A 259,448-nucleotide genomic window follows, 5' to 3' on the forward strand; every position below is an offset into this window, starting at 1 on the left:
GTGTATTTATGAATTTATTTTATGGAATTTTCTTGAGAGCAAATACATGTTTTTGCTAAATTGAATTTCTAAATTTTTAACACAATTTAAAACAACACCCAGTTCTTCATGGACGTACACAAGACAACCACAGTCACGATGTGGACATGCTTTACGCAGTGAAATGATAAATAAATTATAAAAAAATACACGTTGAAAGGACAACATATTATAAAAAGATAAGCTACATTGAATGTAACAAAGATGAAATAAACAATGCATGTATTAGTGTACCTCAATGTAACACCTACAAATGTAGTATTTTAAAACGTCGAAACCTTGAACTCAAAAAATTAAGTGCGAGTAATTAAGTTCATTCTATGAATAACTACCAAATTTAATGTTAAAACGCTTTTCTGAAATAAACCTTTACCAGACGATATTGCGAAACAATTAATTTAAAAGATCTAAAATATTTAATTAAATAACCATGCACTTTTGTACTGAAAGATAGTAAGACTTAGTAATACGGGCTTCGCCGTACAAACCAGGCGTCAAAGAGAAAATCCAGTTCTACACATTTTCTTGTTTTCTAGATATTTGAATTTCTTAATTTAAGATATATTTTACTTGCAATAGTATTAAAACATTTGACTTTTCTACACTTCACACAAGTATTCTCCATTCCAAAGTATCTTGTCTTAGAGAGGGATAAATCGTACTTTGTAAAAAATCACTCAGATTCAAACAAAAAATTATCAGAAACTCACAATATCAAGATGCTTGATTTCTTGATTGACAACATATTTGTTACGTTTCGAGGACGTGTTTTTCAACAAACAATCAGCATTCCCATGGGAACCAACTGTGTTCCTCGTCTTGTCGATTTGTTCCTTTATTCATATGAACCTGACTTCATACAAGAACTTCTTAGGAAGAAAGAAAAGAAGTTAGCAGTATCCTTTAACTTCACTTTCCGCTATATAGATAATGTTCTCTCACTAAAGAATTCAAAATTTGGTGACTATGTTGAACGCATCTATCCCATCGAACTTGGTGGTAAAGGATACAACAGATACAGTTATGTCTGCCTAATATCTAACTAACATCTAAAAATTGACAATAATGGTCGGTTGAAAACAAAACTTTACAACAAAAGAGATGATTTCAGCTTCCCAATTGTGATCTATACATTTCTATGTAGCAACATTCCATCAGCGCCTGCATACGGATAATATATTTTCAAGTTGATACAATATTCCAGGGCTTGTATTTCCTATCATGATTTTCTTGATAGAGGGTTGCTGCTCACATGAAAGCTATTAAACCAAGAGTTCAAAGTGGTGAAGCTGAAATCATCTTTTCGTAAATTTTACGGACGCCATCACGAGTTAGTTGATCGATGTGGAATATCTGTTTCACAGATGACAACGGGTTGTACTAACATGAACAATACGACAGGTGCACATACGGCGCAGGGTCCGCCTACCTTTCCGGAGTAACTGAGATCACCCCCGATTTTTGAAGGGGTTCGTGTTGCTCAGTCTTTAATTTTCTAAGTTGTGTTTTGTGTATTGTTGTATGTCTTTTCTTTTTTAGCCATGACGTTGTCAGTTTATTTTCGACTTCTGAGTTTGAATGTCCTTTTAGTATCTTTCGCCTCTCTTTTAAAACAATAAAGAAACAAAATTATGAAATATCAATAACCATTTTATGTATTTATAGAAGGTTAATCTTTGTTTACCGAACAAACCAAATCGAGCGACAAGTGACAGTTTTTTAATGCAACGTTGTCTTTGCTGATGGATCGACAAAATTATTACCGTCCTGCTCGCGCACACGTAAAACACATATATCTCAAATTTTAACATATACATGTATATACCCAGCTCATATCACTTCTGAATTTTTACGGGAGCCATCAATAGTTGGTTGACCGTAATGAAATACCAGTATCATAGATGATCACGGATGTGTTCTTATTGTCGTAACTTATTCCGTCCTCTTTTCCTCGATAATGACATCAACCAATTAGACTTAACATCGAGTTAGTGCTTATCATGAGCAACACGTCGGTGTGGCATTTAGAACAGGATATGCTTACCTTTCCGGAGCTTCTGTTATCACTGCTGTTTTTGATGGCTTGGTATAGTCCAAATCTATCATTTGGGGGACAATCATTTAACATTCGGCGGGGGGCGGGGGGCGGATTTATATTTTCTTTATAATAATCTCTTATAATTAACGCATGCTTATTTTTTCGCAAACATTTTATTTCTTTTCACTTTTGTACACTATTATTTCCTGCATTTTTCGATGCTGACTGTAAAAATAAGGAGATGAGGTATGATTGCCAATGAGACAAATATCCACCAAAGTTCAAATTAAGTGGATGTAAAGATAATCTAAACTTGAATTTAAAGAAATAGAAAAATTGTTATGATAAAAACTAATAGTAGACAGTTCTCTCACAAGCAAAAAACCCATAACTGTATAATATAAAGGGCATACACTATTCATTTTCATCCTGTCTTGAGCAAGATTATAGATTATTTATTTTTAGTTCTTACCAGGCTATCTAGGATATCCCCCCCCCCCCCCACCAAAAAAAAAACACGAAAATAAAATGATCGTCCAATTCCATCATTTTGGCCAAAATAGCATTAAAATACATTATCACTCTTGTTTCCTGGTATATCGTTCCGGCTATCTATTACTTTTCGCCTTCTATCACTTCTGAGAATATATCTCACATTGTTAAATAATAGGTTAAAATCTAGAGTATGGTGTTAGATAAGAATCAAACAACAAACCAACAATCAATCAACCAATCTTAATACCATTTTTTGCAGGAGTGTTAAGTATTGGTTACCCCACCCATGTTACAGTCACATCAACTGTAGTTATATGGTGATAAATATATTTTGTGTTTTATTCTTTCAGAAGATATAATTAATTATGTGTGTAAAAATGAATCTGCTTAGTATTCTATATTTACATTTAAGTAGTGCTTGTTTCAGATAGAACTTCATATCACTTTGTATTACTCAAAAGATAAAATGTGTCTTTATCTATTCTATATTCGGGAAGGTTTAGGCCCGCACGAACAAATGTTTAATGCCACCACATTCTTACAAGTGCTTGTCCAAAGTCGGAAACCTGTAATCATTAGGATGTTGTTGGTTACTACTGACTGCCATATTTGTTTATTGGTTTACTGTTTTTAGAATTAATCAGGTAGTTAGTTGGTGTTCTTTTTCATTTTGTCATGCCGTAGAATTTTATAGCTTACTATACGGTATAGTGCTAATGGTTGATGGCCTTACGGTGAACTATCAGACCTCTAGTGACTTATAATAGTATAATATTAAGACTGTTATTTACACCCTTGTCCATTGGTTTCTAGTAGATTGTTGTCTCTTTATGATATAGCAATGATATCATATAACTCCTTATTTTCATACTTATAACTGAATATGCAATACAGACGTTTCTATTTCTCAGTTCAATCTATTAATTTCCATGTCACGATTTCCTGTGATTATATAATTGTAAAATAATTATTCCCTTTAATGATCTGTATATATGTGTAATTGTTGTAATGATATTGTCTTTTGTTCGACTATGGGTAACTAATTAGATATAAGAAGATGTGGTATGAGTGCCAATGAGACAACTCTCGATCTAAGTCAAAATTTATAAAAGTAAACTATCATAGGTCAAAGTACGGTCTTCAACACGGAGCCTTGGCTCACATCGAACAGCAAGTGACTGTATTTGTATAATATTCGATTTCGCTGAAATCATTTAGGAGCTGTCAAGATTGAGAACAAAAATAAAAGCAAATTACTTTTGATTAACCGTTATTTTCCAGTCTCATAATACTGTATTTTTTAAATCCTCATTTTAACCTTTGAATTACAATTGATACGTGAAACCGAGGACTATGATGATTGAGCAATTTTTCGTGTTGAAACCACAACTACCTCCTTATTATTTGTTAGATTAAAGAAATTATATTTAGCACTTGAGAGTCATGACTGCTCTAAATTATTAAAAGGAAAGATTGGGTGTGCATTAATGAGGTAGCGACACAGCAACACAACTAACACAAAATCATCCCATTTTATTTATATCTAGTCTAAGAGGTATTTTCTTCACTCTTTGTATGTATAATTCATCAATGTTTTAATAGGGGGAGTGGTGATTAAAATCTTGAATTTTCTATCAATGCAATTCGTTTTTCTCAATGGAAATAAGAGTTAAGCAATGCCAATAAAAAAACAATGTTATAATTGGGTGGGTTTTTTTTATAAGACATGTTGTATTTATCAATTACTCGATCGCAGTTTCCTAGCGTTTTTACATATTTTTACATCCCCGACTTTCAAATCTTTAGGTTAGAGCGTTCTTGATTAAGTTAAATCAAGAAAGCGCTTCTGCTGCACGAAATTTATAAAATGTTATTTTCATCTACATATGCTCAATAATAAACTTGTTTTTCTTCTGTATAGTACTCCCATGGGTAAATAAACTATAAATTATTTAGCTATCAAACTATATCATGAGTAAAACATACTAATTACTTTCCTAACATCTGTATAACGAAAAGATTTTCTACGAACGTTTCGTACGAGAAACATCGCACGTCAATGGACGATTCGTGTAAAAAGGTGTCTTTTCATCAGGGTTCGGAATTTTGTAAGAAAAATGTCAGGAAAAAAACAAAGTGAGTAGAATTATAATCAATTTGCCTTTTTTGTTTCAAATAAAATAAATATCGAATCCATAGTTTGGATTATCGTTTCATTAATATAATGTTTAAGTATTGATATTACATTGTATTTATTACAATATATTGTTGAACTAAAATTAAATAAAAAAAAAAAGCCAGGTAGAGCTAGGCGCGAAAGTATGATACTTGTACATACGAGAATGTAGATCTAGCATTCATGTTACAATATAAAGAAGGTGGGAGAAAATAACAGAACAATAACGTTCTGTCAAGTCGGGCGATTAAAGAAGACGTTGACAAATATTTCCAGACACCAAACAAGTTTTACAATAAATAGCTTGACAATGTCCAAAAACAAAAATGGTGTGACACAAATGGACATATAGAGAGACTATGACTGAAACAAAACTTCATACTTTGCAAATCTTTATATTTATGACTAATTTTAAAGATTTAGAAATTATGTTAATTGATTAACACGTTAAAAATTTTATTTGTGATTTATATAATAAGAACTACCTTGACAACAGATGAGTTTGGTCAGTTTGGTATTCTGTTAATAGGCCTCTCTGGTTCTGGTATACTGCTGAGGTTTTGTATTTCAGCTGCTTTCGAAAATTGTTATTATCTAAAGCTTTCATACAGATGATGATGGATGGTTGTTTAACGTCCGACGGCAAATTAAATGCATATTCAGGCGAGAACATGTTAATGCGATATGAATATTAATCCCCCTTTGTACAAGACCAGCATGTCGATCCGGAGTTTAAACGTGCTACATTTAGGTCACAAGGAAGACATGTCACCCGACATACCCGGATACATTATTTTAAATCCGAGCCGACCCGTGTTTATTCTTATTCTTTAATGCCGGGTGCTTGGCGGAGAAGCAGCAAATATCAATTTTAAAGTTTGTGGTTTCCCCCCGACCTGGGTTGGAGCCCATGACCTTTCCAACTCGAAGCGAGCACACAACCACGATTACCATAGAGGCAGTTGCTTTCTTACAGAACATCGTAGTTTATAACATTCATTGTAATGTAAATAGAAAGTGTAACATAGATTATAAATCATGAAAAATAGTTATAAAACGTATACAGGTTTAATTTGTATATGAATAAAACATAAACTATGGTTTACACGTCATTGAGACAGAAACCCCACAATAAAAAAACCCAAGAAAGTGTAAAGATCACTATAACAGTTCAACAATATAACCATGTCAAGCTCTTAATGGCCTAGATCTAGATGAGATTGATTTATTTTTTTTTTTGGTTTTTTACGTCACTTTCAGCACTATTGGTTATAGGTTTTGGTTGTGGATGAAGCCGGAGTGCCTAGACTCTGTTCCTTTGCTTTTTGTGTGTTTTTGCTGTGCATGTACTGATTTTGTGTCATGAGTGGATAACCCTTATTCTTTGTTTTTCACGGAATTTCTGCCTTTTAAATATTTTTTTTTGAACGGCCGTTGCTGTCTTATTCAATTTTTTGGTTTTTAGATATATCTCCTTATTGTTTGCTTGCTTATTGTTCGCTAGTTATTGTTCGTTAGCTTTAGCCTGGTGTTTTTCTACTAGAGAGAATCACCGACCTTCGGTTGGAAAACTGACAATCCTAATCAATTTAGATTGGAGTCGAACACACCTGCCACGTGCAGGGTTCCAACTAACAACCTTGGTGTTGACAGGCTAGTGACACAGTTGTATAACTTTTTTTTCTTGCATAAATTTCAATATATCATCTAACATTATACATCATCTTCATTAGAAAATCATCAAGTCCCTATACTAATATTTTATCTCATTCAAATTGATAAAAAGCTTACACCGAATAAAAAGAAAACACAGCGTTTTATGACACTCGGCCACCGAAGACCCTCTAGATAAGAGAACAAGACCCACAATTAATAGCCTCTACCGAGTTGACGGTGCTGCACACAAAAAAAGTAACGATCGCACAATCTTGTACTAAAGAACTTATTGTGACAGTTATTGACCTTAGATACATTTTGGCTATGTTCATGCAGGTCTCTTTCGGTCATAAAGCTGTTCATGTGCTTTGGTCTTATACACCTTTGGCTTTCAAATCTTTGAGTTTAAGCATTCCTAATAAAGGTAAACAAAGAAAAGAGATTCGGATGCACGAACCGCTTTGGTTGAATTGTATCGCGGTAGCATTTTCAGTCACCTCCGGTGTGGTAAGTTATAGATTCGAACACCGGGATGAACAAACCGACTATCCCAGTACATATTTTCAACATTAAATTACTTTTAAACTTATCAAATAAGTCAAAGCGACTATCCCAGTACATATTTTCAACATTAAATTACTTTTAAACTTATTAGATAAATATTTTATTTCATAAGTTTAAAAGTAATTTGGTTTGACCATCCCGGTGATCGAATTAAGTGCGAAGTTATTCATGCCACTTTAAATAAGGTGCTATCAAATTTAATATTAAATAGAAATTATCTGTCGTCAGTATTTAGTAATTGCAAAATCCTGTATTTTTATTAACTATCATACCACATATAATAACCTCATGTACACATTTTAAGTTAAAAGCATAGAGTCTACGCGTATACCGTAATAATTTTAAATTGTTAGAGAAGATCAACCTTTATATTAAAGTCATTAGCATTGGATGTTCATATCGGACCTGATGAAAAATCAATTTTTGTCTTCAAACGATTTTATTGTACAAATATATCTGTATGTTTGATTTATGGGTTCAGTCTATGAAATATTGTCATAATTACGGCAAAGTACTCAAATATGCCTTTGATTGTTTTATCAAGACCTTAAACGTTCAAATCAATACTTGAAGTAATGATATGTTTATTTTCGTTTAGTAGATAGCAACTTAAATTCAAAATAAAAATTCTATACCATTTCATTTGAAATGAAAAACACAATAAGGTAAGGAATTATTACAAACTTATCTCTGGAGAATTTTGTTTTCACATGTTAAATATAATTATGGCAGAAATGTAAAAATCATACAAATGTACTAAATTGTACGAAAGCGTTTTAGGACTTAAAATTGGAATCAAAATGTAAATGTGAAATTTAGACAAAACGGCGATGAAAAATGAAATTGTTAGATATATCGCCTTATTGTTCGCTAGTTATTGTTCGCTAGCTTTAGCCTGGTCAATTTACACCAGCTTTAATCTGAAAATGATCTCATTAATTTTTTCGGATATTTTATTCTAAACAATTTATGTCATTCAGTTGTTTTCATAATTTAGGATGCAACGGACAATAGTGCCTACGCATTTTATCATTCAAATAATAAGAAAAATAAATCCCAGTCACGATTTTTGCTGTAAATCCATAGTCGGTAGTAGATAAACAATATACATCAGATTCCAAGCTCATATTTTTGCTGATCATACATGAAATATAAATATCAAATGTCGTTTAATTGAGAAAAATAACAATACGCTACAGCAGGTGACTGAAAATTGGAATTATTTTAGATGTATATTGTCAAAAGAAATGAAGGCGTATTTTATATATACTTCCGTTTGAAATGTAAACGTCTTGGAAGACAACACGAATTAGAAACTAACATCGTATCAAGATGGTTGTCTTAAAGAATTAATAATAAATCATATAAACGATTTAATATAAAAAGTGTAAAAAATGCAATGATTGGAATAAGAGGGATACTTGACAATTAATTTTTAAATGAACTTTAAGAGATACATGTAAATTTCATTGAAAAAATCTCAGGAATTATAGAAAAGCAGAGTTCATGGTTTTTATTTTCTTGCAACATAACAAGATTGGTAATTTCACAGTGTTAAAAATACAAAATCACTCAATTGCTAACACTTGATAATTTACACAGCAATAAGAAATTCTTATTGTGACCATAGCAACAGTTGCTGTTCTAAAATTGCGCCCTTTAACTTTCCAGAGCACCGCCACCTTAGATCGTCCTTGATAACTGGTGGGATATAGATGCTCAGTCTTAAATTATCTATGTACTGTTTTATATAGAGTGTATTCTTCATCTTTTCTCGTTTTTTTGCCATGGTTTTGTCAGTTTCTTTTTAGCTTATGAATTTTTAGTGTTCTTTTTGGGTCTTCCGCCTTTTGTTTATATTACTTTGAATAATCTGTAGGTTGTCGTTATTACAAACTAAGGTTTTTATGATTTATATTAACACTTCCGATACTGTAATTCAGTGTAGGATTTATATTAACACTTCCGATACAGTAATTCAGTGTAGGATTTATATTAACACTTCCGATACTGTAATTCAGTGTAACGTTTCATAACGCTATTTGCTTTAAAAGAAAATATAGTGATAATCATAGAAACCGGTTTGAAAATACAACTGTCATCACAAATAACCAAAAGAAAGACAAAGTGTTGATTTGACTTGAACGCACAGGAAACTATCATTACCAAATTGTAACAGACCCATGTATAACGTACACTCTGATAAAATTTCCGTCTACTAACATTATTTCATTAAGGCAATGAAATATCAAAAATGTCAGGCATGTATGTAGCTTAGTAGGAAATATTCCTACTACTAAAGAAAAAATAGGCTGTGCAAATCTCAAGATCTGACTTATTCCTAATTGCTCCCAGTTGCAAATATTATATTCATATTAATGTAAAAACGGTTATTATATTTTTATTTCCTTCAAGTACACGTTATAAAATGCTTAAGTTTACAAAATGTATATCGAATTTTGAAGATCTTTGTTGATTTTCATTTTCAAATATTGCCCTGTTAACATAATAAAAATGTCACTTAACATTTCAATTTCGTTTTGAATTTTTTTATCTTTCCATACAAGCCTCAGTGGGAGAACAATACCATTGTAGGTTTACAAAACTTAATGATATCACATTTCATTTGATATCTAATTTCTGTCACTCAGAAGTGCTTTGTTTGTGTGTATTGTCGTTCAAGTGTTTCAGACTGCCTTAGTGGGTGTCACAACAAATGCATACACGTGTTTTTGAGGTCATTGTGTCTATACATTTTATAGTAAAATAGGTATGTAGATGTACATTACAGGTTACAATCAACCATTAAATATTATGGGCGCAAGTTCTGTTACATTTAGAAGCTTTAGCGTTTAACGGTAAGACAAATGAAATTAATGCTTCTGCTAAAATACAGCTTAAATGTGCTGGTAACAATTTACGAAAATGTGTAGTTTTTAACGGACGCCATCACGAGTTGGTTGACCGTTATGGAATAAACGTTTCACAGATGATATCGGATGTGTTCCTTATGTTGTAACTACAATACCCTTCCCTTTTCACGAATGTGACCTACCGAATTAGACTATTTACCGGATTTGTAATAACATAAGCAACACGACAGGTGCCACATGTGGAGCAGGATCTGCTTACCCTTCCGGAGCACCTGAGATCACTCCCAGTTTTTGGTGGGGTTCGTGTTGCTTAGTCTTTAGTTTTCTATGTTCTGTCATCTGTGCTATTATTTGTCTGTTTGTCTTTTTATTTTTTGGCCATGGCGTTGTCAGTTTGTTTTTTATCTATGAGTTTGACTGTCCCTCTGGTATCTTTCGTCCCTCTTTTATAACTTGTAGGAACTAACAATATGGTATGGTCGTTTCGTGGTTTTATCTGGACAAGGCGCAGTTCTTATCAAATAGACGACAAAATGATTCAAACCCTGTAAAATTGTCTTACTGTTATTGATTGGTTGTTAGCAGCTTCATGATCTGTTGTGAATTTTACAGTCATGTTCAGGTCACCAAAAAGTTAACTTGTTGATTCCGTTTAGGGTTTGGCAGGAACAACAGACAGTAAGTTTTGACTGCAACTATGTTGTGCTTTGTATTTTGTCGTTTGTCTTTTAATCTTTTTCTTTTTGTGTCATGGCGTTGTCAAATTATTTATTGGCTTATGAGTTTGAATGTCTCTTTGGTATATTTCGCCTCTCTTTTAAACGTGTATTTGAAAAAGAAAAATCAGAGTTCCAGTTTTTGCCTCATATTTGACGTCCTCATGACCCCCAAAGAAAAGTTTTGTATGGTTTTTTGAAAATATACTGATGTTGCATTTTCCAATTAATTTGTTTCAGGTTTGAACGTCTACAATGCACTATCTTCTCCGTCCGCCAATTTCCAACCCAAATAATTCAGTCCCTCCCTGTAATCGATATCTTCTATCGCACAGCAATCGTAGAGGAGAGCAGCGAAATATAACGACTGAATTATTCGGTTTAGCCAAATTCGTGATATCTTTTATTCCACTGCAACACTGGTATAAGTATTTGTATATTGTAAATATCAAATTTGCGTTAATTTTAAATTTTAGATGTATACAAGCGTGGTTAGGTTTTTAATTTGTAAAAAACTGTATTACGTTCAAGTTGTTTTAGGAAATTAAGATTAGATTGATCAAGATTCTTTTACATCATACTGATGAAGGATATCTGTTATCCGAAATATCTATTGGTACTTGTATTTACTTTTTTCTTTTTTAATGTTGGTGTTGTTTTGTACACTTTTTATGCGTACATGTATATATGAAAGTTGTCTCTTTGACATATTCCCCATTTCCATTCTCAATTTTATGTAATTTGTTTATCATGTACAGTATATCGGTTTTCATACCGATCCAATCAATGCCCTCGTAAGAAAGATCGTTGACTTATATCTAGACTATACATATATGTATATATCTTATTTATTAATACTCATTCTAAAGGAAAGGTGTGCAATTAAACTTTTGCGATGTTCATATGGTTTTCAAATACCGTTTCAATTTGTTACCAACCCGGGTATTATTAAAATTACAGTGTACGTCACTATCAATTTTAATTTCTTCTTTGCGGTCCTCACGGTATGCACTTTAATGAAAGACCAGGACAACGACCAGGTTTTATAATATTTCATTCACATCCATAAATATTTAATTGCAAGATTAAAAACAACATACGTTTAAACAGTATCGTAAAATTTTACATTTCAAAGATATATATATATAAATATTGTTATTTTTGTATTTTATATTTAACGTTCATATTTAAAGTTATTATCGGTGTGTTAAAATTTGATGTTGATCCTACAGTGGTCAAATGATTTCGTCTTATAATGGTAAACAAAATGTGCAAAATTTTAGATATTCAATCTTCAGTGTGTTACACATGACTTTTTTACACTTTCAATTCGGGAACAAATATATATAATATCCAAAATTTTGTAGTTACGCTGGATACGTAAAATCATTTTTCTTTTGTTATATGTGTATAAATACAAAAAAACTCCTTTATTGTGAGTAAAAAGTAATATTTGTGTAATAGAGAAGACAATTCTATTTTGTAGAACTTGTGTCCGATCCATTTTTCATGTGTTATTTCGACAATCAATATGTTTAAACTACATGTATATAAAATGGTTTGTATAGAAATTTGTTATTACAGGCATGTCTGTAGAAATTTTCAGTTTCATATATAGTTGATAAAATAATCTTCATGCTGTGTGTGTCTGTTCCAAGTTAGGATCATGTAGTTGAGTGGTTGCCGTTGGTTGCTATCCATCATCATTGATTTTGGTTTGTTGTTCTGCACATAAATCATGCCATAAGTTTTCTTGTTTCCCGCTTTGTTTTAGGCTTACTATATGGTGTGGGTGTTGCTTATTGTTGAAGGCCACACGGTGACCTATAGTTGTATACATCTAAGTGATTTGGTCTCTGGTAGATAGTTGTCTCATTGTCAATCATACCTCGTAAAATGTTATTGATATTTCAGAAAGATGGAAAAACAAAGACAAATTTCCTGTGCAGCACGAGATCGTCTGCTTGGCAGAACGCATGTTGAAGAAGATATTTTGGATTGGGTTAAGAAATTACGAAAAGTTGAAGATAACAGGTAAATGTAGCACATGTATTGCAAGTAATTTGAATTCGAGATCACGAATTTTAAAAAAATCACAGATTTCGTATTAGGCTAACTTACGACTATGTATAACACTGAAAATTGATGTATGGAAATATTTTGAATGATCATGGTTATATTTTTTTTTTTCAGTAATCAGCAAAAATTAAAATGTTTCAAAAAACGAGTAACAAGGTTCTAAGGTAATTTTGAAAATTGATTTCGATTTTCTCCGCCAAACACACGGCATTCAGGAGTTAGAACAAAGACTGGTTGGCTCGGGGTCAGAATATTGTGTCCAAGTAGGGTGACATGTTTTTTCTGAGTACTGTGAACTATCACCTTTAAATCCGACTCAGCATGGCAATCTAGTACAACACAAGATTAATATCCATATGACAGTCTCGTCTTCTCGTCCTAAATATGCATTTAATTTGCAACTGGACGTTAGCCAGCCATCCATTATCATCTGATGCAATTCTCTCGATAAATAATGAAATTAAGATAATATGCAATTACATATATATATAAATATACATATAAACAAGTCTAAATTGAAAACAACGTTCAAACCTATGATTGCGTTGGATAAAAACCGCAATTTTTATACGTGTGCTTGCAGAACAAATTTCTTGGTAGAGTGGTCTAAATACAGCACAAACAACATTTTACAAAAGACCGAAAAAGTGAAAAAGTATATTTTAACAAAACGCATTTGACTAACAGGTCGAACAACGGGTGTTTTTAAACCCTGCTGACTGCCATGGCGATTGCCAAATAAGCGGATCACAAGATGTAACAAAATGGATCTTAATTACTAATTTGATACCAAACAAATACAAAACAATAAACTTGCGAAAAAGATGGTATACCGCAAACATGAGATGCAAACATTGGTACACCATATCCGGATTTCGACAATTAATGTCTCTTCAGTGATGTTAGGAATCGAAACGGTATTTGGAAGGCCATACAATTTACCTCAATTTAGGATAGACTTGAATTTTGAAGAGTCGAAGTAGGATGAACGGATCATATAAAGCCGAAGGCAAATATAATACAAGCCCAAACGAAAAAATATAAACAAATTTTAAATTGAAAACAACGTTCAAACCTATGATTGCTTTGGATAAAAACAGCAATTTTTATGCATGTGCATGCAAAACAAATTTCTTGGTAGAGGGGGTCTAAATACAGCACAAACAACATTTTCCAAAAGACCAAAATAGTGAAAAGGTATATTTTAACAAAACGCATATATATACATAATTACTCTAAATATCAGCACAACAATGTTAAATCTGCAAATTTTCGGAAGCAAATGTTTGTCCTTCCCTCGCCGGGATTCGAACTCATGCTATTGGAATATCGAGACAACACCGCCTGCACTGTGTCCAGCGCTCTAGACCACTCGGCCACCTAGACTGAACTAAAAAAATCGACTTTCGGTGTTACCTTTCCTTGTCAGTAGAATCTAGAGTTGTAACACAGTACATAATATATTAGGCATGAAGATGGAATATATATATATATATATAAAATGACCGAATAATAGCCAACGATAAATCTTACGGGGCGATGGATCATATAAATATGATACAGTACACTACAAAATATAATATATAACCAGTCTAAAAGGGTACAACATCACCAAAAAATGACAATAAACGAACAAATGTAACTATAAATATTTCGGATAACAGATATCCTTCATGAGTATGAGCACGATGTAAAATGAATCAGATCAATCTATTCTGATTATTAAACTATAGCAATCTTGAATTCTATACAATAAAAAAAAGTGAAACAGTTTCACCCGAACATCATATGTAGAGACGCTAATAAACTTTTAAAATTTCCAAAAAACGACTCAAAGACATGCCTAAAATGAAAATAGTAATTAGAGATATGAACTGGCACAACTCTAAAATTCCAAAATGACGTCAGTTAAGATGTTACAACAACTGCGTGTAAATACATTCCCCCAAAAAAAAACAGCACTGATCGATATAAGCTGGTAAAATATGTCAAACAGAGGCTTTTATCATCCCAAATAAATAGCAGTTTTATAATGAAAAGAAAAAATAATAGTAAATTTGGGATAAGGTTAAAAAAATGGACGTGGATGCGTACTTATAAATCCCTACCAAATGAAAAGAACCCTGGTATTTAAACTAGTAAAATTCAAAAAACTTTTCTCATCTTCTTCGTTAAGACCATCAGGTTCTAAAGTGTGGAGTTGGTGGATCCAAAAAATTTTCTCTTCTCCTTCTCGCCGTTGTGTCCCACTCGGTGTTGACTTCTATGATTTGGAAAGTAACATTATCCAAAGAATTTTTCGTTGAACGAAGATGTCTTGTGAGAGGACAGTTTTTGTTGGTTTTGTACCATGAACGATGGTTATTGAGCCGAATATTAAATTTGTCCATTGTTTCTCCCACATACTGAATGCCACAAGTGTCACATGTTAATATATAAATTGAGTTCTCCGTTTTACAGTCGGAATTTGAGTAGATGGTATAATTTTGTTTAGTAACGGAGCTGATGAAAGAACTGCTTGTATTGGCAGCTTTACAACACAAGCAGTTCCTTCGACCACATTGTTTGTAGCAACCGGGAGATGGAGTAGGCTGCTTTGCTAATACAGATGTCACTAATTTGTCACGGATGTTTTTAGGTCTTCTGAAGGCCATGACTGGTGGTGAGGAAAATACTTTTTTAAGATTTGAATCATTTTCTATAATTTTCCAATGCTTCTGAACAATGGAAGACACATTTTTAAAATCAGGATGGTAAGTGAGTACAAGGGGTGTTCTGTTAGCTGCTTTATTCTTATCTTTGTACTCTAGAAGTTCTTGGCGACTAGTTTTGTTTGCTCTTTCGAAAGCGCTATCAATGATGTTGTTTTTGTATCCTCGAACAACTAGATGTTTATGTAGTTGTCCAAGTCTAGTATTTTGCGTATTTTCAGTAGAGCATATTCTCTTGATTCGCAAAGCCTGGCTGAATGGGATGACACGGGAGCAGTGTTTAGGATTGCAACTTTTAGGAGAAAGGAATTGATGTTTGTCCGTTTGTTTGGTATGAAGGTCCGTTATAATGGTTCCGTTCTTGATGTAACTCGTAGTGTCGAGGAAGTTTATTTTCTCCATAGATGATTCATATGTAAATTTTATTGAATGGTGGAAAGAGTTACAGTGTCCTAGAAATTCATTAAGATGTTCTTGTGAATCTGTCCATTTGAAATCAATATCGTCAATGAATCGGAACCATGATAAGGGCTGGTATGGAGCACTAGCCAAGAGGCGTTTTTCAAGTTGGCCCATAAATATGTTGGCATATGACGGGGCCATTTTTGTGCCCATACTAGTACCGTCTATCTGGAGATAATGTTTTTCATTGAAAGATAAGTTGTTGTTCTCTAACACTAGTTTCAGAAGTGTAACAAGGCACTCAGTTGGAGGATTTTTTTTCACTACGAGTGTTCCATACCTCTTCACACGCTGCTATTCCTTCGTCTTGTGGAATGTTGGTATATAAAGAAGACACGTCCATGGATGCAAGTATAGTATTGCTTGGTAGAGGATTGAGGCTTTCCATTTTCTTTAGATAATCAGTCGTATCTTGAATGTAAGAGGGTAGTTCTTTCACATGAGGTCTTAGATGATGGTCTACAAATTCTGATATCTTTTCAGTTGGATGACTATTTGCTGAAACAATTGGTCGACCTGGATTTCCCGTTTTATGTATTTTAGGCAACATATAGAATCTTCCGGCCTTTACTTCGTTAAGAAAGTGACAAGTTGTTTTAAGTAAATTTCCTTATTATCAAGAAACTCTTAAATATTCATAAACAAAGAGCGACAACCCAATCTTTCTAAAAGAAGTATATACATACAAGACTTCGTGTTGACCAACGAACAAGTCTAACTTTATTATAAAGGATTATTTACGACCGAACGTTAATGTTTTGTGGTCTGAGAAAACTACAAATTTCTTTAAAAAAAACTTAAATTAATATGATTTACATACGCCAGAGACATATAATAATGTATTTTATATGTCTCTGCATACGCTAATGTATAGGGAATTTGATGTCAAAATATTCATAATCATATTATTATTTTTTGGAAAGGTGCAAATATTGCAATTTAGAAATTAGGACGGAATACCTCGCAATATTAATCCGTAATCCTTTTAGACGAATAATAGATAAAACGACTGGCGACAGAAGTTAATCCAGTTATATATGAAGGACATTACTTAAAACGTTTATGGTTTAATTAATGATAATCTTTGTGTTTATTGTTGTTATAATTAGGTAATAATACGGTAATATGTTCCTCGACACTCGAGCGGTAAGTCGAGAACCATTCAAGTTGCAAGTCAATAAGTCAAAAACTATTGAAGTGAAGTGATAATACACTAATGGCCAGGATAAGACACATCATTAACAAGCGAATCATAATGATTGTTACACTTAATACGTCACAAATTTTACATAAATGTGATTATAGTTGCATATAAAAAGTGATTTTATTTTGGTCACATTTCGATTTAAGAAACCCTACCTAATATGGTTCATAAATTGTGTTTAATGATTAGATGATAATATCTGACTGAACATTCACATGTTACCCGAAATACACCCGAGAGAATAAAAAAGATAAATATTTTCAAAAGATGGATAGGAAAAATAAGAACATTATTCTTCCGAGTATTCATATTATTGGAGCGGATGAAAGTGAGCATGATTCAGACTACGGTAGCTGTACTGAGCTTGTTAGTTCCAGAGATATTGCTGCTCGGGCTTTTGGAAAAGTTTTTAATAAGATGTTATCTTTCAATGGGAGTTCGCCGTAAGTATAAATTAAGTAAACCCCCTACATCTTTACATAACCACAAAATTACTAACAACATAGAATTTGTTTGAAACGTTTATTTATAAATGTATAAAGAAAAAAACAGAATACTGTTAAATAATGCACAATAAAAGTTTATGATTCTGAACAATTTATTTTGGAATAACGAAACAATTATTACAACCATCTGGAAATGCAAATCACCAAAATTATTTTGTGAGTTTCAAATAAGAAAAGTTTCAAGATGGAAACTGCAGTTTCAAATTAAAAAAGTTTAAGGATAGAAAAGTGCAGTTTCGATATGGAAAAGTGCAGTTTCAAATAAGGAAAGTTTCAAGATGGAAAACTGCTGTTTCAAATAGGAAAAGTTTCAAGATGGAAAATTGTTCCATTTAAAGTCTTTGGCTTCAATGGATGAAAAAAATAAACACAAATGAATAAAAAATAATTACGCAATTTGTAATATTCTATAGGATTCGTAATATTACCAAATTCCTAAACTCTTTTCGCCTTTCGTTGCTTCAGTCATTTATTTTTTATATCAGTATGAAAATGAATCGCCGTGATGTGTTGAGCGACAACTGCCCATTAATGATATTATATCTCCCTTTTTTAGACAACGCAGGACAACAACAATAAAGTTTACGTTTTAATACAACAATACCATACTGGTGCAGAAAAATATATGGATTTGCAATGTCAAAAAGATGTGAAATTCAGGGCTCTTTACTCGAAAAAAGATTGTGTTTCATTTTCAAATGTTTTGTCAATATCAATTTCAAAAGCGGAGAAATGAAATCTTCCATAGATAATATGTCTATGTCATATGTATATAAAACAAAACTTTTACAGAAAAAGTAGATTGTAATTTACAAGGTAAATATATGTCACTCTATGGGTTATTACACGTAAAAATGTTATTCTTTTTAATTTGTAAATCGTTCACCGAAGAATATTTGGTATGAACACAGAAGCAAGGAAGCACTTCATACCAAAATGCACATTATCATTGCTTTTATAACCATATAAAACCACAAAAACTAAAAAAAGAAACATACAATTCGTAAACTTACATTCCTAAAACCAGAAAATAACAAATTAGATTAAGTTTTTTGTTTGTTTTGTTTTATATTTTCCTATAGGAATTGGTGCAATGTTATCATGTATGTTGCGTTTTATAAGAATATAAACTTCACATGACTGTTGTCTGCTAATTGAAATGAGGGAGTCCTTATTAAACATATATATAGTGTGATCATTTCCCAAAGAAAGTTCAGTATAATTATACATAATAATGATGTATTTTCCCCAAAAATTGCATACAAGTAAATTTGTATGTTGTGGTAAACAGGTATTTATGGCATGGTATTGGTTGCAAAAATTTGATATTTTTCATTTAAATGCAATATTTCTTATCTAATTGATATATATCTTCATTTAAATGCAATATTTTTTTATTTGATAGGTATATTTTTTCATTTAAATGCAATATTTTTTATTCAGATGGTATAATTTTTCATTCAAATGGTATAATTTTTCATTCAAATGGTATAATTTTCGTTCAAATGCAATATTTTTTATTCAGATGGTATAATTTTTCATTCAAATGGTATAATTTTTCATTCAGATGGTATAATTTTTCATTTAAATGGTATAATTTTTCATTCAAATGGTATAATTTTCGTTCAAATGCAATATTTTTTTTTCAGATGGTATAATTTTTCATTCAAATGGTATGATTTTTCATTCAAATGATACAATTTTCGTTCAAATGCAATATTTTTTATTCAGATGGTATAATTTTTCATTCAAATGGTATAATTTTTCATTCAGATGGTATGATTTTTCATTCAAATGGTATAATTTTTCATTCAAATGGTATAATTCTTCATTCAAATGGTATACTTTTCGTTCAAATGCAATAGTTTTTATTCAATTGGTATAAAATGTCATTTGAATGCAATATTTTTTATTCAATTGGTATAGTAGTTTTTTTTTATTTATATGCAATAATTGCATTATGGGAAATTCTTTGACCTCATAAGGTCAAATTTGCAACAACGTTTGTGATTGGTCGGTAATTGTTTGGATTTCTCCCCTTTCTTTCTAAACTTGAGTGACCAAGAATTAAAAAACGCGTCAGAATATCGCCCCTCTAACTAAATTTGGCGTTCGTGCGAGTTCGTGCACTGGTTGTTAATGCCAATAATGGCCAGGACGAGCAAAAAATGCGAGTGACAAGTAATAATAATTAATGTGACACACAACTTGTTCATGGATAGAAACAGATGCCTGCGTGCATGGCAAAAACACCTCCAATGAAAACCTTTTCTGAAGAAACTCTCCTACAGTCTACACATTGAAATAAAAAAAAATACATAGCTAGCCCCCCTCCCCCTTCTAAGTCCAGATACATGTAATCATAAAGTTCTTTAGTGCTATATCATTTTTTGCTTTTCTTGATCCTCAGAGACGTTGCAGGAAGGCACACATGAAAAAAGAATAAAAAGCATCCAGGACGTTACAATTATTTGGACTAAGCCCCGTCTCTTTTACTACATGTAGAAAAAAAATCACCTAATTACGACAGCAGAACCAGAACCCACAAGTAGAGACATAAGCTGTTATACTTCGGAACTAATTCTTTAATAAAGACAATTCAGGATAAATTGGAACCAGTTACTAACCCATGTTACAACAATAGTCCTATGGCATAGGACTTCACTATATGAGACGTGAACTTCATATTTAATACTATCTATAATATGTGCTCTCATGTCTTATGCTGCAAATCATTTTACATTTAGGATTCGTTGCTGAGCATTTTTTTTTTACTGTTCTCGCAGTCTCCGAATCCCTTAAATAGATTTTTTTTCAAGCCCCACAGAAGTTCAATAATTACTATATGTCTTTGCATAAATAAGTATGCAGGGCATATTTCAAAACATATTTTATCTTCAGGACTTTTAAATGATTTACTTTTCAATACTGCATTGGGAAGGGGGGTATACAAGTTTATTTTGTGACACATTATATAATATAATTAGGTATCCAACAAATTATATGATTGTACGTTTAGCTATTATCTAGACCCGTACAAAATGTATATAATTAGACACATTTAACCGGGGCGGATCCAAAACCTCGGTGTCTAGAGGGAGGGGGGGGAGGTAGGTTCAAATTTAGATATTTGTATAGAGATGTATATATGCGAGTATTGGCAGTAATGGTTATGGTGTGTGTGTGAGGGTAGGGGTTTCAGATCAAAGATCGTTTCTATAATTCTATATCTTTTAGTTTTTACCATTTCACTCTATTCTTTATCCTTTGATCTCTATTATATTTGTCCTAAACATGCGTGACATATTTGCCACTGGACATAAGGCAACCAAAAGTCAATCAACGTATTCTGTATATTTCATCATTTCTTTATTATGTTATCTATAGGTTTGGTCCCGCCCCTTATCTATTTTTTTGCACATTAGGGACGACATCAAAAGTTCAATGTAGGATAAAAAAAACTTAATTCATATAGTTTTTTTCACTGACAATAGACACAAAGCACCGACATAAGAGTATTTGCAATTACTGGAAGTTTGCTCAATCAAACCTAATTACAACTGGTACTGAAATAAATCTTGTTCTCCCAGACTGAGTTATCAATCAGTACACAACGCGCGGCAAAGTATTTATTTAAAAAAGAAAACAGTCTGAGAAACGTCTGGTTTACGTTGTATATAGATATAAGAAGACGTGGTATGAGTGCCGATGAGACAACTCTCCATCCAAGTCATAATTTGTAAATGTAAACCATTAAAGGTCAACGTACGGTCTTCAACACGGAGCCTTGGCTCAAACCGAACAGCAAGCTATAATTTAAAACCATTCAAACGGGAAAACCAACGGTGTCTAATCTATTTAAAAAAAAACGATATACTTGCATATAAATCCATATACAATGAAACGGTTTTTGAAAAGTGGACCGAACGTTTGGCCATCGAAATTTTGCAATAGAAATACTAGTTATGACCACAAGATTTTAACAGCCAATGCAGGACTCGCACGAACGTTAGATTTAGTAAGAGGGGCGATATTCTGACGCGTTTTTTAATTCTTGGTCACCCATGTTTAGAAAGAAAGGGGAGAAATCCAAACAATTTCCGACCAATCACAAACGTTGTTGCAAATTTGACCTTATATTAAAATATTGCATTTAAATGACATTTTATACGAATTGAATAAAAACTATTGCATTTGAATGAAAATTATACCATTTGAATGAAAAATTATACCATTTGAATGAAAAATTATACAATTTGAATAAAAACCATTGCATTTAAATGAAAAAATATACCATTCAAATAAAAAATATTGCATTTAAATGAAGAAATATACCAATTAAATAAGAAATATTGCATTTAAATGAAAAATATCAAATTTTTGCAACCAATACCATGCCATAGGTATTGTCTTTTTTTTCCAAGATGTATTTCACTACATTAACCTTCGTTTAGATATTCATACTTATTCAAAATTTATGATAACAGATAAATAAAAAAAATTTGACGAAAGAAAGAGAAAGATAAATAACCAATGAAAAAGGAAGCAACTGAATGCAACACTTTATATCGATATAAAACGATTCACATTCAAATTAAACATTTACACAATATTTCATAGTATTTTACGATTTGCTGTGGTAGATTTTATTTCTGGTTATTTTAGAATTAAGTTTGATGCAGATCCGATAAGTCGCATAGTAAAGCCTTCAGGGTAAATCGACAAGGTACACCTTTGGTGGTTCCAATCATCCACATTATGGCGTTCCGTTAGTCAAGGTCGTTAAAAAAAACCTAGTAGTAGTAATTAATTAAAACTAAAGAACTGTTATGTGGTCTTCGAGGTTTCGTGATGTGTCGGTTGTAAGCGGTTTCGTTTCATCAAAACGGCTTCAAAAATATATAGATGTACATTTATGAAGGGTGTTTGTCTTTCGATTTCATCGTAGTTTAATTATATTAGAGTGTTTGTATTCAGACATATAACATGTAAGACATGTGTTAAACGGTGTAAGACATGTATTCAATGGTTTTAAGAAAAAACACCCCTTTCAAAAAATTGGAGATTAAAGTTTTATGTTCAAAAAGACCCAATAGAAAATCCTTTTTTGTACCATATTTTAGCTTCAGTCCTTTTTCTGTCAAGTAGGAATGCGACTTTACAAATCTGCTTTGGGATGATTTTAGTTATTCCCCAATGTATTCCATCTGATTCACATAGAGTTTCGGTTTCTCGTCGTCTTAAACAAGTCTCTATATGTCTTTTTGTTATTTGTGTTGTTTGCTTGCTGTCGCATTGATGAATATCCTAGATCTCCTTTTATTTATCTCTACGACTGATTTGCAATTGAGTAAAAGGCATTTTATTTTTAATTGTTTAAATTTCTGCCAACAAAAAGTGAACCTCTTTGTTATACTCTTAACATGATAGGATTGAAAAAATAAGTATACACATTATGAAAAATAAAATGTGTATTCAAGAATAATTTATCCAACGTTCCAACTCGAGTTATCTGTCTTTGATAGAATTGCCAGATGTATAATTGAATTGATATTTTTTAGAAATGTCATTAATAGATAGTTACATACATGTACATGCATGCATAGGATTAAGGGTTGAATTTTTATATTTAAAGAAAAGGATACATCAATAAGACAGTTCTGCAACCCAACTACATTTTGACCAGAAACGAGAACTAACAGAAAACATTTAGTTAAATATATTTTCTAAACTATGATAAAATGGAGATGTGGATGTACGTCAACTAGACGGTGACCCAACAACACAAAAACACCACAAAAAATGTGGAGGTCAACATGTAAATATAACAAAAAGGGATAACAGGAATATCCCAATAATACCACACAGTACACCAGACTACCTCAACCACACAGTACACCAGACTACCTCAATCACACAGTACACCAGACTACCTCAACCACACAGTACACCAGACTACCTCAACCACACAGTACACCAGACTACCTCAACCACACAGTACACCAGACTACCTCAACCACACAGTACATCAGACTACCTCAACCACACAGTACACCAGACTACCTCAACCACACAGTACATCAGACTACCTCAACCACACAGTACACTAGACTACCTCAACCACCAACACCCCACTCATCCGCAAAAAAAGACATACAAATAAAGACAAAGCTGCGGAACTGTAGCTCTTAGGTCCTTATGATCATTTTTGACAATTTGCGGTCCGCACAAATCAGAAAACATAATTAGGACCATTAGAGTATAACTGTTCCTCAGCTAACAAAGACAAACAACAACGTACAACACATGATCAGTATATAGCCTGACTTGGTACAAGTACATAATATTGTGGGACGAAACATGTCAATCTTTTAATCATCATCAAACCAGAGAAGATTAAAACAAAAAACAGAGACAAACAAGATCTACTATCGTCTCCAAATTCCAAAAATGAAAAAAAGCATCAATATATAATTAAAGACAACTACTGACAAGCTTAGCATGGGATAGGTACATTAAAAAGTAAAATCACAAAAATACTGAACTCCGAGGAAAATTCAAAACGGAAAGTCCCTTATCAAATGGCAAAATCAAATGATAAAACACGTCAAATGAATGAACAACAACTGTCATATTCCTGACTTGGTACAGGCGTTTTTAAATGTAGAAAATGGTGGATTGAACCTGGTTTTATAGCATCATGATTTATGATATTCCAGTGAACATCTATCTCTAGAAAGAACATCTAATAATACTACTACAGATGAAATGATTTGATTTCACAGAAACTTACACACACATGCGCACACAGAGGTTAGCAGTTCTTCTATAACCATTGGTTGATGCGCTCGAATTTCTATATGATATTGATACTTCAAGACGCAAATGACAAGAGCAGAAATGGTGTCCCCTTCTTTCATGTAAGGTAATTTACAACATCAAATTAAACATCTTAACAATGTTTCATATCTAAAACTTCTTTACATTAAACGCCTTGAATGCTCAAGGCTCAGCTTTGTAGGGACTTTATTTACAATGGCATTACATTTTAATTAGATTAAAATTTCACTGAGATAATATTACCCAGCAAAGTAGACACCTAACAATTATATTATATTTATACAATTACATTTAAATGTTATAAATTTAAATATTTTTGTTTAATGAATAGTCTATATTTAAAAATTATTATTTGATATTATTACAACAAATAAATGCCATTATATCTTTATATTATGTGGCTAATAAATTTTAATATTGAAATAGGGTTTAAGGACAATTAATAAATTACTTGTGTGTTGGCACGTGGGAATTTCAAAATATATAGTACATAATCAAATGATAAACATTGATAACTGTCGTGATTACCTCGAATTTGTACCTCAGTGAAATAGAGTTGGGAATTATGTAGTTCCATGTTGATATAGAAACGAAAAATACCTTCGATATTACATTAATTGATTGTAGTGGAAACGGAATGTAAAAAAATAGAAAATGGCTGAAAAAGAGACAGAAGACAGGTAAATTTTCGTCTAAAACTATACGTTATTATATTTTTTGGCTGAACCAATATCCTTTTCTTTTTCATATATGCTTAAAAATATGTATAATGATTTAATAATTGAGATAGACTTTTGAACGCCTTACAATATATATATACACCAATTAATGGATCGACTGCCACATTTATATATTATTATTTTATGATATATGTGACTGTTGCATTTGATAAATAAAACATTTCAGTCATTTTTTTTTCAAAGAGCTTGGTGTTTTTAGTCATAAATATTCATGACAGGATTATCGGAGTCGATCATCATAGTTTAAGGAAGTAAAGGTTTAGACTGAACTTGTCCAAAAACAAGAAGAAGTGTTTATCTAAATTGCAAATTACACGCAACTCTGTAAAAGAGAGGCGAAAGATACCAAAGGAATATTCAAAATTATGTGTCAATTTACACAATATAGGAAAACGTAACCGGTGAGCATTATAGATTATCGTTGGTTATCTCAACGAGATTGATTTTCTCGCTTGAGCCGGTACGGCGAAAGTGAGAAAAGCAATCGAGATGAGATGACCAATGATAATCTGTTTATCGCTATTTTACCTATGACGACGTTGTTAATTTCCCTTAGTTTCTAGCAATAATTTTTCATATCACTCGACTCCGCTGAGAAAGGAAATTATCAATCAGCAAGATCAAAGGAAAATTTTGTAAAATAGCGATAATTTATCTTATCATAAAATCACATTGTCTCCTCCGGGACTCGAACCCAAAACCTCAATGTTACAAAGCAACGCTCTAACCGATTGAGCTAAAAGAAGCACTTTCCCATCTCAATCGCTTACGGCTGCCATATTATCTACTAAGGGGGAATCAACCTTGACTACCCGTTAGGGTCTCGCACGGTCCGAACTTTTCTTTAAGTATCTACTATTCAATCCCGTCACAAATCTAAAGACGGCGCATAAGTGTTTACCAAGTTACACAATAATAAGACCAAATCGGGAACCCTAAAATTGATGAAATATTACATGTGTCTTGGAATAACAGTGTTCGTTTCTGTAAATTGACTTAATCTAGAAAAGGAACAATACCGAACGATCAATTGAAAAAGACCAAAATAGCACATGCTTATTTGTAGTGGAAAAAGGTAGTCCCAGAATTTTCAATAAAATTAAGGACCTCAAAAAGTGAATGTTAGGATTCACGAAAAAAAATAATCGATTAAAAAGATGAATTGACGATGTATGAAGCATGCACTGTAGATGGTATATTTTGTCTGGTAGATTGAGTTTCTGTCATAATGATGATTTCCCACCAAGACTTTGATTCATACACGAATGATAGTACTTTATAAATCTATCAGCCTTTTATTACTAAATTTCTTTGTTATTGTCGATAAAACGTCTTTCATCTGTGATATTGTGATGTTGGAAAAGCAGAAATAAGTAATAAATAAAACAGATGAAGATATCTTGAAAGAAGTAATATATAAAGTAAATATAAATAATAAAAACAAATACGATAAAAATAAACAGTTCGATTTATCCTGATTTATCCTTCAACACTTTGAGTTATTTTACCATATAATATAAACATTTGGAGCAATTCTGACTTATCCACAAACACTTTGAGTTTAATACCGTATGATATAAACATTTGGAGCTATTCTGACTTATCAACAAACACTTAGAGTCATCATGATATAATATAAACATTTCAAATTCAAATCACATTAACATACCCCTTGATATGCATGTACTATTTGCCACTGGACGTTAACACCAATTCGTAATCATGGGTAATGTTAAATTTATATTCGTAATTGTTTACACCAATGCTTCATGGAAATGTCTTAAATGATAATTAATTTTAACCGATGTATTTGAAAGACTACCTTTGTATATGATCTTTGATATATTAAAGACGTTTTTTTTTGATACCCTGTTCATTTTTTCGATTACGATGCTCTTTCATTTAAAAGATATTTTCTAAAGTATCGACTTGGCGTGGTGGAATTTATTCTTTATATCTGATGTTTATAAGTACATGTACATTTAGTACAAGTATGGGCATGAATTGTCGTCTATCAAATTCATCTCGGAATTCCATTTGACTTGTGACGTGATTTTTTTTTATTAAAACCATAACTAGTTAATATGCATTAAATCTGTCTGTACGATTTTGCGTATTCATTGTACAAACAAGAACGCGTCAATGATTGCTGGTAAGATAGGAATTATTATTCCATCAGGAAATTATAGTGACCTCTGATGAAAAGGAGGGCGCAAAATATAATAATATAATATATGCAGGCATGTTCGGTCGGGGTACGGACGATAAATATGGGTTAGTGCCGCGCTGTTGGCATTTATATAATATTATTAAGATTACTAGATTACTATATGGTACCATTTGTAAGGAAAAACTTCTTTTTTTCACTCAATTATCAAAGTAAATATAATACAAAGCCAATTCTCCCGACCGATCGCAGTGTATTCAACGTTATATGTAAATTCTGGGGTTTCAATATGCATGTAATATTTACCGCTATGCTACAGTCTCCAACCACGCAATCAATAAAAAAACTGTTTGTTTTGCAAATGGTTTGTTACAGAAACATCTTCTAAAATGAAAAGAAGTATCAATATATCAATCTGTTAAATTTGATGTCAATGTGAGAAATAACATATTTGTTTATCGTTAAATGTTTTATTAGATATAAAGAAAAGACACGTGCGTATATTAAACTTTGGCGACATGTCTGTCTATGCAATATAGGTATATGAGAAAGTGAAATCAACATTTATCAAATGGTGAAGTCCTTGATAACAAAAACCTATACAAACGTGTAATATATAGTTTAAAATGTTAAAAAAATTTAATCATAAAATTTGTTCATCCGTAGAAACAAATAGTCAATAAAACTGATGGGTTGAGAATTGAATAATTTATCAAGTCAGTTCATATCAAATTTCAGACTGTATTAACAAACGTTGCATTATGCAGACGTTTAAATCTTTCCGCCGTTGAAAATCAGATGAAATGAGCAGGGATTTATGTCTTATATAGGTAATGTTAATCCAATTACGATCCTTCATACTTACGGACCACAAAAAGGTTGTCTTTCAAAGAAGTTAATTATTATTTTGATAGAAGTAAAGAGGCGCTTAAGAGATTATTTTTTACGTAAATTGTATTTGTGCAGTTTGTTTATAAACCAATTATGTATGTATTTGAGTTGGTGTGAAATATTTAAAAAATATTAAGTAAAAACGGATTTGGTGGGAACACAGGATAAGATATACAAGGTAAGAACGTCAATTATTATCAATTTCTAATTCATTTTATTCTATATATAATGTTATGTGTTTTTTTTTAATTATCTTTAGTTTTAAATAAGTTATTATTTAATTAAATATTGAAATGGCGACAACTTAATACATTGAAGGGGCCTCGGTGGCCTTGTGGTCCAAGTTGTCCAACTACTATATCACTCGTTTGTCAACACTGATGTTGTTATTTCGAACCCTGCACGTGGCAGGTTTGCTCGACTTCAATTTTAATCGATTAAGATTGTCAGTTTTTCTGCCGAAGGTCGGTGGTCTCTCCGAGCACTCCGGGTTCCTCCACCAATAAAATCTGACCGCCACGAAATAGCCATTTGATCTGGAAGTGGCATTAAATACCAATCAATCAATCAATTATACATTGATTCCGGGTAATTAATTACTGCCTTTTATTATTTATAACGATGATAACTCAAAGTAAAATAATTATGTATTTAATAACGTAAATAAAATGCAACGAATCTATTTAATAAATAAACCCAACTTTTACTAACATTTGAGTTTTGTATTACTCCAGACAAAATGCTGTGAACTCGCACTCGTCAATTTTCATATACCTTTGCAAACCTGTCCAATGAGAAGAAACCTTAATACTACGTCAACCGAATCTGTTTATTGCTAAATTTTACATAGAACTATATTTTAAAACATTACCTTATGCATTTTTGAAATATTCATGACCTTGGTTTAATGATCATTACTGAAATCAGATCTCAAATCAATTTTCAACATACGCAGATATTAAGCGCGATTTTATTAAATGGTCTATAATTGTTTGGTCTCTATAGTTTGAATCATGTTTGTATTGTTAATAAAATGCAATTACCATGATTACATTAATTAATTATGGGTTACTAGTCAATCAAAATAAATAGCTGGTAATTATTTACCGTAAAGATTTATTGACCTAAAATTTGAAGTGAAAAGTTTAATCATTTACTTGATACCTGCTGATAGGTAAATGATTATCTGTCATAAACAGAATTATGTCGTGTAATTACATTTTAGCTAATATTCATTCCGTTCTGCAAAAATAAAATTTCCAGGAATTTGTCATTTGTAAACATATTCAATGTAGCAAAAATACGAACTATATAAAATGCTAAAAAATGCATAATTTATTATGGAATGTCAGTGAGGATCCGAACAGACCCCCTTAATCTTTATTGTCACGGTAAACGTGATTGCGATGGTTCAATACCACTGCTGGTGAACTACCGGTTCCCGACGGTATCATCAGCTCAGTAGTCTGTACTTTAGTACTGACCTGATTTATAACCAATCTTTCTAAAGTTGGCCGTTTATAAATGTATAAATTATTAAGAAACTAACTAATAGGTTCCAACTCCCTATAGGCAAAATTGGCCTTAGATGGATTTGGCTATTATTTTATGGTTCCTTTTGGTCATACAGCTCTGCAACTGTGTCGGGTCTGTGGCTTTCAAACATTCGGCCTTGAAGAAGGAAAATCCAGAAAAGCGTGAAACTTATAAAGTGTTGTTTTCATTTTTATTGCTCGAATTTTAAAGAATATTATTCTAGGCAGAATATTAACTGCACTGACAGGCTCATGCAATGTGGTATTGTAGTCGGAACAATATTCAGCTATATACGTGAAATTCGAACATAGATATGAAGTACATTGAGATATTACCCTCGAACATAGATATGAAGTACATTGAGATATTACCTCGAACATAGATATGAAGTACATTGAGATATTACCCTCGAACATAGATATGAAGTGCATTGAGATATTACCTCGAACAAAGATATGAAGTACATTGAGATATTACCCTCGAACATTATTATGAAGTACACTGAGATCGTTCTTCTTAACTGAAACGATTTTAGGCAACTTTTTGTTCTCTGGTGTTTGTGTAGTAACTATTATTCTGTTATTAACTATTTGATTAACAAAAGTCACACCTGCATTTCAATGTATGAATTACCTTCAACAATAAAAAAAAACATACGTTAATTTTACACGTAAACATTAAACTAATGCGTTCTCACAAATATGTTGTAAAACCTATGAATGGCGCATTTAGTTTTTATTACAGACATAAATATCGTTGTAAAATACCATTGTCAATTATACCATTACACAATGGCTAACACAAGTGCCCTTAAATCTTCAAAATAAACAATTGGTATTGTTAATGGGTTAAAGTTTGTGGTTTTAATACTCGAAAATGAAGTTAATATCGTTTATGAATGGAAGTAGATGGGCCTACTATGTGAAAAAAAACAATATATTGTATAATGGACACAAAACCATTTTATTATTTTTGTTATAACATGTTTATAAACATATCACGGTCTAGACCCCTTGGAACGATACGACAACGTAATTTGAACTTAAAATATTTGACACTTCTCGCATACGATTTTTCAAAATTGCAGTGTTATAACTTGTATTTTAGATTTTAATCGTACTTGCCTGTCACTTCTATTTTTTCAACAAGGAAGTAGAAAAGCCTTCTTTTTATATAAAGCGAACTTCTACAATAAGTCTTTTTTATTTATTTGTAATTTGTCGTCTTTACAAGAAAATTCCAAAATAGTCCACTAAAGAGAACAATAAGCCATTTTATTGCCATTTTGTTTCTAAAATAAAAACAGCAGGCATGCAGAAATACATGTATGCAATTAAAATACATAAAGGACAAACTACTAGTTTCATTAAATATATTATATACTTTCTCATCTTGATTTAAAATTCTGTTTTGCCTTTTAATATAATAAGTAATCGTACTCGACATCTAGTGTGTATCAACAAATACTGTCCATTTTAACGATATTTATGAAGCATCACCTATGTTTAAAGTAGCATTTAAACGATAAACACATGATAACACTGACATACAAAGGATGTTTTATTTTCTCATTGACACCTCTAAATTTATGTACACAGACGTTTTCGGTGGTTGATTTAACCGGAAAAAATAATTCAAATATTAGCATTTATTTTTCGATTTATTTGAAAAAGTACTCGGTAATGTTTTCATACAGCATGAAATCTACTTAAGAAGTCTACTTTCTATTTAATTGAAGTTTGTAGTGTCAACTTTGTTCAAATTTGTATCAAATTAGTGCTGTTACAGTCCAAAGATAAACATATACCTGATTGCTTGTCCTTTATACTCTAAAATGATACCTATAAAACCGTGCCAAAAGAAATCCAGAATCTTTGGACTATTTTTTATGAGTGCATTATATTAAGAACACTGTCTTCTACTTCCCTACCCTTCTAGTGTCGATTTATGGCCTATCTTTATATTAATTTATACATATTTCAATAATGGGTAAGGTTTTCTGATTTTCTTTAGTGTTAGGGATACGCGATCTCTGAATGTTTGACAGTGCAAAACTTTGCATATGTGTGCGCCGATTCTTTTGAAGTTTAGTTTTTTTATGATGGACTAAGAGCTTCAAGTTGAAAAAATTGATTATATCGCTTGGTAGCGGGTCTTCTCAGTTTATTCTTCAATTCCTTCAACAGCTTATTTCTTTATTCACGCTAAATAATATTTTTTAAGTGTACATATAATAAGGTTACCTACTGGTACATGTAAAATGCTTCAATGTACCATGTGAATAATTCAGCATGAATCAATTCAGTACTTTAATTTTTTTTAAATCTCCTTAACCTTTTTTCAAATTGAATTTCGTATCATGCTGGTTTCGATTTATCAACAATCTGAGGAAATAGAACTTGAATAATGAACGTATGACCCTTTTTGATTTGATATATTCTAACTAAAAAATCGACACCGGACGAACTGATCGTACGACTTACAGAGACATGGTAATTCGAAATAGATGCGTTCAGTTTGATTAGTGTATCTGTACAGAAACAGGACTAAATATGTGTGCACTATTATCCTGTTTTAAAAGCTATGTAACCAACATGAGATTAAAAATATTCAAAAGGTGTTTTTTTTAGAAATGTTCTGAAACTTCGAGTTGACATTTTGGTAAAATACAATTAATTTACATGTATTTAAAAAACAATTGGAATTTTAAATTGTTTAAAAAACCCAACACCTACAGGAAATGACCAATAACGCGAGAATGAGTGGTTATGAGAATTTGTTAGAATATGATGGTTTAACTATTAAGGTATGAAGTCGTTTGACTTTGTATACAATCAACTCTTTCTTGAATAAAAATTTAAAACTCTTACCGGTAATCGGCAAGGATAAGATAAATGATTTTGACAAGGTAGAATAATTAAAGTATATTTTCGAATGTATCACACGAGTTAAACAGAAGAACGCGTAAAGTTGAAGGTAAGAATTGATTTTTATCTTTAAATGTAATAAGTATAATTACACAAATTTTCGTTCACATTTAGATTTGACAAAATTTTATCAACCTCTATCATAATAAGCGATCATGACCCCCGGAATAAGACTGGTGTTGTTTACAGATTACAACCGAGATATGGATAAAACGAAACGTGAGGTATACGTCTAATGCAAGGTATATTTTTCAACAAATTAAAGTTCTATCAAATGCTTAATCTTGTATAAAGTTGAAGGGACATTTTTTTCTATGTAATTACCAACACGTATTGTTTATCGCTTCATCACCGCCCCCACGAATAAGACAAGGAATGTTGTTTGTGGAAAATATCTTTGTTAATATGGCAACGTTGCTTCTTTGTAAAGATTTCGGGTTTTTCTGGCCTTCGCAAAGGGCATGTGGATAAAAGAAAATTTCATACATGTTGGTGGTCCTTCATACTTACACCTCTAGTTTGGTTAGTGAGATGTTGCATTTTACTTTCCTTCCCAATACGTATATATTTTTCTAGTATAAGCTAAACAAATTTATCAACTAGTAAGGCTCCACCCACTTTTCAGATGGTTCTTTCAATTGATATCAAGTCTCTTTGCTCTTGTCTCGAAAATGCATCAAACATATGTATCTTAATGTAAAGCACCTTTTGGAACCTTGTAGTTATATGACACAATGAATACTCATGTCCGGGACAACACACAAAATTTAAAAAGTTTAAGATAATTTGTGTTAAACTAAGTTAACTTGGGAGGTTTCTGTCATAATACCTTTAACATTATCACTCATGCACTTGTTTAAAAAATAGTGTAAGACTTTGTTATTGAGCAACAGCCTAAGCATTAATATGACAGATACGGAGTCAATTGAAGTATCAGAAATTCCGTTATTAGTGCAATTTAGCAAATGAAAGCGGCCCCATCAAGTGGTTGTTAATATATTTTGTCTAAATAAGAAGTATATACTTTGAAAAAGTGCAACCGATTTCTACCGAAAAATGTTTCACCTCGAATGTAGTAATGAAATGAAATGTACTGAAAGTGATAAAACACAAAATATGTTATTTGAAAGCAGAATTATGAATTGTTAGAGTACACAATAAAGGAGAAGTTAAAGTATAGAATTCGAAAGGTTAAGCCAGTAGTTCTGACTTTAGAACTTGTAAATATTTATTCTATCTCGTAATGCATTATACCTCGATATTTCGGAAGCAGTTTCAGTATGTGACGATAACAGATTTGAACTTCATTATAAAGCCCTCGTCTAAGTACATATGACTTTATAATATTATAAAAGAAAACATTATAACTGATCCATGCAGTCGTTACTGCATTATCTCTTTAAATGATATACACGTAGTTTACACCCATTTTAAATATCAGATACAATGTGAAAGAACTAACAATACATGTATTATGCTAAAATTGATGGACTCATAATTTTTTTTTATTTAATATTCTTCATTTACATTTGTTTAAGCTTTAACACATAGGAACCTTTAAAAACACTGAAACTAGGATGTAGCCTGTATATAGCGAAAAAAACACCTGATGGCCATTATAAAATGCTTCATACATAAAAGTAATGAGTTTGTTTCATTGCTGCCAATTTGTTGGTTGTCATCACAAAAGTTTGCGTTGTCACTGTTCATATCCTTTTACGTAAATGTACCTGCACACCAGAACATAAAAGGAATTTATAAACTGATCAGTAGAAATAAAAAGATCAAAATGTATCATGTGATTTGTCAAATGTCAACATCATAAGTGTGAAGTTAATATCTCAAACATCATACTGTCAAAGTTTGCAAGGATGTCTGTGTTACTAAAGAATCAAGTAAGATAAAATACTAAAACCAAAAGAACGTGGCAGCATTTGATTTTAAAAATCTTTTCAATAATTAAACAGATGTTTTTTTTGCTTAAAGAAATATAAGTCGTATGTTTTTAATGTTTATCGTGTAGCCTTCTATACATGTACAGCTCCCTTTATGACACCAGTCTTTCCGTATTGTTGGTACTATACCAGTTCATGTAATCGTATAACTTTTCCATTCCAGTGAAAATTAGAAAAAACCACTTCTGTTCCAAGTCGGCACTTTTTTTTTTAAATCATACAGTTTTCTTACGACGTATTCACTATTAGACATCCAGGATCCAATAAACAACGAAAAAAATTACTTTAAATGGTATATCTAGCAATTCGTAAACATGGAGTTTTTATCATATATTAAAAAAGTAAATCAAGATTTTATCGACTGCTTTGAAAGGTATCCCATATCATAGCCTCTTTGATGTATGAAGAATATGCTTAAGTCTTTCGATTAGGTTCCTACCAGAAAATAAGGATCATACAAAGCACACATCTTATTTGTTGACAAAACCTCTAACAATGTCATCTAAAAGTCATTTGACGTCTGATACGGTCCAATTTCAGCAGATTCATTTCAGTATATTAGCTAATCATGGAGAGAACCGGGCGCCAACGGAACAACATGTTTGTTTTATGTTATATGCTTCACCACTGTCCCATGTTAGGGGACGATTGATCGCCCACAAGCATGTTAAAAGCTGCCACATACTTCATTTGCCTGTCCCAAGTGAGGTGCCTGTAATTCAGTGGTTGTCGTTGATTTGACGTCTGTCATATTTGTTCTTCGTTTATTGTTTTAGCATAAACAGGACCGTTAGTTTTCTCGTCTGAATTGTTTCACAGTTTGTTATGCCGGGCCTTTATAGCTTACTATACGGTATGGGATTTGCTCATTGTTGAAGGATGAATAGTGGCTGGTAGCTGGTCACATCTACATCCTTTGGTCTCTGGCGGATAGTTGTCTCCTTTGGCATTTATATCATATTTCCCAACATTTATACATGTACTCATTTAAATTATTATAGATTAATCATGCTTACTTTACACCGTTTACAAAGTACACTTAGAAAATTCTTATGAAACCAAGATTCGTACGACATAGTATTGAAAAAATGATATCATGAAAAAGACTACAGATTAATTTTTTGATCTTCCCATTATTAATCGATATTTGTTTTTATCTTTTTGTTTATCTTTGTGATTTAGCGACCACGGCCACAGTTTACTACAGTTTCAAGAGCTTTTATTTAATCTGATCTTTTATCAAGCGAGCAATACTTGAAGTAACCAGGAATCAAGAAACACCGTACTGTGTAATTCGCTGCATATACAAATACCATTATCTAACTTTAAGGATGAGATTATGAGTTTTAACACCCACAAAAGTACATGAGGTACAAACTATATTATGACCTCGAATGTAGTTGAAATACTATTAAGAGACTTATAATTGTCTTCCTCAAGAATATGTTCTCTGTACAATGAAATCTCATTATGAATGAAAATAATAAACATAAAGATTCGACATGGTAATTTTCAGCATTTGTAAAAGTAATTGATAAGTGTCAGCATTTCACACAAGGTAATTGGTAAACTTCAGCATCTCTGAAAGTAATGGATTAACGTCAGCATCTGCGGAATTAATTGCTAAACATCTGTATTGCAAAGGGTAATTTATAAACGTAAGTACTTCAGAGTGTAATTGATAAACGTTAGCATTTCACAGGGTAATTGATAAACGACAGCATTTCACAGGGTAATTGATAAAGGTCAGTATTGCACAGGGTAATTAATAAATGCCAGAATTTCACAGGTTAATTGCTAAACGTCAGCATTTAACAGGGTAATTGATAAACGTTAGCATTTCAAAGGGTAATTGATAAACTTCAGCATTTCACAGAGTAATTGATAACAGTCAGTATTTCACAGGGTTATTGATAAACGTTAGCATTCCACAGGGTCATTGATAAACGTTAGCATTTCACAGGGTTATTAATAAACGTTAGCATTTCACAGGGTTATTGATAAACGTTAGCATTTCACAGGGTAATTGATAAACGTCAGCATTTCACAGGGTTATTGATAAACGTTAGCATTTCACAGGGTTATTGATAAACGTCGGCATTTCACAGGTAAATTGATAAACGTCAGTTTTTATAGGGAAATTGATAAACGTCAGTGTTTACAGGGTAATTGATAAACATTTAAAAACCGTTAGAATTTCACAGGGTAATGGATAAATGTCAGCATTTCAAAGTGTAATTGATCAACGGCAGCATTGCACATGGTAATTGATAAACTTCAGTATTTCACAGGGTAATTGAAAAAAGTCAGCATTTCATAGGATAACTGATACACGTCAGCATTTCTTAGTGTAATTGATAAACGTCTGCATTTCACAGAGTAATTGATAACAGTCAGTATTTCATAGGGTTATTGATAAACGTAAACATTTCATAGAGTTATTGGTAAACGTTAGCATTTCACAGGGTTATTGATAAACGTCAGCATTTCACAGGGTTACTGATAAACGTTAGCATTTCACAGGGTTATTGACAAACGTCGGCATTTCACAGGGTTATTGATAAACGTTAGCATTTCACAGGGTTATTGATAAACGTCGGCATTTCACAAGTAAATTGATAAACGTCAGTATTTACAGAGTAATTGATAAACGTCAGTATTTACAGGGTTATTGATAAACATTTAAAAACCGTTAGCATATCATAGGATAATGGATAAATGTCAGCATTTCAAAGTGTAATTGATCAACTTCAGCATTGCACAGGGTAATTGATAAACTTCAGTATTTCACAGGGTAATTGATAAGTGTCAGAATTTCATAGGGTAACTGATATACGTCAGCATTTCTTAGGGTAATTGATAAACGTCATCATTTCACAGGGTAATTGATAAACGTCAGCATTTCACATGGTAATTGATAAGCGTCAGCATTTCATATGGTAATTGATAAACGTCAGCATTTTACAGGGTTATTGATAAACGGCAGCATTTCACAGGATAATTGATAAACGTCAGTATTTACAGGGTAATTGATAAACATTTAAAAACCGTTAACATTTCACAGGGTAATGGATAAATGTCAGCATTTCAAAGTGTAATTGATCAACGTCAGCATTGCACAGGATAATTGATAAACTTCAGTATTCCACAGGGTAATTGATAAATGTCAGAATTTCATAGGGTAACTGATACACGTCCGCATTTCTTAGGGTAATTGATAAGCGTCAGCATTTCATATAGTTATTGATAAATGTCAGCATTTAACAGGGTTATTGATAAAAGTTAGCGTTTCACAGAGTAAGTGACATATTTGCAGATTTGTATTTTAAGCAGCAAACGTTAGACAAGGTGGTAAACATCAACGTGTGTCAGCTAGGAAAGGTGAGGGGGGGGGGGGTGTCCAAGAAAGCTGAATTGGACTGTCCTATCAGTATACATGTTCATTTATCACAGAAGTACTTTTAGGAAAGAAAAAACATTAATAAGATATCTTAGTTGAAGGTCGGAATGATTTTTTTAATATTTATCGTTTATATAGACTAAATTACATAAACTGTGTTTGGCGTAAATGGAGGTTACATTCAAAATTCAAAAATAAATTTAGGAAGATTTGTACTGGATGACGTTTGACGACATTTAATATAGTTTAAACTTTAACAAGTATTAGTTTTCAAAAATAACTTTCTACTAAGTTTATTTGTTAAACGCCTTAAAATGTCAGGAAACAATTTAAAATCCACTTAGAAGGTTTAATACTGAAGTAAAGTATATGTACTAAAAATCTTCTAGCATTACAAAGAGTTGTCTGGAGAATATGGAATTATTGGTTGTGCTTCGAATTCTAATGTATCACCAGAAATGTCAAGTCCAGAATAAATTCCGCTGAGACGTTACGACTAAAATGTTTGGAACCAAACCGCTTATTAACTAAATAACGAACTTTAATGTTCTTTCAGGTCGAACCTCCAAGACAAAACAAGATAAAAACAGAATAAATTCCGTGGATATCAATGCTTGCTGTTTGTCATATTTAATATTCGTTTTTTGTTTTGTACATAAATCAGGACTTTGCATTTCTCGTTTTGAATTGTTTCACATTTTGTCATATCATGGCTTTTTATAGCCTAGTATACGGTATTTGTCATCTTATTGTTGGATGCCATACGGTTAAATTCACGTCATTAGGACTTTTGTGGATATTTATCTCATTTGTAATCATACCACATCTCTTTATTTTCATGTATACCTAGAGTGTCACATAAATACGGATCAGCATGGCATCTTGGAAACCAAAATTGTCAACCATTCAAAGCTGGCTAAAGAATACTCATTTTAAGATGTAGAAATAACTTCCTTGTATTTATAAATACTTATGATTTAATAAATGAAAATAAAGTTCTCTACAACACGAGTACACTTTTTTGATCCAAAACATATTAATGTCAATCTGTTTTTTTATAATGAAGGTATCACCGTTTATACATTTAAGAAGTTAAAGTATGATTATATTTCCGTTAGAATATTAAAGTACACGTTAATGTAGCTGAACTATTCTTGATATGGCTTTCAAAGGTTAGTTTCCTTACATACTACTTTATGTTAACTCTCAACATTTAACTATAAGATAATACAAAATTTCAAGATACGGAGGCCAGTGTGATGCCCCATTTAATGTTCACAAAAATCATTTCTGGTAAATGGTGGTCGAAGTTAATTACGGCAGCTAAAAAATTCTGGTCTAATATGAAAACTTGCTTATGCAATTATCTACACTTCAACGCTAAACTAAATGTTGAAGATCAAATAACTCGATTCCTACAAACTACACATGTTATAATAGAAGGGAACAATGATTAAATGATGAAGTAAAACTGCGTGTGGAATTTAGAAATCGTTTTTTTTTAATTCATTTCTTAATCTTTGAAGAAAAAGCTTTATACAATTTAATTAATATGCATTATTAAGAAAAATATGTGTTCAAGATCAAGGTTCTGTTTCAAGAGTTTTTAAAGTAGGTTGTTATTTAATCGACAAAATGTTTTTTTCGATATAGTTTTGTCCTTTTAAATTATTTAGTATATCAATCTTCCAAAGAAATTTGAATGGAACAAAAATATACCAAATTACATTTGACAAGATTATAAAGAATTGTCTAATAATATTTAATTTTTGAAATTAAAATCATAAGTCACAACCAAAACCCGTAAATGTTATGCCTATTTAAAACATATTTACGTAAATTGATATTTAATTTAAATGAAAGATGTTTTTGAAGTTTTTAAATTACTCCTAAAATATGCAATTGAACCTATATAATGGATGTATTTATCAATATCATGCAGGTTTTCAATTAAATATGAAAATAATTTTCCCTTTTAAAATACACATAATGGGTATAGAATAGCTCATCCCACTACTATCAGATAATTAACTAACCAAGCACAATACCCTTGTATACGTGACAAAAATATACACAGAATATAATTATTTTTGAGTTATATAAAGAATTGATATTTTAATATTTGCATTGAAATATTATAAATCTGCATATAATTTATCATTGACATATGATAAGTAGTTCTGCGTTGGCGGTGTAGTTTCAGCGAAAATTAAATTGAAATAAGATGGGTTTTTTGTATTTGCAGTGCTTAGGTCAGAAATAAAGAAAAGATTGAAATGAAAATAAAATTAAAGTTGAACGAACATAATCGAGGACTTACAGAATTATTCTGACTAACATAAGCTATAAGAGAGGGATATTAAGGGCCAACATTTAAACTGTCCCTCAGCTAATTATTCTCTTGAAAATGCATTTTACCAAATGTTTTAGGCGGTTTTCGTTTGAGTGACGAGCTACCACTTTATACTATGTGTCCAATTTTGACTCATATTTGTACTAAATATAAGACAGTGCGACAGAACCAGTAGTTTTATACTACAAGCATGTTCGCCTCCACTATTTGAGATCGAGGGTTCATTCACCAACCGGGTAAAACATTGATATACTGGTGCTTCCCCCAATGTTATCATGTTTACACAGTTTTGGCTGCTGGATCCAAATTATTGTCTAATCAACCTATTGCGTCTGTTTGGGTTGCTTACCCAATTTTGTCAATATAAAGGAACTATAAGCAATTGTCATACAAGTGGGAGGTTTAGCTAGCTTCAAAACCAGGTTGAATCCACAATTTTCTATATAACACCAGTTAAAACATTTTTTAAAAGTGTAGTTTTTTTTTCTTCGGAAAATGCCAGTACCAAGTCGGGAATGTGACGGTTGTTTTTCATTCGTTCCGTTAGTTGATAAAGTCTCACGTTTGATTTTGGCGGTTTTTATGAACTTCCGCTTTTGTGAATTAACCTTTTAGTTTGGTGTTTTTGTTGTACTTTCTTTTACACAATCAATACATGCAACAAATCAACACCATTGGGGGACTGTCAGTTCCCAAGGATTTCAGAAGTCAGGGTTTCGTACGTACTGACATGATTTATTACGTACTATTCTAAAATTCCCATTATGAAATTATTAATAAACTAGGTTCCAACTCCCTCAGGCAAAGTTGACGTCAGGGTTATTTGACTATGCTATTGATCTCTTTTTGTCATGAAGCTCCTTACGTTTCTACGTATCTATACATCCCTGGCTTTTAAATGTTTAAGTTGGAGTGTTCCTAATGAAGATTAATCCAGAAAAGCGCCTCGCCTCGGACGCACGACATTTATTAAGTGTTATATTTTCATTTAAAGATCGATACTGATTTTAAAGCTACGTCCATTTTTCTAAAATTCTCCGATAAACATTATAGTCACTTATGAAGAGGGCATTTTCAAAATAAATCGACAAATCTTTGGACATTTTTATTGTCTTCAATATTTAATATAGGCTGCTTTTTGTTGATGTTTTCTATCTCCCTGACATTTACGTTACATCTATTAATCATAAATTGTAGACCATTGTTTTCAAAGTCAAAGAAATCTATTGCATCTTCATGAGATAAATCTTTTAGTCCGAGTGGATGTTATACTTAGCCTTCCAATTTATCCACAGAGTTTTATTTTATCTGAAATATGATAGCTTGTAAGTCGTTTTAAAGTCAATATCCACATTTTAGGTGTAGATTTATTTATCATTTTGACACACCTGACAGGAATACAATTAGAAGTGTTTAAACATGCGCAACACAAAGTTATCTCGTATAGTTGCGAGACATTGCGAGATCCTATTCGGTAGTTTACATATTTGCGTGTCATTAGTAACCAAGAGGTTCGATACAGTGATACAAGTTGAGATTTGAACAATACTGAAGCTACTGTGAAACTACAATACAACAGACATGCACACAACAAAACAACAAAGTTAACAGTCCTGTTACTATAGTTTGAGAAACGCGAACTGTCATAAATACTTGGTATGCGGGATGGTTAAGTTCTCAAAAGTTCCTTAATAATTTTGTATTTATTGTTATAGGTGAGTTTCCATACAACACCAACATGATCAATTCATCTTGATACTATATGTGATCAGTATATATTTACAATTGTCTCATATTTTAAATGTTTTGCATGATTTAAAAATAAGAAGATGTAATATGATTGCCAATGAGACAACTCTTGATACAGCTTCGCGACCAAATGACACAATAAAACGATTTGAATAAGTATTGTAACAGAAAAAAGTAAAATAACAAAAATACCGAACTCCCAGTAAAATTCAAAACGTAAAGTCCCTTATCACATGGCAAAAGCAAAAGCTCAAACACATCGTGGAAAACAACTGTCATATTACTGACCTTGTACAGGCATTTTCTTTAGTAGAAAATGGTGGATTAAACCTTGTTTTACAGCTAGCTAAACCTTTCACTTGTATGACAGTCGCATAAAATTCCATTATATTGACAACAATGTGTGAACAAAACAAACAGACATTACAGAAAAAAATGTCAAAAATAGGAGTACAGCAGTCAACATAGTGTTATAATCTTAATCACTATAAAACAAACAAATATGTCAACAAAGAAAAACAAAATGGCATGTAGACAAAGCACGTAAGCAAAAATGAAAGACAAGAATACAAAAATGACCATAGCACAATAACACAATGGCGGGATGTATAACTACCGAGCCACGCCAAAAGGATATTACCAAAAATGGACTAGACAGTATAGGTTAATAATTTACAAAGACAAATAAAAGAACACTATAACACGTAATTAAGATGATGAACAACGTCAGTACCTAGAATTTATACCTCAGGACCATCATGTATTATTTGTGAAGTTAATACGGAATATATATCATATTTATCCGATAAACTTATAAAAAAAAGGACCAGACGTTCTTTGACATAACCCTGGTTCATCAACTTTCTGCTCAAACAGTTTATAAGTTACTGTAGATATCTTAATTCTTTTTCAGGAAAATGTCCGAGTTTAAAAATTATGTTTCTAACACGCAATCGTTTGATAAGTTTGTCTTGTTGCACATTACTCTATGTAAACTGTACTTAATTGTTTGGTCCTTTTTCTTTTGAGAAAAAATCGAAATTAAAAGATCTTGGTAATCTAACCTGTTTATTTTGTTTTGATTATTGACTTATTGACGTATTTGTTTTTATTAGAGCTACTTTGCTTCAATATAACAAGGAATTTCAAACGGTGATATCCGCATTGCAGTTTATATTTTAGGCAATCATTTACGTATTTCACAAATGATCGAGGAAAAACAAAGCAAACATACTTAGTCTCGGTTTTAATCAAAACCCAAGAAAACATAAATCGAGCGAAATAATAATTAATAATAATCTTGCATTAATAAACATGATTTTATTCATCATTTCTTTTGAAATTTTTCAATTAAACCTATACAGGAAGCGTTTAGAGTAAAATGTACGTGCAATTCAATGTACTTTTTCGATACCTTTTTTGAAAGTCATCGACAAAATAGACACTTGTGTTAGTTCAGGATCGATTACCGACAATCACTTTAATATATCAATATGAGTAGTCTATCTTTTTAAGATACTTTAGTGCAAAGATATAGAAATTTGATTTGTACACTTTAAGCACTTGGATTTTAATGGTTTAGTCGATAATGCTGATAGTTTAAACAATAGGTTGTCATCCTCAATAACCCATTCAAAACTCATTTCATATGTCACGTGGCAATAATGGTTAACCCTTTTTGAGGTCATACATTTGAACATTATTTGTGATGTATTGAATCTTTATTGCAGTATTACAGTTTGCCTTTTTATTGAATAGTTAAGTCAATATTCATTTAATTAACGTTGAGAAGAGTTTTACCATGCATTATTAAATCTTGGTATTAAGTGAGTAACATAATTGTAAAATTCTTTTGGATCTGAATGGGACATTTGTTAATATTTGTCTATATTACTAAGTTGATTTAAAAGATTTAAAAGAATCAAAAGTTATTTGTTGGGAGAAAACTACAGTTACAATTTGAGGAATATAGTCTTGATATTTCTATGATTTCTGGTTTGGTCAAAATTGTGTGTAATGTTACTTTATATTTGACTTTGTGTATAAATGACATTGCAAGCTATATTAATGTGAACAACTCGGCCGAGTCCGTACCTCCATCTAATAGATGGAGAGAAGCGCAGTCACCCGAGGTTACCCGATTGGCTACATCTTCGCAACCAGACGACACAATCAAAATGTATTAAAATAAGTATTGTTACAGTTTATTATAAGTTGATATCTTAATTTTGTTTTCAGGAAAATGTACGAGCTTACAAATTATGTTTCTGACACGCATTCGTTTTATGAGAAAACAGATGAAGAACGTCAAAATGAAAATAAGAATGAAAGACCAAATAAAAATGTTCCACCAGTATTTAACAAGAGACTGTTCGTTACTTCTGGCAATGTGGTTATCACAAAGGAAGCTAGACGAATTATGGCTCGAAATGCACGATACAGACCGGAAGAGGACCCTGTTTTATCGAAGACAGATTTGCGTACTATGAGATCAGTTGTTGAAGGTCTAAAACTTATTCACAAAGATCAAGGTCACATCAAAGATGCATTAAGTCATTGTGTTACCATGGAAACGTACGATGCTTTCCAGTACGTTGTAAAGAAACAATGGGAAGACGTATTGTCGTGTTACTACATTGTTCACGGGGCTGCTGAAGTGACGTATGATATGCGTGCTACATCATCAAGAGCTGTGTATCAACCGAATATTATTTATAGTCATGGAACTGGAGAATACCTTGGAATTGTTAGTTCCGAAGACAGGACAGAAGACATAGCTCCACCTGCTACTGTATATACTAAAGAATTTTGTGAATTTCTAAGAATTGATCGTGACAAATTTCACATAATATGTGAAAGATTCAAATCTATTCTCTTAATGGAAATAAGACGTTATGTTTTTGGAAAGTCAGCAATACTCGCAAAAGTTTCCAGGGAAGTGCGAGAAAAGATTCTACCTCTTATTCAAAAAGAAGTAGGTATATTTTCAATATTTCACTATATCAAAAGTTTATATAATCCTGATTTTGTGAAGTTTATTGAGTCCTAAAGCATTGTGTTTTCATTTGTTTTAAATACCCGCCTCCACAAAAAAAAAATAAACAATTCAGAAAGAGAAACACTTATTTAACCTTTGTTTGCCCGTTCGTTCACCCGTGCGCCTGAAAGGTATACATTGTATGTTTTTATTGTTTTCTTTAGCTATTAAGAAATTCAAATGTACTGTTTTTTTTTTGTTTGTGATTGGTATGTACCTAGAATGTTGTCTCATCACAGAGTCTTAACATGTTTTTCTACTTGCTTTTCTGTGCGTTTGATTGCTTCGGTCAATTATTGTCCTTTCATATATTTATGTGCTTGGACAAAAACCTTTTTGGTTTTTATTGCTATATCAATACTCGTCTGTGTATTGTTCATTTACATATATGTTACTTTCATATCAAGCCTCGATCTAGTCTAGTATCTGACGTATGGTGTTTTGGGGAAAATGTATTAACACCAATACCGAATCCAAGATAAATTCAAAATGAGGGAAATCCATTAAACCCGACAAAACCAAACGATTGACTATATCAATCAACTGAATGACTGGATAACAACTGTCACATTCCCTTTGGGATTTCCTTTTCATCATTAGGGAGCTACCATTTGATTTTTATGGGGGGGCTAGGATGAAAAATTGTGTCCTGCATTTTTTTTTTTTTGTTGTTTATCCTGACTTTTTATATATAATTTGTCATCCTGCCTTTCTTTTTGCCAAGTTGCTCATCCTGCCTTTTTTTTTTAATCAAAACTTCTGTCCTGCCATTTTTATACGCCCGTCAAATTTTTGACGGGACGTATTATGGTATACAAATGTCCGGCGTCCGTCCGTCTGTCTGTCCGTCCGTCCGTCTGTCTGTCCGGCGTAAATAAACATGTCGCACCGTAACTTGAGAATGACTTATCCAAATTTAATGAAACTTAACATAGTTGTTTCTTATGATGATCAAACGATCTGTATACTTTTTGGTGAAAATAAGATTAAAACTTTTTGAGTTACGGGACTTAGTAACTAAAACAGGTGTGTGTTTTTTTCACATGTCGCGTCGTATGTCAAAAACAATTTATGATTATTGCTTAAAACTTTACACACTTCTTAGTTATATTAATCTTAAGATCTGTATACTTTTTGGTGATGATTCAAAATTTTATTTTAGAGATATTGAGTATTTTGTTAAAAATTGGGGAGGGGTTTTTCACATGACGCGCCGTATCTCAAAAACAGTTTATGATTATTGCTTAAAACTTTACACACTTCTTAGTTATATTAACCTTAAGATCTGTATACTTTTTGGTGATGATTCAAAATTTTATTATTAAGTTATTGAGTATTTTGTAAAAAAAGGGGGAGGTGTTTTTCACATGTCGTGCCATATCTCAAAAACAATTTATGATTATTGCTTAAAACTTTACACACTTCTTAGTTATATTAATCTTAAGATCTGTATACTTTTTGGTGATGTCTCAAAATTTTATTTTAGAGATATTGAGTATTTTGTTAAAAATGGGGGGGGGGGGGGGGGTTCACATGTCGCGCCGTATCTCAAAAACAGTTTATGATTATTGCTTAAAACTCTACACACTTCTTAGTTATATTAACCTTAAGATCTGTATACTTTTTGGTGATGATTCAAAATTTTATTATTAAGTTATTGAGTATTTTGTAAAAAAAGGGGGAGGTGTTTTTCACATGTCGTGCCATATCTCAAAAACGATTTATGACTATTGCTTAAAATTTTACACACTTCTTAGTTATATTAATCTAAAGATCTGTATACTTTTTGGTTTTGATTCAAAATTTTATTTTAGAGATATTGAGTTTTTCGTAAAAAAAAGGGGGGTTTTCGCATGTCACGCCGTATGTCAGAAACTATTTATGCTTATTGCATAAAAATTCACACACAAGACGACGGGCGTATCATGCGCTCATGGCGCAGCTGTTTATTTTCAAATTTCATCCTAGGCCCCCTCCCCCATAAAAATCAAATGGTAGCTCCCTTAAAGCTGTTGCGTTTTAAGCGAATCCTTCAATAGACTAAGTTAGGAACATGAAAGTCAAAAACCAATAAATCCAAACCAAAACAGGTCTACGAAAGAAAAATGGTAAAAAAACCAGCTTAGGGAGCTTTCATATAAAAGAAGGGATACGATGTTGTAGTTCATGATATTTATGATTATGAAAAATTAAAACAGCAATTTTGACAATGTATGAAAGTTTTCATTATGTAAGACAACATTCATGATTATTTATTATTAAACTGTGTGCAGTTATCTGACTTATTTGTTTTGGACATCAGAAGAAAGATGCTATAAATTTGACAAAATAATATTTTTTTCTGTGGTTTTTAAGTGACCTCATTGTGACTTCATTCGTCCTATGGAAAATCAACCGAAGTGACATCTGTTATTTTTTTAATGTTGCTTATTTAAAGGGAAGCTCCGCAAAAAAATGAAAAATTGATATTTTGTTCTTTAAGCATAAAAAACCACATGTTCATAAATAAAAAACTTTTATTCTCTATGTAAAGAGATCAAAATCGATTTTTGAAATTCACTATCAGTTCTCGACATATCGCCATCTTGTCGGCATGTTCGATCTAAAAAGTCACGTGATATCTATAAACCACAAAGAACAAAAAGAATCGGGGATTTACCGACCGTGCGTTAAAAACTCCCATCATCAATTGGGGTTACCGTAGACGGTTATTCAGTGTCAAATGTCTTGTCAAGCGTACGGTTGTTCTGTCAGACAAGGTTATGACAAAAGTCTACATAGTTTTCCCAATCCCACAAAAAAGAAAGAATTGTATCAGACATGGTTGTACAACCTTAAACTTACAGCAAATAGTTGCATCTATAGCAAGCACAAGTTGGTCTGTGAAGACCATTTTGAAGAATATTGTTTCGAGGGAGATTCGATGGTAATTATCCTTTTTTTAATAACAAAATAACCAAGCAGTTCTGATAGCTATAGTTATCAAATCCTTAAATGATAAGATCTCGTTGAATAAATAAAATATAGATTTGATGAGGAAGAACAGTTTCAATTATAAGAAAGACAAATGCAGTGTTCTTGTAACAATCACTGATTTACAGAAGATTCATTAGTATGCCTCTTTTATATAAAGTGCATTGATTTGTGTAAAGAATAGTTCCGTATTTAGACAAGATAATTTTTCAAATAATAAATTTATAAGATATAAAATAACATTTTTTTAATTATGATATTTAACGGCTATTGACAAGGAGCAATGTTAGGAAGAGGTTTTAGCTGGGACATAATATGCTGATATAGTATAATTTTCCCAGGTTATAGATATGTAAATATCGAAATATCGGACATCTCAATTTTTTTTATTAAAAGTGGGTTTTTTTCAACTAATCTTTAAATTATATCAAATTGATACGGGATCAATTCGGAACGGTCACTTATAAAGACACTTAGCTTTACAGTTAAATGTGTGACTCTATCTGGTATGTTCGGTGAAAAATTTATATGTTTTTTTTTCTTTTTAAATTATATTTACGTTATCTTATTATATATATTTTTTGGCTCCTCCCGAATTGATAATAGGTATGTCAGAATTATTGATAGATGTCGTGTCAGAGCGACACATTCAGTTAGGTATTCCAAGGCCGTATATTAGATACACGTCCCTGGGTATTCCAGTGACATCCTGTCAACTAAAAATTCGTATTACACAATTATATAATACAGGTTCATGCATGGCCTCTTTATTGAGGTACCCGGTGTGCACAGGTAACATTTATTGAACCATATATTTGTGTCTAACGTTGTTTATCTTGTGTGTGTTTGAAATTATAATTCCACCTTTTAATGAATGATATTCTGATAATAATATTATCCACTATTTTTGCTGATAATAAGTTTAAAAAAAATTATAAACATGACCTTTGAACATTTTTGTGAAATGAATATTGTTTTGTCATGATTCTGGACCATATTTTTGAGAGAAAAAAATTCTTCACGCAAATACAAGCTTTTGTCGATTGGCAAACATGCAGATATACTTAGTATAAAGTAATGCAGCACTTATAGTCACTATCAATATTAATTCATTGAAGATAAGAGAGCCCCTTCTATGTCTAATGTCTCTATATCTTTATAAGGATTAGGACGACAGGGGAAAAAGGAGCGGAGATAGAGTGGCATAGTGAAAAAAAAATAACCGAATAGAGAACAATATAGAGAATGATCGACGAAAAGCGAAATAGTTATTGTAAAGGAGCGGAGATAAAGAGAGGCATAGTGAAAAAAAAATGTTTGCTTGACAAAGTTATTGCTCGCTTTGATATTTTTAGTTATACAAAATCACACATCGTGTACCTAATTGGTATTCACGTGCACTAACTTGATGCTGGGAACAGTATATTAATATATATGTTCCTGCTTGATGTGTAAAGTTTCTGCATAGCATGGTTAAAAATAATTAGTATCCCATTTGTTATATCGTAGTGTCACGGTGTTACTTTGATTAATTTATTTAGTTTGTTAATGATTGTGTAAATAAGAATAAATCTGTATAAAAACTTCATACCATTTTAGTGATTGCCTATAGGCGTTTGATTATTGATACATTTAAGAGATATATATATTTTTAGAACCTTTCATACATCTTAAAGTAAAAGATGTGTGTCCGAGTTAAACGACACAAGAACCCTGTAATACTAGTACGAGATTAAGCATGTAAAGATTCCTACTCAATATGGTTGTATTGGAAATCTTTTCATACAGATTGACAACTCATGGTCCGACATGCATGTAATATTTGCCACATAGTTCTTTCTACCATCATCATCTTATTCATTAAACATTGCTGTAAACATCGATGGTTCACACCCAAACAAAATGGGAGTAATATACCTTCAGATCTTTTCCGTGGTATACACTTGTGAAATATATAGACGAAATTCGGTATTGATGTGAATCTACATCTCACAAACACAATTTTTGAATTACGATTTTGAGTGAACACCCACCAAACCAATACAAACGTATGGCAAGATATAACCATGCAGGCATTTAGTTTTCGTCAGACACAAGATAAATAATCACTCTCATAAACGTATATATGCATGCAGTTTCAAATATCAAGAACAAGCGATCGATGTCTATAGATCATTGTTAAGTCCGTTTACTAACTGTTCAGAGTCAGACATGTCAATAGTTCATTCTTGGAACCTTCATATACCCCATCCGACGATGGGAACTCTTTCTGATAGTGTTGACAACATAAGCTTGTTTATCTGTACAAGTGGTTGCATGGCCTCTTCTGCCCCAACAAACAAATACGCTACTAGTCTGCTATCTCTGGAGCTCATCCTCAATGGCGCATATACGTCAGGAAACTTACAAGTATACTAGTAAAGATTGTTTCAAGAACAACGAGGTTGGGACGAACTGTTCTAAAATCGTCAATATCAGTAATACATTACTAAGATATGCCTTTAATTACAACAACTGTATTACTAATTTGGATTAATGACGGCTATCCTAAAAAAAATCCTCAAACAAATTAATGTATTAGCTTAGATTTATAATGTATGTATATTCATTAATGAAATAAACGATAATTGGTATTCTTTTCACAAATAATTTATCTAAGTGATTGTCAAACGAATTTAATTATGTAAGAATGAAATATTAATAAGAAAATTAAAAAAAATCATACATGTTGTACTGTTGTATTTTTTCAATTAAAAACTTTAAAATTGCGATAGTTTTACGATTGTTAGCATTTAAACATCGCCAGATTTAAATATAAGTTAAAGAATTCCGGTAAAGTAAATTAAACAGATGTGCAATGATTATTAATTGGGAAAAGTAACATTTAATTTTTAAGATTAAAAGTACTATTCTTTTAACTTCATATCTTAACTTTATGCGAATTGCATAGAACGTAACCGAAAATTGTTCCATTTTAATATTGTAACACTTCCGGAATTAAAAAGTTGAATGTTAATTTTCAATTTATTTATACAATTTATTTATTGTTTCTCTATTGTCATCGGGTATTTCATCTGGGTATATTAAACACGCTATACTCTTTCTGATAATCCATTCAATATGACAATATTCACACCTGTGTACGCTTGATTTCACACCTGTGTACGCCTGAGGCTAAATTGCTGCAAGGTAAAGTTCAAACGAATTCTCCTCAAATCGATAAATAAACACTGACTTTACAAAATAATATACACACTCTGTTCACAAAATTTTTACCTTGAAATGGTTACCAAAGTTATAACGGTAAATAAAACGTAAAATATTTTCAGTTTAATATCAGTCAAAGTGTTCAACAGATATTTTATGAAAAAATCTTAACAATAATTTATGAAATTAATTCGAAAATATTTATATTTAGATAACTTCATATAGGAAGTTTTATTCAATCAATACAAAACGGTACACACATATTCATTTTCTTTCATTCTTATATTGTGGTTATTAACTACGACCAACGGTCATCTGTGCGCTTTTAATTACGTAAAATTCTGATAAGCAATTAAGACTTTAACAGATTTTATTTTTTCCCATGATTCAACAAATCGGGTTAAAACGTCACAACCCAGTGACGTAGGTCAACCAAAAAAGTTACAAATACTTGATTTTCTCCGTTATTAGAAAGAATATAAATTTAAAACTTTGTGAATGTGTTTTTTATGTTAAGATGAACATATTTAGATGATAAGTCAAAAATCGCGGACTTTCCCTTTAAAATATTCTTCTAAGGTATATAAATATTTCAGCTATATATACAAGAACAACAACACTAAAATCACTTTTAGTATGTTTTTGCCATAGGTTATACATGTGGGATTTTTTTCTTGAATTTATACACCATTACCCTTCTTTACCGCGTATTTTACTTAGTGTAATGAACTTAAGTCCACATTTTAATGATTGAGTATGTACATTCATCGATGTTAGAGTGTATTCCATAATTAAATGTGGTCCATTTTATTTTGAAGGAATACTCACCAAATAAGACCATTCTACACCAAGATGAAGTTTCAGAATATTTATACATTATTATTTCTGGTAAGTAATAATACACTGAAGTTACATGTATCAAGTGGAAATTCAAAACCCATGAGTCGCAGAAAAACTGACAACGCCATGGAAATAAAACCAAAACGACGAAAAGACTCTCAAGTCTAATGAATACTACATAGAAAACTAAAGACTGGTCAACACCAAATCCAACAAAACAAACCGGAAGTGACCTCAGGTGCCCCGGAAGCATAAGCAGACCCCGATGTTTCAACCGGAATAAACCCGAGTATAGTTCAACATGTACAGGGGAGATAATAATAATCAACATTCTGTGTTGCTAAAGCTAATACTATTCTCAAACAAATAAACACTGTAACTGCAGTCATTAACTAACAAACATCAAAAACTTTATCAAAACATCAATGAATTTCAAAGCAATTTAAATTTGATATTGCATTGAACGAAGTATAAATGATGATTTATTACTAACCGTGAAATTATGTGAAAAACAGTCCTTTTTATGTTCATACATATGGTAACATTAAATTATACGCAATTATATTGCTATCTCGTGTAAATCATAAATTACGAAAATAAAAAGTAAATAAAAAGTATTCAGATTTTATCACTGTAACATAATATAAAAATGAAAAAGATTTTATGAGATGTTGATTGACAATTGCAAAGCGAAACGAATAATATATCTTTTTTAAATGTTTATGTATTAGAGCAGATACTCGATACAGTACACATAACTTCACTTTTTATATTTTTTAAGACAAAAACATTAAGATATAACAAGGGCCACCACTGACATGGTTAAATTTTATTTAAACCACAAAGTTGTTGTTTCAATAAAGACTAATAGACATCTTCTTTACGAAGGATTAAAAAAAACATAAGCAAAAGTTATTCCACGAGTATTAATTGTGATAGGTTTTTTACTTCTGCTAAATGTAGCAAGCGTATGTTTGGCTGTTTGGGGATTTATAAATACGAAGCAACAACCACACAAGGACAATTCACCCTTTAATCCCTTGTTGTATCTCAAATATTATAGTTTGAAGAAATATATCATTTGTTTTCTATGTTCCAAACGTGTAATGTATTTTCGGGGGAAAAACATCAATAAAGAAGGATCAATGGGGATAAGGGGCGGAAAATTCTGACTGCGTCTGAAAAGGGGGTAGTATGTTGGGTAGGAGAAGAATTTTATTTTGTAACATACTACCAATAAGTAATTTTCAAAGGATTGTTAGAGAGAGCATGACATTCTCCGAACATAGACTGTCGGCCAGGAGAAGTTCAAGTGACAATTAAGTCAATTCTTAGAATACGTAAGTTTAATTCTTTACTGCTTTGTTTTGACACAGGAACAAGTATTAAAATGTATATTATCGTTTCTCCCTGTATGCTCCACGAATTACCATTTCTTTTTACTCAATGATTTCTTTTCTGTTAGGTCGATGTCAGTTGTGTCGAGAAGTTTACATACCAGAAGCACAGAAGACGGTTACATTCTACGTAGCTTGCAAAGAACCAGGTAAAATTATGTCGATGTAACCAAAATACATTAAAGGTATCCATGCCAATAAAAGATCATCTTAAAATGAAAAGTATTCACGATGTTTGACATCACTTAAATACTTAGTATGAAAAATTCAGATTAATTATATGCATTCTACTTAAATATACTTATTATTTGCTAAGTTTACAAAAGTTGTTTTAGAAATTTAGTATTTACATCTTTGTCGTCTTGGTTTGTTTTAAGTGTTAATTAGCATGACGGGTGATGCATGTATAGCAGGAGACGCCTACCCAATCGATACACCCAGCCTCACTCCTTTTAAAAGTCATGCGACTTCCTCAGTTTTTGTTTGTTACATTGACTTGTCTGTTCCTAATCGATCTACGAGATTTAAACATCGATAAACTAATGAGGGGCCTGATGGGGGGGGGGGTGTCTCATTACGATTCACGAGTTTATTTTTTTGTAAATCACGATTCACAGAAAATAAATTTCCATGATCACGGATCACGAAAATATAAAAAAAAAATCTGTAGAAAAACGGATCACGATAGCGAAAATGCGCCGATCACGAAGAACGAAAATAACCCATCAGGCCCCTTACTAATGTTGCTTAAATTTATGCTCACGTTCTCAACGGTTACTTGATATTTAGTAACTTATCTTGACTTTTCGTACTTGTGCGTTAAATAATGTTGCCCAATGGCAATAACTTCGCATTTCTCGATGTTTTTGAAAACAGATATATAATATAAAATTAAAAAAATCGTTATTTTACTACATTTTTCAAAGAGCTTATAATATATATATATTAGTTCCCATGTATTTCAAATGAAAAATTGTAAAGACATACTTTTCTATCCAAATATTGAAATAAGATAATGGTGAATGATTGATTTGATCGCTACTTAGACGTTTGGTACAAATATGTTTTGAACAATTCGATATATCATACAAATTCAACCTAGAGAGCGACGGAAGATTCCAAAGGGATAGCCAAACTCATAAGTCGAAAACAAACTGACAATGTCATGGCAAAAAACGAAAACGACGAAATGATTGCGTTTACCCATTTAGTTTTATTGTTTTAAATCAATTTATTAATATTGATTATGCTACCAGATATTTTTTACAAAGATGTGGTAACAACAAAAAATATAAAACAGATATATATATATATATAACCATATCTCTATTCGATGAATAATTTCCCAAAAGTGTCATTTTTATGCATGATAGTTCATACAATGTAAATTATTGGCCGTTATGTACATTTTATTTATTCGAATTGATAAATCTTCCAAACTTTTCATCTTGTTTTTTTTAACTATATCTATGAAATTACAGAATCCTCTTTTGTCTGTTTAATTGATATAAACCATAATAAAAATAAGAAGATGTGGTATGAGTGTCAATGAGACAACTCTCCATCCAAGTCACAATGTGTAAAAAGTAAACAATTATATGTCAAAGTACGGCCTTCAACACGGAGCTTTGGCTCACACCGAACATCAACTATAAAGGGCCCCGAAATTACTAGTGTAAAACAATTCAAACAGGAAAACCAACGGTCTATATAAATAAGAAGATGTGGTATGAGTGCCAATGAGACAACTATCCATCCAAGTCACAATGTGTAAAAAGTAAACAATTATAGGTCAAAGTACGGCCTTCAACACGGAGCCTTGGCTCACACCGAACAGCAAGCTATAAAGGCTCCCAAAATGACTAGTGTAAAACAATTCAAACAGGAAAACCAACGGTCTAATCTATATAAAAAACGAGAAACGAGAAACACTTATGAACCACACCAACAAACGACAACCACTGAACAGCAGGCTCCTGACTTAGGACAGGTGCATATAATCTATATAAAAAACGAGAAACACTTGAGAACCACATCAACAAACACTGGACAACAGGTTCCTGACTTAGGACAGGTGCAAACAAATGCAGCGGGTTTAAACGTTTTAAGTGGCGCCAACATTCACCCTAACCTGAAATAGTAGTGTAACATTACAACATAGAAAGACACACTATAAAATATCAATTGAAATGGCTTAACTCAATCAAAAAGACATATTAACAAACAAAAAAATAAACATACTCCGAACAAATAAATTTGATATATGAAACAATATAAATACAATAATAGATAATAAAAAAAGGGGGGATGTAAAACAATGTCAAAAAGACAACTATAACCTTGGACAAAATGGCGTTAAATAAACTAACGTACATATGTAAATCTAAATATAATAATTTTGTTGTTAGGAGTACGGAAATATTTTTTTACAAAATAAATAAATTTGTTGTTCATAGTACGAGAACAGAAGTGAAAATGTATCGTCATACTAAATACTACCAAAGGTGGTACATATTTAAAATAGTGAGAAGAGATACAACACAAATTAATAAAACTCCGTTTGGAAGGCCGTACTTTGACCTATAATGGTTTACTTTTACAAATTGTGACTTGGATGGAGAGTTGTCTCATTGGCACTCATACCACATCTTCTTTTATTTATTGAATAACAAAAATGCATTACATAAACATATATTGTCATTTTACTGTAGATGAAATTTTCGGAGTAGAAGGCGTACTTGACAACGATCCAAGCATGAACTCGGTCATTACAACTAGTCCGACAATCGTGTACAGAGTTCCAAGGTAAATTAACATGCATACAAGTTTTGTAGGATCTTGCACCTTCAAAGTAAAGGCTTTGCATTGACATACAATGTAAAGCACAATCATTAAAAGTAGGCAAATTTGGTATGTTGCATGCAGTGTAATTTACTGTTATTTTTTTATATATAGCATGATGATTTGTGTTTCTTGATTATATCAAGCAATGTTTTGACTTTTCAAAAACAATTTTAAGTCTCGAAATCTACAACTTAATTTCTAAAGTACAATGAAATGTCCATACCAGTAATTTCAAAAGCTTTCTGGGAAAAGTAATAACATACTGTGTAATGAAGAATTGAAATTCACAGGAACAAATGTAAATATTACGGCAATGTAATTATATAGACATGTCTTGCTTGTGGAATTTTATTAAGAACTGCTCAAGTCATCTGTCATAATCATTAATTTGTTTTAGAATTGCATTTGATATTGTTAATAAAGAAAGTCTATCAAAGATAATTGCAAAACATAGAGACGAGGAAGTCGAGGATGTAGAGTTAATGGACAGAGGCTACTTCAATTCTGTGTGGAAAAATTACAAACATTCAAAAGTGCGAGAGGCACTGAAGGAACATGGAAAGATGAAGTATATGTGTAAAGATGCACCAAGTCATGTAGCTGAAAGACCACCATCTGCTCTGTATGTATTTACATCACTGACGATTTCAGTGAGTGTATCCTAAATAAAGTTCTCTTAAAAAAAAGTACAAATAAGATCAAAAAGGAGAGATGAACTGAGAAAAAAAACAAAGATACAGATACACGAACAACATAACTTTCCAAATAAAAAAAACAAAAAAATTAGCAGAGAACCATTTGATGCCTTTTCTCATGATTGTGAATCCGATGTTTGAATAACAGATTTTTGTAAAAAAAATAGTAATGACACCAGTTACTTCGACAAGCGATGACAATAATGTTACATACGGGAAACTAAAGTCAATACCGTAAAATAGTAGGCTGCGTTTATCGACAAGCATATAAGCAACAGGAACAGTAAAGATTGGCATGAAAAATAACAAATATCGATTGAAATAGATTAACCAAACTCAATGTTGTTGTTTTTCTGCTTTGTATCAATCTGATGAGTTAAGCCTTTTTCAACTGATTTTATAGTCTGTTCTTAAGTTGTGCTGTTACACCAATGTTCCAGGTTAGTGGGAGGGTTGAGCACTCACAAACATGTTTAACCCCCGCCACATTCTTTATATGCCTGTCCCAAGTCAGGAGCCTGCAGTTCAGTGGTTGTCGTTGGTTCGTGTCTGTCATATTTGTTTTTCGTTAATTGTTTTGTTATAAATTAGGCCGTTAGTTTTCTCATTTGAATTGTTTCACATTTTTTCAAGTCGGGGCCTTTTATAGCCGACTATACGGTATGGGTTTTTCTCATTGTTGAAGGCCGTTTAGTTGCCTATAATTGCTTACATACACTTTATTTGAACTTTGTTGTATAGTTTTGTCTCATTGTCAATCATACCTCATCTCCTTATTTGTATATCAAACACGATTTACGTTATAGAATTTAAAACATGAAAACAAAATATGCTTTAAAAAAAATTAAACAAATCCGTTAAAAGATATGATTGACATAAGTACTTACTCACCTCTGTATCTGCGACTTCCTTGAAACCCCATCATTATATCTCCTATCTATTTTCCTCAGCAATGCAAGTGCCCTTAGCATTTCACAAATATGTGATTTCAAAGGAAAACTGATATCAAGTTATCTTCGATTGTTGTTACTTTCCCCTCTTCGTTCTTGCAGTTGCCATCATCATCCATTGTTTTTTTTATTATTATTTTTAGTTCCTATACACTAATGCCTTTTTCACTAATTTTATTATAAATGGATATATATCTTATTATAATGCATGTTTACATATATTATCACGGGTATGATAGTAGAAGGATTTGAATATTACTTTAATACGACCATTTTACCGTTTTGGGTTTCGGCTATCATGGGATGTAACTATAATCAGTTTGATATCAGTGGCATTCTTGAAGATATATTCAAAGGCATAGAATGGAAATTTAAACAACATCAGGAACCTTAAATTTATATCTATATCTAATGATGAAACATATTTTTACAAGTATTTACAACAAATAGTTGACAATACTTGTGGTTTTAAAATTATCGTACACAAAATGTTGTAGAATTACTTTTATATGTTTTAAATGGTTTTCTCTATTTATGAAATGAAATAACAATTGTTAAGCAGCTTGATTTGCATTATTTACTAGATACATGCATCTTTATTTCTGTTAACAGGGAACAACACAAAGAAAATATGTACAGATTTATTCAGAAAGGAGCAGAATTTGAACCATACAGGGTTCGGTCAGCAGTGCAGCGACCAAGGTCTGGTCATAAACTACCCAATCGTCCACAGACTGTGGCCAACATTGATGTCACGGACAATGGTGTAGATGGTGAGTATCAAAAATAAACTATTTTGAATCAAATCTTTAAAGCAGAAACAGAAGATACCAAAAAGGAGAATCAAACTCAAAAGTCGAATAAAGGCAACAGTAGTATACCGCTGTTCGACATTCATAAATTGATTGAGAAAAAAGCAAATCCGGGTTACAAACTAAAACTGAGGGAAACACATCAAATATAAGAGGAGAACTACGACACAACAGAAACACAACTTTTAAAATGTAAAACACACAGAAACGAACTACAATATAACAATGGCCATTTTCCTGACTTGGTACAGGACTCGAAGAGAGACTGTCAAAATCATGACACAAAACGAGTCCAAATCAATTGAAAAACCTTGATACTTAAAAGTATGATTGCTTAATTATTGTGTTTATCAAATTTTATTCCATTTTTAATTCGCTTGCAATGAACTGTTATTAATATATTATATTATTTGCACGTTGGATTTGTCTCTCTTAACATATGTTATAATTGGACAAGAGTTGCACTGATGTTTAATGTGGCAGATAAAACACTATCATATATATTGATGGCTTGCAGTCGGTTCAATTTAATTAAATATTGTATTTTTCATTCTTATAGAGGAAGAATCTGATAGTTCTGATGAGGAAACAGAACAGAGTCAGCTAATTACAAAAGATCTGGCCAAAACATTGGACAGTTTTTATGCTAAGGTAAAAAAAATTTGTCAGACGATCTATTGTAACAGTAGTTGAATTGCTTGTACACTGTTTGTTTAATCTTTTAGATGTATGTTCAGTTAGAAATTGCTAATTATTAGTTTGTAAGTTTTGTTAGTGCAAGGGAGGTTCGACATTGTAGATATGTCTATATTACATAGACTTAAATTTGTATTCAAATGCATTAGATTTAAATGGCATTGCTTTAGCTAACCTTAGCAAATTGTAGGAACAGTAACTAAAGATGCATCTTGTATGATGTTGAAACAGGTTTTATTGTTTGAAGTTTTCAGCATTAAGAGATGTCCTTGTTAATATGTACAATGTAATTAAACTATGATATAAAATAAAAGATCAAAGAAAATGTTCATAATAGGAATATACTTGACAGGAAGACAAACCCAACTAGAAATATAAACACACATATATCTAGGGGTCATCAAACAGTCTTCAACAACAGTTTGGTGCATGTACACTATGGCAAGCTCTGAATCGTCAATAAAAATAGTAAATAGATTAAATAGAAACAATCAAAGATCTGCCATCACTACCAGATTTAAATTCTCTTAATAACAAAATCATAATGCTTGATTTTTAGAAATATATTAACATCCGTTCTTTCAACTTCAACTGTTTCGTTTTAAAGTAATAAAATTATGTATAATTTTGCTAACAATAGCTCTTTTCATCTTACTCAGAGGTATCAATTTTAATTATTATGTTTCGTATTATGTTAGTAAATAATGTACTTTTTCTCTAAACACTGTATCATTCTACTTAATGGCATTAACTTGGGTGAAATTTCTGTAACACTTAATATTTTGATATGGACGAAATTTAATCTTCATATGCAACTATGCAGCTAATCTGACTTGACTTTTGTTTGGCATAAAAATCACATGCAATATTTTACTAAAATTATTTTTAACTTTAATGTACAACTCAATAGTTAGCAATTTTAAAATGTAATTGTAAAACACGATGAATGAATTTGTAAAAGTTACATAGTTTTTTTTTATTTAAAAAGATCAAACGATTATGAATTATTTGAATGTATTCAGACGTTTCAAAGCACAATGATGCAATAGTGAAACAAGAATATGCCAATCAAAACTCTTGATGGAATATATTTCATTTGATATCTATATGTGCTCTGAATTTCATTGTCTCCGTTTAACACAGGGAAAACAAAATAGAAGATTGTCTATATATAAAAAGGTAGATATGTGTGTGCTTTTGCAATGTTGCTCCTTAGATAATTTATATTCATATACATAGATGTATATATGGTGATGCTTTACTAACAAATTGCTCAAAACTAACCATTAAATTCCAACACTGGTGTTTTATAACAAATACCCATTAAACTACATGACATTCTCATGAATAAATTCCTTATACCTACCCCTTTACAAAATATTATGCAAAACAATCTCGAACTTTTCCTTCACCTTCTGTTTAAGTAGTACCAGAAAGAAATAGATATGTTATGTCATTTTGTATTTTCAATTTGTTCTTTGTTTTCTTACTGTTCTTATTAGTTTTATTTTCCAATGACAATCCAAATTTACCGCCCTTCATTTCGATTGACCCACTCTGCAGATGTATCGTTAATTTGTACCCCTCCTGAATATGCATGTAATATTTCTCAGTGGACGTTAACAAAAACAATTATTTAATTAATGTTATCAGTTGCTTGAAGAAACTATATACGGAACTTAAAGTATCGACATACGTGTATGTTTGCTAAGCATTGCATTCACATAATATGTCATTTATATATCGTTATATTGGTGGTAAAAAGTATTAACACAGATACCGAAGTGAAGTCCATAAAACCTGACAAAACTAAACATCGACTATATCAACCAATAGAACAAATGAAAACACTTCGCACAGGCATTTTCTGATGACAAATGCTGAGTTTTACCTGGTTTAATTGCTAGCTAAACCCCTTTCTCTTATATGACAGTTTATAGATCTCTTATTTTGAGTTTCTTTTTATGAACAACCGAAACAGACATAATTGGTTAACGTGACAATATTGGGAACCAGCTGGCAAAATTGTGTAAAATAAATCATAGATGACTAACGAGAACAGATCATTTGAAATTATGCATACATGAAACTAAGGCATCAGTATTTGCCTCAACTTGATATAAAGTGACGATCAAACCAATATATATGTATTATCAAAATTTTGTACAATGCTTACTCAAATGAATATATGTAGGTTGCCTGCATAAAAAAATATACATTAATTCAGTTACTTTTGCTTCATGACATCTTATATATCATTGTATACAATATTTACCACAAACGATTGAATAATCTTAAAGTTCACTAATCATATTATAATCAGATATTGTTTATTTGGAAACTAAAAGCAAAATATAAAATTATAAATGTGCATGGATTTCTTTCTTACATACTGAGTATATTCAATCTTAGCTAAGCTAATCATTCTTAGCTTTGATTTTAACAGTCGTACATTAGTTGTCCACATTAAAGTCATACAGCATGTTTGCGATAAAAGGCTTTGGATATATTCATATTGCTATATATTGGATACATAACTAGTTTTGTGATTTTGTACAGCACATTCTGTACAATTTTTAGGATTTTCTTATCCCAGGTAGATAACCTTAGCCATATTTGGCACAACATTTTGGAATTTTGGGTCATCAGTGCTCTACATCTTTGTTTGGCTTTCTTTGCTATTTTGACCTGAGCGTCACTGGTGAGTCTTGTGTAGATGAAACACGCGTCTGGCGTATTAAATTATAAGCCTGGTACCTTAAATAACTATTAGCTTGTCGTAATGTTCTATCGTATTGTTAATTTGTGTGTTTCTCTGTTCTGTATGTTCTTCCATTTATTTGTACTGTAGTCCTGTCATGTAATGTTGCCATTTTAGTGTTATATTTAACATTGCCATTAAAGCGGGAGGTTTGGCTAGCCAAAACCAGGTTCAACCCACCATTTATTCTTAAAATGTCCTGTACCAAGTCAGGAAAAAGGCTATTGTTATCTTATAGTTCGTTTCTGTGTGTGTTGCATTTTAGTGTTTCTGTTGTGTCGTTTTTCTCCACTTATAGTTGATGTGTTTCCCTTAGTTTTAGTTTGTAACCCGGATTTGTTTTTTCGCAATCGATTTATGAATTTCGAACAGCGGTATACTACTGTTGCCTTTATTTAGCTCCTACGAAAAAGAGACCGAAAGAAAAGTAAAAATGATTCGTATTTATTAGTTAGCTTTTTTCTAGTACATTCATTTTGACATACTATACTACTGTTGCCTTTATTAAGCTCCTATGAAAAAGAGACAGAAAGAAAAGTAAAAATGATTCGTATTTATTAGTTAGTTTTTTTCTAGTACATTCATTTTGACATACTAGTATAGATCTGGCGAATTTTGTAATTTAATAGAAACTGAGTTTCAAACTTCGTCAGGACAACTTATCTTTAGATATATTTAGGTTATCCTTTATAACGTGTTATGGTTACACAGTCGCAATTTACTTTGTCTCTAACGGAAATTTATCAGGGTAAAATTGCATGTCCCGTAGAGTATACATTGTGCAAATTTCTGACATTGAAAAAGGTAAAATCATTAAAAATGCTTTCATCACCATTTTTGTATACTTTTACGTTAGCTTCAAGGAAACGAGGAAGATATGTTGAAAGCTTTGGACGAAAATAGTGAACTTGGAAAACATCTACGAAAAGCATGGGAAACCCCTGGAGCAGACCAAAAAGACAAGGATGGTTTCATGGTATGGTAATGCTTTAAGTAGCTTTATTAACATTGTCAGTATAGTGTGAAAATGTAGAAAAATGCCAAAAACAATTATTGTGGTCATGGAAATAAACAAGAAAGTCAAATTATTCATATTTGTTCAAGACTTGTAACAAATTGGATTCATAATATACAGAGAGAACAATAACCCATACTTTCACACACAACAGATATATTGATAGTCCTTGTAAATAAATATAAGACTTTGTCTACATCTGAACATCCACCAAATGAAGTAAAATATTTAGATTTAAAAGATCTAAAATTCGTTTGGAAGTTCCAATGTCAGCAATCAAATGTTAGTCGTGCTTTAAGACAGTTTAAGATTCCAAAGAGGGAAAAAGTCAGGAATAATATAAAGACGAGTGCCTTTCTTCTGATATATTTGAATACGACTTATATTTGATTGCTGACATGAATGCTTAACACATACGTTTAAGAAATTTATGTAGACCATATGTTGACCTCTATAATACTTTTGGTTTATTGTGTCGTAAAATCATATATAATGTCTCCTTTTAGTAATATTTAATAATAATTTAATTTTGGATGTAACGCGTCTTCTGATTGGCTGACGTTGTTTTGTTTATCAGCTCATAGACCTAATTTTGTCATGTGACCGTGACGTCATCAACGTTTTTTCATGGTTTACTCCGGTTTAAAATGGAGTTTAGAATTAAATTATAAGAAATGACTGTAATATTTTTTCTGTCTATTCGAAATAACATAAAAAATGTGGTGCACACTTTAAAATAACCCGCTATGCGGGTTATTCAGTGTGCACCACATTTTTGATGTTATTTCTTCATAGACAGAAAAAATATTACAGTCATTCCTTAAATGAAATAAAAATAGAAAGTAACATATGTATTCTTTCATCCTCTTTTAACAGGAAAATGGAGTTTTGGCCACAATGGAGTCGGATGATATTGTAAGAAAGGCAATTGCCATGGCAGATAAGAAAGCCACAAGACAAAAGAAACGTTCTTCTATTGAGGAGGAAGAGTTAGTATACTTTAAATTTTGTATTCTTACTATAAATTGTATACTTGAGAAACGGGAAAATAGATATACTTTTTTGGGGGGACCAAGACGTTTTGATAGGCATTATTTTTGTAAAATGATATTTTCGAATCTATTTGAATGCAGTGAAAAAATTGAAAAATTCGTATCCAGCAAACCTACTATTGAAGATAAAGAGTAAGGATACTTCATTATTTGTTTACTCTTAATATCAACTGTTATACTTGTAATACTTGCAAAATAAAAAACTAAATGTAATTTCTAAGTAGGTATATTTTTGTCAATTTTTTCGGGGACAATTTATTTGATTGACATAGTTTTTTAAAAATAAGATATTGAATCTATTTTACTTCAGTTAAAAAGAAGAAATTTTATATGCATTTACCTTTTTAAGTAGAGTGACAACATTGAGAAAATTCGTTTGTAAGTAAACGAACAACGTCTCAATGCATCCATTGTTTTCATGAACGAATCTGTCTTTACTGCTTGATTATTCCCCGAAGTTCGACTCTCTAATTTGTTTTGTTTTGGCTTGAGATTGCAAACATATATTGGGATTTACCACAATTGAAAAGAAGATATCCGTAAAATACGTTTCCTATGATGCTTAAAATTTATATTACTATTAAACTGCAATGCCACTGCTTAATTTAAACTTGTATTTTTTTTAGATATTACATTGGAATTTAATATCTTTGTTAATTCGAATTCTTCACAACTATCTGTATTTTCCGTTTCAAAATTATTTGCTATGTAATTCTTTAAACGTGGTTCAGCAGTTAATGCAAAAGTCCAAGTTCAACACGGTTTTAAAAAATGACTTATTTCTAACGACTTAATAGTGAAGGATTGAACTTGAATACGGCAGTGACAGCGTCAACGCTCTTTGATTAAAAAAAGTTGAGGTGTAAAGTTAGTCGTCGAATGCAAATCGGCAGTATGACAAATGAGACTGAGTAAACTTAATTTTGTTTTAAATACTAAGTATTTTCTGCCCTAGGAATAAATAACTCTAGCTTTTTTATGGCAAAATCTTTCAGAATTTTAGGTTCTCAATGCTCTTCAATTTCGTACTTTATTTTGCCTTTTTATTATTCTGATTCGAGCGTCACTGATGAGTCTTTTTTAGACGAAACGCATGTCCGGCGTACATAATTTTAATTCTTGTATCTATGATAAATTTATAAGCATAGAAATTTATCCTTTTTCAAATCTAATAACATTCGTTTCTCTACAGTGTTCTGAAAGAGTAAGTATATAATAAAAGTCACCTTTGTATGATGTGAATTCGCTGTTTGACGTTAACATTCCCTTTTAACATAATACCAATACCATTCAAAGTGCACCAAATTTTACAAAATCACTGAAAAACTTCGGGATTTTTCAATATCACTTATCATTTCATGGATTTTACACAAAATCTTTGATTTTACCCATTCACTTGTCACACATATCACATCTGTTCCTCCTACTGATAAAAGAGATCAATATGTAATTTTTTTACACATGAAAATATATCTACTTTGTTTGGTAAATTTCTTTTATATATCAATATGTTTTATTTTTTTCAAATGCACCAGTTTAATGTAAAGGACAGGCAGTGTATATTGTAGTTAATATATTCATAGACGAAAGGCAAATTCTTTTCTGCTTTGCATTGCCTCGATAAATGATGCTACTATGTTTGATGCGGATTGTAAATAGCTTTCCAATGTTAATGTAGAGCAAAGGCATCAGCACAATAAAGTCTCCTCTGTGTAGTGTCAACTTTTGCATACCACAAGTTAACAGTGCGTCCGTCTGTTCGTCCGTATGTCTATTGTCAGATTAATATTTTTAGTTAAAGTAGTTTACCATGAAGTTGTGGTTACATCAACATTATATAAATGGTAATTGTAATATGAAAATCACGTGTTTCGGTACTTAAACACTTATAAAATATTTGGTTTTGAGCATTCTTAATGAATATAGATCTGCAAAAGCGTTTCGGACGCATAACATTTATAAGTGTTCTTTATTCCATTTAATTTTGCAGTTATCAGTGTGTTCGTCATCTGCAGATAACTGAAAAAATTCTCAAGAGAATTTTAAGAAATATAAAGACACAGTTGTAAAATGTTTATCTGTTTGCCACTAGCATATAATGCAATTTGTATGGGCGACTAGAATTGTCAAGTTAAAGTTATCTTCATTTTGCCGGAACAAATAACCTCAATGAATTACGTTCTGTTTGAATTACACACTTTTATGAGCAATATCGAAACTGAATGTCTCTCACAGTTGGTATCAAAATAATAAATCATTCAGTTTAATATAGAATTGAATCATAAAAGACTTGGTAACCATTTTCTTACTCCCTGTTGTTAACCACTTTGCCACCGTGAACGATAGCGATTTTGCCTACCCCTCGAATTCAAAGAAAGCTTATTATTTTATCAGAAATTCTTCACCCTTAACAATGTAATATTAAATGTATTGTGGCAAAGACGTTTATTCGTCGACAGCTTTGTACCATATAGATATTCTATATATAATCTTTCATATTTTACAGCATGATGTAAAAGTTTAATATGATATATGTTTAAACGGTTGTTCATTTTTTTATAAATTAGATGGAATACAGTATTACATGCAGAAAACAAAAATGCAAAGTTTATGGCGGCAGCAAATAATATGCGCGTGAAAATGCTCCGTAAAAAGATGGAAGATCTACAGAAACGGAGAGTTATCATGTTTGAAAAACCCATAAAATCTCCAAAGGATGTTGTAGTCATAGAAGCAGATCATAACAATAATTTGAGGAAGAAACGATTCATGTTGGACAAGCTATCTGATATGGGAACAAGATCAAAAGAAGAGAAAGCCGCAGGGGTAAATAATTGCATCTTAATTAACAATAATTGAAATTATGTGTGTTTTACAAAGTATTTAATGTACACGTATAATATAGGGTTAAAGACAGCAATACAAAGTAATGTATTCTTGTTAAACAGGTATTGTATTTGAACAGAACATAAAAATAAAGATATACAATTGTCGTATAAAAATTATGAAAATGCTATATGAAATTTAAAGGCTATATGCCGGTTAAGGTCACTTTTGGTCATATACCTCATTAAGTATTTATACATCCCTTGCCTTAAAATGTTTGGATATGACCTTTCATTATGAAGGTCAATACAAAAAAGTGCTTCGGACGCACCAAATTAATAAACTGTTCTTTTCATTTAACAAAATCATAGAGTATAAAAGGATATTTGCAAAAAGTCATCGAAACATTAACAAATTGTAAATTGTAACTTTTCCAGACTGCTGTTGCTATGAAAGGAACAATGTTCATAACAAAAACTAAACGAAAGGTCTGTCAATCAAGAACCCAGGACGATAGTGATGTCTTAAGTCAGGAAAGAAAAGATGAAGATGAAGAATTTCTCGAAAAGGTTTGATGTTACAATAATTCAATAATGATTTGCATACCTAGTAATACTTGAAAAAATTTAACCAGTCTGTTGACATCTGTTCCACAACCGGGAAATGTTGCTCTGGTTACTGCTAAGAATTCTTGCAACTTCATTTAGGGACTCTCAGTCGTGTAGATATCCGATAACGATATCGAGTGGCAGAGTCAAACTTTGACATGGCAGCATTTTTATTTTATGACTAAAGTCGGACTTTAAACTTGGTTCTTTATACGCTTTAATTACCATTGAATTAACGGGCATTTAAAAGTTGAGACTTGTCTTTAACAGCCAAAGATTAAATTAACCATTTAAATTAACCTGGTTAATTGCAGAATTTGAATTTTGAAAAATAAAAGGTGTTTATGAGCTTCTTTTTAAAAAACAATATAGTTTACTCTCAGTAAAACTTGATGGTGCTGGTAGATAAGGAAGTGTTGAAACTTTTTTACCGGCAATACAAAACAGTTACTAGGTCCTCATCTTTTATTGGCTAATAATTACATTACATTACATTAGAATCTGTACTTTTGGTTGGCTGAAAGCAAGTGTGAGGCATCCAAAAATCAAATAGTATTTCTCAATAAATTTCAAAATTCATGAATGCACATGCTCCCAATGACAACATCACTCCAATTCATTGGAAAACAAACGAAAATCTTGATTTAACTCGTTATTTCAACTTTTAGCATATGTAATTATAAGAAATGAATGGTTCTTGTTGAAATTTTATAGGGTTGTAAAATGCGCTTCCGTCAACGCTTTTCCACCTCACTAAAATTACAAAAAGAAGCATTCAATTCGTAAGAACAATTTGTTAATAACATAGTTTCAAAGTTTAGAATTTGAATATTACTGAGACACTTTTTCTTAAAATAATTAATGTTTCAATACCAGTCTGTTTGTTTTTTTTTATCAAATATTCAAAACTTTTTATTTGTACTGCCTTTAATTTTGATACAAAATTGATGTTCACAAAATCATTATCATTATTTTTATATTGATATTTACAGCATTTATCCAGACTTAGACCTAGTAGTGCCATTGTTACCAAAGAAGAACAAACAACCTTTAAAACTACTCATAAGAAAGGTAAGGAGGATATGGTGACAGCGATTCAGTTACAAAATTCAGTGCTGACAGTTGGTGTTTTGCAATTTTTGACATGTATTTCACTATATAAATGTTGGTTTTTTTATGTAGGGAGAACAAAATTTATAAAAAAAACAACATAGATGTTCCTCTCGCTAGATCAAACCTGGTCTTTTTTCATAGCTATTGGACTGAAATACAAATTTAACGTGCGTGACATGATATAACCGACACACCAAACTAAATTAATTTACATAATAACATTACATGTACGTTTCATAAGAATCTGTTCTGACAACATTCGATAGCCATTCCAAAGTAATATTTTATTTTCCAAAACAGTTTACATTCATAACAGCACATGCTTCCCACAATAACGTCACAACAAGCATACTAAAAACACAAAATGGATGTTGCATAAAAAGACAGGAATCACAAGTTTAAAATAAAACAGACACGCCATGCTAAAACAAACAGATAAAACGAAGACCAAACTCCACCAAACATTACACAGAAAATGAAACGGTGAGTAAATAAGCCATTAAAGAAACTGATTGTGAGTTGTAAGTTTTGTAAGTTTCTAGGTACTATACCAAAGTCCATTCAGAAACCAATATCGAAATAGAAATAGACATGTTGTGAGTAAACAAACAATCTGGTTTTATTTAAACAAATGTCAACTGAATAGTTTCATATCTTTTGCAGGGCCATCAAGAAGAACTTTAGGTCTATCAACCAGTTCAATTAGTTCATGGACAAGTTCATCATCAGGTTACAAAAGTTCACAAACATCACTCCGCTCATCCTGACAACTGACTCATCTAATTTCTACCATTAGTGCCAATAACTGTTTTATTTTAAAATGTAAAATGAAATCGTCTAATAAATAAATACGCACATCGTTAAGTACTTCTTACTCGGCAAAGGTCATTATACGGCTTTTACCAGTTACATATAACTATTTCTTTCAATCGGTTTTACACGGACTGATATTGGTCCTCATATTTTATAGCAATATGCAGATTATTTATAAAATAATACTATGACAGTGTTGATATTAGAATGGAACGGGATATACTATCTTTTTGAACGCCCTGTCTTAGCGGGGAATATGCATAGACATACTTCTAGAAAATCAAGCTAGGTAATGCAAAAACATTTGCATTTGATATAAAAAAAAACATATGAAACCTAGACTTCAACTCCCTCCCGAAAAGATATATTTAGATAAATTTGGCTATTCTATTTAGGTCCTTTTGTGGACGTCTGGCGTCTGGCGTATCAAATTATAAGCCTGGTACCTTTGATAACTATTTACATCACTGGGTCGATGCCACTGCTGGTGGACGTTTCGTCCCCGACGGTATCACCAGCCCAGTAGTCAGTACTTCGATGTTGACATGAATATCAATTATATGGTCATTTTCATAATTTAACTGTTTGCAAAAGTATGTACTATTCGAAATACTAAGATTTTCTTATCCCAGGCATAGATTACCTTAGCCGTATTTGGCACAACTTTTTGGAATTTTGGGTCCTCAATGCTCTTCAACTTTATTCTTGTTTGGCTTTCTAACTATTTTGATCTGAGCGTCACTGATGAGTTTTATGTAAACGAAACGCGCGTCTGGCGTATCAAATTATAAGCCTGGTACCTTTGATAACTAATATGTCTACATTTTTATACATCTTTGGCATTCAAATGTTAAAGTTGTAGTGTCCATTATGAAGTTGAATAAAAAAAAGAGTTGACTGCATGATCATGAGAAATTTATAAAGTGCCATTTTCATTTACATCTTACAATTTTAAATATACAATTAAAACATTTTGTAATATACGTATTAACAAATATAATGTTATTAATATGATGATTAATGTAAGAATCCATCCTTGTACGGTTGTAAATCCGAGAACATTCATTCGCTGTTCTTTTTGGTTTTTTACACGCTGTTGGACGTAATAAATGTTTTGGTTTTGTATAATTTACATTTGGTATCAGCAAATATAATGAATGTTATTCAAGACACAGTTGTTATGCCCTTGGAAATCATATACTTTCATTTGTTAAAGTTTCTTAAAGTGAAATAATCTTAAGTACAAATAAAATATGGAAATATTGTTGAGAAGATTGTCTTTGTTAAACCTTATTATTGTAAGCCGTACTTTATGCCTCTTTCTAACTTACCGTCTGATTCAAGTTACACTCCAATTCCATTACCGTCTGATACCGGTTTTCCATATTCCAATAACAAACGCATTGGATTTATTGTTCATTTTTCTTGTCTTAAATCTACATGAAATATTTGTCACTGGGAGTTAAGAAAGCAATCAATCAATCAATCAGTTGTATTTAGTGAACTAAATAATTTAAGTCTTCGATAAATGATTGTCTCATTGTTATCAAACAACATTTCATATTTCTAGATATCTGATCTTTTTAAAAGTATGGGTTTAATCACTTTTTGGTTGAAAAACTTATATAATTGGGTCCTACATATTGAAAATGCAAACAAAAGAGTAGTTCTGATAAATTAGAATAAAATATAACGGAAAAGGTTTCTGATGGTCAGTTAGCACTCAGCTCAATAAAGCAGCGGCTTTGATTCATTTCAATTTCCTATTAGATTTTCAGTGATTGGAATTTAGAAAATTCTAAAATAATTTGTGGAAGGGTTAAAAAGCGTCCATCAACAAAATAGTAGACTGATTATTAGACTGTGTGAAGCCCTTTTACAATTTCCATTTCATTAAAAAACAAATTTGTCTTTATGATTTATTTGCCGATTATCGTTAATGTGTACATTTTCCCTCTGATTTGTCAAGATCTGAATATATCGCGATATCCATCTTTTTACTACCTGAGTAAATATTTAATAGGAAGTAGTGGCGATTTGTCTGATCATGCTAAATATCCTGCTCTCGAGTTCGTAAGTAATCTCATAAATATACCCCCCGCCCCTCACTGATCTTTGCCCACATTTGGTCAATTTAAAAAAATGTTTTACGTGCTTCTTAAAACTGTCAAAGAAAATATTTCAAACAACTGGCTTGTCAAATTAAAGCTGTGTGTTCGAACCCCACACATGCCCTTTCTTTGTATTATTCATTTTTTTGGGGAATACAGTGTTTAACTTATGACTTTTGTATGTACCGATTGTTAGTTCTCTTATCTCGTCAGAAGTTACATTGTATTTGAACCTTTTTAATGTTTTTTGTTACATCTCTTTTGAGATTTTCATATATTGACAGATTTTTTATGGGTTCAGTTTTTTTTCATAATTTTTTAAGGGTCGAGAGGATTTGGGGCTTGTGGTATTGTTTGGAGACTTTATATTGTTTTCTGTAGATGTCTTTTTGCTATTGTTTCTTTCGTTTGATTCCGATTGTATTTAAGTATACAATGCAGCTCATTTTACCTCATTTGTTTATATAATAAATCCTAAGAAGAATAATTGTTTCTTTTAAACTCACATTACTGGGGTTTTTTTTTCTCGCGCGGTCTTTCAAACCACTAAGATAAAATACTTAATAATTGTACGGTTTAGCATATCTTAAGAATTAAGATAGTATTTTTTTCTGAGAAGTAAGTACATTTGAAAAAAAAAATATCAATTGAAATATGCACTGTTAGAAAACAATAAACCTGGTAGTGAATTTAAAAGCTCGGATAGTTCCTGATTCATGATTTGCACCTATCGCGTAGCTCGTAAAAAATAACAAATGCGGTAAGCTGTCGCTCTGGGCGATGCCATTTATTAAGTAGAGAGAGTTGGAAGAACAACACGTGGGAATATCTGCAGTCATCTGAATCCATTGAAGAGAAATCTAAGCAGTTCTGTTAGTAGTATATATAGCGTGGAATGTTATAGATAGCATTCGACATATCACTGTTCATATCTTAAAACCGTTATTTTGAATAAGTGTATTTGAAATCTTCCCTGAAAAAGTATGCAGTTTGAAGTTTCTATCTTTTGTTGATTTTCAATGGAATACCGTTCTTTGCACGAATTATTTGTCCGGGATCTAGTTCAATGGGGATCTGAAAGAAATAACAAGAATGCTAGAATAAGTTTTTGTTGTAATTTCGAACTTTCAAAGATTGTTTTTTTTCTAGTAGCCTTTGAAAAGATTAATTCCAGCCATGCATAATGGAGAAACAAATCTAACTTATTATCACTATTTCATATGTTCTTATAAAAATAAGAAGATGTGGTATAATTGTGGTATATTATGCCTATCACGGTAGGTATAGTGTCCGGCTAGGATCGTGGTTTTTCGAGTGAATCTGTCCATTTTTTTCGAGTGTAGATCGGGCTTTTTCGAGTGATAAAACATGCGATCAGGTCAATTAACTACTAATTCGTAATTATAATAGTTTTGTACGTGACTGCCCGTCTTATTTTGAATACTATACATGTTTTGAGTAACAAAGAAGCACAATTTCCTTGTATTTAACCATTAAACTCAGTGTTTGTTATTGTCCGGGCTTTTTCGAGAGGAACTGTGAAACCGTCCGGGTTTTTAAACAAATGGTCCGGGTTTTTTAACGAAAATTTTATTAAGAAAAAAGTTATTTCTGACTTTAAAAAATGACTTTTCTAGTATATAAATGTAATTTAATGAATGAAATTATCATATATTCTCAATAAATCACCAAAACATATTACTACGTTGATCAAAATTAACCTTTTTCAATTTAATGCAAGTTTTCTGTTCGGAAAACGTTCTACCACAACTTTCAAGTATTAAATTAGAAATTATTGGACCATTTATAAAAAGGTCTTAAGAACATAGTGCAGGAGACTCATAATCTTTTCAACTTCATTTTATGGTATTTTTGTTGTCACAGTTAATAATATTTTTCGTGGTGAACCCCGGAGTTTTTATACTGTACGTATTATGGTATACCGTTGTCCGTCCGTCGTCAGCATGTCGGACAAAACTCAAAAACGCTGTAACCAATTAATATGAAACTTCGTTGATATTTTTTTATCTATTGAGGTATCCTCCCTTTCGAATTTTATAAATTTTAGATTTTACGTTTTCGAGTTAAAGGATTTTATTAAACAAACTAGAGGCTCTAAAGAGCCTGTGTCGCTCACCTTGGTCTATGTTCTGCAGTGCATATTGAACAATGGACACTCTTCTACATTAAAGACAAGAATATAATTCATGACAAAATTCTCTGTTTTGGTGATGGTGACTTGTTTGTAGATCTTACTTTACTGAACTTTCTTGCTGTTTACATTTATCTCTATCTATAATGAACTTGTTCCATAAGTACCAGAGGAGAAGATTTCTGTAAAAAAATGTTTGCGTTGCACATGATCCGCTATCCTTAACATTAAAATACAGTTATTAAGCTGCTCAGATTGTGATCTGTTCAACAGCAATTAAAACTCTAGACGTATATATCTGAGCATCACGTGACGACACAATGTAAAAATTAACGGACGACGACGGACAACGACGGACGCCAAGTGATGAGAAAAGTTCACTTGACCCTTTAGGGCCAGGTGAGCTAAAATGGGGTGATTTTACAGTTTTCAGACATATTTTAAAGTGCTTTGAGGAGTTTTCATGAAACTGTGGTGACTGCTTTATATAGATTAAGGTTACCTCTTTTTTGTTTTTGTGTTTTTCTATAAATTTTTGATATGACATTGAGAAATTATTTATAGGTTTCATAACGAGTGATAATGGATATCGCTTGATATCAACTCGAATTATTTAATTTCAATATAATATCAAACGATGCTCCGGTTTATTATTACTATTTGAATTAAATAACGAGAGGAAATTACTAACTTACTTACTCACTTGAATTAAATAACGAGAGTTGATATCAAGCGATACCCCATTCTCACAAGTTGTTAACCCTATTTGTCTTATGGTCAACACTCTCATTGTGTCAAATTAAAAATTCCGCAAATCGATGGTATAGTATTTTGCACATGAAATGTACATCGTCATAAAGTTTGATGGTCATCAATAACCTAACGAATAGCCAATGGAAATGCCGTAATATCGTCTTATGATGCTGGATAAGCAAATCAAATCAACGCAAATCCGTGCAGTGTGATATGAGAAATGTCTATTCATGCAAGAAATATATAATAAGCCACAACCATAAGAGAATGAACTTTATTCTTTGAAAACGCGACGGGCGTATCATGCGCCCATGGCGCAGCTGTTTATTAAAAAACGGAGTAAGAAACCTACTGGACAGCAGAGAAGAATCAATAAAATGCATTTGTTTTTGTTAGATGTATTTCTATTTGTATCCATCTGATGAGTTAAGCCTTTTTCAACTGATTTTTTATAGTTCGTTCTTATGTTGTACTGTTACACCACTGTCCCAGGTTAGGGGAAGGGTTGGGATCCCGCTAACATGTTTAACCCCACCACATTCTGTATGTATGTGCCTGTCAGGAGCCTGTTATTAAGTGGTTGTCGTTTGTTGATGTGTACATATTTGTTTTTCGTTTATTTGTTTTACATAAATAAGTCCGTTAGTTTTCTCGTTTGAATTGTTTTACATTTGTCATTTCGAGGCCTTTTATAGCTGACTATGCGGTATGTGCTTTGCTCATTGTTGAAGGTCGTACGGTGAGCTATAGTTGTTAATTTTTGTGTCATTTGGTCTCTTGTGGAGAGTTGTCTCATTATCTTCTTTTTTTATATGTAATAAAAAATATTCTACTAAAAGACACTTAATCCGACCAGTTTTTATTCCCATTGACAATAACATCTGAATTAAATTTCATATATAGTTAATGAAGTGAATAATTCACCAGCTTAATTCACTCTTTGTACGTACGTCTCAATCCCAATTGTATATGCTTACATTAGATTGTTGACATCATGAATATATACTGTACATGTAATTTATTAGATGTGACAAACAACAATATATACAGATGGCTGATACTTGTTTATAAAGTCTAAGTGTTAGTACACCTTTATTAAACTGATGAATGCATTGGTTTCGTGCCTTAAAAAGTACATAGTTTGAACCCTTTTTTTTATTGTTTTTAAACGTAAATACACTGACACACAACATTCTAAGCTATAGGAAATTTGTATAATCACTCGATAAAACACGGACGCACTCGAAAAAGCCCGCACTGCTCTTGAAAAAACCCGAACACATAGAAATGAATTTAGTCTCAAAATATCGTTTTTAAATGCAACAACAAGAATTTTTGTAAAGTGTCTGTATATCTAAGGATATATGGATTTCATGTATGCATTTCCATCGACGTTTGCATTGGTATGTGTATAAAAATGGCTTTATTCTGTTTTTTTTTTTTGGAATAAAAGCATTGTAAGGCTAAATTCAACTTTTTTAACGAAAAATAATGTCGGATTGATAATATCTTTTTATCTCAAATACTAACACACATTGTATATCCTTGTATATTAAACTCAAGCTTCTATATCACGTCTTTTCAGAAAGTAAGTCTGTTTGTTCACATTTTTGATCATATTCAATCGAAAAAAAGTGGTCACACTCGAAAAAACCCGATCAAATAACTCAAAAACCACGATCCTAGCCGGACACTATACCTACCGTGCCTATGTTCTGAGTAGAATCATTGTAGGATTGGTTGTCAGGGCGAATGTTGGAAAGCTCAATCATACTTCAAACGGAATGTATCATTCTTATTTCAATTTAATGTTGTTTTAATGCTAGCGAATAAAAAAATTACCCAGCTAAACTTAAATAAAACTTATTCATAATTGATACCAATTTCACAACGCGGAAAGATCTTAAAAAATAACTTTTCTGCACTTACATTGAAATCATTGTCAATAGTTAAAACATATCTTGCAAATAGTGTGATCAAGTTTATATCAACATTTTGTGGTCCTGCATTCTGTGGATACTTATGTTTTTGCAGTGCACAAATTGAGATCGTGAGTTTCTAAGACTACTTTTGGTGTTCTTATACTAAATCCTATTTAGTTTGATTGATTGATATTTATCTCTGGGAAACATGGTCTAAATATCACCAACGCGATTTTGAACTAGCTTTAAGTAAATGGAATTATTTTAAGGTTGGTAATTTTTGTCTATAATATACAGGTCCCTGTACACAGCTAGGAACATTTAGCGCATTGACTTTCATTGGTAGCTGTTTGCCATAACTGTTTTAATTAGGCCTAAATGTACATTGATCATTTTGAAAGGATCCAACTTCAGTTTTTTATGAGATATAACAGCTTACTATATTCTATTGTTTATTATAGCTGTTGAAGGCCGTACGTGGACTTGTAGTCTTTTACATTCTTGTTCTTTGTTTGATGATTTTATCATTTTCAATCATGCCACGTCTCCTTATTCACATTTTATTCAAACAAAAGGAACACTTTGCATATTTGCTTTATGAATAATATCTTCGTATAGTTGGGTGTGAAAAATCACTTTATAAGATTCCTACAAGTAAAATCATACAGATCTGCCCTCATAAATCCCCATACTAGTAATAAAATGTAAATTTTAAAAGCAAATTTTCATATGGTGTCAGGAAAGAATATTATGTATTTTTATTGATTATTCATTTCACAAATACATTAAATTCAAAAACGTTTTAAAGTATTAATCAGCTAGCCTACCTCTGTCTTACTACATGGAGAAAAAGTAAAGCTCTGTAACATAATCATTAATGCCATTTTCATTTCCATCAATGCCAGTCGCATTCCTATACATATCCTTGGACCAACACCGAATGGAATAAATGCATATTCTGGTCGTTTTGCTTTATTCTCTTCAGTAAACCTAAAAAATGTGTACACACTAGTTTATTAGTAACACACTAGCCAAAGAGAGGCAAAAGATACCAAAGGGACATTTAAACTCATCAGTCGAAAATGAATTGACAACGATAAAAAAACAAACAACAGTACACAAAACACAAAAAAGAAAACTAAAGACTTAGCTAGACAAACCCTACAAAAAAAACGGAGGCAGCTAATGTGGCTACTAAAATATTAAGTGTCTGGTAATTAGGCCGGTGACCAAAGTCGGAATTATAAAAATTTAATGGTCAAAAATAGTACACGGCTATATAATATACCATTCGATTCTAAAATATGTGTACTTTGAGATTAATTTGGTCGTCAAAAGAAAATATGGTGCAGATTTTCAAAAATCAATATCAAAGGTCACATGTCGTTTTCAATGAAAAACAAAATTGAATATCTAATTCCAATTTAAATACTCTTTTAGCAGTAGAATGATTGAAAACTTGAATCTATCTTCTTCCTTATTCAATTTTTCATCAATAAAGAGGAAACTCATCATTAAATGAGAATTCCGATTAAACGTATGCGACTTTACAAAAAGGGGGGTGGTTTTCAGTTTAAAAAGATGTATCTTTTTCAAATAATAAGTACAAAGGCCGTCAAAACTATACAAAATGTAAAGAAAAATATGAAAAAAATATGTATTTGTTAATATAACTATCTAGTTTACCCCAATGAAAGTGGAAACTTGAGTTTAGGGCATATACGTTGAATTAGGTACATGCAAAACTTGCGACAAAAATTATTTCAAAACAGACTTATAATTGAGTTTAAACAATGTCATGAGGTTTTGTATGAAATAAAATGTATTAATAAGAATAAAAATTATTATAAAATAAATTAACAACTTTAAAGAGACATTTTTAATGATAGAACCGCCTTTTATTCGTTTAAATATTTCGGTTATTCAATCCCAAACTAAGTGACACCAGTTAAGAAATGTTCTTATATGCCGGATGGTTTAACATCGCCCTAAACATACGTAACTGTAAAAGTAATTCAGATCTCAAATGACTTTTGTATTATGGGAACGTTATTTCAAGGTTCTGACCTTTGGCTAGAATACATATGTTCGTACATGGAAGGTTTAGCAAATCTCGAATGTCAATATTGGTCCAAAGTGGTTAAAGAACACGACAAATTTCTTAAACCACAAATCCTATAATAATATTGCGAACATGATGTTAAGTTTTGGACATTTAACCTGTTGTGCATTGGAATAGAGTGGTGGTCAAATGTTTTTGTACCACATGTAGCGTGCTTTTATCCAGCATCATTGGACATTTCAAAAACATTTCGTTATTGCAAAATACACTTTGGCCATATCAATCTAAAATTGGGGGACATAAAACAACAGTAACATCGGGCGCCTCTAGGACAAATTTCAAATGAACCCTGTCCAGAAAAGAATGGTTTGTCCTGCTGCTTGCAACTCTAAATATCTCTCAACAAAAGTCAAGAAAAAAAATCTCTGATCGACAGTATACACTTGCTATGATCACATGATTATAGTCTGTGGAATGTTTCCGATTATCGTGATCGTTCTGTCCTACGGTCTGGTCTGTATAATTGATTTAATATCTGAACTAGAGTAAGCATTGATATCGCACTGCTGGTGGTAAAAAACTTGTTTCTGTAAACTTGTCTTTGTAATAAATGAATAAAGTTTTAATCCCCGTAAAGGTTTAAAGTGGTTGTATGACAAGTTTGCCTTACAAAGCCTTTACTTGAATATAATGTTTTATAGTGTGTTATCCCTTGCCTTTGTTATTGTTTTTTTATTATAATATATGCAAGCATATGAAAAAACATTAATCCATTTTAAAGAGAGACGAAAGATACCAGAGTGACATTTAAACTCATAAGTCAAAAATAAACTGACAACGCCATGACCAAAAAAAGAAACACACCCACAGACAAACCATAGTACACAAAACACAACCTTTGATACCCGTGACTTCGATTTCTTGACTTGAACCGGCTTCTATTTTATCTGCCGTATGTCTCTAGGAAACATATTAGAGGCAACTACAATCGTATAGATATCGTAAAATATCTATACGAAGAAAACCCGATAATCTGTTTATCGTTCTATTACTGGTCTTTTTTTCCTCCCTAAGACAGTTTTACGCTTGACGAAAGCAAGCTTGATAACGTCTCCTCACACATTGTGACATCGCTGATAACTTCTCCTCGGACATTGTGACGTCGCTGATAATGCCTGCTCTCGTCTCAAAGCCGTGATACGAGAATAACGGGCGACTGAGCAGGGTAATATAGGCGTAGGGAAGGACGATAAGTTTGAGTATCCCTTTGAAATCTGCGGCCATTTTTAAGCAGTTAAATGTTAGGAGTACATCCCTGTTCATTAAGTCACTGACTCAACATGCACTTGCTTTAGACATCAATTGAGATATGTAAACACCATACGATATCTTAAAGGATATAGTACTATTGAGACATTGGGAAATTGACAATTGGAAAGTTAAAATTGTCATCAAAAAGTTTGTCATAGGTTTTGTTTGGAGTCGTCAATCTGTGTCAATATCAAAGAAAAGGTCAAGAAATGAAGCAGACATTCTAGTTTCTGTAGTATCCTTTATCACTGGCTCATTGGGGTACTGGTCACTGGGGTATATGAATTTAAGTACTGACTGACATGTGGATTATAGAGAGACAGGAAATCTTCAATATATCTGAATTTGAAATCAAAGAACTAAGCAAAATGGTTTTCTTTAGGTCTTTGAAAAGGTTCTGCATTTCCAATTGCAGTATGGACTGTAAACACTGTTATGTTATGTTGACTTGTGCATCATTAGTGTCCACTTTTATAATAAACAATTTCCAAACGAATTATCAATTCACAATCATCCGCGCACTTTCGGGCAAATTTCATCATTACACCTATCGACTATCAAAATACCGCGGTTGATTGTAAGTAAAATAAAACAATTATCCCACTTCTGCTTTTATGAAAATTGCACTATTTAAGGGATCAAACTTAATGTTTGCTTCTTTGAAATGATAAAGCCAATTTTCAACGGACTTCCCAGTTTTGTCATCTTTGGGGATTTTGTCGGATCCCCATTTCTTAATTAAACAACCGAAAAACGCATTTTGCCTTTAAATAAATAAAACTGTATCAACACAACCTGAAAAAATAAATTACAGACACCCAAATAAATCAACGAAACAATAAAACATCGACATAAACAAGTAATATCAAGTCCTTAATTTTGGAGGAAAACTATGTATTCAGCCCAATCATGGACGGGGCACAACTTTCCGGATTTTTTTTTAAGTTACTGATTGAATAGTAGAAATTTTTGAAAGTTTAAAAAATATCGTTTTAAAAAAATCTTACCTCATAAAAACTTGTATATATGAAAAGAAAAATTGCAGTTTTATTAATTTTTAGTAGTTACGATATAATTCATTCATCAGCGCATTATTGTATGATATTGGAATACGGTGAAAGACAAAATGTTCCCGTTTACAGTAATTTGTACCTTCATAATTTGTTATCAAAAGGCTTTTACGATTATCTTTTTCACATAATGAATAAAGCATTATGTGTTTTGTTTGAACAAAAAAAAAAGACATATATTTGAATGCAGCCCATGAATAAAAGCCAAACTTTATGCCACTCATGATCTGCACTTGAAGTCAAATTTGCTAGCTAAACGCTAAAATAAAAAAAAAAATGCACCATACGACTTTTTGACGACCAATCTTAAATTCAAGTAAAATCATTTTTCTAGGACTGTGCAAATTTTTAGCCGTGTATTATGAAGTGAAATTAAACTCTTTTAATATTCGACTTTTTCCTATTCCGTCACCACACTAAATGGTGAGTCATATTTAACAACGAAATCTCGGTATGAATATAGACATTGATTTATTATGAACTCTAGGCAGCATATATTCAACCTGCAACAGTTTGAGTCAAACATAAATATTTGTGAAGTTATGACATAATTTTAAAGGTTTATGCAAAGATACTTATACAAGTTACATATATAAAAGACTGATGAACATATTCCGACACAAAATGGCCTTCGTAACAGTTGATATTGTGTAAAAAATCAGATATTACAGTTTATGTAAACTTCTTCGCGATAGAAGACGTTTTCAGTCATCGGATAACCTAGGGTTGTGCAGTGCTTATACCATATATCATACATATTTCGGCTGAAATCAACATTATTATATATGCAAATTTACGGAAGTAATTTCTGTTATTCGCTCAGTAGTATTTAAATCCATGCTTTTGTGACAAGGTGGCAACATAGCCGTCAATGTATCCAACGCACTTGAACATTCGGTCAAAGAAGCTTTCCTAGGCTATATAAAATATAGTTTTTGTTATGTCAAGTAGTGACTTTCCTTGCCGGCTTTGTCTATGGTTGTTTCACAGTACATGATGTTTTATGGCATGTAGATAGAATACCTTGTAGATAAGTTGTTTTTGTTTTTCCTTAATACTTAACATGCACGCAAATCAATTTTTTGTTTTATACGTGTAGATACGTGACAACTTCGTGACCGGTGGATCAAAACAACCCTAGCATTAATCGACTGACGAAAGGAAAAACTTGATAAAAGCCCAGGTTGCCAACAGGTCTAAAATAATATACACAGTTCAGATTATGTTGACCCTATGCTACAAAAGCCTTGGTAAATATCTTGCTGAGGAGGGAAAAAAACGAAAAAAAAATTAAAGAAAAACACCACATAAATATATTATTTTGTGTATGATTGGCAATGTTAACTTTTTCTATAAATTTCAATACCTGTCAGGGTCAAATTTGTCAGGGTCTGGCCAGAACAGAGGATTTCTGTGTATGGCATACAAAGGAACAGAGACGTCTACATCTTTGGGAATATAAACACCTTTAACTATTATATCCTGTTTTCCTCCTCTTTGAATTCTATTAAAATTACAAAACACAAAATAATTTAAATATTCTACAAAAGTTGGCAATTGTATTTGAATAGATTGTGTCCAGATAATAGAAATTATGACAATCGACTATGATAAGAATGGTTAAAAGGAAATGAAAACTAATACTACATTATCTTCTTAGATGACTCAAACACATGTATTATTCAAACCATCCATTTAATATAACAATGATTAAAACAAGAGAAAAAAGTCACTTGCATGTTTTGGAACAGCGAAACGTTTCTATTATTGATTAGAAGGGTACGTAAAAATATTTAGGACTTGAAAATTTAATTGAATAAATTATATATATATATATATATATATATATAATAAAAGATGGAATTAAATAAATTTATTCCATAAAAAGTTGTAGAAATCTAGTATTATGCGCTTTGTTTGCTCTGTTTGTGTCCCTATCTTAACCAAAAAGAAACACATAAAAAATTCAAAATGCAGCTATATACCAGTAAAATATATGCATTTATTTTAAAAAAAAAAGGCTTCTACAAGTTTTACTAACCTTACTGCTGCACCGTAAAGGCGAAGTACTTCATTGAAAAATCTATCTAAATATTTTGATTTGGAAAGATCTTCTACTTGTGGTCTTCTCTACAATATATTTATATAATTATGGAAAGGTCTTCTACTTGTATCAAAAAAACGGTATTATAAATCTATCAAACAAGATTCTTCCTTCAGATGCAAACAAGCAATTAACTGTCAATTACTTATATGTTAGAAAATTGTTCTATGTCTTAGTTGTAGGGCTGCAAAACTGCCTAAAGGGCTTTATTTTGAGATCATATCATTTATATTTAGATGTTTGCATCAACCTTGCTAAAGGATATATTTACATTTGTTTTATACATAAATGTCCAAGTTTGTAAGTAAGATATACTGTTGGTCATCGATCACTATTGATAACTCACTAATGATATCCCCGTTATAAGAATTGTCGAAAAAATGTTGATAATCATTTGATGGGAAGACGCATCACTTGGTAAATCTCTTCAAATGAACCTTGATGTCCAATTTCAGGAAGCAGTTTTACTCAGTTTCCAAACATGTGACGCAAATTTATGCACGACCATAATGCAAAAGAGAAAATAGCCAGAAGATACAAAAAAACATTGTTTAGATGTCGAAGATAAATGAACATTGTATACCACGGCAAAAACGGAATATGTCAGTTGCTGATACAGCTAAGGCAAAGCAAATCCTGCTCCACTAGTGGTACCAGTACAGTTGTTCATTGCAAATATAAATTTGGCAGTAAGTCGCATTCGGTAATGCTATAATCGAAGGAATCGAAGACGGGATTGAGGCAACGACAATTGAAACATATCTGTGGTCATCTGTGACAATATGATTATCATTATCAACATAATATATAAAATTAAAATAGAAATAGATTAAACAAAGTTCAACCTTTCAAAGGGATAACTTCAATTTTACCAATAGTTTAAAGACAGTATGATATTTGAATTATTTTTACTAGACATGTGATTATAAAATCAATACTGACACCATGAAGAATGTTATCTATTTCCTCCATACATTTTCTTTGGACATCTTGGTTAGTTGCGAGACAATAACAGGCAAAGGATAATGTATTAGCAGTTGTGTCATAACCAGCTACGAAAAATGTTACAGCATTTTTTTTCAATTCAATATTGTTCAACCCTGTAGAAATAAAAATGCATTGGGTATATTTTGAGGCTTATTTGGCCCTGTAAATTTTCCAAAAATTTAAATGTTGCTTGTCATTTCCCATCTCATTTTTTAAGCATCAGAAAATGACTTTAGCCAAGGCTTTATAACACAATTTGACGCCTTTAGATGACGGCATAAGCAAGTTTTGTCCGATTTGAAACTAAAATTGGCTAATGTAGAAACATTTTAGCTAAAGTTACATATGCGTCGTACAAAATAAAGTTTTGTCAGTGAATAAATACGCATAGAATATCTTACTGTTTAAATATTTTTTTTTGGTGACACTTTATGATTACAAAGCAAGTACAAGTCAAATAGTTTAGATTCGTATATTTTCGCTATTTAACAAACTTTATGGTCATTTCATTGCTGCAAAACATATGAAAAGGCATATTTTTTTCAACAGCGTTGTTTAATGCAAGAATATATATCCAACGTTTTATTCTAAAAATATTTTTGATTTTAGTGTCAAATCGTATCCTTTATAAAGTGTTATTTTAATTGCATATCTATCAAGTAAATGCGAAATGGATTGAATTGTATGCTAGATCACTGATGTTAATATTGCTTACAGGATAAGACATCAATTAAAAGGAATGCCCCACAAGTTATTATGCATTAACGAAAAATTGCCTTTTGAGGGAGTCTACAAAACATTCAAAGTGCCGTCAATAATGAAATGACTGACCCGCATCTCTAAAATTGCTGACATCGTTAAACTCATTTAAAAGTAAGAAACCACTTATAAAATCATGACAGTTAGAGAAGATGGGAAACATTTGAAGATATGAACAGGAGAAGGGATGGACAAACAGGAGAAAACGAAAGCAAAGATTATTTCAGTAAACGGCTTACTGAGTGAAGGTATGACCAAAACTAGACTTTTGAAGTTTACCTCTGTTTTTAAAGTCTTTCAGATCACCCATCGTGAAGTAATCCGACTGTTTATCATCATGGCGTGCATTTAACATCAGTTGAAGAAAATCGTTATAAACCTTAAACCATAAATAATATTAATCACAATCAGTCACCATGTATATACTAAAAGAACTATAGAAATAAAATTTAGCATTATCAAATCGATATTATCAAATTCAAGAAAGCCCCAAATTGTGTTTTTAATATTCTGCTTGTTGATGTTACAGTGTGTTAAAGCTATGTACTTGTATAAAAAATAACCAAAACATTAAAAATGCGATGAAATTATAAAAAAAAAATCTATAAATTCTACAAACTTCTTGTCCTTTTTTTCTTAGTTCAATTGCAGAATCTACAACCGATTTGAAGAAATCTCCAGCTTCTTTCTTGAGGAATTGTACCGTAAACAAATGTTTCAAAATCGGGAACATCACTGAAATGAAAAAAATATACTACAAACCAACATTTAAACTGACTGACAACAAAAAATGGAGAATAATATGTTTATATGGACTTAATGCAGACATATCAGTATCATAAAACCAAAAGGGTACAATCAGAATTGAATGTTATTTGATAAACGTCCAGCGGCAAATAATTCATGCATTTTCAGGATGAGAACAAGTTAACAATAAATACAATAGGAAGGTCATGTAATAGATTCCGTCATGGTTGAAGGTCGGGGAAATTTAGACTGCTACTGGAAAATAAGGGTATATTGGATAGGAACAGAAATTTTGCCTCGCAAAAGGCCATATGTGGACCTCTCAGAGTGTTGTTGCAAGGGTTCTCAACATGCAAAGAACGTGGCACTCTCTTTGCACGAGGCATCGGATTTAATTAACGTCCCCATTTTGAACGGAAGTGGCTGCAAACTTGTACATCCCGCACAGCCATACGGACGCCCCACTTTGGCAAAAGTTTTACTGTCGGTCGGTAGAAGACCAATTTTACCATATTTCTATACCGAAGTCACCTTTTTTTTTTGGGGGGGGGGGGGGAGGGGGGAATTAGTCATGCGCATTTCTATTAAATGACAATGACCTTAATCTTTTGTACTAGTTATTTGTTCTGCCCTCCCACGTGTACTCTGAGCTCGAATATCAATTGGTTTAAAAGGGACAGGTAAAATCACATTATATCACTTCCATGCGCACAACATGCTTTCCTAGAATAACTGCAAAGAGGTGCCCTCGGGGATTGCGAATTAGATCAAATTTGCCGTAAGAAATTGGGAATATGTTCTACAATACTATTCTTTGAGCAGTGAATATATATATATATAACAGATTTAAGAATGTTCGCTCCTCTTGTTTTTTTTTGTCGGCTATTCGGCGTCCTCTGTTTTTATATCCATTGTAGTGCCATTAAAAATGTGGCTGCTGACCCCTACTTTTCTTATCATAATTTCATTACATATGGTTTAAAAAACTGTAATTGAAATTTTATAAAGTCCTTGTTATTTTTTTTTTACAGTTTTTGAAAGAAAAAAGGTGCCAATGCTAAATGTATAAAAAATCTAGAAAAGAATCGTTACCCGCAACTTATTCAATGGCTTATCCCTCGAAAACACGGACATGAACCCTTCATTTATTCTGCTTTTTAGTTCCGTTGTTTATATACTTCTAATCTATAACAGTCTTTTTAAAAGCTTTTTACTTTGGAACAGAGCAGCGAACATCCTTAATCGAGCACGATACGTAAGTATTGAATAAAGTGAATCACGATATGAAGCTAAGTCGAATAAATGAATTTTTCGGAGACAAATCAATTTTACTAGCTGAAGTACCCTTTTGGGGGATTTGGAACTATTGCGCGATGTGAATAGCATGCATATGTCCGAACTCAACGTTTCAAAACAAACTATCATACCAAAATGATACATACTATTTGTGAAAATTACTTACTTATAAGAATAAATTTAGGCTTAAATATTTCTCCAAGAGCTGCATCTTTGGCGTGCTTTACGAACTGGTTATTTGATTCGTTCTGAGAATTAACATCTATACCGAAAGCAGTACTGGCGATAACATCCATAGTGAATGTTTCACATACTCTTGAAATAAAATACACAATTTGAACCACAATATATATAAAATATCGTTAACTGGAAACATGTGGATTTCGTGTTTAAACCAAAGAGCTTAATTTTCGATTAGAAATTGAATCCAGATCCGATTAAAATACAGTTCCAGTATACACACTACGCGTACTGAAAATGCTGTACAAATGAAACACTTGTAAAAACTAAGGGCAATATCGTTGATGAATAAAAAGAATAATATGGTCAAACAATATACAGCTTCATATTGCACTAGTTATGTTTTTCTTAAAATTTCGTTTCAACTATAAAATACCGAATCGCGTTATCGCTGTCTAAATTCCATAAAAAAGGAAAAATCAGGTTCACCATTTCATTAGCTTATAAAACTACAATAAATGCATCGTGTCCGTCAACTTAGCCCAAGCTCAAGCTTAAATGACGCAACTAAATATAAATTTAGCAGATGGGTAAAAGCTTTTATTGACCTGCAAGGGATTGTACAAGATCACAATATATATATATAAATAAGATGTAGTATGATTGACAAAAAAACAATTAAAAACAAATAGGACAAATATGAACCAATGATAATCACTGAAGTACATGCTCCTGGCTTTTTATCATTTAACCTTCTTTCATGGTAAAGCTAATTAATGCAGCATATCCAACTACGTTTAATGACTCCATGGTGTAAATAATGATATGAGCAAATATGTAGAATGTTTAAGCCGAAATTTTATGTGTATAGATTACAGAGATTGCATTGGTTTTTTTTCGTATTGACTGTACAGTATATTTCAATCTTCAAAAGCAAATAATTATTAAATGATATCTTACTCTTTCATGTCGACTGGTTCCCCTTGTTTACTCTGCCGTTGAATGTTTTCAACTAGATTAGTACAACACCTTTGTATTTTTGGGACCATCTGAAATATTTGAAATACGTTTATTATCAATGGTATTCTGAAAAAAATAATAACACATGAAGTAATGTGACGTTAATTCATTAAATAAATCAAGCAGTAAGCAATTATCAAAATCAAAATCACGTAAAAGGACCAACAATAATGAGGTCTGTATATGGTCTCATATTTTCCAGGTTTATATTCTTTATTTCAATTAATCTTCGTGATCAATATGTAAAAATGTTGATAGATATGTACTCAAGATTTAGCTATATTTTTGTTTAAGGGCATGCGATACAGTTTTGATCCTACTGCGATTTAATTCACGATTATATTTATATAAGCTTTTTTACCTGATTGATTCAAATATGTCGTAAAAAGTACAACTTCACGTGCTTCTTTTAGAGATAAATCGGTCCAGAATTTAATAAATATACTCAAATTTCAATTTTTTGGACATTTCTATCCTTTGGGCAGAAAAACATAACTTTTTTGTTTCAAAGAAACAAACACAAACATTTCTTTTATAAAATCATCTGGATATATCTTCTTAACATAAGCATGCTCTAATATTTGTGTAACAATTCTTTTGAAATTATCCATATTTATTTAATTCTCATGATTTTATAAAAACAAAAACAAAACCAGCATTTTTGAAGAAACTTTATCTAATGAAAAAAATTCATCAGTACTTTTTAGCTCAACTGGCCCACAGGGCCAAGTGAGCTTTTCTCATCACTTGGCGTCCGTCGTTCGTCGTCCGGTGTCCTGCGTCCTGCGTCCGTCGTCCTTAAACTTTTACAAAAATCTTCTCCTCTGAAACTACTGGGCCAAAATTGACCACACTTGGCCACAATCATAATTAGGGTATCTAGTTTAAAAAAAGTGTCCGGCCATCCCGCCAACCAACCAAGATGGCTACCATGGCTAAAAATAGAACATAGGTTAAAAATGTAGATTTTGGCTTATAACTCTAAAACCAAAGCATTTACAGCAAATCTGACATGGGGGTAAAATTGTTAATCAGATCAAGATCTATCTGCCCTGAAATTTTCAGATGAATCAGATAACCCGTTGTTAGGTTGCTGCCCCTGAATAGGTAATTTTAAGGAAATTTTGTTGTTTTTGGTTATTATCTTGAATATTATTATAGATAGAGATAAACTGTAAACAGCAATAATGTACAGCAAAGTAAGATCTACAAATAAGTCAACATGACCAAAATGGTCAGTTGACCCCTTAAGGAGTTATTGCTCTTTATAGTAAATTTTTTACAATTTTTCGTAAATTTTTGTAATCTTTTACAAAAATCTTCTCTTCTGAAACTTATGAGCCAAATTTAACCAAACTTGGCCACAATCATCACTAGGGTATCTAGTTTAAAAAATGTGTCCGATGACCCCGCTCACCAATCAAAATGGCCGACATGGCTAAAATAGTACATAGGGGTAAATGCAGTTTTTGGCTTATATCTCTGAAACTAAAACATTTAGAGCAAATTTGACTGGGTAAAAATGTTCATCAGGTTAAGATCTATCTGTCCTGAAATTTTCAGACGAATCAGACAAGCTGTTGTTGGGTTGCTGCCCCTGAATTGGTAATTTTAAGGAAATTTTGCAGTTTTTTGTTATTATCTTGAATGTTATTATAGATAGAGATAAACTGTAAACAGCAATAATGTTCAGCAAAGTAAGATCTACAAATAAGTCAACATGACCAATATGGTAAATTGACCCCATAAGGAGTTATTGTCCTTTAAAGTCAAATTTAACAATTATCCGTAAATTTTTGTAATCTTTTACAAAAATCTTCTCTCCTGAAACAAATGAGACAAATTTAACCAAACTTGGCCACAATCATCACTAGGGTATCTAGTTTAAAAAATATGTCTGATGACACTGCCTGCCAACCAACATGTCAGACATGGCTAAAAATAGAACTAAGGGGGAAAATGCATTTTTTATCTTATTTCTCTGAAACTAAAGCAAATGTATAATGGTTGCATTATTTCATGCATCAATTGTAAATAAAAGTATCAGGTGAGCGACACAGGCTCCCTGGAGCCTCTAGTTCTTATGAAGGGTTGCTACGAAAAATCTTCCTACATAAATTAGCCAAACATCATTTCAAATTAAAAAAAAAACAAGAGTCCATGAATTCGTTTTTGAGCTAATGATCAAAATCAGTGGGAAAATACATCAGGGGCAATAACTCCAAAAATGAATTGCCCAATGTTTCCCAAAAATTACTTGGAAATAGACCTTGACCGGATTTTAGTTTTAACCAAGTCAGTTTTGCTCTAACTGCTTTAGTTTTTTTTAGGTATAAGCCAAAAACTGCATTTTACATCTATGGTCTGTTTTTATTAACAGTGGCCAGGTTAGTTAATGGATCAAAGCTCCGGATATATTTTCAAAGGAATATTCAGATTAATGTTGGTAACATTTGGCCCGGTAGTTACAGAGAAGGAGATTTATTTTTTAAATTAATTTTACAACGACACACGGAAGGACGATGGACCATGTGATGACCTTATACTAAATCGAGGGAAGAAATGTTCATTTTGATTTTATTAAGAACATTTTACTGCTATAACAGTATTCAAAATTACCAGTTTTAATTTTCCGGAAGAGAAGGTAGGGGATATTGTACTACGAAGAAACTTCCAATGATTGTCATAGGCAGTACCGACACTAGAAGCACTATCTTCGTCCATCTTGAATGGAATCTGAAAAAAGCCACAATTAGGAAATATTTATGGTATGCATATTGTGTGAATTATAAGGTAAATATGGGTTAAAATGTCTATATCACATCGGCGGTCATGCGGTAGCATGCTCGTCTCGAATGAGCGAGGACGTGGATTCCAATCGATTCCTGGTCATTCCAAACTAAAGACTTAAAAATGTATATGGCCTGCTTCTTTGCTAAGCATATGACAATAAGAGCAAAAACTGCTCGACTCGAAGTCAGAAAAAAATTACCGGCTATAGGGTGACAAGTCTTCCTGCTGACTGTTAGCATGTGAATTACCTTGCTCACCGTTTCGAGCTAGTACAAATTAGGGTTCGTTTTCATATCATATTAACATGTACTTGTCTAATTATCCTGATATGCATGTGATATTTGTCACTGGACATAAAATAACAATCTACCATCCTAATCATTTAATGATATCTTATATCTTATACTATGTTATTGAAAGTGTAACTCCTGTCCATTTTTTTCTATTATATACGTTTGGCAAAACAAAGGTAGTTGAACAATGCATAAAAATGTATCGATGTGGTCTAAACTAGCTTGTGAAATTTTGATGCGCATAACAAAAATCCGACAGTATAGATACGCATTATAAAAGTTGCAAAAATACGATTGGGAGAAATGATACATGTAATCTTTCAACATCATAAATAGCAACTAACAAATAAATAACTCCAAGATTTATTCAAGAGGACATTTATAATCATATATAAATGAGATTATTACATATAATGAACTACTAGTTTTCGTGACATCTACTCAACCATAGTTGACTCATAGTTCAGTTCAAAGGATTTAAACATAAAAATACTCTACTTATTAACTCAAACTAAAATAAATGGGGAATGTGTCCATGGGACACAGGTGATGCTCCCGCTTTCATATAACGTTATAAAGGGACATAATTCAAGAACAGTAAAAGTGACGCTACCCAAATTCGTACTTGATCTGAGTTTTGTGGTAATAAGCATTGTGTTAAAGTTTCATAACATTTGGTTGAGGCAAACTTAAGTTAGAGAACGGAAACGAAAAATTCAGCAATTTTTCCATTTGTAAAGGGGCATAACTCTAGAACGGTAAAAGTGACGCCACCAAAATTCAAACTTGATCTGTGTTTTGTGGTTATAAGCATTGTGTATAAGATTCATACCATTTGGTTGAGGCAAACAAAAGTTAGAGAACGGAAACGAAAAATAAATTCAGCAATGTTTCCATTTGTAAAGGAACATATTAACTCTAGAAAGGTAAAAGTGACGCAACCTAAATTCAAACTTGATCTATGTTTTGTTTTAATGTTGTGTTTTTGTTGTGTCGTTGTTCTCCTCTTATATTTGATGCGTTTCCCTCAGTTTTAGTTTGTAACCCGGATTTGTTTTTATCTCTATCGATTTATGAGTTTCGAACAGCGGTATACTACTGTTGCCTTTATTTGTGGTAATAAGCATTGTTGAAAGTTTCACGACGTTTGGTTGAGGCAAACTAAAGTTAGAGAACGGAAACTAATTTCGGGACGTACGGCGGGGGCATAAACAAAATTTTTTGCAAATTTATACCTTGATCTTTAAAACAAATTAATGTTGGTATTCATATTAACTTGAGTGATTTCAGATTTTTTCATGAAATTATTTTTCTATGTTGTGTTTTTTAGACTGTTTTATGGTCTTTACGTCGATGTTCGTGTTTGCCATGCCGTTGTCAATTTATCTTCGACTCATGAGTTTGAATTTTTATTTAGTATCTCCTGCTTCTATCTTACTATTATAGTAACAGTTACTATAAATGACTGTTTTGAAATACTCGGGTTAAAGTTATTCGCATGTTTTTTTTAACGTCAAACACAGGAACATTGATTTACCTTTCTTCTGCTTTATTATTTTCAATTCATGCTAGTAGTTTACATCCGGACCATAATACCCCTACATTCCCGCACTATTTATGATTATCTTTCTTACTACATAATATCAATATAAAATACAAATCATTCATACAATTTGATTTAACAGCTAATAAACGGACACTCCTGTAATAAATTAACAGCATGATTCCCACAGGACTACTACATCCATTTGGAATGAACAGGGAATCTATAATTCCTGTTACTTTTTAGACGAACTAGGAAACATTAAATTTTTTACGGCAGAATTTTTTATTTTTCTACAGTTAGATTCCTGGTATGGGTACAGTGATTATAACATTCCTACAAAAATATCTTTCTACCAGGAATCTTCCTATGAATAATTTCTCCCTGCCTCTGTTGGTTTTATCGTTAAGACGTCTCTGTTAAATTTTTATTTCGAAAATCATACCGAACTTACCGGTCTATTTGTGAAATTGGAAAACTCTTTTATGAAAATCTCCTTTACCATTTCTGGATCAGATACCAACAATACAGGCAGGTGACCATGATATATTCTGTAATATTATACATGTATACCGGAATATTCAACAGCAACAACAGTATATATATAACACATAAGAGAGGGGGTAGAGCAGAGTGTAACCCCAAGAAAAAATGTCAACCGAGGCGAATCTGTTATTGTGAATTTTCTGTCATTATTGTCTTTTAATTTTTAATTGAAAGTTATAAACTATAACTTCATGTACTGTGGATTCATTATTATTCGTGGGATACCAATTTTCGTGGGTTTTATGGGTACAGTTAAACCACGAATTTAAATGTTCAACGATTTACAAATTTTCTATTGGTTTGCATGCAGACTAAGGCAAAACCACGAAATTCAATATCCACGAAAATGCAAGATTTCCTCAATCCACGAAAATTGATACCCACGAAAATAAACGAATCCACAGTATATCACAACGTTACATTCATTAGAAAAGAAACAAAAATTAAGAAAGGCGTAAACTATTTGTTTACGTTGCCAGTGTATGAAAAAGACCTGAGGCCGAAATGTAGAACTTGGGCATTGTCTTTAAAGATATTGGTGTAAATTCAATTCATTGTCTATTAATATACATTTTATTATATGATTAACTTTATAACTGTTTGATTATACATTATAACTGAAGATAAAATAAGGTGAATATTTCAAGTTAAAACAAATATTCTGATAGTACTGCATGGCAATACATAGTCCCCTTCCGGTTAAAAATTCATTGTACTGGGACAAAATGCTAACTTTATCTATAACTTGTCATGGTGTAAACTATATAACAAATATCAAGTCAATACCTTCAAGTATGACGAAAAAAAAGTGCGGAAAACTGATTATTTAAGTGAATGCTCTATGTCCTAGGACCATAACTCTGCTCAAAATCATCAGACCGAAATAAAATTCGAACTTGATCTGTAACTTGTCATGATAAAACTATATATCAATTATCAAATCAATATCTTTAAGCATGACGAAAAAAGTGAGGAAAACTGATTATTTGAGTGAGTTTTTTAAGTCCAAGGACCATAACTCTGCACAAAATCATCAGACTGGAACAAACTTCGAACTTGATCTGTAACTTGTCATGATAAAACAATACACCAAATATCAAATCAATATCTTCATGCACGAAGAAAAAAGTGTGGAAAACTGATTTGCCGGACTGACGGACGGACAGACAGACGTACGGAGTGCAAACCTAATGTCCCCTTCGACTTCGTCGGTAGGGGACTAATAAGTGGTACTTACAAATTTTAGTGATCATCACCTGTTTTATTTGAATGATAGCAATTGATATTGCGATTTAAGACACTTTAAAAAATTCCAACTGTTCTATTTGTTGTATGGCAGTAATATTGTTGATTGTTTCAGCACGAAAACAGATATATAAAACTATTGAGATAAACCACTCACCCCACTACTGGTCCGTACGTGTTTACTAGTTCTAGGTCTGTCTTCCCTAATCCCTGTAAAATTTACAATCATAGGAAAATGGTAAATACGAAAATAAATTACATTCAAAACATTGGTTGCAATGAAATTTAGTGATTTGCCAGTCAAATAGTAACCGATAAGTTCACATGTGAAAGACATCCTGTAATTTCACCTATATAAAGTCATTCAACATTATTCATCGTTAATAACTTTGCATCAAAACGGTTTTAAAAAAGGTAAGGTTCATTGTATTGTCTACTTTATATACAATAAAAGTCAATGTAATAATAAGATAACTAATCCAAGGATTCAAATATCGAAAATGTTCAACTCGTGATCGCAGAATACCGATAACCAACTCATTCGCTATGCGCAATCGTGGATTAATGTTGTTCGGACACTCGTTCTCGATAGCTGAATTCCAAGATAAGCATTCGGGTACTGTGGATGCATTGTGGGATACCAGTTTTCATTGATTTCGTGTTTGTATAGGTAAAACAAGAATTTAAACGTTCAAAGAAGAACAAATATTCTAAAGACTTGTATGCAGACTTTGGCAAAACACGAAATCAAATATCCACGAAAATACAATGTTTCCACACTCCACGAAAATGGTATCCACGAAAATAAATGAACCCACAGAAAAAATTAGGAATTAATATTGTTTTACGTTTTAGTTTTTCAAATGTATGGGGATGATTACGATGAATTTGATTTTAACGTCCAGTGGCAAATTTCACATGTTTATCAGAATAAGAATATGTTTATCTGATATAGATACGAACCTTGCCTTGTTCAAGACCGACACGCCAGTTCATAAGGTCACAATCCCCAGGAAGATATGTTGCACTACCCGAACACACTATTCTGGCTCTGTGCCAACTACTCTCTTCATACTCTTATGCATAAATGACAAGTGCTTAGCGGAGAAGCGACAAACACACTAATTTAAGTTGTTGATAAAAGATATACATTGGAAAATATTTCTAAGTCAATTTTGCATTATAAAGTCAGCAGTACATCTTTCGATTCGATCTTGTTTACATTCTACAAGATTTCTTCTTTTTTCTTGTTCACATTAATATTAGAAAAACGACGGAGGGTTGAAGTCATTGCTAGTGTATGTTAATATGTGTTTTTTTAAATTATCAAGGAGTGATAGAGTAGATCAATGTTTTACGTCGACCATTCTATTCTTAAATTTATAACTTTTGCAAAGAAAAACGCAACCAGTCTTAATTCATATTTGTTTTGTTAGTTTGTCCACGATTATTTTCTCTTTTAAAATATGTTTAGTTTTCTTTTTCTCTTTCTGTCTCGTTTTCTTTTTCTGTTTCAAATCCTATCAATCATTTGTAGATATTTGTTAAATGATTATAATGATATACCTTTTTATAACGAGGTAGAATACCCAAGAAAGGTATTGGTCTTGGTCCTGGAATACCTAATTGCCTCCACAGACTGTGGTACCATAACGAATACCTATGAATACAAATGAACATTTAATAATAAAATTATTATTTAAAACACTTTTCAGTCAAAGAACAGAAAAACTTAGAAACAAGTTGTTTGGACTCGTAATAAACAAAATGCTCATCTTGAAATCGAAGATGTTCTTTGGGTCCATTTATTTTTAGAAGTATAATCTTCCTAGGTTTGGTATACAATTTGGTTGTTTTTATAATTCCGGCATTCAAGTCTATAGACATGTGTGTTTTGTTGAACACTTTATTAGTGGTTCACCTGTATATTTGAATAATATTAATACCCAACGAATGATAATGAAACCACAGTAAGTTTATCATTACTTGTACATTATTTGTATATGATAGATATAAGAAGATGTGGTATGAGTGCCAATGAGACAACTCTCCATCCAAGTAAAAATAAGCTGTTCTGGATTCCTACTTTCTCACACTTCACTCCAGTCCAGTCTTATCTAATATTTCCTATTATGTTGTTGGTTTTTTTTATGTTTTTTTTTTAATTTTTTATTACATGCATTCCTATTATGTTTTCGTCATATGTTAATATTGTTTTTATATTTGTATAGGTAACGGACGTCACTAACGTTGAGGGGGGTCGGAGGGGTCCTGATCCCGAAATCCCGGGCTTAAAAACATGAAATACCGAGGTCCCGAATTTAAAGAAATTTAAATCCCGACATCCCGAAATTCGAAAAAAGAATTCCCGGATCCCGAATGGATCAATCCCGAAATCCCGAGCTTAAAAACACCCGATCCCGGAGTCCCGATAAAGGTCCGATCCCCCTCAACGTTGTTATAACTTGTTTCTAATCCCTTTTGCTATTTTGAAAATAAAATATGTTAAAACTAAACTATATGGAGCTAATGAAATTTACAATTTTAAATTTGAAGCGCCAATAAAACTATCACATGGAATATTGAGAGATAAATATGAAAAAAAGTCATGCTAAACTAACTAATTCTAACGAGGTGTTTATTTACCCTACTATTTCGCCTTAGAAAAAAATAATCGGAATATGTCAAATAGGATCTTCTCCATTGATAGCCCAATAATATGTTGTTCTTTTTTCAAATACTTGCGAAATTCTTAATTTAATTGTAAATGTCCTCGACTCGATAATCGTGTGTAGAGCTTGCAAGAGTGCAGATTCGTTACTCAGCTGCGAATTTGCATATGAAACCAAATATAATTGAACGTTCATATTTGTGATTGACCATAACAGAAAAGGTAGTCCGAGGTGCTTAGGTATGAATTGGATCAATTATAATTAATCTAAAGTATATGACCACAACATATATAAGGTAGTCCGAGGTGCTTAGGTATGAATTGGATCAATTATAATTAATCTAAAGTATATGACCACAACATATAAGGTAGTCCGAGGTGCTTAGGTATGAATTGGATCAAGTATAACTAATCTAAAGTATAATGATAAAAATGGGGAGATGTGGTATGATAGCTAATGAGATGAGTATCCGCCAGTTACCACATGACGTGAATGTAAGCATCAATACTAGGTCATCGAAAGATATTCAACAATGAGCAAAATCCATACCATATGGTATTGTATTCCCCTTCTAACTGGTTTTAGAAAAAAGAGGGATAAGGTGTACAATACATGACACACATTTTTTTCAGCCCTAAGTCGACTCACAATAAATTTTTATTATTGATCTTCATCTCAAAGTCACAGTGACGCCTTGCATACGGAGCAAACATGATCACATCACATTGCTATTTATAGACGGTCAAGGGCATTGGTTTAATTGGAATTCCTTGCTAGATATTGATAACTCTACATAATTTATAATAATATAATGTAGTCATTAAGATACTTCAATGTATATTGTTTATCGACTTTATGTACATAATAGATGAATCGTTCTTAGTAATCATATATAGTATCAAATGGATAAAAGGAGAGGTTCCTAAAATTCAGTTTGACAAAAGAAGAAAAGATAAACATTTGAAGGTCATGCGATATTACGAGCTCTATGTTGGGTTCACATAGAAAGATATTCGTCTGTATATTTTTATATTTGATATAAAATTCTGGAAGTAAGTATGCAAAAATCATTATCCTAAATTACCTCTCCTGATGGAATACGCATATTTGAACAAAGAACCATGATGTGGGAATATAGCGCGACAATGCAAAAAAATACTAGCGTTGGAAAATTTCAAAATTTATACATGAAACTTTTACTTAAAAATAAATAGTAATGCATGATTGTGTACTTACAAATATAATGTAATTATCATGATGATAATAGTAAGAACCCATCCTGGCACGTCTATAAATCCAAGAATGTCCATTTGCACTATCGCACGCTGTAATCTAAACAAATAATTGATATTATAGTGTCCCCGTTACCTTTTTATATTATATCAGTATGACCTTGAAGTGTAAAAATTTAGACCGGGAATGTTTAACTGGATTAAATATTATTGAGCAATAACTTTTAAAAAATAAGGATAAAGGTAAAGACTCGATATTCTTTTTCGAAACAAAACCAATGGTACACTATACTTTGGTATTGGCGTGATTCAAAAAAGAGACGGAAGATGGCAGAGGGTCTGGATGGGGGGTCCTTCATTTCTGTATTCTTTAATAATAGGCTACTTTTCTCTATTCTTTATACATTTTGCCCATTATTCTCCATTCTTTATATTTTCGCACCTCATTATTCTATAATCTTTATTTTTTTTGTCCATTTTTCTCTATTCTTTATATTTTGTGCCCATTATTCTCTATTCTGTAAACCCCCATCTACACCCTCATACCGTGCAAAGGGGCAATCAAAATTCAAAAGTCAATTAATTTATGCATTTTTTTTTACAAAATTCAACAGGGTATATGCTAGCGTTGAAAAGATGTTGCTACTCTCTGAGGTAAAGTTGATTGCTAGTACCACAAGGCACAAGCAAACACAAACAAAACGAACTAAAACAGACAGCACCATGAAAGAAAGAAAATCAACGACAAGCCGAACAGTGCACAAAACAACACTGAAATTAGTATGTCTTGTAACAAAGGGATTTTTTTCAGATAGATAAATTCATCCGAAAACAGGTAAGACAGGCAAAGTAGTATTGAGTATGAGGAATAGAAATAGAAAAAATGTATATTCAGTGCAAACAATGAAAACAAAATATCCAAATCATACATGTACCTAAAAGCTTCTGTTGACAATGTATAGAATAAAATATACATACTTGACATGCAATTAACATCTCTTTTAAAATCTTTAATTTGTCCTATATATATATATATATACCTTTTATGAAATAATTCGTTCTTTGGTTATTCCACGAGACACACATACTGTGTATATGAATAAAAGTTGTACACAAAATCAATATGATAACTGTCACAAAGTACGACGTAGATTTGTGTTTTATCCCGGTAGGTCATGTGAAATAAACACAGTGGACAGTATATTATACATATTTTTGTTTTTGAAATGAGTAATATAAACATTTAGAGGGTATCATCAGCTCAATAGTCAGTGCGTCGGTATTGACATATTTTATAACATTCATTTCTTAAATTCTCTGCCTATAGATTTAGTAATTATTTCAACTCCATCATGTTTTGTCCCCCCCCCCTTTCCCCACACCTTTAAGTCTACTCTGATGCCACTGATTTCATTCTCAATTTATATAAATATGTGTTAATAGATATTCTCCTTTCACGCTTAATGTTTTATAACTTATTCCTAGGGATAATCTTGCCGCAATATAATTAAAAAACATGATAAAATATAAAGTAAAAAATTAAAATAGAAAATTAAATGATAAAAGAAAAGAAAAAGAACTATGGAGCAGACAGTATGTTGCAAACAAACCAACCACAGAAAAGCAAATAATATGAAAGAAATAGTTTTGTCTATCCGTTCGTCAATCCGTTACAATCTTCTTTCGGCAGTATACACGAAAGATTTAATACTTTTTACACAACTTTTTGTTTGTTATTATGTTGCACTGTTGACAACTTTTCCGCCATTTCTATTTCACAGGAGTAATGACACTCCAGATTGATCATTTTTAGTATATGGTAGCCATGACACCTTACGCACGCTACGTCTGCTACGGGTAAGGGGGAAAAGTCCCTCAAGCAAAGTTGACTAGTTACTGTTTCTGCATTTTTATATATTTATACACCCCTGGCTTTCAAATGTTTTAGTTTGATCGTTCCTAATGACGGTTAATCCAGAAAAGCGCTTCTAACGTTCGGAATCTATAATGTGTTATTTTCATTTAGACATTATGTCGCAAGTCTTCTTACTTAGTACGATGTTTTGTCATTGTGTGTGTAATTGACAATAACATATCTCAACTTAGCTTTGCTTAATTTTTACAATATTATAATATATATGTTATAAAGACATACTGAGCATTAATATACCACTTTTGAAGGTATGTAACCACTAATTCGGGCCCGGTTAGAAAGAACATACAAGAAAGTAGTACATATTTTAAACAAAATAGTTCCTACGCATAGCTGTAACTTTGTCAATTAGTAAAATATTTTGGTGAATTCGGTATCAAATGAAAGCTTAAAAACCTGGAATCACTGTAGGAGCCTTGTTGAAAGTTTATTTGGAATAATAAAAGACATATGAAATTGTAATAGGAGGGCACATTTGCCCTGTTGTTCAGATCAGAAGTACCTGTTTTTGTACTACCAAACTTTCGGGAACCAGTGCGCTCTAATATGCAATCAAAGGTATGTTGAATTTTTATACGCCCGTCAAATTTTTGACGGGACGTATTATGGTATACAAATATCCGGCGTCCGTCCGTCTGTCTGTCTGTCCGTCTGTCTGTCCGGCGTAAACATGTCGCACCGTAACTTGAGAATGACTTATCCAAATTTCATGAAACTTAATATAGTTGTTTCTTATGATGCTCAAACGATCTGTATACTTTTTGGTGAAAATAAGATTAAAACTTTTTGAGTTACGGGACTTAGTAACTAAAACAGGTGTGTGTTTTTTTTTTCACATGTCAAAAACAATTTATGATTATTGCTTAAAACTTTACACACTTCTTAGTTATATTAATCTTAAGATCTGTATACTTTTTGGTGATGATTCAAAATTTTATTTTAGAGATATTGAGTATTTTGTTAAAAAAGGGGGAGGGGTTTTTCACATGTCGCGCCGTATCTCAAAAACGATTTATGATTATTGCTTAAAATTTTACACAATTCTTAGTTATATTAATCTAAAGATCTGTATACTTTTTGGTTTTGATTCAAAATTTTGCTTTTGAGATAATGATTTTCTTTTTTTTTTAAAAGGGGGGGTTTTCACATGTCGCGCTGTATCTCAAAAACGATTTATGATTATTGCTTAAAATTTTACACACTTCTTAGTTATATCAATCTTAAGATCTGTATACTTTTTGGTTTTGATTCAAAATTTTATTTTAGAGATATTGAGTTTTTTGTAAAAAAAAAGTGGGTTTTCGCATGTCACGCCGTATGTCAGAAACTATGTATGCTTATTGCATAAAAATTCGCACACAAGACGACGGGCGTATCATGCGCTCATGGCGCAGCTGTTTATTCAGGATAAGGTAAAGTTTTGACATGAAATAACTGCAACTTTATTTAAGTTAAGACAAAGTAGCCATTAATGCTTGAAATTGCAGAATTTAACATAGAAAGCAATGGGGCTACGAATCAGTGGTTTTATTTCTATTGAACACTACTTCTTCCTATTGTTTGCTCAAAAGCTCCTATACTCCATAGGTTGTTTGTCATTATTAGTAGTTGTCTGTATTCAACCGTTATTTCGTACATTCGTCGTAGGAATTATGATACCTTGACAATTTTGGTCTACATTAGTATAATATTACAGTCTACATTGACACCAATCACAATTATAACACTCTTCAACTAGGATTGAAAATCCCTTTGTGTAACTGATCATTTTGATTTGACGAAAATTGAAATAAATTGATATTTACGAGATGTTCAAATTTCGATGATAATGTAAAGTTACTTTACACTTTCAAGTTAAATTAAATTTAATGAAACATCTAGAACCTGTACAATTTCGTCTTCTGTACATGTAGAAAATCTTAATCCAATCGACAAAGTAGCTTGTAAGTTTAAGGTAAAACAGAATATAACGTCAGATTATTGCATAGCGTATTTGCCAAAATGCTATTAGACAGGCTAAAGACCGTACGGTTGCCTATAATTGCTTGCATCCACTTCATTTGAACTTTCGCGGATAGTTGTCTCATTGGCAATCATACCAAATCTCCTTATTTTTATAACTAGAAAATTCTACCAATTGACATTTGCCATTAAGAAGATAGCACCGAAGATGCTATTCTCAACCGCAAATGAGTCTAAAGGGTCACCAGTCTAATTTATAAACTAGTACCTCATGCACAACTGACCCACATTACAATAAGATGTTCGTTGACAACCAAAAACCTTTGGTGTGTGATCTGATGTAGTCGTCGATATACTTTTGAAAGATGACTATTGCATAAATTTTTAGTTTGTTTACTTTGTAGTATTTAGTTCAGGTTGTTTTGGGGTCTGCGTTTCTTATTTCTGAGCCTCCTCATGGGGTTTTTGATGATGTGATTACTTGGCCGTTTTTATAGTGATTATTTGATAACCAGACTAAATATTTCATGATAATTTGATTATTTGATAATGTAGGACTGTATTTTTGATTATTTGATTATCTTGTTTAAAAAATAATTAATGATCAAGTGATTATATTGGCAAACAAATTGTGATTATATGATTACATGGACACCCCCATGAGGTGCCTCATTTCTATTTACGCGTATTGTATGCGGTTTTTTCCCCTAGTTTTTAAGTGTTCGTCTTTATTGTCACCAGGACTGAATTTTCCTTCTTCTGGACAGTGGCCTCAGTTTTGTACTTTTTTTTTAATAAATGTTACTTCATTTGGATCTGACTGACTAATTTTTAAGTCTTAAAAATGTATATGGAAATGATTGTAAGAAAGTCTCCCAAACTGTTGATTGATAGGCAATTTATTGGTTTTTACTGGTGATAGTCTGGCTATCAAGGACAATGGCAAGTTCGGGATATTTTTTTGGGATAAGATATATAATTTTGCTACATTCATGTCTGTGTTTTTGAGTCAACATTTTTCTAATTCGGAATACTATACTTATCTTTTAATATCGTATGAAAAATGGCGAGCGATGTTCCCAATATCTCATAAAAGTCCAAACCAAACCTTATGTATTCTTGTCAATACATAATTATTTGATTTCCGCGCCATACTTTTTAACGACTAACTTCAAGAGAGTGACGGTAACTTTCATAGACTTTTCGGTACTGCCATGTCAAAAACATGTGTTCATGTATGTATTTGTAACTACTTAGCTAACATATATATGTTAACTGAGGGTTGAAACTGGACTAGGATTTAGCTTCCAAGTACTGCAAGTTCTATAAGATCGGTAAATAATAGTTATAATATCCATTATAGTGAAAACAATCATGAAAATAATAATAACTTTATTTAAATAGGGCGACTCAATTAGAATTTACTAATCTACCTCGAGGCATCCATAGGATAACATACAGAACAAGTATGTCAAAGATACCCATACAAAACCAGGTTCAACCCACCATTTTTTTCTTAAAATATCCTGTATACCAAGTCAGGAAAATGGCCATTGTTATATTATAGTTCGTTTCTGTGTGTGTTACATTTTAATGTTGTGTTTCTGTTGTGTCGTAGTTCTCCTCTTATATTTCATGTGTTTCCCTCAGTTTTAGTTTGTACCCGGATTTGTTTTTTTCTCACTCGATTTATGAATTTAGAACAGCGGTATACTACTGTTTATTAAACACATAATACAAGCATTTACGTTAAAAAATTATCTGTAAAACAGACAAAATAAACTGCTTCGCTGAGCGCAGCTGGATACGCCCGCAGAGGTCCAACCCTGAACAGTTGGGGCAAAAATGGACACAATATTCAAGCTTGATACAGGTCTGAATTTGGATTGTAATTAAATATTTGACATATTACAGGTTTCTGAATAAATGTAGTCAAAGAACTTGAAATTGTTTATATGAATTGAATTTATATTCAATTAAAAATTTCTTGCTGTTGTGCAATACACTGTGCTGTTGCGCAATACTTAGTAAATCTGTTGTCAGACTATAAACAAATAAAGTTCAATTAATTCTCAATGTCATATTAGAAATTTATGAAAATCAAAAGGGAGCTTACATCAATAGATATAAACAATTCACCAAAGTTTCATGAGAATTGCTGACAGCATTTTTGAGTTATTGTCCGAAAACTGGAAAATCCCCCCTTTTTTAATGAATAAAACCCCATAACTCAGAAATGTAAAATGTAAAATTTATAAAATTCTAAAGGGAGCTTACTTAAATAGATATAAACAATTCACCATAGTTTCATAAGAAATGCTGAAAGCAGTTTTGAGTTTTTGTCAGAAAACTGGAAAATCCCCCTTTTTTATGAATAAAACCCTGTAACTCGGAAACGTAAAATCTAAAATTTATAAAAATCAAAAGGGAGCTCATGACAATAGATATAAACAATTCACCACAATTTCTTGCAAGTTGGTGAAAGCATTCTTGAGTTATTGTCCGAAAACTGGAAATGCCCCTTTTTTTAATGAATAAAACCCCATAACTCAGAAACGTAGAATTCAAAATTTATAAAAAACGAAAGGGAGCTCACGTCAATAGATATAAACATCACCAAAGTTTTATGCAAATTGGTTAAAGCGTTTATGAGTTAATGTCCGACATGTTGACGACGGACGGACAGACGGACGGACGGACAGACGGACAGACGGACAACGGTATACCATAATACGTCCCGTAAACGGGCGTATAAAAACACAATGCATACTACACAAACATTAAAAAGACAAAAGAGAGTTGTCACATATTACTTACAATAAAAAAATCTACTTATTTTCTTTTAAAAGTACCAAGACTTTCAGTGGTTTTTGATTGCTTCCTTTTTTTCTTCGCGTCCTTTTATAACCTTTTATAGGTGCTTTATATGTTGAATTAAATGAGTAGAATTTTTTTTAAAATCGATTGTTTAGTCATTTATTTGTGTTAACAAAATATAATACATGCAATCTAAAATAAATCATCAAAGATGCCAGGCTTATAATTTGGCACGTCAGACGCGCGTTTCATCTACACAAGACTGTTCATCAGAGAATCTACTAAGGGCGAAAACAGTAAGTCGAAGAAAGACATTAAATACCATGACCAAACAAAAGCACAGTCCAAAAACATTACAATGAAAACTAAAGAATAAACCGATGAACTCCGAAGCTCAGAAAGGATGCGCATTGTCCCTTTCACCAGTGGCATAGGGCGACTCTCGGGCGCGTTCGATTCGATAATGTCATCAATATGGGAAAAGAATACAATTGTGGATAAATGGTACATATCCACAAACAAGATTATTGTCTATATAATACAAGTCTATTCGCTTCGTAGTGTAGAATAACGTCAAATGTTACTTCCTACATACCACTGTTCATAGATTAAAACCATTTAAGTGTATATGAAATCTTGATTGAAAATTATCCAGTGTAAAGTTCCTATCTTTTGTTTATTTTCAATGGAATACCATTCTTGGCACGAATTATTCCTCCAGATTCAATTTCAACGGGTATCTGAAAAGTAAAACGACTAATTATTATGAACAGAAACAACTGTAATGTTAAAGAGATATTTTGCTTAAAATACGAGTTAATCCACTATTCATCTGGCATTCATCTGGCTACAACAGCCTTTGTCAGGATTTAAAGCAGCAATGAGAAAATGGATGATGTAGTAAATGTTGTATAGAGTGTATACTTAGAATGGAACGATAACAATCCTGTGGCATAATGTGCGATTTCAAATATGAGTCTCCAATATATATGAGCTCTCTAATGTTCCACTTGCCTGTTCAGGTTCAGTGTCATAACAAATAGAACATTAAAGAATGTACAATCACAATTAGTTCACAAAACCTCTAAATCCCGGAAATCATAGACAATGACATCAAAATATATTTATAGGTTCCATATATGGGTCATTTTAAAAAAATGTCGAATTTTGAAAATGTAAAATTGAATTAAAGTTACTAATTCAAACAACCCTCGTCAAAAGAAAATCAAAACAAAAAGATGCAATCTTGATAATGTCATACAAGAATATATTGAAACATTTTTTGATAGGTGTTGCAATATTTTGCCTCTCCTGTTACCATGTTCAAAAGAAATTTCTGGTTATTAAGAAAAGGTTTCGATAAAATTTTAAGCTTGTTTTTTGTAGCCAATAAGATGGTTTTCAATTGTAAAAACTTCTATATATATTTATTCTGTGAAATGATAGATTATTTGTCAATTTTCCATGTTGTACTGAAAAATGCCTCTAAAAATTGGTTTTTTAAAGGTTATGAAAATTACCACCAGTAACGCAAATCTAAGATAGCAATTCATAATGTTCAGCATTTTTTCTCTCTTTTTAATAAACCAAACATAAAGTAATTGCCTCGCATGTTGGTTTACTTTTATCTTTATTTAATTGGTAACAGGAACGTACGTTAATGATATACCATGCACCATATTAAGTTCTATCCTGTTACCTTTTTGTCTATCCTGTTACCGATATCAGTATTGCATCTGTAAATGCTAATTTGCGAAGATTAAGACGTTATAGCCTTTAGATGAGTTCAAACAACGAAACATTTCATTATGTGTACAACTATATGTAATTATAAACTTTTTAATGACATTTCTGTCTACTATTGCTATCCTGTTACTGTAACTATAGCAACCATAACAACCATAGCAACAGGATAGACATAACAGAATAGACAAATTTCTTCAATTTTGAATGCTGTTGTGAAATAACTTTTCCCTTTGATGAAGTGATAATGTTTTGCTGTTGTGATTTCGGTTTCCAACACGTTGTTGCACTTTTTACATGTATAATATTGGTGTAATATATAAATGTGTTGGTAACAGCATAGACATGACAAAAGGGAACCCACTACTTTTGTTCACTAAATGTTTTGAAATTTCTATTCTCTACACTGTTATACAAGAAACGTGCTGTGTTTAATGTTTGGGTTACTTTGTGGTTTTGAAATCAACACTGACTAGTTCAATATTCATAGGGAGAACAATTTAACGGTTGATTTAAGTAGCGGTAACAGGATGGACATGAACTTCATATACGCTGATTGAATTTAGTTTGTAGAAAAAATGTTACATATAATAATAAAGAAGCTGCGATTTTTCGTTAGAGTTATTATTAACATTATGAAAAAGTCCCTTTTGCAGATATCAAGTCAATCGGAAAATAGAAAAAAAAAAATTTGAAATGTGTTACCCTGACGCTGTACGCACATAAATTACGCAAAAATCGGACTTAAATATATTTTAATCTTACCAAAATAGATCTAAATAGTGTTTATTATCAATGTTCTGTCTACAAACTTTCATTTAAACACTTACAACTGCATTTTCAATTAGAAATTAAAAAAAAATAGCATAAGTGTACTAAAAATTCGACATTTTTGAAAATTACCCATATAACGAATGAGTAGTTGATATCAGCTCGAGTTATTGCTTTGGCGAGTTTATTGTTACTATTTAGATTAAATAAAGAAAGATAATATCAAGCGATATGCAATTCTCACGGAGTTGTGAAATCTATTTCTGTCATGGTAAACATTGTATTTGTGTTAAATAGAATTGTATAACACTATGACGTCATATTCCTGTTCTTGCGTCAAGCTTTAACATCAGATATTTTGAAATTTTTGTGTACACTACAGAATGTAATGAAATTTGAGAAAAAAAAATTTTTAAAGTGTTAAATGTTTAGTATATTTTTGAACGAATCAGATATCTCTATTTATGATTCTCGATAATCAAATTAACGATTGTTTTGTATCATTTATTCGTCTCGCATTCCGTACAATGTGATACGAAAAATATTTTTTCATGCAAGAAATAGATTAATTAATTGATTGGTTGTTGTTTAACGGCACTTTCAACACTAGTGTGCTATTTCGTGGCGGACAGTTTTTATTGGTGGAGAAAGCCGGAGTTCCCTGAGGGAATCACAAGAAATAGATATCAGGCCACAACCATAAAGGAAATAAAATCAAGACACTGTTGAATAATACCGTATCAAAGAATTCATGTAATAGACTATTTTCATATTACCGACTTTTGACTCCGGATTATATAATTTGTCGACTGGTTACCTTGGACATCATGGTACCAAGTCAGGTAAGAGCAAGCTAAAGAAGTAAAACCAAGCGTTCAATCGGTACAATTTTTGGGGAAAATTACTCGCTTAACATTCTTTTTTCACTACAAAATCATCGGAAAACAGTAAACTTTCCCCTCAAATTACACCGATTATATGTTTGATTTTACTTATTTTGGTTGCTCTTACTTGACCGAGTACCATGATGTCCAAGGTAACCAGTCGACAAATTATATAATCCGGAGTCAAAAGTCGGTAATATGAAAATAGTCTATTGAAGACAAAAATGCTCTTTTCGAAAAAAATTATTATAACAATAATTGATCTTAAGTTATGACGTAATATTACTTGGTATTGATATGACTTACGACTTCCTTTTGTTGTTAGATTTTTTGCGATTTCAGCATAAAAAACTATAATAAGGAAATGCTTAAAACTGCGAATCTTTATCAACCCAATGTCGTACAATATTCACTCATTTTACAAGTTACTAATTGTACTTCTATATAAATTTGTTATCTTTATAAATGAAAAAAGGAAATATTTACTGGAAACCTCTGTGTGTAAATGATTTTTTTTTTTGCAAACAACGAAAAACAACCAAAAGACAAACAACAGTATACAAACATAGCAAAACATAGCATCGGAAACTAAAGCCGGATTTGTTTCAGGTGTTCCGGAAGGGTAGGCAGATTCTGCTCCACATGTGGCAACCGTTATCTTTTCAAAATTCCTGCAAGTTGAATCATACAGATGTACCGTAATAAGTCCTATTATTTGTAGTACAATCTGAAAGCAAATGACAGAAACTAGAATGTTTATTTAAAGGGTAAAACTATATTTAAACCTACCTCTGTCTTGTTACAAGGCGAAAAAGTAAACGTCTGTAGCATAAACATTAACGCCATTTTAGCTTCTAATAATGCCAATCGCATTCCAATACATATCCTTGGACCTATTCCAAATGGAACAAATGCATACTCTGGTCTTTTTGCTTTATTCTCTGCAGTGAATCTGCAATACGTGTACAGTAAACATCATCTTAATAGTAAAACATTAGGGCCATGACAATATGCTAATTATTGGGGTCACGTGTAAGTTTCATATGCCAGATAATCGCATTTTACAAATCAAATTAATATAATGTTTTAGTCTTTACTCAAATACGTGTTTTACGTTCTATATTAATAAATGCAAAATACAAAATCAGAACTTTCCATATTATATATTTCAAATATAAAAATGTATGTCATTTGATCGCATATATATGCAAGTATAACATTTCAAATGTATAAACCAATGCTAACTTTAAAAATTTAGGTACCTGTCAGGGTCAAATTTTTCCGGATCTGGCCAGTAAAGAGGATTTCTGTGTAAGGCATACACAGGTACAGAGATGTCAACATCTTTAGGAATATAAACACCTTTAACTGTTACGTCCTGCTTTCCTTCTCGTTGAAATCTATTTAAAATTTAAAACAAAACCAATCTTTACATTCCAATAACTTACTTCAGTAATTTGTCCTTAGTCTAGGTAACGATAAAAACCACATTAAACTATGATAACAATGGATGAATGAAAAACTTAACACTTTTTATTAAGATGACTTCAACATTTGCATGCTTCAAAGCTTGTATGTCATATGATAATAATTTACGAAGAATGAAATATGTGCTTCTTTATTAGCAAATACAACTTATATTATTTAAAAGAACGGCTATAAAAATATATAAACAACCAAAACCAAAACTGACAAACGTATAACTATTATTGGAAACTGAACAAATTCAAATAGGATCGAGTCGGATGATTTTGTTTGTTCTATTTCCCTTTTCACTAACAGGATAGGTAGAAAATGTCAAAAAGGCTACTTGGTGTTAATAATACATAAATAAAAAAGGATCATCAGAATCGTCCAAGATACCACAAAGTACAACATATCACATCAACCACCAACACTCGACTCCTCCGAAATAACCAGACAGAACAGCGAACAACACTTGATCAAGGTAACGTGACTTAATTTGCATAGATTTCTCTACGGTTTGACTAACCTTGTTGCTGCACCATAGAGACGAAGTACCTCATTGAAAAATCTGTCCAAATATTCTAGTTTGGAAATGTCTTCCATCTGTGGTTTTTCCTAAAAATAAAAGATACATATATTTATGTTTAGTGTTAGAGGCTGCTAGTACCCTGAATCATTTATCTGAATATGATATGATATGTCTGTTGTGATTCGAGCGTCACTGATGAGTCTAATGTAGATGAAACGCTCGTCTGTCACGTAAAAAAAAGTTTGTTTTTTTCAAATGCTTGGTTCCTTGCATTTTGAAAATTAAAATGTAGAAGAACGTTTCACACATCTTTGAGAAGTTCATGAGACATTAATTTGTCAGATATCAAAATTGATACATTTAATTTTTAGTTCCTTTTTTAACTAAATGATTAACATATCCAATAACTATTTTCTATATTTGATCAAATGTGTGAATGTGGATAAGGTAGTGGCCTATATTTTAATTAGTTATCAAGTTGCCATTTTAGGTCCATTATGTCAATATAACATGTTTATGACATCATAATGCTTTTAAAACAAACAGTTCTGCCCTTAATCATCCAGGTTATATCATTTATTCATTTATTAACAAACATAAGTTTAAAGGATTAAAGGATTTAAAACAAGAATGTGTCCATAGTACACGGATGCCCTACTCGCACTGTCATTTTTTATGGTTAAATTGGGGTCAAAACTCTAATTTGGCATTACAATCAGAAAGATCATATCATAGGAAATATGTGTACTAAGTTTCAAGTTGATTGGACTTTATCTTCATCAAAAACTACCTTGACCAAAAACATTAACCTGAAGCGGGACAGTATCATTTTCTGTGTTCAGTGGACCGTGAAATTGGGGTAAAAAACTCTAATTTGGCATTAAAATTAGAAAGATCATATCATAGGAAACATGTGTACTAAGTTTCAAGTTGATTGAACTTCATCAAAACGTAACTACTTTGACCAAAAACTTTAACCTGAAGCGGGACAGACGGACGGACTGACGAACGGACGACGCACAGACCAAAAAATCCGAAAGCCACTAAGTGGGGCATAAAAATGATGCAATTTTATTGATAATGACCATTAATTCTCCTCCACCCTTACTTGCTCAGGTCTTAGTAAAAATATTTTTTTCCGATTGGGAAAATTCATATAAGAACTTTGCAAACCTATTCCACTGTTGTTCACATTGGCGAATGGCCGAACAGTTTAAAATAAGTTAAAAATGTGTTGTTTTTTTTTTATTTTTGAAAATATGACATCCAACAAAATCAAATCAAGAGTGCTGTAGAGGACCGTTCATACATATCTTTCAACTTTTGACAACAGAAAATAAAAATTTATTTCAAATATAATTCATTTTTGTTATTGTTTACCACCTCCGCTGCTCTGTTTGTCATCCTTTCAAATAAGATCAGGATCTTTGCAGAGGCTCTCGAAATCAATCAAGTAAAATTTGAAACATTTTCCCTAACGTTTTTCTTCAATAGAATATTTTATATATATATATATAATATCGTTTTAAAGACAAATAATTCGACAAAACAAATAGCTTTTGTCCATGTCTTCAGTGTGGATATTTCCCAAAATGAAATAGATAGAACATGACAAACCTTAAGTTCTCCCTTGTATAGTGTAAAATTACTAATATCCATGTAAGTTAATATGAAATACATCAAAAAGCAGGGTACATAACTTATAATCACCATAATAGAATACTATAAAATTATATGAGAGAAAACTAATTGTTTTCAGATTTCATTTTCCAAAAAAAAGATGCAAAAGGGGAAGGCAATTTCTAGTTTCGAGCTTTTATGTACATATACAATTGCAGCAATATAAGATGAAGAACAGTTCTTTATAAGCTTATCAATGCCAATCGCATTAACGGAATGAAATAAAACATGATATTATTGGTACGTCAGAGGCTTGATTTACCTTCATAAGGAACGATCAAACCCAGACATGTTAAAAGCCAGTGATGTATAAATTGTCGAATGCAATACTTAAGGAACTATATCCTAAACTGACCAAAAAAAGGAATAGCTAAACTCATCTAAGGTCAACTTTGACTTTCTTAGTTTCTTAAAAATATCTAAATTTATTAAAGGGAATTACAAAAGATATGTCGTTAATGACGTTAGTCCATTAAATGTTTGAATTAATTGATATGATCTTATCAGCCATAAAACGAATCGATCAACATGTGCAATACTGATGACGTCATCATGTTGATATTTATGCAGCTTGTTGTCCCGGTTCCATAGATAGAAAACAAATCCGTACAGGCTAATACAGCATATATACTTTCGGTTGCAATTAATTACGTCTCCAAGGTGTTTGACATCTTTTGAATCACAAGGTTAATTTTAGTCATAAATTATGTTCTATATTTTGTTACGATTTGTTTATGTTGGAATTATTTCACAGACTTTCCCAGAAGAACTTTCGATTAATATCAGTTCCATTTTAGTAAACCGACCACTAGAACGTAGAAGATATTTAAGAATTAAGTGGTTAAAGTCTGTTCATTATCAGCTAGCAATACTACTTGTAATAGTTAAGCAATGTGTTTTTTTTACTGAACACATGCTTAATCAATACCTACACCATGAAGAACATTATCTATTTCCTCGATACATTTGTCTTGGACATCTTGGTTAGTTGCTAGACAATAACAGGCAAAGGATAAGGTATTAGCTGTTGTGTCATAACCAGCAATGAAAAAAGTCACAGCATTTTCTATCAATTCCATATTGTTTAATCCTGTAAAAAATATTATTACACTGCGTGAGTTTTCACAGGTTCTGAATCGAATACATATTTACTTACAACAAATGTAATATTAAGAAACAGAAAAAGAAAGCTTCTATATTAATTAATTTGAATCACATTATAACGTAATTCGAATATATCGGAATTTTGCATTTAAGAGAACAAATTCAAGAAGACTGGTAAGAACATTCGTATCATCTAGAATTTTTGAGGCATTTCCTACGATTTTGACAATAGTTGCAAAGAGGATCAAAGTATGTTTTTGTTTATGTTTCAAACAAATACAAGAAGGGAATATTGAATAGTAATCCGTTATAAGCAGTCAGTGCGGGTAATTTTCATCAAAGAATGATCTTTTTTTTTGTATACAGATACAACATGTTTTAACAAGAAACCAAACTACAAGGTCAACGCAAAGAGGCGGGAAGTCTATAAAACCTGACAAAACCATAGATGATTTACATCATTCTTTTTTAGTCTATGATAACATCAAATAGAACAAGAAAACTCGCCAATATACTATTATTAAGCTATTTTTACAAACGCTTACTTCCGATTTTGTATTTATGTTTCTATCGGGGTTACATGCACATCCGCAATCTTTGGGATGATGTCGATTGTTCATTAGGTGGCGTCTTATTCCAACAAGCGCATGAAACGCTCATTCTTTTGATCGATAAATGTACTGTTTATTGTTTCCTATAGAACTTTTGTAATCCGGATATTCTTTTCAGTATGTTAAAAATCTATTTTGAGGCTTAAGATATAATCGCTGGTACTGAATTTCGTAGCTACAAATGTAATGCCGCTTTAAGTTCACTCAAAAGGATTTAGACATATGTCTTATTGCTGATGTGGGTATTGCTTATTAAAGAACAAGAAATTGAACGTAATGTTTGTCAAAGTATACATGCATTCGTTATTTGACATCGACGAAAAATTCCATGTTCTAAGAATATACTATAAAGCGTCATCGAACAGAAGAAAGTGGCAACCCAACAGTTAACAGTAGCTTACAACTCATGATATCATGTACCAGATTAGATATCAAAACATTCATCCTTAATACAGAAGCTGGGTAATCCTATCAAATTCCATGTCCAGTGGGTTTGAACAAAATTAAAATTATCGACAAATAGGAAGTAACTGCCTAACACATCCGAACATGACTAACACCATACAACTTAACATTATAAGCTTCCAGACGAAATTTCAAAGCATATTGTAGCGATGAATTCCATTCTCGCTAGGTAAAACAGAAATAAACCAAAGAGAGGCGAAAGATATCAAAGGGACATTCAAACTCATAAGTAGAAAATAAACTGACAACAGACAAACAATAGTACACAAAAAACAACATAGAAAATTAAAGACTGAGCAACACGTACCCCACCAAAAACTGGGGGTGATCTCAGGTGCTCCGGAAGGGTAAGCAGACCCTGTTCCACATGTTGCGCCCGTCGTGTTGCTCATGCTAGTACAAACCCGGTAATAAGTCTAATTCGGTAGGTCACTGTCGGGAAATGGAGGCGGGATTGTAGTTACGACATTAGGAATATATCCGCTATCATCTGTGAAACGAATATTTCATAACGGTCAACCAACTCGTAATGGCGTCCGTAAAATTTACGAAGGGATGATTTCAACTTCACCACTTAGTACACTTGGTATAATAGCTTCTTTGTGAGCAGCAACCTTCTATCAAGGAAATCATGATAGGAAATACAAGCCCTGGAATATCGTATCAACTGGGAGATATATTCTCCGTATGCAGGCGCTGCTGGAATGTTGCTACATAGAAATGGAAAGTTCACATTAGGGAAGCTGAAATTATCTCTTTTGTCGTAAAGCTTTGTTTTCCACCGACCCTCATTACTAATTTTTAGATGTAAGTCAAGTCAAAGTATCATCAAACAGGATGTCACTGCCCAACAGATATGAAAATCGTATTGCCTCACATCATTATTAAATTCCAGATTAAATATCAGATCAGTCTTTAAGACAGAAACTGATTTTTCTGTAACAAAAACATGTAGGGACACTAGGACGGAAGGAAAATGCCATTACAATACCCCATCCATTTTGTGAGTGGGTGCATTATTTAAAAAAGGCTCAACGAGCCTTACCTCTGTTTTTGAACTCTTTCAGATCACCTGTCGTAAAGTACGCAGACGGATTTTCATCACGGCGAGCTGTTACCATCAGCTGCAGAAAATCGTTGTAAACCTAAAAAACATAAAAACAATTGTTCAGAGAATTATTGAAGTATTTTCGCCGTATAAATCATAATATTTAACAAAAAGAAGAAGAAAAGATATGCAAAAGATTACGCTGAAATAAATGAGTGGGTAACAATGTTAAGTGTATGAGTTAAATTTAACACACCTCTTGTCCTTTTTTTCTTATTTCAATTGCAGAATCTACAACCGATTTAAAGAACTCTCCAACTTCTTTACCCGCAAAACGCACCGTGAACCAATTTTTCACAAACGGAAACATCACTGAAATGAAAAATATATACATGCCATACAAACATTATAACAGACTGAAAATGATCAAATCGAAAGGCAAACATTTGTTTGAAGTGTGCTAAATAAAAAAAAACTAAACACGAAAATATAATTAAATCGAAATGCATGTCTTATAAAACGATAGAACTTTAAAATGTGCATGCTTTTTGTAGTGATACTTTTGTGCACTTTTTATGGTATTTTTTTCTGTGTTATTTGATAATTTTCATTTAAAAGTTCAAGCAAAAATACAACAAAAGCTATGATTTATATGCACACAAAATGTGTTTCTAGAATAACTTCTTCAGGTACACTCGTTACCATATTTTAATAGGGTCAAACTATAAACGCTTGAGAGCATGAAAACAAACATTGCTAAAGTACAGAAGACTACCCGTCGAACGTCAACTTTCCTTTGGATAGTGGCAACCTTAGTTTTGGTAAAATTTCATAGTTTTATCAAATGCAAATGTATCTTGTATATATCGATATCGAAACAATGTCTAAAGGGCGGATAGTACTATAGGAAACTACAAATAAGGTTTAATTTGCTAATTTAGCATTTAGAAATCTGGAATATTCTGGACAATACTGTTCATAATACAATACATACATATATAATAATTACAATCTGTAATACATGGAATGAACATCAACAGGTAAAGCCAAATACTAGAGACTGTTCTGGTCATCGAAAACAGAACAACCACATAGCTCAAGGACAACTTTTACTAAGTTTGTTGAAATTTGTACGCGATACATTTCAGTTAAAAATGCCTACTTTCGTATGGTTTCGACTTTTACAAAGCTAACTTTTGCATATTTAAAATGATATACCGTAAACTAAAATGACTTACTTATGATAAGAAGTTGAGGTTTAAATATCAGTCCAAGAGCTGCTTGTTTTGCGTGCTTTACGAATGCGTTATTTGGATCTTTCTTTGAGTTAACGTCTATACCAAAGGCAGTACTAGCAATGACATCCATGGTGTAAGCTCCACATACTCTAAAAACATTTTTAATAGATATCAACCTAACACTTGACAAATGTGAGTCTTTACTGTTGTTTTTCACCTCTCGAAGCAAACGTTTGCACCGCGGCATTACCGTCTTAATTCTAAAATAAGGAAAGCTAGACCTGTCCTCGCGCTAATTCAATCGCTACAAAAGTAAAACAAAATGCGTTTTGTCCGTTTCTGATGCTAATCATTATATTCGAACTAATTTTAAAAGGAACATTTAAATAGGCTTGACGGATTCAAACAAGGACAATCATAATATAATGTTTCCCTCGGTTTTAGTTTGTTACCCGGATTTGATTTTGCTTAATCGAATTATGACTATTGAACAGCGGTATACTACTTTTATCTTTATTTATAATATAGACCGACTACAGTGGCGAATCAAGGGGGTCCAGTGGTTTACCCCCCCCCCCCCCCCCCCCTTCCCAACCCACCACCCCTTTTTTGATTGACAAGTGATCCTTTTGTGTGATTAATAAGCTAAAGCCTTAAATAGACTTTGAACATGTACAATGAATTTTTTTAAAATGAACAGATCTATGAAATCTCTACCACAACCGTATGTATACATGTTATTTAAAAATGTAGAGCAAAACATGTAAGGGAACAAATTAAGATTAAACAAAACAAATGTTATGGAATAATTTTCAAATCTAAGACCTTACGAATACCTGGTCATTAGGAAAATATGTATTATGTTTTAACCAAAATGAATTTGAATGTTGTACAGAAAACAGGGCTGTAGAGAGGATTTTCTTATGTACTGGTCACCTTTCCTTTAATGAAAGCATGTCTTACTCTTTCATGTCAACTAGTTCTCCTTGTTCACTGTGTTGTTCAATGTTTTCAACAAGATCAGTGCAACACCTTTGTATTTTTGGGACCATCTGAAATATTAAAAGTACAATCTTCAATTGTCGGTGTTTTTTTTTAATATATGACACATATATACTAATCTGAAATCTGTATTTGTAGATGAGTACTGCGATTATTAGAATTAAGAACATGCATTTTTCGAAGGACCAGGAATAATGAGACCTGGATACAATCTCATCTATATAAGATTTTTATCTTATTTGACAATTGTATAATTTAATGATACTATCAATTTCATAAATTAAGAAAACTGCTGTTTATTGAAACACATTTAATCGGATATATCTGCGTCTCAACTTACTCGCAACATGTGTTCGCAGTCATAGATTTTTCGATACCAGAATAGTCGTATAATCTATGAAATAATCTATTGTATTACCAAATTAAACCATTACCAGTTTTAATTTCCCGGATGAAAAGGTAGGGGATATTGTACTGCGGAGAAATTTCCAATGATTATCATAGGCAGCACCAACACCACAAGCATTCTCTTTGGCCATTTTAAATGGAATCTGAAAACAAAAACAGGACTAGTAATATAGATATTTTCATTCTGATTCATACGTTTTATAGTGATAGAATAAATAATATCTTATATAATTTGTATGTCTCTTTTTTCTTATATACCTCTTTACGTGTTTCAGTTTTTATACAGACTTTCAAAGGTTTGGCTTGGAGTGTTTCTGATAATGAAAAATACAGAAAAGCGTTTCGGAAGCATAAAATTTATAAAATAATATTTCGACAATAAATGAGAAACAACTATGGCAGATAGCAACCAAGGGCAACCACTGAATTTCTCGTTTTAGGACCTTCAAATCTGTATATCAGTTGTTTACATGCATCATAACACGGCAAAATTAATTTTTGTCTAACAATACCTCTAAATAATAATCGCTGATTGGTAGAGAAATTGACCAGAAATAAAATGTTGCGATTCTTTATATGTATTGGTTGTTTTCTCTTTCAAACACATCCCACTTCTTTTGCTTATTTTAAAATTCTACAACTGTATGTCCTGATGTTTTTCACATCCTCTCATCATTAATGTTTTGAAGCTTATATCAAAACGTTATTTGGAGTTTGGTCCCGTTTTCCTTTCAAAAACATTCACAATTTGTCTTCATGTGAAGCCTGTTTGCCTGTTATCAGACCACCAAAGTCATTTGCTTATAGGTTTTATCTAGGCATTTATATATATATATATATAATTATGGCTTCCTTAAATCGACAAATATTTTATCGTTTTCGTCGAGAAATTGTTTGTCGTACACCTCATTGTTTCTCAAATGATTCAATAATTCACGTCCAATTGCTTTACTCTTCTTGCTAAGCCTAGCTTTACCTCTGAACATAAAGTTGAAGGTGAATATAGAAAGACGCATCCTACAAAGAGTTTTGCTTTTATCAGAATATGATATCAAACTTACCGATCTATTTGTAAAATTTGAGAAGTCTTTAATGAAAATCTCCTTCAACATTTCTGGATCAGATACTAACAAAATTGGCAAGTGACCTTGATATATTCTGAAAAATTATAGTACAAATCTTACAGAAAGACTCAACTCGTGATTGGTTTCATATTTGTTTGATGTTTATAAAAGATCAAAGGAAGAGGCTTACTCATGAACATTTTAAAAATATAACTTACAATAATTTTCAATTGTACGATTATTTGTGAAAAAAAGTCATAGGTCTGCATGTGTATGTATAAATCTTATTTAAATATGTGATATCTAAAAATATTTATGAATTTCGCTTCATTTGAAAGTTACTTCTGAAATATAGATACGTTTTATAATCTAAAAAAGGCGAAAGATTCTAAAGGCTAATCAAAATTCACAAGTCGAAGAGAAACCGACGGCAAAAAAAAAAGAGGGGCGAAAGATACCAGAGGGACATTCAAACTCATAAATCGAAAATAAATTGACAAAGCCATGGCTAAAAAAGAAAAAGACAAACAGACAAACAATAAAACACAAAACACAACATAGAAAACTAGACTAAGCAACACGAACCCCACCAAAAACTGGGGGTGATCTCAGGTGCCGTGGAAGGGTAAGCAGATCCTGCTCCACATGTGGCACCCGTCGTGTTGCTCATGACAACGATCAGACTACACTACGCTACATAGATACTTAAGACTAAACATCATGAACCTCATAAAAAACTGAGGGTGGTCTAAGGTGACCCGAAAGGGTAAGTAGCTACAGACCACTATTTGGATTAATGGTGGTCTAAGGTGACCCCAAAGGGTTACTTGTTACAGCACACTTTTTGGATTGAGGGTGGTCTAAGGTGACCCGAAAGGGTAACTAGTTACAGCACACTTTTTGGATTGAAAGTGGTATAAGGTGATCCGAAAGGGTAAGTAGCTACAGGACACTATTTTGATTAAGGGTGGTCTAAGGTGACCCGAAAGGATAACTAGTTACAGCACACTTGTTGGATTGTTGGTGGTCTAAGGTGACCCGAAAGGGTAAGTATCTACAGCACACTATTTTGATTGGGGGTGGTCTAAGGTGACCTGAAAGGTAACTAGCTACAGTACACCTTTTGGATTGAAGGTGGTCTAAGGTGACCCGAAAGGGTAAGTAGCTACAACACACTATTTGGATTAAGCGTGGTCTAAGGTGACCCAAAAGGGTAACTAGTAACAGCACACTTTTTGGATTGAAGGTGGTCTAAGATGATCTAAAAGGGTAAGTAGCTACGGCACACTATTTTAATTGAGGGTGGTCTATGGTGACCCGAAAGGGTAACTAGTTACAGCACACTTTTAGGATTGAAGGTGGTCTAAAAGAGGGACGAAAGATACCAGAGGGACAGTCAAATTCATAGACCGAAAACAAACTGACAACGCCATGGCCAAAAATAAAAAGACAAACAGACAAATAATAGTACAGATGACACAACATAGAAAACTAAAGACTAAGCTACACGAACCCCACCAAAAACTAGGGGTGATCTCAGGTGCTCCGGAAGGGTAAGCAGATCCTGCTCCACATGTGGCACCCGTCGTGTTGCTTATGTTATTACAAATCCGGTAAATAGTCTTATTCGGTAAATCACATTCGTGAAAAGGGAAGGGTATTGTAGTTACGACATTAGGAATATATCCGATATCATCTGTGAAACGGTTATTCCATAGCGGTCAAACAACTCGTGATGGCGTCCGTAAGGTGACCCGAAAGGGTAAGTAGCTACAGCACACTATTTTGATTGAGAGTGGTCTAAGGTGACCCGAAAGGTAACTAGCTACAGTACACTTTTTGGATTGAAGGTGGTCTAAGGTGACCCGAAAAGGTAAGTAGCTACAGCACACTATTTGGATTGAGGGTGGTCTAAGGTGACCCGAAAGGGTAAGTAGCTTCTACACACTATTTGGATTAAAGATGGCCTAAGGTGACCCGAAAAGGTAAGTAGCTACAGCAAACTATTTTGATTGAGAGTGGTCTAAGCTGACCCGAAAGGGTAAGTAACTACACCACACTATTTGAATTCTGTCGTGTAACTCATTGTTGGTACAAATGCGTTTATACGTGTCATTCGGTAATGCCCAATCTCAGAAAAGAAGATGGAATTATGGCTACGACATTTTAAACATATATGTTGTCATCTGTTTCATTGATATTTCATACAGTAAACAAAATCATGAAGGCATCAGTAAATTTTCGACTGGATGAATTAAAGTTTACCACTAGAGACCCATAGTTCAAAGCTTCATAGTAAGCAGCATATCTCTTTCAAGGAAATCATCATAGGAAACTCGAGGTCTGGAATATCGTATCCGATTAAAGATATGTACAGCATATGCAGTCTCTGCTGGAATGTTGCTACACAGAAATTGAAATTTCAAAATTGGAAAGCTTAACTTATCTCTTGTCCTAAACGTTTGTTCTCAACCGAACCTCAAGGTAACATTCCGGATTACTTTGGCAATTTATAAATAACCTATCATGCTATTTCTAGATAATAAAAGGGTATTATAAGGCATATCAACCTTCAGTTTTATCATCAATTGAGTATCTACAAGGTTAGAGATTATACACAAAAAAGAAACTTACCCCACAACAGATCCATACGTTTTAACTAATTGTAGGTCTCCTTTTGCTATTCCCTATAAAATTAACAATCATGAAAGAAAAATTTTGAGTGAAATAATTTCGATTATGGCACAAAAAAAGTTTGGGTTTACTGTTTCATTTTGTTTTCAAACTAAACTTGATTTTTAAGAACTAGGAAATATCCTTCTCAACCAAGGCCAATGTAAATATTTTAATAAACTGAATTTGGTATCCAGCAACAATGTATATTCTTTTATATGTGTTGACCGATTTACACCCAACACCTGTTGTATACAAACAAATACTTCAGCAAAAACGGTGTTAGATTCAGAGAGGAATTGATCAATTCATGTCTTAATATCACTTGTTTTCTTAGGGTATTGTATTCAGAACTTTCACGTTTTAATCGATGGAGTGAAGTTTTCTAGCTGTCTAAACGGTATGTTTTTTCCCCTCTTTGTTTAGCGAGGCCAAACGGTGACCTCCATGCCATTTCGACTCGGGTTGATTGTTTTCTTATTGACAATCCTACCACATCTCATTATTTTTATCTAAATATAATAACATTTTATTAGAAATTATTATATATTGGGCATACTGAATATCTATCGAGTCCGTGTGTGTGATTGTGTGTGAACATATTTTAAGTCACTTGCAGTAGGAGAGTGCCAGATTTTCAAGTCCGCCAATACATTTTGAAAGTTCTTATTAAACCTTTTTAGAGCATAGAGAAGCTCTTCGTGGCTAATCATTTATTAGCACATACCTTTTTTTTTCTTGTGGACTTCTTGGTCCTTTTTCTTTCTTTTGTACTTCTATTGCTATTGAAAATCATATTCTTTTTTTTATCTTGTTTGTTGTTGTTTCTAATTTCTTTTTGTGCAATATGTCTCTCTATATCTCTGATGACTATCGTTCTCATATTGTATTCAAAACAAAATTTCATGACCAATAAATGATGAAAAAATAATAATTACATGCTTCATATAAAGAGGTAGGACGCCCAGGAAAGGTATCGGTTTCGGTCCTGGAATACCCAATCGCCTCCAAAGGCTTTGATACCATAACGAATACCTATAAATACCAATTACAATTTAACATATATAGATAACAACAATTTTGTCTTGTCAAGAGACAGATAGAATCAGATCCAGTTGATTTATGCTGGTTATTAAAAACATATTAGATTTAAATCTTGCATGTAAGAATTGTTTTAGAAATTAGGGCAATTTTAAGATAATATCCGGTAAATTTTGAATTTACCCTAAATTTCAGAATCAAATATTGTCCGTACTCCTTTATATACTAGTATCCAATGACGCAATCAGATGGTTTAAATTTATTATTATAGATTTATTCATTTATTTGGCCTCTTTGAATATTGCAAATAAAATGAATGAATAGTGCAACGTGCAGTTTCGTAGCTCAGCTGTTATTTTGCATTTTTCAGCTCCAGTAAGTACACGCCCATGCACTATTTAATGGTATAAGGTGGTTATGACTGAGTCAAGCAAAGTATTACAAAGTTACAATTATGGCTTTCTGTTGATGCTGTCCTAACATCGATCAGTAAAATTTATAAAATGTCCGAAATGACATGATAGTAAAAAAAACACATGGTGTTAAAGGCCGTACGTTGCCTATAATTGCTTACATCCACTTCATTTGAACTCTGGTGGATATTTGTCTCATTGGCAATCATACCACATCTCCTTATGTTTAACGTCAATGTGACACATGAAGCAAAAATGCACACATTAAGGTCATTTCACCGTCCTTGACAATGACACAAGAGTACACGCAATTTAACTAGCTCTAAATATATTTTACACATATTGATATTCGTCTATGTGGAAATTACAAATGAAATGATCTATAACATAAACATGTATTTCTAATCATTGGGTAAAGCATGCGTACTCACAAATATAAAGTAATGAGAACGATGATTACTGTCAGAACCCATCCTGGTACGGTAATGAATCCAAGAATATCCATTTGCCTTCCGTCCACTTTCCTTACTGCAAAATATATTATTTATAGTATACCGTATATGACTATTTATAGTATACCGTCTATGTTTATCTATATGAATACAGATATAACCTTAAAAGGTAATCAGTTACAGGTAAGGAGATTTGAAGTAAATATATATGAAAATCACTGCTATATTTATCTCATTTGTCCTTAAAAAGCTAAAAAATATAGGTGAATTACAAATTTTTTAAAACTAAAGGCTTAATCTATATTTCTATCTTTCGAGGGTTCATATATCACGAATTGATATGATTAAATTGATATAATGGAAATTTTGATCATTAAACCTGTGTAACTGTTCCAAACTAAATTTGCTACTCCCTCAGGCAAAGTTAACAATAGACGGGTTTCGTTATTCTGTATAGGGCCTTAATGTTTTCATGCTCTCGAAGAGATCCCATATGATTTTCAGGGCTTTTAACTACATAAAACTGTAAATCGAAATTGAACCAAACATTAACAATTATAACTGTTTTTAGATATTTTCCTCGATATCCTCTAGGCTTAATTGAATGATGTTTAATTGTTGTTTCGAACTACTAGTATTGTGAAATAGGTTGATTGATTGTTGGTTGCTTAAAGTCCAGTGTCAAATATTTCATGCATGTTCAGGACGAGAACAAATTAACAATAAATACAATAGGTAGGTGCTGTAATAGAGGCCGTTCGGAATAAAGGTCTGGGAAATTTTGACTGCCACTGAAATATTAAGATATAATGGATAAGGACATAAATTTTGCCTTGCAACAGCAAAGAGTTGTTGCAAGGGTTTTTAACTTGCAGAGAGTCTGACGCTCTCTTTACACGAGACATCAAATTGAACGTCCCCATTCTTACAGGGCGTGGCTTGTACATCCCGCACCGTCAAACGGACACCCCACGGTAAGGGTTTTACTGCCGATCGGAAGAAGACCAATGTGACCATATTTCTATTCCCTCAATCACCCTCTGGAGTTGTGAAATAGGTAGAACACTTTAACCGTGGTTTCATTTTATGCTGAAATGTACATAAATCCTGCAGAAGTTTATTAAATAACTTTTTGTTTGAAGTGGAAATTATTTTTACCTACATTAACTTGATTAACAAATTTTCAAGGTGTTTAAAATCATAAATTATCTGCTCTATAGAGTATTCAAAAGTTAGAATCATAACAATTTCGTCAAACTAAATGCACCGATATCTAATTTTCTAAACTACTTATAAACTGTTATACTTCGCATGCTATGTGTGGTATAAACATGCATCATGAATCCATGTCAAAATGAAAATACAAAAAAAACTTTACAAGCTTCACCATTTAAACAAATGTTATACAAACTTCTAACTTCATTTCAACAAGTCCGAATACATTATCTGATAATATAAAAATGCAAGGAATTGTTTGTTATGCAGTAAAATTAATACATGTTAAATTTGGAGTAGGGATGATCTCCCCTGTAATTGTTTCACTCACAAGGTCAAATTCTTGTTATTTCCTACGGATATTTGAAAATTAGAGAGGGTATAGATGGAGAATTACAGAATAGTGTATGCAGGCAAATAAACAATAGAGAAAAAATAGCGCCAAAAATATGAAGAAAAGAGAATAATGGAGTGCTATGATATAAAGAATAGAGAATAATGGAGTGCTATGATATAAAGAATAGAGAATAATGGAGTGCTATGATATAAAGAATAGAGAATTATGGGCAAAATTTATAAAGAAGGGAGAAAAATGGCCTAAAAAATAAGAGAATAAAGAAATTTAAGTACTCTCAATCCAGACCCTCATTAGAAAGCCTTTATCACACTGTTTAACAATTTCACACATTTCCACAAAATCAAAATGTTATTCATCGCTGTATGTTGCTGTTGAAGACATATTCATACAAAATTGCCAAGCTTACATGGTTTTTTCAAATTTTGCATCGAAGGACATCGCTAACCAAAATGAATTTATTTGTATCCAGAGTACAAGACATAGATTAACGTCTAATAGATTTCAATATTGCTTAACGATCTCCTTCTTGTGCATGTTTTGGATACATACTCAAATTTGCGGTTTTGGACATTCTATAGTCGTTTATAATTTGACCACGCGTTTAGAAATAAGCCAGAATATTTCTAAAACCTTTAGGTACACATAATTGGCTGTGATACCAAGGATTTGTATAGTATCTAACTATACAAAACCTTGGTGATACTATGAACTTGAGTATAGATTGAAATACCTTTTCAAAATGGTCCCGGTGTGAAATAGAATCATGGAAATTTGCCTTACTCCTTTGTGTCTTAATAGACTGTTAAGTCGCATTCAAATACTACTTCTTTCAACAAATCTCTAATAATAACTTTACAGGTTGTTTTCTTTTAGTATGTGCAATTAGTCTATTTTAGACTAGTTATCCCAATAAGCCTGGAAATTTTGTGGCTTGTCACAAATAGGTTCACAACAGTTAAAGGATTGTCAGCATGCCGGCATAGATGATCAACTTTAACGCGTATATCTTGAACTGGATATTATATTTCATGCAATGTGTTATAGGTGTTACATTTTCTTTTCGATGTGTCTGATCATTCAAATCATTATCACACTCCTCTTAAAAGCATTGCACAGTTTATGTTTTTTAATCCTTGTTTTAAACAGAAATAGTCCCTTAAATATAGATGAAAGGAGATGTGGGTATTATTCAATGAGACAACTACCCAACGACAAAAATAAAAAAAAACAAAACTTCCAGAAGGCAACTTTCATCGTTGATCTCTTTTTTATTTTAGATTTTCTTCCATGTTACAAATTTAATATAAATATAGACGGCTATCACAGTATATGATAAAGAAAGGGGTCCGGGGAATCTTTTCTTTTGCAAAAACACTAAAGTGCAAGATAACATCTGATCCGGGGGGACGGGTGCAACCGGGTTCACGTAACACCCCTTAAGGTTGGCAAATATGGTGTGTACATAGTGTGCAATTTAAAGTTTTATTATTTTTTAACTCAATTAGTCTATGTTAAGACTATTCCAAACTAAAAGATAAATTGGAAGAGTTGGTCCTGCTTTGTTTCATAAAAAAGATAGCCAACGTAGATACAAGTATCTTGTCTTAGGGAGGGATAAATCGTACTTTGTAAAAAATAACTCCGATTCAAACAAAACATTCACTGAAACTGACATTATCAAGATGCTTGATTTCTTGATTTACATCATATTTGTTACGTTTGGAGAACGTGGTTTTCAACAAACAATCGGCATTCCCATGGCAATGAACTGTGCTCCTCTTCTTGCCGACTTGTTCCTTTATTCATATAAGGCTGACTTTATACAGAAACTTCTTAGGAAGAAAGAAAAGAAGTTAGCAGTATCCTCTAACTGTACTTTCCGCAATAGAGATGATGTTCTTTAAATAATTCAAAATTTGGTGACTATATTGAACGCATCTATCCCATCGAACTTGAAGTAAAGGATACAACATATACAGTTAAGTCTGCCTCATATCTTGACATACATCTAGAAATTGACAATGAGGGTCGGTTGAAAACAAAACTTTACGACAAAAGAGATGATTTCGGTTTCCATATTGTGAACTTTCCATTTCTATGTAGCAACATTCCATCATCTCCTGTATACGGAGTATATATCTCTCAGTTAATACGATATTCCTGGGCTTGAATTTTCCTATTATGATTTCCTTGATAGAGATTTGCTGCTAACAAGAAAAGCTTTTAAACCAAGAGTTCCAAGTAGTGAAGTTGAAATCATCCCTTCCGTAAATTTTACGGGCGTCATCACGAGTTGGTTGATCGTTATGGAATACAGATGACAACGGATATGTTCAAATTGTCGTAACTACAATCCCGTCCCCATTTCTAGGAATGTGACCTACCGAATTAGACTTATCATTGGGTTTGTACTTACATGAGCAACACGACGGGTGTTAAGCAGGATCTGCTTACCATTCCGGAACACCTAAGAACACCCCTTGTTTTATTTCAAAGGGGTTCGTGTTGCTCTTTCATTAGTTATACGTGTTGTTCTTTGTGATTTTTAATTTTTCAATGTTTTTGTTTTTTATACCGATAGCAGTCTCGTCTATCCTTTATCATGACAAAACTATCAAAATATCAAAATTTCACATTCGGCCAAGCTTCAGGGTTAGAACATTTAACATGACCGATGGTCTATAATTTGGTGATGTTTTTGGGTTAGATAAGAGTCAATTACCAATCCGCTACAGTGTGATGTCTAATCACTTGATATAACTTATCAACGTATTTTATAGGAGTAACACGACGGGTGTCACATGTGGAGCAGGATCTGCTTACCCTTCCGGAGCACCTGAGATCACCCCCAGTTTTTGGTTGAGTTGATGTTTCTCAGTCTTTAGTTTTCTATGTTGTGTTTTGTGTACTATTGTTTGTCTGTTTGTCTGTTGGCTCTTTTTCTTTTTTAGCCATGGCGTTGTCAGTTAATTTTTGACTTATGAGTTTGAATGTCCCTTTGGTATCTTTCGCCTCTCTTTTGTAACACAGAAAAATGCCTGTATTTGCTGTCAATTTACATTGTTAAGACAATACTGCTGTTGTGTCTAATAAAGAAGGTTATACAATTTATGTTTGTGCTTGGAGATTTACCAAAGCTATGATAAGTTACGTTGTTTGCATTTTGTCTGTGGAATAACCTCAATATTTCAAGGAATTTATACGCAATAAACGTTGAAATATTGCTTCAAATCATATGAAGTGCTTAAATCAAAGAAAACAAAAAAGGTAAGATAGATATTTCTTTTCTATTTTCTATTTACATCCTTCATTCTTTTTATCTTGCGAGAAAAATATTTTACAGCGTGTACTTATAGTACAATGGTGATGTTATATCGAAGTAATTTGTTGACAATTGTTGGTCTTTCCGTTGTTTTTCTTGTTGACCTTGGTATTGCCTGTTTTACCTCGAACTAAGGTTTTTTTATTGTCATCTTGGTATATTCTGCCTCTTTTTTGAAGTCTTATTTTTTTGTTGTTGCATCAATCACATTAAATGCATTGTCAATTACCTGGAAAATCATCTGGGGCAAAATTTATAATATAGAACCCTTTCAGTGAAAAGATTGTTTGCTTTCTGATACCTAAGCAACAAACGCTAATTTTTTGGAATATTAATATTTTTTCTATAAACTTAGAGCACTAAACTTCTTTTGTAAGAATGTGTAACAAATTGTATGAAATGCCAAAATTTCAATCGATGCGATTCAAAATTTCTGCTAAATGCTGAAATTGCAAGTGTCATTACATTTTCAAGACTAAAAGTTTAAATAGTCATATGTCTATATGACCTTATGTAAAGCTTTCTACAAAAATGTCCAAGAAAATAATTTAAAATGGAATACAATTGTAAAAAAATTCAAGACAACAAAAAAGTTTATTTTGGAGATGAAATTTTTTAAACATTTTTTTCCCAATTATTAGGCTCTTGTGTATATCGACACGTTTTGAACTATTGATAGCAAGTGATAGATAGGTTGTGCGTTAGCAAATGTACAAAGCTGTCAAAACTACTTAGTAGGTAAAGAATAATTTGTATCTTTCAAATGATATATTGCCATCTAAAAAGACAAGAACAGTTGATTTATAATTAAACTAAAAGATCTTTAAAGAGATGTATGTCTTAAATCAGACGCGAGGTTTTATTGTGGATCGTAACAAACGGTACTACAATCTGTCGGTGCCTATACTTTTGTTATGGCACAAGGTCATGTTTTCTCTGACTTTTGATACTTTTTATACCAAATCCATTGATGTGTACTGATTGATATTTTAGTCTTATATGCATGATTTTTTTTATTAGTTGTTATTGGCTTTGAACTAGGTGTCAGTAACTGCGAGTACTCTCAAATCTGTACTAATTTAAACGCACCGACCTTTTTAGCCGAATAGAATTTTTACTAATAATATTTTGATTCCAGGAAATAAACTTTTCACTAAGAAACTTAAGTCTAGATAATGCATGAATCAACTAATCTTTGTAAAATGATACCCTTACAACTACAGGACTCTGGTTAAGATGTATCCCTGTGTTTGATGACCAAAAAAAAATTCACAAACACTGCACGATTGGTTGTGTCTATATCTTCAACTGCATGACAGCTTTATATTTATTGTTTTGAAAACTTACAGCATTTTTTACATTTTAATTATCAAATAAGCAAATAAACTTTGGTTTTGTGTTTAAAATACTTATATTGCAGTCTTTTGTGATCATAAAATACGTTATAAATTCTGACAGTAGAACTTCTTTATTATATAGATTTCATCGTAGTGGAGAAGATGGCTACATTCGGTATAAGACAGAGGACAAAGGAGCGATTGTTCCGATCTTTCCAATTCAAAATGGAACACTCGGGTACTACAGAGAGTTAAGAAATTGCTTCTTGACTTTTGGTATCCTGTGAGTCACTCTCAACTGCAAGGAGTCAAGGATGATAGCGAATGTTTGGATACGTACTTCAATTCACTGTGCACACTTATTATTCTCTGTCACAACGAAAATATCATTGTCATGGTGATGTTCAACTAGTTTGTCTCCAAATGCTTCACAATGTCAAAGTACAGAGCATGTTCGGTCGTACAGACAAGAAGTCCACTGCCTGAGTCATCATAGTGAATTTCATGAGGATTTTTAAGTCCGTCTGCTTCTTTTAGAACTTGAACATGAGACCTCTTATCATGGGACACCTCAATATTGCATCTTTAAATCGCCATATAACCTTTCCAGTGAGATCACAGCAGAATATGGTATGATTGCTTTCGTCTGCACAGAATAAATTATCTCCTCTTGTCGTAATGCAGCTTGCCTTTTTCGTTGGTAATGAAAACTTTTGTTTTTCTACTCTTGGTTCAAATGAATCGCCAACAAATAGTACTTCTATCATATTTTCTATTGCAACGTAACGAAAATTTTTATTATAAGATATTCCCCAACATTTTCCGCTTACTTTTATCATTTTTAAAGTTTCGGTGGATGTGACGTCCATAATTGCAATTTGTTTGTCTTCAGGAAAGGTCAAGGCAATCGTATTGTCCATACACCTTACAACGGCAATGCTTTCTGGTCTATAATGTAGTATTATTTCTCTGATGAATTTACCATCTATGTCAAATATAAGTAATCTTTTTTCTTTGAAGTCGGTAAATAGTAGCTGATTGTTTAACAAAATGCCGTCCATGAAATCGATTGGTATGCTTAGTTTAATTTCTTTACGCAAAGTCAAATAATAAGGACGACCTATAAATAGATGAAATGAAATATCATTACAAATGCAGCGATAGATTTATGATTAACTTATACACTTGCATCTTAACAATTGTTTGGGTGTAACTTCAACTGCCCTTACCTTTTATCGTTTCAATATCTTTTATTATTTCTAATTAAGCTTATCTATATTCCTGCTTCTTTTGCCTGACTGAAAGAGGTTTGAATATTAGCTTACATAATTCAGGACAGAAATCTCTCAACGGAACGCATGTTTACATGACAACTCAAATATGCATTTAAAAATATCATTCAATGGGAAAATTGATAAACATACAGTACTAATATGATTAAAAAGTGTTACTATTTTTGTCTGATATTTTGTCTATAAAATATATTCATAGGTGTTTCATCTGCCTTCACAGATTTTGATTCCGAATTTGACTCAGCATAGGCCTTGACCAATCAGCAATACGACAGGTGCCTTGATATCACATGGTTTTGAAAGACAAATGCTTGGTTTTAAGAGTTTGAAGTATTTATGGAATTACTTTTAATCTACTTCCTTGGTGTATCGCCCCTGAAATCCCGCTTAATTATTCCCTTTTCAGCACATTGTTTCGTTCTTTTCTACCTGGTATTTACCAGCATTCTCAGCAGTTTCGAGAACGACGTCCACATTTGAATCCAATATCTCCGAATCAAGCATGGTTAAGTTATCCAGAAACTGTTTTAGGTTGTTTTTCACACGTTCGGTATCGTTGTCTGTATCGGTCATCTGCAAGTTCAATTTTAACCAGTTGTGTGACTTTGGATCAAATCTAATTTGCTTTTAGCATCCACCAGTTCTCTTTTATCTTAAAAAGTGATTCATTATCCATTTGTAACACTTATAATACTAGGAGGTAAATAAGATAACGTTCGGTTGATATATCATGGCTAATTCAGATAATTTAATGACTGATACTCTCATTAGAGAGCCTACTGGAGTATTGTTGTGTTTATTGTTTTATTTTTGTTTTTTCATCATATATACCAACTGTACTTGTATAAATTAACTTAAAATGTGTAAGCTGATCAACTGAGTCAACCAATATCTGACATTAGTACATAGTTTTTAAAATAAAATTTGGTCCAAATCGAAGGAGCGAGGTTAGAATTTTGTTTACCTCAGTTAAGATGACGACAACAGATTGATACAACAAGCGCATAGACTATCAAACGTTACATATTGTTTCGGCCAGGATTCAAATTGGTTTATTGAGTTTCATTCTCCAACGGTAAAAATGATCCAATATCAATCAACTTGGACCATAATGTTTGCTGTCTATAATAAGACTTCAACGTAAGACAGTTTTCAAATGTAAATCTAAAGGTAAAAATTTGACCTTTCGGCAATAATGAACTACTAGTATATAGTTTTCAAACTCTTCCAATTAAGATTTGAAGTTGACATGAAACATCTATAAAAAGACTTACTGCATGGGATGTTGTAATCTGACATTGATATCAGAAACTCTGCCTCTTTCTCCAGCAACTCAACCACTTCTTTATAACCAAAAAGCCTCTCTAAGAACGATAATATCTCATTCTCAAACTGATCTTTGCTTGAAAATGCTGTTTTGTGTACGTTTAATTTCAACAGAACGCTGCTTTCTTCAACTTTTAGTAACACTACCTTATAATTTCCTTTGTTCAATTCGTCTTTGATAGCGTTTACTCTATGAACAGCATCAGTCTCATTTTTCACTTTTCTTAAGTATAACATACATTCTGTTTCATCTGCAGATAACAAGATTTAAAAGGATTGGTTTGAGTATATGATTATCTTATTAAATATCAAAGTTTATTTCAATTTTTATCGACTCAAATAACATTTGTTAAAACTCACGATATTATAGTTGGAAATATACGGTCAACTTGATTAAAACGAGAAAACTGCAGTAAAACTGCATTATATGATTGTAAATTATTTAAAACATGTTCAACATGTGCAGATGATAACAAACCTTGTTCAAGTGTCCCATCTTCTAGCCTTTTGGTTATCGTTTTCCCGAGATATATTTTGCAATTGTTTTTTTTTGTTTTGTACATCTCTACAAAATAACAAAAAATGTCACACAAGAATAAATGGAAAATTTATAAGATTATTACGATATTAACCATGTGTATTTTCTGAATAAACTTACTTTATAAATTTTAAGAAAGTTTTTTAGAGACAGTTCCACTTCAATCATAACATTTGCGTAATTTAGTTTAATAGGAATTAACCTTGTCTCATTCAGGTGAGTCAATAACAAGGTTCGTGAAGCTTTTTTTAAAAATAAGCAATGACTGTTTGGCGATAGATTGTTGCTTTCTAAACGTCCAGTGACAAATATTTCATGCATATTACTTAAAGTTGGATTGTCATGTGCGCTAAACGAAAGATGTTAAAAGTGTACGTAGCTGTAATTGCGTTTCTCTCTTTTGTTTGAAGAGATACGTAGAATATCTCACTAATTACCTTGTAAATCGAGATACTTTTCAAGAAGTTTTATGTATTTCTCCTTTATGTCTTCGTCCATAGAGTACTTTCGAAGTTTCTCGATTTCTTTCTCAAAGATCAGTTTTTGAAGATATTTATCTGCTCTTTTTCAATGTCTGTTACATCTGAGAACAACTTTTTAAGCTCTATTTCAGTCATATCTGCCCTAGTTTTGTGAGTGATTTTATTTCTATGCCTCCGCAGTCTTTCAGTATCATCTCCGACATTAACGTCATCTGTATCTGGGGTATTACCCCAGCTTTTTGTAGGTTCGTCGACTAATTTGGAATATCTTATAAGTTTGTACAACAGACTAAAGTCAATTTCGTCGTAGTTGCCAGATTGCAACGACTGAATCATCTTTCTTTCATCTGCGTCCAGTGTATTACGAAATTATTTATCTCTAGAAACCATTCTTTCAAGAGCCTGTGCTGGCATGTTATTGTGCTGCACGGTGATAAACTGTCGTAATATTTCAGGAAATACATCAGTAATCAACATTGAGGAACGAGCGTATCGGGTTTGTGCATCTATCGACATATTTCAAATTTCTTTTATGCAGACTCCGTCTGTATAATGAGAACAAAATTTAGATGAAATTTCTGTGTTCTGTTCAATATATCTTATACAAAATTAGTTACTGCGAAGTTTTGCTGAAAAATGATTATTTAAGTTATACGTTCCGGATGGTTCTCATAATTTTTCAATATTTAATTGATATTGCACAATAAACAGAAATGAAAATAAAAGTCAACACGAGTTCAATTAGTTCAAACAATTCAATATGTAAAAACTATTTAAATGTATTACGTTTTACATAATTATGTTATTACTGATCATTCAAATGAAATGAATATGATTATTGACCCGAATCCATTTTGTATAAAACGTTCCGTCCATAGAAACATTACAAAACACAAGACTTTTGGATTTTTTCTCTCAATATGAATGACGTAGATATATCCTTAGTGTGTAAGGAAGAATACATTTCTGTTTTTCATTATATAGGGACGAAATTGTCTGTTATCAATAAATATATGTAGGGATAATTACGGATGTTTTAATACAGATGAAAAAATAATATAAAAAAGGACATGTGGTATGATTACCAATGAAACAACTATCCACCCAAGTTCAAATGAAGTGGATGTAAGCAATTATAGGCAACCGTACGACCTTCAACGATGAGAAAAACCAATACCGAATAGTCGGCTATAAAAGGCCCTGACATGAAAACATGAAACTATTCAATTGTGAAAACTAACGGCTTAATTCATAACAAAACAATTGCAAATACGAAAAACAAATATGACAGACATGAACCTACGACAACCACTGAACTATATTATGCTTGGGGATAAATACCAATTTATAATGATACATACGCATGTTAGTATTTTGCTTTACTATCAAGGACCATAATTCCTGAACTGCAAAATTGTGAATAGTCAGTATTGACCTTGACCACCATTTTATCATCAATAACACTATATATAAAAAATTAAAAGCTATGGTTATGATCAAGTGGATCATAAGTCATTGAACGGAAAAAGCCATAAAGAGCCATTTTCCAATATATCAAGGACTATAACTTCTGAACGGTAAACTTAAAAACCGTAAATATCGAAGCTGGCCTCCGTTCTGTCATCAGTATCAACATATTAAAATTTGAAAAGTGAAAAGGTTGAACGGTTCATAAGTTATTGACGGAAACTGTTGGCAGCCGCCCGCCCGCCCGTCATACTTCACCAAATTAATAACCGGATGCTTCCTCCAAAAATATGGCACTGCTATTTATATTTACAATGAATATAAAATAAATAACTATGAAAATGCTAAACATGAAGATTTTACAAAAAGGAAAATTAAATTCTATTTCTCTTCAAAAAGAATAACGCATTAGCAAATTAATAACTTTATCAGAAGTTACTTTTAGGTAATGAAAACCTTTAAACTGAATGCTTTAAATCATATTTAACAAACTTAAATTAACTTTGCTTACCTGAACCAATATTCAATAAAACTTGAAATAGTTTTATGTCTTTATTTCCAAAGAGCGCATGTAAAAGTGACGCTTTTTGGAATTAACTTTTTAGATTCGAATTTGGGGACTGTTTCAGGTTATCCAATCAAAATTAACATTTAATCAAAAACCATGACAACTTTAGTCTAATTGACAGAAAATAGGTGGGGTCATAGGTGACGTGTATGACTACAAAATATCTTAATTACTTATGTAATCTTGGTCTCTTAATTACTTATGTAATCTTGCTATCAATGTTTACTCTATACCATATTTGAGCCGGACATTAACAATAGAAATAATCCGAAATACATCTTATTACATGTCGGCTTCACTTTAAAAATCATATCTGTCAACACATTCTGACCATTGTCCGATAACTTCTTACGTAATCTATATACAACAAATAAGGCTTACTAAAAGGAAATATGTTTGTGTGAAAACCAAACTAAAGCTATTAAAATGTCTGTCCAAAATTGCAATAAAATATTGAACTAAAAATAATTTGCTTTAAACTTAGAACTTTTCTAATTTTCACTGAAATTTCGCAAAAATAATAAAATCTGATCAAAATGATACCATGACAGAATTACAAATTATCGAGTAGTGCATTTTAAAAGTAAAGGCTTAATCTATATTTACATCTTTCGAGGGTTCATATATCAGTCACGAATTGATATGATTAAATTGATATAATGGAAATTTTGATCATTAAACATGTGCAACTGTTCCAAATTAATATGATTTTCAGCGCTTTTAACTACATAAAACTGTAAATCGAAATTAAACCAAACATTAACAAATATAACTGTTTTCAGATATTTTCCTCGATATCCTCTATGCTTAATTGAATGATGTTTAATTGTTGTTTCGAACTATTGTGAAATAGGCTGATTGATTGTTGGTTGCTTAACGTCCAGTGTCAAATATTTCATGCATGTTCAGGACGAGAACAAATTAACAATAAATACGATAGGTAGGTCCTGTAATAGAGGCCGTTCGGAATAAAGGTCTGGGAAATTTTGACTGCCACTGAAAAATTTGGATATAATGGATAAGGGCATAAACTTTGCCTTGCAACAGCAAAGAGTTGTTGCAAGGGTTTTTAACTTGCAGAGAGCTTGGTGCTCTCTTTACACAAGACATCAAATTGAACGTCCCCATTCTTACCGGGCGTGGGTGCGTACTTATACATCCCGCACAGTCAAACGGACACCCCACGGTAAGGGTTTTACTGCCGATCGGAAGAAGACCAATGTGACCATATTTCTATTCCCCCAATCACCCTCTTGGGTTGTGAAATAGATAGAACACTTTACTTTGGTTTCATTCTATGCTGAAATGAAATGTACATAAATCCTGCAGAAGATTATTAAATAACTTTTTGTTTTAAGTGGAAATTATTTGTACCTACATTAACTTGATTAACAAATTTTCAAGGTGTTTAAAATTATAAATTATCTGCTCTATAGAGTATTCAAAAGTTAGAATCATAACAATTTCGTCAAACTTAATGCACCGATATGTAATTTTGTAAACTACTTATAAACTGTTATGCTTCGCATGCTATGTGTGGTATAAACATGCATCATGAATCCATGTCAAAATGAAAAGACAAAAAAAACTTTACAAGCTTCACCATTTAAACAAATGTTATACAAACTTCTGATGTTCAGTAGTTGTCGTTTGTTGATGTGGTACATAAATGTTTCTCGTTTCTCCTTTTTGATATAGATTAGACTATGGTTTACTTTTATAAATTTTGACTTGGATGGAGAGTTGTCTCATTGGCACTCATACCACATATTCTTATATTTATATAGACCTTTGGTTTTACGTTTGAATGGTTTTACACTAGTAATTTTTGGGGCCCTTTATAGCTTGCTGTTCGGTGTGAGCCAAGGCTCCATGTTGAAGACCGTACTTTGACCTATATTGGTTTACTTTTATAGATTTTGACATGGATGGAGAGTTGTTTCATTGGCACTCATACCACATCTTCTTATATCTATTCTAACTTCATTACAACAAGTCCGAATACATTTTCTGATAATAGAAAAATGCAAGGAACTGTTTGTTATGCAGTAAAATTAATACATCTTAAATTTAGAGTAGGGATGATCTCCCCTGTACTTGTTTCACTTACAGGGTCAAATTCTAAACTTGTTATTTCCCACGGATATTTGAAAATAACAGAGGGTATGGATAGAGAATTACAGATTTGTGTATGCAGGCCCAATTCCACAGAAAATGAGCACAAAAAAATTAAAAATAGAGAAAAAATAGCGCCAAAAATATAAAGAATAGAGAACAATGGAGTGCTATGATATAAAGAATAGAGAATAATGGAGTGTTATGATATAAAGAATAGAGAATTATGGGCAAAATTTATAAAGAATGGAGAAAAATGGCCTAAATAATTAAAGAATAAAGAAATTTAAGTACTCTCAATCCAGACCCTCATTAGAAAGCCTTTATCATACTGTTTAACAATTTTACACATTTCCACAAAATCAAAATGATATTCATCGTTGTATATTGCTGTTGAAGACATATTCATACAAAATTGCCAAGCTTACATAGTGTTGTCAAATTTGTATCGAAGGACATCGCTAACCAAAATGAATTTATTTGTATCCAGAGGACAAGACATAGATTAACGTCTAATAGATTTTCAATATTGCTTAACGATGTCCTTCTTGTACATGTTTTGGATACATACTCAAATGTGCGGTTTTGGTCATTCTATAGGCGTTTATAATTTGACCACACGTTTAAAAATAAGCCAGAATATTTCTAAAACCTTAAAGTACACATATTTGGCTGTGATACCAAGGATTTGTATAGTATTTAACTATACACACCCTTGGTGATACTATGAACTTGAGTATAGATTGAAAGACCTTTTGAAAATGGCCCTGGTGTGAAATAGAATCATGGAAATTTGCCGTACTCATATGTGTCTTAATAGACTGTTTAGTCGCATTCCAATACTACTTCTTTCAACAAATCTCTAATAATAACTTTACATGTTGTTTCCTTTTAGTATATGCAATTAACCTATTTAAGAATAGTTGGTCCCAGACCACAATTACAATACGAATACAGTTCCTTTTAATTAAAGAGTATTTTTTCTTATTTTTTTTCTTTCCCTTCCTCACTCATTTCTTAGTTTTTTTGTGGATGGAAATGAAAGAAGAGAGGCGAAATAAACTTTTGGATGTTGTATTTTAACTGATTTTGATATGGAAAGAGTGATTAGGCCAGGTGCAAAAAGGTGATATTTACAGTTTTCGGAACATCTCTTGACTTGTCCATAGGGGTATGGATGTGTATTGGCTAAATTTGTACGACACTGGGGAGCAATTTTTCTGAATGTTGGATATATGTTTGGACTAGTACTGTACTTTACACTCACAAAATATTTGACAAAAAGAATCGGTACATTTTTTTAATGAAACAAAACGTTATAAAGAACTAATAGAGAATTTAATTGTGGTCTGTGGCCAGCTATCCTAATAAGCCTGGAAATCTTGTGGCTTGTCACAAATAGGTTCACAACAGTTAAAGGATTGTCAACATGCCGGTACAGATGATAAACTTTAAAGCGTATATTTTGCACTGGATATTATATTTCATGCAATGTGTTTATAGGTGTTACATTTTCTTTTTCATTTATATTTCATGCAATGTGTTATAGGTGTTACATTTTCTTTTCGATGTGTCTGAGATCATTCAAATCTTTATCGCACGCCTCCTAAAAGCATTGCACAGTTTTGTTTTTTTTTAATCTTTGTTTTGAACAGAAATAGTCCCTTAAATATAGATGAAAGAAGATGTGGGTATTTTTCAATGAGATTACTACCCAACGACAAAAAATTAAAAAAAAAAAAACTTCCAGAGGGTAACTTTCATCGTTGATCTCTTTTTTTTATATTAGATTTTTCTTCCATGTTACAAATGTAATGTAATGCAGACGGCATTCACAGTATATGATAAAGGAAGGGGTCCGTGAATCTTTTCTTTTGCAAAAACACTAAAGTGCAGGGTAACATCTGATCCGGGGGGGGGGTGCAAACGGGTGCACGTAACACCCCTTAAGGTTGGCAAATATGGTAAGTACATAGTGTGCAATTTAAAGTTTTATAATTAATAACCCAATTAGTCTACGTTAAGACTATTCCAAACTAAAATACAAATTGAAAGAGTTGGGCCTCCTTTGTTTCATAAAAAAGATGGCCAACGTAGATACATGTATCTTGTCTTAGGGAGGGATAAATCGTACTTTGTAAAAAATCACTCCGATTCAAACAAAAAATTCACTGAAACTGACATTATCAAGATGCTTGATTTCTTGATTTATATCATATTTGTTACGTTTGGAGAACGTGGTTTTCAACAAACAATCGGCATTCCCATGGGAATCAATTGTGCTCCACTTCTTGCCGACTTGTTCCTTTATTCATATAAGGCTGACTTTATACAGGAACTTCTTAGGAAGAAAGAAAAGAAGTTAGCAGTATCCTTAACTGTACTTTCCGTTATATAGATGATGTTCTCTCACTAAATAACTCAAAATTTAGTGACTATGTTGAACGCATCTATCCCATCGAACTTTAGGTAAAGGATACAGCATATACAGTTAAGTCTGCCTCATATCTTGACATACATCTAGAAATTGACAATGAGGGTCGGTTGAAAACAACACTTTACGACAAAAGGGATGCTTTTAGCTTCCATATTGTGAACTTTCCATTTCTATGTAGCAACATTCAAGCAGCGCCTGCATACGGATTATATATCTCCCAGTTAATACGATATTCCAGGGCTTGAATTTTCCTATCATGATTTCCTTGATAGAGAGTTGCTGCTAACAAGAAAGCTATTAAACCAAGAGTTCCAAGTAGTGAAGTTGAAATCATTCCTTCGTAAATTTTACGGACGTCATCACGAGTGGGTTGACCGTTATGGAATATCTGTTTTACAGATGAACATCGGATATGTTCAAATTGTCGTAACTACAGTCCCGTCCCCATTTACCCGAATGTGACCTACCGAATTAGACTTATCACTGGGTTTGTACTAACATAAGCAACACGACGGGTGCCACGTGTTAAGCAGGATCTGCCTACCATTCCGGAACACCTATGAACACCCCACGTTTTATTTTAAAGGGGTTCGTGTTGCTCTTTCATTAGTTATACGTGTTGTTCTTTGTGATTTTTAATTTTCCAATGTTTGTGTTGTTTATACCGATAGCAGTCTCGTCTATGCTTTGTCATGACAAAACGTGTTTCAATATCAAAATTTCACATTCGGTCAAGTTTCAGGGTTTGAACATTTTACATGACAGATGGTCTAGAATTTGGTGAAGTTTTAGGGTTAAGAGTCAAGTACCAGTCTGCTACCGTGTGATGTCTAATCACTTGATTTAACTTATCAACGTATTTTATAGGAGTAACACGACGGGTGTCAAAAGTGGAGCAGGATCTGCTTACCCTTCCGGAGCACCTGAGATCACCTCCAGTGTTCGGTTGAGTTGGTGTTTCTCAGTCTTTAGTTTTCTATATTGTGTTTTGTGAACTGTTGTTTGTCTGTTCGTCTGTTGGCTCTTTTTCTTTTTTAGCCATGGCGTTGTCAGTTAATTTTCGACCTATGAGTTTGAATGTCCCTTTGGTATCTTTCGCCTTTTTTTGTAACACAGAAAAATGCATGTATTTGCTGTCAATTTACATTGTTAAGACAATACTGCTGTTGTGTCTAATAAAGAAGGTTATACAATTTATGTTTGTGCTTGGAGATTTACCAAAGCTATGATAAGTTACGTTGTTTGCATTTTGTCTGTGGAATAACCTCAATATTTCAAGGAATTTATACGCAATAAACGTTGAAACGTTGCTTCAAATCATATAAAGTGCATAAATCAAAGAAAACAAGAAAGGTAAGATAGATATTTCTTTTCTATTTTCTATTTACATCGTCCATTCATCTTGCGACAAAAATATTTTACAGCGTGTACATATAGTAGACGCCTAAAATATATATTTTGATATTCAATGGAGATGTTATATCGAAGTAATTTGTTGACAATTGTTGGTCTTTCCGTTGTTTTTCTTGTTGATCTTGGTATTGCCTGTTTTACTTCGAATTAAGTTTTTTTTATTGTCACTTTGATATATTCTGCCTCTTTTTTGAATTCTTTTTTTTTTGTTGCATCAATCACATTAAATGCATTGTCATTTTCCTGGAAAATCATGTGGGGCAAAATTTATAATATAGAACCCTTTCAGTGAAAAGATTTCTGATACCTAAGCAACAAACGCTAATTTTTTGGAATATTAATATTTTTTCTATAAACTTAGAGCACTAAACCTCTTTTGTAAGAATGTGTAACAAATTGTATGAAATGCCAAAATTTCAATCGATGCGATTCAAAATTTCTGCTAAATGCTGAAATTGCAAGTGTCATTACATTTTCAAGACTAAAAGTTTAAATAGTCATATGTCTATATGACCTTATGTAAAGCTTTCTACAAAAAAGTCCAAGAAAATAATTTAAACTGGAATACAATTGTATAAAAATTCAAGACAACAAAAAAGTTTATTATGGAGATGATTTTTTTAAAAACATTTTTTTCCCAATTATTAGGTTCTTGTGTATATCGACACGTTTTGAACTATTGATAATAAGTGATAGATAGGTTGTGCGTTAGCAAATGTACAAAGCTGTCAAAACTACTTAGTAGGTAAAGAATAATTTGTATCTTTCAAATGATATGTTGCCATCTAAAAAGACAAGAACAGTTGATTTATAACTAAACTAAAAGATCTTTAAAGAGATGTATGTCTTAAATCAGACGCGAGGTTTTATTGTGGATCGTAACAAACGGTACTAAAATCTGTCGGTGCCTATACTTTTGGCATGGCACAAGGTCATGTTTTCTCTGACTTTTAATATTTTTTATACTAAATCCATTGGATGTGTACTGATTGATATTTTAGTCTTAGATGTATGATTTTTTTTATTAGTTGTTATTGGCTTTGAACTAGGTGTCAGTAACTGCGAGTACTCTCAGATCTGTACTAGTGTAAACGCACCGACCTTTTTACTGACAGTAGCCGAATAGAATTTTTACTAATGATATTTTGATTCAAGGAAATAAACTTTTCACTAAGAAACTTATGTCTAGATAATGCTTGAATCAACTAATCTTTGTAAAATGACAACTACAGGACTCTGGTTAAGATGTATCCCTGTGTTTGATGACCAAAAAAAGTTTCACAAACACTGCACGATTGGTTGTCTATATCTTCAACTGCATGGAAGCTTTATATTTATTGTTTTGAAAACTTACAGCATTTTTTACATTTTAATTATCAAATAAGCAAATAAACTTTGGTTTTGTGTTTAAAATACTTATATTGCAGTCATTTATGATCTTAAAATACGTTATAAATTCTGACAGTAGAACTTCTTTATTATATAGATTTCATCGTAGTGGAGAAGATGGCTACATTCGGTATAAGACCGAGGACAAAGGAGTGATTGTTCCGATTTTTCAAATTCAAAATGGAACACTCGGGTACTACAGAGAGTTAAGAAATTGCTTTTTGACTTTTGGTATCCTGTGGGTCACACTCAACGAAACTACAAGGAGTCAAGGATGATAGCGAATGTTTGGATACGTACTTCAATACACGGTGCACACTTATTGTTCTCTGTCACAACGAAAATATCATTGTCATGGTGATGTTCAACTACTTTGTCTCCAAATGTTTCACAATGTCAAAATACAGAGCATGTTCGGCCGTACAGACAAGAAGTCCATTGCCTGAGTCATCATAATAAATTTCACGAGGATTTTTAAGTCCGTCTGCTTCTTTTAGAACTTGAACATGAGACCTCTTATCATGGGACACTAAAATAACATTTTTTGAATAGTAACCTAGCACGTAAAGATTTCTATTGGTATCTGTTGTCATACTTTTCGGACACCTCAATATTGCATCATTAAATCGCCATATAACCTTTCCAGTGAGATCACAGCAGAATATGGTATGATTGCTTTCGTCTGCACAGAATAAATTATCTCCTCTTGTCGTAATGCAGCTTTTGCCTTTTTTGTTGGTAATGAAAACTTTTGTTTTTCTACTCTTGGTTCAAATGAATCGCCAACAAATAGTACTTCTATCATATTTTCTATTGCAACGTAAAGGAAATTTTTATTATAAGATATTCCCCAACATTTTCCGCTTACTTTTATCATTTTTAAAGTTTCGGTGGATGTGACGTCCATAATTGCAATTTGTTTGTCTTCAGGAAAGGTCAAGGCAATCGTATTGTCCATACACCTTACAACGGCAATGCTTTCTGGTCTGTTATGTAGTATTATTTCTCTGATGAATTTACCATCTATGTCAAATATAATTAATCTTTTATCTTTGAAGTCGGTAAATAGTAGCTGATTGTTTAACAAAATGCCGTCCATGAAATCGGTTGCTATGCTTAGTTTAATTTCTTTACGTAATGTCAAATAATAAGGACGACCTACAAATAAATGAAATGAAATATCATTACAAATGCAGCGATAGATTTATGATTTAACTTATACACTGGCATCTTAACAATTGTCATTTCAACTACCCCTACCTTTTATCGTTTCGATATCTTTTATTATTTCTAATAATTGATATAAATCAAACCTATATTCCTGCTTCTTTTGCCTGACTGAAAGAGGTTTGAATATTAGCATACATAATTCAAGACAGAAATCTCTCAACGAAACGCATGTTTACATGACAACTCAAATATGCGTTTAAAAATATCATTCAATGGGAAAATTGATAAACATACAGTACTAACATGATTAAACAGTGTTACTATTTTTGTCTGATATTTTGTCTATAAAACATATTCATAGGTGTTTCATCTGCCTTCACAGATTTTGATTCCGAATTTGACTCAGCATAGGCCTTGACCAATCAGCAATACGACGGGTGCCTTGATATCACATGGTTTTGAAAGACAAATGCTTTGGTTTTAAGTGTTTGAAGTATATGTGGTATACTTTTAATCTGCTTCCTTGGTGTATCGCCCCTGAAATCCCGCTTTATTATTCCCTTTTCAGCACATTGTTTCATTCTTTTCTACCTGTTATTTACCAGCATTCTCAGTAGTTTCGAGAACGACGTCCACATTTGAATCCAATATCTCCGAATCAAGCATGGTTAAGTTATCCAGAAACTGTTTTAGGTTGTTTTTCACACGTTCGGTATCGTTGTCTGTATCGGTCATCTGCAAGTTCAATTTTAACCAGTTTTGTGACTTTGGATCAAATTCTAATTTGCTTTTAGCATCCACCAGTTCTCTTTTATCTTAAAAAGTGATTCATTATCCATTTGTAACACTTATAATACTAGAAGGTAAATGAAATAACGTTCGGTTGATATATCATGGCTAATTCAGATAATTTAATGACTGATACTCTCATTAGAGAGCCTACTGTGGTATTGTTGTGTTTATTGTTTTAATTTATTTTTTTTTCATCATATATACCAACTGTACTTGTATGAATTAACTTGAAATATGTAAGCTGTTCAGTTGAGTCAACCAATATCTGACAATAGTACATAGTTTTTAAAATCAAATTTGGTCCAAATCGAAGGAGCGAGGTTAGAATTTTGTTAAACTCAGTTAAGATGACGGCAACAGATTGATACAACAAGCGCATAGACTATCAAACGTTACATATTGTTTCGGCCAGGATTTAAATTGGTTTATTGAGTTTCATTCTCCAACGGTAAAAATGATCCGATATCAATCAACTTGGACCATAATGTTTGCTGTCTATAATAAGACTTCAACGTTAGACAGTTTGAAAATGTAAATCTAAAGGTAAAAAGTTTGACCTTTAGGCAATAATGACCTACTAGTATATAGTTTTCAAACCCTTGCAATTACGATTTAAAGTTGACATGAAACATCTATAAAAAGACTTACTGCATGGGATGTTGTAATCTGACATTGATATCAGAAACTCTGCCTCTTTCTCCAGCAACTCAACCACTTCTTTATAACCAAAAAGCCTCTCTAAGAACGATAATATCTCATTCTCAAACTGATCTTTGCTTGAAAATGCTGTTTTGTGTACGCTTAATTTCAACAGAACGCTGCTTTCTTCAACTTTTAGTAACACTACCTTATAATTTCCTTTGTTCAATTCGTCTTTGATAGCGTTTATTCTATGAACAGCATCAGTCTCATTTTTCACTTTTCTTAAGTATAACATACATTCTGTTTCATCTGCAGATAACAAGATTTAAAAAGATTGGTTTGAGTATATGATTATCTTATTAAATATCAAAGTTTATTTCATTTCTTATCGGCTCAAATAACAGTTTTTAAAACTCACCATATTATAGAAATATACGGTCAACTTGATTAAAACGAGAATACTGCAGTAAAGCTGCATTAAATGATTGTAAATTATCTAAAACATGTTCAACATGTGCAGATGATAACAAACCTTGTTCAAGTGTCCCATCTTCTAGTCGTTTGATTATCGTTTTCCCGAGATATATTTTGCAATTGGTTTTGTTTGTTTTGTACATCTCTACAAAATAACAAAAAACATCACATAAGAATAAATGGAAAATTTATAAGATTATTACGATATTAACCATGTGTGTTTTCTTAGTAAACTTACTTTATAAATTTTAAGAAAGTTTTTTAGAGACAGTTCCACTTCAATCATAACATTTGCGTAATTTAGTGTAATAGGAATAAACCTTTTCTCATTCAGGTGAGTCAATATCAAGGTTCGTGAAGCTTTTTTTAAAAATAAGCAATGACTGTTGGGCGATAGATTGTTGCTTTCTTAACGTCCAGTGACAAATATTTCATGCATATTACTGAAATTTGGATTGTCACGTACGCTAAACGAAAGATGTTAAAAGTGTACGTAGCTTAAATTGCGTTTCTCCCTTTTGTTTGAAGAGATACGTAGAATATCTCACTAATTACCTTGTAAATCGAGATACTTTTCAAGAAGTTTTATGTATTTCTCCTTGATGTCTTCGTCCATAGAGCACTTTCGAAGTTTCTCGATTTCTTTTTCAAAGATCTGTTTTTGAAGATATTTATCTGCTCTTTTTCCAATGTCTGTTACATCTGAGAACAACTTGTTTAGCTCTATTTCAGTCATATCTGCCCTAGTTTTGTGTGTGATTTTATTTCTATACCTCCGCAGTCTTTCAGTATCATCTCCGACATTAACGTCATCTGTATCTGGGGTATTACCCCAGCTTTTTGTAGGTTCGTCGACTAATTTGAAATATCTTATAAGTTTGTACAACAGACTAAAGTCAATTTCGTCGTAGTTGCCAGATTGCAACGACTGAATCATCTTTCTTTCATCTGCGTCCAGTGTATTACGAAATTCTTTATCTCTAGAAACCATTCTCTCAAGAGCCTGTGCTGGCATGTTATTGTGCTGCACGGTGATAAACTGTCGTAATATTTCAGGAAATACATCAGTAATCAACATTGAGGAACGAGCGTATCGGGTTTGTGCATCTATCGACATATTTCAAATTTCTTTTATGCAGACTCCGTCTGTATAATGAGAACAAAATTTAGATGAAATTTCTGTGTTATGTTCAATATATCTTATACAAAATTAGATATTGCGAAGTTTTGCTGAAAAATGATTATTTAAGATATACGTTCCGGATGGTTCTCATAATTTTTTAATATTTAATTGATATTGCACAATAAACAGAAATGAAAATAAAAGTCAACATGAGTTCAATTAGTTCAAACAATTCAATATGTAAAAACTATTTAAATGTATTACGTTTTACATAATTATGTTATTACTGATCATTCAAATGAAATGAATATGATTATTGACCCGAATCCATTTTGTATAAAACGTTCCGTCCATAGAAACATCACAAAACACAAGACTTTTGGATTTTTTCTCTCAATATGAATGACGTAGATATATCCTTAGTGTGTAAGGAAGAATACATTTCTGTTTTTCAATATATAGGGACGAAATTGTCTGTTATCAATAAATATATGTAGGGATAATTACGGATGTTTTAATACAGATGAAAAAATAATATAATAAAGGACATGTGGTATGATTACCAATGAGACAACTATCCACCCAAGTTCAAATGAAGTGGATGTAAGCAATTATAGGCAACCGTACGACCTTCAATGATGATAAAAACCAATACCGTATAGTCGGCTATAAAAGGCCCCGACATGAAATATGAAACTATTCAATTGTGAAAACTAACGGCTTAATTCATAACAAAACAATTGCAAATACGAAAACAAATATGACAGACATGACCCTACGACAACCACTGAACTATAGTATGCTTAAGGATAAATACCAATTTATAATGATACATACGCATGTTAGTATTTTGCTTTGCTATCAAGGACCATAATTCCTGAACTGCAAAATTGTGAGAAGTCAGTTTCGACCTTGACCACCATTTTATCATCAATAACACTATATAAAAAAAAAATTAAAAGCGCTGATCAAGTGGTTCATAAGTCATTGAACGGAAAAGCCATAAAGGGCCATTTTCCAGTAATCAAGGACTATAACTCCTGAACGGTAAACGTGAAAACCGTAAATATCGAAGCTGGCCTCAGTTCTGTCATCAGTATTAACATATTAAAATTTGAAAAGTTTATAGGTTGAACGGTTCATAAGTTATTGACGGAAACTGTTGGCAGCCGCCCGCCCGTCATACTTCACCAAATTAATAACCGGATGCTTCCTCCAAAAATATGGCACTGTTGTTTATATTTACAAAGATTCTGTATACAGTTCAATACTGGAATGAATTATTATTTTTCGTATAAATAATTTATATATGTTTAATAATTCAAAACCAATCTTAACTTGGAATAAGCTTAGTTTTGTTCTGATACACAGCTTTCTGGTATCATATTGGAAAGCTTGTAAGCTTTAAGATTAATTACGCTTCCAATATTGGTGCAACAAATTGAAATTTAATAAATATATCATTGGAGGGTTTAGTTACGTTACGACGTAAAGTATGTTTGATAGTTTTCAACCATCTTATCTCAAGTGCTTAAAATGAATGATACAACTAACAATGTCTTAAAATTCCAACAATGACATCAAAGTGTTAATCAAATTTAAACATACAATTCTATCATTTCACATTCTTTACTTTCCTGTACCTATGAAAAAAAATCTAATATCTTTTCTGGTCATATTATTATAGAGATTTTACAATAGAGATAATCGAAATTGAGTAATGTATATCTCGTATTATTGCTCACAGCCGAATTTACGAAAATTTGAGTCAACAGTATTAAATATTTAAAAGATATATACGCTGGAAAAATACACTCTTATAAATGTACGTGATAATCTTGTACCTACTTTGTTGAGAATGAGCTAACTGTTCCAAAAAAATGTCAGTACAATTTTATTTTTCTCCTTAGTAAGAATCTGATGTCATCCAGGAATGTTTTTCATCAAATTATCTTCCAGTGTTACATGTGATGGCTTTTTCACTTCTCTCCATAACCGTGGGTAACCACTCCTTTTTAAAAGAATATGTCACATTTGTGTACCATGATAAAATGTAAACTTTTTTAAATACACAATCCATTGAAATTTTCCACAAAATATTATATATAGTTCGTGTTTGTTCTGGTTTTTTTTTTTTTAATTCAATAAGCACTCATCCGAAAGAGAGAACATAGTTCCATGTTTAAACATTTGACAGGTCTTTGATCTCTCTCTTAATAAGGAATTTATTAGTGCATGTAACGCATAGTACAAAATGTATTTTAACGCTTTATACGATTGTTTTCTTTGCCGTGTTTCAAAATATATATATATATATATTAAACTTATTTTAAAAGTTTAAATGCGTAGGCTATAAACTTAATACTTAAGTTAAACAAATATAAGGAAATATCATAACCGGGTTTAGCATGAAGCATAGTAAGTTAGGCATACATGATGGAGATAACAGTGCTGACAAAAAGCAAAAAAAAGTGAAAATGATTTTGCTTACATCTAGCCTAATATCATAAACACAAATATAAGAGGTTTAGAGAGTTGAACTGGTAGGTATATACTTCCACACTTAATTGTTGTCAAAATTCGTTCTAGTTTTCCAACACTTAAACTTTTACAGCATAAACATGATCACACACAGCACACAGGAACTCGCAATTAAATTGTGTTTTGTCAATTTGAAGAATTGACTAAAACCAAATTCTATTTCGCGGACAATTGTATTATTACAAAAACCTTGCTCTGTATTTTCAATAAAAGAAAAGACTTTGTTAAAGCACATACTGTAAAAAATTACATGATTCCACACAATTGTGAGATATTGATAACAATCAGGAAATAAGAAAAAAGTGTCGGCGTCTTTTCTCACCTGCGACTTGTTTTCTGTCGCGGTCTCAGATCTTAAGATATTTTAAATTCTCCCTCATATATTCGTCCGAATTTAAAACATTTCTAATCTATCTACATGGCTAAATAAGAGGCAAGTCAAAATGTAGGCTTGGTTTGCTCGCAGTAACTTATTATTTTCTGTGCGATGCAACATTTAATAAAGATAATAAAAACATCACAAATATCTCTAAACAAACACACATCTAGCTATTCTACACTAAATCATTATAATATAATGCAAATAATATACTATGCAGAACGTGTTGTACTTAGAAGTTACTGTGAGCACCTCGATACATACTATACAAGTATCGGACTTATATATGACTATAGAACCCCACCCGTAATACCGCATAAGAAATGCCCGTGCAGTACTAACCAAAGACTTATAATTAGATACTAATCAAACTAGTTCTACAAACTAGTTCTACAAACTTGTTCTACAAACTTGTTCTACAAACTAGTTCTACAAACTTGTTCTACAAACTTGTTCTACAAACTTGTTCTACAAACTAGTTCTACAAACTGGTTCTACAAACTAGTTCTACAAACTTGTTCTACAAACTAGTTCTACAAACTTGTTCTACAAACTAGTTCTACAAAATTGTTCTACAAACTAGTTCTACAAACTTGTTCTACAAACTTGTTCTACAAACTAGTTCTACAAACTTGTTCTACAAACTTGTTCTACAAACTAGTTCTACAAACTTGTTCGACAAACTAGTTCTAAAAACTAGTTCTACAAACTTGTTCTACAAACTTGTTCTACAAACTAGTTCTACAAACTTGTTCTACAAACTTGTTCTACAAACTAGTTCTAAAAACTAGTTCTACAAACTTGTTCTACAAACTTGTTCTACAAACTAGTTCTACAAACTTGTTCTACAAACTAGTTCTAAAAACTTGTTCTACAAACTAGTTCCACAGTTATCAAAGATAGAAATAGATAAGGGAAAATCAAAATATAACGGAATAGAAATATAACGGAATAGAAATATATAGTTTAGTCGTCTGACCGATTTTGTTTTATTCCCAATTGTGACATTTTTACTGAATTCGCATGGCGGGTGATGCATGCAATGAAATAGAAGCTGACTCTGTCGACGCACTAGGATAACTCCTTATAGTATTTATGCGAATTTTTGTTTGATACCTTGATTTCCTAATCGATCGGTTGACGAGATTTGAACATCGGTAAACTACTGTTGCCTCAATTTATGCTGTTTTCATACCAAACGTTGCGTAATGTAAACCTGTTTACAAAAAGCATCCAGTAATGAACAGTTTTCACATGAAATCTGTTCTCATTTGTACATCCGGTTTTAATTGGTTCTACATGCATGAGAATTGTTCTCACATGTGAACTAGAAGTAGATGGCATTTGAGACCCATAGAATATTAATAAATCCAGTCCAGATTGTTTACATTATTTGATTAACATTGAAGATAATGCATATAATTTTAGGTATAAAGGCATATCAATTAATGATACCACGATCGAAAACAACAATGTATGATAAAAAATCTTAGGTTATGAGGCAGCAAGACTATGGAACACCTTGCCTAACGAGGCTAAGAGTCTATCAACCTTTGGCAAGCTCAAAATTTTTATTTCTGCACGGTGGTTTTTTCAGGAAATTGTACCTGTATCTCATGCAAATGATGACATATCTTGATGCCTCAGGACTAAACTCTTAAGCCTGCTTGAAGCTTTGCTTATATATCTTGTGGTTCGACTGTTTATCCCGACAGCACATTTGCTTTGCAGCCATATCCATTCCTATGTACTTTAGTTGTGTGCGTTGCTATGAACTCAAATATAAGCTTTTTCCAGCACACATACTATGAAATTGTTTCTTCGCATAGTCCTGTTGACATAAATGTATCAATGATCCAGTGTGTGGGTGTGTTTCACCCAATTATGGAAGACATTTTCAAATACATGATGCATGGTGGAATGCCAATTTCTAAGACAATGATAATAACACTTTACAAATTTGGTGCCACTTAAGGTGGTACCCAACACCTTGACTAATATCAATTTGGCTCGTTTAATTTTCATAAGATTTTGACAAAATGTTTACTTTGACCCTTTGACAAAAATATAAAAATTTCAAAAAATTTGAACCAACCACTTTATCAGAAAAATTTCATTGGTTATATAGCAGTTTGACAAACACTTATTTTGATCATTGAGAAGCTTAATATTTCCTTAACAATACAACGTGATTAAAACGTTTAGCTGATTTTTACAGAGTTATCTCCCTGTAGTGTTAGGTACCACCTTAAGCTTTTTTCTGGATTTACCTTCTTATCCTGCATTTGAATCCTTTAGACACAAAAAAACTAATGCAAACTCTATTTAAGGTGGTACCAAACATCTTGACTAAAATCAATTTGGCTCGTTTAATTTTCATAAAATCTTGACAAACTATTTACTTTGACCCTTTGACAAAAATGTAAAAATTTGAAAAAACTTGAACCACACACTTTATCGGAAAATTTTCAATGGATATATAGCAGTTTGACAAACACTAATTTTGATCATTGAGAAGCTTAATATTTCCTTAACAATAGAAAATGATTAAAACGTTCAGCTGACTTTTACAGAGTTATCTCCCTGTAGTGTTATGTACTATATTAAGGAAGGTAAAACATAACAACGAAGTATGATTCACTTGATTTTGATTCCATCGGTTGTTCAATCTTAACTTGCTGCCATGTTGTAGTCGAATATCAGGCTACTCCTATAGGAGAAGTTTGAACAGTAAGAAAGTAAGATTGATTTGCAGAACAGCAATTAAAGCACCGTTCCTTTGGTTAACTTAAGGTTTTGTTAAGTGCATGTATGGATTAATGTCATGCATTTTAATTATATATTAATATTTGTCTGCTATTAATAGTTATATTGGGTTCAAAATGATGAAATGTGCCCATTTTTGTAGAGCTATTTAGGAGAAAGAAATACCTCCAGAAACAGATCCTTGTAAATTCAATCAAAGAGATTTCATAAAAATCAAAATATAACATTTTGAAAAAATATCACGTATCAGTAATCCTTCAATATCTGCCTGGTTCTAAGGTGGAACAGTACTTAATACGCCATATTTCTTTGCTATTTCGTGAGAAAGAGGATTATCAAAATTCCGATAAAAACACATGTCATTGAGTACTCGTTACACTCTTGGTAACAAAAATATCATTGAAACGTTATTTTTTTTTTTTTTTTAGAATGGATCTTTAGTCTCAACACTTCGTACAAAACTGCTATTGAAGTAATGTTTAAGAACTTTCGTCATTGTTTTTAAAGATCCATCACATGTAAATCCATTGTCCTTATCTGATACTAAGGAAGTTAGTGGAAACCAGCTGTCTAATAATCGGTTTTCTCTTTCAATCTCATCTTTAGATCTTGTCGATCAATGTGTTTAATCCGTTTTAATACCGTAGGATTAAAATAATTTGCAAAACGAAACAAAGAATGTTTGGTCATCGATATGTTTTCTTCTTCGTTGGTGAACTTAACTAGAAAAAAAGGATGAATCTGTCACGCCACATCCAACAGACATGCGTATGATAATGTAACATTATTAAACATTAACAAAATATTCAACTATTGGCAAAGGAAAGTGAGCTAAAAAAGATATATAATGTCAAGACACATTTCGATGATCCGATTCTTGATCCTGATTTATTATTGCCGTCGTACTGGTAAGTATTCATGTCATACCTTTTTTTCTATTTGTGTGTCTGCTTGTGTGTGTGTGTTTTAACTGTTCTTTTTCGAAAGGTTTAGTCCTTTCTATAAATACCAAATGTCCAAAATGTTTTTCAAGTTGCAGTTTAAATTTATATATTAAAAGTGATCAACTAAAAACAAATTGGATATACAAACTTTCAGCATATTACCAATGAACAAGTAATTTACTCTAAACATTGTTTCAATGATTTTTAAACTACGTATACTATTAATTACACTGCACTTGCTTCATATTAACAACCGTTCACTAGGAATGGGCTAAACTTTTTCATTAAACAGTATGATAAGTCACTCTAATGACGAAGACAAAAATGAAAAATGAATGTGGTTAAGCAAAAGGCAACCAATCAATCATAGGAGCGTTCATTTGACTTAGCGCGGTGCGAAAACACGCACTTACGCCCTGTCGGTATGGGAACACACAATCCGAGGGCAATACAAATTTATGTTTTCTACTTTGCTAGTACACCTGTCTTGCTGCTTTTGATTTATAGCGTTCGTGTAATTGGCATGACGCATGTGCGTAATTAGCATGACACCTGTAAAGACAAATATCAAGACATATGTATTGGTATCGTTCGTGTGATATCTATTTGTTGCTTTTTTTAAAGCCTACAATATATGACAAGCCTGAATAGCCTGTACCACACGAAAAGCTCTAAAGCGCCTACACCATACAACAAGCTATAAAGAACCTACACCATACGACAAGCTCTAAAGTTCTTAATCATACGACAAAACATCTATCCTTACAGCAGTTAAAGTTCTTATGAAGAACTTCAATCCCTCATGATGAATTTAAAATCATTAAAGAATTCTTACACTGAAACTGAAGATGAACACTGACCCGAGTATTAAGTTTTGTTGGAACATTAATTAATTATATTAGAATAGAAAGATCCAAAACACACTTCTGCAACGGATAACTTGTATTGTAATGGTGCTGTAGTACTGACATTCATATCAACAAACTTTGAAAATCACTTTTCTTTTCTATATCTTCAGCTTATATCATTACTATATTTGTTAGAACAAACACTAAAATGTTTACAAATTCTTAATTCCAATCCATAATTGAATAATTTGTTTGTAGAAACAAGAATAAAACCATCATTAACATTAAGCAATGAAAAGCAGTGAATATTTGTTGTAAATACGTTTTATACAGTTTCAGGACTGAAAGCCTGTAAATATGATAGCTGGACGTTACATGATGGTAAATGTTATATGCCTATGTATAACCACAAAGATGGAGCTCCTTTCGAAACGGCAAAGAAAATGTGTAAAAAAGAACCACCAGGTGCAACTCTAGCTATGCCTAAGAGAAAGAACCAGTTTGATTATTTGGTAAATTCATATGCATAGTAAGTATACAGTTATTACGGTTATGGAATAAACCTGGGGTGGGGCGAGTAAAGCTCACAAAAACGATACATCCCCACCACACACGGACTCATAAAGCAATGACATATTCTATAATATTTGATTAAGGAAACAGGAAAAATAGTTCGAAATAAAAAACCAGAATGGGAAGTACACATTAGCAATAAATGGTTAAGATTTTTAGAAAGTTTTAATAAATTCTATAAAGGTTAATGGTATAGGTTTTGCTCATTGTTGAAGGCCGTATACGGTGACCTTTAGTTGCTTACTTCTATGTCATTTTTGTGAATGGATGATAGTTGTCTCATTGGCAATAATACCACATCTTCTTATTTATTATATTATGAAGAGTAACGGGTACAAAACGGCAACCCCAAGATAAAGTAATGACAAAAGTTCGTGAATTCCTATGGGAAATCACAAAACAAATTCGGATCAAATAAAGGAGGTGCACAATGACTTTTTAAAATTATTTTCATTCTAGTCTATATAATTGGGGTTTTAGGACACAAATGTGTATCGCAGTGTGCGAATATGGCACAAGTATATGTGATGCTCAAGTAAGCACCAAAAATCATTCATATAATGAAACGAAATTAAAAGATTTTAATTTATAAGAATTAAATTTGCAAAAGTTTTCAAAATTATGCCAACCCGTTTAGAAGCAGTATCAAATACAAAACTGGAACGAAAAAACGAACGGACTGAGGAAAGATTAAACGAATGGACGGACAGACGAACGAACAAACAAACAGACAGACACCTGCATCACGTTATACCACCCGCTTCAGAGAGCGGAGAGAGTAAAATAAATGACAATACATAATATATAAATGGATGAATGGAATCACCAAAAATACTGAACAGACCACTTCACCCACCAACACGACTGTTTACCTTTAAACTCCTTAGATTCATCGGTTCAACAAGAAGTGTTGAGTAAAACAAATCAACAAAAGCGATCGACGGGTTGCATGTACCATATAGTATTCGGGTAACTTGATTGATATATAACTATTACCACAACTATTGGTATTACAGGAGTGTGGTAAACCAGACAACAACCAAATGACACAAGGCAAGATTCAGTCTTCAACAATGGAAAACCCTCGTAATACTCTTTTTTAAAATACCTGTATCAAGTTTACAAATCAAAACAACTAGCTCTGATTATGTTCTGTTTGTATTCTGACAAAGTAAAGTATTAAGCTTAGGCATGTCTTTCTAAAACCATTATTTCTACTTGTTGACGTTTTTTGGGGGGAAAAACAACTAGCACATAAAAATTTATATTTATCTCAAGTGCTTGAAAAAATGATCAAAAGTCTGAACGCTATTGCAACAGTGATAATACATAGATTTATAGCATTAATTCAATAAATTGTCTTAAGAATCCACATCTGATACAAAGCACATATATAGACTAAACCAATTTACAAACATATCTCAAAGTAAATATCATTTTTTTTAATATGTAAAGAATTATGTCAATTATTTTCTTCTTGTTAACAAGTGTGGACACAGATCAGTGTGATAATAGTTGGTTTATTTTTTAGTCTAACTTCGTTTTGGATTGGATTGTATGATCCAAATAAAGACCGATATTGGACTTGGTTAGATGATTCACCACTGGAGGACTACACAAGTTTGACTCCAAGTAAATTCAATATTTTTTTGTCAGAAAACCAGAATGATTTGATTTGTAAACTAAAATCAGCTGATATGTTAATTCTTTTATGTGTTTTCAGTCAGAGGCAAGCTACAATTTAAAATGAAGAAAATATTAACATTATTTTTTATGCCCAACCTACGTTAGAAGAGGGGCATTATGTTTTTCGGTCTGTGCGTCCGTTCGTCCGTTCGTCCGTCTGTCCTGCTTCATGTTAAAGTGTTTGGTCATGGTAGTTTTTGATGAAGTTAAAGTCCAATCAACTTGAAACTTAGTACACATGTTCCCTATGATATGATCTTTCTAATTTCAATGCCAAATTAGAGTTATGACCCCAATTTCACGGTCCACTGAACATAGAAAATGATAGTGGGCATCCGTGTACTATGAACACATTCTTGTTTTTGTAATATTTTAGAACTGATTGAACAAATATGTTGAACAACAAATGACATACATTTATTGACCAGGTTCTATGACTTCTGTAGTTTTTGCTTAGCGGTTAAATGTTTTATGTCCATTTAGAATTTTTAGAATGATAGGTTCGTGAGAAAAATATCCATTTAAACGGCTAAGAGCAGAACTCATCCTCAAATTGAGTCTAAAAATCGGTAGGTATATATAACATATGTAAAATAATAGCAGATGCTGAAGCAAATAACAAAATATTGGGCAATATAATTTGTTTCACGTTTTTTTACTTGCAGACGTTCCGCTGAAGTCTACAAGTAAAAGACGTTTTAGTGTGTAAAATCAGTCACTCACAAAGTATTCGATACTGGTTATTGTAGAACTCCATAACTATGTTTGTGTATATATATATATAGTACAGCATCCATGATTTTCAAGAGGTAGCGGAGATGATAAAAAGAGGCGACAGTAAAAATTCAGAAATATGGTACTAAAAACACAAATTTTCAGCCATAAAGGACCTTTTGTCCAGCGGATATGCAAATGATATAACACATGTGTGTTTGTCTGTGCTATATTTTTCTGATGCAGTTCTAAATAATTGTAATATATTTTATTTTTTACTTATCTATTTTCAATTGAGACCAACATTGAATTATCTTAACAGGTTACAACAACGACAGTGAACTGTTCCAGACAAACCCTCTTTTATATGCTGGTTGTGTTGTTATATCACACGAGGATAAAACTACCGTGAGAGCTATTCCTTGTACTTTAAAAACCGGCGTTCTTTGTCAGGTAGATGCACTGGACATTCCATGGCCAGGTAATTAAAGTCTTCAAGACATTTTGACTATATTTGAGGGTCTGAATGTGGTTTACAGAACAGAGGATAATGGGCAAACAGTGGAGAATAAAAGGCAAAACAAATAAAGAATAGACAAAAATAGACATAAAAATAGAGAATAATGGGGTGTTAAAATATAAAGAATAGAGAAAAACGGCTTGAAAATTAAAGAATATAGATTTGTAGGAGCCCCATCTAGACCTTCATATTAATAAGCTGGTACATTAATAGGTTACATATACTGTTGGACATGTACTACATATACGCAAACTTGTTTCTTAGAACGTATATTTATTTTATTCCGTTTGTCTAATGATCGGGAAGATTTCTAATGTGAGCAATACAATGTATAGTAATATGTAACCTTTATTGAGAGGGGTAAACATTTTTCTGGTTCTAAATGGCTTAAAATTGCAAAAAATAAAAATAAATTTATCGACAAATAGGAAATATCTGAGTGATAATATTCTTATAAAGCACTAATATAATTTAGCATTGGTGAATTAACACGTTATGTGCATTTTTTTTTCGGGCAATACACACATTTGTCATGACAAACTCTATCCCATATACAGGGGTACATCAGTTTCCCCAGTCAAGTAAAAAAAATAATAATCTTTTTCAGATAAAAATTCTCATGATACATCATGTTACTGTTCCAGACACTCAAGTTGTAAATGTTGTGAAGATGAGAAAGTCCTGACAAATATAACCTCGACAACGATTGAGGTCATAGTAGAAGACCTTAAATTGGATAAATCAACACTATCTTCCTATCTGAGAGCGAAAACGAGTGCTCCTGATTCCAGGGTTTCTTCTCGATTTCTTGGGAGTATTGGAATTATGCTGATTACATTAATTTTTGGCTTCATTGTAGCGTTGGATTTTACACCTCCAAGACGTTTCAAGGTTAAATTCCTAAGAAAGGTACACAGGAAATTGGCTTATCGGCTAAGCAACAGAAGATGTCAACTTAGGGAAACAGTTCATGTACACTATACATCTGAAAACTGATGTCTGTAGCTCTACTAATGTTCAAATACATGATAGAATAAGTGCAAATGCTTTTTATCGATGATGTTTGAATATTTTCTTTATGCCAGTCACAAAATGTAATGATTCATGTTTTAATACACAACTTTTCATTAAAAATTAAAATAAAAGAATACAAAACAATTGCATCCATTTTTTACAAATATTCCAATACAAACAATTGATGGCCAATGAGACACCTATCCACCAAAGTTCAAATGAAGTGGTTGTAAGTAGAAATAGACAACAGTACGGCCTTCAACAATGAGAAAACCCCATACCGTATAGTCGGCTATGAAAATATGAAACAATTCAATTGAGAAAACTAACGGCCTAATTTATAGCAAAACAAATAAGCTACTACTTCATTTGTTCAGTCGACACATTGACTATATAATTTAAAGTAAGTTTTATTTTCTGTCTATGTGTCTGCATTAGAAATGTGAAATAAAGAGTTTTACTACAAAAAAAAGTTTAGTCTGCCTCATATATATTGACCTAGTTCTAGAAGAATGAGGGTCGGTTGAGAAGAGAACTACTGTTTACAACAAAAAGATGATTTCAGCTTTCATATTCATGACAAATTTTCTATTTTAATGTAGCAACATTCCATCAGCACTAAATACGATATTCCAGAGTTTGCGTTAATTCCTGTCATGATTTCCTTTATAGAGATATAATTACTTACTATGAAGCTATTGAACCAAGGGTTTCAAGTGCGTAAGTTGGAGTCATCCAATCGAAGGTTTTACGGACGCCATCATGATTTGGTTGTCAGTGTGAAAAAAGACAATGGATATGTTCCAATTGTTGTAGTGACCTCGCCGAATGAGACTTTTCACAAAACGAGTACTTGCTATGAGCAACACGAACACATGTCAATTAATATGATAAATTCTCGTACAATGGTTCAGTTTGTCTACGGTCACAAAAGCTTCAAAGTATACGTATATGTATTCTTCAGAATGGCTTGTTCCAATCATTTCAGAACGTTTGTCGCTTTATCACGTATTGGTCAAATGTTATGAATAATATAGAAAATGTGTTATAATTGACTATGTGACAATTATGCACTAAAGACCAAAATGACGTTATTGTAAGCAGCTATAGATAATTGTGCGGCCTTCAACAATGAGGTAAACCCATACCGTATAGTAAAAATGAAAACAACACATTAAACAGTTCATGCATCCGAAGCGCTTTTCTGGATTTACCTTATTTCTGAACTATCAAAGCAGAATATTTGAAAGCCAATGATGTATAAGAACCATTGAAGAGCTATATGACCAACAAGGACCTAAAAAATAGCCATATCCATCTAAGGTCAACTTTGCCTGAGGGAGTCACCTTAGTTTCTGTATCTATGATTAGTTTATTATGTACAAAACAATAACCGAAAAAAATAACAAATATGATAAAAAGCAACCGAAAACAACCAAAAACAACCACTGAATTACGGGGTTACTGACTTGAGACAGGCACATAAAGGATGGCAGTGTTAAACATATTTACAAGCGCTCAACCCTCCCCTAAATCAGGCCGTTGGTTTTCTCTTTTGATTTTTTTTTTATTTTGTCATGCCCGGGCATTTTATATCGTATCATACGGTATGGGTTTTGATTATTGTTGAAACGTATATATAGCTTTTAACAATAATCAAAACCCATACCGTATGATAAGATATAAAATGCCCGGGAATGACAAAATAAAAAAAAAATCAAAAGAGAAAACCAACGGCCTGATTTGTGCTAAAATACACTTATTCGTCGAAATAAGTCGATTTCTTTTTTTCGTCAATTGATAAGAATAAAACCAGGATACTTAGTATTTGTTATCTTCTGTACAAAGAAGAAAAGGTTTCCAAACAAGGGCCCTAAAGGGTATACACATTTAACATGACAATAATAACATCAATAATTCGAAATTGAAACATGCAATTGAAGAATGTACAATAAAATTAAGTGATAAAATAATAATTGACTAGCCCAGAACGTTCAGTATGTTTACTGTTCTTCGTATGTTTACAGTCCTTCGCGTGTCAACAGCAAGTTAGATAGCAGAATGGTATCTCAAATAGCAGCAGTCCTTTTGCGCCAATTGCAATTTTCAAGATACGAATCTTTTGCGCCAAATAATAATTTTCAAAGGTATCAATTGCGTCAATTTACGGAATTCATTTGCGCCAATTTACCTGTACAATATTTTCATAGTAGTCCTTCATATATTGTGGTAAAAGAATAAATATAATGAAAAAAATGACTATTTAAAAGCCAAAGAAAAATGCACACGTAAAGAGTTTAGCCTGTATGACCAAAAGGAATATCAAATAGCCAAATTCATCTAAGGTCAACTTTGCCCGAGGGAGTTTGAACCTTAGTTTCTTAATTATTTATTTTGGTTTGGGCAGATCAACGGAAAATTTAAGAAAAGTTTGTAATTAGTCATGTTAGTATTATCGAAGCAATAACCTTAACTTCGCCAATGTAAACTGCTGGTCCCATACCAGATTCATACCAGGTTAAATAAGAGAAGTGAAGTCATTATTTTTATCTTAATTAATTGGCGCAATTATATATTTTTGTTTGCGCAAACGATTCAATGTATTTTAAAACTTGTGGCGCAAACGTTACATTGGCGCAAATGAGCTGTAGCGCAAAAGGACGCATTTCTGGTGCAAACGGATTTCTCCCCTACAGTTGACACAAGGGGATTATACCTTGAGGGTATTAAATGACAACATCCTCAGGTATGTACCCACTGCATTTGTATGCACCTGTCCTAAGTCAGAAGCATGTTGTTCTATGGTTGTCGTTTCTCGTTTTTTATATAGATTAGAACGTTTATTTTCCTGTTTGAATTGCTTTACACTAGTCATTATGGGGCCCTTTATAGCTTGCTGTTCGGTGTGAGCCAAGGCTCCGTGTTAAAGGCTGTACTTTGACCTATAATTGTTTACTTTTTACACATTGTGACTTGGATGGAGAGTTATCTCATTGGCACTCATACCACATCTTCTTATTTATATGCAACTTGAAATCAGGGGAAGCCACATTTAGGATATAAGAATATTTGCATAAAAGAAAATAAAAGCAGCATCTATCAGTTTATATGACCACATTTGGTTTGTAAGGACTAGTGTGTGTGTGTGTGTGTGAGCCTCTCAGTTTAATATAGGAAAGTATTTCCTTAATTCTCTAAGCGATACAAATAGGATTCGTTGATTATATTGAAATAAATTGGACAAAAGGTTTCGCACAGAGTATAAGTTGAACCTGAATATGGTTTTCTAGTATTTCAAAAGATACATCCTTCTTCTTGCATTTCAGTGGAGAAAAGGATTAAACTTCCCCATACTTCATTAACATTTATTAAAAGAATCGGTCACCGTGAGATCGAAAACATGAAAACTTGTTTTTATATTGGATCCATTATTGGCATTAATGCTGAAAAGTCTTTCCGCAGTTTCACGATAACAGAGACATATAATACAATATATGTATTATATGTCTCTGACGATAATAAGTGTTTACGGATTTAGGGACTTATCATTATTTACCTAGGAAAGGGGGGGGCTGGTCATTTTGAAATCAAAAATACAAAATTTCTTGATCCCCCCCCCCATAATATTTCACTATTTTTATTTGATCCCCCCTGTGAAAACATTTTAAAAATGTGATCCCCCTCTATTAAACATGCCGAAATTTTAACATGCAAAACACTTATCATTTTATTTCACGAACATATTGAAAATGAAATATTCTCAGTGGATTGAGTCCAAAAACATATTTGAGGGAAACATGATTGCCTTGAAATAGGGCTCTTCCATGAATATTAGAAGTTGAGCAAGCCTGTGCTTTGAGTAGCTTATTCTGACTTTTTTTCTAATTTCCTATATTGGGCTATTAAAGAAAACTTGATCCTAAGTAACTCTGTAAAAATTTACATTAAAAAGTTAACTTTTCGAAACAGTAACAACACATTATTTACTAAGAGGGGTCTATTATATGTCTCTCTCTTGGACGCTGATTAAACTTAAGGCCTTATTGAAACCTCCATTGAGTCGCTAAACTTTTATATGGATAGTTCATTTCAGCTTGAACAATTCAATTACTCATTTATTGTCACATTTCATTCATAAATGTGTGATAGTAACCTCAAAATTTAGATTTATTAGCCTAAAAAGTACAAATTTTGAGGGAGTGTGAGGTATAAATGGAGTTAAAGGGATCTTGTAATGAAAACAAAAAGATAAATAAGGGTTGTTCATCATCTCAGAATCATCTTTTGTATCAATATTCAACTGTTTGTATGCATTAATTAATCATTCATTTTTTTGGAGAAGATATTGCTCTACACTATATTCTTTCATGATGCGGAGTGATTTGTATTTTTGGACAAAATTTTGTACAAATCGCTGCATGCAGATTTCGTTTTAATTTATACTTAATTTCTCTCAAACTATTAAGCTGATTATAACAAAACTTGGCAGTAATGCTTGTCAATTTAGTGATCGAAGTGAGTGAAATATAACGACTGAATAATTCGGATTATGAAGCACGTATGCATTTTGGCACAAAATGGCAGCTTCCTACATCACCAAAGTCTTGTGATGTCTTACTTAATTGTATATGAATGGTGTTCAAGATATATTTTCGTCAAGTTTGACTGTTTTATAATGTTCTTCTTGATATTTTGTCTCTTGAAGTATATGAACTACTAATATCCATGTGCAAATAATATTGATCTGAATTTATAAAAAATTTGAACCCCCCTTTTCCACATACAGAAAAAAACTTGATCCCCCTGCATTTTGACCAGCCCCCCTCCCAGATAAAAAATGATAAGTCCTTTATTGTACATTTCTTTTTTTAGCATAACTGAATGAACAAGCTGAGTTAAGTTATAAGCATATGGAACATGTAAAATAAAACGGAACTGTGAACTGAATGTATGCAACGTAGTACAAGCACAGTAGTTCTTTTAGTAGCCAAGCTAGGTGAATTTCTGAACTACAATCCGGATTTTGAATTTACCCGTATTCGTATTTGTCTCTATTATTTTTCCTTTTCCTGTCTAATTAGGGAAACTTTATTGTTATATGTTTCAATAAACAGCAAATTTTTAAATCAAGGGAAATTTATTTAAATATACCTTGATAAATCCTATTTAAATATTTTTGTTTATAAAAAACATTTTTTTCATCTATAATTCAATGATATTAACAATATAAACCATATAACTTCCTTCGTTCAATGTAGTATCCCGGTAATGGCTGAAACCAAAACATTCGAAAATCAAGAAAAAACTGCAATCAACATGCCTGGTCATTTGCCACTCTATGGCAGTCAAAAAATTGACCATGACAAACTGCGGTACCCGCACTGCATTGTCTGGACACCAATACCATGTCTTACGTAAGCTGTTCTGAAATTTTCGTGTAACAATCACTTTCAGTTTCAAGAAAAAGTAAAATTAGGGGGGTAACACGAATGACCGAATAACACCGTTATTATTCAAATAACACTTGTAATGACCGAATAACACTTGAAATTTTAATATTAGTACATATTGTTGACTTTTAAACAGTGATTATTAAATAATATTATATTATAAGTGTATTGTATAACTTAAAAATGATTAACAGAAAGCTGGTCATTCGAGGTACTGAAATTAAGGTAAAACTGTAAAAACACTATTTATATACATTAAAGGTTTCAGACCACCAATTCAAAATCCCTATCTATTCAACCAAATTTTGTTATTTTCACATCTTTCTAAATATTTTACCTTAAGTTTGACTTCATAGAAACCAGGTATATCCTTAATTGTACATGTATCACCTTTATACATGCCAATTTTGAACCCATGTTTAAAGTCTTCTAAGAAAAATTGCCCATCACATGATAAGTACTACTAAAAATAACCCCTGGTTTTCTGGAAATCTTAAATTAGTATACTATGGAGTGCATTGATCCTCAATTTTTAATGCAAACTCATAGACAAGTAAATTTTGGCTCAAAATGGTCTAAGTATATTTCTCTTTCACCAAAAGTTTCATTTCTGCAAATTTGTTGGTTGGTTTAAGTAAACAATGACATCAAAAGCACTATTTTGTGTCAGAGTAGGGCTACTTTTACATACGTTGTAAATTGGAGGGAGTGAATTGGTGGTCTGACACCTATAAATGTATATATTCGTTGGGATTTTCTTGATATTTGTTGTAAAATATCAAAAGGTAGTGATCTTCAAATTAGTGTAGTTATATAGGTGTTATCTTTAACATGCCTCGCCTCTTCTCATATATGGTCAGATGCTTTCAAGAGGCGACGGCCATACTTTCACAACGTCCATAGGATGTATGGTCCATACTTTATTCCCTTGTGGTTATAACATAAAATATAATAAAACAAGAAGTAATATTATTTCATACATGTAGTTCTAACATAAATATGATTTTTTTTTGCTTCTGTACATGTACATCTGCTGAAGACGAGTAGACTCATAGAAAATTGGTTTTAAGGTAATGCTTTTAAAATTCATCCCTACTATGACTTTGAAAATCGTTTTACAGCTTTCAATCAGCATGATCAGAGAGTAGAGAGTAAACAGCATATTCCATCTGTAATACCAGAGACATTATGTCTCTGACAATACGTTCTTATTTAATATTGAAAATTCCCATTCATGGTCATTTGTCATAATTTATACTCAAATATGCCGAATTATTGCTCATAAAACAAACGTATATGCAAATACAAGAAAAAAAAAGAAAATTGTGTTTTTCTTTTTATCGAACACTTAAAAATCGGTAATCTGGCATATTGAAAACCTGGTGTCTGCTGAACTCAATTTTAATCAATTAACTTGCATTTCTCGGGCCTGTGTGTCTTCATACGAACCTGATGTATGCAGACCCTTACATTTTTCTTATCCATTGTTTTTCTTGGGCCTTTATCAGTCTGTGGACTTATTGAAATAAGTGATTTTTAAATCACTTATTTAAGTAGCAAATTCGAAGTTTTGTCACAAATTGTGATTTTGTAGTTTTACCAAAATTTTAAACACATAGCTTAAGATAATATCTTTTCATTAGTAAAATTGAAAAAAATGAACTTTTTGCCTCTTTTAAGCATCAAGGTTATTGCCTTTGATGCAATCATTTAGCTGCAAATTCTATTTTACTTGAAAAAAATGCTATAACAATGGTTTTACATAATGAACTGATACTTTCTCAACAGATTTTTCCCAGCAGTGGGAGTATTTTTCCTGTAAAATTCAAGGTTTCATCTTATAGATTATGTAATAAAATTCTACTGTTCGCGATCAAAATTTCACTGTTCGGGGGTGTTGAAATTAGTGGGGGTTATTAAAATAATGATACTTAAAGAAGTGATTTTTTGGAAGGAAATTGAGGTATGATACTTGAACAAGTGATTTTTATGTCATTATCCTAGATTTAGTACAAGGTCATCACCTGACATGACCTGATCATCCTATCAACACAGATGTTGGTTCTGATAATTTTAGCAACATAATTAGTTCCTGGATCATTAGTATTCTATATTTAAAGCTACAATAAAATTAAATCACTTAGTCTAGTGATTAATTTGTACTACTTAAATAGGTGATTATTAAAGAAAGACAACTCTTACTTCCAACCTTTATGTACATAATGTTACTTGAATCAGTGATTTAGAAAATCACTCATTTAAGTAAGCCCCCTGACTGTTTATGCCAGCAGAACCTTCAATTTTTCTGATATATTGTATGACACATTTCATCTAGATGATCTCCCATTTTGGATATTCATTTTTAGTTGTCTTATTTTTTTCAGTTTGTTTTATGCAAGATATATTAATAAATATTTTATTAGATAAAGCACATTTATACATGTTATATATGATATATGTAATGCGTATTCCAAATGTATAACATTTAAAAACATGATCTGACAAATAGTGTAAATACAGCATAATACATTTACAAGTTATAATAACCATCTACATCATCAGTACATGCATATATCACACAATACTTTATAAATAAAATTTATTTCCGGAAAAAAACATGGACATGCACAAAATATCGACAATATTGTCCTATGGCCGATACATCTTTTCACGGTATGGCTGATCATCCTATGGACGTCATGGCAATATGGACGTTGCGACCTGCATCGGGTCAGATCATATGTTTTTGTACGTCATATGAATTCGTACTATGCATGCTTTTTCAATGGGAATTATGACGTCACAATGCATTTTTAATACATTTTTGTAGCATGAGAACCCATGAGATGATCATGAGGATACTACAGGCAATGTCGTCAAAATCTCTACAGAGCTTATGCTTGTAATGTGTAATGTTCATGTAAATTATTTATTCAATGATAATACTACTACAGAAAAAAAACGATTCCAAATTATACAAGATATGAGATGTTTTATTATGCCAATCATAGCGCCCATTACTGAGCAGAATAATCATTATAACAATAAACACAATATACAATTATGGACTGTCAATGACTGTAGAAAAGGTGAATATCAAAAATTATCAACTCTGAAATATTAATTTCCCTGATGGCACAGCCAAAAATAAAATAGAGTTGACATTTTTTTAGTCCCCTACCGACGAAGTCGAAGGGGACTTTAGATTTGCACTCCGTCCGTCTGTCCATCCGTCAGTCCGGCAAATCAGCTTTCCACACTTTTTTTCTTCGTTCTTGAAGATATTGATTTGATATTTGGTATATAATTTTATCATGACAAGTTATAGATCAAGTTCAAATTTTATTCCGGTCTGATGATTAAGTCCAGAGTTATGGACCATAACTCTGGACCATATCTAATGTTAAGAGTACTATGTTAAACCATATTTCTGTACAAAGGGAGATAACTCATTTTTTAAAAGACATTCTTTGTTAAATTATTTGAAGAATTTTTTGACAGGTTTGTTTATTATTTAGTATAAACTAATTTTCTGAATGCTATATATATATAAAAAAAAATTATGAAGATAAATCCTTTAATTAGATAATAATCTATTTTTATTAATGTATATATATCAATACATTACATTGTGTACAAAGTTGTTGACATTTTATAGATAAGTTACAAATTTATATCGGTTTGTGACAAATGAAAGAAAAACATATTTGGAACTATTAAATAACTATATCTGATTATAATTTGAAAATAGATATACACTGTACATTACATCATATCTAATTTTAGAGAACTATTAATCATATCTAATGTTTTTTTCATCATGCTTATAAGACAGTCAGGGATATAACTCTATAGGGTTATTACAGAAAATAACTTGCATTTGTTATTACAGATACTTTCATGGGTTGTCTACTCTTTATTCCTTAAATTTTCTAAATCTGTAATAACATATGTTTGTTATTTGTAAAATAAATCAAAAATATTTTAATCTATAGTGGGCTCTAGGGAACTCTTGAGACTTTGCGCAGAAACTAAATACATAGCCTTGATAACTAATGTTTTAATTACATTAATACATTTTTTATTTACCAAAAAGCTTTGGAGTGATGTAGAGAAGCTGTGATAACACCCTTTAGTTACAGTCATATTTTTTCTGTAATAACATAGGTGTAGATTGCATAATTGGCAAACTGTGAACTGTTATATCTTTCTATAGTTGAGTATACATAAAGACAATAGTAATATCAATAGAACTTGTATACATTTTATCTAAACTAATGATGTATATTGTCCCTATGAAACATGTAACATACATATGTTATCACAGTTCTTTGACTTTTTAGTCCACAATAACAAATGTATGTTATTTTTCTGTAATAACCCTATAGAGTTATATCCCTGACTAAGATATTGATTGATAATTGGTATATATTTTTATCATGACAAGTTACAGATCAAGTTCAAATTTTTGTTTCAGTCTAATAATATTGTGCAGAGTTATGGTCCTTGGGCTTGAAAAATTCACTCATATAATCAGTTTTCCACACTGTTTTTAGTCATGCTTGAAGATATTGACATGATATTTACTTTTTATTTACACCATGACAAGTTATAGAACAAGTTAGCATTTTGTTCCAGTATAATGAATTTTTACCCGGTAGGGGACTATGTATTGCCATGCAATACTCTCAGAATGCTTGTTATATTGATAATTCACTGGGGCCACAATATTTTGTTATTATCTTTTTCATTGTACCAAACTAACAGTTGAAGGGCCTTTTCGTTTTGAACCATTGAGGATACCTCTAAAAGAAGCACATGTCTTACTGCACAGTGTAGTAACAGATTGTCAAAACAATTGCATAAGAATATTTTTTGTCTTAGACCATGTAGACAATGTTAGAATGCTTCCTATGTACATCATGTACATACAACAAATGTAGATCCTCTGTAACATATTGATTGCCTTGAACATGTTGAAAAGGGCCATTTGCAACCAGAAAAGTCCTTTCTAAATCTCAGCAGATTCTCTGAATCACCATATATGTATTAGTAAAGTATACCACTTCACCACAATTGTTATTTTTATTCTCCTAAAACATGTAAAATGGTCGAAATAAGAAATATATATGTTTTTTTTATTTTGGTGAAGAGCTACATTTGTATAGAATGGTCACAGCATGTGGTTGTGATAATGAACACTGCTCATGGAAGGTGTGTTCAACTCCAATCTTTATTGACAAGTGTTGCCAGTTTTCTTGAAGAATGAGTAAAACTCCATGTTCTCTGGCTTAAACTCTGCTACTTAAAACTGATGATAAAGCCATGTTCATTGAAAGTGGCATGAAAGCCAACAAACTTTAAAATGATGTTTGATATAATTGGTAGTGGTTTTACTCATTGTGAAGGCTGCACATTGACCTATAATTGCTTAAATTCATTTGGACTACTACATCATTTGGTCTCTGGTGAAGAGTTGTCTCATTGGCAATCATACCTATCTTTTTATTTTTATATACTGTGGATTCATTTATTTTCGTGGGTACCAATTTTCGTGGATTAAGGAAAACTTGCATGTTAGTGGATATTTAATTTGGTGGTTTTGACTATGTCTGCATACAACAATGTACAAGCCTATAGTAAATTTGCCATTCGTTGAACATTTAATTTCATGGTTAACCTATAATCACGAAATCCACGAAAATTGGTATCCAACGAATAATAATGAATCCACAGTACATTTTATATGTTGGATAGTTGTCTTATCATAATTATTGGCAATCATTCCACATCTAATTTTATATTTTACCCAATATTATGTCATCATGGTCATATATGTAAGAGCATGTTTGATTTGCTGGGGTAGGTCTAAATTATGTTTAACTTTATTTAATACTGAAACTGTTTGTCATAAATTTGTAAAGTTATTATAAATATATGTTCTTTATTCCAGATGGCTGTTTCCAATTATAGGACATATGGGAATATGTACTAGCACAGGAGTTATTAGAGACTTTGCTGGCCCTTATTATGTCTCGGTTAGTTTTCAATTCGTGACATATGACTCTTGGCTTTAAAAAAGCTTAAAATGTGTCATATGTATGATGAAGTTACCCTCCTAAAAAATAAATAAAAAAACGACATTCTTAATCAATAGTTTCTGTTATATAGTTATAATATTACAAATAATTTACACTGCAAAATGACAAAGAAATTAGAAAAAAATAATAAGACTTTCAGAAGTGTCAGATGATTACTAAAATCAATTCAAAAACGTAAAACCACTTCAAATGTTAGCTGATGGAACATCAAATGTTGAAATCTTTTTTTCATGGGTGGTCCTTGAAGAAAAACTGCAGGTCCTCATTATTATTTCTATTGTAAAATATCTAAAAATTGTGTTGGTCTCGAACTCAGTCCTTTGCAAAATTTTGGTGGTCAGGACCAAAAAATATTTGAACAATGAAGTGTTACTGGTATGTATATGTATGGAGTTGTGAAGTCCCTACAAAGTAATTATTATTGTATTAATTTTATATAAATTAGGAGATGTATGATTGCCAATGAGACAATTATCTACCAGAGTTCAAATGACGAAGATATAAATACAGTTTGTAGTTGCATAATTTGTCTTATTTATGACAGTACAACATTTTTAGATTCATTTCTATGTTATAATGAAAGCATTGAACACATTGGATTTCAAAAAGAAGAAACATTTATGTATAAATCGAAATAAATTTATCACTTTGATGGTAAAGTGGTCAAAATACCATAGATAAAAAACACTGCAACTGAAAAAAAATTGTAGAAAAAACTTAGAATTTAATCTAATCAATTGATTTTCATATCAGAATGTGTAAATTGTTTCAAAATGCTATTTATCTCTCTAATTGATATGTAAATGATTATTTTAATATTGCTCTTTAATTTAAGGAAGATGATATGGCTTTTGGAAACCCTGTAAAGTAAGTATGTACTGAGATAAATAAAAGTAAAATGTACGTTTTTTTTTCTAAATAGGAATGACCCAAAATACTGGTGTCACACATTTCATGTAAGCTTTGTCTTGTCTTCTGAAGTTGAAGATATCTACCTTTAATGAACCGCCTTGAGTGCTGGAGGTTGTTGATTAGAACCCTGCCGCTTCAAACCAAAGACTTTAAAATTGTTACTTGCTTTTTCTCCCCTTAGCATGTAGCATTAAGCATGTTAAGGAGTAAGAGCAAAGGCTGGTTTACTCAGAGTCAGAATAATGTGTCTGGGTATGGTGACATGTCTTCTTATTGACATTTACCTTGTGAACTAGCACGTTAAAAATCAGACTCAGCATGGCAGTCTAATACAAAGCAGGGTTACCATTCATATATCTTTAACATGTTCTCGCCCTGAATATGCATTTAATTTGCTGCTGGACATTAAGCAGACATCCATCATCATCATCACCTACCATTAATTTTAAGGAAAGGTTCTGGATTTATACATGGAGGTATTAACAAAAAGTATTTTACTTAAAAAAAACACCATTTAGTTGTTGCTGAATTATATGTATTTTGAAACTTGAGCCTTCACAAACATGTTTAACCCCGCCACATTCTTTATGTGCCTGTCCCAAGTCATGAACCTGAAGTTCATTGTTTGTCGTTGGTTCATGTCTGTCATATTTTATTTTTCATAAATTGTTTAGTTTTAAATTAGGCTATAATAGTTTTCTCAATTGAATTGTTTCATATTTTTCATGTCGGGGCCTTTTATAGCCAACTATACGGTATGGGTTTTTCTCATCTTTGAAGGCCATATGGTTGCCTTTAATTGCTTTCATCCACTTCATTTGAACTTTGGTGGATAGTTGTCTCATTGGCAATCATACCACATCTCTTTATTTTTATATATATATATATATATATATATGTACATCAGCATCTTATATAAATTTGATAAAATAATTGTTATAGAATGGAACTTAATACTTTCTTTTATTAAGATAGAATTTTGGCACCCATTTTTGTCATGAATCCAGAAGTTGATAAGCATTATAAAGGTAATATCTGTCAGTTTAGTCAAATACTGTTGCAATTGTTCCCCATTATTGGTTTATAATGATTACTACATGTGTGAGGCCTGGGTATACACAAGTTTAAGTAACGAACTATGATATACATGTACATCTATGCAGTTATAAATAGTTACTTTATTATATTTGTATAACAGATGTACACTATACCACTTGTATGATGCCTGTCCTTTTAGGATGGGAGACGTTATGTTTTAATATTTATTTCTTTTTCTTTAATGTATGAGCTAATATGTTAGCAATGCTGAAATCTTTAAGTCTGTAATAGAAATTTTTTTAACGCTATAACTATTTTTTCTTATCAGATATTGGCAGCTAGACTTGGCTAAAGTGAATAATGGTAAAGAGTCCTGGGATCGTGGAGTGATGGACTCTTGTGAAGAATATAAACACAGAATGGTTTGTATTATTACCTATCTTTTAAGTTATGAATACAATATTATTTTGTTGGGTTGTTTTCTTATTTATGTATTTGTATTTCTCATATCATTTTTAGTCCTTTACCGACGAAGTCGAAGGGGACTTTAGGTTTGCACTTCGTCCGTCTGTCTGTCTGTCTGTCCATCTGTCAGTCCGGCAAATCAGTTTTCCACACTTTTTTTCTTTGTGCTTGAAGATGTTGATTTGATATTTGGTATATTATTTTATCATGACAAGTTACAGATCATGTTCAAGTTTTGTTCTGGTCTGATAATTATAATTTTGTGCAGAGTTATGGTCCTTGGACTTAGAAAATTCACTCAAATATTCAGTTTTCCGCACTTTTTTGCATCATGCTTGGAGTTATTGATTTAATAATTAGTACATTGTTTTATCATGACAAGTTACAGATCAAGTTCGAATTTTGTTCTGGTGCAGAGTTATGATCCTTGGACTTAGAAAATTCACTCAAATAATCAGTTTTCCTCACTTTTTTTCATCATGCTTGAAGATATTGAATTGATAATTGGTATATAGTTTTATCATGACTAGTTACAGACGAAAAATTCGAATTTTGTTCCGGTCTGATGATATTGTGCAGAGTTATGGTCCTTGGATTTACAAAATTCACTTGAACAGTTTTCAACACTTGTCATCATGCTTGAAGATATTGACTTGATATTTATACCCCCGCCGTACCGGAGGGGGCATTAAGTTTTACCCTTGTCCGTCTGTACGTACGTACGTACGTACGCACGTACGTCCCGAAATTGGTTTCCGTTCTCTAACTTGAGTTTGCCTCAACCAAATGTAATGAAACTTATACACAATGCTTATTACCACAAAACACAGATCAAGTTTGAATTTTGGTGGCGTCACTTTAACCGATCTAGAGTTATGCCCCTTTATAAAAGGAAATATTGCATAATTTTTAGTTTCCATTCTCTAACTTAAGTTTGCCTCAACCAAATGTTATGAAACTTATACACAATGCTTATTACCACAAAACACAGATCAAGTTTGAATTTTGGTGGTGTCACTTTAACCGATCTAGAGTTATGCCCCTTTATAAAAGGAAAAATTGCAAAATTTTTATTTTCTTCTAAATATCAAGTTTATATAATATATTTTTAAAATTGGAGTTATCTTCCTTTGACCATGATTATAGTTGAATCAACTACAATCAATGCTTTATACAATGCAATGTTTAATTTTGACTACCACTGATAAAACACAGATCAAGTTGAATTTGGGTAGTGTCACTTTAACCATTATTGAGTTATGCCCCTTTATAAATAGAAAGATTGCAAAATTTTTTAGTTTCCATTCTGTAACTGAAGTTTTCCCCAGCCAAAGATTGTGAAACCTATACACAATATTCATTCCAACAAAACTCAGTAAAGATCAAGTACATTTTTTTTGTTTCAGTTCTCTAACTTGAGTTTGCCTCAACCAAATGTTATGAAACTTATACACAATGCTAATTACTACATAATACAGATTAAGTACGAAATTAGGTGGCAACACTTTTACCATTCTAGAGTTATGTCCCATTATAAACATAAAAATTGCTGAATTTTTTAGTTTGTCTCATCCAAATGTTGTAAAACTTATACACAACCGTTCTAGAGTTATGCATCATTACAAATAGAAAAATTGCTGAATTTTTAGTTTCTGTTCTCTACTTAAGTTAGCCTCAACCAAATGTTATGAGACTTACACACAATGCTTATTACCACAAAACTCAGATCAAGTTCAAATTTGGGTAGTGTCACTTTTACCGTTCTTCAGTTATGTCCCTTTATAACTATATGATATGCAAGCGGGGGCATCATCTGTGTCCACATGTGGACACTATCCACATTTATTTTTATATAGTTTACACCATGACAAGTTATAGATCAAGTTAGCATATTGTTCCAGTACAAATAATTTTTAACCGGTAGGGGACTATGTATTGCCATGCAATACTCTCAGAATGCTTGTTTTATAAAAGTTCAGATTAACATTTTTCAGGTAAAATACAAGGAAAATGAATGTTAAAATTAAACACAATTCCATCAATTAAGGAAAATATCTTATGGACCTTAAAGTCATATCTCTAAGTATCCTGTATCTTCATGGAGGATTGTAGGAATGTTTTCAGTGCTACAGATAACTTGGTTAATACAAAATGCTTCAGAATCATATCTATGTGTGTATACTGCATATATGAGCTTTTCATGTTTTTTGAACCAAACAATCAATACTGAGATTGTTAATTTGAATATACAATGGCTCTTTTGTGATTGAGAGTCTTAAAACTATAGTTATACCTAAAGATCGATTGTTTTGTTATTTACTTTGCAAATATTATTACCATGAGAGACCAAATAATGTAGATGTGAGCAATTATAGGTCACGGTACAACTTTCATTTTTATACGACCGCAAAAAATTTTGCGGTAGTATATTGGTATCACGTCGTCGAAAGAAAAGAAAATCTCTTTTTATTTTTATTTTTTTCTTGTGGGGGGGGGTCAATTCACAACAGCATAGTGTATTGCACAAAAGCAAAAAAAGGGGGGTCAATTCGCAACAGCATAGTGTATTGCACAAAAGCAAAAAAAGGAGGGGTCAATTTTTTTTTCGGGAGGGGGGGGTCAATTGGCAACAGCATAGTGTATGCACAAAAGCAAAAAATTGAATATAAATTCAAATCATAAAACCAATTCTAAGTTCTTTGACTACAGTTATTCTGTGTCAGAAACCTATTATGTGTCAAGTATTTAATTACAATGCAAATTCAGACTTGTATCAAGTGCGAATATTGTGTCCATTTTTGCCCCAACTGTTCAGGGTTGGACCTCTGCGGTCGTATCCAGCTGTGCTCGGCAAAACAATTTATTATCTTTAAGTTGACACTTTTTGACACAGTTAAAAAATCGCCTGCATATAATTGTATCAATTCACTGAAAATAGTGGATCTATAATGTTGTAATACAAATGGGAAGATGTGGTATTATTGTCAACTATTTACCAAATGACATTGATGTATGCAACTATAGTTTGTATGTGTGGTAAAATGGCTACACAGACTCTTTTCTAGTTTCCTTTTGGATTGATACAATATTTTGTACATATTCATGTATGTATTCTATTGAAGATTTTCAAGGTTTTAAGGAATTAGTGCAGCCTTTTATCCAATCTAATTCAAAGTTATATGTTTATTTATATATTTTTATGAGAGACAGATTGATTTAAGTTTTTCTTGTTTCCCAATCCCTGTATTTCTATTGTATAATTGTAATATGTGCACTTTTGAAATATAAAATATTGTTTAAACTAAAGTTACATGTGAAATTTAATCAGCATCTTTTTTTTTCAGCATAATTTATGTTGTGATAATTGCCATTCCCACGTTGCCATGGCACTGAACACAATGAAATACAATGGTAAAACATCCTTCAATATGGTCAACCTTTGTCTGTATATGTTACTGTATGGAAAATACACAAAGTAAGTTTTAATATATATAATTTTAGTTACAATATTATGCGAGAGAAATTATGGTCAGGATATCCAGTTTCAATCACATCTTGTAAGTTGGTGAGTCTCAAACTATAAATACATTTATCAAAACATTCTGAAGATGTCAATGAGGGCTACTTACATAATGTCATCATTTGGTATGCTGTGACAACACTTTCAGGAATCATGTATTATTTAAAATGAGTTAGTCCCACGTTTTGTTAAAACAGAAAACAAAAGACAAAATTGAGAAAAAAAAAATTCCTACAAATTTTTTTATAGTAATTTGATAGGTGCAAACATTTGAAATACAATTTATTTCCAACAAATACAGCCCTTATTATTGCATAATTTCTAGTAGACTTTGCCATACAATTCTGACTAAATTCTCTAATTTAATTTTATTTTACTCTTACATAGAAATATTTTCTTCCTTGTCTTCATATGTTTGCTTAATGATATTCTATATCGGCCGGTGGTAAATCATGAGAATAAAAAATGAATAACTTGCATATAAGTACTTCGATCACAAAAAGTTTAAAATGATTGCATGTTATATCATCTGTAAATAAATAGATTTTAGAGGAATATATTTTATGAGAAACTATTCTTTTCCCAAAAATTGCTGTTTGCTTTCACTTACATATGCTCAAAGTTGTGTTAATGCTTAGCATATTTATTTAATTTTTTAAAATGTTTCAGTATCCCTTTTCAGTATCAGTATCACTAATTAATTGTTATGTTATTTTTCAGTCCTTGTGGATTTTTGAAGACATGGTTACCATTCTTGATCTTTGTTGGCATAATATTGGCAATTGTCTTGACAACATCATTGTAAACATCAAATCTCTATTTCTTGAATGACTGTGATATTTTGTAGCCATTATTTATTTTTACCTTTGTTTAAATGACAACCTGTAATATTCATGTTGTATTAAAAGGATTTCAATATCGAAAAAGACTGTATAAAACTTTTTCTGAGAAATATTCCAAACACATGAATACAATGTACTTGGGGGGGGGGGGGGGGGGGGGGGGGAGGGAAATCATCATTATATATATATAGACATTGAAAAATAAGATTTCATTGAATAAATGTTTGATTTTTTTTTCTGTAAAATTATTGTGGCTTTCTCTATTTATTCAAACCATTTTTGCCTTTTTGTTTTAATCAGATTTGGGAACTTTTTGATAATCTATATAATTTACTGCTACAAAAATATTTTGTTGAAAACTATTTAAACAACTTCGAAAAGATCAATTATTGTCTGGTTATAGTTCACCTGTCAGGTAACTAAAATAGAGTATCTGTATTAAAGAAAATAGTCTAGCCAAAAAAATAGTTTAAACTTTAATATTTTTGTTTTCAATTGTACAAAACTTCTGCATGCATTCTCAAACCTCTAATATTTTATTCAGCAAACACTATTTACATGTTTGGGTTATAAAGATGACAAAAAAATTATCTGTACTTTATTACTACACAAAATTTAAATGTATAATGTTCTTCAAACAAAGAAAATATGAGAAAGAGATTTCTACTTGGAAATTTGAGTTTGAAAGAACATGAATGTATTAATATTTTTTTTTTTTCAATGAAGATCAAAAGAATTATCTCCCTTGAGTTGTGGTTATTCATAATTCGGAAATTGATCTTTTATTAAATTGGATATGTCATAGTTAAGAAGCTTTCTTTTTTCATGTTTCATGAAGATAGTGCAGGATTTTAGAAAGATAAAGAAATAATTAATATAAAAAAGGTTTCAAATATTTTAAGACAAGATATCAGTCCAAAAGCAGTATTTAAAAATAAAAACTTTCACAAACACAGATTTTCTTCTGGAAGGTAAAATCAAAATATTGTTATTTAGTATTTTGTTCATATTGTGTTTTAATGTTGTTTATTATATACTTAGTATTAAATACTGATAAATTGTATGTGTAATACAATCATTGGCAAGCGTGCTGTATCAGCCACCCGTGATGATATCGATATCAGCACGGTTGCAAAGGCTTTATCACACCTTTAATCTGTATGACGTCACGTCATCGATTACAGTCACTGTTGCAAAGGCTTTATCAAACCCATAATCTGTATGACGTCATGTCAAACCTATAATCTGTATGACGTCATTTCAAACCTCCTTACCTGTATGACGTCATGTCACATAAAAAAACATCTACGTGAGGTATATGTATATAATAAAGTGTATATGATATGGCTTTTTCAATATCACACACCGTATCAACCCTCAACCAATATAATCCCTCGAGCAGAGCTCTTGGGATTATATTGGTGTCTCGGGTTGATACGGATGTGATATTGAAAAAGCCATATGATATTCTCTATTTATATTATGTTTTAAGTATAACAATTTTTTTCTTGTTTTGATCATTTGTTAATTTTTGACGTTGCAAAAAACATCTTGAAACCAAAATAGCTGCATATCAAAGCATCTTTTCAGGATATAAATGGCTATTTTCTAAATTCAGATGTGAATTGTATTTTATTTGTAAATGCATGAAAAACTCTCTGATGAATCATTATTCAAACAAAAATAATATTTACTGATATAAAAATTTTAAATTAGTATAAAATTTTGCTGATTTAGATTATTCTTGGCGTAAATCTGAGTTGTATCCCTTTATTCATGTTTAGATCTTAGAAATCTATAGACATTTGCAATAAATGTCAACTTGAGTCATAAACCAACTTCAACATTTAATACCAATATAATTTACATTTATTTGATTTGTTTTCAAGTGCTGTGCATTTCAATATAAGGGGAAAAATATAGATTCCACCACTGCAACAAGTATGTTACAATATTTCTCCACTCGAGACAGTTAAATATTAATATTTAAAGAGCAAGGCTTGCCGAGCTTTTTAAATAATTAAAATTTAACTGTTGTTAGTGGAGAAATATCGTAATACAAGAGTTATAGTGGTGGAATCTGTTTCTCTAATGATTTTTATCCTTACTTTTCAAAGATTTGCAGAAAGTTGTGACGTCATCAGCCATGGTCGTCTTTTTTCATGACGTCACAATAGAAAATTCAGAAGAAATAAAAAAATATTGCGTCATAATTAAATTTCGACCAATCACTTTCAGAGAACAGATATTTCACTAGTGAGGAGAAATATTTTTCTCACACCGATCAAGAAATGTGAAAATAGCCCAAAAATTAGAAAAGAACTGTTTTTCAAACACTTATATTGTTTTGTTTTTTTTTGTTTTCTTTACAAATATTATTATCATGTAAATGATTTTGTTTTAATCCATAAATTTGTAGATTCAACACCCGACATATATGATCAAATCCCTTTTTTTTCCAGTCTTTGATTATATCATAAAATAATCTTACACTAGCAGCAAGATTCAAATCTTTAATCTTAAAAAATATGAACTGTTTTCACCATAATTTCAAAAATGGGCAAATTAGAATACAATTTGAAGACAAGCTCTATTGAGTTCTCATAAAATATAGACTATATGTATAAACGGACATTTTTTTTTCAATCATTGGAATTTAACAGTAGATGTCAAGTGTTGTTGTTTTTTTTTTTTAACTTAACAGATTGATTGTACTGTGAATAAATGGAGTAAAACACAGAAATCCAAAATCCAAAGTATATAAAAAAACAAAAAGATATAAAAATAAGTGAAGTACAAGAAACATTCTATGTAAAAACAGACACAGAATAAAGGTTTAATGATATGAATGCAGATAAATTGTCTACAAATGAATTCTTCAGCTTTCAACTGAGTAATTATAGGATGTATTAGTTGGAAAATATTGAACAGAAAGTCAAGATACTAATCAAAGTCACTAGAAATGCAATTTACTCATAAGACTCATCCTAATTTTTAAATAAATTGTGTATTATAAAGATATCTTAATAATACTATTATTAAGATATCATTTTTCATTTTCAGTACAATATGTATCATGTTATTATCATGTTAAAAATCATTTCATATCATTTTGTATCAAATATATATAATTTTAATGTTTTTTTCAAATATTTTTTAATAAAGTGTATATGTTAGTGTAAAAAGTTGTTTTTATACTCTTGCAACAAAATTAAGGATGTTCGCTACTCTGTTTCAAAATAACAAGATTTTTGAAAGACTGTTCTTGAAACTACATGAATAAAGGAACTAAAAAAGCAGAAAAAAATGAAGGGGCTGTGTGCTTGTTTTCAAGATATAAGCCTTTGAAAATTTGGCGGGAAGTGATTCTCTCTAGACTTTTCTTACATTTAACATTGGCACATTTTTACTTTCAAAAAATATGAAAAAATAACAAAGATTTTATAAGATTTTCAAATATGGCTTTTTAAACTATATGTAATAAAAATATGAAAAGAAAAGTAGGGGTTTGTGGTCAAAATTTTTTAATGGCACTACATGGATAAAACCAGAGGATTCCGAATATCTGGCAAAAATTCAAAAACAACAGGAGCGAACATCCTAAAGAGGAGCAATAATAACACGTTAGTATTTGTTAACCTGACAAGTAACCAATCTTTGCATTGAAATCCCTAATTCCACTTGCTAGTCAACTATATTATAACATCTTTCTTACCTATGTTTTTAGTTCACCTGACAAGGTTCAAGTGAGCTTTTCTTATCACTTGGCGTCCAATGTCATTGTCTGTTAACTGTTACAAGAAATATTTTCCTCTGAAAATTTGACAGGTGGGGGGGGGGGGGGGGGGAAGAAATGTTCAGAATGGTGAGATCTATCTACTGTTCTTGATATCAAAACTGTCAGATGACTTTTTATAGGAGTAATTACCCTCATAAATGACAAAATTTACCAACTTTTTTCATTTTTGCCTATAATCTCAAAAATGATCATAGGTAGATACAAACTAACAAAACAAGATTTACAAATAAATCATCATGGTTGAAATATTTATTTGACTCCTTATAGATTTTTATCATTTTTAAAGGCAGTGCCGTTAATGGTATCAGGCAATAGACATTTTTATGCCCCCGCCGTAGCAGTGGGGGCATTAAGTTTTACCCTTGTCCGTCTGTACGTACGTCCCAAAATTGGTTTCCGTTCTCTAAATTTAGTTTGCCTCAACCAAATGTTATGAAACTTATACTCAATGCTTATAACCAACAAAACACAGATTAAGTTCAAAATTGGGTGGCGTCACTTTTACCGTTCTTGAGTTATGCCCCTTTATAAACATAAAAATTGCTGAATTTTTCGTTTCCGTTCTCTAACTTTAGTTTGCCTCAACCAAATGTTATGAAACTTTTACACAATGCTTATTACCACAGATCAATTTTGAAATTGGTTGGTGTCACTTTTACCATTCTTGAGTTATGCCCCTTTATAAACATAAAAATTGCTGAATTTTTCGTTTCCATTCTCTAACTTTAGTTTGCCTCAACCAAATGTTATGAAACTTTTACACAATGCTTATTACCACTTAATACAGATCAATTTTGAAATTGGTTGGTGTCACTTTTACCGTTCTTGAGTTATGCCATTTTATAAACATAAAAATTGCTGAGTTTTTCGCTTCCGTTCTCTAACTTTAGTTTGCCTCCACCAAATGTTATGAAACTTTTACACAATGCTTATTACCACTTAATACAGATCAAGTTTGAAATTGGTTGGTGTCACTTTTACCATTCTTCAGTTATGTCCCTTTATATGATATGCAAGCAGGGGTATCATCTGTGTCCCATGGATACATTCCACATTTATTTATTGTAATTCATTGATATTGTGAAGTAAAGTATCAAATGGTGTTTTTTGTAAGTTTTCAAAATTTATGATAGAGTTGCATTTTGCATTGTGAACGTCAAACTGATTGACATACTGATATTACTTAAAGATCTATGTGAAAGAGTTCAGGTTTATTTCGAGTAGTATTTTAATTTTTAGTTAGGGCCCCACCAAAAGGTGGGTCTCCCTATAGTGATCAGTCTGTCCGTCCATCCGTCCATAACAAATTGTGTCTGCTCTATATCTAGAGAACCGTTATAATTTCATACTTAATACTTGACATGTATATTAACCAACACCAGAGAGTGTGTCATAATGTTTGTACAACTTCTTAGGTCAAAGTTCAAGGTCAAAAACTTTGGTTTCAGTTGACAACCCCATGTCCTATGGTAAAGATCGTGTCCGCTCTATATCTAGAGAACCGTTATAATTTCATACTTTATACTTTACATTCATATTAACCAACACCAGAGGGTGTGTCATAATGTATGTACAACTTCCTAGGTCAAAGTTCAAGGTCAAAAACTTTGGTTTCAGTTGACAACCCCATGTCCTATGGTAAAGATCGTGTCCGCTCTATATCAAGAGAACTGCATGTTATAATTTCATACTTTATACTTGACATATATATTAACCAACACCAGAGGGTGTGTCATAATGTATGTACAACTTCCTAGGTCAAACGTCAAGGTCAAAAACTTTGGTTTCAGTTGACAACCCCATGTCATATGGTAAAGATCGTATGCACTCTATATCTTGAGAACCGTAATGATTTCAAAGTTTATACCTGACATGTATATTAACCAACACCAGATGGTGTGTCATAATGTATGTTCAACTTCCTAGGTCAAAGGTCAGGTCAAAAACTTTGGTTTCAGTTGACAACCCCATGTCCTATGGTAAAGATACAAATTTTTTACCACATGTTATTCACAGCGGAGCCCACAGAGATGGCTCCAATCTCAATGATGTCTAGTTGCTTTGAAGATCGTTTTAGTCATTGATATAACAATGAAAAGTCGACTGATCTATGCTTAGACGACACATGTCAATAATAACTCAGTTTTCTCGGGAACCCGATTATTTTTTCTTTTCTCATCAGAACATATTTTTGGTACGTTGCATCAGAGACATATAATACAATATATATGTATTATATGTCTCTGGTTGCATATTGCCAAAATCCGCCCAAACTATCAATATCGATCTGGAATTTATTGAAAACCAGAGCTGTTGAACATCGTCTGACTGTCTGACATAGCTATCAAGTCAGACCCTTTGTCGGGTTAACAATTTCGATCTAATAGGTCCGATAAAGTTTATTTTTTCAAATCGAACAGTGCCAAAGTTGACATCCGGGAATCAGTGTAAAATTCGATGGTCTCACTATCTGAAGCAAGTTGACATCCTTGTAAAGTTACCAGACTTACATACACAACAAAAACATTGTCCTAAGTATGATTTTTTTCTCGGAGTTGGAAATTGACAATCACAAACAATAATTGGTGACCTGGCATGGTCAGTTATATTTTTGCTCAGAGTAGTTTTTTGAAAAATAATGACTTTCTTGGCAAGAGTGGACACATTATATAACTCGATGTTTTTGAGATAAATTTCGCACCAAGCCATCAAGATGAACTGGAATGTTTTTTTTTCTCTAAATTGTGAATAACCACAAATAGTGAAAACCAAAATTGACCCTAAATATTCAGATGCACTTTTTTTAGTATAAATAAAAAGTAATCCAGAAATTATTGCGTGCATTTATAATTGCCATTTTTGAAGAATTATTGCTAATTTAGGAAAAACTACATACAGATATACGTATTTGATATCAGAATGCGAGCTCTTATTATTGCGATACTCCAGTATTCGTGTTATTAGCATTAATAAATTTCTGAATTTACAGTATGTTTGATTATAATTAATCTGGATTATAAAATAACAAAACCTCTAGGTAACTGCCTTTACAGCGCATTCGCGCTTTGATTTTTTTTTTTTTTGGTGTTATTGCTTATTCTTTTTAAAACTATAATAAATAGGGAGAAGTTTTGAATAGCAAAATAACCCACAAGACAAGAGCTACTAATATGTCTTACTTCTGAAATCGTAAGTTTACTTTTTATAGAGAGTTATTGCCCTTAATTGACAATTTTTTTACCATTTTTTTTTCATCTTTGCCCGTTTTTTGAAAATAACTTTTTAAGCAAAATAGACAAAATCTACCAACAATTCATCGTGGCAAAAATGGCCAGTCAATTCCTTATTGGATTTATTGCCTCTTAATGATGAATATATTACCATTTTTTTAAAAGTTGGCTATAGCTTGCTATAGCAATGAACTTTCCTATGGCATCGGTCTCAAACCGGAAGTTGGAAAGACTATCTTACTATAGGATGTGTGTTCGACTGCTACATAATGTAGTACTAGTGTTTGAATACTAATTTATAGGAAGATGCTTTTGAAATTTTGAGTTACTTCTATTTTGATAAGCTTACAGCTTGAATAAAAAAGGACTGAATGTTCACCGACAATTCAAATGAATCCAACTTCATTTTGAAAATGGCCGGTATCACAAACACTTCGATCTTCGCGGATCTGCCCTCTGCGAAAGATAAAATCAATACACATCAACACGAGGCAGCAGTTTCTACGTTTAATTCATTGAAAATTAATTTATTTCGAGGTGTGTGTTGGGTTTTTTTTTACATTTATTCATGAAATTATAGAATTCTTATTGTTAAGAATATCGTTATCTTTTCTTCAATTTTTACGTTTGTAGATGGTATTAGGTGTGACCTCTTTGAATTATGCATACTTTGAACTGTCAGCCATTTTGTATGTTTATGTTACCTGTATGTTTTCCTACGGGATTCCCCAGACTTGCGTTTAATCCATATATGTGAACCTCCCGACGGGAATACAATAATCCCGGTGTCAAGGGTCCCCTGCCGTCCTCCGATTGAAGAGAAAATAAATACCGTGTTTAAAATATTTCATGACTGAACATTTCCGGCGCCATTTACGATATTTACAAATGTTTATTAAAGACGTAAAAACCCGAGTGTATCGAATGTATCCTCATATCTCGGCCCATAACAAATCGGCCTAAAACATAATCGGCATCACAAAATCGGACTATAATTACTATAGAACCCTATTTATCTTGTAAACGGTCGAGATCCCCACCCCAAACCCCTAAATATATATTCTTGTATGCGACAATAAAAACAAATCAAATGAAATATTGAAGGAGTCCCCGGGGTCACCCCCACCCCCTTCTGTTTGAGAACTTGTAAACGGTCGAGGTACCTACCCCTAAACCATATATATTCATGTGTGTGACAATAAAACAAATCAAATGAGATATAGGGCGAGTTCCTAGGGGTCACCCCGGCCACCCTCTCCTGTTTGAGAACTTGTAAACGGTCGCGATCCCCACTCCTAAACCATAAATATTCTTGTATGGGACAATAAAACAAATCAAATGAAATATAGGGGAAGTCCACGGGGGTCACCCCCACCCCCTTCTTTTTGAAAACTTGCAAACGGTCGAGATCCCTATCCCGAAACCATATATATTCTTGTATGGGACAACAACAAAAAATCAAATGAAATAAAGTCGAGTCCCCTGGGGTTACTCCAACCCCCCTCCTGTTTGAGAACTTGTAAACGGTCGATATCCCCACCCCTAAACCATATATACTCTTGTATGGGACAAAAAAACAAATCAAATGAATTAAAGGGCGAGTCCCCTGGGGATCCCCCCTTTTTGAGAACTTGTAAACTGTCGAGATCCCCACCCCTAAACCATATATATTCCTGTTCGTCATTTCAAGAAGATTTGAATGACATACAGGGTCAATCCCTAGGCGTCACTTATGCATATCACTTTACTAGACCAAACCAATTTGTACTGGACTTTGCCCAATGTCAGGCGACAATGGGAATGACGAATTATGGGAGCTTTGTTTTGGAGACTTCGTTATAGCATCCTGTTGACAATTATTTCTTGTTAACAATGCGTCAATTCAACACAGAGGCAAAGATAATATCAAATGAATGGCTGAAAACCAAAAATCTCAAAATGTCATTGCCTCAATGCTGAATTTTACAGCAGCAACTAAAATGTATTACATGGTTATAAAATAAAGTACCTCTACGAATCTAGTGTATATTAAATTTGTTTTCCTGTCTACATATTGCCATTGTTGATTAAAGCCTTTCATATAAATTCACTTTCATTACAGTTGCATTGATTTAAGTTTGCTGTCTTATTTGAATTAAGAGATGTGGTAATTTTTGCGAATGAACCAGCTATTCAAAAGAGTTCAAAGGAGGAAGATATACATGTATAAACAATTATAGGTCACAATACGGTCGTCAACAATGAGAAAAACCCATACCATATAGTAAGCTATAAAAAGCCCTGACATAAAAAATGTGGAACAATTCAAACAAGAAAACTAACTGCTTAATTAGTAATAATACAATTTACTAAAAACAAATATGAAGGACCTAAATCAACAAAAGATACTAAAATCACAGGCCCTTTACATGGGATGGACATAGAAAGAAATTTACAGAGCTTTCTGTATATTTGATTATATCAAATCTACAGTTTAAGGTTGAAATAGAAATTATCAAAATTTTACATGACAAACATATGAAAAAAAGTAATTTTTGATAATTGCTGATGAGACAATGGTTTCGGAAAAAAACATGTGATTAAATACATATTTGAAATAATAAACATCTACAACCTATATGAAATAATACACATCTACAATATATTTGAAATAATACACATCTACAACCTATTTGAAATAATACACATCTACCGTTGCAAACTTTCCACAGGTGCTATCCAGAACTTTGATTTTGTGTTTTTGCCTATTATCTTGAAAACTGTGATGGATAGAAACTTTTAATAGCAAAAATGATCAGCAAGACAATATCTACAAATAAGTCAACCATGGCAGAAATCGTCAGCCAACTCCTATTACAATTTTTTTTTCGTTATTGCCTATTATCTTGAAAACTATAATAGATTGATAAAACCTTTAAAAAGCAAAATTGATGAGCAGGACAAGATCTACAATATATCAAGATGACCGAAATTGTCAGTCATTTCTTTATAGTAGTTGTTGCTCTTTAAAGATTAGTCTACCCACTTTTGCAATATTGGGGGAAACTTTGGTGGATAAAGAAAAACTCTAAGGGAACGACCATTTAATTTCAACGGGGGAGGAGGGTTATGGTTTTTTCCTAAAAAAAAATATTCTGATCCCCAATTCGATGAAAAAAAAAAAATTCGTGGTCAAGCAGATGACAAAAAAAATTATTTTGAATCCAGATGGTGTTAAATTTTGACAAAAATAATGTGATTGATAGCGTCAAAAAAAAAAAAAAATGTTCGCACTTTGCGCGAAAAAATTTCTGACTCAGACAAAAAACCATACCCCCCCCCCCCCCCCCCCCCACCCCTTTTGAAGTTAAATGGTTGCTCCCTAAACAGAAAAAATTACCAGCTTGGAAAAATCTATGAATAGGTGAACATAGTAAGTCACCGCCTTGCAGGAGTTATTGCACTTAAATGACAATTTTTACCCATTTTTGTAAATTAGAGAAACACCATAGTAGATAACTGTAAAAAGTAAAAAAAAAGACCAGTAAGACAAAAAAGATATTTTAGTAATGTCTACAATGTTGGAGAATAGTGATAGTTAAAGATGCACATAGATTCGGATGAGCGACACATGCATTCTAGTTTTAGGTGTATGAATTTATCTGGTCTACCTACATTTTAACGACTACGGATTATTGTATACAATTCAAAATAATTCCTGAAAAAAAACAATGAAATATCAAGTAACCAATGCAATTTAAAGCAATCTCTATCATGGCCCCTCAGTGCTCGCAAGCCTTTAAGAGGAAAATTATATACAATTCAAAATAATTCCTGGAAAAAACAATGAAATATATCAAGTACCCAATGCATTTTAAAGCAATCTCTAACACCTCAGTGCTCACAAGCCTTTAAGAGGATGGTCCGTATTGAGTAGAGGTGGTTACTAGCATTTAAAAAAAAAACATTATGGCGCAAGTGAGATAATTATCATTAGTTTGTCACCTTTATGTTAATAGAACCTCACAGAGTGGGGTGTCTACCTGCATGCAAACTTCAATTGTGATTTACACAATGTTTCATTGATTATGGAGTGTTGAGTACTTAATTCATTAAACACATAATGTAGGTCCTGAATTCAGTCTTCTTCTGTTAATAGAACCTCACAGAGTGGAGTGTCTACCTGCATGCAAACTTCAATTGTGATTTACACAATGTTTTCATTGATTATGGAGTGTTGAGTACTTAATTCATTAAACACATAATGTAGGTCCTGAATTCAGTCTTCTTCTGTTAATAGAACCGCACAGAGTGGAGTGTCTACCTGCATGCAAACTTCAATTGTGATTTACACAATGTTTTCATTGATTATGGAGTGTTGAGTACTTAATTCATTAAACACATAATGTAGGTCCTGAATTCAGTCTTCTTCTATCATAGCGTGTTGATTCCCATATTCCCTTTTAAAGCATGCAAGTCCTGAATATAGTTATTCACTACCATTTACAGGATAGTAATAAATGAATCCAGTCTTCATCTTTCTTTATTATGTACATAGTGTTAGACCTGAACCCAGTTGTCTTAATTTCATTAGGGTGCAAGTCCTGAATCTAGTCTTTTTCTTATTACATATTGTTTAATCTAACATCTGCTATATTTATACCCCGCTTTAAAAACGTGGGGGTATACTGTTTTACCTCTGTCTGTCCTTCCGTCAGTCCATCCATCCGTCAGTCCATCTGTTAGTCCGTCCGTCAATCCGTCCGTCCCATGAATATTTTCGTCGCATTTTTCTCAGGAACTACTTGACAAGGATTTCTGAAATTTGGTTTCAGGGTTTATAAAAGTAAGTTACACCGTGTGATGCGTTTTCAGATTCATCACTCAACAACTTCCTGTTTACCGAACACTTGTATTATTTTACACATGATAGCCAAGTTGAAAATTTTCGTCACATTTTTCTCAGGAACTACTTGACAAGGATTTCTGAAATTTGGTTTCAGGGTTTATATAAGTAAGTTACACCGTGTGATGCGTTTTCAGATTCATCACTCAACAACTTCCTGTTTACCGAACACTTGTATTATTTTACACATGATAGCCAAGTTGAAAATTTTCGTCACATTTTTCTCAGGAACTACTTGACAAGGATTTCTGAAATTTGGTTTCAGGGTTTATATAAGTAAGTTACACCGTGTGATGCGTTTTCAGATTCACCACTCAACAACTTCCTGTTTACCGAAATATTTCGGCGGGGGTATCATCAGTGATCAGTAGCTTACATTTTACTTGGTTTTTTTTAATATTGAACCCTAATATCTTTTATCATTGAGCGAGATCTCTGAATCCAGATTGTCTTTATATTAATCATGAATCTAGTCTTCCATTTTCATTGAACTAGTACACATGTTTGTTTAGGGGCCAGCTGGGGCCAGCTGAAGCCCGCTTACGGGTGCGGGATTTTCTCGCTGTGTTGAAGACCCATTGGTGGTCTTCGGCTGTTTTCTGCTCTTTGGTCGGGTTGTTGTCTCTTTGACACATTCCCCATTTCCATTCTCAATTTTATTCCTGAATGGTAAAATATATTGTTGCTTGCTCAACGCTTATTATTTCATGAATATTCAGAACATTAATCAATTTAAAATTAGCTCAGATTCCTTGTCCGTGATTGACCTGACTTTGACAGTGTTTAAGGTTTTATCTGCTCTTTCACGTTTATATCCATTTTTGGACTCAAATATTTTGACACTGTGCATTATTGTAGAGACATTAATTGTCAAAGTGTACATCTGTTGCAGTAGAATTGGTACCGTTATTAATACAATAATAGGGTCTGCAAGATAGGTCGACCGGAAGGAAGGCGGGACATCTGGAATGCCACTCAAAATGAAGGTATGTTAGAAAAGACATACGATTTAAATAGGACCCCTGAGAGACTTGCTGTAATGATTATTTAACGTGCAGACACCCTACACGAGTCATCGGAATAAATGTTCCCGGCCCATGCCAACCGAACGTGGCTACGTATTTATACATCCCACGCAACCAAATGGACACACCAACTTAACAAGGGTTTCACTGATGCATGGGAGAAGTTCAGTGATGACAGACTATTTCTATACCCCACTCAATCCTTTTGGTCTTTATGGTAGAGAGTTAAGTCCTGAGTTCGTTAGATGCACAGAGTATGTCCCCAACACACTATTCCCTATATGCGCACAGTGTTGTATCAACTTTCCAGCAGCGCCGCCTGCATATGAAGCATATATCTTTCAGTATACTGTAGATACGATATTACAGAGCTTGCATTTCCTATCTAATTCCTTGATAAGGGTTGCTGCCTCCTAATGGTAAAGTTAATGTCAGAGGTCATCAAGTCATAAATTTCACGGACCCTGTCATTATTTGGTGGCATGACTATTATGGAATATCTGTGTCCGAGATGACCACGGATATGTTCCAATTCCCGTTGCCACAATCTCGCTCTCTTTTAGTGGCATTTTCTTCTAAGCCCTCAAAATTTAAAAACTGAAAGTAACAACTAACTTATTATTACACTTATTGTAATCCTTTTGTGGTGTAATTTTCTGTGTTGAAAAAAAATCTGGCAAACAATTGAAATTCTCTGCACTCTAGGCTGACATCCAAGATACTGATCAATATAACAGTGTGAGATTGAACCAGATCTGAGGTGTGATGTATATGTTTTTGTTGTAAAATGCAGAAACGTTTACTTTCATCGTTAGAATTTGACTGTATCAATTTTATATTGGATACGTGAACTGTATGTAGACGTCCTTGACAAATTTTGGAATAACCAGAAACTGTTTCAATATTTAAATGTTTCTAATGTTATGTAATATCAAATCCCTGTGCAAGAGTTTACACTAAACTTTTGATGGAATGTCATCTGGTTTTCTTTCACTGTTGTAAAATCAAATATAGTGATATTTAAAAGGGGCATTAGCTACGAGATATAAAAAAATTAGAATATGATTTTTTTTTGTTCAATCATTAACGAAAGTGATATAATGAAATACTAATTAACTTTAAGTAGCCAATTTGGTTCAATTTTGTCAAAATAAGATAAGAAACCTCGCTGATGAATTATTCACTTGCAAGTGAATAATTCGACCTCATTGAATCCGTATTCATGAGACCTTTAATCTAACCCCTTAGCTGGAGATGGGTTACGCATGTATTCAGCTATTAAAAGGAAAAGAATGTCAACATTGAAAGTGAAACAATGATGAATCATTTGGTTGACTGATTCGGTCCAAAAAAAATAATTCTTACACAGGTAAAGATGAAGATGAATTTGACAGCTAATGCCCCTTTAAATGAGGGGAATATGCAACAAAAATTTAGACTTGAATTCATAATTTGATAGACCAAATGTCAAGCTTAACTGCATGGATTGCACTTAGTTTGAAAATATAAAGATTGAGCATAGGCTATTAGCGAAACCAAAGGTATTTTGTCTGTTTCCAAAATCAAATTTAGAAATTAGAGGCATTATCCGTTATTCCGAAAACAAATGTGAAGAACATTATTTACGTTGTTCAAATTCAGAAACAAAATGAGTGTAATGTCATCCGGTCCCGATGATCAAACAATATGTCTGGCATGTTAAAAACACCATTATAAACTTCATAAGTGCACGCATGTTGTATACAAATATTTTGCGGATTCAATTTCCCTCCCTTTTTTCAGAATATATGCATACTCACCAAACTTGCAACGTCCGGTCAGAATGCTGACGTCAACTTTATGACCTGATGCCCCTAACTCGAAGAATAACACCATGTATGAAAACATTTTTGTAGAATTACTGATCAAAACTTGGTTGGTTGGGGTCTTCAGTTGACCTATTTCATGACAATATTTCTGCTCCAGTGTAGCATCCGCGGCAGTCCAAATTCTCCACATTTCATCCACAGGCACTTGTCTTTGAAAAAAATACCTATATACAGTGTACCTTAATATAACATATTAAGGTAGAAAATTTTCACAGACAAGTGCATGTTCTATCCACTTTGTGAAAACCTAAGTTAATGAATCATTGATGAATTTGTTCTTTTTTTAGTATCGATGCAATGTTAGTCATTGCGCAATAACCAAGCAACAATCAAACATTATTTCTATATCAATAGTACCAGTTTATTAAACCATGAAGCAACGTACACAAAGTGTAAAACTATTTTTTTTTGTTCAATCAAAAAACTTGATGTTAGCAGATATATCTACGCACCCAAAATATATAAATAATATACATATTTAAATTCACAACAAAAGAAAGGTACCGAGATAATAAAAAAAATGTCGGTTGAAGGATTTGAATTTCATGTGATTAGGCATAAAAGTGAAATGATTTTAATAATACTCTACGGCTCATTAATTAGATCTGTAGAAATGATCATAAACTGTACATCATGAAACAATGATGGATAGCAATTTTGGTAGCTAACGGATACATCTGTAGGTGGCAATATAATCATTTTGGCGAATTAAAAATCATTTCGAATTACTAAATCCTACGATTGCAACATATATCAATTCTTTTCTTGAACCGCTTTTCCTCTTTATATTGCAGTTAAGTCGTCAAGACATTACAAAATAAAAGGAATAGGCAATTCCCCAGTGAACAGCAGTTTCAGACAATCAGTCTGTTCCTATTGTATCCTTCAGTTACACCAAAATCATTGCACCTAAAGTAATTAACTATAAGCAAGCATTGCAGGACCTTGATTTACAAGAATACCTACAAAAAAAAACTCTGACATGTGACTGTTCCCACTCGCCTTATATTTACAGCCCCTATGATCATGTTATTACTGAGGATCTAAACATAATTAATATCTCAAGGTCCTAAGTTCAGAGAACCCTAACACATCAATTGGAACCATAACTTCAAAATAATTATGGATTCCATTGAGGACTACGCCAGAGCATGGGCTAAACGAGAAGAAGTTGAACTGGACACTTTGTCAGAATGGGTCAAAACAATCAGGTCTCTGATAAAACGTCGAATTTATAAGTTGAAAATCTGTGTGAACGATTGACCAAAGTCTGTTTTCAGAGACAAAGAAGCTGTGAAATATTTATCATCTCTTCACGATAAATATGTTGTTGTTCCTGCGGACAAAACTTCAAATAATATTGTCTTTGTATGTAAATCGTACTACTACGAGTGTCTTGTAAAAGAATTAGGAATAAATGAGCAATCATGTAATCCCACATACAAAAACATATCATTTGACAAGGATGAGATTTTGGCGAATCATAAGTCCTTCATGGCTTCAATGAACATTATATTGAACAGCAAATCTGAGGACTTACCTTGTTTATATTGGATACCTAAGCTTAACAAAATTTCGTACAAACAACGGTATATTGCCGGCTCATCTGCATGTTCTACAAATGAATTGCCCATTAGCTTGACAAAAATTCTGTCCGCAGTGAAAAAGGGTCTTCAGAAATACTGTGAAACTGTTTACAAGCGTAGTGGTATTAACCATATGTGGATTCTAAAAAACTCTTTAAGAACTTCTGGATATTTTTAAATCTCGATCTTTCTCTGAAATCTATTCTATCACAACTTTTGATCTTTCAACCCTGTATACCACCATTCCCCATGTGAAATTGAAAAATCGTCTTAAAGAAATAATCCACAATGCTTTTCAATATAAAAATGGTAGCATACGCTATAAATTTAATTCTTTGGGATACTATACGGCATATTTTGTTAATTGTGAACAAAAAGGTAAAACATGCTACACAGAGGAACAAGTGATCAGTATGCTGGAGTTTCTTATTGACAACATATTTGTTGAATTTGGAGGTAGACTTGTTCAACAAATTGTCGGCATTCCTATGGGAACGAACTGTGCTCAACTCCTTGCCAATCTCTTCTTATTTTCATACGAGCTGAGTTACTTCAGACACTTGCCAAGAACGAGAAGATCAAAGAAGCTAGATCATTTAATTTCACATTCAGATATATTGATGATGTTCTTTCCATTACCAATCCATTTTTTTCTGATTGGGTTCAATTAATATATCCTTCAGAACTAAAAATTAAAGAAACAACAGACGCGGCTTCCTCTGCCATTCGTTTGATGTGTTTGAGCTTTTGATTTTGCCATTTTATAAGAGACTTTCCGATTTGAATTTTCTTTGGAGTTCGGTATTTTTGTTATTTTACTTTTCACATCTTTTTAGGGAGGCAATTGTAAATCCTTCATATTCTATCTTAATATTATGTAACATTTATTTAAGATAAAACCGTTGCTTAAATCAAAAACTGACTGGTCGGTAAGCCAGTAAAAATGCCATTTTAGCCATTTTCAGCTCTGGTTTGTATGCCTTAACTATATTCTAGAAGAATATTTCGACATCATCATATATTTTGTTCGATATGACCGCGATTGCTGTCCCCCGTTACCTCTTAAGTTTTTATCTTATCCTAAAACTTTTAGATGCTATATCTTGTGTTGGGATACAACTAAGTTTGTTTTCTATGGTTCATCAGACTGTGGTAATTGCTACTGAAATGCAAACTTAAATTAAGTTTTACTTGTACTGACCAAACTTGCAATTTGTAATTTTCTGTTTTAGAGACGAAATGAAGTAGAAGTTAACAACTATAGGTCATCGTACGGCATTTAACAATGGATAAAACCCAATGCGCATAGCAAGCCATAAAAGTCCCTGACATGACAAATGCTAAACAATTCAAACAAGAAAACCAAAGGACTGATTTGTGTACAAAACAATGAACGAACAACAAATATGATATACAGCAACAAACGTAAACCCCTGAATTGCAGGCATCTTATTTGGGACAGGCACATACAGAATATGGCGGGGTTAAACATGTTTGCGGGCGACGTAACCCAACCCAACCTATTCCTGGGATAGTGGTGTAACATCAACACATAAGAACAACCAATGAATATCAGCTGAAAGCCTTGACTTATCAGATTGTCACTAAACAAACAAAAACAACTAACAAAAGAACTGAAATGACACAAGTTACATATCTGAGAGTACTTGCAGCAATATTGAAAACTAGACTTCAAAGCCATCACAGCAGAATAGTCCTACAGACAGATAGATTGGTTATCTGTCGGACTAGTCTACTCTTAAAGGAGGATAGTTTACCTAACCTAATAATGACTTCACGGTTCAGCTAGCAAGCAAGCTAACCAAAGATACTACCTTTACCTACACACTCGATGCATTCTGATGTAACTAATTAGAAAAATAATGTTTCAAAGACTAAAATATCAATCAGTACACATCAAATAGGTTTCTGTGACTAAACTATCAATCAGTATACACCAAATGGATTTAGTGTAAAGACGTCATAAACATGATCTTGTGTAAATGCCGAAATATAGGTATCGGCAGAATGTATGACCGTTAATGTTCATAGCTGTATAGCAATAATATTTAGTTATGTTTCATTTTTTCGTTATTAAAATCAATGTTTGTACCGATGAAAACAATATTCACATTATATATATTATATAGACTCATTTATCGGTTATCTTTTGTGTTGTGGTTGCTGTTTCGTTAAGGTTATGTTCAGTCCATTGTCTCCTATTATTAACATCACGAAGCTACCAATTTTACGTATGCAGATTTCTATTCCGGCAAATTGTGAATTTCACAGAATTCTATCAGAAACAACCGTCTCCTTTTATTCATACCCGATGACATTTGTGAAAAAACTGGTTTCTATACGCAACCACCTGCATGTTTATTGTTGGCAGCTTGTATCTCATCGTTGTGTATCGATACCTTTCGAACATTTAAATACCAGACTGACTTTACTTTCGAATAGTATTTTTAAACTCAATATAAACTCATTGGTTCTAAACTACCTTACGTATAGATAATAATTCGTTCATCTATGTATACAAGATCTAATCGAAAAACTGCAGCTTTACCTTTGTATAAAACATCATATTTTACCCTTCCCATTCTTGTGGTGAATTCACCTTTACTTTAATGGATATTGCAGATTTTGCAGATTACGATTTGAGGTTCTCTGTAACTAAGTTATGTACTATCACTTAGAATACTCAAAAGATATGTATTTTAACGACTTGCAATTATCTATTTATGACATTTATATATTTATTTTAATTTTCATTTTTGAAACGACCACCTAGGCACAACAACTGTTAAATTATGAAATCATCTTGATAAAAAATTCTATATCATTGATCAAATATGCTCCAATAACAAATTACCACTGGAATTGCGCTGACTGAATCAGAATAACGAATAAAAGAATATCAAGATTTATCATCTTTATGTTGCAAATTTTGGCTACAATGTTATACAAGTTCATTATTGTATCATTAGTTTTAAAGTTCATGTCGTTTTGTGTTATTTACATTAAGAGTTTATTATTAACATTTGTGCAATTGAGTCTTCAATTTCTCTAGTATCAGCGGATATATAGATTGTTCGATCATGTTTTCAATACAAATTATTATCTTACTAATAATAATATGCACTATGGATGAACAGAATATGGATTGGCTGATTGTTGTAGATGTTGTTCTTCGGGTTGTTGTTAAATGATGATAAACACACAATACCATATTTTTTTTCACTTTCTTTGTAAATATTTTTTTTATTGTTGTCTTTATGTCATTTTTCCAAAATCTGGCTTGTATATGAACGACCTTAAATGTTTAATTTAACGTGACGACAAAAAGTAGTTATCTATCATTTGTAAAACATCTACATACTGTTTGCGGTCATTATGTTTAAAAAATAAAAGGTCAAATGAACATTTATGCCAAATTCAAATTCAAATTAAGTACCGTGGTTTGAAAAGTTCCATGGTTGAACCTTTTGAAATATTGAAATATCCCAGATTACTTTTTGTATCTTATCAGTGGACAGTCAGGATAAATTCAATAAATATGTCTATAAAAATGTACTCTTTATCAAACATTATATTGTATTGCACCAAAATTCAAAATAAAAACAACATTGGAACTTTAACCACATCTTCAATACGAACAAGAAATACAGTAAATAGAAACATTTCCACGTTTCAAAAGAGAAAATATCATGACAAGCCCATGCTTCAAGTGCTTAATTAAATCGACAACATAGTACAAAAATATAAAACATTGAATACAAAGACATTAATCTCGACAATTCATCAACAATGTTTATCGATGTCCAGTATCTTTATCTAAATAGTTATGACTAAATTGAATTAGTTTATTCACTACTTACTGACCACACGGAAGGAGGACTCTTAGTAAAAACATATAAATCTTCTAAGTCTATAATACCCATCCCTGTATTATTCTGTAATCTTTAATAACACTGTATTATTTCTCTCTAGATTTATTAAATGATAAGAAGAGAGAATAAGAATATTAGTTGATTGTTATCAGAAAATTAGATGATATGGTGTTAATAGAGTGCTTTACCTACACCTTAGTATAGAGTGTATACATGAGCAAACTTTGAAAAAGATTTAGTGCTTTCTTCTTCTTATGGATGACTTGGGTATAGAAATGTGGTCATCCCCAGTCTTCTCTCAGTCCTGCTGTAAAATCCCAAACTTTGCTAAAGAGGCGTCCGTTTAATTGTGTGGGATGTATTATAAATACGCAGCAACGTTCGATTGGAATGACGACGTAACATCCGATGCGTCATGTAGGGTGAATGCAACGCTCTTTGCACGTATACAAAAACTTGCAACAGCTCTTCGATGGGTCCGTATGTGACCGGTTCTAAGGCATACTTCGTAGTCCTATCCAAATTACCATATTTTTCTAGTGGCAGCCCAAGTTTCCCGCCCTTCTTTCCTTTAATACATGAAATAATCTCCACTGAACGTTTCAGAAATCAAAAATCTGTTTTATAAGTAGAATTAAATAAAATGGAAGCTTTTGAATTAAAACAGGTCACAATATTCAGGTAAGTTATAAAAAAGTTTCATAGATTGTGAAGTAGCAATATGTATTCGTCGCGAGAGGTCAACGGTAAAAAAAACACACTTTATAGAATAAAAATTATTGAAAAAAATCTTAGCATAAGTGTTAGTATAGTATTTGAATAAAAAATTGTCTGATACATTTTATAGTGTGGTAGTGCCTATACCTTGTCATATCTTTACTAGTTTTTGTATGTTCAATTGTGTGATGAATATAAGAATCAAAGACAAGCACGCAATATAACTGTACAAAAATAATCAGGGTATAATTTTTCACCAATTCATGGTAATTTAAGTGATAACGTGAATCATACAATTATTTGTTTAGCAAACAAGATAAACCACAGTGACTATAGTAAAATAGCATCAGAATATGTATGTCAAAATTGTGGATATTATGTAGTTTGCAATTGCATGCATTGAGTGGTTAGAATAGGAAATAGCTGATATTATAGTGAACATGGAAAGAATTTCAGGATTCACATTTAGCATCGGAGAAACAATATAACATATAAAGACTAAAGGGGAAACAAATGGAAAACGTTTCGTTCCTAGTTTCAAATGTGAATAAAAGGATGTGTGGCGTATATGGCAATGATACAAATATCATAAAGACATTTTTTCGCCTCTCTTTTAGAGGGTAACACATAGTCTTCACTACGTATAGACAGGCATACATACAATATGTCAATTTCTGGGTACCAAAACATGTAATGTTGACGACTTTCTTCCTTGTTTCTTCGTAATGAGAATGCTTTAAACCTGTTAAAAAACATGCAATTATTGAATCTGAAGTTTCCAACACAAGATTTTCACAAAACACACAGAGTTTTAGTCTTGGGTCCAGGCTCGTTGTTGTCAAAAACCCTGTGTTTAAAAACATGAAAAAAGTTCTTGCTGGTAAACTGCATGTGTGTTTACATTTGACGAAGCTATTGCTTCCTGTAAACGACCAACAAAGATAAGATTTATCTAAAAAAAAACACATAAGTCGCTCCTACAAGCGGATATATTACACAACTCCAGCCAGGTGAATATACATTTTCAAGTGGATATACAACTAAATACCATCAAGTTCTACATGGACAGTAAATGGATGTTAAATTACATATCGATGCATCGCTGATTTAATAGACAGAATTAGATAACTATTTGTTCTTAACAACTGAAATCACAGTCTTAATCTAGGAGATTTTGGAACACGTTTGATACAGTGACACGTTATATTAACTGCTGTGCATATTTCGACCAATCGTCTTCACGCACAAAATGAAAGGAGGAGGTATGATAGGAGCAATAATCTGGCCCCTGAAAATTTTGAAATAGTAAAACTGTTCAAGCCTATCGAAATTACATTTATGTTAAATTTACTAATAAATAAATTGGGGCATATCTGGAAGATTTAGTTCAGAATTGTCACTTGATGCAATAAACATGGAAATTTGGCCTTAACTGACCATTTTTCCAATAAATTTTTGTCAAAATCAGATATGCGCCAATGCCTTACCAACACTGATATTTCACCCAGATTGTTTTTATAGAAAAATCTTGTAGCAATAGTATTTCTTTTGTTGAGACCTTGACTCATGTTGGGAATAATGAAAAATCTTAAAGTCATATTATTTTGACAGATTTTGAAGATAAATTATGAATGCAAGAAGTAGCCCTACAGAAATATGTATGACAAAATTAAACAATATAAATACAGATATTTGACATTGAAACATCTCATTAACATCTGAAGGATATAATTTTGTTTTCAAATTCAAGGTACAAAAACGTGGCCATATGATACTTTCTCCTTTGTAGCTCAAATTAAATACGCGAAACAAAGAGACGAGCTTCTATGTCATTTGGTCATTGGCAATTATACCACATCTTCTTATTTTTATATATCAAGTTGCATTCAGCTTTTAAAATAACACTTGCATTAAGAGAGCTACCATTTGATTTCTAAGGGGGGGGGGGGGGGGGGGACTTGGATGAAAAATTTTGTCCTGCATTTTTTTTTAGTTGTAATCTCTTTCCTGCCTTTTTATTTTTCACTCTATTCGGCCCTGCCTTTTTTTTATTAGTTTATCCTGATTTTTCTTTACATAAATTGTCATCCTGCCTTTTTTTTTGTTGCAAAGCTGATCATCCTGCTTTTTTTTTACTCAAAACTCCTGTCCTGCCTTTTTTCAAATTTCATCCTAGCCACACCCCCCCCCCCCCCCCCCCCCCCATTATTATCAAATGGTAGCTCCCTAAACTATATTTTCAATGCAAATATACTGATTCCTAGCTAATATCGAAACTCGTATTTCGGAATTCTGTTTATTGATAACTTGACTTTTAATTAAGTGTATTAGAATAACAGACTTGCAAAGCTACTCGTGAATCAAGCTTGTCACTGTCAGATATAACGTCAAATTATAGCTAATACAACATTCTGAATTTAAATACATTTAATACAAAAAATGCAGTGCAAGATCGGGGCACTGATTATTAAGTATTATATAGCTTTCATGCACAGTATATAATGATCTATTACTTTTGCTGACTTGAAAATGTGAGAGAGGTTATGGAAATATGTATAGTAAAATAACTTAAATTATAAATTATTAATGCAAGCTGTTGGATTGATAATACGCCCTTCAATTACAATTAAGACATAACTAAATTACCGCAAACTTGTGACATCTTTTATATAAAATAAGGAGGTGTGGTATGCACTAGAGATCATAGGACGAGGATTTAACAGTAAGCAAAAAACCCATACCGTATTCAGCTTTCAAAGGCATGACACAATGTGAAACAATTCAAAAGAGAAAACCAACAGCCTGCTGTATGTTGAGACCAAAATGCGAAAACAAATATGATAGACCGCTACCAACGACATCCACTGGATTACAGACTTCTGACATGGGTAAACTGTACAAGCCTGTGAAGAATGTGGTGGGTTTAAACATGTTTTCGAGTGTTCAACCCTCCTCTAATCTGGGAGTGTGTGTAACAGCACAACATAAGAACAAACTTTAAAAAATCAGTGTGAAAGAACTTGATTCAACAGATCGGTACGGAGCACTTGATTCAACAGATCGGTACGGAGCATAATATAAAACGTAACAAGTAGACAAAAGAAACAAGAGTACCGATTGAAAAGTACATGCAGTTACTTAATGATGTACTTAGGTGAGGTTTAGGAATTTTTGTCAGATGTTCGGACTCCTTGGTTTGTTTCCTACGATAAAGGGTAAAATATTTTGCTCTTTTCATATAAGACTTCAATAGCTCATAAAAGGTAATTTACCAAAATTTAAGCAGATTCTAGATTTCTTTTCTTTAGTTTTGAAACCAAAATAATACCAATGCAAATATAAGGTAAAAGTCCGAGTCAGCCTTTTCCCGCCATTTTCAAAAAAAAAATATCTCGAAAAGGAGCTCCATAACCTTTCAACATTTTTAGCTTTTTTTGTTCCTTAACCAATGCTCTTCTGACTTAGCGTATCAATTTTAAATTCTAGATTTTTTTAATTACACCTAAGTACGTCCTTAAAGCTAGTTCAAAGCCAATATCAATTGATATCAGATAAACCATGTTTTCCCAAACCTTATCTTTTATAAAGTGTTATCTTCATTTTCTATAACAAATCTTATACATTTGTAATTTAAGTAGCAAAGCAGTTTGCTTTATGGTAACTTTTATAGGATTTATTTGACCATTTAAGAAATTCTGATACTACTTTCCTAACATGAAAACATGAAAGAACGGTTATCGAAAAATATAAAACGCAACTGTTTTAGTGGTGCGGTAGTGCCCACCTATCAGATTAGGTTGGTGAGTTGTGGTATGCATATAACGTCCAGTTGCACATATTCCATATATATAAAAATTGCGGTTTTTATCCAACGCAATCATAGGTTTGAACGTTGTTTTCAATTTAGACTTGTTTATATTTTTTTTGTTTGGGCTTGTATTATACTGCCTTCGGGTTTATATGATCCGTTCATCCTATTTTGACTCTTCAAAATTCAAGAGTCAATCCCAAATTGAGGTAAATTATATGGCCTTCCAAATACCGTTTCGATTCCTAACATCACTGAAGAGACATTTATTGTCGAAATCCGGATATGGTGTACAAATTTTTGCACCTTATATTTGCGGTATACCATCTTTTCCGCATGTTTATTGTTTTCTGTTTGGTATATTATTAATAAATTAAGATCCATTTTTACATCTGGTGATCTGTTTATTTGGCAATCGCCATGGCAGTCAGCAGGGTTTAAGAACATCCGTTGTTCGACCTGCTAGTCAAATGCGTTTTGTTAAAATATACTTTTTCACCTTTTTGGTCTTTTGGAAAATGTTGTTTGTGCTGTATTTAGACCACTCTACCAAGAAATTTGTTTTGCATGCACACGTATAAAAATTGCGGTTTTTATCCAACGCAATCATAGGTTTGAACGTTGTTTTCAATTTAGACTTGTTTATATTTTTTTGTTTGGGCTTGTATTATATTTGCCTTCGGGGTTATATGATCCGTTCATCCTATTTTGACTCTTCAAAATTCAAGAGTCAATCCCAAATTGAGGTAAATTATATGGCCTTCCAAATACCGTTTCGATTCCTAACATCACTGAAGAGACATTTATTGTCGAAATCCGGATGATGGTGTACAAATTTTTGCACTTATATTTGCGGTATACCATCTTTTCCGCATGTTTATTGTTTTCTGTTTGGTATATTATTAATAAATCAAGATCCATTTTTACATCTGGTGATCTGTTTATTTGGCAATCGCCATGGCAGTCAGCAGGGTTTAAGAACATCCGTTGTTCGACCTGCTAGTCAAATGCGTTTTGTTAAAATATACTTTTTCACTTTTTTGGTCTTTTGGAAAATGTTGTTTGTGCTGTATTTAGACCACTCTACCAAGAAATTTGTTTTGCATGCACACGTATAAAAATTGCGGTTTTTATCCAACGCAATCATAGGTTTGAACGTTGTTTTCAATTTAGACTTGTTTATATTTTTTTGTTTGGGCTTGTATTATATTTGCCTTCGGGGTTATATGATCCGTTCATCCTATTTTGACTCTTCAAAATTCAAGAGTCAATCCCAAATTGAGGTAAATTATATGGCCTTCCAAATACCGTTTCGATTCCTAACATCACTGAAGAGACATTTATTGTCGAAATCCGGATATGGTGTACAAATTTTTGCACCTTATATTTGCGGTATACCATCTTTTCCGCATGTTTATTGTTTTCTGTTTGGTATATTATTAATAAATTAAGATCCATTTTTACATCTGGTGATCTGTTTATTTGGCAATCGCCATGGCAGTCAGCAGGGTTTAAGAACATCCGTTGTTCGACCTGCTAGTCAAATGCGTTTTGTTAAAATATACTTTTTCACCTTTTTGGTCTTTTGGAAAATGTTGTTTGTGCTGTATTTAGACCACTCTACCAAGAAATTTGTTTTGCATGCACACCTATAAAAATTGCGGTTTTTATCCAACGCAATCATAGGTTTGAACGTTGTTTTCAATTTAGACTTGTTTATATTTTTTTGTTTGGGCTTGTATTATATTTGCCTTCGGGGTTATATGATCCGTTCATCCTATTTCGACTCTTCAAAATTCAAGAGTCAATCCCAAATTGAGGTAAATTATATGGCCTTCCAAATACCGTTTCGATTCCTAACATCACTGAAGAGACATTTATTGTCGAAATCCGGATATGGTGTACAAATTTTTGCACCTTATATTTGCGGTATACCATCTTTTCCGCATGTTTATTGTTTTCTGTTTGGTATATTATTAATAAATCAAGATCCATTTTTACATCTGGTGATCTGTTTATTTGGCAATCGCCATGGCAGTCAGCAGGGTTTAAGAACATCCGTTGTTCGACCTGCTAGTCAAATGCGTTTTGTTAAAATATACTTTTTCACTTTTTTGGTCTTTTGGAAAATGTTGTTTGTGCTGTATTTAGACCACTCTACCAAGAAATTTGTTTTGCATGCACACGTATAAAAATTGCGGTTTTTATCCAACGCAATCATAGGTTTGAACGTTGTTTTCAATTTAGACTTGTTTATATTTTTTTGTTTGGGCTTGTATTATATTTGCCTTCGGGGTTATATGATCCGTTCATCCTATTTTGACTCTTCAAAATTCAAGAGTCAATCCCAAATTGAGGTAAATTATATGGCCTTCCAAATACCGTTTCGATTCCTAACATCACTGAAGAGACATTTATTGTCGAAATCCGGATATGGTGTACAAATTTTTGCACCTTATATTTGCGGTATACCATCTTTTCCGCATGTTTATTGTTTTCTGTTTGGTATATTATTAATAAATTAAGATCCATTTTTACATCTGGTGATCTGTTTATTTGGCAATCGCCATGGCAGTCAGCAGGGTTTAAGAACATCCGTTGTTCGACCTGCTAGTCAAATGCGTTTTGTTAAAAATTGCGGTTTTTATCCAACGCAATCATATGTTTGACCGTTGTTTTCAATTTAGACTTGTATATATATATATATTTCTCTAATTCTTCGTCAATTTATCCCTTTCTGCACCCATTGTATAAAAAAAATTTAATCAACGTGTGGTTCGTTTGATCTCAGTTCTTCATTGGTTAAAATCCGATTATGACGTCGAATTTTCTTGCTTTCCTCTGAATTTCCTATTGTGACGGCATGAAAAAAGGCGACCATGCCTGATGACGTCACATAGAAAGAACACATCTTTTTGCAGATCATTCAAAAAGAAGGAATAACTTTGCCTGCATATTGTTTGAAAATCATTAGAGAAACAGATTCCACCACCAAATCTCGTGTAATACGATATTTATCCACTCTCGACCGTTAAATTTTAAATATTTAAAACGCTCGGCGAGCCTCGCGTTTTAAATTTAAAAATTTAACTGTCTCGAGTGGATAAATATCGTATCACACTCGATGCAGTGGTAGAATCTATATTTCTCTAATTCTTCGTCAATTTATCCCTTTCTGCACCCATTGTATAAAAAAATTTAATCAACGTGTGGTTCGTTTGATCTCAGTTCTTCATTGGTTAAAATCCGATTATGACGTCGAATTTTCTTGCTTTCCTCTGAATTTCCTATTGTGACGGCATGAAAAAAGGCGACCATGCCTGATGACGTCACATAGAAAGAACACATCTTTTTGCAGATCATTCAAAAAGAAGGAATAAGTTTGCCTGCATATTGTTTGAAAATCTTTAGAGAAACAGATTCCACCATCAAATCTCGTGTAACACGATATTTATCAACTCTCGACAGTTAAATTTTAAATATTTAAAACGCTCGGCGAGCCTCGCGTTTTAAATTTGAAAATTTAACTGTCTCGAGTGGATAAATATCGTATCACACTCGATGCAGTGGTAGAATCTATATATATATATAACCAGTCTAAAAGGGTACAACATCACCAAAAAATGTAACTATAAATATTTCGGATAACAGATATCCTTCATCAGTATGAGCGCGATGTTAAATGAATCAGATCAATCTATTCTGATTATTAAACTATAGCAATCTTGAAATCTATACAATAAAAATATATATATATATCAAACAGAAGAACTGATTGAACAATAAATTGAATAGGTAAGTTTGAAAAAAAGTTCGACTGGGATGTAAGAGGAACTAAAAAAACGTATGAAGGTTAATGTAAAATTTGTATCATAACAGACCACCTTCGAATCCCTCATACTTGTAGCAAGAGTTAGAGTTACTTTCCAAACACAGATCTTCGAATTCAATGTTCCCGATTCACCGAATGTTGGTTGATTTGAAGTTGAAACGAAAGTAATAACAGCGATTTTTATAGCAGTTTAATTCTTGTATATTTTAAATTCAAATTAAGAAATGAATGTAACACTTCTCAGTGTACTGTTATTTATGGATATTTATAAATTTTATCAAAATGTCATATTTTTTGTATATCGCGTAAGGCTATGAAAATGACACGCACAAAGTACTAAGCACCTTATAAAATGCTTTTTAAATGACAAATTGTTAAATTATTCAAAATTATTGATGCTAAATGAAAATTAAATGGCAATGCATTCGCTATCTAATTCTTTCATCATATGCACTGAGGCGAATGTTTGTTTGCTTGCCGTAAGAGAACTGCACTTAAAAGCTCAAGCATAACAACAAAAAAATCCCTTAAAATGATACAATTTTAAAGAAAGTTTATTTTATCTTTATTACCATTTTGTCCATAAGTTCCATAAATTTTCACTAAAGTGTTCGTTATGTTTTTGGTATGTTATATTTAAAACGTTATAATGTTGTTTATAATATTTAGTTCAAAGTAAAATGAAAAAGAAATGTAAATGTTGAAATACCGACAGGTGCACATTCCGTTTGAAGGGACCTGCAAAGATTCTGCTTTTGTAGGCACTAACAATTCTTCAAACGAGGGGAAGTCACGGATTTTGTTTACACAAATCTGATCTCAAGTTTTGGTGAAAAAAAATGTTTGTTTTGCTGTCGATGTGAAAAAAATATTTTGTGTACACATTCAGTCACTTAAATTACTTTATTCACTTATATGTTAGAACAAAATGCTGTTGAAAAAACAAACAGACGTAAAGCAAGTGTAGGTCAACCAATAACGTATAATAAGCTCTAAAAAGGCCACTACATGACAAAATGTAAAATAATTCAAAACGAGAAAAACAACGGCTTAAGGGAGCTACCATTTGATATTTTTAAGGGGGGTGGGGGTGGGGGGCTAGGATGAAATTTGAAAAAAGGCAGGACAGGAGTTTTGAGTTAAAAAAAAAAGGCATGCAGGATGAGCAAAATTTTTCATCCTAGCCCCCCCCCCCCCCCCCATAAAAATCAAATGGTAGCTCCCTAATTATGTACAAAACAATAACCGAAAAACAAATATGAGACAGTATTACAGACTCAGACTTAGGACAGTGGTGGGGTTAATTAGTTTGTGGGTGGTACCTGGACAGTGGTGTAACAGCACAACATAAGAACACAATGAGGATACATTTTTGTTTGGCGAAAGATAAAAAGTTGAGAGCATTTAGTTTGTGAAGTTTTGCGCTCAAGAATACCATAATCTCGTTTGAAATAAATGTAATGTGCTAAGTAATTATGTTATCTTTATCAATTTGCATTTGAGTAAAATTATTAAAACTTGTGTTTATTTCAAATTTTAATCAAGAATGGTATAATGTATATAATCTATAATATATAGATACTAACGCGTACTTAAGAAGTATGGCCAGTTTCCCTTAAAATGATTGCACACAAAGATCATGTACGCCGTAGCTGTCTCATGTGTTAAATTTTATGCTATGATGATACTTTGTCATTATATGCTGATAATTTGTCATTATATGCTGAAACTTTATCATTATATGCTGATACTTCGTCATTTTTACAGCGGATGACCGTGAAGGCATTCCGGTGTTATGTTGCCGCAGACATTTTATTCGCGTGACTTGCGTTTTTGACTGATAACCGAACGTATTTCGTATAATTACGCGGATATTATCGAGTGCAAAATAACATTCCTTATCGCTTGTTATATATTAATTTCATCAATAAATATTCATGAACATAATTTTTAAGAACATAGAAAAATGATATGAAAATGTTTGTCGTGAGAAATATATATATCAATAACAAATCAAGAATACCGAAAATGTGTGTTAACGCATGCGGACGAATATCTCAAGAACGTTTTACACAAAACGCGGGAAAATATGAATGCTACTCAATTCCAATCTATTAGAAAAACGAATCATTACAGAAGAGTGTCCACCATGCACTTGCACTGCACTATCATTATAATAGTAGAATAGAATGATATTGAATTCCCTGTCATTTATTCATCATCCACACAGGAACTTGTCTCAGAAAAAAATATAGCTGTGTAACTTTCTGGTATAGAGATGTGATTTTTTTCTGAGACAAGCACCAGCGGCTCTTTTCACAAAATATCTTAAGAGTAAAAACTGACCATTTGACCAATCTTGGTGTGCTGATACATCACGAAATGGGGTGTGGTGTCACATATCAGTCAGGTCACTCTGACTGTGAATTTGACCACTGACCTCTAAGCTAGTAAACTGGACATTGTCTGAATAGTGTTTGGTGCATAACTTTTGTACTCTAGCACTTATATTGACAAAACTTTGTATGCAGAAGCATCATACTGACCTTAACCTTGCTTGTTAGATTCTGAATCTACAAAATACAAACCTCACACTTTCTACCTGGTTCAGATCCACCTATCAATAACTATTTGTCTTTCTAGCTCCGAGGCAATGATTATTTAAAAAAAATAGCTGAAAACTAAAAATCTCAAAACTGAATTTCTCAGCAGTAACTAGGGATATAAGTCCTGCTCTAGTTTTTGCTAATTTGGCCAAAATGTTAAAACTGATTGGTCCAAATACAAAGCTATCCGTAATGGATATACATTTCAACGTTATTGTGTAGGGTACAAAATATTTTTTTTAAAAAGAGACTCTTGCAATACCATTTTAACCAAACTATACAAAAGTTTCAGGAAGAAATGACTCTGTAATTGGCAGCATAAATCATAACTGTAGTTTTTCAATTTTTAATACTAATATCTAGGTTATATTTATGATCTCTAAACACCTTTGAATTCCAAAATTATCATTGGTTCTGATTAATTGTTCATCTAATGTCTGATTACATTGTTCATCAAGCATTTGTGTAATGGGCCCAAATATTGGCCTGTTTACATCTTCAGTATTGGTGTAAATATATCCTTCAACACCATGATCTTGCAAATCTGTTTGATTGAGGGGGAAATCCTACAGGGTTCTTCAATTGTCCGGATGTCCACAAATTCATAGGAGACGATTTTACTGTTCGGATTATGTGACCAGACCACGCTACTACCCAAAATTGTAGCCTCCTGTTTATTTCGTCCAAATAAATGTAACGTAGTGCTGCTAAGTGTTTTAAATTTAACGTGTCTATAATACCTCCATCTTCCATATGACAGAACAGATTGTAAAAGTAACACAAAAAGCCTTTAAAAATGTCTGTCCAAAGTCTTTTTATCCTTTGGCTGTGGGTACTTTTGCCAGCAATCATGCCTCCTTCGCCCCTTTTGTAATACATATAATATAGTCTGCAACAGAAACGTTTTCTAGTCATTTGTCAGATCTTACTATAAAATGAATATCATAATTAGCAACATCAGACAAGAAATAGTCTAAAACGGTTTTGGATGTGCTGTTGGCGGCACATTTTAAAAACATTACCAGTCTACTGAAACCATCAATGCCACCAAGCGCAACAAATCTCCAGGGGACAAGTTTGTGGTTGATGTCTTTATGCCATTGTTGATAAGGGCCCATTACATAAAAGACACGCCTATGTAGTCTTCTTGTTTTTCTTGCCTGGACACCAGATTGGTCTATACGGTGAACATACTCTCTTGGCCGCCATCTCTATATTAGAATGTCTTTTGCAATTAACATCTGTCGCAAGATATTTCCCCACACAAAGGATAATCTTTTAATATTTCTCCATCCTGTTCATCGTTGTTTATTTGTGAAAAAGTCGTTTGCTCAATCCAAACTGTGCCATTCTTCGATAGACCGTACTTTCCTATATTTATAACAGCTTTGCAGTATCGGAGATCTGAAAACCATTCTCAGTTAAGTTCTCCAATGCTGATTTTGGTATGTTAAACACAAGAGGGCCGACACCGTTCATCTGCATTCTGTTTGGTTTTGATGTTCCATACTTCGCACACTTGGTATAAGTTTCACTATTTCTGACCTTTTTGAAATACCGATGGCTTCAAGTTCATACGCCGACAGCATAGAGACAATGTCGGGCGTAATGTGTTCCCTTTCAAAATGTTCATAAGCATGTTGTTAATTGAGTGTCGGTAATAGATTCCACATACTAGTATTTCAATGAATTAACACATACCAACACATCTTATAACAGCCGTCTTTGTTTTCCGGATGTTAGCTGTTAAAATTAGCTCATTAAAATGACAAAGTATCATCAGATAATGACAAAGAATCATCACACAAAGAACTGTCATCATATAATGACAAAGTATCAGGATATAAGACAAAGTATCAGCATATAACGACAAAGTATCAGCATATAACGACAAAGTATCAGCATATAATGACAATGTATCATAATTGCATGACACAGTATAATAATAACAAAGTATCATAATGACAAAGTATCAGCATATAATGATAAAGTATCAGCATATAACGACAAAGTATCAGCATATAACGACAATGTATCATAATTGCATAACAAAGTATAATACCGTAATAACAAAGTATCATAATGACAAAATATCAGCATATAACGACAAAGTATCAGCATATAATGACAAAGCATCAAATTTAACACATAAGACAGCTATGGCGTTCCATACATTTGCAAACTGCCTTCAAATATTAACCTAAACTCACTGATGTGTATGTTTCGGACCATATGAGTTTTGGGACCAAACGCTTATTGGGATGACCGTATGCATATATTATCATAATTATGGTCCGAATAATTAATATGGTGAACGTTGAAATGTTAACCTTTGATACTATAAAGTTCAGTTGGTATAAGATCTCTAGTTGTCGTCAAAAAGGAGCTTATGAAAATGAAATCTTGAGTTATCTAAGCATTGTTAGGTAATTAATGAAATAAAGTGAGATGAATAATCGTACGAATTTTACTCACCAGTTAAAATTATTGTAAACTGTAAATGTAACAGCCACTATGTTCCGTCAGTTACTTTGTTCCGGCGGAACTTTTCAACTAGCTATTTCGTTCCGATGGAACTTTCCAACTAGTTGTTTTATTCCGAGTGAAAAGTTCCGGAAAAAAGTAGCTAGTTGAAAAGTCCCGGAACAATGTAGCTAGTTGAATAGTTCTGGCCAAACAGAACAACTAGTTACATCGTTCCGAATATACCATATTTCGTCATTTTTGTAGAAAGAGGGGGAAGAATGAGTATCAGTATATATGAGAGCAAATCATTAATTTACAAGAATACCCAACGCACTGAAAGGGTGTTTCTTTGGGGACAAATATGCAAAATTTAAGTTGTATTTCATAGCTCACATAAAACGGAATAAGTTGCATTATCATGCAAATTTAGTATTCATAGTACTCTCAAGAGAGGGAAGAATACCACCCTCCTCATGTGGTTCTTTGCATCAATTCTCCAAATGGAACGTTGTGACTGGTTGATAAGTTCCGTTGGAACTTTTGGGCTAGTTTGTTAGTTCCGGTTTTGACTTATTTGCCAAAGAGGAACTTTGTGGCTAGTTGATAAGTTCCTTTTGACTTTTGTAATCAGCATCTTGGTTTCCCTTTGAAAGGTTCAAATATAATATGTTGCGCTTTTACTTTGCATCAATTCTCCAAATGGAACTTTCTGCCTGGTTGATAAGTTCCGTTGGAACTTTTGGGCTGGTTTGTTAGTTCCGGTTTTGACTAATTTGGCAAAAAGGAACTTTCTAACTAGTTGATATGTTCCGTTGGAACTTTTAAACCAGAGGAAGAACAAAGTAACTAGTTAATAAGTTCCTCCGGAACTTTTCGGCTAGTTAGTTCTTTCCGCCCGGAACTTTCCAACGTCGGAACAAAAGAGCATTTACATAAACACCTTATCGATTTGTCCTGAAGAATGACATTAATTCGTCGCTTGGGAAGATAACTTAAAGAAATATTTTAAAACTGTACCAACGTTTTGGCATATTTCAGAACATTTAACCAAAGTGTAAATGCCTAGATCTGATGACAAATTGTTGTGTCAGAATTTTTTAATTTTTTGTAAAATCGCAAAATTTCACAAAATTTAAAGAATTTGTAATTATACTGCCTTCAACAACAATGTATAGCTAAATAATATTTTGATTTTACGGATATGTCTTGAATTGTTATCAAATTATTATGTGTACGATTTAGACTCTGATATTCAAAGGAAATGTGTCCTGTCTAAAAGGTACAATTTAACAAACGAAATACAAATGTTGGAAATTCACTATATTATTGCGTAAACCCCTGAAGGTTTACGCAGTATATATCGGACGATGTCCGTAGTCTTTCGGAACACCGGATGTTATTCGGAATACATCTGTTTCTTTCTATGGCCACCTTTCATATACATGCGCAATAGCTTATTATTTGACCTGTTGAATCACTAGCATCTTAAAGTTGCTATAGAGATATGTTACATATGATGCGAAATTATTATGACGCAAGCTACTTTAATAAGCATTTGAATACTTCCTTGTACGCAATTACAAGCTGCTAATATTTACCGTACATATACGCGTAGTAATTCTAATTAGAGTCAAACGTTGAAACCAGCTGTGTTTAGATATGAGATAAGATTTCACGTAAACAATGCGATTTATATTCGAAACGAGATTTGTTAAAACTAAGATCTATAAAAGAAGTATTACTAGCATTTCACTTAAGATTCCGAGTCTAGGGGAAATGTACATAATGTACGAAGCAGGCTATTTCATAATTTTCATACCTCAACATCATTGTGGGACTAACTAAAGGACAATACTGAAATTAAAATGAAGTCTTTCTTGCACTTTATTGAAATTTTACGTCTAGGATAGACCAAGGACGTATATAATCTAAATTGATATACGTCCTTGAATAGTTTTTATTTTCTTTAAAATTGCAATTTTCTTTGTTTAAATATTGCAACGTTATTTCCTTATCAAATGTCTATAAATTAATAGACACCGAGTGATGACAGTTGCAGGCAGAGATAAGAAAAATTAATTTCTATTTATAGTTATCTTGGTCAGGGAACAGATTATCTAACTATATGTTCGGCCTGTAGTGATTAATGCTCTTCAAAATGTTTGTCAAAATAAAAATAAATAATTATTATTTCATAAAGACGATCAGATGATGAATTTTCGGTTTTAATATATTAAGTACGAAAATGTAAAATAGTTTAAGAAGATTTTGAGCCATCTCACTGATCAGTAGGCTACACAGTGTCCCCAAATGACCAGTATAAAACTATCCAGCAAGAGAGAAAAAGGATAGCCGGGTCAATGTAAGAAACCTACTTGGCAACTTCAGTTCAATTTCAATATCTCGATTATTCTAATGGATTTTTTAAATGTCAGGGAATATCTTTTTAAATGTGGTAGGAAGACAACTCTCCATCAAAACACAGTGTAGTCAAAATTAGCAATTATAGGTTATAATTCAGCCTTCAACACAAAAGCTTGGCTCACATTGGACAGCATCCTACCGAGGGCCCCAAAACACTGTTATAAAACAATTTAAACAGGAAAAAACAAACTAATTTAACTTCAAACCAGAAACAAAAAGCAAATATGAACTGCACCGAAAAAAGACAACCACTAAACAACATGCTTCGGACTTGGGACATGTGCTTATGAATACACATGGTTTAAAAGAATTTACATACATACCATAAGACAGTAGTGTAATTATACCATGTTAAAGACACCCTTTAATATTTAATGAAAAAATCGTGTTCAGATAAAAAAATTCGTAAGGGTTCCGCGAAACCCAGTGTCTCGCCTACTTTTGCTGTAAATCGCAGGCTCAACAAAAATGAGGAAAAACATCAATAAAAATATTCCTCTCAATTCTATTTTTTTTTATTTTAAGAAGCTTCTGTCCAAGTTTGGTAAAAATCCAGGATAGTTTATAAATCTAGAAAAATTTAACTTCAGACTGTATGTAATGTTAACTGGAAGAAAAACTAAGTCCATTTATAAGTAAAATACAGATAAACAGGTACAAAATTTTAACAAAAAATTTCCTCCTAGATACTAGCTTTTAATCATAAGCAAGCTTCTGTCCAAGTTTGGTACAAATCCAGGATAGTATAAGAAAGTTATTAAAATTTAAAAAAAACTTTAACCTCGGAGTGAATGTATTGTATCCCAGCAGAAAACTAAGTCCATTTATAAGTAAAATACGGAAAAAAATGGAATTTCATTTTTACAAAATTTACTTCTGGATACTATCTTAGGATCATAAACAAGCTTCTGTCCAAGTTTGGTACAAATCCAGGATAGTTTAAGAAAGTTATTAGAATTTTAAAAACTTTAACCACAGAGTGAATGTATTGTTTCCCAGCAGAAAAAAACTAAGTCCATTTATAAGTAAAATACGGAAAAATGGAATTTTATTCTTACAAAATTTACTTCTGGATACTATCTTATGATCATAAACAAGCTTCTGTCCAAGTTTGGTACAAATCCAGATTAGTTTAATAAGAAACTTATTAAAATTTCAAAAACTTTAACCACAGAGTGAATATTTGCCACCGCCGACGACACCGACGGAATGTAGAATCGCTTTGTCTCGCTTTTTCGACTAAAGTCGAAGGCTCGACAAAAAGGAACACCTTACAACAGTTCATAAATGTGACCTTTAAACAAGCTAATATTTAGGTGATGGGTAAACTGATCAGTGGTAATTTCAGGTTTGACCATGTTAGTTTTTTTGTTGTTTTCAATTTTGTTTGTTTGTTTATAAGTACAAGGTGTAAGCTGTTTTGTCTAGGCTATAAATATCTTTTTTAATGAATTGGTTTCGGTCATCAAGGTGAAGAGGATACAGTGCGATTCAAATTGTATATATTTACAATTAAACTTGCACGCCTTTTTTCATGACCCACAATTTAAAATATAAGAAAACATCAAAATAAAAAGGGACATCCGGAAAATATCTTCAAAGCGAGTTAAAGGTTTTAAAAGTGTTTGTTTTTAACAAAAGAGGTTTGTCATCTAAAACTTTTAAGAGCATACATAAAGCACAGAATTTAAAATTGCCAATGCTTGCTACCCTAAGCATAAAAAAAACTTGCAGAGCAGGTGTAAGGATCTTAATAATGATCAATATCAAGCCATTGTTCAAATAACCATGAACATATCTCAAATTCCAATAAAAACGGCTATTTTACAGGTTCACGTATTGCATTTCTTAAACACATATAATCATTAATTGATTAAATTTCTTCACATTTGCATTTGAACTTTAGCCTAAAAACTAACTCTAATTTAAATACAAAAACCAGCATCTTAGAATGGAACATCAAGTGGGTGACTTAACATGATGTCTTTTGGGAGAGAGGAGAGAAACAAATATTCCTTTAACAAGAATATTTCACCCCACATTGAACAGTATTTACTTTAAGTAAACAGTCACTGTCAGTTTCTAATTCTTATATAACAAAAATGATATAAAACAATAAATCTTTTTTTTAAAACAATTATCTTATATCTAATGCCAAACAAGCATTTGGGTTTACGATTGCATTTCTTTTTTTAAAGAAGCAACTTGATTGAGTGTTGTTTCCTTTACGTCCAATGTCTAATCTAATCTAACTTATCTTTAAACCCCTTTGTAGAGGAACCATATTTTCATATGTAGAACTGGTGCTCTCTTTATATACAGTGCTGTTTCTCCTTCCAACATTGGGAATCTAACCATATTTACATGTTCAGCTCAAGTGCTCTCTATATACAGTGCTGTTGCTCCCTCCACCATTCGACATCTGATGTGCGCATATTTACAGTGACGTCCTACCCCCACACAATTTGCATAAATTCCTTTATTTTACAGTTTAATTCACTTGATTCCAGAAATTTGTGTTGTTCCCCCAACCATGCCCTTATTGATGTTGATATAACGGAATCGCTTGTCTTATTGTCACTTCGCACTAGTTTTATTACTGTCCACATACCATCTTGTTACGGGCTATATGAAGTTGATATAGCAGGCGTCGAGTAAGGCAAATATTGTATGCCTAGTCAGGACGAAAACCAGTTAACAAACTACAAGAAACAAGGTTTTTTACACCCTCAGATAGATTTGATATCAGATAGATTTGGCTATTATTTTAGGTCCCTTCTTCAATTGTTTCGGTTCTTATACATCCTTGGCTTTCAAATATTCGGATTTGTGTGTTCCTTATGGAGGTAAATCCAGAAAAGCGTTTCAGACGCATGAAATTTATAAAGTGTTGTTTTCATTGTTTAACAAAAATACCATAGGCATTTCCTGTAATAAGGTCTTCCGAGATGAATAAAGGGAAATTTAGACTGTCACTGAAAAATTAGGGCATATTGGATAGAGACAAAAATTTCGCCTTGCAACAGACCACCTACGGACCCCTCAAAGTTGTTCTTAAAAAGTAGCGTGGCACTCTCTCTATACGAGAAATCTGTTTGAACGCACTATTTCTGACCGGACGTGGCTGCGTATTTATACATCCAGCATAACCAAACGGACGCCCCATTTTGGCAAGGGGTTTACTGCCGGTTGAACGAAGACCACAAGTGACCATACTTCTATTCCCCAGTCATCCTTGAGGTGAAATTCATTAAAAATGACAGTTTTTGTGTATTAAAGTTAAAGATTGCGATTGTGATTATTTCGCAAGACATGAACTTAAAAACAAATATGACAATATGGTCTCAGATGCAAATGCTTCAATTGGATTGGCGCACAAACGGCATATTTTGTTTATGTATAATTTTGTTTCAATGTGGAGCGCTCTACAGCGCCAGCGTTAACCACTTTTGGACACCAAACTCACAAATCAACGTGAAACTGCTTTAAAAAATTGGTTTGATAGTTCACACAACTTTCAATGAATGAAAATACAGTTTATTAAGTACGTGTGTCTGAAGCTGTTTTCTGGGTTTACCTTTTTGTCCTATTTGTGATAAATGGACGAAGGAATTACATTTGTTTTACAACTTTTACTTTTCTCCTTTAAAATCAGGGCAAACTAGTGTGTTGGCTGTTGAGCGTATGTGTGCAATTTTAAAGTAAGGCTATAACCTCGGAAAACTTATACTTTATTCATTACATTCATTACATTCAATTTCTCTCGTTTCACTTTTTCTGAAAACTGCTTCAGATTTTGAAAATAAATTCTGGCGACATCATACTTTGATTGATTGATTGATTGATTAATTAATTGTTTGTTGCTTATCTTTCAGTGGCAAATATTTCATGCATGTTCAGGACGACTTCATACTTAAAAATCGTGGTTAACACGAAGCGTTTATCTAATCATCAGCGATTTCTCTAAAACAAATAATTTTAAGGATGTTTGCTACTCTTGTTTTTGACTTTTTGTCAGATATATATTCGAAATCCTTTAGCTTTATCCAATTATAGTGCTAATAACTAAAAATTGCCTGCTAACCCCTACTTTTCTTTTCATAGTTTTATTACATGTAGTTTAAAAAGCCACTTTTGAAAATCCTATAAAATCCTCGTTATTATTCATTGTTTTTAAAAGGAAAAGGTGCCAATGTTATATTTATGAAAAATCTAGAGAGAATCGTTCTCCGCCAAATTTTCAATTGATTATATCTCAAAAACAAGGACACGGACCTTTCATTTTTTTCTGTTTTTTGTTTTTTTTTTTTTTAAGTTCCGTTATGTATATGCTATCAATTAATAACAGTCTTTAAAAAAGCTTGTTATTTTGAAACAGAGGAGCGAATATCCTTAAACCCGAAATAATCTGAAATCTTTTCATTTTTGACACAGTAGATTTATTTCTGGTCGTATTTCACAAGTTGTGAGACAGACGTCGTAGCAAACTATATCTATATTGAAAGCAACATTTGGATAAATGCCTCGCTCTCTGCACGCGAAGAACCCGCAACGTTCAATGCATGGGATGACACTAACTTAGAAACCTTTTTTTTGTTTTCAGGAGAAAAAGTTATTGGCATACACATTTGCAACAAAGAAACACACTGTACTACCTCTGCCATGTATATTGGTTCCCAAAGCATTTATACAAAATTAAACAAACTTCCAGTACGTTTGTTTAAAGGATAAATTTCATAATTTAGCAGTTTCTGTATATTTCTCTACAAATGAAATCTAAGAATTAAAATGATTAAACTATCTTTTTTAATGTATACCTTTATCTTTACTTTTCTAATCAAATTGATGAGGAATCATTTCTATAGTGTATATTGAACATATGGGTTTCAAATCAAACTATTTTAGAATCAACAAAGAAGTTCTCTTTTTCTTAGGATTGGGAGTTACATAACATCAATCTTTGTCAAAAACAAAGAAACTTTCAATTTATAAATGAATTTACAAAACATTAAAAGTTTTGTGGGTGACCTGTCGAAACCTCTACCAGTTCTTGTAATACAAAATCTCATTTAAAAGGTGCAAGTAAGAACAGAAGAATGGCATATATTTTGACGAGCCAAACATGCCATCGCCTACTCGTAGAAGCAAACGTTTTCCAAAGTACATATGGAAGAACATATAGATATTTAAACCTGATTTAATATTTTGCCCCCCCCCCCCCGGAATAATTTCCCCGAGATCACACGGATCCATGTCGTCATTAATAGGCAAGCTAAACATTTTCCATATACATATTGCTTAAATTTGTCTACAATTTATAATGAAAAGAGAAGTGTTCTGAAAGAAAAAAGTTAAAAGTCAGAAATTCGAAGGAAAAAGTAAACCCATATCAGAGCAAGGAACTGACCGCATGTCTAGGTTTGTTTTTAACATTAGGGAGTTACCATTTGATTTTTATGGGGGAACTAGGATGAAAAATTTTGTCCTGCATTTATTTTTAGTTGTAATCTCTGTCCTGCCTTTTTATTTTTCACTCTATTCGGTCCTGCCTTTTTTATCAGTTTATCCTGACTTGTTTTACATAAATTGTCATCCTGCGCTTTTTTTTTTTGCCAAGTTGCTCATCCTGCCTTTTTTTTTACTCAAAAACTCCTGTCCTGCCTTTTTTCAAATTTCATCCTAGCACCCCCCCCCCCCCCAAAAAAAAAATCAAATGGTAGCTCCCTTACATGGTCCATAGGGGGGCTGTTGCTATCAATCTATCCATCGTTTTCTAGTGTCCGTCAAGAAGTCTCGCCTTCCGTCAATCTTATTGTTAAATTATCACTGTTCTGCATCTATAAGAAATATTTGCCACCGAAATTTTAGTACACAATATAAAATGAATGTCTTTCCATGGTGCATGACTTCAGTTTATTTACTTGTTTCTTTTTATAGATGAATATTTGTGTTTTTTACTTATGTGACCAGGTTATGCACTTTTTGATTTTCATCTAATGAATCGCATATATAATATGAACTATGTGATAGGGGAATTAAATATTGAAAATTCACTTCATAACATACAATTTTCTCCAACGATGCAAAATAAAGAGAAAATTCCGGACAAATCATTGGTCTTTTTATGTTCGTTAAAATTTCAACCGAAGACAACGAAATGGACTTTCCTTCACTTTTTCTGATAATCGCTTTGCATAAATGTCATTTCAAAACAATGTTATATTGTTGTGTCTGCCAGATGCTCTCCGAAAGATCTTTCCTGTTAGCAAATATAATCCGGATTTCTGAATTGATATGAAACTATCTATTCTAGGAGTGATTTGAATAACATTGATAAATATTGCGGTGCTAAACAATTCCACATAACTGTAAGTGTTGCATATAATCTAAATCCCTTTACATTCATTACACAAGTATTCCTCATTCTAAACCAAAAAACACTTTGAAATGTTAGTCCAATTTTGTTTCATAAATGTTTCATAAAAGCAATGGCCAAATCAGATATAGATATACATTTTTTTAAGAAAGGTACAAACAATACATCGTAAAATTCTGCCTGATTCTAACAAATAGTTGTGGGAAACGGAATCTTCAGGATGCTCGAGTGCTTGATAGATAAGATATTTGTTGCGTTTTGCGGGCATGGTTTTTAAACAGTGAGACGGTATTATCATTGTAACCAATCTCTTCTAACTAACTTTTTCCTTATTTCGTATGAAAAAAAATCGTAACAGGACTTCTTATTATTAGAGATCGTAGCAGTACCTGTGTGTGGAGTCTTTTTGTCTTAGTCGAAATGAAATTACATTGCTTGTATTACATATCACTGTTTTCTTGCAATCAATGAACTTCTACTTTAAAACAATTTCAACAAGTTGAACGTCGGTAGGTACCTTTCTTTGGTTTTGGCTAAAAATTGTTAAATATAAAAAAAAAGAAGATATGTTATGATTGCCAATGAGACAAATCTCAACCAGAGACTAAATAACATAGAAGTTAACAACTATAGGTCGCTGTATGGGCTTCAACAATGAGTAAAACCCGTATCGCATAGTCAGCTATAAAAGGCCCCGAAATGACAAATGTAAAACAATTCAAACGAGAAAAATAACGGCCTGATTTGTGTACAAAACAATGAACGAAAAACAAATATGATATACAGCAACAAACGACAACCACTTACAGGCTCCTCACTTGAGACAGGCACATACAGAATATGTCGCCGCCTTTAATTTTCCTTAATTGGTACAAAGCTTCATACAGTGGCTCCTCTTGATAAAAAGAAAGATTCTACAAATAAGGAAGCGATGAATAAACGGTTTCCAATGGGAAATTAAGGTAATATCTTCGACGGTCTAACGCTGACACTATCATGATTTGAATAACCGTTATGGAATATCTGTCTCAAAGATGACTACGGACATACTTCATTTGTGGTAACCGGAACCCCTTGTCTCCTTTCCTCTTTTATAACATCGACGAATGTGACCGTTGCCAGATTTTGTCTTGTCATGAAAAACACCACGAGTCAACTAGAGGAGCAGGAGCTGCTTACATTTCCATCCGGGCACCTGAGTTTACCTCTAGTTTATATGTTGTTTTGTATTTTGTAAATTTGCTTGTCTTTCTTTCAGAAAATACCAAGGAACAATAAAAAACGAAAGTCGGAGAAGATACACAAGATAGCGGATGTTTCATTGTCTTTGATATCTTTTTTACATTATTTAAATTCACATATCTTTCTCATGTAATTTATAAGTTTCCACATGTTAGAACATTACAACAGTATCGCATCAGCCAGAAGAAACAGCTGCAAGACTCATTTGAATTATTCTTCGTTGATACCTAATTTCTGTTAATCCATAATCCATCGTTCTTGAATAAACATAGGAAGGTCGTTAACAACTGCGTGCTAACTCTTCTGCTGTAGGCTTCAAGATGCAAACGAATTATTCAATTGTAAACAAATTAAGAATTCTAGCTAAAATTATTTCATCTAGAGAAAACAACATTATGAGATTTACTGATGTTTCAACCTGTAATTTACGTTTGTGAAGACAGACAAGACGGAAACTAAAGCGTTTTATATACTATTAGAATACATTTATGTACGTTGATGAAATTGGTGGAACTTTGATCTTGATAAGAAGCTATAGAAGGACTACAGAATAGAATTTATGATTTTAATTAATGGGTAGGTATGTTCACCACATATCGTTCAAAAGTAGTGCTTCTATTCAACTAAACTTCGTAGATAACTCTTGAATTCTTAACCAACCTTTACTTATGTTCATTTTAACTTCAAACATTACACAAATTCCACGATTTTCCTAAATGCTTATGTAATATTATGCTTGAAAGAATTTTTTTCAATACAATTTAGTGTTCTTTAATACATACAATTCTGTATACTTTCCAAAGTCGTATGATTGCTGCTGAGGTTTAAATAAATCAAACAGAAAAGGATGCAGCTAAATATCAAACATCATGATAGTTTGGTGAAACTTATTTGAAATACTTTACATGTACACATTGAAACTTAAGGTGAAGGTTAGTTATGAAAACCGAAATGGAGGGTTACAGCATCCAAATTGACCAAACTAAAAACCTTTCAATTCAATGTAAATGGTTTAATTTAACTTTTTTTCATTTGTTTTTGCAATATTTTGGCGTTTAAGTAGCTCTTTTTTTCCAAAAAATGGGGATCCAATCCAATACAGATACAACTATAACAGTATGGAAAACGAACGGTTTACGGTAAAGCCGTAAAAAGATAAGGAAACACAGCAAGCAATAAACTAAGACAAAATCTTTCGAACATGCAGATTTAAATATTCTAATCTCATTTATTGCTCGCATGATACTTATCTTCTCGTTAAGCATGCAGTAATCCATAAAAATATAGATAAAATTGTACATTCTCAAGTTTTAAACTGCAACAAATTAGTAACTAAATTTCTTATTTATTACAAAATATCAAAAATTGAACGCTTTGGTATGAATAAAGGGAGATTTGGTGTTCGCTTTATTGTTTTCTTTCACGTTTGAAGTGGAAACAATCAAGTCTCTCCATATTTACTCTCCAAATATTGATGTTACACACCCATTTACTATTATATTATCACAAAAGTGTGATTTTAAAACAAAGGTAGTTAACTTTGATAAAATATGTGCAATAAAAGAACTTTAAAAAAAAGTTTCAATGAATATAACTTAGACACTGATATAAAAAAAATTTCGAGACTCAAAGTCAAAAACATAATCCACAAAAAGATATCCCCCAAGGTTCTGTAGACGTTAGGTTTGGAAGTATTTGTGATATTGTTTTTAATGTGTTAATGTTTATTCGTCGTGATAACTGAAGACTGTATAAAGGTTGTATCCATAAAGTTATATACGCGATGAAATGTCATTTATTGTCAATAGACAAGCGAGTTCTTTATCGCGTACTTTTGTACTGATTTTAAGAACCTTCCAAAACTTAGATTCTTCAGAGCAACACTTTCATGTAGTATGCGACTTTTCTAGAATGGAACAGATTCCTTGTACAAATGCAACTCTGACTTCTTTTATTCCTTAAAAGAATTAATCCAACAACAATCCGCTCCATTAACATTGTTATGATTAAAATAAGAAGATTGCCAAGGAGACGAACTAACCACAAAGAGCAACTGACGCGGAGGTAATCAACTATTATTGGTTACCGTGTAGCCTTCAACAATGAACAGAACACACACCGTATAGTAAGCTGTTAAAGGGTCATATACATGATAAAATGTTACAATTCAAACGAGAAAACAATAGGCCTGATGTGTGTATAACCCAATATTATAAAAATAAGAAGATGTGGCATGATTGCCAATGAGACAACTATCCAAATGAAATGGATGTAAGCAATTATAGGCTACCGTACGGCCTTCAACAATGAGAAAACCCATACCGTATAGTCGGCTATAATATTGTTTGCTTATGTGTTTCCTTTAATTTTAATGCTGTTTCATTGTTGTCCTTTTCAGCTGGTATATGTTATTGTTTCTTTCTTTCTTTTGCCAAATGATTTTTTGGTGTTTGTTCTTTTTATATGTCCTTTTTTCTTTTTCTTTCTCGTATTCATTCTGTTTTGCTATTGTTTTGTTTTTTGTTTTTTGTTAAAGGAACTTTATCGTTTTTGTGTACTGTCTTCATGATCCTACTGATAGTTTTGTTTAATGCATTTGTACTTGGAAGAGAGGTAAAAGATACCAAACGGACAATCAAACTCATAAGCGGAAAAAAAACTGACAATGGCATTGCAAAAAAAAAGAGACCAAAATACAAACAACAGTATACAAAACACAACATAGAAAACTAGAGACTGAACAACACGAATCACGCCAAAAACCGGGTGTTATCTCAGGTGTAGTGACGCGTATTGGAGGCATACAATCAACAAAGAGGATAAAATACCATCCATATACATGTAGTGCCAATCGAAATATTTAACGGATAAAATAGATACAAATATAACAAAATAGATATATTTTATTTTTTCTATATTTTTTAACTTCATGAGACAATTTTACAACAAAAACATATCACATGTTTCAGAGGTATATAATATACCTACATACTAATATATAACAGCACATTTGATAATGAAATATTTTGATTTTAAGTGGGAAATGCTGAGAGTTTGTTTGGCCCTGTTAACCTTTGAACATAAAATTTACCATCTATGAAAAATAAATGAATACAACTTATGAAATAAAAGTCTAGATCGTTATACAAAATTATCAAAATTCATGTGACAATTATATTTTTATGTATACCTATTTTCTATGTGAATATAAGAAATATGAAATAATTTTTGTTTTCTATTGCTGTTTATGACGTTGATGAATAGATATGTTTACGAATTTAAGATTGCGATGTTATCATTAATACATTTTCTTTTCTAACTCTTAACATGTGTGTATTGTATGTATTTCAAATTGATTATTGTTTAAAATGGCACCAATATTTTTAAATTTCCGTGTCACATATGAACAAAATTTAGAATTTCTGAAATCTTCTTTTTATTTCTGCGAAATTAAGGAGAAAAGAATGAATTTTGAAGGCAAGATAAAGGCAATGTGCTGAAACATATTAAACATAAATTAACATAAATATTAGCATTTTTAGTAATGATCACCAGTGTCACAAAAGTGATCGAAATCGACAGTATCGACGTGACGTAGAAATAACCAATTTTACATTGATATCATGTAAAAAATTAAAAAAAAATAGCTGTTGTAGTATAAAGATATCTGTAATGAACAGGCGGGTCTAGGTTTTTTTTTAAGGGGGTGTAATTCCCCAAAATGGAATATATACACCCTAGGGTAAAATTTTGGGGACGTTTTATGCTAAAAAAATGTTATATTTCCAATCAAAGGGGGAAGGGGGATGGGTGTTTGAACGTCCTATACGTCCCATTAATCCACCACTGATAAAAGAACATGAGAATGGTTATTGCAGATTCAAAACAACAAATTGTGACACTGGTAATATCTGTGAAACCACAGACAATAGCACTTACAGTGATAGGTTGTCGATAACACGTGAGTGGTTTCACGAGGTAGACCGGAAACCACTTCTGTGCTACCGACGATAATAATGATTAAGTTGAAGACCAACCTACAGTCGCACATAATACATTTACAATAAGGCACATGTATTTAATATCTACAGTATTAACATTTTGAACATAGTCAAAACACATTTGCATACTGTTGAGGCACATGTGCTTAAGTAATATCGTATATCAATTACAGTATTATAATTTACGAATAGTGTACAAAAGTCGTACAATTTTCATTCATTTTACTTTTCCTGTATATCGTACTTGTACACAGAACAATCACAGCCTTTTAGTAGTCTAACTGTAAATAATAAGAAATTGATTAACCTGAGATTTCTCAAAAAGAAGACATTTGATCAATGTTCCTTCCATATTCATACTTGTCATACTCGGAGCTCCTCTTCGTGTTTCGATTGCATACATGTAAATACTTTTACAAGCACTTTGTGCGGGAAATGACTTTATGACTTGTGATACATAATGCTTGGATTTCATTTTACTGTAATATCATTCTGGTGAATTTTGCAGTATTCTTACAACCGATGATTTTGATTCTTTCATTTACAATAATGTTCCTCGACTTCGCGCACACACTCCTGACATGATACGTAACAGCACCAATGAAACTTACAGTAACATCTTTCTACAATTCTCTTCTTACGGGACTCGTATCCTCGCCCACAGCACAACAGATCACAACCGTCAATTGCTTTAGAGTTTTTATTACATATTCTGCCTTTTGTTCCCAAAGAACCTGACTTTGGATCTGGTTCACAAAAATCGGGAGAGGCCACTAAATAAACTAAGTCTGAACTTGTATGTGCCTTGAATTCTGGATTGACAGGCACAAGTCTTGGTAAAGTGTTTGTATAAACTAATTTTACTTCTGTTGCTCCGTCAAATTTTTCTTTTATTTTGGATCCAACTTCTCTAAAAGTTGGCATTGCTCGCCAACAAGTTCGTAATTCGCACGATCCTGACACACCATGGCACTTGCATTCTATTCTCATATTATTTTCAATACTCTGGAAATAAACAAGAAACATATTAAAACCATTTAAAATCTTTAAAAAAAAAGTATCACTTCAAGAACAATCAAGTTTTTAAGAAATTATAAAAATGTAAAATCGAAAGCATGTACACTGTCGTGTAATGATCTGTTTCAATCTCGTCAGCAAACATTATGTATGCATTAATGCGCGTGATTTTCCCGATGACAGCACTATAGTTTTGCGGATGGCATGACAGGAATTTCTTTTTTATATTTCTTTGTGTTTTGTATAGGTCAAATATACAACCATGTTTTAGCACTTTTTCCAGACATGGAAGTGAAATACTCCGGAAGTCATTAATTCTGTTGTTTCGTATAATTTATGCTTGATTTGATAAACATTTCGGTTTGAAATGTTTATTACAACAAAACACGATATCAAACCTTCTTTGATAAATTCTCGACATATTACTGACGAAACATTTTTCATCTCATATATTTTTTTACTTTTTACATATAGTTTATTTACAGATACTGACAGACATGATATAACCTTGAAGCTCTTTTGCACCTTGGATTTTGGCTACCGGTGATAAATTTTACCATATGTCATATTGATAATTTATAATAAATATGTATAAGTTAATATATAAATAATATGTAAAGTTTTGACCTCAGTTTGTTATTTATGTGTATAATAATTTATCCAAAGAAAAAATATATATAAATACATTTTTATATAGTGCTGAGAGATTTGCCATGATAGTAGAAAGTCATTACTAAATATTAAGTTTCTCAGTGCTGAGACAAGTGTAATTCTAAATCAAAGATTGAAAAGCTACAATGTTGCAGATTTGCGGCTTTTCCTTTAGACCGCCCTTTCCCGCTGAATCTGACTTTCATGAACACGAATGTCTATAAATAGTACTAAGTGTAGACAGAAAAGCCAAATGGGCTAATTGTACACTTAAAAATATCATCGGTCCACCTCTTCCCCATACTAAGAGCAGCAAACAATAGCCTCGGTGAAATAATTACACTTCTACGTAAGAAACAAGTGCATGTTACCCCTCAGACTGCTGCTCTCCAAACGAAGTGCAACAGCGTGCTTTGTAACAGAATATGAAGATAAATGTACAAAATAAACGATCGGATTGCATTTTGTTTATATTGGAATAAAACGTAAATCAGGTTCAACCTTTGAAGATTTAAAATCTAATCAATTAAAAGTCGAAGCCAGTTGGCTTGTTTGGTACAATATTTTGGAAATATTAAAAGAGTGAAAATAATACAGTTAAACGTAAATACGTCCTATGTAAAATAAAATAAAATTGTTTAACGTGTTAATCACGGTCCGGTTCATTTATTGAATACAACATGTTGCAATAAGAGCTTAAGAAAATGCGAAAAGATTCTGGCGTTGTTCTCTTTGTGTATAGTAAGAGATACCGACTCTATTAATTTCTCTTTCAATACAGCTTATACTTTATCATTGTATAAATAAACTTTTTTCAATTTCTCGTCAAGTGCACCCAGAATTGTATTATTAATTAAATATAAGGCAAGTTTGGATTGACAATCAAGAAATGGTGCCAAAAATATAGAATTATACGTATAAATATTTGAATTTGTATATCTCCTGAGAAACACTTCTTATTGTTGATAACACAGACGGCGTTCAGCTATGATGATTACGATTTAATGATGATTGGAAGAACAGACTTCACTGCGAATCGATGCCAACTTGATGTACCCAGAGTTGAAAAGGGTCCTTAATCCAGAAAAGAGCGGGGATAATCTCGCTAATCCTGATCGGCTTCTTCGTCTGCCTACCTTTTTACTCTGTATCAAATCAACCCTTTGCATCTTTTTGATGTTAGATGTACACGGTTAAAACTTGAATAAAAAATCAAACCAAGGAGGTTCTATTTAGTGAGGTGATATTCAAAAATGTATTAAGTGACAATTTCAACAAAGCGTATGTAATCATTGAAAATAGGACGAGTCGGTTGTCTAAAGGACTAACATACCGTGCACCAGGCATTCAAGGAGTGTACTTTTTAATTTTCTCTTAACATTCGGCCAACAATATTTTATATCTTAACTTTCACTATCCGAGTTCTCAATTACGTACTAAATGTACTAGTATTCTTCATTATAGAATAACATTACAATATCAATGAGTTTAATTTTTGATCGAGAGTGACAATGCAACAAAAAATGAAAACAATAATAATGAGAATTTTAAAAAATCAAAAACTTTCCAAACCAAGACCTTGTTTCAAAAGTAATTATTAATAATTTTGCCATTCAAAATTTTTAAAATACACATGTCAAAATGCTTTATAATAACCCGATGCATGTCATATTAATAGCTTTACGACAAGTATAACCCACTGATCGCCTATCAATTTATCTTTGCCATAACTGTTAACTTTGATTTCCTTACTGCAGTGATTGGCATCTAAGTGTGAATCAAAGGTCACTTGAAAAGGAAGTCAAAAATTTATTTAATCCAAAACAATTTGTAACATTGTTGTGTTGACCGACTGATATAATTCGTCACATACTTTGTAAAACTGATTTATAGATCTTCATATTGAAATTCATGGTATTATGTTACCCCTTTTTTATTCAACGTCCGATCGGACCGAATTTGGAGTATTTGTTGGATTGCTGTCTCATTGACGTATACCCACATATGTTCTGTCTCTTTCATCAGGTTTTAAAGTGTATGTTTTGCGTGTCAGTGTTTGTGTTTACAATCGATGAAGACGTTTCTCTGTGTCATAATTACTATTCCTGACACATTTTTGGAATTTACATTTCAACACATATTGAGCAATGTTTATAAATATTTCACAACTTACAAACATAAAACTGACCCTTACCACGTGACCCTGATATCAAACAAGATGTGAACGTAATAACTAAGACTGCTATCATAACATCTTAAAATTGTATAATTATCTTTCATAACTATGTCTCCTATTTGCTTTAGTCTGTTGTTTTTCAAGAACTTGATTTGATTGGTGTTTGCTTAAAGTCCAGATCGAGGCAAACATTTCATCAATTATTAAGATTAAGATTTTTTGTACTGAGAACTCCTCGAAGAATATTTATATTCATTGTTAAGGACGAGTCAGAGTTTAATCTGATTGATGTTTGCTTAAATTCCAGTGGCAAATATTTCATCCATATTTAAGACAATCATGCAGGAATTTAAGTTTTTTGAACTTGCCGTGGGAACTTCTCAAAGAATATTTATAGGCATAGTAAAGGACGTGTCATTAACAAAAGACATTATCAACCTTGGCAAGGCGTTGTTATTTGGACAAAATTGCATTTTTATCATGATGTTAAATCCCCCTGTCAACAAATCAGAATAGACATACATGAAATGATGAATGGAATAAAACTGAAACGTATCTTCTTGTATCTAGGCAATTCTTGATAATTATAATATAAAAAGAAGTGTATCTATGAGATACTATATAGTATGTTTGTAGAACGGATATTTATGATCGAAAATGGAAGTCGTAAATCCTTTTACTGAATGGACCTCGATAATCCGTCCATATTCAAGAAAATGAGTGTCGAATCATTTACGATGTAATTATTGCGTGTATATACAATCGGGTGCGAGGGAACAGTCTTAAACTAGATAATAACCAGTCTGTTGGTACAACTATGTGACATAAATCTTTAGATTAGTCTAATAAGGAAAACATACATCTAACATGTTCGACGAACTTAGAGATATACTTTTATTTGAATATTTTAGTAAATGTGTAAGACACTTATGGATCAATGTTAATCGTTTAAAATTCCTTTACTTTACTTAACTGATTACGTATTTGAGCGCATGAACAGGTTATTGTGTCCAAAACGTCGAACAGTTTCACGAAGCATGACTCGACAGCCTAAAGAAGTCTTACATCGAAAATTAAGCATTCCAAAAATAAACTTCATTTGTTTAATTCTTATAAAGCAGTTAAATTATATGAACAGATGCATTTTTAATGGAATGGGAGAGATGAAAGGATAGTAAAGTCGTAATTTTAAAAATATGTGTTTCGTATATAAACATTCTACTATTTCTAATCAACCTAGTAATTCAAAAAGCTCTTGCATTAAAATTTAAAGAGAGTATAGACCTTAACTTTTGACTTTACTAAAAAATAAAATTTCAATCCTTGAAAATAAAATTCAACATTAAAAATTGAATTTTTAGAATTTTAAAATTTGTTTTGATATTAAATTGCCCGTAAAAGCAAGTTAATCAGAAAAAGTAATCTTTTATGTGCTTCATTACGCACAAAAATATCAGTTTTATACGTTTTGTAAGTTTGAAGTAATGTAACTTGAAATGGAGTTTATATAAATTACATTTTGATCCATTGAGAGTAATCATCTAGCGTTGTACATTAGGAACAAAACTATCATTCACTGCCACCAAAATATTTTCTTGCTCGAAACATGCACGGGGGGACATGTAAACAAGTACTTTGTCCCTATTACCAAGATATAAAATAGTCAAATTCATCCCATCAAATTGGCATGTTCTGTCATTTATGTATACACGTACCACGATCATAAAGATTTAATTATAAGCTCCAACATAACATTTGGAAGGTCTTGTACGGCATCAATGTATTGAATAAAACATATAATGTTTAACAGAAACCCTTTCGAAGCACATTTCGTTCATCCCTGGTTCTTGGTACTTTTGGGTATATTTGTTTTTGGGGTTGCTCAAATTTGGTCGCCAATGTTGTATCATACGCATAGCAGAAGGGGTTTGAGTTTATATCAAATATTACAGATTCTGCGGCTGGTAACTAGTCAAATTTATATGTGCATAATTACATTTACATGTATTTGGCCAATAGGAAGAAGACTAAAATGTTCCTATGAAAGCGCATCACATCTTATAATGTAAAAAGATGAAGCTTGGTTTCGTGATACATCAAGTAGCTACAGTATAGATTTTCTCAGATCTGACGGTCAGACGTACGAACACATAAATGATAAAAAAGGTGGAAACTAGAAACATATCCCTAATCATTTGGAAAGAGGGTAAAATATTTTCAATTATACATATACATTTAATGTACTTTATTCATATATGTAGCAAGTAGATTAGATCATTCTTGTTTTAAAAAACTTTTCTATTATATAAGTTTGAAATGCATTTAAATGGAAAGGAATAGTATGTGTAGTATGGAAAGTTGTCTGATATAGACATCAGCCTGATATTTGTGGGTTTTAGGTGTAAAGTCCTTACATGTAAATAAAAATCGACAACAATACGCCATGACATAAAATATATCGACTGTATTGTATCCTCTAACATTAGTGGTAAGATTTATGTTAGATTTCGTATTATTATTCCACCTGGGAAACATCCCAAATTTGATTGAAACGGAAAATGATGGGGGTAATGTGTCCAGGTATCTAATAAATCATTCGCCCAGTCTCATCTTAATAAAGGCTTGGTGGTATTAAACTTTAATCATATTGTATTAAGAAATCGACATGAGGCCATTAAATTGTGCTTCACTTGTTCAAATTCAATGCCTGAATTGAAATTCCTTCATATTACACTTTTACATTTTAACCTCGTTTTTGTGGTTCAGAAAAGTGTTTTCATCAAAGAAAGTCGTACAGGTTGCACAAATCTTGTTATAAGTAATCATGTTTATTTGGGATGTGCAGATGTTTGCAAAAGTTCAATATATATTTAATACTATGTTAAAAAGTATTATGTTAACCTTATGTATATTTCATTTGTGACAGACCATAGATTTGCTTGTATACCTTGATAATCCGGAAATTTTCATCATATTCACAGAGCTGATATATATTTAAAACATTCTAATGAATATGTTTTATGTTGGACTGCTAGTTTTATTTGATTCATATATTTGATATAAACTCACCTTTCTTCCTGCTTGATTATTATGAATGTTCATTAATTGTCTTCCTATGTTTTTATTGTTTTTTCTTTTGCGCTTTTCTCTAGCGTCCACAAATGTTTTTGCAAATGCTATTCCAAAAGCAATATTGTCTGAACACCCTGACCATTCAAATCCCTGGTCACTAGGTCCACTAACTGTTCTATCACAACCACATTGTGTTAAGCGGCCACTACTACAAGCCCTAGTAACGGCATGAGCTACACCAGCAGACGACAGCGCGTGCACAAACGACGCTTCTCTTGTGCCTGAAAATGTCAAGATGAATATGAATAAAATATATGAGACAGTAACTCAATAACATAATAATGTCAAAAAGGATAGTATGCATAACAAATAAACTACTGTTATAATGAAAAATGAGGAGCTTAACAGATTTATGCTTATAGATTTCTTTGAAGCCAACCAACCTTGCTGCAGGACCAGAGCATAACTCATTATGAAGCAAGATGTCTCTTAAGTTTACAACTGTATAGTTTGGTCAAAAAGTTTACTTTTGAACGAATTTTTAAAGTATTTTAATATGTTAAAGGATTATTAGTCCACCTTAGCCAAGAGGCGAGATGAAATACAATATATATCTTATATAAAATGCATTTATTATCGAAGTAGACTCAAATCTATTCGTCGCTCTTGCTTGTGGCTAAAAAACAGTTATATCGTGTTTCCTGAATAACATAGATTGGTTTTAAGCACGATTAATGTAAAATTTTAAGTATCTTATGCTTAATGTAAGGTGTTCCTATTTGCAAATTCACGAATTTGTGAATATATCTGTCTTTTCATGACGAATGTATCATCCAAAATCGAAATACTGTAAAAACAAGACCACAAAATCCTAATAAAGTCCAAATTAATGATAATATATTAACTCCCCCGCATACACCCAACTACTATTTACAAATTTACGTCGTTTAATTGTGCAAATATTTACACGATTAACTAACTATTTGATTCTGGTTTAGAAAACAATGAAAGTCGAATGTTGCTTTTTCAGATTCATACTCTCTGATTCAAAATGTAACTAAACCATGACGTTTAAGAACTATTTGATCGATGCTGTCAACACCTTTTTCCTTTGATCTTGGTTGGTATTTATTTGTTTTAAAGGTCATACTCATACGTATATGGGATTTGTCAAATCCTAAAGTTTAGAAAAACTTTTCAATCAAATAAATGAATGTTAACGTAATTCTCTCGTATCACATACATTGTTATCATATGAAGTCTTTAAAACAAAGAAAGAATGAAAGATTTAAATATGGTTTATTGTGTTAACTTATGTATGTTATGCTTCGCTGTTCGAAAACGGTATTGCTTCTCATTTTTTAATATTTCATGGTCAGATGCAAATGATTTGATTTGATTGAATTTTTGTGTTTTAACGCCACTTTTAAGCACCGCTTTTGGACTATTTCGTGGCGGCCATTTTTTATTGGTGGAGGAAGCCGGAGTGCCCGGAGAAAACAACCGACCTTCGATAGGAAAACTGACAATCCTAGTCAATTCAGATTGGAGTCGAGTGCACCCGCACGAGCGGGGTTCGAACTCACAACCTCAGTGTTGACTGGCTAGTGATTACAGTAGTAACTACTTAGACCACTCGGCCACCGAGGCCCCAGATGCAAATGAAGTATTAGTCTTAATTATAATAAACAAAGATAAAAAAAAACGGTTAGACCTACCTAATTTTAAAACATTTCCAAATATATTTCGTGTCTCTACCATGCTGCAGTTCCACCGTCTATTTCTAAATTGATATTGACATTCTAGTATTGCATTATTAGCACCACTTTTTACACTGTCCATAATTTCAATATTTTTACGACAAATTTTTCTTTGTCTTTTAACAAGTCCTTTGAGTGAATCACATGTTTCTGGAATCTGTATAGTTGAAAGACTTGACATTTTGGCCAACGACCTGTAATAACAAAAATTAAAGAGTTTTACATTAAGACAAGAACAAAATAAAACCTCACAACAAGTTGAATTTAAAATAGGTTCAGATGCTGACTGCAAATTTCTGTTTCTGTTTTCACTCCTAAGACCTACCCGTATTTGTTCATACAAATCATAAGCGACTTGACTCGTCATTTTTATCGATCGATTGTTTGGTTGCTTAACGTTCAGTGGCAAGTATCGTAATTTTGAGCTATGATACCAGACCATAGTTATTAAGAAAATCAAACGTAAAATAATAGCGGGAAGCACTCAGGTCTGGAATATGAATGTCAACTCTTGTAATGAAATGAAATAATGACATGATCTTGGTGCATCTAGTACTAATCTTAAAGAAAGTCAATTGGGGAGTATATATTTAGGAATCTTTGACACTTTTTAGTGATAACCTGGATCCTGACACTAATTTCTGAAAGGGGAAGGTTTTAAAAAAACGAATTGACAGTAATCGTTTCATAAATAGACTTGTCGAATTGTATGTCGAATATTTGTAACCTGTTGACTCTTGAAATATTGACGTTTCGGGAGTCTTTGTGTTGCATTACAATTTGTAAGATCTATTTATAATTAATTGGTGTTGTCAATCAGATGATACTGTAAGCAAATTTCACGCCATTAATATCTGATAAATGAAGAACTTATTTCAAAAGTTTGCCAGATGTATGTTCAGCATTTGTTTACAGCTGTCAACTAGTAAATTTTAATGTGCTATTCGGACACCTCGACTCACATTAAACACGTAATAATGGCGGGATAAATTATGATTTATTGTCGTCTGCAAACAAATGTGCAATTTGCTGTTCTGACAAAATGGTTAGCTGTTTACAAATGTTATTCTAAACCATTAAATCATATAATAAGTTGTGATTTGTCTGTTAAAACATTTTTCTGCAAGGCTTATATAATTTCTGTTTGTCAATCACCGCTAACAAAATACGTTTTATGGCCGTGCAAATGTAGAAACATTATGTTGTCAGTTTTTATTCTCCATTACTCTATATCTTCAATAGAATATCACTGTTTTCCTATATCTTTCGTCAAGTGCTAGTATATAGAAATACTGGCTGTTGGACGTTAAAAATCAATATTAGTCAATCTTCAAATTGGAGGACAATAAATCAAAGAACGCGTGTCGATACTGACAAAAGCTAGAAAAAGATCATAATTCTAAAAACACTTTTTTTAAGCGACAAGTTTAACGAGATGACAAACAAGATGACAAACTTTAAAAAAAAGGGTGTTGATATTTTAAGAAAAACGATTTGTCAAGATTTCATTTCTTGAAGGTAAATAAAATAGCAAAATTTCAAGTGTCGAATTGAATGATACATAGTCTGCTGCCAAATCATTCCTTCTGGATATACAATTTGATTGAAAATATACAATTAACAAAATGTAAAATCTATTATCTGTTAAGTTTTTGTTTACTCGTTACTCAAATCTAATGACAGATTCTGACAAAGTTAATTATATTATTTATCAAAAGCCTTTGGTTATTATTGTAAAACATAATTCATATCATTTAATATCCTAAGGACAATGTGTTACACAAAATTTTCTAGTTTTAACACCATCACATCAAATATGCCGTCTTGTTCAGGTCAATGTACATTTGTTACTTTCATTTATTATAGTGAAGGAAATTTGGACGAAAACGGAATAATAAAGAGCACCAAGCTTTTGAACACAAACATTTCTAATGTCACTAAAGTCATAAAGTTTTTAAATACAAATATTTCAAATGTCACATATCCGCCTTTCCCAGGGCCTGTTAATTTTTTAATTTGCATTTGGAGCCTGGGACGCTGTCGCCATATTTTTATTAATAATTTGAAATTGTCACTTAAACATCATTTTTTTAATATCTAATTAAACTTATTAAATGTTTCTTCCAAAACTTCAAGTTATGACTGTCAAATTTCAAGGGTGTGTTAAAACTAAGTCAGGTCAGTCGACAGAATAAAAAGAACCCGTCAAGGAGATTTCACTACTATAATGCACATCTGTGTTAAAAAAAAGGTCTGTTTTTCCTGTATTTAATAAAAAGTGACACTAAGTTTTGATACAACGCCCTTGTTTAGCCGATTGTTTGTATTTTTCTAAATTCATCTCTACCTTTGTTATATTTTAATAAAGCAACAAAATTTGAAGTCTTTTCTGTGTTATCTGACTATCAATATCAAACAGCCCTATTGATAACGTGTTGAATTCAAGGGGGGATAATTCGATGAAATATCTTCATTTAAATAAGCCTGTCAAATTCATTTTACATTCATTGATTCATGCTCTCATTGATTAGTTTTCTATGTAAAGAAATTCTCCATATCATTAAAGGAGAATACTTCGATAATCAACAAACAACTATTTAAATCAAGAATCCACGACATTGATTGTAGTTCGCCGAAAAGAAGTGTTCTTTCGCTAAGTGCGGAATTAAAACTTTATTGGAAACCTTGTAGCTTTGTTTAATTAATGCTAAGTTCTACTTTAATTTTAATAAAAGCCCTTGGTTTATCTCCCTTATCAATAACCTCTCATTGTCAAAGCTATGATAAAATACAAAAAATATTTTGAAAGAATGGTACAATTTTACGGTGCACATTTCAACAAAAAGTTGATAAAGTAATGGGTTAATTTAAAATGATTAAAAAGACCTACATCTGTTTTGTTGATAGAGAAATGCATTCAAATCAGGTTAAAGTTTGATTTTCATTGTTAAAATAAATTTTAATTTGAAAATAAATCTTCAATCGGATATTTTCGAGATTTAAAGTGTGAGAAATTTTGAAAAACATATGTAAAGATACCGAGACAATTTCAATAATCAACCAACAGTGAAAACAAGCGAAACCGCTTGTAAATTAAGTACATTTTCATATTTATATTTAAACCTAACACATGTATCGAAATGAATATGCTAATTTCGACTCCTGTTGGTTAAAGAAGTTGAATCTCAACCATAGGAAGGTCTTAATTGAACTTTTCGACGATTTAGTTGGTTTTATTTTTTTCAAATTCAAAATATGAATGAATTACATAACATTCAAGCGATGGATATCTTTTATGTATTCTAAAGGAAGTCTCTGTCTCTGTCCTTCTTTTTCTCTCTCTCTCCTATCTCTCTATCTCGTTTTCTCTAGTAAAACTATCGGTTAAAATACGAACAATTTAATCACGTTAAAAGCTATATGGGGTACTTTTTATGTGTTATAAGGGCTTTAGTCTCTCTCTGTCCCTTCTCTCTCTCCCTCTATATCTCACTTTCTCTAGTAAGACTACCGGCGAGACTAACACATTTGTTAATAGCATTGTTTCATTAGTAGGTACATCAATTTAGTGGCCTTAGACAACCTGACCCCTGTGTACACTATCTGAATAAAAATATATCAAAGTCAACCGTTATTAATCAAGAAACTGATATCTACATCTCTTATCCTGGCTAGCTTTCGTTCTTAATAAATGATATTTGTTTTAGTAGATACGAATGTGTACCTGTATTTCTGTGGTATTTGTAAGCTTTAACCACCTCTTTATTCACAACTGAGCAAAACTTGTCAATAAAATCTAAGTTTGTGGCTTAAAGCTGTAGGGGTAGAGATTTCAATTTTAATGCCTGAAAGATTAAAGTATCAATTGTATGTTAGCTTGTATATAATCATTTCAGATAAGTTGAGGAATGCAGATATAAGCTAGTAAGTATTTAACACTTCTATGCTTAGAATTATTTGCGTTTCAGCTGATATCCAAAGCTGTATTTTTGTGAACGTTATGCTTTGAAATTGTTTACGCTCTAGCATAAGTAACCTGATGTAGATGCCCTCATAATTTGTAGTTTCTCTACTTTCTTGATGCTACCTAAAGTTACATAGTAATGTTTTGATATTTTTTATAGACCGCAGCTGCTGCTGTACCAGTAATTTTTTTTAAGAATTATGTAAAAAAAAAATACAAAAATATAATACTTACAGCCACTGTATTCCACCAACAAATGTTAAAAACTGTAACAGAATACAAAATCCTGTTGAAATAGTGTTCATATCCAAACGGGTCATCCTTTTAGCACTTTAAATAAGAATCACGTTTCTTCATGTGAAGTATTTTCTTCAAAATTTACACAAGTTCCATATAACAAAGCTTATTTCTATCTAAGTGTTTCTATGTAAAAGCCTGCAAGTTTCACATTTTCAGTTCGATAAAGTTGTGTGATTTATATAGTTTTCCATCGTAATATTTCGAATAAATACACTTATTCCGCTATTGAAGTTTTACTTCTTTTTCATCACATATTGTGTTTCAAGATTATATAACTAACACGTTTCCTGAAATAGCACGGACGATTTGACGAAAATAAATAACTATTTCACTGAGGATATCGTATACTATGAATGAAAGAAATAGTAAGGACATACTTTATCACTTAATCGTTTTGATTGCTCGTCCTCTTTACTCAATTGCTCCGCCCACTTGACAAAATATTGACCCGTGATTGGCTCAACTCAACCGGAAAACAATCACCGTCATGGTTGGCCGGTAATGGATGTCGACAAATTGAGTAAAAGTACAATTAAGAAGTCGATGTAAAAATGTAATTATACAATAGATTTACAATTAGATAAACAGTTTCCGTGAATATTTATAGAAATATGAATGAATGACAGATTTTTATCTCATAATTGTACACCAGAAACAATATCAATTATGGGAATTGCATGCCATTTTAAATTACGCCTGTTAAAATTTAGAATGAAACAACGTTATCATATCATAAACAACTATTTCATTTTTGTGATGGAGAAAAATCGACATTGTATATTTAGAAACACTTTCTTTAGTGTCCTTATTTATATTAATCCCTTTAAAATCGATCTCAACAAAGTTAGCATTCATTACAGTTATATTTGCATAGCAAATTTATATTGAATTTTTCATTCAGAGGCAAGCACGTTGTGTTAATATTCGCACATTCAAACAAAGTTATTTAAATATTCAATATGTTCAATGTGTTATATTTTACATCCATTTGATTTCTTAAAAACATCCAATTTAATTAATAGTGTATACAAAATATAGATTATGGACTTCGTCAATATCAACTGTCTATTCCTGGAGTCCAATCTGTTAAATACATTTGACCCGATGTCAAACACACAAAAAATTCTTCTATATGCGAAAATTATTAATTTCTAGGTGTCTGAAATAATGACATAAAATGTAAAATCACTATTTACACATCATATGATACACACTATAATTCTTTCCATTTCGTGTAAAGAATTAATATCCTAGATGTTGATAATAACAATTTGTGATAATAACATTTATGCAGCACCTCCCCATATATCAATAATGTATATCAAAATATGTATTTTCTCCTGATGTACATCAAAATGTACCGCAAATAAATTGATTCTATATTACTTGGAAGTAAGACTACGTTTTGTGATTTTCTTGATATTATCTGCAAAGTAAATAACCAATTTTTCTTTCAGATCACACGAATTCAACGTATGTTATTCTAATTATAATAACTATTAATATTATATGTTTTCTATTCCCCATCTGTAATCTTGATTGGCAAATATGAAAAAAATAAACTACAGTAGAAAATCGAGTGTTCGTCTAAGGAGGTTCGAAAGACGGCTAACGAGTTTTTTTTTTCTCTGTCTACGCCTAAAATTTGAACTTCTTTTGGTAACACGTGAAAACTACATACTGGCATTCGGAACTTTCATACAAAAAATGTTCTTGCTTTACTTATGTGTATCTATATATTTAAAGGATGAGTTCTGTCCACTTCTATAGCTATCACAAACCTTTTCATATAAGTATATAGTATACAAACTCGAAAGATTTCCCCAAAGCCTTATATGGTTAAAAACAATAACTGATTCTGATGATCCCCCGACGAAAACATATTTCAACTTACGACCGATTTCATAAAACAAGATTTTTTTATTGCTTCATTGAAAGTTTGTAATTATTTTCCGATTTGTCAAATTTTGACTACAGATAATCTGAGAGTTGTACAAATATGCAGTAAACTTTGTACAAAGGTTTTATTTAAACATCACGAGCCTGTTGAATTGATTATAAACAATATTGTGATCTGTGTTTACCTTCAAGAAAAAGGCTCGACGGTCATGTACCTTCTTATTTTATTTTTCAAATAATTCACGATTCGAACCGATTTTACCGCATAGTTATTTTTTTTATAGAAATGGGAGTTTTAACAACTTTTGGCTATGTTATAGATACTGGTCTTGTAAACAGTTTATGTCGATTTGGGTAGAATAAGTCTCTCAAACCAACGACGCATATGTGTGGCAATTTCTTTCAGTATTTTGTCTTGCTATAGTAAAGCAAAAGAAGAATGGTTCATCCTAACCAAGAATTCACTGGGGTACTAGTATATAGAACATGTCGACCCTTGACGTCTCCCATCTTTAAATAAAAGCATTACTTAAGTGTTGCATCCATTTGGATGTGCGGGATGTATAAATATGCAGCCACGTCCGATTAAAACGGAGACATAAAATCCTATGCTTTTTTGAGCGAGTGCCAAGCTCTCGGCAGGTAAAAGAACATTTGCGTTCAGTCTCTATCAATACTCTTATTTTCAGTTGAAGTCAAAAATTTCCCGTCCTTCATCCCGGTCGACCGACATTGCCGAACCTACCTGCTTTATCTTTTACTGTTACCTGTTACTTTATCTCGCAATGAATATTCATGAAATACTTGCCATTGGACGTTAAGCAAGCAACAATCAATCTAACAACCCCACTCGAAAGTAGACGCAAATCAGGCTAGCTTGGAAAGTCCTAGGCAATAAGTCAAGCAGCAGTCATTTAAAATATCAAATTTAAACATCCTTGCGGTTTCGTTTTAAAAATTCTCCGATGGCCCTCCGTGAACTATCTCAATTTTATTAAATACATTTTTTAGTAAACATAAAACGTCTCAGCGCGACATCTTTAAAAATAAATTTAAGTCTTCATAGAACTCCTGTTGAGTTGTCGTTCGTGATTAATAGCCCCGTACTACATAATGTGCAAATAAACTGTGTGATGTTTAGAAATCTCAACCATTTTAAATTTAATTTGAAATTATGAATTTTATGGAAAAACTTTTCTTTTGACTTCGCTTGGGTTCGTACTTTGAAATTCTCACCAGCTGCTGAAAGCCTTAGAGTTAATAGGTTATATTGTAAACTAAATTTAAGAATTTGTAAAATACTGAGACCAGAAAATAACCCAAGCATGCATGTAAATGTAAATTCGAACGAAATTTTTAAACGATTTTTTTATGTTGATATTTATGTTAATATATACTTAAAAAATATCACATCGAGGTATTATTAGAAAGAATAAACAACCTCTGAAAGATGGGTCATTGTCAAATTTCATTATTCAATTGGACAAATACGGAAATCTAAAGTGCAGTGGAAAGTATTTCAGACTTTATACTGGCTGTAAACCCCACACTTAACGTCTAGACAGTAACAAGAAACTCCAACCGGCATTTTACAGAAAAACATTGTTTTTACATTTAAGAAATGTCAAACAAATCATATTTAAAATGCTTGGTTTATCAAAGAAAATCCCTTGTTTGTACATGGAAGTGTGGTAGGGGTCAGAGAGATGTGTGCATTCAGAATTGGGATGTAAATTGTTATTATCATGCATTAATTAACGAAGTAAATATAATAAACGTTGTCCAAGAAATCTTTTGTTACTTAAAAACAAATTCCATCTTTAATCTACCGAACTGGATAATAAATTCTCAACTCTAACACTGGTCTCTCTCTATTATAAAACGTTTGTACTGAATAGTTTAGTTATGGTTGCAGGATCCTTTTTTCTTTTATTACTTTCTCTTTATTTTCAATATAAGAGGGTTTTTTTGGGGGGGGGACCAATAACAAAAACACCAAATTCTTCCCCTTTCTATTTTTAGATTACATCACTAATGCAAATCATTTACATTAGTTAGAAAATTCAAGAGTAAATATTTTCTTTCATATTTACTTATTTTCCCATGAAAGAAATGTTCATGTACATGTAAGTTACTAACAGGTGTAAATTAGTTAATTGGTTTAATTAAAGGTGAGAAAAAAACATTGATTAAAGAAACAAACAAAAGAACATATGTTGATTTCCTGTATTGTGTGATTGTTATTAAAATAACAATATTAATTAATACACAATTTAATTATCAGTACTCATGAATGGGTTAATCAAATTATAAAGGTTACCACGCTAATGCCTCTAGCTATCGTTATGGCCTCACTCCAGAAAGGGAAATCACAACTCAATTTCATTAGAAGAATACTCAAAATTTATTATCGGCGCATGCACCTTTCAAAACACAGATCAAAGAAAAATAAAGTACATTAGCTCAATAGAGCAATGCTCTTTTTTATTTTTTAAATTAGATGCTCGTATTCAGCTTGTTAAAGTAGTACTCAAAAATAAAAATAATGATCCATTTTGATATGCATGTCTTAATCCCTTAAGCTCATTTTTTTTAGAATTTGATGTTATTATTATATACGGTGCATGTATTAAATCACCTGTATAGGTGGAATTGATAACAAGGGGTGCGAAAGTCCATTAATACAAAAAACAAGAAATTTATTTTATCATTAATAGCGAATAATACTTATAGATGTCACCACCTTGATAGTATAGACAGCTACATGTAGCTTAAAATCTTTTAAAAAAAATTGAGCACTTTATAATTATATTTGAGTTCTTTGTTTAAACTATTCCAGCATAACTCGTACAAAGTTTTATGTGAATGATCAAATGCATGGTGCTTGGCTAAAGGGTCAACCAATTATTTTTTTTTAAAGGAAATTTTTTTGGTACTATATTTGTATATTTGTCAAAGCATTTGCAAATGTTCGCCACTTTTACTATGCAAAAGTTATGAGATTGACAAACGTTTATAATAAACAAATCATCAGAAACATTTGGAGCATGCTAAAGATTCGTATTCACATACTGAGGAGCTTTGGGTATTTAGTGTGTCACCTGAATCTGGGAACAGTATATCTAACAATATATATGTTCCTGCCTGAATTTAAAAAAAATAAAAAGACACGTAAAAAAAAACCTGATGTAAAATTTTAAAATCTAAATTATTCTTTATCCCAAATAACTGAAAACTTTTGCGTGTCAGTGAATGTCTAGATTTAACGGGATCTGCAAAGGAAATGATGCTTTCACGATAAAAATATCTAAAAATGGATACTGGTGATTTTCAAAATTAATATGGATTCACATTCATTTTTAACAAGACATTAAGTCAACTTAACATTTTAAACTTCTTAAATATGAATTTCAAATCAATTTTAGTTTTAATCCAGTGATTTTTGTATGGTTGTGTTTTCAGAGAGACTACTTAATTATCCCATGCGAATTAGCAAACATTAGTTATACACAAAAATCGCAATTTTGTACATAAAAATATATGTCAGAACAAGATGACACTAATGATTATATAAATAATTAAATAAATGATAATAATTATATTGTGTTGATACATTATCTAAAAATCAGTACATTTATTATTAAGCAGGGGCATAATCCAAAGTAATTGTTTCCACATGCTATGTAGACGAATTAATTAACCACGTCTAGATAGGTTCCGTTTCACCTTGTGACACAATCGAGTTATTGAAAAATATATAAAAAATTTCGAAGAGAAATAAATAATATTGATCAAAAGGAATACGACAATAAATTGGTTCTTAAAATGCCACCTCGAATTCATACAAAAACAAACACAATAAAAATATACAATAAAACAGAATGCGAAAAATAAAGCGATGATAATAACATTAAAGAGATAATAGAAAATTATGTTTTAATGGAATCAATGCTCTCCCCTAAAATATTTGTTTCGTTTGAATTCGCTATCCCTGGACTTCTTTTATTTGACATCAAAATCCAAGTTAAAACGGGGCGAACGTTTTGCTGCGCGGGATGTTTAAATACGCAGCCACTGTTCATCGGAATTCGTGTATGGAGAGTGCCCTATATATACGTACCCTCTGCACGTTAAACAAATTCTGTCCCTATCCAACAAACCCTAGTTTTTCTAGTAGGCAGTCAAAATTCTATCCCTTCATTCCTGTCAAACCACTTTGTGAGAACTACCTATTGGATTTATTGTAAAATTGTTCTCGTCCTAAATATTACATGAAATATTTTCCACTGGACATTAGGCAAACAACTATCATGAATTTTTGTTTTCATTTTCTTCGTCTTTCAGTAAACAATAATCATCAACAATTGTTTTCCTGAAGTCGGGCAAAAAAAAAAAAACCCCGATTACATTTATATATTAGTTTAAACAATATTTTATTCAAATAAATTGAATTGGATTGGGCAACAGGCATAGCCTATGTAAGCCCTCTCCATAAAACAAGGTACAATATATTACATTCAAACAAAGCAACACATACACAAACATAATGTCAACACAGAATTAATTTTCCAAAAATACCTCATAGCTGACTGGAATGATGCTTCAAATACATGTAGTTAACTCAAAGAAAAAAAAATATATTAATTTTCTAGGTAATAAACTCCAACAATGATTTAGAGGCCTTGCATTAAATTAAACAGTCTCCAGTCATCTGTTCAATATTATAATTTTAATATCTCATTTTTCAAAATAACATTTATATATATGTTCCTGACCATATGCGTATTTGGACCGTATGCGTATACTCGTACGGTCCGACCATACGTGCACGGTCGGACCGTATGAATATACTCATACGGTCTAGTACGAGCTGGACCATACATGTATTTAGATCAAACGGGTTAATTTTAGACAAAAGTTTATCAAAATCTTTTATTGAGTTTTATAAATTAATATTATTATAATTAGATGAATAAAGTGAATAAGTGAACATTCAATCAATTGAAATTTATAAAATATTTATTTAATTGTCAATCTGAATCCTATTTTGGCATTCTCGCCCAGGATGACACTTGCTGCCACAAGGAACGTCAGATGTAACATTTACATGTTTTGTTCATGCATGTTCCTTTGCATTTGCATCTGTTGCTAGCAAGAGACAAAACTTGCTTGTTTTGCGGCAGCATGCAATGAAATTCTTTCTGTTTTCCAATGTGCAGTTTCAATTTTGCGTGTCTCTGAATCACTTTTCCCATTTATCAAAACATTTTTAATTCTATCAGTCCTCTCACAAGTAAACAGCTGGTTTGACAGTTTTTGTAGTAAAGTTCCTAAATATTTTAAAAACTTTTCCTCCCACATTATGTTTACTTCCGATAACTTCAATTTCAGTGAGCCCAATTCAATTTCATGCATTACTGACATGCTAAATGCAGGAGATTGACAGATTAAATTAACGTGACTTTTTTAAATATTTAAAATATTAATTTTTTATTTCAATTACAATTGAACTTTTTATATTACTTCGAGATTTCAGTTATGTTTATCTGTAATATATATTTGTATCTAATAAACTTGACCAACTTCTTAAAATTAGGCAGACCGTACGTGTACAGTCCGACCGTATGCGTATTTTGAAAAAGTACGCATACGGTCCAGACCGTACGCGTACGGTCCAAATACTCATATGGTCTGGAACATATATACACAAACATCATTGCAATATAGCTAACGTTAACAATTGGCCAATAGGGCTATATATGATCAAGCGAAAACAGTAGTATACAGTGGCGAATTTAGAGGGTCCCCCCGGTTAATGCATATATATTTTTCTTTTGCTATATCATTAGCAACCAATACCCCTCTCCTTTTCAAAATGTGAGACTGGTATAGAAGTTAACATTAAGAAAAAGTTATTAAGTGTAAAAGTATGAAACAAATTATATTCCACTTCCTTAAACATTTAAATAGTCGGATTCCCTTTTCTTTGTTTATTTTATGTCTCTTCAATTCAACACAACTTCTTTCTGCATCATTGCTGTATGTAAAAGTTAACCTTCGTGACAGGTCCGATTGAGGAAGTTAACGGAACTTTTAATTCATTATCTTCTCCGGATACCTCTCTTATTTTCTGCTGGTAACTTGTATAATATTCCTCATATCGCTATTCTCTCGATCTACCCATTATATATTTATTCATATACTGTTCTTAATATGCATGAAATATTTGCCACTGGTTGTAAAACAATTTTTGTTATATTATCCAATCTTGTACAATTGTGGTCTTATTTTGAAGGTTCATTTATGAACTAACGAACATACAGTTTAGTTGTCTCATTTGAATTGTTTAACAGTTGTCATTTCATGACCTCTTATAGTTTGCTACATATACGGTATGGATTTTTCTCATTCTTGAAGGCCGTACGGTAATCTATAGTTCTTACTTTTACTCAGTCATTTGGTCTCTGGTTGAGAGTTGTCCTATTGACAATTATACTACATCTTTTTTTATATACAGTTTACTTTAATCATGTATTCGCACGTTCATTCATAGGGACTTAACACACAACTAATTAAACTGGTTGATAAGTATAGTTAAATGGTATTCTCTATGTTATGAACTTTTCTCAAGTTGACAGCAAATCTCTCTGGAACATATCTTAATATATTTTCAACTTTTTTACCAACCTGAATGTACGAAAGCTTTAATACTTCCTTTCAATGTTTACAAAACATTGTGACACACTGTCTTGTTTACAGCCATAAAAAACATAATAAGGCAAAACCTAAAATCGAAGGTTGAACACGAGTCCTGCTGAGGATTCAAGTGGTGTCAAAAATAAATGAAAATTATTTCACGATTTCGGTTTTCATAAATCTGTCAGATTTATGACCAGGAACAGGTGACAACCAAAAAGATGAGCCATAATATAGGACTTCAGTCGTTCCAGTATGTTATTCTTTGTTTCCTTGGAAACGCACCTGGTTTTGCTTGCTAGGTCATTACTAAATAGGGAACATAATATTTTACCGATATTAAATATACAGATGTTTTAGGTATTTCAGTGGACGATAATACAGTCGTAATTTTGGGGACAGCAGTTAGAGAAAATATAAAAATAAGAATATGTGCCATGATTGCCAATGAGACAACTATCCACCAGAGACCAAATGATCACCGCACATCCTTCATCAATGAGCAAAACCCATAAGCATAATAAGCTATAAAAGGCCTCGAAATGACAAATAAAAAACAATTCAAACGAGAAATCTATAACGGACTGATTTATGTACAAAACAATAAACGTAAAACAAATATGGTAAACAGCAACAGTGTGAAAATGAAAATGAAATACTTTGCTATGATCCACTGAAATAAATGTGATCTATCTAATGAACTATACAGGGATATTTAAACAGAGACCAAAATACAAAATATTGTATGTTGGCTGCATTTGTAGTTTTGTACTAAAACTGGAAGTCTTGTGGTTACTTAGGAAATGCACACTTTTTAGGAATCTGAATGGCAGGTGTTAAAACTAAATTATATCACTGCATGTTCCGTTTATAATTGACTCATGATTTACAAATCATAGAACAATTCATCACGAACAAAAGGACTGAAACCCACCTACATCGCCATCTTTAGGAACAAATGTCACCGCTATTTTAATGACCTACCTAAGTATTTAATACCCAATTCCACAACGGTTTGTGAAACATTTAAAATACATTAATATAACGTTTTATTGACTTAGCTTTCACTGTAAAGATTCGCCTATGTTTAGTCAAGATAGTTATAATGAAGAAAATTCTGATATAAGAGATATTTTAATGTTTCGTTACGACACTAAATGACTTAGCGTTTCAATAGATCAAAGATGATGCACACTACCGAGCGAACTGGTCGATTGCAAATCAATCCTGAACACAATAAAACGGAACAAATATTTCATTGATGAATACATTCTTACGACAGTTTTAATGTACCACAGAATCTTTCCTTGTTCAAAAATTTTAATTTTGTTATCTCGGTTCATACTATATTTACGTACTGAAATACTTGAAATTCATTGCTTATTGTGAGGCAAATGCACTCGTATCGAATTTGTCTGCTCTACACATTAAACGAAACGCAATAATTCAAATACTAGAAGAGACATTAGATCAAATAAAACAGTTCTGGGCAATTGATTATTAAATGATGCACTAAAAATTAAATTTCCTTAAGCGAACTGTGACACTGCAAATATTTGACAAATACTGTTATCCTTAACCAATAAATACTTCCCTTCTGGCTCCAAGGAGTTTCACTAACGCGCCTATGTGTACATTCATTTAAATGTATAAGATTTCAAAAAAGCTATATAAAACTATGATACATAGAACTTACACATGGATTATTAATCATCAGTGACACAATTAAACAATGAAATCATTTAAAAAAATGAATTTTATTTTTTATACGTGCTACTTACAACTCTATTCTCTTTTTAGGATACCTTAGTTTGTTTTTGTCAATTTGAAATAATTAAACTCATCACATATACCAGGATTAAAATTTTGTACGCTAGACGCTCGTTTCGCCTACAAAAGACTCACCAGTGACGCTCGAATTAAAAAAACTAAAAAGGCAAAATAAAGTACGAAGTTAAAGAGCATTTAGGACCCAAAATTGCGAAAGGTTTTGACAAATACAGCTAGGGTAATCTATTCCTGTTGTAACAAAATCCTTAGTATTTCGAAAAATTCAAAGTTTTGTAAACACTCAGTTTATAATTATGACCATCTCAATGATAATGTATGTCAACACAGAAGTGCAGACTTCTTGGCTGGTGATAACCTCGGGGAGAAAACGTTTTACCCTCATAGAATTTGTAAATGTTGAAGTCTCGTTTCAAGTTTATCTACTATCCATGGAGAGATATAGTTAACATTAACGTCTTTCTTTGTCTGAATCTTTCTCCTTTGATTGTAGTACTTAATAGTTTTAGTTTTTGTTCAAAATTAGCGTTTCGGTACATTTTTACTGATCAATGTCTTAGATTGGTTGATAAATCTACTGATTTCGTTTTCAATTTTGCCCCATTCACCTTTGATGATAGTTGCATAATTCAATATAAAACTACTTTTAAAAACCAAGAAATAATTCTGATACGATCTCAATCACTATAGATCAATTACACATTTGAAGTGTCTGATATACAGGAACATTTCTCTTTAAATCTGTAAGTACTTGGTGGTATTCCGTGTTAACAAAGTGCAGTCACACCAGCAAATGCTTATTTTAATGGCTGTAAAGAAGAAGGAAAAGATGAATGTGGAAACCAAATAGGAAAAAAATCTGGTATAAAAGAACATTATAGAAAATAAATAAAGAAATTTGAACGACCATCGAGTGTAATTGATGAAAAATAAGTAGATTTAGTATGATTGCCAATGAGACAACTAAACACCAGAAACTATAGGACGAGGATGTACAAAACTAAACACATGAAACCAAAGGACGAGGCTGTACACAACTAAACACCAGAAACCAAAGGACGATGATTTACACAACTAAACACCAGAAACCAAAGGACGACGATGTACACAACTAAACACCAGAAACCAAAGGACGAGGATGTACACAACTAAACACCAGAAATCAAAGGACGAGGCTGTACACAACTAAACACCATAAACCAAAGGACGAAGATGTACACAACTAAACACCAGAAACCAAAAGACGAGGATGTACACAACTAAACACCAGAAATCAAAGGACGAGGCTATACACAACTAAACATCAGAAACCAAAGAACGTGGATGTACACAACTAAACACGATACGGCATTAAAAACAGAGAAATCGATAAAAGGCCTCAAATATACCAATTTTCAAATCTTTGGTTTGACCTGGTCGTGGATTGAACCCACGACCTTCAGCACCCGAAGCGAACACTCTATCACGAAATCAACGAAGCTGTTCAGTTCGGATTCGATGTAAAGCCCTAGTTAAAGTTTGAGATATAGTTTTGTATGTATAGAAGACTGTATAGTATTTATAATTTGTGTCTAATCATATTTGATAAATACAGTAATAAATGAAGTATGTTTAAATTAAATCGATTTAAAATTAACACAAGTGTCAGTCTAAGTCGAACTCTGAGTTAAAGTGGTAATCTTGAGTGGTCTTTAAATTTAGAGTTAAAGTTTAGCTCTTTAAAGGTTCGAGATAGCATTAGAATTGCTAAGCTGTTATTGACGTTTTTAAAATAATGCCTTTATATGAAGGTTCAAAAGTTCGCTACAATCAAATAAATGAGAAATTAATACGGAAATGTATACACACTAAACAGATTACTATACTGTTGGAAGGTGGATGATGTCCAAGCTTTATCTAAAACTGTAGATTTAAAAGGACACCGTATACTAACATACAAAATAGCAGGCGAAAAAGTCTTACATCCATATAATGGTATTTTTTATCATTCGCCTGACTGGTAGTTATGTTAAAAATTACTGGTGGGTATTTTTAGATAGTAAAATACTTTTAAATTAGTTCTTTTGGATTGCATGACAGCGTAGAGCACAATACAATGATGCATTCACCATATTTATTGCGCTGCCTTTCACTCAGCTATATATGGGCGTGGATGGGGTTTACAGAATAGGGAATAATTGGCAAAAAATATAAAGAATAGAGAAAAATGGACCAAAAAAATGAAGAATAGAGAATAATGAGGTGCTTAAATATAAAGATTAAAGAATAATGGGGGGAAAATATAAAGCATATAGAAAAATGGCCTTAAAAATTAAAGAATACATAAATGCGGCAAATTAATATGCATATTCAAGACGAGAACATGTTAATGTGATCTGAATATTTACCCTGGAAATACGAATTATTTTTAACGTGCTAGTTCACAAGGTAACAGTCCGCAGGAAGACATGTTACCTTACCCGGACACATTATTCTGACTGCGAGCCGACCAGTCTTTTCTCCTTAATGCCGCGTGCTTAGCAGAGAAGCAGCAAATATCAATTTTTAAGTCTTTGGTTTGACCCGGCCGGGGTTCGAACCCACGACATCCCGCACTCGAGGCGATTACGCTACCACAAAACCACCGAGGCGGTTCCTAATAAATAAGTGATCATGAGATAAACTTGAAATTAGGAGCTACATGATAATCTATCCAATAAAAGAATCTTCTTAGATGCTCACAAACGATTATGACTGCATGATGGCGTTAAATCTGATGCCACCGACAAGGGTGATTGTCACGTTCTCTACACTTTGAAGAGCTCTTATTAAAATACTCTGAAGGTTCCATATAGGTCGCCTGTGGCAAAGCAAAATTTCTGTTCACCATATACGAGTCATTTAAAAGTGGCAGCGAGATTTCCTGCCCTTCATCCTAGTCGACCTACATTGCAGAACATACCATTTGTGTACTCTCGTCCTGAATATGCATGAATTATTTACCACCGGACGTTAAGCAAGCAAACAACAATCAATCTAGCAATCAATTGAATCTCGGCAATCGTATAGACGTGCACATAATAGTCTATTTTGTGTAAAATATTAATCTTTTGATAAGTGATTAAGGTTGTTATTAAAACTCAAGTTGTGAACGTTCTAAATTGATTGACTTTATTTAAATAATTCCTCTAATAACCAAATATTTTCAAATTAAGGTTGTATTATCAGATATAAAGCATTTTCATATTCCTTATGCTAGGCTTGTTTGTAGTACACTTGAACTTACGATATTTTTATAATAGCAAATAAACTCATCAAAAATACCAGGATTAAAATTTTGTACGCCAGACACACGTTTCGTCTACAAAAGTCTCACCAGTGACGCTCGAATAAAAAAAGTTAAAAACGCCAAATAAAGTACGAAGTTGAAGAGCATTGAGGATACATGTATACGTATCAGTCAGTTACTGGATGTAAAATTTAGTATTCCTACAACGATGACTTGCTTCATATCTTGGCAAACACTTCTTAGATTTGTTTACATGTAATTGTAAAGGATGAACTCTATAATGGCCAACAAACATCAAAGTTTCTGTTTTCTATTTACGAATTTCTTTTTTGAGTAGTAATATATATAATCCCCGTCTTTTGTGTCCCGGTTTACGTTTCACAGTTAATGTTCATCACCAGTAAATTGATCGTAATATACTAGCCCTGTAATTGCTGAACATGTAATTCCTTAGCTTATCATGTCGTATTCTCACACATGAGTTGACTCTATACTAAATATTATAAAGAGCTGCGCCATGAGCGCATGATACGCCCGTCGTTTTTTCAACGAATAAAGTTCCATAACTCCTCAATGTCATATCAGAAATTTATGAATAAAAACTAAAGGGTGGTTTTTTTGATATAAGATATAAACCAGTCACCAAAGTTTCATGAACACGGCTTAAAGCACTTTTGAGTTATTGTCTAAAAACTGGAAAATCCCCCCTTTTTTATGAATAAAATCCCATTACTCGGAAACGTAAAATCTAATATTCATAAAAATCAAAAGGGAGCTTACGTCAATAGATATTAACAATTCACCAAAGTTTGCTCCAAGCATTTTTGAGTTATTGTCCGAAAACTGGAAAATCCCCCTTTTTTAATGAATAAAACTCCGCAACTCGGAAACGTAAAATCTAAAGTTTATAAAAATCGAAAGAAAGCTTACGTCAATAGATATCAACAATTCACCAAAATTTCATGGAAACTGGTTAAAGCGTTTTTTAGTTATTGTCCGACATGTTGACGACGGACAGACGGACAGACAACGGTATACCATTATACGTCCCGTAAACGGACGTATACAAACTGTTGGCTTTGACTTTTAAATATGACAACTGATTCTGCATGCATAGGGAGATATACCTTCCCTTCCAGAGCACCCGGTCTTTTTTTCTTTGTTTGCTCATCATTAGTTTTGTGTTTCTTTTTATTATTATTATTTTTTCTCACTTTCTTATCTTCTAATGTATTGATTCGTTAAATTTTGACTTTCATCATTTTGGTTATCTTTTAATGACTTTCAGTCTAGAGATATGAAATCCGGAAGCCTATCCCGAAACAAAATGGACTATAAAGTAAATGTGTGTCTAGTTATCAGGAATGCGGAAACATGTCCCATTATATATAGATTATTATACTTCACGTAAAAATGCCATATTTTGATTGGCTAATACGAGGTTGTTAATTTACTCTATCACATGGCTGAGCGGGTGACAATTTTTTTGAATGTCACCCTCTCGTTCAGACCAATCAAAAATCGATAATTTAAAGGAAAATGAATTAAAATTATATCAAATTATTAAAGACAATGCTTACGTTCTACGTTTTGGCTCAGATTCTATTATTTGACTGTCAAAATAAAAATAATAAAACATCTTGCTTGACTTCTAATCCCCGTAACGTTGTTATGTATGTAACGTCACAGAAAATACTTTTGAATAAAATTCATCTGTAAAAGACAATAATGATAGGACATTCAGTATAATAAATTAAAAACACATAGCTGAGAGGGTGATAGAGCAGATTGGTACCCCTCGAAAAAGCATTGTCACCCTCTCAGCTATGTGTTATTTATATAATAGAGTATGAAATTAACATGTTACTATGCTAAAAACTCCAAGGATTCCTTCAAATGGAATGAAATAAAATTTACACGAGCGTCATTGCCATAAATCTTCATCGAAATCCATTCTTTGGTTTAGAAAAATGACCAACGCATATACACATGAATTGCGATAACGGTGTAGATACATACAATGTTAGTTAAGGATTGTCACGAAATAGAAGTTCCTTCATAATATTAGTTCCAAATGGAAAAAAATATTCTGGAATATTATTTCCACTGGAATAAATATTACAGTATATGTTCCTAACGGAATAAATGGTATAGAATATTTGTTCCAACAGGAACAGGTATTATGACATTGTTTATAACAAAGTTTCCAGTGGAACTTCTGTTATTCTGTTAGGCGGAACAAATATACGTTGACAGGATGAGCAGTATGAACAGAAACATCCAATCAATGAAAAGGAATAATTTCATTCTTTTGAAATAACCACCCCTGATGTAAATTACAAATTGCCTGACAATAATTTGTATATAAAATAACAACGATTTGTGTCAAATTTCATTCTAACCAAGACGAAAAAAGGTTTGGAGATTACATTTTTACCAACTGTTTTTAATATGATACAATAACTAAGCAATAATGACAATTAACTCTACAACTTATGCGATTAGAATAGTAAACAATAATTCATTTCCCCCTCATTTTCCACATTGAATAAAGAAACAGGGGAAAAAGCCTCAGTTCACCTTGAGTAGGTATATGGTTAACCATTTCGTGGTCAATACTTTTCACTCATTTTCCAATTAGACAGATTACTTTTCTTGGTAATGAGGAACACACCCTGGAATTGTAAATGTCATCTTAAAACTGTATAAAATCTAAATGTCAATTAACAAATTGATCAGATTGGATTGAAAGTTATCAGTAAATATACATGTTTAAAACAGAGAAACATGCTTTTCTGACGGCTACGTCAAAAAAGTCCGAGTTGGCATAAACATGACGTAATTATTCCTAAGAGAAATTAAGCGTGCTTACTTTTCCGGTAATTTAGTAACCGATATCTCAGTTTGGAAGGTAATCAGTTGAAGAAATCAAAGAAGGAAATGGTTATTGACCTGTGATCTAGATTGACATGTAAATAAGCATGGCATCTCTATTGTTTTTGGTTGTTGACTTGGACATCCTCGGTGTGGATGCTGTCGTAAATATATTTTGCCGTTGTATTTTTTTCTATAATTGACCGTCTGCCATTAAAAGATTCTATATTTTGCCATTTGTTTTTATGAATTTTGCTCCGTCATAACTTTAATTTGTCTGGGAAGAAACCAAATAGAATGGTTTCAGTTTACAGTGCTGACTGAGCATTAATTTTCTAAATATAACTAGGGTACTGAAAAGCTCACACACTGATACCCTCGACCCAACATACAGGAATGGTAGAGTCTATGATTTGCTTAGGGAAACTTCAAAAATAATTCAGAAAAAATGTCAAAATAAGAGGTGCCCAAAATCAGTAGCATTATATGGTTATGGTTCTGAAAACGTTTCAATAAATTCTAATAATGGGGTATAGAAGTTGCGGATACAAAATGATAACCCTAAGATAAAGCAGCGACAAAGTTAAGGATTAGCTAAAGGAAGCCCCAAATTAATTCGAATAAAGCAAACAAAATAAAAGGTGCACATAAACAGTATGTAGAGAAGATTCTGATTGAGTGATTGATTGTTGGTTGCTTAACGTCCGGTGACAATTATTTCATCGGATAGGGACAGACATTTTGCCTTGCAACAGACCACCTACGAACCCCACAAAGAATTGTTGCAAGGGCTCTTATCGTGCAAAGAGCATGGCACTCTCTTTGCACGAGGCATCGGATGAAACATCGCCATTCTGACCGGACGTGGCTGCGTACTTATACATCCCGCCAAGCCGAACGGACGCCTCACTTAGGCAAGGGTTTTACTGCCGGTCTGAAGAAAACCAAAGTTACCGGCATATTCCCCAGTCACGAATCAGAGAAAAATTTCATTTAATACTTAATATATCAGAAGTTTATGAGGAGACGCGAATACAAATTTGTATTGTAGTGTGGAGATATGTCAGAGTCCATGTCATTTCAAAGTAAGCACTAAAACATTTTTCAAATGCAGAAATGAAATAGAAGGTGCATAAGAAAATCACGTCAGTAAGTTTATGTGAAGGTGTCTCAAAATTCTGTCCAGCGTTTCAGGAGCAGTCGAGGAAACAAAATTGGGAGGAAAGGCAACGAACGTTAAAGGACGAACACGATTGCCTTCACTATATCTATACCTCCCGCTTCAAAGAGCGGGGTTATGATAGAGCAAACAATAATCTAAACATTTATTCCAGATCTGCCAATATTTTTGTGTTTTATTTTTTGCGTGATTTACAATTATCCGTCATATCACATTATAAACTTAAGGAAATGAAAATTATTAATTTGGTGCATCCGATTGAATTGTTTTTCTTGCTTTATCGTCATCAGGTACGCTATTACCTGTTATGTTTGAAAGCCAATGGCCTATAACTACTGGAATACGGGAGAATCTAATGACCAAAAGGAACATCATCAGTAGAGCAAAATCCGCCTAAGGTCAACTTTGCCTGAAGATGTTTGAAGTTAGTTTCTTTATAAATGCAATTTATTAACTGAACATTTAAGACAGGTGTTATAAATCATGTCTGTAATGGAGCACTGACTACTGAGCTGGTGATATCCCCGAGCTCGTGGACAAGCAGCCCACCAATAGATGTGGTATGATTTTCAATCAGACAACTAACCCTAGAAAGCTAGAAGTCCAATAGCAGATGTGACATGATTATCAACGAGACAACAAGCCCTCAGGGACGAACGGTCCATCAACAGATGTGGTATGATCACCAATGAGACAACAAACCATCGTGGACTACCAGTCTACCAACAGATGTGTTGTGATTACCAACGTGACAACAAACCATAACAGTCCACCAACAGATGTGGTATGATCACCAATGAGACAACTATCCATAAACCACATGAATATTAGTCTCTTTTAGTTATGTTGCTCTGTTTCTAATTTCACACTCAAATACAGCACTTTACATGAATAGCTTCTGAGAAGTAATGGATATAATCGTGCAAGACTCTTTAGAGGACTATGATAATCCCCCTTTAATTAAATTGATATGAAACTACATACATGTAATAATAAAGAGATCCGCAAATAGCAGGCAATAAGTGTGTATAGTGAATAACATTTTTAGAGTGTTATTACTCATTTATTTCGTTTTATTGTATTTTTGGTTATATCTCACCTATTTAAGGTTCACTTTTGACTTATTCCTGCTAATCGTTTGACAACTATACAATTCTAGTGATTTTGTCAGTAAAATTGATACGGGAAGTCTGTATTGTTTTGTTTTGCATTCTTTTTAACGATTATGTCCCCAAATAGACAAGAGAGACGAAAGATACCAAAAGGGATACCCAAACTCATAAGTGGATGACAAATTGACAATGCCATGGCAAACTACAAAAACAACGACCAAAAACAAACAACAGTATGCAAAACACAACATAGAAAAATAAAGACTATGCAACACGAACCCAACCAAAAACCGGAGTGATCTCATGTGCTCTGGGAGGTTGAGTAGATCCTGCTTCACATGTTACACCCATCGTGTACTATAAAATAAGTTGACATGTTATATAAAGTGATAAGCCATTACGCATAGAAGTAGCGTACTTATATGGATGCACAATCTCAACGAATAAAACATTAATGTTCTGCAACTTCTTGTTGGATTTGAATAAAAACATCAGCGCTAGTTTAAATGTAAGTTTAAGTTAAACGAGGATATCTTTAACTGAACATGCTCATATTTTTTTTATCAGTAAGATTACTAAAGTTTAAAAAAAGTCTAATCTCATAAATATTCCTCAGAATTTGACAAAATACATCACACTGCAAGTTTTACACCATTTAAAGTCATTTATGTAATGGATATGGAAGAATATGGTGTGTGACACAAAATCACTCAACGCACAAGAAAAAAAAAAACAAACAAAAGATGTCTCATAAAGCGCTGCGCCATGAGTGCATGATACGCCATTGATTTTTCAAGGAAAAAAGTTCCATCACTTCACAATGTCATATCAGAAATTAAAAAAAAAAAAAAAAACTGCTCAAAATTTTTTGAGTTATTGTCCGAAAAACTGGAAAATCTCCCCTTTTTTATGAATAAATTCCCAAATACTCCAAAATATAAAATCATAAATTTAAAAAAAAAATAGACGACGGGCAGATAGGTGGACGGACGGACGGACAACGGTATACCATAATACGTCCTGTAAACGGGCGTATACAAATATAATAATGTTGTGATCCTGCGATTTTTCTTTATATATACAGAGTATAGGACCTTTTACTGAGAAATAATCATATAGTGTGAGATAAATCACATAATCAGGAAAAAGTATTGAACATTATCTTTTAGGGTGCACATGACGTATGTTATATCTTCAATCACAATAAAATGAGTTTTTTAGTCAACATCAATAAGGAAATATCACAGTCAAAATTGGATGCAGCCAAATTCTTTTATCAGCTATCATAGATAATTATAATAAACGTCATACTATCATGAATGTCAAAACATTGCCTTCTGTCGGAATGTTATTCTACTCAGGAAAATTCGACAGCAATTATAGTTTATACACTATCGTTGCTGTGCTTGATGTAAGATGGACATTTCACCAAAACGCTCACAGTCAACATTTGAAAAGTAAAGGGATAACGACATAACTACGTAGGTTTTAACTCCCCTTGGGTGATAACGACATAACTACGTAGGTTTGAACTCCCCTTGGGTGATAACTACATAACTACGTAGGTTTTAACTCCCCTGGGTGATAACGACATAACTACGTAGGTTTTAACTCCCCATTGGGTGATAACTACATAACTACGTAGGTTTTAACTCCCCTTGGGTGATAACTACATAACTACGTAGGTTTTAACTCCCCTTGGTGATAACGACATAACTACGTAGGTTTTAACTCCCCTTGGGTGATAACTACATAACTACGTAGGTTTTAACTCCCCTTGGTGATAACGACATAACTACGTAGGTTTTAACTCCCCTTGGGTGATAACTACATAACTACGTAGGTTTTAACTCCCCTTGGTGATAACGACATAACTACGTAGGTTTTAACTCCCCTTGGGTGATAACGACATAACTACGTAGGTTTTAACTCCCCTTGGGTGATAACTACATAACTACGTAGGTTTTAACTCCCCTTGGTGATAACGACATAACTACGTAGGTTTTAACTCCCCTTGGGTGATAACGACATAACTACGTAGGTTTAAACTCCCCTTTGGTGATAACGACATAACTACGTAGGTTTTAACTCCCCTTGGGTGATAACGACATAACTACGTAGGTTTGAACTCCCCTTGGGTGATAACGACATAACTACGTAGGTTTGAACTCCCCTTGGGTGATAACTACATAACTACGTAGGTTTGAACTCCCCTTGGGTGATAACTACATAACTACGTAGGTTTTAACTCCCCTTGGTGATAACGACATAACTACGTAGGTTTTAACTCCCCTTGGGTGATAACGACATAACTACGTAGGTTTTAACTCCCCTTGGGTGA

At 32.3% G+C, this 259,448-nt stretch overlaps 7 protein-coding genes across 27 annotated transcripts; 3 read left to right on the forward strand and 4 right to left on the reverse strand.

Annotated features, from left to right (window-relative positions):
* The first annotated feature begins 24,998 nt into the window (after positions 1 to 24,998).
* On the forward strand, positions 24,999 to 69,763 carry LOC127720134 (uncharacterized). 6 transcript variants are annotated; one of them, XM_052226574.1, is made up of 15 exons: positions 24,999 to 25,039; positions 44,316 to 45,051; positions 52,113 to 52,182; positions 53,600 to 53,680; positions 56,243 to 56,336; positions 56,773 to 56,997; positions 58,633 to 58,793; positions 59,392 to 59,483; positions 60,672 to 60,707; positions 63,146 to 63,265; positions 64,181 to 64,293; positions 66,924 to 67,182; positions 67,620 to 67,751; positions 68,783 to 68,861; positions 69,567 to 69,763. In XM_052226574.1, exons 1-15 carry the CDS (start codon positions 25,014 to 25,016, stop codon positions 69,668 to 69,670), a joined length of 2,328 nt encoding a protein of 775 aa, XP_052082534.1. In that variant the 5' UTR covers positions 24,999 to 25,013; the 3' UTR covers positions 69,671 to 69,763. The 6 variants fall into 6 exon arrangements, with proteins under 6 accessions (XP_052082534.1, XP_052082539.1, XP_052082535.1 ...); XM_052226575.1 differs by lacking the exon at positions 24,999 to 25,039 and adding an exon at positions 27,990 to 28,096; XM_052226577.1 differs by lacking the exon at positions 24,999 to 25,039 and adding an exon at positions 28,107 to 28,144.
* A 2,836-nt stretch (positions 69,764 to 72,599) lies between these two features.
* Positions 72,600 to 99,668, reverse strand: LOC127720137 (cytochrome P450 3A41-like). Of its 2 annotated transcripts, XM_052226582.1 has the most exons (15): positions 99,555 to 99,668; positions 98,519 to 98,614; positions 96,177 to 96,270; positions 94,768 to 94,820; positions 93,274 to 93,370; positions 90,810 to 90,926; positions 88,131 to 88,219; positions 87,157 to 87,305; positions 85,567 to 85,682; positions 85,227 to 85,326; positions 84,144 to 84,301; positions 83,139 to 83,227; positions 82,464 to 82,601; positions 77,482 to 77,644; positions 72,600 to 72,901 (listed from the first exon to the last, which is right to left on the reverse strand). In XM_052226582.1, exons 2-15 carry the CDS (start codon positions 98,590 to 98,592, stop codon positions 72,827 to 72,829), a joined length of 1,512 nt encoding a protein of 503 aa, XP_052082542.1. In that variant the 5' UTR covers positions 98,593 to 98,614; positions 99,555 to 99,668; the 3' UTR covers positions 72,600 to 72,826. The 2 variants fall into 2 exon arrangements, with proteins under 2 accessions (XP_052082542.1, XP_052082541.1); XM_052226581.1 differs by lacking the exon at positions 99,555 to 99,668 and having other exon boundaries at positions 98,519 to 98,659.
* A 4,445-nt stretch (positions 99,669 to 104,113) lies between these two features.
* On the reverse strand, positions 104,114 to 123,919 carry LOC127720136 (cytochrome P450 3A21-like). Its single transcript, XM_052226580.1, has 14 exons — positions 123,799 to 123,919; positions 122,852 to 122,948; positions 121,875 to 121,927; positions 119,238 to 119,334; positions 118,203 to 118,319; positions 117,730 to 117,818; positions 116,767 to 116,915; positions 115,785 to 115,900; positions 115,526 to 115,625; positions 113,233 to 113,390; positions 110,618 to 110,706; positions 109,887 to 110,024; positions 109,414 to 109,576; positions 104,114 to 105,966 (listed from the first exon to the last, which is right to left on the reverse strand). Exons 1-14 carry the CDS (start codon positions 123,870 to 123,872, stop codon positions 105,892 to 105,894), a joined length of 1,515 nt encoding a protein of 504 aa, XP_052082540.1. The 5' UTR covers positions 123,873 to 123,919; the 3' UTR covers positions 104,114 to 105,891.
* A 6,094-nt stretch (positions 123,920 to 130,013) lies between these two features.
* Positions 130,014 to 149,395, reverse strand: LOC127720138 (uncharacterized). Of its 15 annotated transcripts, XM_052226586.1 has the most exons (8): positions 149,128 to 149,390; positions 148,117 to 148,218; positions 146,712 to 147,302; positions 146,215 to 146,301; positions 145,689 to 145,991; positions 144,851 to 145,063; positions 143,806 to 144,236; positions 130,014 to 130,740 (listed from the first exon to the last, which is right to left on the reverse strand). In XM_052226586.1, the coding sequence occupies exons 3-8, from the start codon at positions 147,271 to 147,273 to the stop codon at positions 130,585 to 130,587; spliced, it is 1,752 nt and encodes a 583-aa protein (XP_052082546.1). In that variant the 5' UTR covers positions 147,274 to 147,302; positions 148,117 to 148,218; positions 149,128 to 149,390; the 3' UTR covers positions 130,014 to 130,584. The 15 variants fall into 15 exon arrangements, with proteins under 15 accessions (XP_052082546.1, XP_052082553.1, XP_052082557.1 ...); XM_052226593.1 differs by lacking the exons at positions 143,806 to 144,236; positions 144,851 to 145,063; positions 145,689 to 145,991; positions 146,215 to 146,301 and adding exons at positions 131,784 to 131,995; positions 132,618 to 132,920; positions 133,148 to 133,234 and having other exon boundaries at positions 130,014 to 131,171; positions 149,128 to 149,395; XM_052226597.1 differs by lacking the exons at positions 143,806 to 144,236; positions 144,851 to 145,063; positions 145,689 to 145,991 and adding exons at positions 131,784 to 131,916; positions 132,618 to 132,920 and having other exon boundaries at positions 130,014 to 131,171; positions 149,128 to 149,395.
* Positions 149,396 to 155,155: 5,760 nt separating this feature from the next.
* On the forward strand, positions 155,156 to 159,330 carry LOC127720918 (uncharacterized). The gene is made up of 4 exons (XM_052227655.1): positions 155,156 to 155,256; positions 156,862 to 156,962; positions 158,053 to 158,211; positions 158,858 to 159,330. Exons 1-4 carry the CDS (start codon positions 155,156 to 155,158, stop codon positions 159,244 to 159,246), a joined length of 750 nt encoding a protein of 249 aa, XP_052083615.1. The 3' UTR covers positions 159,247 to 159,330.
* A 5,202-nt stretch (positions 159,331 to 164,532) lies between these two features.
* On the forward strand, positions 164,533 to 177,742 carry LOC127720139 (transmembrane protein 222-like). The gene is made up of 6 exons (XM_052226600.1): positions 164,533 to 164,678; positions 170,668 to 170,752; positions 171,651 to 171,682; positions 173,094 to 173,187; positions 176,575 to 176,705; positions 177,471 to 177,742. The coding sequence occupies exons 1-6, from the start codon at positions 164,533 to 164,535 to the stop codon at positions 177,553 to 177,555; spliced, it is 573 nt and encodes a 190-aa protein (XP_052082560.1). The 3' UTR covers positions 177,556 to 177,742.
* A 46,492-nt stretch (positions 177,743 to 224,234) lies between these two features.
* Positions 224,235 to 238,927, reverse strand: LOC127720140 (protein Wnt-4-like). Its single transcript, XM_052226601.1, has 4 exons — positions 238,225 to 238,927; positions 233,985 to 234,220; positions 232,264 to 232,547; positions 224,235 to 226,355 (listed from the first exon to the last, which is right to left on the reverse strand). Exons 1-4 carry the CDS (start codon positions 238,308 to 238,310, stop codon positions 225,888 to 225,890), a joined length of 1,074 nt encoding a protein of 357 aa, XP_052082561.1. The 5' UTR covers positions 238,311 to 238,927; the 3' UTR covers positions 224,235 to 225,887.
* Between the last annotated feature and the right edge of the window lie 20,521 nt (positions 238,928 to 259,448).

This window comes from Mytilus californianus, unplaced genomic scaffold (assembly GCF_021869535.1).
Source record: "Mytilus californianus isolate M0D057914Y unplaced genomic scaffold, xbMytCali1.0.p SCAF_11, whole genome shotgun sequence".
In the NCBI taxonomy this organism is placed as follows: domain Eukaryota; kingdom Metazoa; phylum Mollusca; class Bivalvia; order Mytilida; family Mytilidae; genus Mytilus; species Mytilus californianus.

Excerpts from the sequence above, each read along its gene's own strand:
- LOC127720134 (XM_052226574.1), top strand. The coding sequence starts at position 25,014 with ATGGCTGAAAAAGAGACAGAAGACAG. Across the intron at positions 25,040-44,315 it reads GAAAAAGAGACAGAAGACAG|GAAAATGTACGAGCTTACAA; the intron begins GTAAATTTTCGT and ends TTTTGTTTTCAG. Across the intron at positions 53,681-56,242 it reads CGTAGCTTGCAAAGAACCAG|ATGAAATTTTCGGAGTAGAA; the intron begins GTAAAATTATGT and ends ATTTTACTGTAG.
- LOC127720140 (XM_052226601.1), bottom strand. The coding sequence starts at position 238,310 with ATGACCCGTTTGGATATGAACACTATTTCAACAGGATTTTGTATTCTG. Across the intron at positions 234,221-238,224 it reads GTTGGTGGAATACAGTGGCT|GTCGTTGGCCAAAATGTCAA; the intron begins GTAAGTATTATA and ends TTGTTATTACAG. Across the intron at positions 226,356-232,263 it reads ATAATCAAGCAGGAAGAAAG|AGTATTGAAAATAATATGAG; the intron begins GTGAGTTTATAT and ends GTTTATTTCCAG.
- LOC127720139 (XM_052226600.1), top strand. The coding sequence starts at position 164,533 with ATGGCTGAAACCAAAACATTCGAAAATCAAGAAAAAACTGCAATCAAC. Across the intron at positions 164,679-170,667 it reads ACACCAATACCATGTCTTAC|ATGGCTGTTTCCAATTATAG; the intron begins GTAAGCTGTTCT and ends TCTTTATTCCAG. Across the intron at positions 176,706-177,470 it reads CTGTATGGAAAATACACAAA|TCCTTGTGGATTTTTGAAGA; the intron begins GTAAGTTTTAAT and ends GTTATTTTTCAG.
- LOC127720137 (XM_052226582.1), bottom strand. The coding sequence starts at position 98,592 with ATGGACATTCTTGGATTTATAGACGTGCCAGGATGGGTTCTTACTATT. Across the intron at positions 85,327-85,566 it reads TAAGAAAAAAAGGACAAGAA|GTTTATAACGATTTTCTTCA; the intron begins GTTTGTAGAATT and ends TTATGGTTTAAG. Across the intron at positions 77,645-82,463 it reads GACAAATTTGACCCTGACAG|GTTTACTGAAGAGAATAAAG; the intron begins GTATTGAAATTT and ends CACATTTTTTAG.
- LOC127720918 (XM_052227655.1), top strand. The coding sequence starts at position 155,156 with ATGTATAACCACAAAGATGGAGCTCCTTTCGAAACGGCAAAGAAAATG. Across the intron at positions 155,257-156,861 it reads ATGCCTAAGAGAAAGAACCA|TCTAACTTCGTTTTGGATTG; the intron begins GTTTGATTATTT and ends TTTATTTTTTAG. Across the intron at positions 158,212-158,857 it reads ACTGGACATTCCATGGCCAG|ATAAAAATTCTCATGATACA; the intron begins GTAATTAAAGTC and ends AATCTTTTTCAG.
- LOC127720136 (XM_052226580.1), bottom strand. The coding sequence starts at position 123,872 with ATGGATATTCTTGGATTCATTACCGTACCAGGATGGGTTCTGACAGTA. Across the intron at positions 119,335-121,874 it reads ACGTATGGATCTGTTGTGGG|AATATATCAAGGTCACTTGC; the intron begins GTAAGTTTCTTT and ends ATAATTTTTCAG. Across the intron at positions 105,967-109,413 it reads CGCCTTGTAACAAGACAGAG|ATACCCGTTGAAATTGAATC; the intron begins GTAGGTTTAAAT and ends TTTACTTTTCAG.
- LOC127720138 (XM_052226585.1), bottom strand. The coding sequence starts at position 147,273 with ATGTCGATAGATGCACAAACCCGATACGCTCGTTCCTCAATGTTGATT. Across the intron at positions 145,992-146,214 it reads AGATGGGACACTTGAACAAG|ATGAAACAGAATGTATGTTA; the intron begins GTTTGTTATCAT and ends TGTTATCTGCAG. Across the intron at positions 145,064-145,688 it reads AGATTACAACATCCCATGCA|ATAAAAGAGAACTGGTGGAT; the intron begins GTAAGTCTTTTT and ends TCACTTTTTAAG.